Below are 283745 nucleotides of genomic sequence, written 5' to 3' on the forward strand. Positions count from 1 at the left end.
TGCTGCAGGTCAGCGAGGACCGGGAAGACGACCTCCCGTCCCAAGCAGGTTAGCGCAGGCGGCACCCCAGCTTTCCTTGGTAAACCTGAGTGACCAACCTGTGCCAGCCCACTCCTGGAGAAGGGGGCGGGCCCTGCTCTCCAGCCCCCCCACCCCGGGGCCACCGGTCTCACAGCCTGGACGTAGAGGCGAGGCAGGCTGTCCGTTCCCAGGCCCGGACAACACACTGGCCCCCACATAGGTGCTTCTGCCAGGAGACTCGAAGGGGCTACTCCAGACCAGCCCTCTCTGCAGCCCACGAAGTGCCCCCAGGTGCAGGCCACCTGCCTCCTGTGTCCTGGGCCTTAGGGATCAGAAGCCACACCTCTCCAGTGAGCTCCCCCAGCCTGGATTGGAGCTCGGACCCAGGCCTGGGGTCTCGAGCCAGACCTACTGACCTGCCGTGTATGACGGAGCGCCCCAGACTGGCCCCAGGAAGGGCGTCCAGAGCAAGAGAGCCCAGTCCCCAGTGGATTCTTGCCGAGCAACAGGAAAGCTGCGTCTCACTGAAGCTTGGCCAGCCCAGAACCCTCCCCGGTCACCCCAGGTTCCAAACCAAATATAGGAAAAAAATTTTTAAAGTAACAAACAAAGAAACCAAAATATTTTTCCTTCTATTTTCTTATCTTTTATCACAAAAATAACGTGTGCAGACAAGCCCCCTTGAGAAGAAAAATTTAGTCGCACGCAAATGTGCATGGTAGGAACGGCCCTTCCCTCCTCGGCCATGCAGGGCACCCCCCGTGTGAACCTCCGTGGCCACACACGGACGTGCACACACACGGACCCCCAGCCTCACGGAGCCACTGCCCTGGTCCCCCCTGGCACCCCATAGGAGTTTCTGACCGCAGACCCCGGGCGCCTGGGATGGGGGAGGTGGGCTTTCCTGTTGGAAATTATTTCTCCGTAAGAGGAACTTGCTCTCACAGTAAACATTTTGAGACAGACGTGTCCAAGCGGCACATCAGAGGGAAACATCTTTGACCCCGGACCCCGGGAGCCAGCTGCACGTGTTTCTGACCCCGAACACCCGGGCTCAGGGGTCTCTACGGGGACACTTGCGCGAAAGCGAAGGCTGCACGGCATTTCCCGCATCCCTTTGCCCCCTTCCCTGGCTCAGCCTGGGGACCGACCGCCACCACTGTGGGGTGAGACAGGCCCCGCAGCCCTTCCCCGTTACCTGCAAATTTCTTCAGGAGGTGCGAGGGCGATTTCTTGAATTCGGGTGCGTATCTCATTGTAACAGTCGGAGGGCAGACGAGGGGTCAAGGGAACCTGGGAGAGAGAACGGGTTAGCATCGGTGGGACCTCACGGGGGGTGGGGGACGACTGGTGGCTGTGGTCGGTGCGGGAACAGAGGGGCCAGGCAGCATGGGACTGGGGTCTCACCTGGCAACCATGTCCCCAGCCAAGCCCCCTCAGCCGAGCAGTCCTGTTACACTCCAAGAGGACAACCTTGGATCAAACGAGAAACCGGTACCTCCTCCTTCCACTGCTCCCACCAGTGGAGCGTGGAGCCAGTGGCAGCCCTGCCCTATCCGCTGTGATGTCACACAAGCCCATGACATCACATAGACGGGGCAGGGCGGTGACACTGGCAGCTGGAGGACAGACGGGGTTCTCACAGGGCCGAGGGGGAGTGAAAGGGCCCCAAGTACAAGGTGTGGGGCTGCGAACCCCCCACCCAAGACCCTTTCCTGCAGGACACACAGGCCTGACTTTGCTCCTGGGTCGTCCTTCATAGGGTGTCCACCTTTGCTGGGATGCCACAGTGAGCAAAATAGGCAAACCCCAACCCTAAGGGAATATCCCCCCAGAAGGAGACTGACCACATCAAGTCAGGCATGTGTTACGGGAGGAAAGCAGAGCACGGAGCAGGGGCTGATTCTCTGCTTAGGCAGGGTAAGCCAGCATCCTCAGGCCAAGGCAGCCTCTGAGCAGTGTGCAAAGGAAGTGAGGGAAGGCATACAAGCCTGAAGCAGCAGCCAGTGCAAAGGCCCTGGGGTAAGTCAGGCCTGCCCAGCATGATTAAAGAAGAAGCCATGCATTTGGGAGACCGGAGGATCAAGGGGACCAGTCTGGCCAGGGCTGAGGTCCCAGGGGTGTGACAAGCAGCCAGTGGGCTTGAAAGCCATCTGTGTGTCTTGGAGAAGAAGCCTGCTGGGGTCACAGAACCTGGATGAGGCAGTCTCGGCGGGGTGGGGGCTCCAGAAGAGGAGGGGAGGGAGGTCTGTGCCCCGTCTAGAGAAGGGTGTGGGAGGAGCAAGGAGGCGCAGGTGCCAGGTGACTGTCTGTCTCCCATGCCTGGGCCTCTGGGGCAAGGAGCAGGGGCCACGGGAGAGGGCTGGGTACTGGCAGGTGGGAAAGAGGCCAGAGGCCATGGCAGGAAGACTGTGGAGGCCACGAACGGCCAGACCCCAGGGTTGAGGGGCTGCCTTGGTGCCAGAGACAGCCCAGGGCAGCGAGCGGGGCAGGAGTCAGGGTAGCCTTGTGCTGACACCTGTCCCTGGGACCCCAAGAGCAGGGACCCAGGAAGATGCGGGGGACGGCAAACCGGGACAACCAGGCCAGAGTGGAGCAGAGGCTGCGGGGGAGAGGGGCACAAACACAGCTAGGGCAGCCCACGGGGGGCGGGGCTGGGAGCCGGGCCCCCAGCCAGAGCAGCCCGGAAAGCCTGGGATCTGGCGGGGAGCCTGCAGGTCCGGCAGTGCCCGTCCCTCCCACGGCTCACGTCACAAGTAAGCAGGCTTTGGTCCCTTCATCATCAGCCATAGGACCTGGCCTCCTCGGGCCACGATCTCCTCGTCCGTAGCACGAGGGTGATGACCCAGCGCCCAATGTGTCGCTGGCGCCTGCTCCATGGTAGCACCCATGTGCGGAGGGCTTCTAACAGCCCCACACGCGAGCCTGGTGCCCAAGGCCTGCAACTCGGGCCAGACGCTTCACCACGCAAAGTGCCCCGTTGGTGGCTTCAGGGCCCCCGCAGAGTCTGTGACCATCACGACCCACCGCAGAACGTCTGCCACAGCCCAGGGAGAAACCCCACAGCCGCGCAGTGACCCGCCCCTGCCACCCGTCACCTGCACTCGGCCCCCTGCCGGCGAGGTCCCCCGCCCTCAGCCGGCGGACCGCTGCGAGCACAGGCAGTGCGGTTTTCCGTGTCCGGCCCTCCACGGAGCAGCAGTGTCGGCGCTGGGCTCCTCTGGCGGCTGGAGCCTCGCCTCACTTCCCCTGCGGGGCCGGGGCCGCCTAGCAGCCGGGCAGCACGAAGCTCAGCCAGAGCCCGTGTGCCAGCACTGAGTCCCGTTCCCCCCTGAGGACAAGCGACCCCACTGATCTCACTGTGTTTCAGCTGAGACACGTCTGCTGCTGTCAACGGTGACGCCTTGCTGGAGGGAAGCGGGGCTACTGTCCCGGCTTCGCTTAAACAGCAAGAGTGACACCGGGACCCATGACAACCGCTGAGAACTCCAACTCTTAACCCTTTAGTAAAGCCGTACCAGATTCCGCTGCCCTGGACTGGGGGACCCTCACCCCACCGTCCTCACCTGCAGCGCTGTGGGCAGGGCAGGGCAGGGCAGGAGCCACGTCAGCCCGGCAGGGTGGGCCTGGGGCGCGCTGCGAGTCTCTCCAAGACGGGGGGGGGGGTGGGGTGGGGGGGGGCGGGGGCAGCCAGGGCCATGGAGGGGGCAGAGTGGCCCAGACACGAGGAGCCTCACTTGTGGGCACGGGCAGGGAGCCAGGGCAGAAGCGGGGGAGGCCACGGACGAGTCTCCCGAGAGGCCGGTCTGCCCAGAGGAAGAAACAGTCGGTGGCCGGAGGGGGAGCCGAAGGACCGTAGCAGCTTCGTAAAACCGCGTAGAAGCCGGACGCTGGGATCTGCCGCGTTTACAAAAGGAAACCAGGGCTTCCCTCAACTGCCTTTATTTATTTTTTTGGAAAAACTATAAGCATAAGATCATCAAGTCATTTCTAAAATGCCTTCTAGGAATCTGGCAAATTTTATCAAAATTAAAAGACACAATGTTCCCAGAAAGGAACGCTGTGGCGGTAGCACTCGCCGGCTTGCACGCAGGACACTGCCTGCCCTTCCCCGGCACCGCCCGTTGCTGGGGCGTTCGCGCCGCCCTCTGGCGAGGGGGACATACTGAAGTAAGCGACGACCGTGGTCTGCCCCTTTCAAGCCCCCTTCTTCCTACCCAGGTGTCCGATCCACCGCAGACTTGCTACGATGGGGAGCGGCGGCCATTCCATCCCACGGGGCTTTCAGAAAACGGCAGAAAAACACAATCCACGTGCTCTCCTTTGTGGGGAATAAAACCACCCTTGTCTGCACTCACTGGACAGAACGCAGGGAGACACGAGCCCCGTCACCCTGGTGGTTGCCCTCGTGGAAGCAGGAGAGGCTATCGGGAGAGGGACGCCCCCTCCTCACCTCGGTCCCTGTGCGTCTCCCCCACATGCAGGTGTTACTGTGGAGACGAGCACAAAAAATACCAATGTCCCCCCGCAAGGTAAACAACTGAGCGACACAGGCCCGATGGGGCTCACACTCCATCACATGCAGATCCCCACAAGGGACTTCCGCACGACTCATTCCAGCCGGAAGGAACGGAAATCCTCCCAACCCTGGCCACCAGCTGCACTGGGGTTCCTGGCGGCCGGGTGTCGGGCACGGCCCTGTGTAGAGCCGGGCACACGGGCACTCTGGGCCGCGGCCCTGTTCCAGGGACAGCCTGCCACCCTGTGTCCCCGGCTCACGGCCAGGCTCTCAGCCACCGCTCTGGGCCGTGGCAAGCCAGGGGCATGGCCGAGGGGATGGCCCGCCCTCCGGAGGGCCGGGGCACTGGCAGAAGCGAGCCACCAGGCGGAGCACCGGCACGGAGCATGACCGCGCTCCACAGGGCCCGGGCGCCATCACCGTCCCCGTAAGATCTTGGGGAAAGAGGAGTTGCCAAATCAACTGACAGTTTTCCTAGACAATAGGGACTGGGAGGTGCACTGCTCGGCTCCTCCCTGAAGGGCGGGAGCTCGGGGAGAGAAGGTGCACACGGGTTCCAGCCCGGACCAGGCAGCCGCCGGGAAGCTGTGCCAGGACGGACGGGACGGGGAAGGCCTGCGCTCTAGCTCGTGAGCAACTTGCCGGTGTCACGCGAGTCCCTGAAGCACACCCCAGACGTCCTGAAAGACGCCTTTGGTCGGCCCACCGGCCAGGTGGGCTACCGCGTGTCCTCTAGGATGAAAGTCCTTGATCCACAGACGGCGAGGGCCGCGCCTCACGGCACGGCTGTCCCCCCTCCTCTCCCCCTACAACCTTCCTTTTCCTAACCGGATGTATCTTCAGACAGTCCCAAACCCGAGATTTTAAAGCCAAACGTGTTTTCGGACCCCCAAAATTAACACCGAACCTCTTCGAGAGTGAAGTCAGAATAAAGTGCAGAGGAAACGTGCACGAATCACCACGTCACAGGACGGAACAGGACGTCGCGTAAGGAGAGTCAGTTAATGATCGCAGCCATGGAGCACGAGCAGTCCCGGCCTGGACGGTCGGGCCTTCACGCGACCGGGCGCCACAACTGTCAACAGGGATGCCGTGCGCACCCAGGGCCCCAGAGTGCGGCAACAGCGGATGCAGACCAGCCCCGAGGCACCCACGTCCCAGGGTCCGGTGCACACGAGAGGCATATGCCGGAGGCCCGAAGGACAGTCCACCACCTCATCTCATCGTGGTGTAGAAATGCAAGCGTGTGGCCCCCTCGCCCTTGGGGCAAACAGAGGCCCTCCACCCACCACCACCAATACGCTGCCCCTACCCCGGGAAGGTCAGCAACGAAAGTGGTTTACGAGGGGGCAGGTTTATAGAAAGAACAGCTCTCAGCTCTGCGCCCAAAAGGCCTAGTGCACTACTAGATCTGTGGGGGGAGAGGGGAGCCCGCTGCACCAGCACCCCTACGATCCCGTCCGGGCGGGTCGAGGGAGAAGCACGCACGTGCCCACTCGGCGCTTCAGTCAAGCTGAGGCAGGTTTAGGAGACCCGTCTTGGGAGTGGCCGGCAACAGGGCCCATCCGAGAGGTGGAGAGGTCAGGGCGAAGGCCGTCCTGAGTTCAGGACCGCAGACCTCGGCACCTTCCACACGGTTTTCTACGGCAAGGTCTTCCCCATCACCAAAACCACCGTAAAACAAGGCTTCCCCCCACAAGGCTCTCTGCTAGTCCTAGCACTAGGAACCCACATGCCAAGTGCAGAAGCTGCGAATTCTACCACAAAGGCCACACGAGGACGGGTCGGTGCTGGGCACGCGCGCACCTGCTGGGCTGGCAGCCAGGGGGCCAGTCCAGCAACCGCCCGCCGGCAGCGGAGGGGCGGGCGCGTGCTCAGCCCCGGCCTGCGCGAGAACACCGGCGAGCACGAGGGCAGAGGCCCAGAGCCACCCCGGTCCAAGGCGTCAGAGACCCCGACGCAGTCACACGGTCCCCCACTGGGTGCCACACGGCTGTCTGGAAGTCTGTAGCGCTACTGTTTGTTTTTAAAGACCAAACTACTCGTTCTAGAGAACAGGTTCCCTGCGCTGGAAGCCGACCTCTTCAGCAGAAGGAAGCAGACAGCGCAGCTCCCAGGACGCGGTGTCCTGCCCGCAAAGCAGAGTGGGCTGGCACCATGGTTGCAGTTCCTGCCCAGGGGCTCTCAGGTTCCCGTGTCCCCAGCCCAGAGAGGTCAGCGGCACTGGGCGCAGCCGGGCTTCCTCCCTGTCCCCACTGGGGTTTAGGTGTGGGCGGAATGAACCCGCACTTACACAGACGACTTTAGGCAGAATTCATATTGCTTTATTCTCACTGGAGGAGGAAAACCTTTTCCCCAGTGAGCACGGAAGGCTTGCTGCACACTCATGGTAAAGAGGTCAGGGCTCACAGAGGCCTCACAAGGACTTGCACCTGGCACCCACCAGGTCAGCTCCCCGGATCCCTAGCATGCCTTCCTCGGCCCTGCGACACGCGAGAAATAAGTTTATTTACAGGTTCTGGCAGAGCTCGCGCTCGCGGGGCAGGGGGACCAACGGTGCATTCTGTCCCCTTACTGAACCGGCCTCCACGGACAAGCCTGTTCGCCCCCAGCGCAGAGAACGCAGGCTGACGAGCCGCGGCCTCCTGCGGCAGGCCAGCGCGGACCCGGCGGCTGGACACGGTGGTGCGCAGGGGCCTCGTCGGGGCGGTGGCGGAAGCCAGAGTCTCCCTCACTGGGCGCGCCGGCGGCAGCAACACTGCTTCAGCAGAGGGCTTTCAGGGGTGTTTAGGTGTCGGTGCGGGTACAAACAAGACCGCGTGGGCACACCAGAGCAGGTCCTTTCTGAGCAAACGGGCCACGCCGGAGAGCCAACAAGGCGTCCCAAGCACCCTCGCCCCGCCGCCTGCCGTGAGCACACGACTGCGACTTGCTGTTGGTGGGACCAGGAAAGGTCGGGGGGAGGGAGCTCTTGCACAGGTGATCAGCCCGGACACGACAGCCATGGGTGTGCATTCCAAATGGAGGGTTGATAAGAAACGTGTATGTACGATTATTCATATAGATCAATAAAAGCCTGAAACACCAGGATTTGTAGTCACCGCACTTATTGCAAAATGAGGTAATTGAGATGTTAACAGAGTAAAATTGAAGCAGTCCAGCCCGCAGGGTCTAACCCTTGTGTCTGGATTCTTCAGGACGGTGTGACCATGTCTATTTGCGGGCTAAACTCTGTCTTTTCTATGCCCAGAAAGATGACTTCTGTCCAGCCCTGCCCCGTAGCCCTGAAGGTCCCCCCTGGCGAGGGCTGGGGGGCCCCCCGGCTGGGGCTCCTGGCTGCTCTTGGCGGAAGAAGCAACCACGCTCCTCAGAGGTTGGTCTCGTCCCAGGCGGGGTCGTTCATGTTCTTGAGAACCTTCCTCACCAGCTTCTCCAGGTCTTTGCGGGCTCTCTGCTCCTCTTCGAGAGACTTCTTCATCTTTTTGTTATCCTGCAAACGAAGCAGACCACAGGGGACTGAGTGGGCACAGAGGAGGACCCGTCTCCCAGGCGTGGTCCCAGGCTGGGACCTGCCACATTCACAGACGCTCCTACGAGCAGAACCCGTCACAGAGGGCAGTGCAGCCTTCACTCCAGGGCGAGGGGTGTCCGCATCACACACGGAAGCACGGCGGACGGTTACAAGAGGGACAGCGAGCATCTTCCCACATCTGCGCAGACCTGACGGCCCTCCTGGAGAAACACGGAGCGGCGGCCGCAAGTGCGTGAGCGAAGGGGCAGAGCCTGCCTCACACACACCAGCCCCACCACCCCGAGGCGCGCAAACACGTACCCACTGTGGACGGTCCCTTCAAACTCGTCGAAGCGTGCGGAAGCCATGGGGCCGGAGTCGCATCAGCTGAGTGTGCGTCAGACCCAGTCGGCGCCGCACCCCCACCCCCTGCCTCGCGTGCAGGGGCTCACGACGCACCCCTCAGAGACACACACCGGTGTGCGATGTGCTTTACCCAAAATACGCAAAATATACTCGGTCACTTAGCCAAGGTCACCCGACTTAAGAACAAGAGCCATGGGCTCCGCCAGCAGGTGCTGGGGAATCCCAGCAGGATTTTCAGGTGTTGCTGTTTTTTTTTAAAAAAAGATTTTATTTATTTATGTGGGGCACCTGGGTGGCTCGGTGGGTTAAGCCTCTGCCTTCAGCTTGGGTCATGATCTCAGGGCCCCGCATCCAGCTCTCCGCTCGGCAGGGAGCCTGCTTCCCTCCCCCTGCCTGCCTCTCTGCCTACTTGTGGTGTGTGTGTGTGTCTCTCTCTCTGTCAAATAAATAAATAATCTTAAAAAAAGAAATTGAGTTTATTTATTTATTTGACAGAGAGACAGAGAGAGAGAGCACAAGCAGGCAGAGAGAGAGGCAGAGAGAAGGAAGCAGCTCCCTGCATCTCCCCACAACGCAGGGCTCGACTCCAGGACCCTGAGATCATGACCTGAGCCAACAACAGAGGCTTAACCCACTGAGCCACCCAGGCACCCCCATTTTTAGAGGTTTTACATGAGGATGCCAACAGCACAGTACAAAGTCTGAACAGGTCCCTTTAAGAATTCATTTCCTAGTCTGTCCCGCTCACCAGGGACCAAACTGGCCCGGGAGCATAGAGGATGTCCAAGGACACCCCTCGGAGTCCCCGCGCACAGGGACAGACAGCCTTGCTTTTCCTGCGGCGCTTTCCTCGGGCCCCGTGACAGAGGAAGGAGCCGGTTCAGACTCACCTGTCTTAACTCCTGGACTTCATCCCTTAGCGCGTAGACCGTGTCAACGAGGCTCCTGAAACAGAGAATGGGACGAACACCTGAACCAGGACAGGAGTGAGGACGGCGCAGGGTAGGGCGCCCCAGGAGGCACACCCGCTCCCTGCCCCCCAGGAGGCACACCCACTCCCTGCCCGCTAACCGAGCCACGCCGCACGCCGGGCCATAGCCCTGGAAAGCCTAGCACCCAGCCCGCACCTCCGGCGCCCACGTGCCCGCCCTGAAACGCTGGGGGTCACTTACTTCTCCTCGATCACCGTCTGACCGTTACTCTTGGTTTCTTCAACTATCATTTTCTCCTCCTCTGGAAGCAACACTTGGGGAGCAGACTCTTTGCGTGAACCTATGTCAGCAGAACAAAAACACAAACAAACGCACAGGTGAGCGCCGTGGCAGAACCGGAAACCTGACTCGACAACACGACTTAAACGTTCTATCAAACCCCGGGGAGCGCGTGATACAGAACTTGCTAGATACAACACGGAAGGGCAGCTTTTTACCCATTTTCCCCCACTTCTGCCTAGCGAACTCAGTCCTCCTCACGCCTAAAGCATCTAGACAGAAGGAAGCACTGGCCTTTTGGTGATTTATTAAGCTTCGGTTCCTGAGTCAGGATCATGGAGCTTTTAAATCCTGAAATCTTCCACAGGTAGCAAGGTCCTGACCCCAGCGCCCTGGATGTTTTGGAATAAATACCAAAAAAATTGGGAGGGAACATCCAAATCAATTAAAAGTCGAGGCAGTTTAGGAAGATGGGGCAGGCAGGGGCGCGCACGCCGAGTGCTCATCAGTGCGAACAGGAGGCGAAATGGTCAACTCTAGAGCGACCGGGAAAAATGAAGACAGAGACACGTGGTTTAGAAAGACGGATTTATTACTCCTTTCCTGAAAGCCTCCTCTGACACCCCCTGGAACGCACACACGTCTCCCACCAGAAGGCGGTGAGCGGCGGACGACGTCGCAGGGCCGTGTGCGCCATGTCACTGGGGCCCGGTCCCAGGAAGCGAGCGCTGGGGGGGGAGTACCTGAGAAACTGGGAAACCCACACATCTCACAGATAAGCAAGCAGACTCAAATCTTTCTCTAAGGACACAGAAGAGAAAATCTGAGGTAGAGCTCTCCCGAAAGCTCTCCGGCCCACAGCTAGTACTTCGGAAGAGTGTCCGATGCGAATCTGAGGGGCGACTCCGCCACAGAACAGGAACGCCTACCAGTGGTATTCTGACAGACATTTCCCCGTTAAACACACGCACGTGGGGTGTGAGCTGCTAGCGGGTTACAGACACGCTGGTACGACTCGCCTGCCTCCTGGTTTCCCTCTGGTTTGCCAAACTCTAACACGACTGTGTCTCCTCACACCATGCATTCAAGACAATGATTTCCTTAAAGACGGGGTTAAAAGAATAGTTTCACCAGCATTTTTGTGTCCGCTTACTCTCCTCTGAGCACGATTAACAATGACCATCAAAGCTTGATGGCCACAGGGCTCCATCGTTTCCATGGCAGCACGCCACAGGGAAGAGGGCCGGAGTTTGCTGGCCACGGGGCCTTGGCCTCGACTCTCTCTGCTGCCATCTGCACATCTCCAAGACCTGGTCCGTCCCCGCCACAAAGCGCACCATGAAACGTGACGGCAGGATGTGGACCATCTCCTCCTCTGTCATCCAAACAAGAGAAGATGAAACTCCGGGCCAGCGAGTCCGGTTCTGTGTCCCGTGGCACATCTCTACATTTCCGTCCCCAGGAAGGAAGGGCCCCTCGGCGCACCAGCAGCTTCAGTACTACGATGAGCCGGAGCACGTGGGGCCCCGTCACAGGCCACAGCAGGCCAGTGCGTGGGGGGGTGCGTCTGGGCACAGCTGTTCTGGCACTCACCCGTCACTACCAGGGAGTGGGACGTGTCGCTCTGCTGTGCCCCTAAGGGGCAGCCCCCCCCCCCCAAACCCTGTCACAGTCACCCACCGGTGTACAGGAGAATCACTGTTCAGAGGGCAACATCCTTCAAGACACGGCTCCTGAGAGGGACACGTCTTCTAAGACCTCACTATGCTGAGAGTCGGCCTCCTGGGGGATCGCCTGCTCCAGGGGCCACGGCTCTGCACGGGACCGCAGGCACGGCTTCTTCTGGGCCCTTCTGGGGCTTCTGGGCCACCCGGGAAAATAACGTTCAGGAAGGAAACTGGGATGTGAGACAGATACGGGAAAGCAAGCTCAGCGGTCCCAGCCGAGGTAAGGATTCTGAAGGTCGCTTCCAAGACACCCAACGGTCACCTCTGTTTTCATCAGGAGAGTTAGTTCATGTGCTGTTTTCCCCAGAAAAACAGAAAGGGATTCCTAAAAAACTCAAATGTGATGTGTGGAAAAAAAGAATTCAGTGAATTTTCACCGTGAAAAGAGGTCATGGGTCAACTTTAGCCGACTCCTAACCGCCCCGCCACCTGCTCCGTGCGACAGACAGTCAGATCAGGCACCCCCACGTCTGCCACCACCGGCTGGTCAGATCGGGCACCCCGTCTGCCACCGCCGCTGGGAACACGACGTCTCATTAGCTCATCCAGGTGACGACGCAACAGGACGAGAAGCTCGTCGACTTCCGCGCATCTCTCCGGCTGTTTCCACACCTTGTAGCTTCAGCCTGCTGACGGGAGGCGCCCCCAGCGTCAAGCAGCAAGAGAAGGGACAACTGCATCGTAAGAACACGGGTCGGGGCTGCCCGTCCCGCACGAGACGGGGAGCCCGGGGCTCAGAGCAGGGCGGAGCTAGCCAACTCTGCAGAGCTGCTCTGAGAACTTAAGAATCACATTTAATATCTTTTACCAGGTAAAATCACAAAGACGGAAGTCTTAAATTCTATTACGTAATGTGACATCAGAGGACTAACAGCCTGTGACAAGTGGTCAGAGGGTCGCACGCTGTGACGGTTATTTTTGGACAGACACTGAGGACACACTAGAATTTATCACATGAACGGAAATTTGAGAATGTTTAGGGAGCATGTATGGACTTAATGGCTCGGCTTGTAAATGTCACTTAGCAGCCTGCAGAGGAATCCGTATGATGTAATGATGTTCCTACTTTCACTGGTACATTTTCCTAAAAGGACAGAAAACTTAGTTTTTTCAGAAAAGTGAAGAAAGGAATGTTCTCCAGCCAGGTTTATAAGTAAGTTGGTTCTTACAGAAAGAGCCAAATGTTACAAAGCAGACTGAACAAGTCACCTTCACGGTCATGTGGGTACTCTGAGGGGTCACAGCACGTCTTCCCTGAAGCACTTAGCTGGGAAAAACAAGAGAACCCGCAAACAATGTTCTGTCACTTTATTTAAAATCCTCTAAGAGGGGCTGAGACACAGAGAAGGGGTTCATGATGGCTCCAGACACTCAAGGCCTGTGATTCCAGGAGATAACGGGGTACAAGCGCTGACAATATACGTCCGTACGAGGACCTCCGGGGGGGGGGGGGGCACTGCTCCAGGCCCCTGGAGGGAGCGTGGGCCCTCACGGGGAGGCTCGCGTGGGCCGCCCCTGCAGCGGCTCGGACAGCTGCAGACACGAGCGTCTTCCCTCCCACCCCTCGGCGTGCAGACGGTGCCGTGCCCCGGCGGCCTCGGCCGTCTCATCTGTGCCGTGTGGGGACTGCCGTCTGGACTTCTTGAAAGCAGCCGTGCGGCACCCGGCTCACCACCCACCCGAGCCACCATCGGTGGGGGGTTCCCCTGCACTAACGTCGTGTCAACCGGATGGCACGGTCCTCCTCCAGCCTCAGATGCCACCGCGGCTGGGGGGACATTTAGCTGTCCCTCCACCACCGAACACGTGGGCTGCGCGCCTCACTGCTTTGGAAACTGCTGAGGCTACGGCCACCTCGGGAAGCCCACAGTGCACATGGGGCACGCTGAAGGCTTTCACCAGGTGTGCAGTAGAAATACCCACTTACTTTAATTCGGCATCTCCTCAAGTCACCTGAGTGCCAAGCCTCGTCTCAGCAACATTCCGCAGTGGTGTGTGTCACGGTTTAACAGGAGTGCCGGACGAGCGCGGAGGCCGGTCTGCACCTCGTGTGACAAGCGCACAAGTGCTGGCTGGACTCGCGGCTCGCCAGCATGGGGGCGAACGCCACGCAACGGTAACGGACGCAGCAGCCCAGCATTTATTTCTCCAGCTGGAGGCTCCCAAGGATGGGTCTGCAGATGCCCGGGATCCGGCCACGGAGGCCCACGGACAAACACATCAGGGCAGCTGCACCCTGCCCCCCCCCGCCCCGCAAGGGTCGCTCGGAACCACGCAGTGGGAGACGGGAAGGAGAGGGTGGCCTGGGGACCCAGGGTTGTGATCTACAAGCTGGAGACACACAGAGACCTGTCCCCTACAACGCCTGCACCCCTTGGAGCACCATGGGACCTAGCGAGCGCCCGTATGGCATGGAGGCCTTGCCTGGGCAGCACAGAGCAGGGCACTAAGCCCAGGGCGCCTCTCCACGGTCAGATGAGACCGCCACCCGACTGGACACACTGACAGAACACACGGCTCGGTCAACTCCGGGGCACACGCATGGTGGCATGCGCATGTGTGTACGTGCAGTGCAGTCAGCCTGCGTGGGAAGCCCACACGTGTTTGTCGGCTGTCAACATTCACGGCATGACTCCCAAAATCCTTAAATTCATCATCTTTCTAAAATCTGTACCTAATTATACTCAACTGTGACAACTCTCAGAATGAAGGAAGATAGTACAACTTGTAGAAACCTAGTAGAAGCTCTCCCAAAGGTCATTTGTTACTTATGGTTATCACAGGAGTAATTTTTTCCTTAGGAAAATGGGAGGCATTCTCTTTGGAAACAGCCTGTCTCTGTTCCCCGTCTGACCTGCCCCCGCCCGGCGCTGACCGGTCTTTTCACTTCTCAGCCAGCTGGGCACCCACTTGATGAAACAAAGATTAAAACTGACATTAGTCTTAAAAAAAATAAACCATTTTTTTGCTTTGTTTTCCATTTATGCACAAAAAAATCAAGAGTGCCTCTTTCTGAAGACAAGCTTCCCAGTGAGCGAAACTTCAAAAGGGGCAGAAAAGAGGAAATAAAAGTGCGTCAGGAGCCCCCTGTGCGGTCTACAATGTACTTCATCTGCGAACGTGCACATTTCTGGATCAAAGCAGAGAGACGGTCCCATGGCCTCGCCTTCATCTGGAAGACATCACCCAGGAGAGGAGCCAAACCCCACGCAGCGCCAAGCTAGGCTACTCCCCCACCCCCCAGGTAACAGATATTAAAAGCCACAGGCTAGCAAATGCAAAATTTATTTCAACTGTACATAACAGATTTTTTTTTTTTTATAAAACAAACACTTCATTGCCATGTGCAACCACAAACAATATGCATACTGTACAATACAATGCAACGTTCCGGTGTACATCCGACGGGGTCTTCAACGGCGGTCACCCACTGGAAATGGCTTTCCCATTCACAGAGAAAAAGCACAATATAGAGATTCTTTTTCAAGGTCTTACACCACTATATACATGTTACTGTGTTTTGGCAATTTTATGCAAAACACAATATAGCTTATATACTGTGGCAAGGGTGAATTCAAGGTCGACATCACGTAGCCCCGTGGAAGGCCTGGGCCGGCCGCCGCCCACCTCGGGGTTCAGGGTCTGCACCCGCACACTGTGACACTAACCGCGCATGCGGCCAGCACGGAGCTGCCCCAAGCAGACACCATGTCAACGTGACCGGAGCTCCAGAGATGGAAGGTCTCCACCCTCTGGGGCCACGTCATCACTGCCCCCCAGGGACCACCTTGAGGCGTGGCACTAACACTTCCAACCACAGCGACTAGGGATATTCGAAACAAGCCCGACTGAGCAGAAGCCGGCGTGCTGCAGTGCGGCCGTCCCAGAATCAGCACGATCACCGCGCACGTGGCCGTGGCCGGCCCTGAAGGACTGGCAGGATGGTGTCACACTGCAGTGGACGGGACACGAGAGGTCTCCAGACCACCACCAAACGACACTGGGTGACACAGTATCGTGGCACTGGGCACACACAGCGCGCAACACGGCCCCCGCGTGTAGGCTGGCAAAGGCAGCTACGCCAAGGCGCCAACGACAGCCTCAAGCAGACAGACAGACGTTCTACTGACGGAGTCCGGGGCAGTGGCTACTGTACATGTACAAGAGAAAACAAGTGCTGCTGAGTTCACAGTATCAACTTCACAGTCCGCCTTCTCCCGAACTTCCACTTACTATTTGGCTGAACACACGTAGCCCATCCCCACCGCGGGTTAATACTGGTAAGGCTGCTGCTCGACTTCCTTATCTACGCTGACGGAGGTAAGAAATGGAATCTGCAGACGGCAGGAGCAGCCCACTAGCTGTCTGAGAGCAGAGACCCATGCGGAACTCCTGGCTCTCCTCCTGACCTCATGCGGGCAGTACTGAAGGCGGCCGACTCTCCGGACGACCCGCCACTGCCGGGGTTCCCCGGCGCCCGGCCAACCACGGCGTGACGCAAACAAGCCCACGCCCTGAATATGGGGGTTCGCTGAGGGCTGGGGAGGGGCGAAAATCACAGCCGCCTGGAACTACAGCCACCCTGAGGAGAGGAAAACAGGTTATTCCCAATTTACTATGGCATCTTGTTTTCGGGAGCTGGTCTCGATGAATACTTAAAGCACAGCCTTGACGTTCCGTCCGAACACCAAGTACAGCATGCGTGGGGGAGAGTGATGGCCAGACGCGGATCTGGGTGCTACAACTGAATGCAACCGGTCACATTCAGTTCCTTCCGAAGCAGAGATTCATCAGACAGGCCAGTGAAATCTCCTTACAACAAATCCCAGGCAAGAGGGGAGCCCCCCCCCAAATCGGACATTTTCTCGTGAGTGAGTGACACGGCAAGTGAAGTCTTCAATGGACTCAGGTGTCCCCGTGACAATCAGGAACGAGGGTCACAGAGGACGGGTTGCTGTAAATGGAGTTTCACGGCAGCTAGCTGCTGAAAACAAACCACAGGTCCCTCGCAGGCAGCGTGACGGGGGTGCCGGGGCGCAGCCAGGCTGGGAGTGAAGCCAAGCACTCACCTGGCTCTGAACGGGGTTGCACGTACACCTTCAGAGGCTGAGCGCTTCTGTGTTTGGACTGGCTCTTCAGCGCAGTGGCACGGGCGTGCTATGGGCCACTTAAGAGCCGCGGCTCCAAATCAGGAGAGCTGGGCGTGACGGTGTGGGGAGGGTCTGAGCTCTGACAGTAACCTGGCCCTCAGAAAACCAACCCCTCCCGAGGGGGAAAAGGGGCGCGGGACGGCCTTCTGTGGCACCCTGATGAGCCAGAGCCGGCTCTTCCCTGCTCCCGCCATGGCCCGGGGCCCACACTGGCCATACCCCGCCCCACAGTTCTGCGTGGCCATGGCCGCCGAGCACCCCGAGGAGCGCTCAGAGCACAACTGTCGGAACTGCGCTGCGCCCTCTCAGTGCGCGTCTCCTCCACCTCTCTGCACCACCGGCTCATCGGTGGGTCCGTCACACACGAAATAGGGAGATGCCTACGTAAGGCCAGAGGCCCCTCTGCGGGGCTGCCACTCAGACCGCAAACCTGTATGGTCTCATGTAAAATAGAAAAGTGTTCACACAGGTGTATCCAAAAAGCAATGAGACAGGGGCTACACTGAGTACAGGAACCCAGACCATTTAGAGCTGGAGAGCCGCTGCCACCCGCGGAGGAAAGGACCCTCGGGCGCGGCCCCGGGAGCGCACCGTCTCCTTCCACCTCGGCAGCTCGGCCAGTCGAACTGGCAAGTGGGCCTCCACACAGTACAATGGGAAAAATCAGCAACGCTCTCAAAAGTTGTTAAAATATCACATAAAAGACAAGGAACAGCAAGAAAACATCTAAGAAAAGCAGGCTGCGATACAACAAGCATTTGTTAAGAAAAGCTCAGAAGTGCATTAGTTCTGGTGAGAGATATATGAGCAACAGCTCTTACGAGATGTAGAACCCATTCTGTAACTATGGGCTGTCCATATACTGTCATAGTCAGAGTCTTCCGAGAGGTCTGAAGGCTCCAGACGGGAAAGGCTACTGCGACGACCCAAGGAGTCTAGACTTGACTGGTCGTCGTCAGCCAACACGTGATTATGCATCAGGTCAGTGCCTTGCCATGCTACGACGGGGAGGGATGGAGTGACAGGCAGAGGGGAGGGACGGACAGGAAGAGCCACAACCAAAAACATGAAAACAAAAGCAAAAGGTGATGGGAAGAGAAGGAAGAGAGAAAATATTGTTAAAAACTGGCAACAATGTTCAATTGTCCTTATTTACGGTGGGTTCTAATAGCACAACCCTCAGAGTAAAGCTGGATTATTTAAATAAACCTACGTCACAATACTGTTCCCAAACTGTCCCTCGCATAAGCCCAGAGCCACGGACACTTCTACAGACCTTTCCCAAGTCAATGATTCTATTCCAGTCTACTAACCAGGAGTCTCAGGACATTTTTAAAAGGAGCCATTTATGCGTTTCATTAGAAAATGGTTTCTTATTCTTTTAAGTGATACAGTGAAGCAGGAGAATTCCAGGGGATTTGGGACTGAGTTCTTTGGCTCTCCCTCTGCCAGACTGGAACTCCCCAGAAGTCATCTTCACGGTGGGATCTAAACTTACCTTATCAAACTAATACCACGGTAAAAATTTCAGAGTGGAGAATGGGGTACACAGGGTCCACATCCCTCGGGCCCCCGCACAATGCCGCCACAGCCCTGAGCTCGGCCAGGGGGACAGAAAAAGTGGAAGGCCTGTTCAAAGCCCTGATGCAGACCCTTCTACCGGAAGGACAAGAGACACGATGCGCCGAGAGCCACGTGTTAAGAGGAGGGCGACAGAAGACCGTGGGCACAGGACAGGGGGGACAGAGCGCAGCCCGAGAGCAGTCAGCAGGAGCGAGGGGGCCAGCCAGGCAGCTGGGAGGGAGGCGTGCAGGGGCACAGCGCGACAGACCAGGGCCCAGTGCAGCAGCCACAGGCTGCGTCCTAGTCCTGCTTCTGGTCCCAAGGCATGCCATTCCCAAACCCTAACGAGAACAAGCAGTGGGCCAGTCTGGATCCCTTCTACTAAATCCCTGCAGTCGAATGAAGGTCACTATGTCCCTGAGACAGAAATCGACACCACACATGTCTGGCTAGTAAGGTCTTCTCGCACCCAAACATACCCTGAAAGGAGGTGAATTTTAGGTCAAGTACATTACCCTGTTTTTACGAAGCCACTTAAGACGAAAAGAGCTGCCTCCACTGTAATCCCACACTGCCCTTCCGGCATCGAGGATCTAGCGCCCCTATCCCACCTGGTCCTGGGGCTGTCAGGGTTACAGCCACACAGGACGGGACACATGAGGCCTCAGGATGCTCAGCCACAATACCCACATGTCATGCAATGCTCTTCTGACACAGGAGAAATGGAGACACGTGACACAGGTGACAAACAGTGCGCACGCTCTACAAGCCGCCCCTTCCAGGCAGCTGAAGCCGCGAGGCCACAGCACCGTCTCCTAGACAAAAAGATGAAGCGCTGCCGGACACGGACACACACAGCTCCGTTACCTGCTCTATTCACCTGAGACGACCAGCTTCAAATTTTACTTCAAATTTTTTTCAGTCGCGAGAATTCTTTAAAATTTCAGATTCAAAACCCAAACACTATGGCCACATTTTATACAGCCCGTTAGAAGTTTCTCACCAACTCTACAAAACCAGGATCGAGAGACCGACTGTGTTTACAAATGACAGCCCGGCACGCTGCACGCCCACCTACAGGCCGTCCCCCGTCCCCCCACTCTGCTGCCCGGCTACTGCGGACAAGCACTCTCCCGAGGCAGGGACGAACCACAGCCTCAATGCCGCGGAATGGGACCCGTGCGACACTGGCCCAGGGAAGGTCTTTAGGTGACCTGCAGACTGCCCCTGGGGTTCCATCCTGCCAGCCCTACCTTTCCAGCTGTTGCCGTCTAAAACAAAAGCTAAAGCAGGTGAAAATTCCCTTTCCCCCCTGTCCTTTTTCTCAGAATGAGTCTGACCGAGCCAGGATGCAGAACTAAACCACCACGGCAGAGGAGGTGGGAATGGGGCAGCGATCCACAGCGTGCCCACAGCGCCCACGGCGCCCACAGTGCCCGCGGCACCCACAGCCAGGGTGGAAAGGGAATCCAAGACACACGATCCAACAGAGACCAGCTTCTATGCCAGAGTACATCAACCCAGTTCTCCACCAAGACAGAAACCCCACGAAGCCCACCTAGGAAGGACAGTGCAGGACCCCCTGTGGTGCCCGTGGCCCTGGCTCCCGGGAGAGGGAAAGGCAGCCCTTTCTTCTGGACAGACCCCATGCTCCACTGCGCCTGCACCCCCGGGCTGCCCTCCACCTCGCCACGCTGCGAAGTGGAAGACAAAGAGAGCCCACACTTGTCCTGCCCCAAGAGATGACGATTTCCTCGACCAAGAGCTGTGCGTCAAGGTACAGGAGAGGCTCAGTGGTGCTGAAACCCACCAGCTAAATTAGTCGGGTTCTCCTTCCAAAAATGTGTAAATGCATCCTTTAGAAGAGCGGGGGGCGGGGTGGGAGGCTGCTAAAAGAGCCTTGCTCTAGGTTTGTATTTCTGACAGTTCTAAGAATCTTAAGGGGAAAAAGTCCTACTTTCACACCAAAGTTTACATAGCTTAAAAATAACTGGACCAATCTTGTGTCTTTTAAGCACATCTTCTTCTCTAAGCATAAGCAAGCTCTCTACACTTCGGCAGCACCTCCCACTTGGGGTCTCCCAGCAGGACGTTCTGTAGAAATGCGCTCTCTTACTGGCAGCTCAGCCCCTCTGCAGTGACTGAGGGACGCCAGGCGGGCCAGCCAGGGGACCTGCCCTCAGAGGGGGCCTCTAACCCCAGCGAGCCGTTCCAGTTCGCAGTCCACGACGCGGAGACTTACTTGAGTTGAGCGTCTGCCGCGTTTTGGCGCTGGTGCAGTAAGCTTCGATGACTTTCAGAATCTGCGCGTCTTCTTCCAAAGCAGCTGTGCCTGTCGAGAGACGACACACCACAATCAAGCTACAGGTGGGAAGTAGAACAGGTCACCATCTACAACAGAACTTCTCCATTCTCCTGTCAGATAACGGTTTTCTAATATTTACAAAAAGTTCTAGGTTTTTAAAATATTTTTTTATGTACAACAGATCTAGCAAAACGTTAGTACCTTACATACGTAAGTGGTCTTACTGGTCCGTAAGAAAAACTGTATCCTCCCATACTGGAATTGAAAAAAGAGCCAGGAACAAGCAAGTCACAAGAGAACACCCTAAGAAAAGAGGCTGATTCTCGCTAAGAAGTAACAGAACAAAACATCAGGTTTTCACACACTAGCTGGACATACATAAGGAAGTCTGACCATTCCTAGTGCTGATGGGGCAGCGGGGTGCCCACAGCGGACCCTGGAAAGCTCCAGAAAGAGCATTTCCTTTGATCCCCTGGTTCCCATGGGTCCCCAGAGACGCCGTCTCAGATGGTCGCAAAGCACCATCGAGACCTTGAAGGTGTTCCTCCAGTGCTGTCCCCCTCTGGGTCCCTTCAGACACTGGCTTCGTGTACGCAGGCCACAGGCACGGAGGAGGAGAGAAGCTTCCAGACCAACAGCGTCACGCGCTATCAGTCCCGGACTCAGAGCCTCACACCCAGTAGACTTCCCGTGACCCTATGGGGTGAACTATTCCTCTCTTCTGTTTACCTACTTTTCTACGGCCCCTTGTGTTTTCTAAGATATTACCCTTGGATATGCATTTTAAAAGGCTCACCTACTCTAATAAAATGTGCAAGAATGGAAAGCTTAAATACTGAGAAGTACGTAAAGCCTCAACATTTTATGGCAGTAGGATGTACACGAGACAACTCAAATCCACCGCCCTGAGCACTAAGCCTCGGTGTGCTCTCGGAGGTCTGTGTTTCACGTCTCGCAGTTAGGTTGGACTTGTCTCCCCGTATGCGCGGAGCAAGCGCTCCAGCTTTCCCAACGCGGCGTCTCAGAGGCTGTTCTCCTTCCCGTCGTGCGATCTCGCGTCTACTGGCAGGCGCTGACCACCCAAGCACGGGCTGGGGGCTTTAATCTGCTGCACTGATGTGTTCGTTTCTGTGCCTGCCACACTACTCTGATGGGTACAGCTCCGCAGTACGCGCTGCAACGCGGAGTTACGGTATCTCCAGCTCTGTTTTCCTCAACATACCACACAAGCCAGTAATTCCACTACTGGGTATATGCCCCGAGAAAACAAAAACATCGATCTGAAAAGATACACACGCCCTTGTGTCTACTGCAGCATTACCCGCAACAGCCAAGCTGCGGAAACCACCAACCCAAGCGTCCACCAAAAGCTGAAAGGGTAAGGAAGGTGGTGCACGCGCAAACACGCACACGCACAAACGCATGCACACACACACACTTGCACACAGAGGAATATAATGCATCCATAAAAGGGATGAGATTGTGCCATTTATGACCACACGAAGGACACAGACTGGATTACACTAAGTAAAATAAGTCAGATTAAGACAGACAGACAAGACACCACGATTTCACCCACATGTGGTATCTAAATTAAAAGCCAGTGAACAAACAGCCGTAGGACCACTAAACACAGAGAACTGATGGACTGCGGTTAGTAAACAGAACAGATGAGGGGGAGCCGGAGGTAGAGGCTTCCATTAAGGCCTGAGTGCGGAGCACAGACGTCAAACCACCACGCCCTATGCCCGAAACCAAGGGAACGTCCCATGCAGAACGCCCGTACCCAATGTTAACATCGTGGGTCAACTACACTCAAATAAAACTGAAAAAGAAAACACAGATTCCAGCACGCAGAGCTGAAGAGCTATGGAGAATGGACGTAGCGTCTCTGTCTGGAGCCCACCATGAGCACGACCAGCCCCTCCCTCGGGAGCAAGAGAGGGTCTCCCTCATTTCATTCCAGCACCGGCTGAGTACGGCAACCTCACAGGCGTGTCGCTCCACCTCTGCCCGGAGGACAGCCATCTGTGCCTGGGACTGCCTGCCCAGACGACAGGATCGACCCCCAGAGGTGGGACGCACACACACACCACCGCACGCCCAGAGAAAGTGCAGACACCAGGAAGGACGCCTGCTGACCTTCTTGGTTAGTTAGTTCACGGCTTGTTAGTTCACGGCTATCGCGGAGCCTGCTTCCTCACATTCCCTACGTGGCACAGGCCAGGCCACAAACGGAAACTTCCTGACTGAGCGTTTAGCTAGACTAACCTAGGATAGCAGCAGGGGACTTAGGAAGCCCCTGAGACGTCCAGGCCCCCCTTACAGAGGCCACGCGGCGGACATCTCTCCTCCCGGCCACACGGAACCTCTGGTGCCCCTTTCGCCTCCGGGTCCCTCCATGCTCCCTCCGCCGGCTCCTCAGCTCCCCAGACCCGACTCTGTCTCTCTCTTCTCCTCGCACGGCCTCCCCCGACCTGAGCAGCTCTGAATCCTCACCGTCCGCCGGGGCCTTTCCATGGGCCAGGGATTCATCCAGCAGGAACACTTCCCAGCACAACTGCACGGGGTGCTATCCTATGGGCTCTAGGACACTTAGCAGCACCACTGGCCTCCACCCCCGGTAAGGTAGCAGTGCCCCCACACCCGACTGGGACGACCGAAAGGGCCTCCCGAAGTATCTCCAAGCGGGACAAAGTCACCCCTGGCTCAAAGGCCACAGCTGCAGCCTCCCTCTTGGAAGAGATCTGAACTCTGTCCACGCTGGCCCGCTCCCCCGTCCTCACCTGGTCCAGGCCCCATCCTATCTCGCTCACCCGGATCAGTTCACCTCCTACCCAGCCTCCCTGCTCCCACCTCTGCTCGTCTGAACTCAACTGAACCATCAGCGATCCCATTCAAACCAAGGCCCATCACGTCCCCTGGCCCCAGCGGCACCACGGTGGCCCATCTGTGAGGCACCTCTGAGAATCAGCTCTCCCCTCCAACCCCACCGCCTCCCACCTGAGCCCCAGGGGCTCCATGCTGTCCCCAGGGATCTCCCCTTCAGTAGAAATAGGAAACGAACCAGGTGGACAGTGTGCTGGCACTAAGGATAGGGGATGGAGAAGATCTAGGGCCATTTTAGGGAGGACGGCTGGGCAGCACAGGGAGAGGGCACTGGGCGGAGGAAGCAGCCCGAGCACCGGCTCCAGAGCCCCCGAAGCAGGACGCTCTTCTCACCCATGTCATTGGCGTCCTGGGAGTGTGGCCCTCCTCGCACACTCAGGATCTCGAGGAGGAGGACCACCACGACGGCGAGCCACACGATGCCTGCTGTAACGCCGGCAGGCGGCAGGGGGCCGAGAGCACGCGTTTCCACAAGGTGGCCTCTAGGCCCCTCCCCGCGTCTACACCTCACACCAGGACGAGCGGGGGAGCAGGCCCACGTGCAGGCCACCTGGACTCCAGGGAACCTGCAGAACACCCAAACCAAGCGGCCCCCACCCCGGGAGGACCTCGAGCTACTCTCCCACAAGCTTCTTTATAAAGGAATCCCAGAAAGGTCCCAAGTCAGCACACCAAAGAGCAACACGACACTCCACGGGGTCCGGAAGACGCGTGACAGGTCCCGGTGCACAGGGGCAAGGAACAGAGCCCACCACTTCCCTGAGGGGCCACTGCCCGGGCCATCTCCCCTCTGAGGTCCTCCTGCAGCACAGACAGTCCTACCGGTCCCACAGCCGTCTGCGACCACAGAAGCTCTCTGGCCCACGGCTCCGGGAAAGCAGCCCAGCAGCGGGAAGTGGAGGGTGGGCGCGCGCACAAGCTCTCCAGGCGCTTCTCCAAAGAGCTCTGCTTGCTTACACACGGTCAAGGGAGCATCTCCTGTGGGAGAGGCTGCCTGGGAGATGAGGCACCGAACCCAGTGCCATTTCCAGCATTTCCTGAGTTCACGGCCGGGCAGCGAGGGTCGTGCATGCACACAGGGAGAAACGCGACCTCGGGCCGCAGAGCAGACACGTGGAGACTGCGGGCCAAGGCGGGGGCCAGACAGAGCCGGCAGTCCCAGGAACCCTGCACCCCGGGCCTGGGTTCCCAGAACAAGTGATCACAGAGGCCGAGAGACCATGAGCAGGTCCATCGGGGGAACCAGGCGTGCGCTTCCCCACCGGCTGCTCCCCGGCCCGCAGGCGTCCCCACGGCAAGGGCTTGCACTCTTGCCCCTTACTCTCCCTTAGACAAGACATTAAGGCTCAGACCCCAACAGCTGAAGCCTCTGGAAAGCCACCAGCGCCCCCCCCCCCCTGCCCGCCGTGCCATGAATGCTGTGCCCGAGACGGGCCCATGTCCTCAGCCACACGCGGCGCGTACTCACTTTTGCGCAGCGCAAACTCTTCATCTGAAGGCTTCCGCTCAGGCTTGCGCTTAGGTAACAACTTTTTCATGGTCTTGGGACTCTTACTAAGATCCTAGGGGAAATAAAAAGGAAAAAGGTGCTGACATATTCCGAAGGCAGCAATTTTTCCTAGCATCTCGGTGAGAGTCGCGACAGCAGGAAACTGGAAGCTTCCACTGCTGCCCAAGGCGAGGCACTTCGTTCCCTCACACCGGGCTTTCTCGGCCAGCTGCTGAGCACGAACGTGAAGTCAACAGGGCACAGGCTCTGCTGAGAACCCTCGTGCCCCTGGAGAGCACAGCGTGGAGGCGTCGTGGGCTCGCGGGCAGGCAGGCCGACCCGGGCAGGGACACACGCGTGCTACTACTTCGGGAGCAGACCCATCTGCTGCAGCGAACCAGAGAGAGACCCGGCAAATGAAAGTTGTTTTCAGAGGAAAGGCAGCAGCTTCAAGAAAGGAGGAAAGGGAAGAAGATGTGCCCGTCCACGGTGAGCGCAGCCGCATGCAATGACAGAGCACACCACACCTCGGCACGGCCACACGCGCTCCCAACTGAGTCCCAATGTGATGGTCTGCCCTTTCCCTCGGAAACACAGTGACTTAAGAAGACACAGAAGGCCCCGGGGGACAGGCCAGGCTCCAGCGGCCAAGCACCCATGAGATGCTGGTACAGTCTCACTACCGCATCACGGAAGTCACACCAACCGCTAGTGAGTCTTATGAGAGTCTTACGACGTGAGACCAGCGTGACCTGGCCTACGGGAGGAATCAGACCGAAAGCGCGGAAAGAACACAGCCTGGTTTTGAAAGGAAGCTCTTCAAAATCTTCTGCTACAGGGGCACCTGGGTGGCTCAGTGGGTTAGGCCGCTGCCTTCGGCTCGGGTCATGATCGCAGGGTCCTGGGATCGAGCCCCACATCGGGCTCTCTGCTCAGCGGGGAGCCTGCTTCCTCCTCTCTCTCTGCCTGCTTCTGATCTCTCTTCTGTCAAATAAATAAATAAAATCTTTAAAAAAAAAAAAAAAAAAAAAAAAAAAATCTTCTGCTACACGGTACAAGCTCTCTAAAACATGGGAGGATCAGTGTCCGAAGAACTAAATACAGCACGTACTGTACAGCCCCGGGCAGGACACCAGGCACACACAGGCGCGTCCCCACCTGCGGGCCCAGCCACAGCCAGCGGCACGGCGCCCCACACGCACACACTGTGAAAGCATTTCCAAGAAGGGTTCGGTTCGGAGGGCTCTGCGACACAGACCCCAACACTAGGTCCAGCACAGTAGGGGCAGCCCAGACAGCAGGGGCTGCTCAGGTTCACGGGCACACCTCTCCCCTCATGCTTGTGCTCCATGACCCGACACTCTCCGCCTGCCCTTCCTCAACAGCAGGGAGACCCCCCACCACACGACCGGCACCTTCTGCAAGGCTAAACAAGTAACAGACCCTCACATCCGTCCCGTAACCACCCACGGCAAAGCACCCTTGGACCTGGGTGCGTTATTACTAGCAAGACAGAGATCCTAACAGCAGAATTCGTTAACAAAACACGTCAAGGACAGATTTCCACCTGCGTAGTATTCGTGGGTCATAAGACATTCAAGGGCTGCGGGCAAGGACAGGCGTTCCAGGGCCGTGGGCAAACGGGACCTCAGCCGGGCCTGGAGAGGCACACCAGGACGCCCTGCCTTACGCCCTATACTCAGGCTCACACTCGGGCTGTGCACACGCACTCACACACACGGCCACACGCACCACTGCAGTCAAGAGCTGCCCAAGCGTACGAGCTTCCCAGGTACATAAGGCCCTTTCTGTCCTGCATGTCAGCACCTGGCGTGACCATGCCGGCCAGACGCTGCCACAGACCCAGCTCTCGGACACGCGGAGCCACGTGCTCCCACTTCCATCTGTGCGTGTCCTCTTCCTCCCGAACAGCTCCCGGTGACCAACGCGGGCTTCCAGGGCGGCCCTCATTCGGGCCTGGAAAAGGGCCAGAAAGCCTAGACAAGACCCACCCTGATTTAGGTGTGCGAAGTGACTTGGGCTCACCAGACGCCGGGCACAGGGAAGCCCTCTGCTCCAGGCTCCCGGCGGCAGGAAGCGAGACCCATCCGTGAAGGGCACAGAGGGTCTGATGCTAGCGGAAGCAGAAGGGAAGACAGAGGAACCGAGGCGGACCGTCACGGTTCTGTGTTTTAATTACGTCACAGAATCCCAGCCACAAATAGGACTGAAGCACAGAACAGCCCACCCAGCACACCCAGATGTCCGGTCTGCACGCGCCCGCGCTCTGACCTCACCTCCTTGTAGCAGAGAGCAGCCGAGGGCCGCAGGGGAGGTGCAGGTCGCAGGCAGCTCAGGCTCCACGGCTTGGGGGTCTTCGGAGGCTCCAGGGGCCCCCAGTTGATGGTGGTGTGCGGGGTGCCGTGGTGGGAGGGGTGGGGCAGCGTGTGGTAGGCAGGCGTCAGGGGCACCGGCTTGCTGTCCGCGTGTTTGCTCGACGGGGCCATCGGATGTGAGGGGAGCTGCCGGGGAAGAGGGCACAGAACACAACAGCCACAATCAGGGGTCCCGCCCCCGGCCCCACGAGGTGCTGCCCGTTTCTAAAACCCTGCCAGGCTGTCATCATTTCTTTAACCTCCAACCCCAGCAGTCAGCTCCCAGGGCACCTGCCTACCGTGTGTCAAGCCAGCTTTGGGCGAGGGGTAGGCGGCAGAATGTGGAGGCCCTGACCCAGCATCCCACCACCACCTTTATTCGCCACAGAGTAGCATCTGCGACAAGGTGTTCCGTTCAGCAGAGATCAGAATTTTGCAAACCAAAAGGCATTTCTATACTGGGAATGTGGTTATGGGGGAGGGTAATTCTCCCAGCCACATATCTACTCCTGGTGATTTAGGGGTGGGCTAAATGCCTGTTTTCCTTTAAAAAGTTTTCCTAAGACACAGCCAAGCCCGTTCCTGCTAATGACTGTAAAACCAAAGGACACTTGCCACAAATACTGTCATTGCCCATAAAGCTGATAACATTTTGCAATCTCTTGGCACAAACATTTTGCCAACCACTAGTTGCCAATCACTAGGGTAAAACGAGTTATCTTCTCAGAAAAACCAGCGTTAATCAAAATGAAGTTATACATAAAATCTAGTTTTCCAGAAAGATAACGAAGGTCCGTACTCCTCGAAAATGCCAAAATATTCCATTACAGTGACAAAAAAATGCAAAAATGCTCAATAAAATACTCCAAATTAGCCTGTGACCTCAATTACCCAAAACAATAAGGCATGCTTAATAGAAGAGCAAAATGTTCTCTGAGCTGGAAATCAGAGTGAGGTCATCCTTCAAAAGAACTGCCTATTTGAAACACATGCTGAATGGGAAGCCTGGCAGCGGATGCCACGACGCCCCAGGGTTACTTTCTGCAGTAACCACAGGCCTCTCCTGGTGCACACAGGTCCAGGCGTGTGTGTGTGTCTTGTGGCAGGTGACACACCCACACCTAGTTCACAAGGGAGAAAATTATGTAGACCGTCTCTTGTAGCAGTGACGTCACAGTAAGTAACACCGGGATTTGTTCCTCAAGTCCAAAGAGGGAACGGTGTGTGCTAAAACGAGAATATTCCAGCTGGACGCAGCCAGATCGCAGGGAGAATGCGCAGCACCTCAGAGAGGAAACTCCCGAGGGAGAGGACGTAACATTTCCAATGCCTGTTTGTGACGAAGACCACCAGGATTCAGAGACCCAAGTTTTACCTGGTGTGAAATCCCACTGTTTGGTTTCAAGGCTTTCCTGACAATATGAAGTAGCAGTTCCATTTTCCTCTATAAACACACACACGCACACACATCTTTGGAACAAATTCAGTTCCATGTAGGCTAAGCATCTGTAGTAATTTTTTTTTTTAAGTATGGAAAAGTTATAAATGGCAGAGCCATTCAAAATGAAACGTTAGCTTAAGCAAATAAGTTGTCTCGACCTCCAAACTGTGGAGAGAAACCACGTAAGAGAAAACTGTTCTGAACGTTACACTACAGGGTACCTGGTAGCTCAGGTGGTTGCGCGTCTGACTCTTGATTTCAGTTCAAGTCATGAACTCAGGGTCCTGGGACCAAGCCCTGCATCGGGCTCCTTGCTCAGTGGGGAACCTGCTTGAGGATTTTCGCGCTCTCCCTCTGCCCACACCCCTGCCTGCACAAGTGCGCTTCCCTCTTAAATAAATCAACCTTCATTTAAAAAAAAAAGTTACCCTACAGCCACTCTTGCTAAGCAAAGCCTTGACTGCTGAGGATAAGGAATGCAGAAGTGAACCACATGGTAGCGAGTCCAGATAAAGATCACGACCCTCTCGGGTCTGAGCCTGGGTGGCTCAGATGTTTGGGCATCTGCCTTCCGCTCAGGCCATGATCTCCGGGTCCTGAGACCGAGCCCTGCGTCAGGCTTCTGGCTCAGCAGGGAATCTGCTTCTCCCTCTCCTCTCCCTGTATCTCTCTGTATCCCATGAATAACTAGAGTCTTAAAAAGATCACACCACCTCATAGGAATGTGAGGAATACCCTCCACCTGGAAACACTGTGCCCCCCCCACCAGGTCACCTGTGAAAAGGTGTGCATACTTCAGTCCTGTGGGAGAAGGATGTGGAAGGTGCAGCGAGGACTTGAAACCAGGGTCTTAAGCGCACCACACCAGGGAAGAGGGGTTTCATACATGGGATACTTTGTGCTGAGACACTGCAAAATGTTTAAGTACTTAAAAAATCGAAGAGCTGGTGAGCTCTACATGGAAATAAGCGGATTTCCTAAAATCAGAACAATGATGAAGTTGAGATTCTCAGAAAAAAGCAGTGCACCGCTGGCTCTTGAGGTTCCAGGTAAAAAACCCCGTAAGCTGGTCTCCTGGGCCCCACCCCCCAAGCCGATGTGGCAAGCCATGCACGGAGGCACAGCCTAGGAGCAAGCGGTGTGCGGCCATGCGCCGCTCCGCAGGGACATGCCAGGAACCCTCAGGGCGATTCAGGCTGTATCTGCCCTCATGGTCCAGACGGCGGTCACGCCTCGGGGCATGTGCTCACTCACTGCCGGCCCAACCGCAGGCTGACCCAGGGTGGATGCAGAAGCAAGGGGACCCTTACGGTGTGAGACGGCACGGAATGCGGCTTGATGGTGGGGTTGCCGACAGACGTGACCTTCGTCTGCTTCTGCAGGTGGTCCACCCACTCGTGCAGATCCTGCTGGTTGCTGCAGGACACTAAGATGCGCTCGATCATGCTCCCTGAAAGCGAGGAGAAACAGGCTGAAGGGGGCGAACCGGCAGAGAGCACACATGGGCACACACGGGCACACACGGGCACACAAGCCCCCCCCACCAGCAGAAATGAACAGCGCTTAGCCATCGGCCCCCGGGCAGTCTAGCAAGAATCTGCACACAAACGGTGAGCTGCCTTCAGCACCACGACAGAGCGTCCGCAAAGTCTGTGCCTATCACCTGATATTTCAAATGCATTTCTATGATTTTCACTGTCCTCAAGCTTTGTGATTGTCATTCCTGTCGTTGGTAGCTTTCCCTAAAAAAGACCCCCCCCACAAAAAAAACACAATTAGTGCTTTTCTAGTAAAGAAGGTTCCATTATCAAAATAAGTATTAAATGAGTTTAGAAATGGCAAAGAACAGTGTAAACCAAAAAAGCTCTTTGTGCCATATGCATATTACAAAATCTCTAGGGCAAATAAGAAATCATAACACTGTAATCAAAAAAGAAAAAAAAACGGAGCCAGCCGACGAGAACAAAACCCAACCGCATCGGACGCGCTCCTGCAAACACGAACACGAGGACAGAACACAGGCCTATCAGGACAGAAAACTGGCGCCCACCACAGTTACTTCAGACGCTCCTGCAAACACGAACACAAGGACAGAACACAGGCCTATCAGGACAGAAAACTGGCGCCCACCACAGTTACTTCAGACGCCACGTGCAAAGGAGGCTGGTCTGCCTCACAAAGACATTCGGAGGAAGCCCCTCCTTGGCAGGCAGAGCAGGGGAGCTGCAGCAAAAGGAATCGTACAGGAGTCACACTGCGCTGTCCCCAGAGAAGAGAAGCAGCTGGTAGCGGCACTGGGTACCACACAGTGCGGACGACGGCGGGAACCAGACGGGAGAGGCCAGGGGACAGACCTCACAGGCACAGGGCTGCACACGAAGCGTCGGTAACGGCACAGGCCGAATACACAACGTACTCCCACGGCACCCGGTGGCTGAGGCTTAAGGAGAAGCGCGTTGGTGCTTTCTCGGGGGGCTGCGGGGGGTGGGGGGATGACACTCTGCGGCTCCCCAAGCAGCTGCTCTCAGCAAGGCAGGGTGCCCCAGAGGGGCCAGAGGCAGTGCCATGGCCCGTGGGGCGCTCCCGACCTGCCTGCCCTCCCACGCAGGCACAGAGCCTGTCCGGAAGCTCACCGGGCGGCACACTGGACCGGGCTTGGCGTCACCACGGTCGGAGTGACGTGAGCACCGCCGTGCGAGGCCCAGAGAAGCACGAAGACAGCTCTTCTGAGAAGTGCTGCGGAAGACCACAGCAGCGGTCCCACATGGAAGGCTGCACCGACCCCGTGACGGCACGTTCTCCGTCCCTCAGAGCAAGAAATGGGTTCCACTGGGACACATGGCATGCGCCACAGCACTCGGACCCCCTCCCGAGACCCCCTGCACAGAACAGGAAAGTGGGGCCCCACCAGGGCCAGGAAGCCTCCAGGGGCACATCAATGCCAACAGCCAGGGCAAACGTGGCGTGGACACCGGCCTCATCGCCAGGGGCCTGAGCCCGCCCCAAACAGCAACCTCTGCTCCCTCGGGTCTGAGCCGGGCCCGTCCTCAGCCTCTTGGGGTACAAGACAGAAGCCAGAGCACGCCGGCAGGAAGGACTCGGCCTCATGTTTACTGGGGATGCCTAACAAGGTGGAGCGCCAGTCTGGGGATCCTGGGCAGGCGCCGCCTGAGCCACAGACACCTGCTTGGCAGCGCGCCGACAAACGAGGCGGCACCAGCACACCCCAGCTTCATCAACTTCAAAGTGCTTCTTCTGGAGTAAGTGTGGGGCAACCACTCTTCTATGGGTGGTTAAGCTTTCTGTGGGGACACAGACATGCCACGGGAGCCTCTGGCCCTGGGCTCCCCCACGTTCGTGTCCCGGACAGAGAGTATACTCTGTCTGAACCAACTCGGAACTGCGGCTGCAGAGCAGGACCTGGGAATGCCCGACGGGAGGACCTGCCCTTCCATAACCACACGGGACAAAGGCCGTGAAGCCAGAAGCAGCTACGGGACAGAAACTAGCTAAGGAATACCCCACTTAAATTTCTGTAGACAAACAAAACCTCTCCCCTGCACCCTGCATCTTCTTCTTCCAGGCTCAGCCTTCTCGAGAGTCAGCAGGACGACTACACACGAGCAGCCTGGGATCACGCGCTACTCCTCACACCAGCGCCCCTCGGCCAGGCTCCTGCAGCACTTGCAGCTTCTGGGACCTCCCGGCCTGCACCCGCCAGCACCCTCCCGCACCCTCCCACGAGTCCGGTCCACCGCCACCGTCCGCGGCACCACGGTGGCCAGGAAGGTGGCACCTGCGAGACAGGGCTCCAGACGGTGACACAGCTGGTGGGCAGCCCTCAAATGCTGGGTGGTCTCCTCCTGTTGTGCTTAGAGTAACACGGGACTCCGTCCGCACAGTCGCACGGACATACAGCCAGGAGCCACGTGTACGAGGAACACTGTACCTACAGCAGCACAGACACAACGCAGGCACGCACGCACACTGCTTCACCCGAAAATCCCAACCGTGCCCAGAACAGACTCTCAGATCCACAGTGAACAACAGAATATAAACTTAAAATGTATTTTACCTGATAGATAAAACCACTCATCCTAGGACTGGCAGACAACATTAGCAAAATATTTGGGAAGAGCAGAAGGTATCTCTCATTCTTTTCCTAATGTAAAAGAACAAAGAAATGCAAATTATTTTGTTTTCAAAACATACAAATGTGAGAACAAGTTGTCTACATTACATCTTATGAAACAGGTGCGTATTTCCTCGTTTCTACCAATTCTATCAGCGAAAATAAATGGAAACAGAATTACGACAAAGTCTTAGACTTGCAAATAGCCACCGCAGCATCTTTAAAAAAAAAAATTGGTTAAGGAATTCAGCTCTGCCAATAACTCTTTTAAGTTAGTCTAAAAGTGTTTGTTAGGTCTGAGAAAAAACAAAGAACTCAAAGTTGGGGGTCGTGGTGGGGAACATGAGACCTTTCGAGCCAAAGGGGGGCAGGATAAAATGCTGGAACGGACTCTGTTCTATTAATAATTCCTGGCACTTCCCTTAAAGCCGATAAACAATTCAGTGTTGTTTTCATCCGTGCTACAAACCGTACCTACTTTACATGAAAGACTTAAGAGCATTTCTATTAAAAACCACTTGCTTCAAAAGGTTTAAAAAAAAAACCACCCCAGAGAGACGACGAGGACAGGACAGGTTCTTGGGAACGTAAAGCGCGCAGACGGCCCTTCCCGGCATTTCCACAGCAAATGCTGACCGGTCCGGAATCAGGGTCCTCCGCAGTCCTCCGAGCCAGCCACAGCCACGGGCCTTGAACCCAGGCTGCGCATCTCAGACTCGTGTGACAGCACTACTGCACGCCATGCGCAGAGGTGGGCGACGTGGCAGGACCCTGCAGAGCTTGGGCCCTGCGAGGCCCGGCCATCAAGAAACCCGTCCGACCTGCTGTCAACTTCCCAGTCATGACCCGCACCCGCTGTCTGGGCACACCTATTCACGCGTCGGAGATCTCACGTGGTAGAGAAAACACTGCTTACAAACTAACGTAACATTTCCCAACGTTTCAAAGTGTATGATTAAAAGACTGTTTCTAGGAAGATGTGGGGTCTTTTAAGTCCATGTCAATTAGGAAATCACAATTTCCCACAGTCCCCAAACTGACAAGAGTTGGGGTTTTCTTACTATCCTAAGAGTTTCAAGTTTGCAAATGGGTCATTAGCATATCTTGATCCTGTTAATTACTGTTCTTGGTTTGTTTCCTTCTGACACACACAAAGGCAGGACAAAACTCCTCCACTCCTCAGGAAGAGACGCTCGCTTGGTGAGGGGGTGAAAGGAACTCAGGCACAGGGACACAATCCACGGGTTCCCTCGGGGATCAGACAAGAGGCTATGCTCATCTCTCACTTAAACCAAACCCACCGGCTAACGGACTTCCACACGGCCAGGCAGGAGAGAGGACATAACAGGCTGAACGATGGACACCCTCAGAGTCAGGCTTCCTAGAACCATCGCGGTGGCAGAAGGCCGGGGCACGCGGGGACACACACCCTGCTCTGCGGCAACACCAGTCCTACGTGGAGGCCACCCTTCAGGGAACAGAGGCCGGCCACCCCTCATCCTGGATGACCTACGCTGCTCAAGTGGCCCGCCAGGAGCTGAGCCCCACTGGCCGAGCCGAAGCCACTTCCATGTCACGTAAGGACAGAAGGTGGACAACAAATGAGGACCCAGGAACTCTACTAAAATGACATTCCTTAATCAGCTCTAATCCCGTGACGACCAAAGCGTAACACGTTCTTGACGCACTGAGGAATCGGAGAAAGCGTTTACAAAACACATTATACTGAACACAAATTATGTTCAGCTCTCAACTCCATTTCTTCCAAAGACATCTTAAGCTGTTTCAGGAAAGACAGTCCGGAGAGGGGACAGGACAGGACCACTGCCAGTGCAGTAGCCATCTGTCCCTCCACTCCATTCTGCTCCCACACGCTCTGCAGAGGGGCTCGGGCCCTGCGTACCTCACTCCCGGCGCACTGAACCATGACCTGGGACATGTACACAACGCTGCCCAGGGTCGTAATGTCGTCTCCCTCCCAGCTCCGGATGGCCTCCGTCAGAATCTGCAGCTCCAGTTCCTTCCTTTTCCGTACTTCCTGACACTGGGCCTGAGACACAGAACACCAGTGTTAGAAGACACAGAAGCCTCCAGAACCTGCAGTGTCGGCCATACTGCTTTGTCCCTCTCCTTCAGACAGATAATCCACTGAGCGAGGATCCGTGTTACTCACGAGCGCGGAAGTGAGAGCAGCAACACCCGCGGCAGCTCTGGACTCAAGCGTTATTTGAGAATGATACAGCAGATCTCGCTACTCTTAGGGAAAAAAACGCAGACTGGACAAGGACGTATTTTCTGGTTTTACTGGTCTCTGCTGGCACAAAGACTGAGCACGGGACCAAAAGCAAGTACTGTAAGTCAGACACATTGCAGAAACACCGGGTACGTGAAGCCCAGGGACAGGGCAGGCCTCCACTCGTCCTCCTGAAGACACAGTCCATAGAAAAGGACCTTTACAAGCAACCACAGCATCAAACATGTGGTAGCTTTTTAAAGGTTCAACTACTTGTAATTTTCTTGGTGTCCTTCCCCAGTAAAGCATGCGGAATCACCACCACGTAAACAAACTAGCACGTTCATTTCTATTTCGATACATCCAAATTCTCTCAGTTTCTTCTATCATCACACTTTTTGAGGTAACAAACATTTTTCTACATTCCCTTGTTGTAATAATGCTTGGGAGGAAAAGCCCTAATATTTCGCTAAATCACTCACCGAGAGAGTTTTGAAGGCAGTCATGGATTTCTGAATGTCCTGTCTGTCTGGATGATAATCCTTTGAATAGAAGAAATATTATTAGCTTCCATAATGTACAGTCTGTTTTCTTCAAAAGGCACTCTACAGACTAGCTTGAAACGTTCCCAATGCTTTTCAACCGACAACAGATCTGATTTTTCTCATTAAAGCACCATTCTTGTTCTCAGGGAGCCGCCAGACTCTGGGGAAACGCCCGTTCAGAAAAGCCCACGGCAGGAGTCTGCACCCGCCCCCGCAACCAGCCTCCCACGGGGCCTCTGCTCGGGCGCCCGAGAGCAGAGGTGGGCGGCGGGGCAGAGGCCACAGGGCCCGGCCTTCGCAGGGAAAGCTCGCAGCCCTCCTACGGACAGCGACCTGCACACAAGGCCCCGCCAGGCCTCAGCCCAGCACTCCGACACAGACAAGCCTGCGCCAGGAGGTGCTGGGCTCTCTCCTGTCACTCCTGTGCAAACGCCGCCCCGACGACCTATGGCTAAGCATCCCTAACGCGGCACCTCAATGCCTCGCAGACTAGAGATGGCGTTCTCTAGTTTTGGGGGGTCTTCCTAACAGCAGCGTGGGTGACAGAGGACAGGAAGGACATGTTTTATGTGGAGCTGAGGAAAGGAGAAAACTTAGTATTTCACAAAATCGTTTTTGAAGACCCATTGGTCAAAACCCCGCCAAGCACTCTGGCCGGCTGCAGCCTCTGAAGTGGACGGAGAGTGTCCCCGACGGGCTCGGCTTCCGAGCGGCAGGCGCGCCGTACCTCCATGTGTCTCTCCAGCTCCTTGAGCAGCGTGGGGTACTTGTCCAGGCGCATGAAGGGTCTGCTGAGGCCGGTGGTGAGCACCAGGATCCCGGGGCTGCTGGCACCTCTGCTCTCCATGAACTCGCCCAGCTGCTCGCTGGCCGCCGCGCCGCAGGGAGAGAGCAGACGGTGGTGAGCGCGCCGGAGCGGGGGCCGCCCTCCCCGCCAGCAGCCGTGGGTCATGACACGGAACAGGGTCCCTGGAACACTGGACATGGCGAGCCCCACAGGTGCGGGCCGCGCTGGCCCATCTCGGGGACGCGCCCGCTCGGGGAGGCGCAGGAACCGCCGCGCGACCCCGACTGCCGCCCCCTGCCACGGGGCGCGCCTAGTTCCCAAAGGAGCGGCCGGCTCGCAGCAAGCGCCCTCCAAGCTAGAACAGACGGCGACTCTCCGGGCACCTCGAGGTGGCTTAACACACACACACACACAAGGTAAAGGCTGCTTCCCCGCTGCCGTGACCTGCAGCAGGGCTCCCCCGGCCCCACAGCCGCGGGAGCGCTCTGTGAGGAACGCGGCTGAGACAGCACGACTGAGGCTTCACGGCATCAACAGCACCGTCCCACCGTCACGTCTCAGAGTCTCTGGGTCGACGAAGACCGTCACCCACGTCCGCCGACGAGGACACGGAGCGCGCAGTCAGAAATTAAAGACGCGGAAGCCACACCTGCGCATTTCCCGCGGTCCTGTGTCTCATGGGACTCCACGACCACCACACCACGTCCGCCCCGAGTCTCAGTCCCGCAGCGGAGCGTCTGGGAAGACCCGAGCAGGCCAGTGAGTGCAGCCGTGCGCATCGAGCTGGGTCGGCGACAGACCCATCAGGACTCACGCTGGGGACCGGGCTCTGCCCTCACGCCCCAACCGCACCCCTATGCTCCCCACTGTCGCCCCTGCATCACTCCAGGCACGGCAACGTGAGGGACAGACGGGCTGGGGGGAGGACAAAGCAGCTCAGGTCACCACCCTGACCTCTGAGCCCCCATGTCCCCTACCGGGAGGAACACCAAGTGAAGCCAAAAAGCATGGAAACCCTGAAGAACCACTGGGCACACCGGTCATCAGTGCAGGTGACCTGCTCCGACCTCGGGGTCCCCAGCCAGTGCCTCACCTCCTCTGACCCCCCACCCCCAACCCAACGACACCTGCCCACTGTCCGAGCTGCTTGGGAGCATCAGCCACGCTAGGGCTCCTGGTGAAAACGGACGTGCTTTGAGGCGGCTAGTTCAAAAGTACTGGGCACGGCCACTTCCTCCAGTTCAACTAACAGGACTCCCCGTGGAAACAGGAGGACAAGAATCGGGGTTGGCACAAGCCGCCTCTAACCCAGCCGCGACGGATCCTGCACATCCACGGGGAAAGCTGTTCACAGAGCTAAACCCACTTGGACATAAAAGACTGCACATTCCAGGTTGAAAGCAAAGGAATCGATCATCGTGAAACTGGTTTGACGCTTCTTAAGCACACAAGACCTCCTCAGCTCTCTCTACCTGAAGCCGGGCTTATGAAAACGAGGTGGCCCGGCGGGGCCAGCGGCACTCCCTGAAGCCAGGGCGCGTGCCCGGGCTGTGTCAGCAGCACGGGACTGACGTGGTGAGGGGCCCGGCCAGCCTGCCCAGCTCCCCTCCTGCACCGACACCTCCGCTTCTTGAAGTTAACCTTCCAAATTAATTTCTATATTCACACTCTGGCGGTGTTAGCAAAGCCAAAGCAAATCCTTAAAAGGGGAAGGTTTCACACAACCCTAGCTCTAGAAACTTACACACGGACAGTTTCTCATTTCTGTAAGAATAAGGCGTCAGGGTTTTTCACCTGCAAGGCAGCCTTTCACGGTGACAGAACTTAAGTCATCAAAGAAGCCGCCGAGCTTCCTCCAGAAGTGCGTGGGTGTAAGACCCCGGGCAGCCTGTGTGTGTCTGTAACGCGCACTCAGAGACTGGTTTCCTCCTGACAGCCCGCGACCGCGGTTACCGAAGCCGGGCACAGCGGGTGTCACCACCACCTTGCTGCGCGTGGGTGCGGCGTCTGCCCGAGGCTGTGGGACCTAAGGGCCCGGAGCAGCACCTGCTGCAGAGCTCCCCGCTTTGTCAGCGCTTTGTCTCCCCTCTCCTTCCACATCAACTTCTGCCCACTGGGACGGGCGGGAAACTGCGGAGCCCAGGCTGGCGCCCAGCCACCGCCTTCTCTCAGCTTGGGTGGCAGTGAGGGCTGCGGCCAGGAGAACGCATCGGGAGGGATGGCAGGGAAGGGCTGACCCGCTTTCAGACAAGCGCTCTGCTGGGCTCCTGAGACACTTCTGTACCTAACCCCCGGGCCCGTCAGCGAGCCTGCCACACAGTGTCCTCTTCTGTGCGTTCACAGAACAAGGCACCCCGTGAGGACGGAGGCCCCCTCCTCTCTGCTAGCGGGGTGGCTGGCCCCGAGGAGAGCCCCAGAGCCTACGGCAGACTCCGGCAGCCGGTGTGGCCCCGGTGACCGTACTGTCCTCCTGTGTGGCTCACACACGCGGTGCCTGCCCCTCACCCCTCCATCCTCAAGTGCCCGCCTCTGCCAACTACCGCATCCATCCTTAAAGCAGCAGAGCGGAAGGACGGACTGACGACGAAGAAACGGGTTTGTTAGCAGCATTTCTCGCAGTGTCTGAACCAGTCAAGCACAGTCCCATAAAAGCAGAGCTCTGCGGGACTGAAAGCACACCTCCTTCAGATACAATCCACGAGGAGGCTTTCCTAGCCCAAGAAAATCACAGGAAGTCCATTCAGAACGGTTTTTGTTTGTTTGTTTTTTAATGCTTCTGCACATGAAATTTCCTGTCATTACGGCAGAGAAAAAGTAACAGAACTACACAAGTTCTACTTCTCACCTCCTCCAGAAATACCCTTGAACTAAGAATTTAAGATGACATTTCTGCAAACAGAAGACTTAACTTCTTTTAACATCCATGATCCCAGGACGCCAGAACATGTACACAGTTAAGTTTTTAAAGATCATTTTTCATTTTAGTTTTTTAAATTTAGCGCAAGACAAAACAGCTGGTTACGGCTAATTTGACATAACAATGGCTCTTTCAGCTTCCTTCCTCCGGATGCTAGCAACCTTATGCGGCAGACCCCCGCAGCAGTTACTGAAGGGACCCTGGAGGCTCCAACAACAGGACGGTCCTAGAGAACACCCCCGTGTGTGCCAAGCAGAAAGCAGCAGTTACAGTGCTAGGGAAAAACCCTCATTTCACAGACTAAGTTATGAAACACATCACTTATTCAAAACAGGCAGCCACAAACCCAGGTCTCCAGTCATGAAAATGCAAAAGGAACCTCTCAGCTCTGATTCTACACAACCCACAGCCCTGTCTATGCGGTCCCAAGATTCACACCCAGAATTTCAACTGCATGAGCAATCACACAATTGCAAATAAAGCTTTTACAACTTCTAATCAGTACACCTGAATCAATCCTTAAAAAGCATATTCAAGCATAAAAATAGGTTAATCGATCCATAAGTGCGGCAGCTCTAAAAATCCCAACAAATGCGGGAAGCAGGGAAGGGGAGACAGGTGAAGAGGCCAGAATAAAACGTCGTGAAACAGAGAAAAGGTCCCAGCCAAACACAACCCTTTCTCAATTCACCAACTCATGCCTGGGAAGCAGGGTCTCCCCAGAGGCCGGGCAGGGCCTCCCGCCGCCCAGAGACCTCAGGAGGCCCCACAGGCAGCGCATGCTGTCAGCCCGAGCAGCGGCCACTCTCCAGTTCCCCCAGCCAGAGCGGGACCGGGACCCTCCCGTCCCACAGACACGCCACGGGGAGGCGGCCCAGATTCCCCACTCACAACTGTCCGTATGCCTTCCCTGTTATTTTGGGGAAATGCTGCACCGAGGTTCCAGCTAGGACACAAACAGTCATTGCCGTAATAGCAGAGAAGAAGGGATAAACATCACGTACTCCCAAGCGTTTCCCTTCGGAGTCTGAACGCCTTCGTAAACAATCTAAATCCCTTTAAATGCCACCGTCAGGACAGATGTCACTTCCACGGGGAAAAAATACCTCGCTAGAACCAGGCCCCAAAAGAGCCCACCCCACCCTCTCTAGACTTCCAGCCAGACCCTAGAGGATCAAACCCCACCCCCTAAAAAGGAAGAACAAAAGTGTTCAAGGACAGTCATCCTATTGCTTCCTGCTTGTCTCCCCTGTTGCCATGCCAGTAATGCCTGCGAATTCTCAGAAACGCAAATGTAATCCTTGCATTCGGCTTCTGTGGAAATTCTAATGCCCCAGAGGCCATGGCAGAGCACAAAAGGAGGGCATGTGGGAACACGGCCGCCTCCCACAGGCAGGGAAGGAAGACTTTACGGGAGCGGGGCGGGGTCCTTTGGGAGCGGGGCGGGGTCCTTTGGGCTCCATATACCCTGACCTCCCTTTCCTTCTGTCACCCGCCACAGGCCGCTGCCTCATTTCAGGACTGAAGGAGCTTTCCTTCCGCGTCAGCACACGGAGCCACAGTGGGAGCACAGGCTCTTCGGGGGGCCGGGCGCAGAGAGGACCGCAAGGAGCAGGGACGCCGCAGCACCTGCCCACTCAGTTTCGCTCTCCCGCGCCTTTTGCTTGATGCTTTACAGTAACCCCACCAGCGGCACTTCCAGAGAAGGGAAAACAGCCGGAGAAGCAAGAGGACTTGCCCAAGGCTCACCAGCGGAGGGCACAGCTGGGGCTCCAACTAGGTCAAGGTGAGCCAAGGCCCTGGCTCCACAGCCCCCGCCCCCCTCGCTCCTAGGGATGCTACCCCTGAGGCCTGGCCCCATTTACAAACAGCCCAAGCATGCTTGTCGGCAAGCGTTTTTAAGTTGAAATATTTAAATATCTAACTCTAACTTATCCATAATGCTACTGAAACAACTTTTCATTTACAGTTTAAAAAATTTTTAAATAGCTCTTTTCAAGAGTAACCATGAAAATCTCTCTAGCGCACCAGGAAAACTCGGTGCCTCTCTCCGAAGTGGAAGCCGGGCGCCCGCACTCCCCCCAGCAGCCCCGGGCCCCCCACCAGCCGCTCTGCCGCCTCCTGCTCCGCCTCCTTCAGCCTCGCGGGGTCTCACCGAGCCAACGAGCAGAAGCGTGCTGTTTCACTTCTTTTAGTTCTGTTTCAGGTTGAAAAGCTAATTATCTACGACTTAACTTTTACCTGTAACACCCAGCCCTGGTTTTAACAGGACCTTATTCTCTTAGGGCAAATCTAATTCCAAACCCCGTGCTTGCCGCAGTTCTCGGAGCTGAAAGACAGGATGCGGCAGCCTAGGGTTAGCTCACAGCTACATTCCAGAATCCTAACGGCTCCTCCAACCCACTGTCCCAAGGGCTCCAAGCTAAAGGAAGACTTCAAAAAGCACCCATTTTCTGCTCCAAAAATGCTACTCAGCACCTCAGAGACCACCTACCAGCACTTCCCAGGCCCTCAGCTCAAGAGGAAACTAAAAACAGCGTGACTGTTGAACAAACAAGTGGGTATCGGCACAGTGTCATGTAACACATGGCCAAAATGAGCGGACACGGGGAGCACCCCGAGAGCCTTTGCCCACAGGGGAGGGGGTCTGAGGGCACGTACCTGTGCTCCGTGAGGACGTTCACTGCAGATGGATGGTTGGCACAATATGCAAGGTACAAGGTTTTCATTTGCGGCATCAAATTTAAAAAGCACCCTCCGACCCGCTGCTGAGCTTCCGGTAGCCTGCGGACGTGCGACACAAGGGAGACATCCTAAATTTCATGGACAGAAGGGAAACTGCCAAGTAATGAATACAGAAAACCAGAGTGAGGAAGACCTCCTTGTGTGCCACCTCTATGAAAACAAAATACACAAAATCCCAGGACGTGGGCACACCCCAGCCACCAAGCAGACAGCAGCCCATCCCAGAAAGCTCCTCTGCTACCGAGAGACAAACTGACCCTCTCTTTCCACCTGCACCCAGCTGCCGTGGCCACCTATGCACAGCTACAGACCCCCCAAATCAAGGCTTTGGGCAGGGGAGGACGAGAGGTTACGAACCCTTCAGTTTTGTATAAAAGGGGAATCAGAGAATCCCTTGGCCGGCGAGGTTTGCTACTGAGGTAGCCCGGGGACAGGCACACACACACACACACACCACAGAAACACCACAGCCCTTCTTCCCTTTAGGGGAAAGCTGGAGACCGAGCCCACCCAGAGACGCCCTCCCCCCCTCTCAAATCTAGGCTATGGCAGCTGCTGAGCCTCAAACAGGCAAAAACTCACAAGAGCAAAACAGAAAGGGAGAGGACTGGCAGCAACCGTGGAAGCAGAACAGCACGACGCCACACGGTGCCGACTGGGAGACCGGGCCCGCAGCTGGCTTCCGACACGGCGGAGGCCCCCCTTCAGGTCACAGCCACCTTATTCCTATCAAACGGACCCCCTGCAGGTCCACAAACTCTGGACAAAAGATAAAACCAACGGTCTGAAGGCAGCAGAGGGCCAGAGGGGAAGACTCCGGAGATGCCTGGCACTTGGAGGGAAAGGACGCAATTCTCTCTGCTCTGGGCCAAGGGGGGCCAGGGCTATGCCACGGAGGGCAGCTAAGCTCCAAGAGCAAATGACACAGTTTGGTTCAACCCAAGCTGCTGGGACGTGGAGGGGGGTAGAATTCTAGGACTATGCACCTGAGTTCTGCACCAATCTCTGCAAACTTTCAGAATATTCATGATCAAAGCCTGTTTGATGAAGAAAGCCAATCTTCAACCCTCTGTTCCACCATGGAAAATCCAACGGCTAACACCAATGCACCAGGCCCTTGAGGAACGTGACCGAAACACTACCTTGGTCACACAGAAGTCCAGGAGGATGCAAGGCCTGAAGGCTGACAAGACATTGGACTCTCGGCCACTATGTGACCTCCCTGAATTTTAGGGTTCAGATCCACACACCTGCAGTACAGAGGAAGGCCCAAAAGAGGTGCTGCAAACACTCTACACAAATGTTAAGGTATTTAGTCCACCTTGTCCACAGCCACTGGGAAAAGCAAGGGCAAACACACAGAGGCTGGCCTCTCACAAAGGCCCCACATTGCTGGCAAATGACCTCCGTACATCAAAAGGAAGGCAAACCTATTCTCAAACTACTCTTTTCATGCCAGTAATTAATGCCACTTTATACAAACCAAAAATGCTACCAAAGGAAACGTGATGGGAGTTTCTGCTTGAAAGCCAGCACTTCCCGTGTCTTTCAGCTTTCCTGCCACACCTTCCAGGATCGAGGGCCTGGAGGAAACCTGGAACCTACTTGGAGCATGGCCAATGGTCAGCCTGGGACACGGAGGCAGAACACCCCTCACCACTTAAGATGGAGAAAGACAAAACACTAGGAAGGAGAAACCAGACACAAGCCAGATTCTGGGAGAAAAAGTTTCCTGATCCTGTGGACACAGAAATAGAATTTAAAAGTAAGAAGGACCCTTTCCTCTCTCAAGTCACAGGAAATCAACACCAAGTATCCCCTGGAGACCTAGAGCCTAGAAAGTGTGTTCATGTGCATTTAACTGCAAGCTGTCCGACACCCAGCGGGCACTTAGTCCACGTGTCTGATGTTGACCAAGAACAAAACAGTCACACGGGAAAAAAGTCAATCTGACAGCCAGTCACTCAGAACATGCCTCCCCCCTTCCCACAAAAAATATCATGGAAAAGGGAAAACCGAGCACGGTGATCGCCACAGCACGTTACAGAGGGAGTGCTTCCGCCCCCTCCACCTCCCGAGGGCCAGGAACGTGAGCAGGAGCAGCCCACCTGCGCAGCTCCTCCTCCCGACGTCCCCGGCCCACCCAACACCTCAAAACTTCCTGCTGCTGGCCCGTCTCTCTCCTTTCTCCACAGTCAGCAGAGAGCCCTCCTATAAACTCTAGACAGTCAAAAACAATTCATACTATAAAAGTTGATATACCAAAAAGAGTCAAAGTAACAGTTTCCATCATTAGAAATGCAATTTCTAAAATTACATGAAACCCGAATCTTTAAATACCAGTTGTAATAACCTGAATTTTGTAAATGTTTAGCATCTTACTTACTTGGTGCATTCTTCTAAAGACTGAACAAGCATTTGCTGGAAAGAACATATTTCTTCCAGATTTCCCATTAAATGCGAAGTGTTTGCTGAACTTAACCTAAAACCAAGAAAATAACAGTAAAAGTACGTACCCTTTCACTCTCCTCTCCCTTCCCAATGCCCAGGTGAGGCCCCACCGACTAAACATCCCTGCATCTCAAGCCGGTTCACCCGCTTACACCAGCATTCCGTCCTCTGTTCTCCGAGGTGAGCCTCGGTGTCGACTATGTTGGTCAGTGCAACAGACCGTCCAACTTACTTCTCACTGGTCTGCAGAGGCCGTAGATAGGCTGAAAGCACAGTCTGAAGCTCTTTAGAATATTCATTTTCTGTTTCCAAAATGTTCTGTAGCACCTACGACAAACAGACAGAACCATTACCGGCCGGTAAGATTCAGTGCGTCCCTGTCCAGACTCACACGTTGCTTTGACGGAATACCGATGTGCTTATTACGGCCCCTCGCCGTGACCACTAATGACGAAAACCCACGGCACGGAGGCTTCCCGCAGCTGCGCGACTGCCGTCTGCTCACTGCCAGGCGCGTGGGACAAGCACCCGCAGAACGCGCCCGCGCTGAACCCCGTCATCAGAGGTGCTCAACTCACAGAAGCGCACACACACGGACCGGTCCCCAACACGGGGCCCTGCAGAAGCAGCCAGCCGTTCACAAGAGTGTCACACCAGTCCCGCTCACAGTCAAGTCCAAGAACCGGCAGAACTAACCTGCTGAGGGCAGAAGGCAGAAGTGGGGAAGGAGTGACAACGGGAAAGGGCCGACATTTCTAGGTGACAGACACGTTCCACACCGTAACTTGAGCAGTCACTGCAAATACATACACTTGCCAAAATTCACTGAACTAGACCTTTAAAATCCATGCATTTTGACATATGCAAAGTGTATTTCAACGGACAAAATCAAGTTTGCTCTTTAGACTGAGCCTAGCAAATGTAAATCAATTTCATCAGAGAATGATGGTCTCAAATCATGCCCCACAGGTTTACTGAAAACTAAAAGTCCACCAGTAGAAAGCACTTAAGTAGCCACTACTATAAAGAAAGAATGATAAACCAACCTTAAAATGCTTCCTGATACCTATGTTAGATAAAAAGTGCAAAACCTGGGGCGCCCGGGGGCCTCAGTTGGTGAAGCCTCAGCCTTAGGCTCACTTCATGATCTCAAGGCCCTGGGATCCAGTCCCCCCATCGGGCTCTCTGCTTGGCAGGGAATCTGCTTCTCCCTCTCTGCTGTGATCTCTGTCTCTCTCAAATGGGTAAATAAAATCATCTTCTTTTTTTCAAGTGCAAAACAGCTGAGGTAAAAAAAACCCCTTTCCATCCGCAATGGCCAAGAGCAGAGACCCCACCAGAGTAGGGAGGGGTGCTACCATCTCAGGGACATGCCTAAGAAGAAACCAAGGCCTGCGGGTGAGCGGGCGGGCCCAGATGCGAAGGCCTGCGGCAGCTCTCTTCCTCCGGGAAGCTATCCCTCTAACCCTCTCTGCGCGGCCCTGTCCTCTGGAAGGATCCTTCAAACCAAACTACTAGTGAGAAGCAGAGCCCGTGGTAGCGTCTGCACATGAGCTGGACACAGCCCATGCCTGATGCCCACTCTCTGCCCGCCAGGCTGAGTACAGGAACCCGAGCTCCCAGGGGACCTGATGGACGGATGTACGGAAGGAACGCAAACCCCTTCCTGGACCCCCTCTTCCGTCCTGCTCTGTCAGAGGCCCAGCGCCTTCTTCAATGAGAAAATCATATCCCGCGTATTTTCTGAGCCTCCACAAAATGCACTACAAAGTGCTACTTCTCTTCCAGAACCAACATCCTCAATCACGCACAGAATAAACACAAATGCAGTCTTCTCCCCGACCTGATAATTAAAGTACATATGCTAAACGTTAAAATAAAGTAATCGCTCATCTAAGTTCAGATTTCCACATTAGTAACATGCATTCAACATGGGCTCTTCATCCGCTCAGTTCTGTGTGTCCTCTAGGGAGAGCACGGTCCTTCCTAAGTGCAAACCTGATTAAATAACTTACATGCTAGCTAAGATGAAGAGAATCAGTTGCTTTCACTGTGACACTGGGCTCTGGTTTCTCCCCTGAATGGGTCTATTCATGCGAGAGTGGGGGAGTGAGCCGGAGGGCGGAGGGTTGCTCAGAGAGCTCATTCCTCTGTGGGAAAATCTGGGTGCTGGTCCCAGGATCACAATGTCTCCCTTCGAAGAAATGGTCACTGGACAAAAATGTCAAAGGAATGGTGGACAGAGAACATAATGTGACACCAGCCAGTGCGTCAGAAAATTATTTAAGCAGACATTATCCTTTAAAAGTAACATGAAGCCAAGGAGACTGGTCCTTGAACCGAAAAAAAAATTAAATCTGCCACTAATGCAGAAGATGTAAAGTCTTCAACGTTCCAACAGAAACCAAACTGTGACTTCGTGCACTGGCTACAAATACTACAAACCGTTAGCAGCGCTGCTTCCAGAGTGCCTGAAGCCACGCGCCGCACCGTCTGTAAAACGAGAGGAAGGAAGCACAAGACGACCTCACTAGGATGAGTGTGAGTCCGATAAGAAGGCCCTTCCTCCATCAAAGCAGTAAAGCACAGCGTGCAGACATAAGAGCCTTCCTAAGAACGCACCAGAAACAGTGCCAAAAAGCCTCCACCAGAACGCGGCGTGGAGGCACCGCAGCTGGTTCACAGACGCGCCCCAAGTAAGTGCGGGAGACACGGCCGGCAGCCCTCCCACCCCAACACCCCGGGTTACACGGGTTACACGCGGCTGTCCAGGCCGCCCTCGCCCCGCCCACGCCGCCGCCCCTCCCCCCAGCGCATGGGCACCTGTCTCCCCCTCCTGGACTTCTGCACACTCTGGCTGCTGCAGGACCCCATGGGACTCCGCAGCCCGGCTCCAGAGCTCCAGCACCCGCAGGCCGGCCGCGGACAGAGCAGCCCGGCTCCACAGTCTGACGGATGGCACGGCGGGGCCCCCGCCAGTCTAGCTCGCCCTCAGGCATGAGGCGTGGAGAGCCTGGGCCAGTCAGACAATGGGGCCACACAGGAGGAGGACATGGGGCCAGTCACACAGACACTCCCTGAACTGTCAGCCGCTCCGGCAGGGCGAAACAAAGGAGCAGTGACTCCATTACCTCGCAGGCACAGAACCTCACTCTATCACCACCATTCAGGGAGCCCCTGGTGTCACCGATCTTACAAATGGGCTGCAACTCCCAAGGCAAATTCTGGTGGGTTTCAGGTTTCAGGTCACTGGTCCTTTAAAAATAAGTAACTAACCTACGTAACAAGCATAACGTTTTCTTAGAGATTTGATCAACATGAAAGATCATAAACTAAAACCAATTTATAGCAACCTAACCCTGGTTTCTTCTTAGGCATGTCCCTGAAATGGTAACAAATCAGACGGCAGGGACCCCCCCACCTCATCGGGCCCTGCCACGCAAGGAAAAAACCACCGCTGCCCATTTCCTCCCAACCCAGGCTATTAAACTGTCCTCACATTTTCAAAAACCAGATTGTAAGACGGGACGTGAGCCCCTGGGGAAAGGAGAGGAAGGAGCCGCCAGGCTGGGCTTGGCTCCACACCCTCCGCCCTAAGCCAGCACCCCCCTCCCCGCCCCCCCCCCCCCCACTGCAAATGCGGGACTGAGCGGGCTTGCTCCTGTCTGCGGACCCTTAGCAACCAACTCTCAAAACACAGGGGAGGGGCCGGGTAAAAGTTGAACGTTATCGTGCCTCTTGAAAGACGTCACGTTACTCTATTTCCAAACGTGGGGATTCATAAGGTCTTAGGAACGATTTCCTCCAAGTGCGAAAGGCGTACAGTGCAGCAGCTCCACCCAAAGCTCCGGCTGGCCCACGACGCAGGTCACCGGAGGAGCCAGCCTCAGCACGCAGGGCTGGGCCCTCCTGCTGGCTCTGCCACACCCTGCCTGGGGCTGCACAGGTCTGTGTGTCTGTGTGTCTGTCTGGAAAAGGCTGTGGCGTGGGGGGGGGGGGGGGGGGTGGTAGTTTACAGGGTTGTGACACTCCAGAGTGTCAGCTCCCTGACCTGACGTAGAAGAGATCTTACAAACCACCCACTGCAGCCTTCGCACCCAAACCCGGACCCCCCACCCTCCCAACTGTGGCCGCTCGCCCTAATACTCCCTCATCATGAGGTTAAGGGCTGAAAAGCCACAGAGGTACACGCTGATCTTAGGAAGCGACGGGAAAAGGAGAAGCAGAACGAGGGCTCGGGGTCAGTGCCGGCTAGTGGGAGCACAAGATGCTGGGCTGGCGGACTCTGTCTCCGTCTCCCCTGGGCCCAGGATGCAGAGACCCCAGACAACGCAGGGAGCCAGGAGGAAAGAGAGAGGCGGCTTCTCTGGAATACAGTGAAGGTCCAGGAAGTTGCTAGAGCGTCTTAAGAAACACGCGCCCCGAGACTGCACGTTTATTAGAACCAGTCACCGCTACCTGTCGTGACTGCAACGTTTCAGAGGCAAAAGCTACCCTGCGCCTTTCCACCAGCCCCGGCAGGCAAGTCGTTCCCTACCTGCTGCTCCTGTACGTGAAGAAACCGGCACGAAGCCCGCGATAAAAGCGTTCAAGAGAACCGGAAAAGTGAGCCAGCGCCTCGGACCGCGTAAGGCCCTGAGGCCCTGTCTCCCCAGATGGACATACTTAAGACACCTGCCTCTCCAACGATGACTGAGGAAACACCTCAGGCCCTAGAGGACCCATCTCCAGAGCACTCCCTCTCTGGGGGCTCCTCTCGGCTCTGCTGGAAAGGGGGCTCCACGTCCTACACGTGCAGCTCACGTGCTCCCCCCTGCTAAAAGCCACCTCGCTCAGGCAAGTGGCAAAGACACTTCCTGTCACCCGGACTGCAGCCCTCCCAGGGACACCTGTTTGCAAACCCAACAGCACAGGGACCTCCATGATGCCAAAGGCCCAAGTGCTTTTCTCCACGCTCTCCCTAACAGCCCTGAAAACCTCCTCAAGGCTGAGTGCCTCACCAGGCTCCCTAAAGCCAACACAAGGCCAAGGCCAGCATTACCAAGTTCCTCTGTCAATGAAGTGCCCGTGCAGGCAGCGAGGGGGCCTCCCCCAGGCCCGCCCACGGTCCCGAAGGGCACAGACACGACTCGCGGGCCGGCGCCCCCCGAGCTCCGCCAGCCCAAGCAAGGGTTCTCCCGACACTGCGCTGATCTAAGACGCAGACGACTGCCCTTTCCCCGCGGGAACACAGACAACAGTGAGGGCCGGATTGGTCACGGAAAACGGCCAACTCCGTGTCTCCATTATCTGGGACTTCTTCCACAGCGGCTCTCAAGTCTGATGCCCGCTTCTGACTCCAACAGTCTGGCCTCTGGCGCTAAAGTCACCCTCCAAAGCCACTGCGGCTTGCACGGGCAAGTGGCAAAGTCTGCCACTCCCAAGAAGCCACGCTCCCGCGCACGCTTCTACCTCCTGTGTCAACAGTTCTCCATCGCTAAATCCTAGGACCCAGAGAATTTCATATTCTGCTTACTGCACACAAACACGTATTTTATGTATTTTTTAAAGTTTCATGTGCATTTTTAGTAATTACGGACATACGTGCCACTGGCTCTTGGTCGTGCTGCAGCTGCGGCACACTCAGCTCACTCCAGCGGGCCGAGACCACAATCACACGGGAACACGTCTGCGCGGGCACCGGTGGCTCCGTCAGTCAGATGTCTGCTTCCCGATTTCAGCTCAGGTCGTGACCTCGGGGTCATGGGATCCGGGCCCACACTGGGCTCCGCACTCAGGGTGGGCTGGGGGCGAATCTGCTTAGAACCCTCTCTCACCGCCCCCCAGCCCCTCCCCCTCCCCTGCTCTCATTCTCTAAAATAAATAAATCCTTAAAAAACAAACTAAACTTGGGGCGCCTGAGTGGCTCAGTGGGTTAAAGCCTCTGCCTTCGGCTCAGGTCACGATCCCAGGGTCTTGGGATCGAGCCCCGCATCGGGCTCTCTGCTCAGCGGGGAGCCTGCTTCCTTCTCCCTCCCTGCCTGTTTCTCTGCCTACTTGTGATCTCTGTCAAATGAATAAAATCTTTAAAAAAAAAAAAAACACTAAAGCAAAACCACCTTTGCACAAACATCATTAAACACATTTAAGCTAATTCCTCTAGCATACTGCATCACAGGGCTTGAAGGTTCTCAGAATTCTACACCCAGCGCTTCCGAGCAGCACTGTGGACTGACATGCCCACCGCTGTCAGAGCAGGAATTCTCTTAAACCTTTGCTCATCAGATACGTAAACGGCTGCTACCAAAATTTTTAGAAAAGCTTAACCACACCGTCAGAGTGCTGTCGATAACGTTTGTGTCCTCCCAAAATGTGTATGTTTGGGGCATCCTGAAATCCCCAGTGTGGTGGCCCCTGGAGATGGGGCCTCTGGGCAGTATACATAGGGGACGAAGGAGACCCAGGGGACGAAGAGGCCGGCTCTGTCTCTCAGCCACGTGAAGATCTGACCAAAGGCAGCGCTCTGTCAGCCAGGAAGAGGGGAGCCACCCAAACCCCAAGCAGACTGGCACTCTCATCTCGGACCCCCAGCCTCCGTACTGGAGGAGTCTGCCAGCCTGCGGCGCTGTCACAGCAGCCCAAACAAGTCCACCACCACCAGCACCGTTTCCAGTGTTACCTGCTCTCATTCTCTCGTGCCCGCTCACTAACCCTAATGCACATGCAGTAGTGAGCCCCTCGGTCCTCAAGGAGAACCTTGTGTTGCTGTAACTGCTACAAATGTTCCGGTTAACTCTACTTTGGCTTCCACTGTTCGAAGGCAAAGAATTTACTGAACTTTTATGAAGCCTAATCAATTTCGGTATTTTCTGTTTTCATTCATTGCTTTTAGGTTCTAAAAAGCCTCCTGTCCGCCCAGCGTGCTCGTCGACCACATCCAGACCCGCTGGCAGAGAGCGCGAGGCTGTCCAGCACAACCTCTAACACCCTGGGCCACACAGTAAGCTCTGCAGCTCTGAGGATGAACACTAAGAAGCCAAGCATTAACAGAAAGAACCTTCAGTACCCATGGGGGAGATACATTGCAGACTTAGTCAAAGTCAGCAAACAAAAGTAACAACAAATCCCGGGAGTAGGAGAGCTCAGAATCCAGGATTCCTAAAATCTAAAGTGCCCAATTTTTAGTGAAAATGTACAAGATACACAAAGAACCAAGAACGTGACCCATGCACAAAAACTAGGCATTGCAAGGAAACAGGCTGAGGGGCCCCAACGCTGGGCACAGCCCATAAGGGCTTCCTAACAGCTGCTCTCACCTTCACACAGGGACTTCCCAGTCTGCCCATTTCTGGGTGCAAATCACCACTCCATCCTACCAGGTAAAAAAGATGAACAGACTGAAAACATCACCATGTCTCGGATCCACAGGGGAGAGAGGACAGGACACAAGGCAAAGCCCCAACCCTAAGACTGGCGAGGCCGACAGGCAAACACTGAGAGTCCTACTCACTAGGGCCCAGGGCCTCAGCAGAAACCAGCCTAGGAGCGACAGCTGGGTTGGAATACAGGAACCAGAAGTGACGGATGGCTGGAGGCTCAGGGCGGACAAGCTGAGCGGTAACAACTCCGAGGCAGGCCCGGCTATAGCGGCCCCACAATGCTGGGGAATTTACGTCCAGGAGTTTTGCCACGTTCCCAAAATATCCAAGGAAAATGCCCCTGGGCTTCCAATGGAGATGCGGGAACTGCCCCACCAGGGACTGAAAATCACGATTAATATGCTAAGGACACTAGTGGATAAAGCTGGCCACGTGCAAGAGAAGCCAGCGAAGAGACGGAAAGTAAGGACCACACACAGATAAACACCAACGGGAAAGAAGGACACGTGTGACCGTCTTGTGAGCAGACAAGACGCGCCGAAGAACCAGGCGCTCCAGATCCTAATGGAATCCTTAAGACCAAAAAAAACACAGGAAAACACAAGAGAACATGCAAGGACTGTGGGAAAGCAGCGGGTGTGACACACACATAACAGGACTGCGGGAGGAGAAGGAACAGAAAGACTGAACAGTGGTGACTGAGAATTCCCCGTAATCAGTGTCACACACCAAAGCCACAGATCTCAGGAAACACAGAACACACCAAGCAGGATAAATGCCACAAAAGCGACACCGGTGCACGCTGTCCTCAAACTGCAGTCAGAGAGGCTCTGGGGGAAAGTGACACGTCTGGTAAAAGACTGTTCTCCGAAACGCAAAGAACTCGTACAACTCAGCGAGCGAGCCCAACTGTACGACGGACAGAAAACTGAACAGAAACCCTACAAGAGAAAACACACGAATGGCAAATCAGCATATGAAAAGGTGCTCCCTATCCTTTGTCACCAACAAGGGGACAGCACGCCCACCTAGTACCTCAACAAAACCCCAACCACGGATGGCACCAGACACAGTGAAGACAGCCCACAGGAGTCCTCCACTGGAGGAAAGTGTGATAGCGTCTTCCAGAACGGAGCATGCTCTCACCACACGACCCAACAACAGCCTTCCTTGGTTTTTACCCAAAGGAGCAGAAAACACGTGCACACAAAAACCTGCACGCGCAGGTTTGCAGCATCTTTACTCACAGCTCCCGGCACGTGGAAGCAGGTGCCGTGTCCTCCAGCAGGTGACAGATGCACCGGTCCATCCAGACAGTGGGTTACTGTCCTACACTAGAAGGAGCACCATCAGGCTGCCAGAGATGCTGAGCACGAGGGAAGCCATGCACATCTGGAGGCAGGAGGCCCCCAGGACCACCATCATCCTCCCGACTTGACTGCAAGTCTCGCCCTGCTCTCAAAGAGTCAAGTCAAACGAGAACTCAGTCTGTAGCCGACGATAAAAATAACCAAGTTGGGGCACTTGGGGGGGCACAGCCAGTTAAGAGTCCAACTTTTGGTTTCAGCTCAGGTCGTGATCTCGGGGTCATGAGATCGAGCCCCCCGTGTCCAGCTCCACACTCAGCAGGGTCTGCTTCCGGCTTGCACTCTCCCTCTGCCCCTCCCCTCCACGGACTTGCGCGCTCACTATAAATAAGTCTTTTTCAAAAAATGGAAAATTTGAACAAACGAAAATGGAAAATGATGAACTAAAAGGTGTGATAAAGCGAAAAATTCACTAGAGGAGCTCAACAGGAGATCTGAAATGCGGAAGAAAGGCCAACAAAAAGGACGGTAGAGATTATTCGGTCTGAAGAACAGAGAGAACATTAAGAGCGCCTCAGAGAGCTGGTGACACCAGAGTACTGACCGCGTGCGCAGCGGGAATCCCATGAAGAGGAAACAGGACGAATGTCCCGTGACAGTCTAACGTCCCCCAGAATCACTCTGTACCCCCAGGTTTTGGGCTTATCTCGACCATCACACAGGAGCAGCGGTCACAGAGCCAACCTTTAGAGCACCACGGCGCAGTCAGACTGGTGGTACTCGCCGCAGGAAGCCTTCCCTGGAAAGAAACCAACATCCCACATACAAACACAAGAGGAAAAGGCAGCACCACAGTCCTCGTCCTGTGAAACCCTGAAGAGCCACAAGATGACTCCTACTGTGGCCTTGTGCACAGAGCCACGCACGGAGCACAACACACGCGGAAAACCAGCGCTCTCCGCAGAGCCCCGCTCCTGGAACAAACATCCAACAAAGAACCAAAGAGGAGGGTGGAGAGCAGAGCGTGACCGGGAAAGGTGGGCGCCCCCCGCGTCGGGGTACGGGCCGTGCCAGGGAGGACTGGCGCTCCGTTGGCGCAGAGGCAGCATGGCAGCCCGTGCTCGGGGGAGCAGGGGACACTGGGAGAAGAACGGAAGTGTGAGAAGCAGAGGCTGAGACTCAAGGGAAGGGCTGCTCAGTAGAGGAGCCTGGCATCGGTCAACAAACAGGAAGAAACCAACCTGAGACGGCCAGGGCATCGCACGGAGGCTGCGGACCAAGAAGCATGGAAGGGAAACCAGGCAGAGGCAGCGCAGACACGAGGGTGGGGGCAGGGAGAGGAAGCCACGAACTGCACCCACGCGTGAGAACAGGGGGCGGGGGGGCCCGCATCTCTGCCCACGGCTGCAAGCCGCTGCCCCCGCCAGGCCCGTGCGGAGCAGCTACGAAGCAACGCACATTCCAACAACCAACTGTCCCAAGCTCACGGCACCCCGCGAGGTCCGCGGCCCACGGACAGCGCACTCAGCGCACCCGGGATGCGGACTCACGGCCAAGCCTCCCGCGTCCTCGGCCTCCCCGCCAGCCTCACTGACACCGAGCCCCTCAGGACCACTCGCAGCAGCACCAGCCCAGAGCTGCTCCCGGCAAAGCCATGCCACGCCGCGCCCTCGGAGGGACAGCCCCGGACGGGACACTTTCTCGGGAAGACTCGGCGCAGGGAAGAAACCCCAGATGCAGACTTTCCACGGAGTAAGACTGACCCGCAGTTCGCCTGGCCGGCCTGGCACGCGGATCTAGGCCGCAGTCCAAGGGCTGTCAAGTAAGCAGGAGCGCTTCCTACTCGGCGGCCCACGGCACGGCTGAGGGACCGGGAGGACTCGACTAGACTTCACAAACTGCTAAGCTCCAAATGCGGCTTTAGACTCTGAAACACTCACCCTATGTACGTGGAGACACTCCTGTGACTCTGCGCCGGCTGACGGATGTGCACAGGAACCCCAGGAAAGACTCCGCAAGGGGACGCGCCAGCGCCCACGGTAACGGACCTCCAGCGCTCACACTCCCCTCTAACACAAGTAATAGGCCACCTGATGCCTGTAATGGCTTTAAACCACACGGTGAGCCTTTCCACAGTCTCCTCTTGGAAGACTGTAAGTGGGAAGACGGAATACTACAGTATTCTACATAAATATTGAGATATTATAAATTCTACATAAATACGGAGACAAAAACAGAAGATTACTAAAGAGAGATGAGCAGAGAACATTAGGTGGTTGTGACTGTGCGGCCAGTCACGGGCCATCTTTACGCCGTGCCTCCCGTAGTTCTCCGGTGTGCCACGTCACAGACTGGTGGACACACTCAAAAATAATAAGTTATTCTTAAAACAAGTTTTGCAATTACTCACCACATTGTAATAGCTTTTGTTAATGGCAGTCGTGTCAAATCCTTTGGGAGGGCTCTTCAACGCTCCTGACTTGGGCGATACAGGCTTTTCTGAAATGAAAACGTAGCACAATTTTACTGCCCAGCACTCAAGACCCCCAAACACGCCAGCCCTACACAGCCCAGAGCGACGGGTCCGGGGCCGCTGCTGAAACAACCCATGGAAAAGGGAAGCTAAACAGGACCCATGTCTCTCCCCCTCGTGCTCAGCTCCCTGAGGTCAGGAGCCAGCGTCTCCGCCCCACACATCGCTCACCCCATACACCCCCCATCCAGACTTGACATCTGACAGACCGGGCTCACAACTGACAGCAGGTCAAACAACACCAGCAGAGCTACACCCACAACTCAGGAGCGCAGTGAAGACAAAATACTGGGGGCACAGAACCAGAGACAAAGTCGGCGACCCCCCGTCTGGACTGTCCCTCCAGAATCCAGAGGGCTCCGAACGCGAGTGTCCCTGAACAAGTAGGATCTGCCGCCAAGTGACGAGCAAAGAAGGAGAGCCCCGCCCAGCAGGGACAGAAAACAAGACACCGGGAAGCCTTCATGAAGAACGTCTGCCCCAGAGAGGACGGTGGACGCACTCCCAAGGACGGCAGGAGGCGAGCATCGGTGCATGGCCCAGCTTTAATGCGGCGTGACAGCTATCGGCGCAGCGTCTGCTAACGGAGGACACGGCTCTCGGTGGGATCGTGCGCGGTGCCCACCGGTCCTCGTCCAGGCTCTGGGGCCTGGCAGGGAGCAAGGGCGAGGAGAAATCCCGAGAAGCGTGTCCTGAGAGAGGCCGTCCGTACGGTGCCCACCCACCTCCCCCGCAGAAACCCCCGTCCTGGCCCGGTGGGGGGCTGTGCCCAGCGCCCTTCCCCCTGCCTGTGCGCAATCTCCCCTGCACTTCCGCAAACACGCCCCAAGCCTCGCGCCCCAGATCCCACCCGCCTGTCCAGTACTGCCATTGTCCTCCTAGCGAAAGAAACCCCAAAAGCCCAACACGCACACACACTGTGGGCCCTCCCTTCCTGCACAACCGTCCACCGAAGCCTTCCTTCAGCGCGGCGCTGTAAGGTCTCCCAAATGGTTGAAAATGAAAAACCAAACGGTGACGTGCCCACGGGACGGAACACAGACTCCGTGAGAGAAGAATTCCTTCCGAACCCCTAGGGACGGCGCATCCGTTCGACGACTGCACTTGCCTCGCCCGTCGCCCATCTGCAGCCGGGTGTGGAACTACAGACGAAACCGGCTTGGCTCACCCTGACGATGCCTCCTCATCTTTCAAACCCGTAATCTAGGGGACAATCACCCACAGACGTGAGCGGAGAGCACTGGTGCCCGAACGGCAGCCACGGAGACCGCAGTTCCCAGCACACGTGCTGCTACCTTGAAGCCGCCTTCCACGGTGAAAGCTAATCACTTGCCAACTGCCTCACTTCACTTCAGACACACCTGGCGACCCCCCAGGCAACAGTATTCCATGTACGCACTCGGACAACTACAAGGAAGTTTCTTTAAAAGAAGTTTCATGGGTGCGTGGGTGGCTCAGTGGGTTAAGGCCTCTGCCTTCGGCTCAGGTCATGATCTCAGGGTCCTGGGATCGAGCCCCACATCGGGCTCTCTGCTCAGCGGGGAGCCTGCTTCCCCCCTCTCTCTCTGCCTGCCTCTCTACCTACTTGTGATGTGTCTGTCAAATAAATAAATAAAATTTTTTAAAAAATTAAAAAACAAAAGTTTCAGGCCCCAACATTATGTAAAAATACAGAGAACAGCGGAGAGCCAGACCATGCAGGCAGAGCGGCAACACCGGGTCTCTCCCTCTCACAACACGGAGCCCACAGCTTTGCCGGGTGCTGCACGGCACCTACCTGGACAGGAGCGCTTGCGAACATCTCCCGCAAAACCCTGTGCCATTCCCACTGGGGGCCCTGAGGCAAGGAGGGGCTTGCGGTGCCGCCAAGCGCAAGGTGCCCGTGTAAGCAAGGCGCCCTGCCGCCGACACCCCACGCCCCCAACTGGCAGGACGCGGCTGCCCCGATCTGCCAGCGCCACGAGGCTGAGGCCAAGGGCTCGGCAGGGTCCCCGCCAACAGCCACACGAGGGCCTGCCCCACACGCATCCCAGTGCCTAGACTCTCAGGACAGCCATGCCCAGAAGGGACACTTCCTCACAGCAGAGCGGCGGGGGCCTAGGTTGCCAGGTTTACCAGGAAACTCGTGTGCAGCCTGAGGGAGCCTCCTGGAGCTCTCTCCCTACCCCCAGATCCCTAAAAAATAAGGACAACAAAACCTACACACACTGAAATGTGAGGTACCGGACAAGAAGTCACGGCCAATCGTAACAAAAAATGTACACAGGAAACTGTAGAAAATACTCAGCCTTTCCAGTATCCTAAAAAACAAAACAAAACAAAACAAAAACAAAAAACACCAACATCCCATCTGGGGCGCACCTGAGAGCTAAGCACGGTCCACTGTGACTGAGCAGCAGGGAACCCATGAGGACACAATTTCAGGCCGCCCTGCCAGGGGCCAGAGGATGCAGATCTTCCCCTTCTTGAAACAGACTAAAAATGCCAAAAACAAGAAAACTGAAACATAAATGTGCTAAACCAGAAAAGGGGGTGGGGAATCCTCGTGGCGCTGACAGGGAGGGCCCCTGGGGACTGAGGCTGGGGGACCTCTTGGTAATCCTTTAGGCTGACCAAGAGAAGCCTAAAGCCCCTGCCCACCGACCCTGGGAACCAGCAAGGCCACGGGCTGGCTACTCGGCCACGGGACAGATCAACACCCGGAGCCTAGCCCTAGCCATGGGAGGAGGCCTGAGCCCCAGCAGGCCCCAGAGGCCCACCAGGATCTGCCTGGGGCCACAGAAACTCCGGGAGCCCCTCAGGAGGCCAATGTTGCTCCCTCTGTAGGGACACTTCCACAAGCCAGGGTACACCCCCACGAACCCCAAAGCCAGATCTGTAACCAGGAAGCACGAGCTCACGAAGAACCGGGCCCAGAGTGTCAGCGGATGCGACCGCGAGGGAAATCAGAACGGACGCTGCGGCCGGGCGACGGGGCGACTGCGCAGGAAGGAGGCTGGCAGCGCCTGGAGCGGAAGCAGCAGACTGAAGGATAAAGAGGACGGGAGAAAGAGACCGGTACGACGCCTGCAAACCAGTACACAATTCCCGGAAGTGAACACTGTGGTCACCGCAATGACCTCAACGGACGGCTACCCTCGCAGGGGAGGGGGACTGCGGAACGCAAGTGTCCGAGGCGCGCACGCCCGAGGAAGGAAGCCCCGGAAAGCGGAGCCCAGGAAGACAGAGGAAAAGCTGCAGAGGACACAGTACGCAGCTGAACGGGATTTCAGGAGAAAGCAGAAGCAGCGAGCAGGCAGCATTCCTGGAGGTGCTCTCCAGAAGCAGAAACCAGCCCGAACGGGGGCCCGGGGGGAACCGCAGCACCCCTAGGCAGCACTGAAGGAGAGGCCCCCACATCGCTGAGACCTCCGTTCCAAGAGCCCGGAAAACGCCTGCCCGAGAGCCCCGAGCCTTGGCGAGCCGCGGTTCTTCCTCTACGTGCGGACCCATGATAGAGCTTAACTGGCAGGTTAGGCCCAGTCAGAGATGAACGAAAACCCTAATAAAAGACTCTAAAAAAAGTCACCCTGGGGGGCCTGGGTGGCTCAGTGGGTTAAGGCCTCTGTATTCGGCTCAGGTCATGGTCCCGGAGTCCTGGGATCAGGCCCCGCATCGGGCTCTCTGCTCAGCGGTGAGCCTGCTTCCCCCTCTCTCTCTGCCTGCTTGTGATCTCTGTCGGATAAATAAATAAAATCTTTAAAAAAAAATTAAAAAAAAAAAAGTCACCCTGTGCTGTACTCTCCCGGTGTGGCGAGGGCTTGAGGGGATGGACGCCCACTGAGGAAGTGAGGCTACGGCTCACCTCCCGCCCCACGTCGTTGCTTGTGGACCTCGACAGACCGCAGGGAATAGACCACAAAAGCGTGACCGCGAATGAGGGGCGCCCCCGTGCACCACAGCCCTCGGCCCTGGCTACGGGCAAAGGCGGTCAGATACAGCCACTGCCCGTAACCCAACCATCACAGGCTTCCTTCTGTGACGATCTCTGAAGAACGCTCATGGACGAGGACAATCACGAGTAACTGGTCCGAGAGCGCACGCACGGCTGCCCCTCCTCCGTGACAAAGGGACCCAGCAGCCGCAGTCAGCCCTGAGCACGGTGGCTCCCACTTCCTCGTCCTACCTTCCGCACGACAGCAGTCACCTCGTCTGCGAGTCCCCACACCGGGTCACATCACCCGCTCTGTGCAGGTTCATTTCACCGTCAGCAGCTTCCTCGCTGCCACAGCACCCTCGGCCTGGGTGGTACCTTGCCCCACAGCCTCCCCGCTCTCTGCACGACCTCACACCAGTGTAGACGCTCGGGCACCTCTGCGTCAGGACGACCTGCCCCTGCTCCTCTGCAGCTGAATCTCAGCAACTCCCACAGAAGACAGCAAGGACACACACACGCTCTTCCGGCTCCAGCAGTTAACCCTGAGATCACTCCTCCTTTGCTAGAAGCATCATGCAGGGGATCCAGATACTAGCAACTTACCATCAATACTTCACGGTGTCCGTCAGACTCGGACTTTCAAACCCAACCATCAGGCCACTGTCACAGTGGACAAAACGGGCTCCTACCCTCTCAAGCCAGTTGCTGTCGGAGTTCGCTACACTCCGGCCCACCGGCTTCCTGAGCCCAGGGAACCTGGTAAGGTCTACGCAGCAGGTCTACGCAGCACGCCCCGTTCCACCTCTCAGCCTTGTCTTGAATGGCCGCAGAATGCCCAAGGGACAGTCACCTGTCACCTGTCCACTCCACCTCATCTTCTATTCAGAGAGCCACAGGCAGGCTTCACGATCTCTGGAAGGACACTGGGTTTTCTCACTGCTCCTCTCCTAGTTCCCACAGCAGAGCCTGTGCCGCCTGGGCAGGGCCTGTGGCCGCGAATCGCGCGCACCGAATAGTCCTGCTGACGGAGCGCGCAGAGCGCAGGCGACCCGAGGCAGAGCGGACGGCTGGGAAAGGCCCAGGTGGGGGCTTGTGCTACAAAGTGGGCCACAGCCAAGCCACCCCCCCCCAGGTTTACTGTCAAGCATTACCGATGTAGGGAAGCAACGAGAGACGAAAATGGAATGTCCAGGCTTTCGCGGGGAGGGAAGGAAGACGAGGCGCCCAGGAAGCGCGTCTCCCGGACGCACGTCCGCGCACAGAAGCCCTATGTGCGCACGGGGGCTGCAGAGGGGCTGTGGGCCGGATGCGGAGGCAGGCGGAGCCGGAACTCCACTGCCCCCACCCCCGGGGCTCTGTCTTCCTTGCTTGCTCTTTACAGGCCCTGCCACACAACTGTTTCATAAGCACACACAGAGCTTTAGACGAACATCCTTAAGACCGGAGAACTGTCAGCCCGGACCCCCAAACAACTGTACGTCAGCAGCCTAGGGGACATGTCCTTGGAACAGCACGTTCAACCAGGCGCGGGACACAGCCACAGCCTTGCACGGAACACGCGCTACAGCACCTACCGACACAGCTGTCTGGGGCAGCACACGCTCGCTCACCTGCAGCAACGCTCACTCCCACATCCCGAGAAGGCGCCACACCCTCGTGTCCCAGACCCTCCGTGTGTCCGGCCCGCTTCCCCACACGTGCGGCAGAGGTAAAGTCTTACATGGGGTAACTCTCCGCCTGCTATCACCTCTCCATCTGGAAGAAACAGCAGCCAGGCCTCCCCGGCAGAGCAGCCTTCCCTGCGGGCCTGCGGAGCCCTAACGTCGCACACGCACACACTTACTTCCAGCAATACAGAAGTACACTTGTCACCTCGGGTCCTCTCCCTGCAGATTATATCCATGACACGATTCTTCCACAACAAAATTAAACCCAGCTTGCGTTTTAGGCCACTTTTTGATGTCAAAAGGAAGCATGACCCCCCAGCCCAGGGGTGCATGACCTGCAGGGAGGTCCCCTATGGGCGGACGGGCTCGAGAGCAGCAGCCAGCAGTGGCCCCTCCCCCAGGACCGCCCGCCTTGTTGCTTCTCTCCTTCGGTCTTCAATTTAAGAAATTCTTGGGCGCCTGGGTGGTTCAGTGGGTTGAGCCGCTGCCTTCGGCTCGGGTCATGATCTCAGGGTCCTGGGATCGAGTCCCGCGTCGGGCTCTCTGCTCAGCAGGGAGCCTGCTTCCTCCTCTCTCTCTGCCTGCCTCTCTGCCTGCTTGTGATCTCTCTCTGTCAAATAAATAAATAAAATCTTTAAGAAAAATAAATAAATAAATAAATAAAGAAATTCTTCACTGAACGTGCAGAAAACATACCCCTTGTGTGTAGGAAAGGCAGAATTCCCTGTTTTTACAGATCAAAACAATACGCATGGGCAGTCAATGTTCATAACGGGTACGTGCCGTTAAGTTTTGGAAACGTCCTTCTGCAGACTCCTGGGGGACAGCAGTCTTCAGGGAAGGTTATTTGAAACAAGAGGGCACACACAGGTCAAGGGCAGCCGCCTACACAGGTGCAGCCCCCCAGGACGGCTGCAGCCTGCAGCTACGAGGCCAAACGCTCACAGCCACTTACACTGCCACGAAGCACGATGGATCACGTAGACATCCTCGACACTTACCTAGAGGCAGCCCAGAAAGGGTCACTGAGAGGCTGACTGTGGGTGTGTTGATTCAAGAACACGATTCATGAATCAGAACTGTATCGAGGAGAAACACAATTTAAAGGATGTCCACATTTTTGTTTTACAAGGAAATGATCCTACGGGATTGACAGGTCTGGCACGTTTTGTTTACAGAAAATGAAGAATTACACCGTGAATTACAATGCTTATCTGAAACACATCTTTCCAAAAAGGAATACCTGTCCAAAATCAGAAAGTCACAGCAATCACTAAGAAATGACAATACCAGCAAGCCATCGTGGCTCTCGAGTTCTCTGCTGTTGTGAAGCGACAGAGTAAAAACAGAATTTCCGGTCTGTCCTAAATGCCCACATCTAAAGTCAGACAGGAGGAAGTTTCACTAGAATGTACTCAGGTACCTGTGAACGGGGCGCGGGAGGTAATCCCTCAGCCCAACTGTTCAGCTAAAGAACACTCAGCATGACGGGTCCCCAGTAGGAGCGAACATGCTCTTTACACTTTAAATAAACAGAAAGAGAGCAAACTTTCCCAAGTTACTTGTCTCCGTCCGGTACAAAAACCTGGGACTCCGTGTGACCCACTGTGGTGACATGTTTAAAGGGTCTCTCGTGGGCGTGCACAGAGAAACACGGGGTGAGATGTAAAAACTGGGGAGCAGCATGCAGTCACCCTGACGGAAGTCAACCAAGACACGTAACGGCTTTCTTTTTTAAAGATTTTAAAATAATCTCTGCACCCAATGTGGGGGCTCAGATGCACGACCCCGAGACCAAAAGCCGCATGCTGCACTGACTCAGCTAGCCAGCTGCCCCTTCTAAATACTTTTTTTTCCTTAAGTCAACTCCCCCTGCGCCCCCCCCCCCCGTAACCGCTAGTTGTTCAGCGGGCGCGGCATTCGTCCCCACCAGCCATCTGGCCCCGCACCCCCAAAACAAGGCCTGGTGCGGCACCACCAGACTTCACGAGGGTGACGACACACCGAGAAACCCCAGACCCCCAGGAGCAACACCACGCGTGCCCACGTCCTTTAGGACACAACTCCCAAACGCCCCCGGAAGAGGCCTTTGAGACTCACAGACTATCTTTTCCACGTAACTGTCAAAGGGTGACTCAAAACTCCACGAGGAGAGAAAGAGCTGACAAGGAACATTTCACCTGCACTCTGCCTGTGGCAACTCAAGGTCAGCCCAAGATTCCCATTAAAATGAGTCATTCATGGGGCACCTGGGGGGCTCAGTGGGTTAAAGCCTCTGCCTTCGGCTCAGGTCATGATCTCAGGGTCCTGGGATCAAGTCCCGCATCGGGCTCTCTGCTCAGCAGGGGAGTCTGCTTCCCCCTCTCTCTCTGCCTACTTGTGACCTCTGTCAAATAAATAAACAAATCTTTATAAATAAATAAATAAATGAATGAATGAAATGAGTCATTCGTGGAACACCCAAGTGGCTCAGTTGGCGAAGCAGCCGCCTTCCTTTGGCTCAGGTCATGATCTCAGGGTCCTGGGATTGAGTCGCACATCAGACTCCACACTCGGCAGGGAGTCTGCTTCTCCCTCTCCCTCTGCCACCTGCCCCTGCTCGCTCTCTCTCTCAGATAAATAGAATCATAAATGAGTCACTCAGCAGAATTCAAGGCCCACGTTCAACAGAGATGGCCAGAGCCGGGCTCCACAGTGATGGCTGCCCCAGCACCAGCTCTGCAGCCCCCTGGCCCTCACTGGTAAAGGCAAAGATGACCTTACCCTCCCCTCTCCCTTCCCCAACTCCAGCATCTTCCTGGGAATGGCCCAGGTCAGCACTCTTGGCCCCAGGATGGCCATCAGACTGCAGGACTGGCCAGGAGCTGGGCTCCGAGCCCGGACACAGTCCTTCCCCAGGCCTGACCGGGGACTACTGGCAGGCCCAGCCCAGCAGCTGAGTCTGTGAGACTAAGGCGACATTTCCAGCCCAGTCAGCCTGACAGCAGTGCTGCGGGCACAGCTGGCCACACACCTGCGTGGAGTAGGAGGTTCTGGGCCCAGAACCGAGGTGTCCCAACGCCTTCGGGGATCACGGTGGGGATGGAACGAGGCCACAATCACAGCACTTCACACGATAACCAGAACAAAAGCCACAAAGACACCATTTACTGTGACCTCTAGTGCAGTGAAGATACTATCTTTGTTATCAACTAGGGGAAAACAGCACCGGTGAAGTACCGTTCCACACCCGGTAACACGATCCAAGCACAAAGTGTGGTCAAGGACATGGAGAAACTGGAACCATCGTGCACTGCTGGGGGGAGCAGCAAGGCGGCTCGCCAGGGTCTCACGGGCACCCCCGGAGCCAACTGCACCCCAAGGCACACGGCCGAAAGGACGACAGGACTCAAGCAGATCTCACCCAGGTTCACAACAGCACTACTGACGATAGCAAAAGGTGGGAAATAAACAAATGTCCAGCAACCAATGAGTGGACAAGCGAAACGTGGTCTTGAAATAGAGAAAAACACTGATCTGCCCCCTGGTTCGGGACTCAGGAAATTAGCAGGGCTCTGAGAGCTCTGGATCAGGAAATATGCTCAAAGGCCAAGTATGAGAATAAAAGATGCCCCCAGTGCTCTTACCACCAGCAAATTACTAGTGAGGTCACGGAGCTGCTCGGACACCACCCAGCTGGTGTCAGAAGGGCTGGGGAGGGGCACTCAGCGCCACATTCACAGCGGCCCAAGGGCTTCACACAGCAGCCCTGGGACAGCACAGGCTGGAAGGGCAGAGGCCCGCTTCGGCGCGGACGCTTTCCCACATGCGGCGGGACTACAAGTGCGCGGGGTCTTCTGCTCTTTCAGCAAGGCCTCCTCTGACTTTATTGTAAGGAGACAGCACCGGAGGACCCAGCAAATACATGCTCGTCCACTGTTTGTCTCCCCAGTAAGGCTTCTGCTCAACAGCAGGCTACTGCAGTTAAGTTTCTGGGGTATCAGAGTTACAGAGATTTGGGGCTGCGCCACGGGGTCGGCTCCCCCAAGCCCATAGTGCTCAAGGGTCACCCGTGTGCTCGAGACCTCCGCAGCCAGAGCCACAAAGCCAGCAGTCCTGTACACGGCGCACACGGACCCCCGAGCTGTGCCACGAAGAGACACGCTCAGAAGGACAGCCGCTGTCCCAGCACAGCCCCAAGCAGGACCGCATGTGCAGAGGACACGCGCTGGGCGCACAGACTGTCACGGCCACACCCCTCTGACAGAAGGCTCGTCCGGAGGCGGCAGAACTTCCAACTCCTCAAGAATCCCACAACAGAAACGAAGGAAGTGCAACTACTACTACACCCTTTCAAACAGCATCAGCCTCTGAATAAGTTTTTAGAAGTCAATGAAACTGATTACAGGAAACATAAACAAAGTGATACATTTTAAAATACCCTACAAAGAAAAATCATACCTCTTGGCCGAAAGCACCCGTAGTGATACAAATTAACAGCCTGTGTGACACGGCAAACCCCAAGTCCTTATTTTAAACGGATTATAATGACGGAATGAAATGCTACTTTTATGGATGGACCCTTGGTGCCAGCACCCCAAGGCGGCTGGAAGAAGCAGTGGGCAAGAGCGTGACTCCTCTGCCCAGGGCCGTCTCCCCAAGTTCCCCGGGAGAGGAGCGCCCCCGGCGCAGCGCCCGCCCCTCTGCCTGCTTCCGCCCGGAGGCCGGGCAGCAGCGCCTCTGCCGGCCTCCGCCAGCGCGCACTCACCGCTGGGCTTGACCTCCCGCACGTAGTTGCTAGGAAACCAGCCCGTCCTGCCGTTGTGCGTGCCTTCCCACCAGCCGCCTTCCTCCACCCGCGTGACGTGGATGACGTCTCCCTTGGCGAAGGAGAGCTCGTCTTCATTGGTCTGCTGGAAGTTGAACTTGGCTCTCACAACCAGCTGGCTATTGCTGTTGTCGGTCATGTCCTGGAAAGGGAAGAAGGGGGAGAAAACTTCACATCAAAGTAGAAGACGTTCGACTGGAATGCCCCGTGCCAGGAGCAGAAAACCTGTCCAAGCACACAAACGGGTTGGGGACCTGCTCCAGTGTCCTGACCTCCAGCACCCGGCTCCCGTCCCGGAGGAAACCCTCTTCATGCCTGAAAGGCTTTATTCTGCCACGGGTAGGCCTGTGTCCACACTACGCACTTTCACACGTACACGGACGTCGAAGCATACGGAGCATCTGTACAACCCCCCGGAGTTGAGAGTGTGGTCACTTCTAGCACTAGAATCACTTCAGTCTTAACAAACCACGTAACTAACCGTACGGCTGTGCCACCAACTCACTCTCCATTACTGGGCTGAAGGCTGCTTCTCCTGTTTTTCTCCCGCGAAACAAGGCTCCGTTGAAACTCCCTGCACGTCTCCTCACACACCTCTGAATAAGCCTACACATTAAATTCGGGTCAGAAAACATGTGTGACACACTCTAAATTTCAGCACCGATCTCTAAACTGCCCTCCGGAGGTCCCTCTCACAGCCGCGGCACTCCCGCCAGCGGCACCGAAGGGCCGGCGCAAGACACCATGTGGTGTTTTTACTCGTGCCCAACTGCTGGCAAGAAATGGTATCTCCTTTCCATCTGCATTTTGTCCTCGGAGATCCAGCACATGTGCCATCTCTGAAAGGTGGGAAGAGGGAGGCAGACGGGAGAGAGTTTCTATTTCCGTCCATCCCAAACTCGGTTCTGCAGAGGCTCGCCACTGGGAACTACCAACAGGAGTAAACCAAATACTGCCCCCAAGGAAAGCCTGATCTCCGGGAGGAAGGAGCCAAGGAGGGGCAGCAGGCAGGCCCACTCACCCCCTGACGGGGCGCACCCTGTCAGCCTGCATCCAGGGGTCCCAGGGAATGGGGAAGGACATCCCATAGCCCACGGAGCTCACTCCTCATGAAGCTCCGGAAAGCCGTGCCCCTCAACAGGGGAGTCAGCCAGGGAAGAGCAGATGACTCCACCTTCTGCACGGTGCAGGGAGGGACGAGCGGAGCTCAGAGGGAGGGGACGGTGGGCACAGGACAGCTCCCACGGCCGGCGGCACGAGACTGCAGGGGTGCTCCCGGGGGAGGAGTGAGAAATGCTCCCCAGTCCAGAAGCACAGGAGACTCTTGGAAACAGGCAGGAGACCAGGGCTGTAGTCAGGAACGGTGCCGAGAAAGCTCCAATGGCAACAATTCCTAGTTCTAGACAACAAAACATGGTCAGGAAAGGACGAACAGTCACCGCACAGGCCCCGGCCACACTGTGGGTCTGGGGCGTGGTGATGCTATGTGGACCGGACCCAACGGAAACCACAGGGGAAATCCAGGGGGAAGGTACAGGCCAGGGGGCGCAGTGTGAGACCCCCACACCCCTACTCCACGGCAGGTTTAAGCAGCCAAGCTTCACACAGGCGTTCACTGAGACAGTGGGAGAGATGGGGCCGCCTGGCTCCTCGTGCCCAAAGTCCTGAAGGACCTGATTCCAAACTAGGTGCAAGAGTCACCAAACAGAGAAAAAGCAGCATAGACACAGGGACAGGGCTTAAGGAAGGGCAGACAGCTCCCCAAATGTTTAATACTTGCGTATCTCACATCAATATGTTATAGAAATTGATGTGTTTAAACACATCCATTAAATGTTTCATCTAGTAAATTAAACACGTCACACGTACGCATATTTAATGCTTCGGACATGTCTTCCGCATCTGGCAACACTGAAAGACAAAGCTCCGGCCTACCGATCACCTCAAATGGGAGGCTTGCTGGCGCACGCCAGCGGTGAGGGGCAGCTGAAGCCCCCCCCCCCGGAAAGAGCATGCATGTCCCCGCTCTGAGGAGGGAAGCAGGCAGAGCAGCCACTCTGGGTCGGCTCATCCGCAAACCACGGCCGTCCCGCACAGGCTGACCGCCACGCCCTCCTCTTGGCGACCACCCCGGGCAAGCTGGCTCGCTGCAAAACCTGCACAGCGCCAATCCTGGTGATCACCTTCCACAGTGGATGCAACACGTACCCAGGCACACGCACAGAGCGGGCCCCTCGGAGGCTGAGCCACTGTCCAGAAACGACCCTGCAGTCAGCCCGTCCACCTCAGCTCAGCAGCCGGTGCTGAGGCCCTCTCCGGGCACCAAGGAGACCGGAACATGACAAGTGAGGTCAACAACACTCTCCCACCAAGGTGCAAATTCTCTGCAGTCAGGCACACACTAGAGAAACACCACAGAAGCCTCTTCCGCTTCAGAAGCGGCCACTCCACAGGGCAAGGACAGGGGCCCGTGGACAGGCAGGCAGCCAGCCTAGATCCACCTAAATTTCTGATTCCATAGACGTCCACCAGTTCAGAACCTACTAGAGACCTCAGTGGAAGATGCTGTCCTAAGGAGTGCTAAGCGAGTAGGACGCCCAAGACGCGATGCAAGGCGTGCCCACCCACGATGCCGCAAAGGGCCCTCACCCACGCGGACGAGGAGAGCTCCGGACACTGCCATCGGGGCCACAGAGCCGCGGGAGGTATTTAACCACTACCTTATTTTGGATTTCTCTTCTTCCCATTTTTAAAGTGCTCCTGCAACTAAAGCTCACCCGTCTCCGGGTTCAAGGGGACAGCCCACGGCAGCCCACAAGGTAACAGGCTGAGCGAGGGCAGCCGCTCACAGAGCGTGTACGCGCACCAGTTCCATTTATGCCAACTACAAAACAGGAAAGCTTGGCTTTGCCGTCAGAGCTCAGGCCAGCAGATGGCTCTGGGAAAGGAAGACCTAACAAAGGTGACGCTGGTCTGATCAAGTTCTGCTTCTCGATCTTACACGGGATGTGCGACTTGTAGACATTCATGAGGCTGTTCTCCTGGATGCAGGTTTCAGGTCAGTGAGGGGAGGACACTGCGGGCTAGGGGTACAGCACCTCCACTGGGACCAGGAACGTTCCCCATCACCGGCCACCTCCTGAGGCCTACGGAGGCCTGCCTATCAATCATACCATGCACACCCAGGTATGCGTCAAGCAAGCGCTCTGACCCCGCGTTCTGAGGTTAGCCCAGTAACCCAAAACCAGGATGTTCCGGCGCGTGCCGTCACGTGAAGCTCCCCCCGCTCCCTGCAAGCGCTCAGACTCCACTGATAGAAGAGGCTGTCAGGGAACACCCAGTCTCTACTCCAACAGCTAGTACTTCCCGGACTCGTGAGCGTATGTAAATGTGACTTCTCTGCGGCCGTTTCCTTGAAATGCACGCGGTCAAGCAGACGCAGCAACTAGACGATGTCCCCTTTGTGTTCCAAACCTGCCAGCCCACACCATCAGCCGTGAGACACTCGCTGCTTTCAGCTGCGTGGGAAGGTTGTCGAGAGCATTCCAAATCGAGGACATCTGGTGCACCGAGTCAGCCCAGGACTCATGCTTGCTGGGCAGAGGAAGTGGGAAGGTTAAAACCGTGAAAAACACACGGATATATGGTCCTCCGTGCCTTAGAGACCGTTCTGGGAGCTCAGGGACCAGTCCCAGGAGGTAGCAGGGACTGCAGGGACCAGGAAGGGCTGTAAGGGCTCCTGCCAGGGGAGTCCGGGGTGACGGGAGCAACCACATCCCCGCATCGGACTCTTCTCCCCATCTGTGGAAGGGAAACTCGGGAGCCCACGTCACACTTACCGGGAGTCGGGATGAAAACTCAGGGCACAGAGGGACAGGAGGGCAACCCAGAAAAGGATAAGGAGGGAGCGACAGGGAAGGGCCAAGGGAAGAAATCCGAGCTTCCAGGTCCGTGCGGACAACGCCCTGCGACTGCTCAAGCGCCCACCTCCCACGCGGGAGACCGACCAGGAGCAGACGGATTCAGAGACCCAGAAGCGAGACTGCGCGGACAGCAAGCTCCGAGGCGGCGGTTGGGCAAGACCTGGCCAACCGGAGCGGCAAGTGCCGAGTCAGGACGTGCACCCGGGGGGCCCTGAGAGAGCACGGAGAGCACCGACCCTTGCCTTGGGAACGGCAGTGCCGTACACGATCGGGAGATCGCAAAATTCATGTCCAGGAAACCTCGGACTGTTTTCGGCTTCCCATGGAACCTTTCAAATGAACAGAAAGTGACGGGCAGCTGGGAATCCGCGTGTCACCAAGTCGCCCTTCTCCCCCTTCCTCTCGGCCACCTCGCCCATCCCCAGCCCCCTCTGGCAACCATCAGTTTGTTCTCTATGGGTTTGTTTTTGCTTTTTATTTCATTTCTCAGAAACCACCTGCAAGTGGACCAGGTAGTACCTGCCTTTCTCTGACCTGTGCCGTTCCGCGGCACCCCCTCTAAGCCCATCCGTGCTACGCAAATGGCGCGACCCTGCTCTTCATGGCCGAGTAATAGGCCCTTTCGAGTATACCGCACGCCGCACGCAGCTGTCCACGGGGACTCGGGCTGCTTCTACAAATAATGCTGCAGTAAACACAGACGTGCATGGATCTTCTCAAATCAGCGTTTGTTTTCTTCGGGCACATGCTCAGAGCAGTCACAGATCACAGGGCATCTCTACGTCCAGTCTGAAGACCGCGATACTGTTTCCCGCAGCGGCTGCAGGAATTTACGCTGGCGCCTGGCAGTGGTCTGCCCGAGGCTAGCCATTCCGGAGGAGGGAGGGGCTCTCTCACGCCGTGGTTCTGACACAAGTCTGTGATGGTTAGTGACCCTCGGCATCTCTCCGTGGGTCTTCGGGCCACCGGCAGGTTTTTGGGAAAACGTCTATTCAGGTCCTCTGTCCATTTTTAACCAGATTTTTTGATGTTCATTTCTGTAAATTCTTCATGTATTTTAGATACAAGCTCCTTATCGAATAGGTCCCTTCCAAGAAACTTCTCCCATTCAGCAGGTTCATCTGCTGATGGCTTCTTTGACAATAAGACGTTTCATCCTGGTGCACTCCTCATAGCTGTCTGTTTCCCTTGCCGGCAGAGACCTACCAAGAAAAAGGTTTCTGCAGCCGTTGTCAAAAAAAAGGACTGCCTTTGTTTTCTTCTAGGAGTTTTATGATTTCAGGTCTCACATTCGGATCTTTCGTCCATTCTGAGTTTATTTGTGTGTGTGCCGTACGAAAGCGGTCTGTTTTCCCCACACGACTGCTCGGAGAGAGTGTCTTTCCCCGCTGTATATTCTCACCTCCTCTGCCACTGACCGAGACGATGTTTACTGGTATCAGACACACAGCTGGAGGCTCACTTCTGGCTCCCGGCTCTGGCCTGCTGACCTGTGTCCACTCAGGCACTGGCACTGCGCCGCACCCTGAAACTGGGGACTGCGATACGGCCGGCACTGCTCTTCCTCAAAAGTGCCTTGTCTACTCCGAGTCTTTTGCGGCTCCACAAAAATTATACCAGGACTTGTTCTAGTTCTGGGACCAACTACTGGGACCCCGACAGGCACGCATCATGTGTGCAGACTGCTCGGGGGAGTGTGGGCCTGTGAGTGGCACGGACTCTCTAACCCAGGAGCATGTCCCCATCGGCCGGCATCGACTTTGAGCTCCTGCACTGTTTTCTAATGTTCAGAGTACGAGCTGTTCACCCCCTGGATCACGTTTATTCCTTTTTTATTCTTTTTGGCACAATTGTAAATAAAATTAAGAAAATAATCTCTCTTTGTGGCGCCCATCACCCAGCTTTTAAAATGTTGCCAAGAAAGTTACCTCCAAGGACCGTGAACACCTGCAGAGAAACCTAAAGGCAAAGGCCATCCTCACGCAGGACGGAAAAGAAGCCCTGCCCCTGCTCCTCTCACCAGGCCATCCTCACGCAGGACGGAAGAGAAGCCCTGCCCCTGCTCCTCTCACCAGGCCATCCTCACGCAGGACGGAAGAGAAGCCCTGCCCCTGCTCCTCTCACCAGGCCATCCTCACGCAGGACGGAAAAGAAGCCCTGCCCCTGCTCCTCTCACCAGGCCATCCTCACGCAGGACGGAAGAGAAGCCCTGCCCCTGCTCCTCTCACCAGCAGCTAGTGGGGACTTTTCCAATCACAGATGCCAAACAGGAGACACGGTAGGGGGCTTTTAATTTCTGGTGAGACTTAAAATATCTCTGGCTCATTAAAAATTAATTCCGTGGTATCGCGATCCCAGGAACATTCACTCTTCAACATTACATTTACCTGCGTTTTACTTAAAATTTTACATTTGCAATCAAGTCTTCAGGTACTCAAAACCAAGTAGTTAAAACGGGCACAGGTAATGGTGCCTGGGAGCGTCTGACTCTTGGCTTCAGCTCAGGTCGTGGTCTCAGGGTCATAGGACTGGGTGCTGCAAAGCACAGAGGGTGCTTGGGACTCTCTCTGCCCCCACAGCCCTCCCCACACACATGCACTCAGGCTCTAAAACACTAAAAAGTTAGCACAGGTAAATGCGTGAGGCAACAGGTATTTCTTTACTCGGAGTGTGTTGAGTTTGTTTTCTTTGATTTTCCCCCCAAGAATTTTATAAAACCTCAATTTAAAATGTTTTTCAAATAGCTTGTGTATTCTTCCTTAATTTAGAATGAAAACACTCCCAATCGCGCTCTGCAACATTCACCTAGTGTTACACCCGGTGCCTCGTGGGCTCACTGCGGGGCCGCCTGAGGGAGTACAGGGAACAGCACCTGGAACAGTGCGCACAGAGCAGTGACACGCGGCGTAGCACATGCAAGAGCAGAGACGGTGTCGGCGCCACTCTAAGGAGAGCCGACACGGAGTCAGCCTGGGCTCACAGAGTTCAGGAACACGTAACTATCCCACTGCCTTCCGTAGCTCCTTTTCAACCCTCTTCCATGAATTAAAGTCAAATGCCCTCCACAAGGTACAACTCTAGCCACTTTCTTTCTTTAGGGTCACCATTAACGTACGTAATCTTCCATTCGTGTTGAAGCTGACCTTGTAGCTGTGGTCCCCAGTCACTCAAGAGCCAGGTTCTCCTCAGACTCGTGTGCAAGACCATGTGTCTCTAACACAGGTTTACTGAGGTGGTCCAGAAAATGAAGTCACATGACCAAGTGCCCCCACGAGCTCCAAAGAGGGCTGTGAGTGTTTGCACCAGGACAGCGGGGACAGCCTCTCCACACCCGGTCCCCGTCCCACCGTGCGCGGCGTCTCGGGGCAGCTTCACGGCTCCGCCAGATGTTCTCTGCTAACGGCCTGTATCCTAACAACTTAGACGTGGATCTTTCTTCACTTCCCAGGATAAGCGTTCACTTCAGTTCCTTTTCCACATCACCACCCGCCATCTGAAGGGAGTCTCTCCTTCGCCAACTGCATGCGGACTCAGGAAAGCACCCTAGGTCATGCTTAGAAACACCACATTTTGATTCTTCAGCTGTTGGCCATTTCTTCCTTGCACATCTAAAGTTCTGACTCCCATACTTCTGTACGTTTGCACAAAGCAAATAAAACACAAGGATTCGGGTAACACTTTGAAGCAGCCATCTCCCTACACTAGCACATCTAAGGAATCTTAAAATATAACCCAAACTGCACAAGTTTCTCAGAAGCAGTCAAGGGTAACATGGATCCTGTGGGAGACGCAAACACCACCCCAGCAAAGGCACCCTCCGGCTGGGCAGTACCCGTACGGGGGCACGTGCAACCTTTCTGGACACGCCTGCACGCACTCATCTCCCCAACGTCCTCCGATCACCAACTCAAACTTACCAAGCTTCGATACTGGCCCTGGAACAATTTTGAAGTCCGGCTGTGCGAAGGCTGAGTTCCCAGGGAGTCAAAAGACTTGATCCGATGAGATGACGGCCGGGCACACACGGAGTCACTTCCCAGGCCGATGTCTGAAATGGTGGCGCAGAGAGGAGTGAGCTGAGACGCTGGCGAGCATGGCCCCCGCAGCACACCAGGCTCTCAACAGCGGCGACCCCCAGGGGACACACGGCACAGGCAACAGAGCACCCACGGATGCAGCAGCGCAGACGGCCCGCCCGAGACGGCCTGCGCGCGCTCTGGAAACTGACCGGACCCAACTACTCATCAGTTCTTCAGTGTAATTTTCAAATGTCTTTAAGGTTTTGTCACTTTTTAATATCTTCCGGTTCACATGGAAAACACAAGCCTCTGGAACTCAGAGCGTCCCCCCAACACTCCCAACACACCAGCCCCGCCCTCCCACGACTCCAGACAGAGCCTCCCGCAGTAACCAGCAGGAACTGTGTGCAACAAAGAAGACTCTTACTTTAAAAAAAAAAAAAAAAAAAAGAGAGAGAGAGAGAGAGAAATCCCCTTAGAGCTTATAGCTAGAGACCCTTCTGAGGACTCCCCAGGAAGGGTCTGGGATCTGAGGAAGCCCAGGGAAGCCTGCGTCTGCCTGTGTGGGGCATGACTGGGGCTGCATTCCCGGGAGCCGAGCAGGGCGGCGTGTATCAAGAGGGGCCCACTTCCCTGGGCTTCTGTCTGCCCTTCCTGCTGCCCACGTGGCTCGACAGACACTGGGGTCTAGTGGGGTCCTCAAGCAGCCTTGCCAGCCCCAAGCATCTCCAACAGGCCGCTGCCATCGTCAGGTCCTACTTCAGGACCTTTCTACTACAGCAGGGCATAGGCCTCGGCAACCTCGAGCACAAAACCAGCTCCTCAAAAGCATTTCATGGGGATTCTGCCCACAGTGGCAACGTGCGGTTCCGTTCTCACCGGACTCCACCTTTCAAGGGACCATTAGTGCAATGAAGGGTCTCAGGACATCCCCTTCTTTCCCACTTTCTGCCCAGTCCAAAGGCAAGTGCTCATCGATGTTCCCAAAGAACACAAGCGGAACATGCCTCTCTCGACAAGCCCTACAGGCCAGGAACCAAGAGCGGCAACTGTGCTGTTATTCAGTCTTTAAAATAGAGATCGAAAAGGACGGTCACTTTCATCACGCTGACTTGAGTGACAAAATTTGAGCACACAGCCCGAAACAAAAGTGAGAAGTTCTTGGGGCGCCTGGGTGGCTCAGTCGGTTAGGTGTCCAACTCTTGATTTCTGTTCAGGTCATGATCGCGGGGTCATGGGATCGAGCCCTGCGTCAGGCTCCACACTCAGCACAGAGTCTGCTTGCGATTCTCCCCCCCCCCCCGCCCCCTCGCCTCTTGCACACAGGCACGCTCTCACTCTAAAAACAAGGCGGGGGGCTTCCCAACTGAGAGGCTTCCAGTGTCAACACTGAAAGGAGGAATACCAAGTTTATCAGGTTTATTTTGCAACATTCCAAACAGGTCTTTGTCAAGAACACCTTATATCTTCTTTTTCTTTTTTTTTTTTTAAGATTTTATTTATTTATTTTTCAGAGACAGAGGGAAAGAGAGCGAGCGAGCACAGACAGACAAAGAGGCAGGCAGAGGCAGAGGGAGAAGCAGGCTCCCCGCCGAGCAAGGAGCCCGATGTGGGACTCAATCCCAGGACCCTGAGATCATGACCTGAGCCGAAGGCAGCTGCTTAACCAACTGAGCCACTCAGGCGTCCCAAGAACACCTTATATCTTCTAAGTGTCCAGTGCTCTAAAGGGTACGTGAGACACTTGTGCACAAGGGGGGTACACACAACGGTTCTGTGCCCAGGAGACATCAGATCCAGGCCACGTTTGGGACGAGGAGCCCCGATCCGAGGGCATGGATCAAAGCTGCCCCAGGGCACCCCCCCTTTCCTAAGCTGGCACCTGGTCTTCAACTGCAGGGAGACCCAGCAAGCAGCACCAAGGCCAAGCGGCCCTCCGCCCTCCTGAGCAGCCACCAGAGGCAGAGGCCCCAGGGCCAGAAGGGTCTCCAAAAAATGACATGGGGATTGCCTCTGTGTCTGCTGCTCTTGTCCCGTCTACAGGAGACCCCTATCGGTCCCCGGACACAAAACTGAGGCTCGGGTGGTTACTGCAGCAGCTGACAAGCAGGACCCGCACAGCAAAGACACGCAGCCGTGCCTGCCCTGCGTCGGCTTCCTCCGTCCGAGTCCAGTGCTCTAGGACTTCCGTCACTGCGTGATGCCTGGGCCACAACTCTTCGTAATCTGGCTGTTCACATTAAAGCTGCCTCTGTTACAGTGTGTGACAAAGGCGGCAGCTTCAGTGCCTAATAACCTTTAAAGAACGCCCTGAGGTCCTGTGTGCTAACCATCAAGTGGCTGAATAGTGCTGTGTGTGCGTCTTTGAGTCCTTTCCCTCCTCCATCCGGGTCTCTCCGTCCTCCTGGCTCAGATGCTCACCGACCTTCCCACATTGGCTCACATAAGGTCCTAAATCATCAGTGGAGCCAATCTCCCAGATACTTCCGCCTCAACGGCCCTAGGCTTTCAACTTTAAACTGCACAGTCAAGCTGGGAAAACAGAGCCACATCAACAGCCCTGCCCGGGGATGGCAAGCAGCGGCAGGGGCTCTGGGTGTGGCAGCCACACCTCTGCGCAGGGAGGGGGTGGCACCTGGACAGCCATCCCAGCAAACACGTTCTAGGAAGGGGCACCTGAGTCCCTGAGCACCGTGCACCCCAAGCTGGACTGCAGCTCAGTGTTCTGACTACTCCCCCCACATCCCACCTGAACGGCCAGGAAGAAAAGGACAAGAGCCCCTCACAAAATACACGAGAGGTTTCTTATCAAGAGACCTCAAGCTCTACTTGCTCCAGTAAATCCGAACCTAAAAATGTATAAAAGTAAATGGAGGGGCGCCTGGGTGGCTCAGTGGGTTAAAGCCTCTGACTGCGGCTCAGGTCACTATCTCAGGGTCCTGGGATCAAGTCCCGCATCGGGCTCTCTGCTCAGCGGGGAGCCTGTTTCCCTCTCTCTCTCTGCCTGCTTGTGATCTCTGTCTCTGTCAAATAAATAAATTAAAAAAAAATAAAAGTAAATGGAAAAAGAAAAAAGGACTTTAAAGCACAACAGCCGCTAAGTCCTTTTCAATGCACACAGCTCTCTAGACAGCTGCTCGGTGCTCAGGGGGCCGGCGGGGCTCGCTCCATGAAATCCGCACGGAAGCTCTCCTGTCCTCACAGTGTCGGGGGCCCAGCTCCACTCAGAGCCCCGGCATCCTCTTCGCCCTCAGGAGGCCTGGCCCAGGCACAGCTTCCCTTCACGAGCCAAGCCAACGGCCACTCCCCTGGTCATGGTCACACCTCAGAAACACCACCGCAGGCGCACTCTAGACAGGAGCTCCGACCAGCACGAACGTCATCAAGACCCACAGAAGCGCTTCTAGCTCCAAGCCAGCCCAGGAGCATGCCCGCACCAGAAACATTCCTCCTCCGCTACCGTTTCCGCTAGACATGCTTCTGCCCACGGAAAGGAGAACACCCGCTACCCACCAGAGGCCCCAAGAGGAAGACTTTGATCGAATAAGGAAAAAATACCACAGCAAAACTTACGACTGAATATGTAATATGACAGCTTATTTTTACAGGTCAGTAACGCCCACTGTTGCCTCATTACCCACAAAGCAAATGTTTCTGCCCCTTCCTCTTCCAACCCACTCAAGTTCAATAAAAAAGTCTTACCTGCTGTTACTTTGTTTAGAGTCACTAAGGAACTGAGGACCTTGTTAAAATTCTGCCCCTGATACAAATCATTTGCATCAAATGTCTGAAAGGAAAAATTAAACAAGTTAGTAGGGTCTTATAGGTTGGGAGCAGGATAAATGAAGTTCTCACAGCAACGAGACCACCGTGGCAGGAGGGAGCCGCCGAACAAGTCCCGAGATGCAGGCCAGCCGGAAGGGGCAGACCAGGGGACGCGGCTGCCAGCAGAGGGGCAGGGGTCCAACCGGGTTCCCTCACCCAGGCACGCACCAGCTTCGTGACGGCCAACTCCCCACATGGCCCCAACCCTCTGCGAGCTGGGGAGGAGCCCTCCCAGCCAGGGAGCTGCGGCTGGGGGGCTGGGGGCCCTCAGTGGGGCTGAGCTGCCTCCACAAACCCACCCCAGCCACAGCCTGTTCCACAGTGAAGCACGGCAAGAGAAACATGGAACTGGCAGCACGAGGAAGGGAAAAGAGAAGCCGGTTCCAGAAAAGGGAAAGCTCGGGGAAGGGGAACAGGACACCCCCACCGTCCAGGCGCGGCCCTGAGGCCAGACCAGGACTCTGTAGTCTGCATCTCCTGCGACCCCGGCCGCCTGCAGACCAGGCACGCGGGAGGGTCGGCCTGGCACTCTCACACACGTACACACGGATGGCCTGTCCAGATACCTGCCAGCCGCCGCACGATGGGTGTGCACACGCCAGTGCACACAGACCTCACTCCCAAATACTGCCTGAACACTACACACAGCTTCTGATCAGGAAGGAACCTCCACAGAAAAACTGTAGTCAAGTCACCCACAAATGCGCCAGGACATTTATGAAAAGCTTTCTTTCTGAGATGTCGGTAACAAAAATGTACCTAGAGACCCAAACGTAAACCGTGTCAACAGCCTTCCCAGTTTCTCACACTAGGACGAGAATGCACAAGCATCAGTCGTGCCAGGAAGGAGGAGCAGGAGGAAGAGGGCCCCAGCTTCCTCTCCAGGCTGCCTGCCTCTCCCCCCACTTCCTCCGCCTCGCACGTCCTGCCAGGAACCCTGCACTCCTGCTCCCGGCACCGGTCCCTTGACCCTTTCTCACAGGCCCCTCCTGGCCACACTGCCCGACCACACTGCCCGACCACGCTTGGTGAGGGCCCTAAGCAGCCTCCCCAGTACACCCGTGACACGAGCGGACACTGCCCTACACTGGAAACTCCAGAGCCCAGATTTCGCAACACCTAACGGGGAGCGAAACGGCCAGCACGCAGTATAAACTCCACTGTTTGCTGAAGGGAAAATGCACCAGTCAACGCACCCACCGGCCCAGTGGTGCCACGCGTCCCCACGAGGGGCAGGCACGGCAAGGCCGCTAAGATGAGCCATTCCAAAGCTAAGCACCGCCTCCCTCAAAGAACCTCCAGTTAACAGTCTTGTGCACGTAGCTCCAAGAAGGGTAAAAATCAGGAGGTCCGGTTTACTCAAACACAGGAAACCAAAACTGGAGAACTGCAAGAAAGGAGGCCCTCACATCACGGAGCCAAGTGCAGAGCCGGACGCGCGGCTTAGCCTGCCTGTCTAAACGCTGCAAGAGGCTGACCGGGGCCCCAAGCGCAGAAGTGTGGCTGGATCGTCGCCTCCCGTGCAGCTCCCGATGCCGCTTCTCCCACCACGGACAGACCCAGTCAGGCAGATCTCACACCAGATCCTTCCTGTCAAAGCCCCCTCATCTTTAGAATCAGCTTCTACGACACAATATAATTCATTCATTGTATATTCAAGAAATTGAATCGAATTGAATATTCATTGTATATTCAAGAAATTGAATCGAATTGAATATTCATTGTATATTCAAGAAATTGCAAGTCAAATGAGAGCATGATGTAGGCTGACACGTCCATCTACAATTTTTAGTGTGTTAGTTGTTTTGTTTTGCTTTTTAAGGGAATTAAGAGTAAGAACCTCAACAGGTCTCAGCTTCCTTATGTGCAGAACACGAACATCCCCTTAGCCTGTGAAATGCAGGAGAGCTAATCAGGTCCTTCAGCTCTCAAGCTCTCATTTTAGAGATAGAAAAACGAAATGTGTGGCATTCTACGAGAAGAATTCTACATAAAAAGTCTACTAACCTTCATTGTGGTGAGACAGCGGCAAGGCACAAAACCCAGAAAAACAGGATGTTGAGACCGAAGTTTCCTGTTATTCCAGAACTATATATCTCACTTGGACACCGGGAAGCGCCTGGTTGGCTGCCGCCGCCGGCCAATGGGCTTCCCCGTGACATCAGAACTCGAGCGAACTCCCATCCGCGCCGCACGTCTTGCGGGAAACGACACAATGCGAGGCGACAAGCACTCGCCGCGGAGGAAGAGCACACATTCCGGACCGATGAAATGTTCCGACTAAAACCTTTCTCCAGAGAGAGATAGCCGACTCTTTCCTGAATCAGGAATCCATCCCACAAAAACCAAAACCAGACAAATCGTTGAGTTCAGTTTGCCGCATGGGAACAAGGGCAAAGCCTCAGGAGGACTTTCACAGAAGGACCTCGGCGAACATCGGTGCCCGTGAGCAGCCCCGGGACACTCAGCACACGGCACTATCCAGGGCCACTCAGCTCCCGAGGGCACCCTAAGCCTGTTGCCCCAAGCCCAGCACACGTCCACGATGGCGGGGCTCACGAGCCAGCAGGACGGAAGGAAAGGAACACCAAGGTCCACCTTTCCTCGGGTGGCCCCGGGAGCAGCGGTTCTCAGGGAAGGCCGCGTGCCAGAATCTCCAGGAATTTAGAAAACCAAGATACTCAAGCCAAATCCTAGATAATTAAATCAGCATCTCTGAATAGCACCTCCCCCCCATCAAAATGTTAACAGTCATGGATTAAATGTACAGCACAATCCAATATTCTCCAAGTAAAGTTATTCTACCAGTTCCCCCCCAGAACGGTAAAACATTTGTAAAAAGTAAGTGTGATGTCAAGGGAAACACAAGAGTGACACACGGCACACACAAAGCACAGGGCAAGGCGGCGAGAAGGGAGCGGGGCTGCGGGTGAGGCATGGGGGACCTCCCTGCGCTCACCAAGGGAGCCGCCCGCCTCCTCGGCTGGAAGGCTGCGCCCGCCCCTTACAGCCTCCAACTCCCGGAGGCACAGACACCCGCGGCCCCTCCGGCTCCTCATCCTCGGCCCGGGAAGAACACGCACCGGCGATGAGGGGGCAGGAAACAGCAACGTGCTCGCGCCTCCCCTGCTGGAGAAGGAACGCGATTTAAGAACTCAGACTCCTGCACGCCAAGCCTGTGGTTTCCTGCGAGACGGACTAACCGGTAACTACGTTTTACCTAAGGAAATCGTTTTCTAAAACGCAGTTACCAAGCAGAAAGCGCCCTCGATGACGGGGCTGCCCGGGGCAGAGGCCGCACACAGCAGGTGGAGCAGGCGGCGCGGTTATCCGGCCGGGTGCTGCCCGCCCGCCCACGCCCCGCGTGTCCCCGCACCGGTCGGCTCCCGCGCGCCCCCATGCAAGGTGACCCCACCCCATCCGAGGGCTTGGGTTCCCGTCCAGAACTCCCAGCCTTCCGGCTGCGGCCGCCGACAGACTAGCCCTCTCGTGCTCACCTTCCCACCCCGACAGCGCGGACGCTGCAGCACGCCACGGCTCCTGGAGGGAAACACAGCAGCACGGACCGGGCAGGGCGGCCCCCCAGCTGCGCTGGGGCTGCTCACGGCTGGGGCAAGCCGCACCTGCTGCCCGGGCTCCGCACCGCCACCCAGCAGCCACCCTGTGTGCAAGTGCTTCCCCAGGACGGTCCCTCCCTGCGCTCAACTATTCGAAGCCTTTTCATGCAATGACTCTCAGGGTGGGACGCGCAGTCGACCTCACCCCGAGCCCGTTTTTTCACACACAAAATCCAAGCAGCACAGGAGGTGGGGGGGGGGGGGGCAGCGTGAGCCTCGGGGCGGCTGCTGTGAGTGAAGCAGACGCAGGGCAGAGGACGCGGCCAGCAGCGGAGGGCGTGCTGCTCCCCACAGCTGCCGTGGCACCCCTGCCACCAGGCCTGACTGTGAAGACAGACCTCCTTGCAACAGGAGGGAAAGGATAGTCCTTCTGAGGTTCTCAGTCTGGGGGTCCTGTCTCCCCCACCCGGAAGGGGCTGCTAGGAACCTGCCGACACAGTCTGCAGCCCAAGGAGGGCCAGCCTGGCCCGCCCCGGACTCCGGCAGAGCAGCAGCGGCAGCCGCAGGCCTGCTGCACACAGCACTCCCCTACGTCGTGACCCCCAACTCGGGATCAGCTAGATGCCCCAAGGAACATGGGGCTCCCTTACAGCTGCAGCCTCTGGAATGAGCTCTGATACGACCGCAAATCTACCAACTGCCCATCAAGGAAGGACGGCTGTGGCTCCCTCCACCAATCCTGTCGGGAGCCGGTACAGGAGGCCTACTCTAAGAGCCGTAAGGGACTGAATATGATTGGCTGTTCATTTAGGTCCACTCTCGCGGGAGGTGCATGAGCACTGCATTTTGATTGGTTAACACTGCCTGTATAAAAACGCATGCGCCGAGGGTAGAGGGAGAAGAAGAAAAAAGCGATTAAAGAAGAAAGTTCGCCGCTACGTGAGTCTCCGAGTCGTTCTTGCGGGCCGAGAGCGACAAGTGGTGCTGAGACCCGGGAATCTCATCGTGAGAGACGCACGGAGTCGGCAACGATCAGGTAAAGAGTGCACCTATTTCTGTCTAGTGACAGGGAAAGTTCCTCAAGTCGAGGACGAGCGTAGAAAGCTTTCCGGGATGGGAAACGAGATGGCTGCAAAGTTCCTAGGATAAGGACAAGAGTAAAGCTTTCCGGGATGGGAAACGAGATGGCCACATATAAAGTGCTGGGGCCGCTTTCTGATATCCTTAAAGCAATTGGTACTCCTTTAAAAAATAAAACAGCTCGTTTGTTTTTGAGAGAAGTGGGACAAATGGTTCCCTGGTTTTTGGAAAGGAGCAGAGGAGGGAAATCGCCCAAAAGCCAAAAGGTGAGCAAGATGCAAAAGGAGCTTGCAAAAAAGGAGGAAAAGCTAAAGAAGGCTATGGCGCAGCTCAAAATGCAGGGGGAAGTTATGGCGCAGCTGAAATTAAAAGCTAAAGAAGGAGCTATGGCGCAGTTACAATGCCCACGCGCTCAGCTCCAACAGCGCCACCTTAGGAGGGGCCTCCTCCATATAAACCTTGCTGCACCAAGGCCTGCTATTGTGCGAGCTGCACCGCACGAGTGGCTGCCATAGTAGCCTCTCAGGAGTTTGGGTGGGAACAGGATTCTCATTCAGTCCTAAAATCCCCACTTACTCTAACTCCACCTTTTTTGGCTATAATTATACCTACCAAGACCCGGCGCAAGGCGCGTCAGCTCACCTTCTAGATAGGTGGCTGCTCTGCAACGCTGCACAGGCATGTACAGGCTTGGAAAGCCTTCACTTTATTAATGGGTCTACATGGCGTAACTGTACGTACAACTATCACGTAGGCTCTCGATTTGAAACAAATGTTACTTGCAATTGCACCTCAGCTAAGCACGTAAGTTACTCACCAACGCCCGTCTGTGTTAGAGCTCCCTTTCTCTTCATAGTTTTTAATGCTTCTACTATTAACAAGTCATCTAGTCTCTCTTGTGAGTCCCAGAATTGTCTGCTATCAGAATGTTGGAACGCCACGGTGGGAGACTCGGCAGTAATAGCCAAGATACCGACATACATCCCTATGCCGGTGCAAGTGAACTCCGATAACTTGCCTGTGTTGCTACGGCATAAAAGAGATTTTGGGATAACAGTGGCCATCATTGTGGCTATTGCAGCATCTGCTGCTGCTGCTACTGCTGCCGCGGTAGCGTTGACAACCTCAGTACAGACAGCAGCTGCACTCAACAACGTCACAGGAATGGTCGCTGAAGCACTGGCTACACAAGAACAAATTAACGGACATTTGCATGCTGGGATCCTTATTGTAAATCAAAGAGTTGATCTAGTACAGGAACAAATAGATGTCTTAGAATCTATAATCTCAACAGGATGTATACATAATATGGCGGGACTTTGTGTTACTCCCATAGCTTACAATAACTTGTCAGTAGCGGCCAATCGGTCTTGACAATTGGGAAGAATTCTTAATGGTACCTGGAACCGTCAATTTCAAAATTTAACTAGGCAATTACGAGCTCAAATTATATCCATAAATTCTACCAAAGTAACTATTGCACCTGTTAGTGAGTGGAAAAAATGTTACAGCAATCTGTTTTGTTCCTCAAACAGTGGGCCGGACTTGGTGCCATGGCTGTTTTCTTAATCACAGCTAACGTATTAATGTTACGTTGGGTGTGTGGCCGTGTCCGTCGCAATCAACGACAATAACACCTCATGGTTCAAGCCATGATGGCTCTTGAAGCTGGTACCTCCCCCCATATATGGCTAAGCATGCTAGATCGGTAGTCAAAGACGGGTAAGACTGATCCCACACCATAGCAACCTAAGACAGGGGCTCTTCGACCAGGGAGAGTACCCGATGACGGGTAAGCATGTGTGCTGAGGATTGGCAACCTAAGACAGGCACGATCTCAGCCATTATAAATAAATAAAAAAGGGGGAGATGTCGGGAGCCGGTACAGGAGGCCTACTCTAAGAGCCGTAAGGGACTGAATATGATTGGCTGTTCATTTAGGTCCACTCTCGCGGGAGGTGCATGAGCACTGCATTTTGATTGGTTAACACTGCCTGTATAAAAACGCCTGCGCCGAGGGTAGAGGGAGAAGAAGAAAAAAGCGATTAAAGAAGAAGGTTCGCCGCTACGTGAGTCTCCGAGTCGTTCTTGCGGGCCGAGAGCGACAAATCCCTCCACCAAAAAAAGCAGGAGAGTAAGACAAAATTAAGATGTTCTGAAATTCAAGTTGATGACAGTGTATTCCACAAGTACAACTGCAGGCAGAAAGGTCTAAAAGGAAGCATGCCCATACAGATATGAGAGAATCACCCCAAAACTAACAACTTCCTTTATTGGGGAAAGATGCCAAATACCAAACAGATTCTGGCCAAGAACATACCCTCGAGCCAATCAAAGCAGGGCACTGCCGTCATCTTTCTAAAAGCAGAATACTGTTCCTCCTAGGCTTGGCCAAATGCCCCCAGGCGAGTGGGGGGGGGCAGCACAGGACGTCACAGACAGCACACACCTCCAGGGACACCTCCCTGCTCCCTGGCCAAGCAGTGAGGTCAGGGCAGAGACTGGGGCTCTCGGCGTGACGCGGCCATGTCCTCCAGCCACGCTCGCAGACCAAGCCCCGACCTCCGCGGGGGGAGCCTGCGGGGGTGACGCTCAGCGTCACCGACAAAAGAGAATGTCACGAAGGCAGCTGACACCAAATGCTACCAGCGAAGGCTCCGGGCTGTTTCTCTCCCAGCACTGGCTAGTCCTGGATGTCCCCGTTCAAGGTACAATTTGGACAGAATCTTAAAAGAAAGGGGAGACGGATGCAGAGGGCTCTGAACAAAGCAGCACAGGCAAGACACGAAGTGCAGACCAGACAGAACGCAAGCCCGGCGGGCCCGACCGTGGCTGCCACACACACAGCCACTGGCCACACGGCGCCGCTCGGAGAGAACAGGAAAGTCAGTCTGCGAGGGCAGATGTAGACCAGCACCGCCCCAGACAAACCAGGCTCGATGGCCCCCCAACTCGAGGCGCCCCCAGATCCCAACAAGATGGAGAGCAAGGCGGGCCGGCAGGCGAGCATGGGCCTGCCGGCCTCTGGAAGCTCAGCACACGGGCCGGCACCACCCGCCTCGCCGGAGGGGGGCGACTCCGCTAGCCCACCTGCAAGGGCACCTCTGACACACGACACCGCGTACCGGTGCCACCTGGAGGACAGGCCGACCAGGTGGAGAGAGTTAGCAGAGGAGAAAATGTGGGGGAGCAGGGTGATGGGGGCAGGTTCAGAAGCCGGTCTGAGCCTCTGTAAAGGCTGAAGGGGAAGTCAGGGTGGGGGCACTTCCCGACACCTGGAAGGAGGAGGAAGACACCCCTCTGTAGCCAAGGTTCCAGGGAAGGAGGCCCCAGGCTCTGGACGACAGGAGCCGGCCACAGCAAAGGGCCACAGGCCTGGCAGGACCCCCTTCCCACCCTCGGGCAAGAGACGCGCACACGTGAGCTGCAGCCTGCCCTCGGAGGAGGCCAGAGGCGCAGGCTCGGTTCAGGAGCACCCGCCGCAGGACAGCAGAAAGGACCTCGGGAAGAAGGGACAGCACGTGTGGAGTCAGACGTGGCGGCGCTCAGCAGCAGATGGGAGGCAGCGGGGAGAAGGTGCGTCATCTGTGCCAGGAGGACACCATCTGGCCTGTCAGGCCACCTGCCCAGCGTCCCTTCCTGATCTGCCTGGCAGAGGCCCAGGGGAACCACCTCCTCAGAGCACCTGCCACCCTGACCACTCCCCCCCCAGAAATACTGTCAGTGACATCCCCAGAACGGGCACCACAGGCCACCAAAGACCTGAGTACCTGGCCCAGATTCAAGCTCCCAGCCTTAAATCGTGTGAGTCCCCGAGCTCTCTCTGCACTGCCACAGTCCCCCTCTCTTCGGTCACACTCACCACCAAGTTCAGCTCCTGAACGAAAACCAAGAACCAGGAAGGCTGTAGGGGACAGTGGGGTTGTGTCGCGCAGGTCAGCCAAGCATCCCAGCGTCTACGTGGCAGGGCAGTGGCGGGGGGGTGACCTGTGTGGACCTGCAGGAGCGCCCAACACGTAAACCTCCCCCGATACCAGAGGGCCGTCCGAGGAGAGGAGGAAAAGCTTTCAGGAAAGCCTTAGCCAAGAGAATATTGTTGAGAAGTAAACGGGTTTCAAAGGCACAAGTTCTAAGAGCAGACACTGACCCGATCTAGAACAGTCACACCCATCACACTACTTCTGGACTTCTCTAACTCAAGGTCAGTGCAGCTATGTGTCCATGCACTCCCATGCCCGCCCACCCACCACCACGCCTTCCCATGGGCTCCGGCCAACGAGCTGGGAGCCCAGGGACGTGCGCCCGCTCTGAGCAGGACAATGCAGGCCAGCCAGCCCCAAGTAGACGCTGGGGCCCTCAGGCTGTTCCAACCCGCCTCCCCCGCCTCTCCCTCTGCGGACAGCAGCAGCAGCTCCCGCTGGGGCCTCGCATCAGCCTGGATGGAGAAAGCAGAGCCTGGGGCACAGCAACACCCTCTGTGCAGCTAACACGGAGCCAGAAGGCTGGACCTCTGGGGCTGCTGCTGAATACATCTGGCGAGAACGGGCTGCACTTCCCCAGCAGAAGGGATTCCTGGCAGGGAGAGAGTTGGTCTTCAAAATACAGACAGTAAGCGAAGCGGCCGGGCCACTCCAGCCACGCTGACATGAAGGATGAGCGGAAACCTCTCTGGCTGAGACACGGACGTGGCTGTTACTGCAAACAGGGACAGCTGTGCCTGCGGAGTCCTGCTCACTCCAGAACACACAGCGTCCCTTCCCTTCGCAAGCTCCGGCCACATCATCACGCCAGGGCTGAAGGCAGAGGCTCGGCAGCAGCCTCGGGCAAGGGGTCTGCCCAACAGCCTGACTTCATTCCTGCTCATGCCCGTCGCCGGGACGGAGCCTCGGCCTGTGCCCGGGGCCCTACGAGCCACCAGAGGGCATTACCACCCTAACCTCTGAACGCCCTAGTTGTCGTGTCTATACACGTAAGTCACAGCCCGCGGCTAAAACCAGCTCCCTTACAGGTGGCGGCTGTCAGGAGTTCCAAGCAGCCCCACTGGGGGAGCACAGCGCCAGGCCCTCAGACAAGGGGCCTGAAGGCGTCCCCGGGGCCGAGTCCGACCCAGAGCTGTGGAGGGAGGCCGCTCGAGTCCCCACAGCAGCGAGGCCAACTTTAAAAGGAAGGGTGCCGGCACGCGACAGGAAGGACACTGCGACGCCTGCGGCTCAGGAATGGCTGTGGACCCGCAGGGCCGTGCTGATCGCGAGGTGGCCCCGGTGGCGCACCACCTTGAGGAGGGAGGACAGGGCTCGAGCAGCCCCGCACGTCCTCCCGCCGTGGGAGTCCCGCCCGCGCACACCAGCTCAGCTGGCTCCGAGTTCACGGACAGTCCTGGGTATCGGAAGGACCCTCCAAGAATACAAAAGCGAGCATTAGAGCACAAAGCAGATGGTGTTACCCGTCACACAATGAAGAGGTCGTCCGTCAGACCTTCCGCTCCTAACAGTGCCGGCCGGTGTGACTAACAAGTCCAGACAGCAGGAGCCGCCGCACGGACGCCCGAACCTCGGGGCCCTCCTGGCATCACCCTCCCTCAGTGAGGGCTGCAGTTTCGGGAACGTTCTTCCCGGCGAGGCAGCACAGCCGGGGCCACAGCCGACAAGCCTGCCATCTGAGCAGCGCGTGGCCGGCGTGGAGTCACACCTCACGAGGCCACAGCCGCCGAGGCAGAGCAGCACGGAGAGCCGAGGGCAAACCCGCGAGGACCCCGCCAGCACCCCGGCTGCAGACACGGCCCGGAAGACACGGCAGTGGCGGTCTTCAGGATCCCTGGGCCGCTGTCCGCACGCTCCCCGGAGGCTCAACCTCCACGGCTTCTCAGCCGACCCCAGACCGCCCCCCACGACCGCCTCTGGCCGCCCGGGCCCTCCCGAGGAAGGAAAGAGGCCACGGGCAGAGGACACCCCAGGCCAGACGCAAGAAGAGAACAGCGGGGAGTGGAAGGAAACACGTGGACACTGTCAGGGCCAGCGCCGAGAGCCCCCAGGTGCGGCTGGCCGGGCCCGTCTGCCTCACCGGGCACGAGTCAGCGCCTCCAGGGAGTTTCTGAGAAAGCTATTTTTGAGGCAAGAAACTTACTTTTGGCACAGTTCTGGAGTGTGGTTCGCAAAGTTTAAAAATACAGTTCTGTCCTATCACATTGTCAAAAGGAAGCTGATTTTGTGACAAGACGACTGGAGAGGAATCTTGAAGTCGGGCTATTTAAGTGTAATGCAAGCGGTCCGGACCGACCGGGTGCGTGCAGAACAGGGCCCAGCAGGGATTTCGCCTCCTTGGCTTCTGCAGGGTTTCTTCATTCTGCCTACTCCTACGCTCCAGGGATAAAATTAGTCCAACGACGGATTCTATCAACACATACGCGGTCACCCAACATGGCCCCAAGCGATTCCGCGCTGTAAAATGAGAATGAGAGCTCCTGAGTTTGTGGTTTCCACTGTACCAACACCCAAACACGAAAAAGGACAGGGACCACCCATGTAAAAAGAACCCCAGACACATCTTTAAGAGAGCTTCCAGGAATGGGGGGGGTACAAAACCCTGCAGAGGGCGGGAAGATAAGCAGCACAATGGAAGCATCCGTCACCCTCCACAGAGGAGCAACGGTCACAAGCAGCAACCACTGGAAAGGCTGAAGCACCACCAGGCAGGTAGGCCCCTGGGTGCTGTGAAGACTTCGTGACAGCTTTGTTTTACAAAGGAGAACCGGGGTCCCAGGCTCCAGAAGACCCTGTGACGAAGGTCCCAGGAGAACAAAGACGGGAAGCAGCTCAGTCACTGCATTTTTCCTCGGCCGCGTGCGCGCCTGTGCACAGGTCCGCAGCAAGCAGGCCCGTGGGAAGGGGCCGTGACCTCAGACGCGCTCACCCAGATGCAGCACCACCGGCCTGCACCAGGCCCTTAGTCTGCCTGCCAGCGCCAAGGAGGCAGCCTGCAAAGAAAAGGCATCCGCCAGTTGACGCACAGGGGTCTGGGCAGATGCACGACCTGCTAGAGCTTACATTAAGGTAGTGGTGAACCTTTAGAGCCCAAAAGGTACTGAGTACATTGCATTAAAAACTTAGAGCCGGGGCGCCTGGGTGGCTTAGTGGGTTAAAGCCTCTGCCTTCGGCTCAGGTCATGATCTCAGGGTCCTGGGATCGAGCCCCGCATCGGGCTCTTTGCTCAGAGGGGAGCCTGCTTCTCCCTCCCTCTCTGCCTACTTCTGACCTCTATCAAATAAATAAATAAAATCTTTAAAAAAAAAAAAAAAAAAAAAAAAACAAACTTAGAGCCAATAGTTACAAAATGCAAACCTGGATAAAGGGCTCGGAAGTGGCAGAGTAAACACACGTTACTCTCATCCCTCTCGAGGTTCCACCAAAATGACAGAAGAAGCTTTAATAATAAAGCAATCTATCCCGGTGCTACAGGCCCTATGGCTAAGGCCCTAAGCGATCTGGAGGCAGCTTCAGGAATTCCTGAGACCAGGAAGCAGATGGGCTCCTAAAGGCCCGGCATTCTAACCAAGGTGGGACAGCATCCCCAGCCCTGCCCCAGGACACGGCAGCATCAGGACCAGAGCACCTGCTGCGCCACAGCAGCCCCTTCCCCAGAAGCTACTAGAAGGAAAGACCCCAGTAAGGAAAGCCAGCTGTCTGCACTGGGCCCTAACAAGTGACTAGTTCCAGGTGCTACTAGACCCACGAAACAGACACAGAAAAGGAGAAAGGAGGTGGTTCTACCCAAAATGAAACAGCCTAAGAGTTCCAGCACCAATTTCAAACCCAGATCACCCCTCACTGGAGACAAGAGAACTGGGATACACAGAGGCATCCCTCTACCTGCCCACGGAGGGCATCCAGACCCTCCCCCCAGATCTCGCCCACCTGCTCCCAGCCTCAGCCCTGCAGTGAAGCCATCCCCCCCCCCCCCTGGCTCCACAGCTGTGCATGCAGGTAAGCTACCGGGTCTTTAATCCATGGTCAGAAATAGGAGCCCACAGACAGCCAACAGCAAGGAGTTGAAAGACACTGCCCTATTCCTCCAGCAAAGTGCAGCTGGAAGCCCCGGGCGTGCCGCACAAAAGCGATGCTAAGATGACCCACAGCTGGAGGGAAGCAGACGCTTTATTCAGGGCCCAAGAAACATGGCAGCGGGCTGTCTGGGTTTTGTGAGGTTTTTATTTTGTTTTACTTCAAAAGCCCCAGAGTGAGTGAAACCCACAGCCCAGATGCACCAAAGAGGACAAAAAACAGCCCCAAGAAAAGCTGGCCTTCTCCGGCCAGAGGGCCAGGAAAGGGCCACACTGCAGCAGACACGAACCCTGCCCACTGAACACCAACGGGGAACACGGCCAGAACAAAGTGCCCCCTCTCCATCCTGTCCCCAACCCCCATGGAGTCACACGGGTTCTTCCTCTTCCACACAGGAGCAGGCTCTAAGATGACAAACGGAGAAATACAGGCTTCTGGCGTGTCATTTACATTTTTTAAAGTACTGAAAAATTAAAAATCACCAGCCAGCACGACCAGCGAAAACCGGGACACAGAGCTGCTGCAAGGAGCCGGGAGGCAGGGCGAGCGCACTCAGCCTCTCCTTCCTGTGAGGATCGGAAGGAAGGCGGCCCCAGCGGGCCAGCGGAGGAAGTGGGGCAGAAGCCCACCGTGTGGTGAAAATCCAAAGGGCTTCACGACAATCAGCTATTACAACGACAAACCAAAGAGTCTCTCTAAACTGCTCAGTGCCAGGCAGAACTCCCCACCAGGTAGGAGAAATTTTAAGTGGTCAGAAAAGAGCGGTTGGTGGTTAACATGAGACTTGAATAGACGCCATCAAAACATCCAGACAGACGTCAGATGAGGAGGATCTCACGGGAAGTACCATTTGCCAGAGCGGCCCGCGTGAGCACGATGACAGAACAGGGCTGTGACCCTGCCGGCACACTCCCCGCCAGAGTGCTCCATCCTTTACTGGCCGCCATTCTAAATGTGCTCTAGAATGCTTGGGCACCCGTCGACCAAGCACCCTTCCCTGCCTATTATAATCCCCAACACTAAAACTTCCCAAGTTCAAGGTTATCACAGATCCCAAGAAAGGAAGACCCAGAAAGCCGCAACTCAGATCCTGCCGTATTCCTGTTCAGGACAGTTCATCAGATCCAGGCGGTCTCGTTGGCTCAACTGAGCCGGGGCCAGCTAGGAAGCTGAGGCCGGCTCTCCCACCCCAGTCTCCGCCCGCGCACCTTCCCAAGCCTGGCCACCTGAAGGGCCTCTCGCTCCAGCCCAGCCCCCTGCGGCTGCCCCTCCTGCAGGACTTACAGCCTCTCCCGGATCTCAGGGACACGTATCTGCTTTTCCTGCCACGCCAGGCTCCTGAGGCCGCCCTAGAGGCATGCTGTGCACGTGTTCGTCCCTCCTGGCAAAGCAGAGTTCAGGGACATCCTCATCAACTGTCTGTGGACTAGTTACCATGGGGGAAACGCTTTGCCATCCTCCACATGCCACGAGATACAAACCCGCTGTTACCGCGCAGCCGCGGGTGCACAGCTCTGAACACTTAGCTCTACCTCTCTGCACGTCTGTCACTCCTCCTCATACACACCACTGCCTTCTCCGTTTGAATCAACCTTCCTGTTCACTCCCGAAGTCCACCCAGACAGAGCGTAGCTCGTGGCGTCCACAGGAGCCGGGGGCGGACTCGGGCCGGCTGCACGGAAAGCAGCACAGAGGTAACGGCGAGCCCAGAACTGATGGCTCAGCCCACAAAGGGCCCCGGGTCATCTTCAGATGCGTGAAAGCAGAGGTGATCTCTTCCGCAGACCGAAATACACACCACTGTCCTAGATGCCAGAGACACCACCCTCAGAACCAGACGTCCCCAGTGCAGTGCATGCCAAAAGGCCCCACGACCACCTGCTGCCACCACGACAGCAATTAGCTCAGGAAGGATCGTCACGGGATGCTAAGAGCATCAGGTGGAAGGCTCTGGGCCCCAGCCTGCAGCTTCCACGGCAGGCACAAAGACGAAGGGCACCCTCGCGGTGCAGAGACCTGCAGGCGTCCGCTTAAGCCAAGGGTCAGAACGGAGCCCCAGCAGTATGACGGGTCACATAAGCACTTCCCGACAGGCCCCGTGGAAGTACGGATCACCACGGGTGTGCAATCCTTACCTCCACCGTTTAACTTGATCCCGATCCCACCCAGACCCCAGGGCGCGCTACGGGAAACCACCCCCACCTCCTCAAAAACACGGAAGTCCTAATCAATGACAAAGGTGGAAGAAGGTTCTGGAAAGTAAAGAAGAAAGTTGTCATTTTAAAGACGGACATGCCAGGTACTCCGAGGCCAGTATCCAGAGGTCTACTACAGTTTAATGCCCAGCAAAACAGAAGCACCTAAGTACTTAATGGGACCAAGTGTCCAGACGGGAAGCGGCGTGAAGGCACGGGGCCTCCCACTCGTCCTCTGCACGGTCAGCTTCAGCCGTCCCAAGACAAGGGCAGAAGGCAGATTAGGAGGGCAGGTTAGAATCTTTTAAAAAAAATAAAAGCATTCCCTTGCCACCCACACAAGGCCTCAGAAGGAACGATCCCAACAAGCCACGTGTCACTGTAGGGTCCCCGCGGCCGCCCCACCCACCTCCTCCCACCCCCGCGCACTGCGCTGGCCGCACCCAGCAAGGACAAGGCTGCAGGAAGGTGCCCTTCCCACCCTGCCCGTCCGAGCTGGGCAGGACCCTTGGCTCCCAGCAAGCGTGGGCAAAATCACCACAGTCCCCTCTCCCAGCCAGAGCTCTCCTGACCTCACCAAACCCAGATCTGACGGACCCAACTGCGTGACCTTTAAAAACCCCACTACAGGAGTCAAAACTTCTCCAGGAGGACCCTGGAATCCGTGTTTTACAAGCTCCACACTCTGCAACCTCAGTGGACCCTACCTGCCAATCCCCCCTGAAGGGCAGGGGCCACGCTCTCAGCCGCGAGAAAGTGGGAACACTAATGCCCAGGCAAGTTCTGTCTGCGCCTCAAGGACAGACCCGGGAGTTTCTCTAAACTACTCGAGAAAACACTCAGCACACGCGGATACAAAGCAGGCTGGAAATACATGTTCTGGCTAGAAAATCCCTTTTGAAAAAAAACATACTAAGGGCAAATTTCCTATCCAAATGTGGTCTGAGAGGCTTGGGTCTGGTTTTGCTTTGTCATCACTCCCTGGGAACTGGTCATCTCGCCGGTTCCCAGGACCTAAGGGAGCTCCTCAGGGACACAATCCGCTTCAGGGCAACTACCTGCCAGGAAGGGGGGCTCCCCTTCCCAGAAGGTCAGCAGGGATTTTGTCTGTTTTTAAGACCGTAGGAGCGCGGTGAGGACTAAGACATTCAGAGCAGCCTCAAGCAAGGGGCAAGAAAGGAGAAGCGGTCAGAAGGCACCACACTAAGCGACTAGCATCTTCCCTGGGCAGAGACGTCTCTCCGACCATACACGCCTCAGCTCCCGACTCAGCTGCTCCCACTCATCAGTCCCGACTGATGGTTTTCTCACAGGGCCGTAGGGGAAAATAAGAAATAGAGCCTCAATAAACCATTTTCCCACCGGTTGGCCAACACTGGCCATCATAGTCAATTGCAAAGCAAAAACTACTCATATAACCTGGTAGTGTTCAGGAGAACGCGTGTTTCGTACACAGAAACCCCTTTCTGAGGGGTCTAGGCCAGCGAGGATGCATGAGGCTAGCTGAGAAGTCTTCCCAGCAACACTGCGGACAGGTGCAGGTCAGCCGAGCCAGCCCAGGCAAGCCCCAAACCCCCAGAGCAGCAGCCCCAAGAGGAACAACGACAAGCACGGCACACGCCCGGCCTCGTGCTCACGGAGCACAGCCCTGCCGGCACCCGGCATGCGCGCAGAAGGCACGTCCGAGCCGTCTCATCTCCACCAGATGCCTCCACCCGACCTGTTTCCGAAAACACCAACGGACTAGGGCCAGCTTGCAACAAGCATCTGGACCCCTTCTAGATTAGGGAACAAGAGAGCTTCTTCCATACACACATGCCCACCCCTGCCTGGATCGTCCCAGGGTCCCCACAGCTGCGGAGGAGGCGGGAGGAAACCTCCCGGCCGCGTTCCCAAGCCTCTCTAGCCTTTCTAGCCCCGGCTCTCAGCACACAGCACTCGTGACGGGACACACGCCGCTCCGTTCCATGAGCCGATCAGCAACCACTACTCGGGACACCGCGAGCGCTTCAGCACCCCTGGGGCAGGACGTCCAAGCGCAGGGGGAGCGACAGGCGGAGCGGACACGGCTCAAATCCTGGGAGGGGCCGCCCACAACCTTCTGGACGCAAGCCGCTGGGTAACGGGGGCCCGACCAGAGCTACCTTTCAGCAGGATGGTGGCACGAACGGTGACAAGGACAGGCTGGCGGACCACTGGGATGGAGGCCACCTGGGCCGTCCCCATATGGCAGCACAGCGCGAGAACAAGGACTCACGCAAACTCCAGGCGGAGTCCAGGTCTTCCTTGCATGCGAGCAGCCAACCACAGCACAACAGCACAGCCCTGGCCACCGCCACGCTCCTGCCCGTAGACGAGAGAAGCATTTCTGCCCACTCGCCCCCCCGCAGGACCACAGCCCTGACCGCAGCATGCCTGGCTGGGGCATTCCGAGGAGAAGGACCGACCCGTGGTGCTCTGTGTCGAGTGCTGTGGGTCTACCTGGCCGGACGATGAGCCGACCACACCGGCTCGGTCAGAAATGGGGGACACCACTGGGCATGCTCGGGACAACACCCCCCACTCTCCTGCCACACCAAGACCACCTCTTCTGTCTCACAGACATGACCATCTCCCTGCCGCTTCCACCCGTCCTCACATCCCCACAGAGCTGGCGCCGCCCCCGTCATGCTCACGCAGCACGAAGACACCCCAGAACAGTGGAAGGACCCCAGTTATCTCAGGCACCCTGTGTCAATTACTCCCTTAGCGCAGCTGGAGCAGGAGGTACTCGTCGGTTCTCCCCACTTGGTTTCACGTGGCTTGGTTACAGGTGGAAAGGAGGCAGGGGCCACCAATCTGTCAGTGCGGAGCCAGGACGAACCTGGTCACTGGACACCGCGGCCTCACTCCCAATACTCCCCGGCAGAATTCCAACAGGTCTTCCAAATCCACCCCAAAGCCCGGGCTCGGAACGTGTGAGGACACCACCGAGGGAGCGCGGGTACCCACCGCAGCAAATGGGACTCTGCAGGTGTACCTCGGGACAGGCAGCCGCTGACCCTGAGCGAGTTCGAGCGGAGATGGGCCAGGGAGGCCCCAGTCCCGTCTACTTATGAGCCCTTCTGAACAGCCTCCTGCCGCTGGGAGCAGAGAGTAGAGCCAGACGTGTGCAGCAGGACCGGACACAGGGGCACTGCTGCTGGGAGGAAGATGAAGGGCCTGTGACTCAGACCGGAGCAGCTCCCAGGGTGAAGGGCGACACCCCACCAACAGCACCAGGAAACAGGGCCCCCCGTCCCAAGCCCTAGAAGTGAGTTCCCCCAGCCACCTCGGAGCACCCAGCCGGCCACCTGTCCATGAGACCCTGCACACAGCGCCCAGGCAAGCTCCCCAGACCCTAGGCCCTGCCGTGGCACCGCTGAGCTGCCCCATCTGTGCTGACTGGTTACGCTGGCTGTCTTCCAAGGACAATGCAAGGACAAAGATCAACCTTCCCGAACAGCTATACACCCGCTGAAACCAAAAATTCTCTAAGAGATCTATACACTCAAGTTACTTCTCCCTTTGGCAGAAACAGGAATTTCTCACTTCAGCTGATAGATCTGGGGTAACACAGGAGACTCTAATGAATAGAAATTAATTTTATTGATCGTGAGAAAATACAACTTGTTCTTAAAAAGCTCGTATGAGCAGCCTTTTGCTGTTCTGGAAGCAATACTTCAGGGCTCAGTTCTCCCGGCTGAGCTTAGGAAGGTCAGCAGTGAGCTCTGATACCCTAGGTTGGGGCTGGCCACAGCAGTGCTCCCTGGGGTACACAGCACAGTGGGGGAGACACATTTCCAAACGATGCAGGACAAACATTATGGACCAGAACCCGTCTGCACACGCAACTGAAGTCAGCAAATGAAAGGTAACAGGGTCTTCTGCTATGCCTCTACCCCACGGCTCCCACTCAACAAAGCACGTCCTCACGAAACAGCCCCATGTCCGAAATGACCGGGCCACCTCCCTGGACAGTCGCTAGCCTCCCCTTCTTACAGAAGCACCTTTCATGAGGAAGCTCCAAGAGGGAGCTCTGACAAAACCCAACACCTACAAACAGATCAAACAACTACAATTTAGAAAATAAGTGCCTTTTGAGAGCAAGAAGCTAAGATTATCAACAAAATCAAATGTAAAAATACCGCAATATCCCACCTTGTGCCTCTGTGACCACAGATTCCAAAACGCAGGGTATCGCCCAACCCTGTATTTTGCCAAAGAAAACAAATCCCAAAGGGCCTGAGTGTCTCCCATTGCCGCAGACCCTCCCACACCCCATCAGGCGGCCACCGTCATTCACACCCAATTCCCTGGCACGCACGCTGAGGTCTGGCCTGGGGTGAGAGATGTCCACCCTCAAAGCACAACTGCGCACAACAAAGTCATCAGTCCTGCACGTGGTCACGGTCCTGCACACGGACCTGCTCCAGCTCACCATGGCCAAGCGCGCGGGCCCCGGAAGCACAGGCCACCCCGAGGAAGCACAGCCGCGCGGCCCCGCGGCCACCACGACAGGAGCCGCAGAGATGGAGGCCGCAGCCATGTGGGTGCACAAAGCGGCACGCCGGTGACTGAAGCTGAATCACCACCCGCCACTCCTCCTGGTCTCACGTGCTCGGCACGAAGCCAGAGCCAGCACTGGGGACAGAAGTACAAGACAACCACCCATGTGCGGGGACCGCCCTCACACTCACCGGGTACACACGCGGGCACCCACCGCACACTGTGCTGCCCGCCGCCACAGACCCCTCCCTGGCCCCATCAGTGGCCCCCAGAAACCGGTGCGAGAGCAGGGGCTTCCCGCGGGCAAGCAGCGTGTGCACGCACGAGAGGCAGGCGCACACCCCGGCGCAGGCCGCGTCGGAGTCGGGCCTCGCCGACCTCCACCGCCGCAGGTCTGACGCCAGCAGCACACAGGACCCAGCAGACTCCCGGACTCAAAGACAAACGGCCTCTCCTGCTCAGGCCGGAGCCTGGTCCTCCACAACTCTGCTTCCACACCCCACGCAGCCCACGTGGAGGTCACCCCCACCTTCTGCGTGGAACGGGAACACACACTTCCAACCACGGATGCTGTCCTCGCTGGGGGTCAAGGGCCATCACCCCTTCACTGCCATCACCTCTTCGGGTCCTCTTGCTTTTGCCCTTGACTCCCTGTACAGTCTGCACCCCAAATGACAGCCAAGATGGTTCGGAGACGCTGGTCAGACCACCTCGCCGGTCTGCCCCGGCAGCCCCCACATCACGGAGCACAGGCCCGCGTGCGCGGGTGACGGCAAGGACCGCTCCATCCTCTGGCCCAGCACCGCCCTAGTCTCCTGCCCCGCTCCCCCTCACTTCCAGGGAGTCTGGATTTCAGCCTAAGACCCGGAGCAGACGCGGAGTCAGGAGGAAGACGCCAGAAGTCAGATTCGCATTTGAGGGAGACCAGCCTGGAGAAGGACAAGAGAGGGGCTAGACTACCACGGGGCCGCTGTGGGTGCTGGTGGCCAGGCCAGACAGCTGGCGTGGGCCAAGAGGCCGACAAGAATACGGCGGCATTCGGTGAGAGCGGGGTAGGGAGAGAAGGCGGGAGCCGCTCACTGCAGAGGCTCTGGGGCCTGCCCGCCACCCCCATCTCAGCCCTGGGCCCTCCCCTCCACCCAGCAGCCCGCCAGGCCAACCTAAGGGAGGCACAGACGACCACCTTCCGGCAGCATCTCCTGGGAACACAGGTGTCCCACACACACCTCTGGGTCTCCGTGTGCTCTAGAACAGGAGACGAGGCCACAGTGAGCTCCGCACGTGCCTCCCGCCCCCACCCCTGCGGGGCTCAAGACCCGGCCTTCTGCCCCCACCGGGGCTACAGCAAGGACCACAGCCCCCAGCCAATGAAGGCTGAATGCCACACACCCCCACCCCCACCCCGCCAAGGGGAAGCGGATGGCGGCCGCAGCCGCAGCAGGGGCAGCGGACGTGCAGGGAAGCAGAGCCGCCTTCTCGTTGTCCCGCCGCACACGGGAAGCCCCGCCAGTACCTGCCGACGAGTCAGGACGCAGTTCTAACTCGGGTAAGCCCCCTGAAACGACGGTCAGCAGCTGTCCCAGGAGGCACCCCAGGCAGACCTCAGGCAACTGTCCCCCCAGGCAAAAGCCCAAAAAGGGAGAGGAGAATCCTGGGCTCAGTCCTAGTGCTGCACTGGCGGTTGGCTGGGGCGGCAGACTACTGCCCTGGAAACGACCATCCTGACCTGGCAGGAACCTCCCAAATATCCGGCCCAACACCTGCGTCTGGCCCAGTCCCCTTGGTGGAGGCAGCGAAAACGGACACACACAGCCGAGACTCCTCCTCCCAAGGGGACACGCAAGCCCGCCCCCACCCCCTCATCCACCCAAGACCGCAGGACCGCCTTCTCCACAGGAACCCGCAGAAAAACGGAGCCCTGGGTCTATCTTGGGTCCTGCTGTGACCACGGACAGGGAAGGTGGCACCTTGGACGGCGCGACAGATCCAAGTGCCCCAGAGAGGACACGATCCTGACTTTGCCGGAGAAGCAGCACCTCACGGCAGTTCGCTCACAGCGTGGCGGACAGGGGCCGAGGTCGGGAACTGGGTCTCACTACGCCACCTCCCCTCAGTGGGTCAGGGATGCAGCGCTCCGGCCTGTGCTAGAGACTCTACCTGGCCTCAGGCCAACAGCACGCAGGACAGGAAGTCACGCCTGTGACCCCTCTGTGCCCCTTTGCACCTCTCCCTTTGTACACTCGGCTCCAGGTCCCTGCACTCGCCTCTCCTCGGGGAGGGGCACACGGACTGTCACTGTTCAGGAGGCCTCTGGCAAGCTGGGCCAGAGGGGGGCCCACCATCACTAGCCCTGGACCTCGGGCAGGTGCCTCTCTCCCAGCGCCTTGGGTTTCTAACCCCAACATGGTGACACTACAGATACAACCTCGTAGGGGTGTCCTAAGATCGAGTGGGTCAGGAAACACAACAGGGTCCCAAACATAACGGGCACTCAGCGAACACCTTACTCCTGTTATCTCTCATACGCCTCTAAGAACCATACCAGCAGCGTAGACCAACCCCCCAATAAGTATGGGCCAGCACACATGAAATGCAGACCTCCTGATTCAAAACGCCTTAGAATTTCACATGGTGCGAGCAGAACACTAAGCCAAGTACAGAGCCCTACATGACTGCACGGGGGCCACCCACAAGGCCTCCCCTGCCACCAGCTAAACTCAGAACTTACCTATGGCCCCTGCCAGAAACAGTCCAACAGTGTGGCTTCACCATCACCGCACAGCTCAGCTTCCTGCTCTCCAGGCAGCAGCACGCATGCAAGAGCCTGCCCAGTGGAACCACCAGACCAGAGGACAGACTCTGCACACTCGCCTGCCGGGCTGCGCCCTGAGACCCGCCAGCTGTCCCCTCATCCGGCTCCTCCAGTCCCGTGCACGCTCGCCTACCGGGCTGTGCCCCGAGACCCACCAGCCACCGCTCATCTAGCTCCTTCAATCCTGTGCACGCTGGCCTGCCAGGCTACACCCTGAGACCCGCCAGCCGTCGCTCGTCTGGCTCCTCCAATCCCGTGCACGCTTGCCTGCCGGGCTGTGCCCCGAGACCCACAAACCACCCCAGATCTAGGTCCTTATCTGCAGAACACCTGTGAGTAAACCAAACAGTACATATGAAATGCACGGGATTGTTGCTTGTGTTCAATTAATGTCAGTCCACTGAATTTCAAGGATGACAGCCTCTCAACCCATCTTTAGACTCAGGCCATCCAACACAGAGACCGCCCTGCACACAGGCTGCTGAGCACTCAAAATGCGGCTGATCCCAGAATGCGAAGAGCTGCGAGTGACAGAAACAAACCGAATTTCAAAGACTTAACATGAAAACAGTATCTCAAAGCTTTTATATCAAGTACATGTTGGAGCATTAAGGATACTTCACGTTACAAAGAAAGTTATTAAAATGAGCTTCATGTTTTTCATTTTACGTAGGTACCGGAAGCATTAGAACGATGAGCGTGGTTCACGTTACACTCGCTGGACAGCACCACCTAGACGACGAGCCACAGCACAGACCGGAAGTGGAGGGAAAGCCTAGTTATTTACTCTGGAAAACCAGCCTAGATCCCGAGGTGACGAAGAGCTTACCCCATGAAATAATTTGGCAAGACACAAAGATGTAAGACAGAGGATCAAACTGGGACACTTTTTGCCAGTAAACTAAATAGAACCAGAATATCTAAACAGAATTCAGCTTTCTTCACTTTTGAGCACCTACAGAATGCCCAGAGAATACGTACCTTCCGAACTGAACTCCACCCCTCACACAAGAGGCAAGTTCTGACAAAGGCATGGTGAGTAAACCTCAAGAGCTTTATCGATGCAAGCCAAACCCTGCGGCATGACCAACCATTTCCGCTTACCACTGCGCCAACAGCGAAGGGGACCAGCTAAGGAAGATACCGCCACGCGGCCTCGACACACCTTCACGCCAGGTTGTAGCAAGCAGCTCGACGATGCATCTGCCTCAATCCAAGACAAAAGTCACACCTGCTGGGGGACTGGTCACTTTGGGGCATTCCATCGGTAGGAAAAGGGCTACGAATGCACTTGGGATTTCGTTTCAATTAATTCTAAAACCTCTGTCAATAAACTGAAGTTTCATGTAAACATGTTTTAATTATGACCCTATTTTTAAATATTCTTTTGGACAAAATTTCAATCACAACCTGGGCTAAAAATCTCAAAGAGCACCAAGCATTATACATACTATCATAAAACAGTCTGTCCTTCCCTGCATTTTTGAAGAGTTTTCGGAAACACGTGGAAGACCACGTTTTCCAAGACTTCCCCACTAACTACGTCAGCCCAGCTGATTCCAATGCCGGAGCGCCCACCTGGGCTCCTTTTCCTTCCCCGGACCTCAGAGAAAGCGCCTTCCTTGCGCGCAGAGGGAGACGCTCCTGGAGCCGGAGCACTGGGCCGCACAACGCCGCCCGCACCGCATGCAGAGCTGCAGGAGCGGAGCGTGGAAAGGCCGGGAGGCAACACGAGACCCGTCTGAGTCTGCAACCTCTGTCCTCCAGTGCCAGCGTGCAGTGCAGGACATCTGGAATGTCCCCCAGCTCCAAGACCACCTACCCAGAAATGGGAGCACCATGGAGGATACTGAGGAAAAGAAACCCAAATGTTTATCCCAACAGGCTTCTTTATGCCCCAGAGGTCAAGAAAACACACGGCAGGTACAAAGAGTGTCTGCCCACTGCTGCTGGTAAGGTGCAGGAGGAAAACTCGGGGGAGAGTTGGGCCAGGGTTCAAAGTGTTTAAAAGCCCCTACACCCTGAAGCTCATAGTGCCCCATCCAAGGATTAATACCGATGCAAGGCCCCAACAGTGGCTCGAGGGTAAGTGCTGAAAACGCAGACGCACGGGGCTAGGCTTCCTCACTGCCAGACCATGGTCAAGACAGAGGAGCAGAACATGCGACATGTGGAGTCCCTTAGAAAAGGGGCGCCTGGGTGGTTCAGCCATTGTCTGCTTCAGCTCAGGTCAGGTCATGATCCCTGCATGGGGTCCCCGCATTGGGATCGAGCCCCGCATCAGGCTCCCTGCTCAGCAGGAAGCCTGCTTCTCCCTCTCCCACTCCCCCTGCTTGTGCTCCCTCTCTCCCTGTCTCTCCGTCAAATAAATAAAATCATTAAAAAAAATCGTTCACAAATAAAGACACAACTGAGAACTGAAACAAGAAACAAAATGGAGACTCTGGGAAACTATACGACAGCGCACCTCGTCCCCATTAGCAAGACTCGCTCTCTGGCCTACGTCGCACGCAGGTCTAGGACAATGCTGTCCCAGCTGCATATACCAGGCAAACTAGGGATTCTCAACACAATATTCCCACAAGTAATTGGACAACCACAGCACCAGCTCCTCTGTCAGTAAATTTAAGCATCAACTTTAATTACCCGAACAGGGGCATCTCTCAGATCTTACCTTAGTCTGCCCTGAGGAACGTGGCGGGGGGGGGGGGGGGGGGACCTGAATTCTTATCAAATCCCAAACTATTTCAAGGAAATGAAGGATTCAAATGAGATGCAAGATCAGTAGCAAAGAGAAAAACAAAAGGTCGCCCAGGCCACAGGTATGGCTTTCCCACAGTTGTTTTTTCCCCTAGTTTAAAAATGTTTTCCAACTAAAAACCTAAATTGTTTCCCAAGGGTTAATAAATGCAAACTGCATAGCGTTCCTTTAAAATCAAAGCTCCGGAACCACCTGCTGGTGGACATGCCTGGTTTTCTACAGTTAATTAAGAGAACTGATAGTTCAATTCCTCTTTTCCTTTAAGAAGTCATAGCAAAAAACAGCAATCTTTAAAACTTAGTATAGTAAAAAAGTGGTAAAAGAAATTACGAAAAACAATCCATTACAAACGTATTTCACTCTGAACTCTCAGAAAAGCACCTTGACACATTCTAGAACAAAAGCTAACCTGGAATTCGAGCTCAGTTTTAAGGATTGGATCTATCCTTTCAAACAGTTCCTGTCATCTTTTAGAAAAATAAAAATAAAGCCTGGAAAGCCTAGAACACATATCAAAAATGCAAGTTCCCTTTCTACGTCGTTTTCTTTAAAGCCCCTGGGGAACTGCTGCAGCCGGTCGGTGCACAAGGCCAGGTCAAGGGGCTTGGGAACAGGCGGGCCCCTTCCCACCACGGAGATCAGGTCTGGAGCCCCAGCTGGGCTCACACCACAGCAGACTCCTTTCTCTGGGTGATTTCGTAAGGGGGGAGGGGACAATCAAAGCGACAACAACTGGAGGGTTTTGATGTGCTGTTTTCTCACTTTAATTATCTCACGTAATTAAGAGTTTGAAGTGTGACTTTCAACTGAGCTTGGAAGCATATGAAGAAGGTGCCCATTTACTAGAAGAGATAACGGACTCTTTAAAAACGAGTCATCCCAATTTCCTTGTAAACAAACAATGACTAGGGGTGCCTGGATGGTTCAGTGGTTGGGGGTCCCAGGGTCCTCGGATCAAGCCCCGTATGGAAGGGAAGCCTGATCCTCCCTCTCCCACTCCCCCTGCTGTGCTCTCTCTCTCGCTGTCTCTGTCAAATAAACAAACAAAATCTTTAAAAAAAAAAATTACCATCAACTACAAATTTATTGAAGGCCTTGGTATGCCTAGAACCATTCTCGGGGCTCAGGACAGGATAGTGACCTCTTCCAGGGCGTCTTTAAGAGAACCAGTCTAGGGAAGAGTTGGAATATGAAGTTCCAACAGCAACTCTTGAACGTGGAGGAGGAGCGGTTTTTAAGTCTCACCGTTAGCACGTCCTTAAAGAGTGCCACACCAACCTGTAGGATTATCATCTAATCTGCAAGCTGAATTCAAACTTAATTCAAACTTAGTGTAACACCAAGCAAAGCTTGGTTGGAAAAAATCCGTCTCACAGCAGAAGTCAGGGAGCCGCCAGCAGCGCGTGTGCTCACAGCCGAGAAGCAGCCAAGGGTAAAACCAGGCCCTTCTCCCATGCAAGTACTAACCAGGCCCGACCCTGCTTAGCTACCGAGATCAGACGAGATGGGCGCGATCGGGGTGGTACGGCCGTGTGATGAGAGAGCAGGAGGCCGGCTGAGGACAGAGCAGAAGCTGGCGCCTTGCACCCCTCTCCACCCGCTCCCCTCCGTAGGTGCGGCCTTCCTCAGGCGCCCCGACCGCCGGAAAGCGATAGCTAGTTGACCTGCCGGGACGGCAGTCCTGCGGGACAGCAGTCTCCCTTGCCCTGCCGATGTCCTGAGGCCTCCACAGGGAGGTGACCTGATCAACAGCACAAAGTTCCAGAGGCAGGTCGCTCTCGGTTCCGGAAGCCCTGTGTCTCCCTCCCCCCGTAAGCTGGAGGAGGCTGGGGCAGAAGGGAATGTGACGAGCCGACCTCACCGCCGGGGCAGCAGCTCTGCCTGCCCGCGGGCCTGTCCCCGGGCTGTAATCAACCACCATTTTGCACCAACGCCGTCTTGAGAATTCTTTGTTTAGTCGTCGGCTCCGAACCTGACTTCGGTTCTGGGACTCCGTCACCGAGACAAACAGGCCCTTCTGAGCCGCCGCGTCCCCCTCCCGAACAGCGCTTTGCTCGCGCACAAGGACCGTGTCCCGATCTCCGACCTGCTGCCGGGCTGGCGATCGCGGTCCGCGCTCGGAGCAACGATCCGTCGCCGACTCGAGGGCTTCTGGGTTCTCCTCCAGGAGGCCTGCAGGAGCCTGTCCTCGCCGGACAGACACCTCCGCGGACGCAGCCGCAGGACAGGGTGTGCTGGCGGCTCCCGGCTCTTCTCCAGCAGCCGGCCGCAGGCGGGCAAGGGCGGAGGCGCCCGAGGCTGGGCGCGGTGACGCCGCAGGCCCGGAGCGGAGCCCACGGCCCGTGACCCGCAGTGCCCGCGGAGGAGCCGGGCTTCCGGGGCCCCAGCAGCGCGCCGCGGCCGGGAGACGCCAGCGCGGACCGGGGAAGCTGGGATTCCCGAGAGCGGCCGCGGGGACCGCATGCGGCGCGGGGGTCCGGGAGGGTCCGGCCGGCGCCGAGAGGGCAGCGCGCCGTCCGCTCGCGACAGCTGGCCCCTCTGCCCGCAGCGCCGCGTCCGCGGAAAGCCGCCGCCTCTCCGGCTGGAAACGGAGTGAGGCTGGGGGCGCCCGTCCGCTCGTCCTGCCCGCTGGGAACCGCGAGGGCCCGGCGCACACCGGACGCGGGTCCCGGGGGCCGCCCGAAGGCAGACCCGAGCGGCGGCGGGGACCGGGGACTCGGACGGCCACGGCGGCGCCGACGCGGCCCGCCCGAGCCTCCCGGCTCCGCTCGCACCGGCTCCTCCGCGCCCCGGGGCCCCCCGGCCCCCCGGACCGCCCCCCCCGGACCGCCCCCCCGGACCCCCGGACCGCCCCCCCGGACTCCCCCCGCCCCCCCCGGACCGCCCCCCCGGACCCCCCCGCCCCTCCGGACCCCCCCCCGCCCGCCCGGGCCGCTCACCTCCAGGCGCAGGGCGGCCCCGCAGGCGCGCAGGAACTCGCGGATGTTGCTGAGGCACTCGCTCTCGCCGCGCGGCTCCGGGTACACCTGCAACACACAGCGCGGGCGCTGAGCCGCCGACGCCGCCGCCGCAGCCCCGGCCGCGGGCCCCGCGCGAGACGGCGCGGACGGGCGGCCCCGGCGGACCCGGAGCGACCCCGGCCGCCCCAGACGCCCGCCCGCTCGGCCGCCGCCTCTCCTCACCGTCTTTCCTTCCTCCGGGCTGCACCCACCTCCGGCCCCGCCCCCACCTCCGGCCCCGCCCCCCGGAAGTGCGCCGTCGCCGGCAGTGACGTCCTCAGACCGCGCCCCGGCCGCCCTTCCGGCCCCGCCCTCCCCGCCGCCGCCGCCTGCGCCTGCGCGCGGCTCCCGGTCCTCGCCCTCGGACGCGGTCGGCCGACCCGGCGCCCCGGCAGCCGGCCCTCGGGCCCGTGGCGTGGACGCCGCCCGCCACCTCCAGCGGCCGGGGAGAGCCCGGCCCCCGCGGCGAGCGCGCCCGGGAGGCGCAGGCGGACCCGCCCCGGGCTGCGGCCGCCGAGCGAGCCTCCTGCCGGGGCCGTGCGAAGTGCCCGGCGCGGACGGCGCGTGTCGGCGAGGACGCGCCGCGTTCGCTCCCGCACGCCCGCGTGCCCCGGGGCCCCGGTAAGGCTTGGCCCGACGGCGGGACGGTGGCCGCCGCACGGCCCGGGAGCTGCGAGCGCGGCTTCGCTCACGGACGGCCCCGGGGCCGCGGCCACACGGGGGACCCGCCGCTGACCTCCGGGCGGCAGGGGTCGGGCGGGCCGCGCCGGGACCCCGCCAGCCGCCGCCGCCCAGCGGAAGCCTCGGTGCGGGAGGCCCCCGGGCGGCGTGCGGGCCCCGGCGGGGACGTCCCCGCGCCTCCGTCCTGCCGGGGAGCCCGCAGCGCGGTCTGCTTCGCTCCAGCAGCTCCGGCCTTTGCAACGCTTGAACCGGCCCAGACCGCGAGTTGAGAGCCGCGAAGACGAACACCGGACCCCTGCATCTAAGAAGTCCGACAAGAAACTGCCGCGTTTCCTGCAGACCGAAGTCGTCTCGTCCTTCCCGTGCACAGCGGACCCTGCTCGCTCTGCGAGACAGGCCTGGAGAAGCGCGCGGGCGTGTGCTGAAGACCCCCCCTGCTGTCAGACGCGGGCCAGCGGCCACTCCGAGGTCCCAATGACTTCTGAAACTGCTAAGCATCCTTTTAAAAATGTCCAGGAGACTCCAAACACAATAGAAACACAAAATCCATCCAGTCTTCAAGAATTACCCACAAGCTCTTATTTAAAAGTCAGAAATTTTACATTCTTTTCTCCTTCAACTCCCTTCCATTCCACGTCCAACAAAACAGCATCCTAAACTAATATATTTTTATACTAAAAAATTTAACTTTCTTTTTGCAAGACACCCATATAAATACAGTCCATCCTTGTTCACGGATTCTGTGCAAATTCACCCACACGATAAAATTTGTAACCTCAGATCAGTACTTGTGGCTCTTTCTCATTTGCAGACACGTGCAGAGCAGTGAAAAATCTGAACAGCCTTTACACACACATTCCTCGCTGAACTTAAGGCCATGCTCTGCCACCTTATTTCAGCCGGCCATGTAAGCAGATACCCTTTTCACAGTCTACTGAAAACACGTTTCTCACATTTTTTATGCTATTTGTTGATTTTATTGTTTTAAATGGCCCCTGCGTGTACTGCTAAGGCGCTGTCTAGTGCTCCGATGCTCAAGAAGCCTGTAATGTGCCTTACAGAGAAAATATGTGTGTTAGATAAGCTCCGTTCAGGCCTGAGTTACAGTGCTGTTGGCGTGAACGAATCCACAATACGGTGCATCCAGGAAAAAGAAGAGGACATCCGTGGATCTGTGCGCGAGGCCGCTCCAGAAAGTGCTAAAGTAACATCGATTATGTGTGATGCAGCTACAGAAAAGATGGAAAAGCAGCTAAATTTGTGGATTCAGGAGATGACAGCCAATAAAAACAGCATAGTAGACAGTGTTGTCGTGAGGCTGAAAGCCAAGGAAATTTATAGTCCTGTTACCCAAGGTCGGACAAAGGTTAAACCCTTCTCGGCCAGCGCAGGCTGGCTTGCATGTTTCAAAAGGCGATACCACATGAAAAACATTAAACTTGCAGGCAAGGCAGGTCCTGCAGATCAGGAAGCTGCAGAAGAATTTAAAAAGCATCTGCTAAGCATTATACGTGAGAAGGGTTATATGGAAGAGGAGGTTTTCAATGCTGACGAGACAGGCTTGTTTTACAAGAACATCGGCAAACAAACCTATATAATGGAAATGGCCTCCGAGGTTCCTGGCTTTAAATCATTCAAAGACCATGCAACCTTGCTCCTGTGTGCCAATGCCAAGGGTGACTTTTAAGTGCAAACCCCTAATGGTACACAGAGCCCAAAACCCACGGGCACTTAGAGGGAAGAAGCTAAACCATATGCCGGTCCACTGGAGGTGGAACAAAAAAGCGTGAATGGCATCCGAAATATTCTGGGACTGGTTCCACAACTGCTTCACCCCAGAAGCTGAACGCTATCTCCACAGCAAAAACCTTGCATTCAGGATTTTATTAATTTTGGATAACGCCCTAGTTCATTGCCACGAGGAACTTGAAAATGCCTGCCCCAACATAGAAGTTCTCTTCATGTCCCCAAACACTGCCTCTCTCATCCAACCCCTCAATCAGGGCATAATAAAAGCTTTCAAGGCTCACGACACCAGGGAGCTTTACAGCAAGGCTTTTGAGGCTCTCGACGCCCGTGAGGAAACCACCATGATGGACTACTGGAAATCCGTCAGCACACGCAGCGTCATAGATCACGTCAGCACCGCCTAGGACAGCAGCAAGCAGGCTACTATTCATACCTGTTGGGGCAATGTTTGGCCCGACTGCGTGAAAAATTTTGAAGGCTTTGAAGGTGTTACAGAAAATATAAAGAACAGTGTCGAACACATAATGCATATTGCACAGCAGATAAGTGGAGAGGGCTTCAGAGACATGAGGGACGGAGACGTGGAGGAAATCTTGGCAGAAATGGCAGTAGAACCCACCAAGAACCCACCCATCTCTGGACGAGATGGCAAAGCCTGGCACTGGTGTCAGCGATGATGACGATGGCAACGAAAGTCAGCCCAAGACTCCAAGAATTGTCCCTCTCACAGCAGCCAAAATATCAGCATGGAATTCTGCCCTGGGAAAAGGTTTTACTGATCTGGAAGAGTGTGACCCTGTGCTGGAACGCAGCCTCACATTTTGGCGCCTGACCTTCGCTGCATTCGTCCCTTATGCTGAAACACTTAAAGGTTTGAGGTGAAAAGCCAAGCAGACAAGGCTGAAGGAATTTCTCAAGCCAGTCTTGGAGGGAATGTTGCTGACACCATCACAAAGTGAAAGCCAAAGTCCTGGGGTGGACTTTGAGCCACCAGATCCCCCATGCCAGCCTCACTGACACATTCCTCTTCCGCCAAGTAAGTCACACACTCTCCTTTGGTTTTCCAAGGGGCAAGTCAAGGTCACGAGGTTTAACCACACTGCCCTGTGCCCCATCACAGAGTAAGCTCCACCACAAGTCAGGTCTTCATTAATGTTTTCACAGGATTCCAAGTGTTCTGTCTTAGTGGAATGCTTTCCTTCGTGACTGTCCTGTGCGGCGTAGAGTGTGTATCTGTGTGCTGTGTGCACACCATGTGCAACTGAACAGGAGAGGCCGTCACTGCATGGTGCCGTACCTGAGATAGTGTTTCCTTATGAAGAAACAGTTATTTGTAAGGAACACATATTAAATAAGCGGTCTTCACATACAAATGCCACTAAAACAAGATCACGTGTGGACTGAGAGACAAAGTGTTGTCATCTGAACTCCGAGGAAACCAACCCTGCACTTCCCCAGGAACAGTGGCTCAGCAGTTGCTAGCTCAGTGCTCACCTGACTGCAGGACAGCTTCCAGTCACAAAAGTCAGCTCTAATCTGTTTCCGTTGTGTAGTGGTTATCACGTTCACCTAACACACAAGTCAGCTCTGCCTTTAAGATTACTAAGCCGTCAAGATCCAATGGTCACAATTTTTCTTCCAAAGAAACACAACTAGTATGAGTCCCCCAACAATAGGAACAATATGTTAACGATTTTTGAGGAAATTTATCAAATGTAAAATGTAAAACTTTACCTGGAAATGTGTATCTTAATGAGATGTAGAGGGTTTCTTTAGTCCATTTACTCATGGACAGCTATCCCTTACTGCTAGAAAGAGAGTCCAGCATTAATTCTGTTCCTGTCTTGGGGGTTGTTTTTGCAAACGCTGAGAAACCATTCCTAAAAATAAGTAAATAAAAAATGAAAGGAGTTTTGTTATTTTGTAACTTCATTCTTTGATGCCTTCTGAATTACATCGCCAAAGTCCAGATATAATCAATCATCAGTAAAATTTTGAAAGCATCCGTTAACAGCATGATTAGGGTCTCCTTGCAGTCTCTCTGAAAGTGATCAGGTAGAAACCTCTGAGCTGCAAAATTCCAGACTTTAAACCCTCTGCTTCTCAACACCAGGGGTATTTCTCTGTTGGTTACACAGCTGGAAGGTTTTCCATCTTGCAGCAATGTGCCTCAGAGAGACAAGTGAGTGAATGGTCTGCCTTTTTACATGAAGTGGGAGAAGGGGGTGTTGGGATGGCTCCATGAGCTTGTGGCCTTCCCTGATCTCAGGCACCTTCTCAGAGAAGTGACTGTATGTGCAAGTTGAGCAACTGGACGTGACCTGTTTTAAAAGTCTCCACCTGTGTGCACATGGGGGCATGACGCGAGCCTGTTCCATGGATACTGTACCTCAAACAACATACCTGTTTGGAAAACTATAATGTAAGAGAGTCAAAACTCTCTAGTAAGTACTGCCTCACCCTATAACACACATGCTGACCTTGGACAAGTCAATTGAGCCCTCTGGGTCTACACCTTTATCCTCAGTTTAAGGCTCAGTCTTTCTCACAGAGCTGTTGGGAAGATACGCTAATTCAACAAGTCTAGCTTTTGAGCAACAAGAACAGCAACAAGTCTAGTTTCTATGCCAGACCTTGTCACAAGTACCGTGACTGCAAAGAGAGACAGGACCCTGCCCTGCATGGGCCAAGGAAGAATCCCACACAACATGGACAGTGGACAATGGAAGCACAGAATAGAGCATAAATACTGTGGACGTAGGGGAGGGCCAGAGGCCTAAGCAACAAAATGGACATCGGAGTTGGAGCGGAAAGGTGGAGGCAGATGGACTGCATTTTCAAAGGTGTGACGTTTGAGAAGCCGCTGGTGTTTTTTGGGGTGGTGAGTAATTGGCCGTCGAGGTCATGGGTGAGACTGCAGGGGAAGAACTAAACCAGAGATGCAAAAGAAGACACCCTCCCCACCGCGCCCCTGCATGCCTCACTGGAGAAGCTCTATGAGCGACAGCACGTGAACAAGTCATCAGGTAAACGCAAGTTAAAACCGCAGGTAACACTCTGCACCCACCAGAATGGATAACATGGGAAAGGCAGACACTGTCAAGTGTCCACAAGGATGGAAAGCCATTGGCAGCCAATACCTGACTAGTAGGAGTGGGAAAGCATACACACAGGAAACCATCAGTCTTTCTAGAAGTTAAACTTACATAAGCCCCCCCCCCCGCCGCCAGCGAGTCTTCCCCTAGGCATTTACCCAAGAAAGATGAAAACACGCCCACAAAAAGCTGTGTGTAAGAATGTGCACAGGGCACCTGGGTGGCCCAGTCTGTTAGGCACCCGGTTCTTGTTCTTGACTCAAGCCATGATCTCAGGTTCTGAGATCAAGCCCTGTGTCAGGTTAGGGCATAGAGCCCACTTAAGATTCTCTCTCTCGGGGCCCCTGGTTGGCTCAGTGGGTTAAAGCCTCTGCCTTCAGCTGGGGTCATGATCCCAAGGTCATGGGATCAAGCTCCACATCAGGCTCTCTGCTTAGCAGGGAGCCTGCTTCCTCCTCTCTCTCTCTCTCTCTGCCTACTTGTGATCTCTGTCTGTCAAATAAATAAACAAAATCTTAAAAAAAAAATTCTCTCTCTCTCTCCCTCTGCCTTCCCCACAAAAAAGAATTCACACAGCAGCTTTACATATAATCACCAACATCTCCACAACCCAAAGTCAAGCACTCCTCTGCTCTCTCTAGTGGCTACTTTTCAATGACCAACAAAATCCCAATCCACCCCCCAAAAATCCTGTCCCAAATTTCCCACAGCAATTAACTTCAGGTCTTTCCATCAAGAACTCTAATCGGTCAAAGGCACGGACAGTCCCCAAACTGTTGTGACTTTCCTTGGAAATACACCCTTTGTACTCTATGTTTGATAAAGGATGTGTCAGGAGTCCTGAGAATTTGCAATAAACTACATCACAGCCATGATACGGTCGTACTTCAGAGACTTCCAGAGCTGTCCAGTTTCCTCCTTCTCTTCTCCCTCTCCATGCTGGGAACAACCGGCTGGCCACACTCGGTCCAAAAAAAGTGTCAGCTTGGGCAGCCAGCTGACTTCGCTGGAAGCGTTTAGCAGGTCTGAGTTTACAAAACTTCATGGGAAAGAACAGGCACTTGTAGCAAGGCAGCTAATTCAGACAGGTCCATGCATGGCAACAAATGAGATCAAGAGCAGAGAGTACGATCAGGGACGTGCTATCTGGTTAACGCGCTAACTACCCAGGATCGTAGTTCCCAGAGATTCTGACTGAGGACGTTTGAAGTGAAGTCCAGAAGTTGGGGGCAAGGGGTCTCTGGGATGCCCCATCCAACTGGCTTTCAGCCAAGTCTGGAACACAGATATCCTATAACTCAGTGATTCTCAAACACAATGCAAGTGTCAGAACACCCAGAGTACCGTCACTACACCCTGCCAGAGTTGAATCCCTCGGTGTGCGGTGGAACTCAAGGCTGTGGACTTCTGGCATCCCAGGAGATGCTGAAGGTACCGGGACCATACTCCGAGAACTAGTGGCAGATGCCAGCTGAACCATTAATCAAGAAATATTTGTATTCCCCCCACTGAGATATCAAACTCCAAACCCCAGAACAGAGGTCTTAGGGTCTCTGCCATCAACAGTCTCATCACCATGGCTACAAAGAGCTACGCTTCCACCCCGTAGCCAGATGTGCTTGTGCACACCCTCTCTCCTATTTTAGACATGAGTCTCCCAAGTGCAGGGGCCCCAGGCATCTTCCATTGCCCAGTCAGCATACTGCCCACTCGGGTCACCCAGCTCACGGAGCTGGCAGAGGACCCTAGCACAGAAAGGCTCAGAGAACACTGGAGGCAGTTCTGTTCTTCACCGACAAGGAAATGCGGACTGCAGAGACATAATCTGCCCCAGGGCTTGCAGCCTGCCCACTGCACCAGCCCGCTCCAGGAGGCAGGCCTCTGGGCACTGCAGCCACCAGGCTCCCCTGCTCTCCCTCCTCGGGTGCTCAGCTGGTCAGAAGCCCAAGCAGGGACTAGGTGCCACTGTGACGTGCTGGAGCTACTCCCAGGAGCTGACCCCATGCTCCCCAGCCGAGCTCTGCATTCAGAAACACCACATGGGTCACTGGAACCGGCCACGGTACACAGAAACGGGCAGACGCTACAACTCAGGGCTCCGCAATACAGGGGGCCACTGTTAAGCCTTTACACAGACTGGCTGTGCTCCTTGACCATAGACCACCGCTCCTGGTGGGAGCTCCCAGCAGCTCCTATAACCCACCTCCCCCGCCTTCTCCTACAGGCCGAGGGGAGCTCATGGCTTTCTGGGGTGCCTCCACTTCTCTTCGTGGCTGTCCTCACCCCTGCCCACATTTTGTCAACACCCTCTGCAGTAAACTCTTCAGCCACCTCTGCCTAGTGTGCCCACCATTTGCTGCTGGGACCCTAACCCAGTGAACTAAAAATAGAACAGCCTGTGACAGCAGCAGATGGGAAACAATCCAGAGAAGGGCCTGAGTCGACTACAGCATACTGTACTTCCGCAAGCAGAGCACCGCCCCCCAGACCCTTTCAAAAGGCAGCAGCTTTAATCACTGATCTATCACGACCTCCTAGTTGCACTAAGAGGGGAAAAGGAACATGAGGAATGTATGCATCACGTCCCACCTTTAATGAAAAAAAAAGGGGAGGCAAGAAAAAAACATACATGGGTGCTTAGAGAAGCATGACATTTCTCTGGAAGCACACACCAGACACCTTGAACAAGGGTTGCCTCAACAAAAGGAACGGGGGGCCTGGAGGTCAGGGGAAGGGAAACTTCCTTTTTACTTTATACTTTTTTGTGCCCTGTGAATTTTATACCACATAAGTATTGTTAATACATTTTTTTTTTTAAGAAGAGGAAGGAAAACACTCCAAACTAGTGTTCTCCTCAGGCCAAGATGCCTTCCCCATTACAAAAGAGTCCCTGGAGAGCCCAGCTGCCAATGGGTTGGAATCCTTGTAGAACCTCCCCCCCCACACACACACACAACCCTCGTGGAGGTGCAATGCCATGGTTAAAACCCTCAGGTCTCCTTGATTAGCACTTCACGGGTCCTCCAATTCTAAATACCCAGTAGCCTCCATTCTCATTAGACTGCTCTTCTAGAGCATTCTGTGCTCCTTCTATTGCCAGTGATGCTCAGTGAAGTGAAAGTACAGTGGACAGGGCTCGCCTGCCAGCCTACTGGGCATCTCTTCCTCCAAACCCACTGGAAAACAAAGAAGCATCCCATTGAAATTAAGAACTTGATCACCAAATACCCAATAAGTAAACCATCTCCCAGAAATGTGTAGCCTAGGATTAGATGTGGCTTACTGAAGGAAAAAAATTAAGCCTTTAATAAAGTATATTTTTCTTTTCCTCTCCTTCTTCAATATCTCCGACAGCCCAATTGTTGTGCAGGGGCTACGGTCATCTGGGAAAAAATAAAATGTGCTCCATTAGTGTGAAACCAGCCAAAATAAAAGGCAAAAACAAATATGAATGTACCAAATCCCCAGTTCCCCAACGACATTCATATATCCCAGACACGTGGCCTCTCAAGAAGACCAGCAAGACTGCACAGCTTAAATTAACTCGTGAGTCCCCTGAGGCTTGCTTCCCACCAACTCCAGAAGCACATTTTTAGACCTCAGAGATGGTGGCAACCGTCCAAGATTCCTGCCAATGCCAGAAATGGATTCGAAGGAATATGAACATAAAACATTCATCAGATAACCTAGACTAAGTCTCTCCACGGAAGTGACGTTTTCTTCCCTCCGTGATGTTAGATCAGTCCAGGCAGGGGTGTGGCGCGAGAGCAGCCTGGGAAACCGTGTGTGCTCTGTCTGGCTGCGATTCGGACCCCGGGGGAGCAGAGGTGCCGGGGACGAGCCGTTGTGAGTTCATGTCTCATTACATTCTATAAGCAGATGCCATGTTTTTAGGCCTTTGAAGAACCATGATGCGGGAAAGCAGAAAAGGACAAATTCATAAAATAATGACTTGGGCCTCATAATCAGAGATTTTTCACATCTCAAGTTTTCAGTGGTTCATACGGAAGATTCTTTCTTTTCTCTCATCCTCCTGCTTGTGGCCTGCTGAGAACAACCCACGAATTACGGTGCAGCATCTTGCAAACCTTGCAAACGGCTTGGCTTTATTCTTCAGCTTCGTTCCTGTGTTGTTTCCGACCCTTTGGCATCCATTTCCTCTCTTGCCAAACACGTTTCAGAATGGTTGGTGATACCTTCTGTTCTCTGTTAGTGGAAAAGCCTGTGGAGAAGTTGGGGGCCTCTGATACAAACGTGCTAAATAAATCCAAATTGGGTACCTGCTGTATATCCTTGTAATATCAGTGCAGTAAGTAGGTCTGAAAACCCACTAGGACAGAAGGAATCCCACTACCTCCCACCCCTGCTCTGAGAGCCCACGCATTCTGCTCTCTGAATGGGGCCACTAGTGGCAGCTCAGTCGGCCAGTTCTGCTCATTGCCTCAGCCTCAGCCCTACCTTGGACCAAAGACACCTCAGGCTAGAATGTACTCTCCCATCCCTGCAGCCAGCAGTGGCATCCCACTGTTTAAATCTGTATTCTCAGACGTCTCGGAGAGTTTTTATGTTTGCCCTGCTGTTCCCTGTTCGTTTTGCCTTAGCTACTCATACTTGCTTCTGAGGTAGCCTTCTGGATGCCCCTACCCGCACACAGCCAAATGGAAGGGCCATGGTGGGAGCTACAGAGCAGTGCACTGCCTTGTGCCCTTCCCTCCCAGCTAAGGAATCTGTCTTCCATTTTTAAACTGCTTGAGAAGCTGCCTTTGAGGCAAATGAAAGCCTCAGAGACAGAAGTCTGGACACTGACCACCTGAGAACACACACTATTTTAATCCACTTGATAGCGTGTGGGAGGCTTGAGGCATGCAGAGAGAGCTGGATGATTTTGGAAACTAGGAAGCTAAAGGGAGGCTTCATCAGAGGAAGAAACCCAACTAAAGGGATAGAAAACGGCTAAGGACCTGTGCTGGCGAGTGCTTCTCTATAAATAGCAGCTAAGACCCTCCCTAGAGGGAAAGGCCAGGCAAAGGAGAAGACTGCAGCCCGGGATGCTCTCAGAACCCGACAGCCAGTTGAGAGTTTCCTGTTAACTGTGACTAATAAAAAGGTGATAAACAGATCATTAGTTTTCTCCTGAAACTCTTAAGTATCAGAGTATATGGGCAGCAGCTGTGAACAAGATGAGTTGTGTCTGTAGGTGGGAAATACATTTTCAAAAACTCACTTAGAAAAACTGACCATTAATTAAAGATAAGGCTGCCAATGTATAATCAAGAACTCCATTCTTCCATATTACTATAACTGGAATATCTCCCTGCATATTTATAATCTGTGTGTCACATGACTCCTCTACTCAGAACCCCCCAAATCTTCCAGTATCCTCCTATAGGAGAATGGAAGATATGCCACAGACCAAAAGGAAGTATTTACATAAGACATACACAATCAAGGACTTGTACCCAAAGTACACAAAGCATTCCTAAAACCCAGCAATAAGAAAACAGATGACCCAACTTAAAAATGGGCAAAAGACCTGAACAGACGCCTCACTGAAGAAGAGAGACACGGACAGCAGGTAGGCATATGAAAAGATGCTCCACGCCCTATGTCATCAGGGAACTGCAAATTAAAGCAAGGAGAAACCACTGCACACCTGTTAGAATGGCCAGAATTCTACGCTGGCAACACCATTTGCTGGTGCGGATGTGGAGCAAGAGGAACTCTTCTTCACACCTGGTGGGAACGTAAAATGGTGCAGCCACTTGGGAAGACAGTTTGGTGGTTTCTTACCAAACTTACCATCATCTCACCATATGCAGCAATCTTGCTTCTTGGGTGAATCCGCTTCACTCAAAAGCTGAAAACACATCCCTGGGAACCTGAGCACAGATATCTACACCAGCTTATCTGCCAACACCTGGACATCAACAACATGACCTTCAGTAGCAAATGTGTAAATGGACTGTGGTGCCTTGGAGAGTGGGAAACCATTCAGTGATAAAAAGAAATGATCTGCTAAGCCATGAAAGACTCAGAGGAAACTCAAATGCCTATTTCTAAGACAGAGAAGCCAATCTGAAGAGGCTACATCCTATATGATTCCAATTCTATGGCATTCTGGAAAAGTCAAAACTATGGAGACAGTAGGATCAGTGGTTGCCGGGGGTTGGCAAAATGAACAGAGCATGGAGAATTTTCAGGGTAGTGAAACGACTCTGTATGACACTGTAATGGTGGACGTTTGTCCAAACCCACAGAGTGCACAACGAAGTGACCCTAATGTACACTGTGGACTTTACTTATTAATGTGTCAGCACTCGCTCATCCCTAGTGATAAGCATACTGCAGGAGGGCAAAATGGTAAAAGGGGAACTTGGGGGTGTGTGGGAAATCTCTGTACTTTCTGCTCAGTTTTCTGTAAACCTCAATTGCTCTAGAAAATAAAGCCTCTTAATTGTTTTTTTAAGTCAAAGTCCTTATGATGGTTGAATGAACCCTCCACAGTCTGCTCCCTTGTTCCCTCCTTGAACTCATCGGCCAGCTTCTCTCCCCTGGCTCACACCGGCCTCTGCTATTCCCAGAACTTGCGAGGAAGGCTCTTACCTTAGGACCTTTGCACAGACTATTCCCCTTGCCTGAAATCCCATCTCACAGACATTCATATCACTCCTTTTCTCATATTCCTGGAGCCTTTGTTTAAATGTCACTTCTCAGGAACATCTGCCCTAACTGCTGGTACTCCCCAACCCCCTCCCATCCTGCTGCTTCTCTGCAAAGCACTTATCATGGTCTAACATGGTCCAACACGCTCTGACATGGTCCAACATGCTATGTAATCTACTTGTGTACCAAGCACATCCACGGAAGGCTTCCTGCACTCAGAGGAGATGCGCCGTACGCAGGGTATTCGGTCTGCTGGGATAAAATGTCAACACGTGGCAGAGCCAAGCACTCAGCGCGCTCTTTGTTCAGTAGAAGTGAAGGTGAGCAGAGCTGACAGAGTGTCTAGGACACAAGAGAAGGATCTTCGGTCAAATGTGAGAATCAAATACCTCAGACAGGAACTATTCTTAAAAACACTTGGAAGTGTAATCACCGCAGGCAGCATGATACAGAGAAATGAAAGACAGCCTTGGGTTTTCCTGGGAGTCTTAACCTTAACCCCTTCTGCTGTGACGGACAGGGGCACCCTGCCGCCAGCTGAGCCTGGGGCCAGCCACCGGCCCCCTCTCTCCAGGGCTGCCCACATTCAGCATCCCAGGCTCCGTCTTCTCCCGTGTATGTGGGGGCAGCAGTTAGCCGGGAGCTGCCCGGAGCCCCTCTCTGGTTTCAGCTTTCCTCTCTATCATGAAGGAAAATCGCTGGCCCCGCACTGGGTTCGCCTCTCCCAGCTGGCCTGCTCCCTCGGGCCTCTCCAGGCTCCCACCGCCCGGTGCTCCGGGCAGCTGTCCGTAAGCCGTGCGTGCAGTAGGGCTGTCTTATAGTCATTTCCTAAGTGTCACAAAGGAGCCAAAACAAGCCGATGAAGACCTCATGGGAGTCTGACATTTCAGGGAGGTGGGGACAGCGGCGCAGGCAGGAGGAGGTGGAGGGGAGGGACAGGGTGGAGGCGGGCAGCCGCCCACCCGCAGCTGGGACTGTCTTCTGCCCGGGGTCTGTGACGCCGCAAGACAGCAGCTCCCTCCACGCTCCTGCCCGCGGTTTCCCCAGCCGGGGCACCGCAGACCCACGGATGAGGCTTCCTGCTCCCTGCTTCTGTCATCCGTCCTGTCCCCTCCACCGGGGAGCCCGCCCAGCGAGTCTTTTTATCTGAGTCTTCACTTCTGTACTTTCCATTTCTTTCTTTCCTTCGAGTCCTGTGTCTTTACTGAGATTTCCCATTTTTTCATTTGCTTCCAGAGAACCTCTCCTTGCCGTTTGAAGCCTTTTTAGGATGGCTGCTGAAAGCCGCTGCTCCGCGATTCCAACATCCTTTGCCGAAGGCCAGACGGCCGCTCAGGTGCACACCATCGATGGCATGTAGGGAAGGAGCCCGCGCCCAGACTTGGGCTGGGGGCAGGTGTCCGCAACGGTCACCGTTTTCTCCATCTGCACCAACAAAATGATCGGTTGGCTCCTTAACTGAAAAGCATAAACTGGAATTAGATCAAAGTGCGCATCCTCAGTGCCAGCTGAAGGCCAGCAGCAGCCGCAGTCTCCTTCCGACCTTCTGAGAGCGAGGGGTCCCCGTTTAAGGACCACAGACCCGCCACCCCTTAGAAGCAGTGTCAGGAGTCACGGTCAGCTGAGCCCCTCACGGAACGGCACTAGGCTGCTAGGTTTGGATCAGGCTTCCCGGACTCCTGCCAGCAGCCATTCCCTAACACCACAGCCCCGCAACACGGTGACTTCCTCTTCCCTTAACAGCCAGTGTCACTGGGGAGCCCTGCCTGGGTCTCTGCATCTCTTTGTAGCTTTTAGTGACTTGCATTCTGTTTAGCCAAGGCTCCTCCTGACCCTAATTCAGGTGTTTCAAGGATTCCCCCTCAGTGCCCTATTCAAGAAGCGCACCTGTCAGCACTCACACACACCTGTGAGCTTGCACCTGCTGTGTCTCTCGGTTTATCCAAGAATTTTCTAGATGCACAAAAACAGGTGGCGAATCCCATTTTTGAGATGAATTCCAACCGCCTCTTCCAATGCAAGGCGAGATTTCTTCCAACCTCTCTACCCCCACATTTCAAAAGCCCATAGGGAAGCAGCATGAGGTCTGTTCTGTCTCGAAGTGAAAGGCACCAGTTAGGGAACTTTCCAGGCACGAGGGGGTGGCCCGGATGGGCAGGCCACCAGTGTCCACCTGAAGAAGAGCCCCTCAGCGGTCACACCTCGGTCTCCTGTCTTCTTAGAGGGCCCTGCAGATAATCGGGCTGGTCTGAGTTACAGTGTGGCTGGGCTGATGAGCTCAGGGGGCTGTCGGTGTTTCTCCCACGTGGTCCCCTGGACCAGCAGCAGCAGCATGACCTGAGAACCTGTCAAACGCAAATTCTCAAACCCAGCCAGACCTAGGACATCAGGAACTCCGAGGTGGAGCCCAGCAAGCTGTTTTCACCAGCCATCTGGTGGTTCCGCGGACCCTCAAATGTAAGACCCACATAGCCACCAAAACCAAAGGCACGAACCATGGGCGCCCCTCGCAACCTGGGACAGCCTGGAGTGCACATGCTAGCATTTAGTCCGTGACGGGCAAGAACCAGTGCCGGGTGCCCAACCCCCAGCTGGAAGAGAAAGAAAGCAGCCTGACCCAGGAGCTGTTGGCCCAGAAGCTCCTCCTTGACGGTACCTGTGTGCAGGGGAGCCACATCCCTTCCCTCAACACCCCTCCCACCGCCTCCCCAACCCTCCACTCCCCGGAACACTCTCCCAACAGCCTCTCAAAGATAAAGGGTCATAGAGAAAAAAACAGCGCTGGCCTTGCTTCTCCCACACATGGAGACAGACCTGAAAAGTGCATGTTTTATTGCTTTGAATTGGAAAAATAGTACCAAATCTAGATGTTGCTTACACTTATCTTGGTTGTTTAAGAAATATTCCTACTATATAGCACTTAATTACTTTGATCTCTCTTCGTGCATTACCATGACATGTAACAAACTGAGCATGGTTTCCAAATGAGAACGAGAAAGCAAATCCCAGGGGACACATGTATCTTCATAACCGTCTAACCTTCTAATGCAGACCGTCCTCAACTTGAACATGAGCATTCTAAAAATCCCTAAACTGCCTTCACTGCGTCGATCCGGACTCTCAAAGGTCAGCTGCACAACAGATGCGGCAGAGAGCAGGTGGTTTCCGGCAGTCCCTTGTCATACGGGTGGGGGGGGACTAAAGACTGGACAGTGACACGCATCAGGTCAGAGGGAAACCTCCGCGCTGCTCAGAGACAATGGCTTCGCCTCAGCTCACTCACGGACTTAAACCAGTACCTGCTAAAGCGCAGAGGACGTGACTGTCGTCTTTCCCTAAAGCCATGAAAAGGAACACAGTGTTCTAGAATCCCTTTTCTGGCGAAAACAGCTCAAGGTCAGCTTGTTTCCCAGGCTCGAAGGGAGCTGAGAGAGCACTGCCAGGTCCTGCTCCGCCCCTGGGACAGTGGCCGGGAATCCACGCACCCAGTCCACCACCCTCGCTGTCTCTGCCCTCACTGGCCCAGCCCCGCCCCCAACACCCCTGGCCGCCCTCTCCGGCCAGAGCCGGCCCTGCCCTCACAATACGGGCACCGCCGCTCAGTGGCCCACGAGCAGGTGTGCACTTGGCTGGCTGGCCTGGGACACTGCGCGTGCCTGCTGCCGGGGACAAGTCACCACTGTGCCCCACCCTCCCAGCACGCTGCCAGAGCCCTCTGCTTCTCCCGGCCCCTGCAGCATACCCGCCACGCTCGTGCCCTGGCTTCCAGTCACCAGGCTCCCTACCGACCTGACCACCTGCAACCAGGCTCCTCCTTAGCGGCACTGTCCAGGGCGTCCAGGTCCAACTCCCCAAGGCTGGTGCTAGGAAGCTCACCACTGCTCACTCAGGTTCACACCTCGCTCTCTCGTGTGACTCCCAGATTTACATTCCAGCCCCCTGTCCTCTCTGAGCTCCAACCCTCACAGTCGTGATTGCACCCATTCTGGACCCAGTCCTGAGCCTAAGGCACCTCACCCCAGGCTGCCTCTCACACCGGAGACACCCCATCTATCCTGTGTGTAACCAGCACCCCAGGGGCGGTGAGGCTCGGAGCTGCCGTGTCCGCCCTGGGTCCCCTGAACCCCGTCTGAAACCCAGCTCCCAACAGGTTCATGACCACCTCCCCCTCCTCAACGGGCTGCATCCGTGCTGCTTCCATGCTGTGCCTAGCGTATTGTTTTCAAAATCCATAACCAACTGTGTCATACTTCCCTTTAAGACCCTGCAAAACGTCAGAACCTTTAAGACCCTGTGCTGCCTGGCCCATGCCCATCTCCGCCCTGCCCAGTGCTGTTGCTGCCCAGGTTCTTTCCTGTCTCCTCTCTTACAGCCCACTCGTCCATCAGCACTCAACTCAGGGCCCGCTCTCGGAGAAGAGCCTTCCCCACGACATCACCTATCCCCCCGCCAAGTGTACACCAGGTTCCTCAGCCAACACCTGTTCCTGACCCCCAGAGCAGGAATCTCAGATTGTAAAACAAGTGCATACGTCTTTGATGTTATTCTCCCCACTAGACAGTCTGCAAGTCTCTGTTGGCTAATCACTGCATCTCCAGAGGCCAGCATAAGCCATGTAGTAGCTACCCCATAAGGACTGATGAGAAAACAGACAACTACAGGGAGAGATGAGCTCTCCGGCAGAAGTCCCTCCCCATAAAAAATGTACTTGCATAAAAAATGTACTTGCATAAAAAAATGCAAGTACACTATTTACCTTTATACAGTGAAATTCTGTACATGCCTTCTGGATTTACAGTCAGGTTCAAAAGCAGGGGACTGCCAAGAAAATGAACTGAAGCTCCATTACACTCAACAAAAACTTAAATACACCCAGAGTGACTACTGCTGTGCACCCTTGGTGAGCCGTAACAGACCTACCGTGCTCATATCCGAAGTGTACAGTTGGACAAGTTTTTATGTGCACACTGTGAAACCCTCCCCAGAACCAAGATGCACGCCCCCTCATCCCCAAGGTCTCCTTGTGCCCCCGGAAGTGTCCCTAAGCAGACACTGACGTACCTTCCATGACTGTAGGGCCCACTGCATTTTCTAGAATCCTATGTACACAGAATCACACAGGGTGTACTTTTTTGCCCAGCTTCTTTTCCCGGTGTGATTTTCATCCCTTTTTGAGCACTCACTTTAATTGCTGAGTATTAGAAAGTATGGATATACCACACTTTATCCATTCACTGGTTGAAAAACTATTTGGACTGTGTCTGGTTCATGGCTATTAAAAATAAAGTTGCAAAAAATAGGTTTAAGAACATTTGTGCACAAGACTTGGTACAAGCATACTTCCATTTCTTTGAGTCAATCCTTAGAAATGGGGTGTCTAAGGGGCACCTGGCTGGCTCAGTCTGTTAAATAATACAAGTCTTGATTTCAGCTCAGGTCATGATCTCAGCGTCGCAAGATGGGGCCCCGTGCGGGGCTCTGTGCTCAGCGAGGAATCTGCCTGAAATTCTCTCCTCTTCTGCCTCTGCCCCCCCCCCACTTGTGCGCTCTCTTCCTCTTTCAAATAAATAATATCTTAAAAAGAGAGAAAAAAAAAAAAGAAATGGAATGGCTAAACCGCTTGGTAGATCTATAATAGTTCAAGAAACTGACAAGCTGCTTTCCAGAGCGGTTACAGGGTTCCCCGTTCCCACCGCGGTGGATGGGGCTCCAGGGCCTCCGCGTCCTCATCAGCACCTGGTGTGACGAGTCTTACCCTTGAACCTTCCAGCAGGAGCGCAGGCCGTCCGACCTGGCTTCAGTTTGCGTTTCCCTCACATCTAGCGCCATCGGGCGTCTTTCCTGGGCCTGTCACTTGCACCCCTTCTCTGGTGAAGCAGTGTCTGCTCAAGCCATTTTGTCCATTCTTTAAGTTGGGTTCTTGGTCTCCTTAGGACTGTGTGTGGAGAATCCTTACGTGTCCCAAATGGAAGTCCTTGGTTGCTTCGTAACATTCACCAGTGAGCCATGCAGCCTGGCATTCGCTTTGTGAGACGCTGTTTAACTAATTCAAGTTCTTTCCTAGGTGTCAGGCTGGTCAGGTCATCCATCTCCTCCCGGACGGGTCCTCCATGGAAAGTGCACATTTCCTCTAGGCTGTAGGACTGACTGGCATAGAAATAGTTATCCTATCCCCGTTATCTTCCTAGCATCTGGAGAACTCGCAGTGACTCTTCACATGAGCCATCTGTGTCCTCTAGCCTTTGTCCTCATCAGTCTCCGAGGTTTATCCGTTTTATGGATTTTCTCAAAGAATCCAATTTTGGTTTTGTTGATTTTCTCTAGCAAATTTGTTTTCTATTTCACTGATTCCCGTTCTGTTCTTTATTATTCTCTTTTTTCTACTACTTACTTAGAGTTTAACTTATCCCTATTTTTCTAGCTTCTTAAAGTAGACAATTCCATTACAGACAACAGAAGCATTAGGTGTGCGGGGAGTAGCTCACTCCCAGAATATTACTGTAACGATTCATGAACAGACACTTAAGACTCACACACAATAAGGGCGCCTGGGTGGCTCAGCGGGTTGAGGCCTCTGCCTTCGGCTCAGGTCATAATCCCAGGGTCCTGGGACCGAGCCCCACATCGGGCTCTCTGCTCATCAGGGAGCCTGCTTCCTCCTCTCTCTCTGCTGCCTCTCTGCCTACTTGTGACCTCTGTCTGTCAAATAAATAAATAAAATCTTTAAAAAAAAACACACACACAATAAAATATGGTTACTGTTATTATTTGAAGAACCATGACCTTGGATTGCGGACACGGTAGTTACCCAATTCAGACTAAGCAAATGCGCCCTGTGGGAGGTGTGACAAATGAACTCAATAAACTCCTCCGTGTGTCACCAACTGACAAAGAGTGGAAGACCACTCGGTTCCGGTCTCTGTCACTTACAAGCACGGTGGTACTTTCTGGAAGTCTAGCCTTTACCACAAGCCTGTCCAGAACGTGACCACATCCGACTTAGAGAGCGTGTTTTCAGAAGAAATGAAAATGCATTAACAAACAGGAAAACTGTGACCAGAGAATGTCATGTTCCCACGAGAAGAAATCTGTGACCAGCACCAATGTTTATGACTGCCCTAGTGCGGCAGTCTCTTCAGCATCACGGAAAAGATGACCGTGACATTACTCCAGAACTAAAGACCTGGGACCGGGTTTTCTGTGTCCTGATGGTCTCCCGGAGCACCACCAGAAGAGGCCATTCGCCCCAGGAATGCTCCCCCAAAACTCCTGATTCTCAGGAAGAACCTCGATAACACTCTTCCTCAAAATGACAACCAAGTCATAGTCTCTCAGCATGCAGCGGGCTTTGTCAGATACTCCGCGTTTCTGACAAAGGACTTGTGAATGTTTGCTAGCCGCAGACGGGTACTGGAAAGTCTCTTGTAAACAAAGTATTTTACGGACAGGAAAGAGATGGGAATGCATCTTCTTGGCATGGGAACTCAGCAGTGAGTCACACAGAAGTGAGGGAGAAAGGCCACCACGGGCCAGAGTATTTACAAATAACCAAGAACTGGAGCTTTGAAAGAGGGTGCTGCTAACAAAAACCGCCCCGCCGCAGCCAGGCTCCGTGGCAGGAGACCGCATCCAAAGCAGACCTGGAGCTGTGGATCCCTGCTTCAGGCTGACGCAACTTCTTACGAGCTACAAGCAGCTCCGCGGGTCGCACTCGGGTTCTGGATGACACGCACCTTGTTTGGAGACGATATGAAGAGTATTTTTGACCCCTTTTTAAAACGCTGCTCCAGGGGTCCCTGGATGGCTCAGTGGGTTAAGCCGCTGCCTTCGGCTCAGGTCATGATCTCAGGGTCCTGGGATCCAGTCCCGCATCGGGCTCTCTGCTCAGCAGGGAGCCTGCTTCCCTCTCTCTCTCTCTGCCTGCCTCTCTGCCTACTTGTGATCTCTCTCTGTCAAATAAATACAAAATATCTTTAAAAAAAAAAAAGCTGCTCCAAGTGTAGTATACCTTCAAGTTCTGTACAAAACAACAACTTCATTCTCCAGCCTATTCCCGCTACCTGCTGCCCCAGGGATGCTGTATAACAGCCACAAAACCTCAGTGGCCAGTTAGGTACTAGTACCCGTCCCATCTGCCACATCCCTTTGGCTAAAATGGGCCCAGGGCAGCTTGGGACTCAAGAAGTAAGAAAACGACCCCCATCCTCGGATGGGAGCAGCACACACGGCATTCCGTCCTTCTCCACGAGACCTGGCAGCAGACAAGAGTGAAGAACCAGGGCCACTTCTGTAGGCTACCATGACGCTTCTCAAATTTGCTTTGTGCCAGAGGAGGCTGACCTCCATGGAGGTGGACGTCTGTGCATCATTGCCCCAAAGCTGTCCCCCAGCACAGTCCTAAGACCTCACTCGCGTGCACTACAGTGTGAGCAACCCTCCCTACGCCTGGCAGTACACAACTTACACGACCGAATGCAACGGACTTCAGTTAACTCATCTGTGAAGCGAGGAGTTTGGGTTGAATAACGTCCCGAGAATTCCTTCACACAGAGAACTCACGAATGCTTTACGCTTGAGACCCATGGCTTCTCTTACGACCCCCTGGAAAAGTGACACAGAACACATACACGTGTGTGCGTCTGTGCGTGTGTGTATGCTGTGTACACGCATGCACCTGGCCGGAGGCCAGTAGGTACCTATTTCCACACATCCCACTTATACACCGCCCTTGGCCTTCAGAGTCCGGCAGACCCAGTACATCCTGCAAAACCAGGGCTGAGAATGACCCGTCCGGTTCATAAGACTTTCAAAAATTCAGAGCTAAAGTTAGAAATATAAACACATCAGGAAATGAGCGTTCCTCACCTAACTGGGGAGAAGTGATGGAGGAAAAGGTCAGAAGTCACACACAGGGGACGCGGGGCCCAGCACCGGCCCCAACAGCCTCCCTCTGTGCGTGGCGGCGTTCCAGGCCCTTCCCATGCAAGAAACTCTATAAATGTGAAACCCGAGCCTCCATCCAGCCCCTCTGGCCCCTCTGAGCCGGCAGCTGTGTGAGCTCAGCAGCTGCGCGGGACCTGGCGCTAAACAGAGGGTCTGGAAGCCAAATCCAGGGGTCCCGGCAGCCCAGACCATGGCGGTCTGTCGGGGGGAAGGGAGAGGCCGCCAGCCCCCTCAAGTTGCAGGAATCTGCCCAGTTGTGAGAATAAGAAGAAATTCCTGGATTGGAGCGGCTCTGATGCTCGGACCCTGGCTTACGAGTTTTCTTGGACACGGCAAGGTCGATTTTCAGCATCAGTTCGTAAAATAATCACACCTGCCACGTACTGAGGACCTCCCCGGTGCTTAGTGCCGCCCAGAAACCCTCAAGTCCACTCACTCAGCCGCCTGACGGCCCTATTGCCCCAGGAGCCCATTCCCTCCGGGCAGGTATCTGATCTCTGTGTTCAGGTGGAAATTGAGACTCAGAGAAATAAGAGAAGTTGCCCCAGGTCACACAGCAAATGGGTGACTCGGGGACACATACAAGGACCACCCCCTCTTAGCCGTGGCTCTGGGAGGGCCCAGTGGGTCTTGGGGTCCCCTGGCAGAGGTGAGTGCCTGGAGGGACACTTTGTCTTTGCCACCTTCTACCGACGACGACACACACGCCGGCGATTCCAATCCGAAAGAGCAGAGACAGCCCTCCAGGGACAGCGTTAGACGTGTGCCCATGTCCGTCTGCACACTGTTTCGTATCTCAGCAGAGATGGTCACCACGGAACTCAAGGTTGGGAAAGCCCAGGGGCCCACTGAGGACTCTGTGATACCAGCGCAAGAGAGTACCAGACCCCTCGGGGGCGTCCTCCCATGAGGACGAGAGAGAACCAGCAAAGGAGCGTGCGACCAGGGGCACCATGAGGGCAGGGCTCTCCGGAGCTCTGTGTCCTCTTCTCAAGTGTGGCCGGGCTCCCTGCGAACTAGGTAGGAGCGTGGATCCCATTCCGACAGCCCCCGTGCCCCTTTCCCTCTTGGGACCCCTGCTGAATGGCCTTCTGTGTCCACAGTGTCACCCTGGACTGTGTCCTGTCCCTGTGGTCCCTCACGCCATGTGTCTGGTGTCCTGACCTGGTTTGTGACTCCTGCCTACTTCCTCCAGACCTAACGCCCCTGAGGATCCCCAGCCAGTGACCGACCAGCACTCTGTCCCTGCCTGGAAGGTCCCCGGCCCCAGGCAGCAGGCACACCTGGGTCGTCTGGGGCCAGCCTGGGAGACGGGGGCGACATGAGGCATTCCAGAGAAGCAGCTCAGCACACGGCCAGCATCGTGGGGCACATCCTGTCTCTTTAAGAGAGATGTACACAGAGGTGAGGCAGGCAGCGCTCCAGGGAAGCAGGAAAGGAAGCCACTGCGGGCATTATTTCTATAAATAGAATGAGGTCCTAGGACAGCACCAATGCTGGACTCTCCCGGAGGACTGAGAGGTCACTGCCGGGAACAGCAGGCCATCTTGCCCCCCCACCCCACCCCCGTGCTCCCCAAACCCAAGTCAGACGACCCTGAGTGAGCGCCCGTGGGCCAGGCCAGCAGAGGCCCTGCGATGGCCCTCAAGTGGCTCTCGGCAAATCAGTCTCCACGTCCCAGTCTACACTGAAGGCAGGTTTGTCTGTTCGCTGGGAATGAGCCAGCAAATGCAGTGACTTTCCTTCTGCTCTGGGCCTAAGGCCCGAACCAAGAATCACCCTGGTGCAGGGCAGAGGCAAGACTTTAAAATCACGTGTTGCAAAAGCAGATGTTCACTATTACACTGACTATTCTGGAAGCTTTGTATCATTAGGAGGAATCTAATATAACCAATAATTCTGTTTGCAAAGTTTAAAGAAGGTTTCTTAGAAACACAGTCAGGACAGACCGCATTCTGTAAGTTTTCTCTCCGAGCGCTTTTCCCAGGCGACCAACCAGGGTTTACAAACAGTTACAGGGTGTGGGCTTTGGAATCTCGAGTCCAGACCAAGACCCCCACCAGCACACTCCTGCCATTGCTGACCTCATCCTTGGGGCGAAGGGCCCAGGAGAAGACAGGCTCCCCACAGCGGGCACTCAGAACTGCCGTCCAGGGCCGCTGACCTCACGCCCTGCCCCCGTCAGCACCAGAGGTCCCAGCACTGATCGGAACGCAGGCCGTAAATCAATCAGGAAAAAGCCGTTTTTCTTCTACATCCTATCCGACTCTGCTGCTTTTCTGCAGCCGGAGAAGACCACCAGGGGCTGCCAGGGGACCGTCTGAGGAAATACAGACCGTATTCTAATCCACGCGTCAGAAAAACCCTCAGGGGCTGGGCCGCCCAAACGCAGGCTGAAACTCCTGCACGTAGAGCTGACTTGCTGACTTTCTGCCTTCGGTTCCTTCTGCCTCATGACGCTACTACTATCGCGGCCTCCTTGCGCACCAAATCCCCAAAGAACATGTTAGTTCTCTTATCTCCCATAGCGTCTGGCACCCTACGAGCAAGCACATACTTAATAAGTTGACTGGGTTCAAATTTATTATGCGACCTATTATGGGTTGGATTGTGTCCCCCAAAATTCCAATGTTCAAGCCTCACTCGCCAAGGTGCAGGCCGTGACCTTATTCGGAAACAAGGTCGTGCAGATGGAGCTGGTTGAGTTGAGGTCAACTGGGGGCCGGTGGTCCTCATCCAAGGACGGCGTCCTTACAAAAGGGGAGGTGAGGACACAGCAGAGACCACAGGGAACGCCATGGGGACACAGGGCGTGTGCTGGACCCCCTTCCCTGGTGCCTTCCGAGGAGAGCAGGCCTGCCTGCACCCCGATCCCAGGCCTGCGCCTCCAGAACTGGGGGACAGCAGGTGTGTGGAGCAGCCCTCCTGGGCAAGAGTTCTGTTACGGCCCAGAACACAGATATCCGGCCCGACAGCTGAACCCAATCTAAATGCTCACATACACACCCAGGAAATCTAGCAAGACAAGGGGGTCGCAAGACTGTCGACTGTGAGCACAGACGTGGATGGAGGGAATGTCTCCCAGGAACACTTCACTGACCTGGCGTGTTCTGCAGGCTCTGGGGCCCAGGGAGAAAGAACCAGGCGCCCTGAGATGCTCGCGCTGAACCAAGCGACTCCACACGCCACGTCCAGGAGCAAAACTCAAGCAACGCGTCATCATTCCCATGCATCGGTGCGCTCATCGGCGACGGTCCCCTCTAAAACTTGTACATCTCGGCTTCAGCCTCTGACAAATAGTCTAAGAAAGGTCTGAAGCAGTAATTCATGACCTGCGGGAGCTGGACCCCCTGGATTCTGCCGCCTTCGTGGGCTCCCATCCCCGGAGGGATGACGGAAGCCAGCAGCGGGGGCAGCTCAGCAAAACGTCCCAGCCGTCCCTGCGGAAAATCGAAGCACAAGAGCCCTATACGCAGAGATCCGGGAAACCGTGTGATCCCACTCTGTCTCCCCTACAGCAGAAAACGGGGCAGCGGCCACGATGGAAAGGGTCTCTTTTCTGAACTGTTTGTCTACAGAGTCTATGCACTGCCCCCCGGTGCCCCTGGCCTCCCACCTCAAGAAAAAGAGACACGACCAAGGGGAACCCCGACAGAAAACTTTGACAATCTGAACCAAAATGAACATCCTCCTGGTTCTCGGCCCCTTTGACTGGCTCCAAAGTAGAACAAATGAACAGATCGCAAGGAGCACATTAGCACATGTTTTCTTAATGAAAGGCACATGGGAAACCTGAGCCGCCTCCAAACTTGCCTTCGTGCTGTGTCTTCCCCAGCCCAGGGGTCTGTCGTCAACCCCGGCTCTGCCAACGTGAGGCTGCGGGCTGCTCCCACCACTTGAACCAGTCGTCAGGGTGTCCATGTGGCAAACTGGGGTGAAGTTAAGGCCCTTTCAACTCCCCATGAATATTCAGTGAGGTTTCCAAAGGCTCCCGAGGAAAGCTGTCCCGCCTGTCAGCTTTGGGGCTCACGGTACTCGGTGTACAAGCCCAAGGAGATACTTCCGCTTAAGAAATGCAAAAGCTCGTGAAACCTCAGAAACCCCAGTTTTTTAGCGGCAGAGATTGGCTAATATTTTAATCCAAAAACCTACCTTTGAACCGCAGAGAGTCAGGAGCTCTGGCCATAACTTGTGCCCTCGGTGTGAAATTTGCACTGTGGCGGAGACAGAAACGAACCCGCGGGGGCCATGGGGCAGGAACTGGGGAGGGTAGGGGACAGTGGCAGTTGGGCTCCTGCAAGCTAAACACTGTATTTCCTCATTCCCCCTCCTTGTAGGATGGAAGCAGGGCTACCGTGTTGAAGGCAGATCTTCCTAGACCGTACAAGGAAATGATCACTGAAGTCTGCCGATGCCATCGATGCCGTCAATATGCCAAGTAACGCACACTGATGGTGTGATAGGAACGTGCTTTCCTCCAGGCCACGCACGACGTTTCCTAAAGCTTCCCTCTCCATCACGGAACCGCATTTTATAGGAGCCTGTTTTGGTGGACTGAGTGTGGACTGTCAGGGCTTGGCAACATCTGTCTTTTATTACCAGAGCTCCTGATATCCAGATGACAACCAAGTGTTCTGAGCGCCCTGCGCGTTGGATTGGGCTCCTCAGTCCTGTCTTAAATCATGATTTTATTGTGACATCAGCTCCGTTTACAAGCAACATTTTTATGTCCTGGACAGGCAGGCGGCTCCGCACTCTAATGGAGATTCTGTTTCCTGGTGTATGATCCAAGAAAGAAAAATGCCTGAAACTAGCGTGCATGCAAAATTCGTATTGAATAAAACCTCTTCCGACCCTTGAAAATGCAGCGCCAAAACACACGCAAACTTCTAAGAGGAAACGTTTTACTTTCTCAAGTCACCTAATGAACACTGGATTAGCAAAGTGTCCCTGCACCGTTAGGGCCAATACAACCCCATTTTAAAAATTGGGGTTTTCCCCCCTAATTATGCTGTGCTTCAGCTTCTACGTTTAACCCCTTGTAAGTAACTGTTGATCTTAACATTCTGTGCCGGCCAAAAGCAGGGGTGGGGGATGAAACTGCAGCTTCTCTGTAATGCAGGGAGACCTCGTTCTGAAAAGCCCTTCGCGGAGGCCCCTGCTTTGTCAGCCTGTGTGAGAGGAAAGCAAACTTTAATCACTCCCAGACACCGGGGTCAAGGTTCACACCGCAGCCCCGGGGAAACCACCGGCCACCGAGCCAGAAGCGGGGTCGGGGGAACCCGGGATTCGGCTCAAAAGCAGGAATGGACCCAAAAACCAAATGGAGAACGTGAAGGCGGCCTCGCAGCGCGCTGGGGCTCCGTGGGTCCGCCGTGCGCGGGGCTCGGGGCCGGGAGCTGGCCGCGGAGGCCGCAGGCCGTGTCGTCTCGGGCGGCCCCGCTCGGCACCGCCGCGTCCTCGCCGACCGCACGGCGCCCGGCGGCTGAAGCGGAGCCACGACTCCGCGGCGAGACGGCGCCCGCAAAACTGCGGGAACAAAGCCCGGGAGGGAGCTGCGCGCGCGCCGGGGCGCGGTTCTCTGCTCGGGTCACGGAGAGGCGCGACTCCACCTCCGCGCGCGGCGCAGCCGCCGCGCCCCTTCCCCGCGGCCTCCGCAGGGCCGCTCCCCCCGACGCGGCCGGGCCCCCGCCCCCCGCCCCGCCGCCCCCCGCCCCGCACACAATGGCGCCCCGAGCTCCCGCCGCCCGGGCCTCGCGCCGCCTGCGCGCCCCCCGCGCGGGCCGCGTTCCCGGGTCCGCGCACAAAGAAGGCGCGTGGGCTCGTCCGCGCCCCGCGCGGCCGCCAGGTGCCGGCGCCCCGCGACCCCGCGCCCGCGCGTCTCCGTCACCCCCGGCCGCGGCGGGAACGAGGCGGGGCGCCCCCCAACCGGGGCCTGGGCGCCGCGGGGGCGCGAGCGCGGCGCCACCTACTTTCTCGATGGTCCCGGGCAGCAGGCGCTCCAGCAGCCGGCACAGGACCACCCCGTCCTTCAGAGACGCCTGCAGGAAGCCCTCGGGGTCCGCGATGGTTTTCTTGGGCGACTCCAGCACCCCCAGGGTGATGAGCCACGTAACGGTCTGCTCGGCGGAATTCATAGCGGCGGCGCGCCCGGCCTCGCCGCGCCGCGAGCCCGCCTGGGCGCCGTTCACCTCGGAGCGGCCGCGGCCCGGCCGGCTGCGCCCCCCGCCCCCCCCGGCTCGCCCATGGGCAGGCCGGCCCCGCGATTGGCTCGGGCGGCGCCGCGGTCCGGCCGGCGGGCGCTCCCTCGCGTGCGTCCTGGCCGACTGTCAAGTGCCTTTTCATTAGATGCACATGAACCTGCGGCGGCCGCCCGGCGCCGCCCCCGCCGCCGCCTCCCGGCTCCCCGCCGCCGCCGCCGATGACATCACCGCGAGCAGAAGAAAAGACGCGGCGCCGGAGCGGCCCCGCGCCGGCCGGCCGCACACGCACCCCGCGCTCGGGCCCGCCGTGCGCCCCGCCGCGCGCCCCCGCCCCGGCCCGGCCGTGCGCGCCCACCTGCGCCGCCGTGACCTCCGCAGGCGCCGGCCGCCGTAACCGTTTGCGCCCCGCGGGCCGCGCGCTCCCCTGCGGACGCCCTGCGGACGCCCTCGCGCCGCCCCTCCTCCGGCCGCGCCGAGCCCCTCGCTGGTGTTTTGGGATTCGCCGGGGTTTCAAGCATTAAGTGCCTCCCAGATGCTCTTTCTGATTTTCGCCGGTTTTATTTCGGGCGCGGGGGCGGGGGGCGGGGGCGGGCGGTGCTGACCACGAGGCGTCTGCTGCTCCGCGCCACTCCGCGGGCGATCACAGAACAAACGACCGTTAGGTCCTGAGCAGGTCTCTTCCCGGACGCTGCTGCCGTCCTTGGGGACAAGGACGGACGCCCCCGCAGCGCGCGGAGGTCACGCGTGGCCCCTGCGGGGAGGCCGGCTCCCGCGCGTGACCTCCGCGCCCGCTGAGCCGTTCTCCGCGCGGCCAGAAAGCTCGCAGCGACCCTGCTGGAACCTGCCGGTGGCGCTTCTAGCACCGGGAAGAAAGGTCAGGAAAGCGGCGGAGCCCGACCTGGGTCCATGCGGCGACCCAAAGGAAGGACGGGGGACACCTGCGTCCAAACAGGCCCCTGGGCCCCACCTCACTTGGCTGGGAGATGCTCGGCTGGCCATGGGGCCGCGAGCCACGGGCGGACTGGAGGAACTCGGACGTCCAGCTGTCCCACAGTGAACACGCTTCTCCACGCACGCAGTGACAAGGACATGTGCATATAACCAAAGGGGGCCGCTTCTTACAGGAAGGACAGCATAAAGCACTGCCCTGTACCTGCGTGGCCCTTTGCTCCTGCTCTAGTCCCCGAGGGCGTTCTGCAGTTTAAAACAGCATTAGCAGAGCTTACTATATCCCAGGAGCGTTTAGTCCAGTTAACGGCAAAGGCTAGAAGCCATATAAAACTTTTAAGAAATGGAGGCTTAACTCCCTCTTTCTCTGCCTTCGTTCGTCCAGAGGACTTCCATGGCGATCATGGACTGCGTGGATGTCCAGCTTTGAGCTCCGCAGTTACATCTGCTTCCAAACACAAACACACTGAAAGGGCGGCCCCATCCTCGGTGGCCATAGGCACCACTGAGCTCACCGGGTCTCTGCCAGAGCTCCCTCCTGGCATCACGTCACACCACCATCACTACAGACATACAAGGTTTGTCTCCTTGTCCCCGTTGTCCCACACCCAAGCGGAGGAGAGACAGGACGCAACACATCACCAGTTTCTAGACAGCGTCTCTACACGTGTTCCAGCAAACAGAGCAGGTAAGTGTTCCATTAAGGTCTTTGCCCAAAGACTATATCAACATGAGGGTATTGCCCTAAAGCTAGTTGTCCCCTGAGACTCCTGTTCACTCTCATTACTGCTGAACTGAAGAAATAGTTTAACATACAGCCATGACAATTCAAATTACATTAAATTAGGTCTGGTGCTTATAATCTGGTAAACAAGAGTGAGATTCAACTTGACTCAATCAAATAATCCTAAAGAAGGCAGCTCTAGGGAGTGGCCTTAGGTGACCAGTAACCGGGCGGCCAATTATTGTCAGAAGGCAGACCTGCTCTAATGGCTCTTAGAAGTCCCCAAGCCTTTCAATGCTTTCTGGCTCCTGGTCGCATTCTTTTATTTTGGATGGACGTTTGTTTCAAAAAAGTTTATTTAGAAGGGATTCGTTCTAGAAAGTAACATTGTTCAAAGCCAAGTGTTTTTTCGGAGTTTAACGACGCTATTTTAGTATCCAAGGTGGGCATTTTGTTAAACTTAGCATTTTTCCAAATTCCGATCACAGAAGGCTCAGGCGGAGAAGAATCCATTGTTCTGTTGGGTGGGAGCCAATTAAGACTGCTGTCAACCAAGAATTTTGGTCCTGTCTGTGGATGCCTTTCGCGTCACCCCAGAAGAGTGTGGAGCGGCTCTCAGCACAGGCCTGTGTACTCCGGTTCCCTCCTCTCTCATGAAAGGCTTTAACCTCATAGCCCACGAGGCTCCTGTTAAAGCCTCAGAGCCTCGTCCCCGGTCAGCACTGGGGTAGACCCGCAGTCAGCTGCCCCCAGGTGCCCTTGAACCGCACCTGAGCTCAGCCGAGGGATGCTGATTGCGTTGGTTGGCTCACTGGTACCTGGAGGACGGTCTCTCCCCCAACCAGCGCCAGGCGGGCAGATGGCGATCGGCCTAGCCGTGTGTCGCCGTCACTGCCTCGGAGGTGCTGTGGCTGAAGTGGACCGTCGTCTGGATGGAAGCCCACATTAAGTAGTTCCGTGAAGGTCACTGGAGCCACCGTGGGTTCGTTACCGATGGCGTTCGTTACCGACGGCGTTCTTTCGTTAGGCGGCGCCCTATTTATTGGGCATAAGGACGGTCCGGTGCTAAACGTGAGAGATGCGAGGCAGGAAAAAATCGTTTAGAAACACACACGCTGAAAATTGCGCAGGATTGGAAGACATCTTACCACTGCAGTGTAACGTCAACCAGGAACTTACCCCAGTCTGGGCTCCCCAGAAGCAGATCCTGAGGCCGCCGTGGGGACCGAGGAATGTATCTGGAACGCAAGCCCGGAAAGCACAGATGAAGAAAGGGACAAAGTGAAACAGGGAACGGACACAGGTGAATCAAAGCTCCCCTGGGGCCTCTGAGAAGCAGCGCGGGGCAGAGGGGGGCCCGATCCCCCTGGCCACGGGCGGCAAGCTAAGCTTCATCCCTTCACTCCCATCTCCCCGGACCGTGGGTCTCCGCTGGGGGGTGGCCTCCAACTCCACAGAGCCTTATGTCGTGAGAGCAGGAAGCACGCGGGTCCCACATGGACCACTGGCCACGGTGAGCAGTGGTGGCGAGTGGCAGTGAGCAGAGCCAACGCTGCTTCTCCGGCTTGGTACCCAACGCTGCTTCTAGATCCTGAGACACGACACCCAGTAAAAGCCATTGGCCCAGCATGTGTGCTGCGTCTTGGAGGACAGGTCTCTAGCCTGAGGAAGTCATCACCAAGCGGGATCCCTGCAGGGCCCCATCCAGTGAGAAGAACTACTTCTCCCCTCAGATCTGGGGAGATGTCACCAGCTCACCACCAAGCAGCTGGCGTTACTGAGCAGCAGGTTCGAATCTGCCCGCACCGTGGGCAGCCGGGTCAGTGTGGGTGAGAGGGAGTCCCTGCTGTAGACCTCTTGCCTACCTCTGTCCCTGCCACTGTGGCAGCAGGGCTGGCGGGCGAGGCCCGGGCTGCTTCCCTGGTGACAGATGCCGTTGGTGCGCCTGCTTCTGGGTGCCCCTTCCTCCCTGATGCTCTCTGGAGACCGAGGCAGGAGTCTAGACCCACAGCACCCCTCTACCTCCTTGTAAGGCCCACTCAGCCCTTCCCCAGGGCCCTCCTCCCTCAGGTGGAGCCTGCCGCCCCTCCTGTCCACCGTGTGCACCTGCTCAAGAGGAGGGGGGCCAGCTCAAAGCTTCACTCGCCCGAGGGCTTCTCCTCCCCTTGTCCTAAAACCCGCCCTGGAGCTGGAAGGGAGCGCGGCAACAGTCCATACGGCCTTTTGTGGTTCACACCAAGTTAGCAATGTCACAGGTGCAAGCTGAGCGGCTTTGGGAACCTGGCCGATGGAGGCAGATGACTCGGAGGTCTGGGCCATTTGTGTCAACAGCTTACTGGTGACCTCCAGACCTGCTCCCACCCCAGCCCAGCCCCCCCGCCCTGCGGGATGACTGGCAGCCGTGCGGGCTGCCTGGACGCTGTCTTCCAGACCACCCCAGAACGTCTCCTCGGACACCTTGCTAGGGGGCTCTAGCAGCCTCAGGGAGGCGCGCTCTGGTTCTCCCCACGGGGGCCGTGCTGCACCCACACTCCCCGAGACCCTCCACACTGCCCCGCCTGCTCCCTCACTGCCACCCAGCAGGAGGAGTCACCCCTGCCTGGACTAAGGGCCAGCTCTGGGCGCCAGCGTGCTAGTCCTGAGACAGAGGCCCCATCAGAGCCCCGTCCCCAGGCTTACTTGCTTCTCCCACGCCACCCGGCTACCCACCGTCCTAGGCAGGGGGAGCAGCACAGGCCCACAGCCCCTCTGATGAACGAGCCTTCCTCCAACAGCTGCTGTGGTGTGCCCTCCAGGCCTGCCGAGGCTTGCCCAGTTGCTGGTCTAGAGACTCTGAGTGAAGACAACCCCCGTGCCGCACCACAGGGCCTTTGCACACCCCAGGAAGGCTGCACTTCCCTAGCAAAGGAGAGGGACCATTTTTCTTGGCTTGGAGAGATCAGGAAATCGGGAGCCCAAGTTTCTCAAAACCTCCACGCAGGGCCCCCCTTCCAGGTCCCAGGGACTTTCACCCCAACCCAGCTCTGGACTCAGCCCCAGAGGTCTGCCCAGGTGGGGTCTCCCCAGCTTTGTCGACCGGCCACATGTGCGACGAGGGCTGAGCCCTCTCATGGCAGGGGTGGGTGATTTCTCACACTGCGAGGGGGGCTTCCGCGAGTGAGCTCCCTGAGCTGTCGCTGTCTTTCTCCTGAGACTCCTCCGCCGCGAGCACAGCAGACTTCACGGCCCTTACAACCGTCACGGCTCCATATCCTTCAGGCACTGGGGTGGTTCCACGCGCTAATGCTGCCCTTGCCCCTGCTCTGCACTCCCATTCAGCACAGACGGGACAGTCATCGTTGTCGTGAGGCTCGGGAGGGGGGAGGGGTTAGCCCCTTCACGTAGCACGAGCAACCGCGTCTGTGACCGTTCATTCCACATGCCAACTCAACTGGGCCACAGAGCGTCCAAATAGTTGGTTGAACATTATTCTGGGCATGTCTGTGAGGGTAGTTTTGGCTGAGATTAACATTTGAATCAGTAGACTGAGCAAAGCCCGAGCCCTCCCCCAACGTGGGTGGGCCTCACCTAATCAGTCACAGGCCCGAACAGACCACAAATACCAACCGTCTCCCCTGAGTAAGGGAAACTCCTCCAGCTGGTGCCTTCCGACTGCACATCGGCTCCACCCGAGGCTCCAGGCTGCAGGCCCACCTACAGAGTGGACTTACCAGCCTCCATAACCACATGGGCCCTTTGCTTAGGGTCAGTCCTCTTACACGTGTCTTACTGGTTGTGTTTCTCTGGAGAACCCTGTTACGGCGTCCTGCAGCTGGGCCATCTGGCTGGTGAGTGATGCAAGTGCGGATTCCCTGACTGTGCGTCCTTCTGAAGTCACCTGCCTTGGTGTGGGCTTCGCAAACACAGACCCTGGGACAGGACTTCTGTCCCGGAGGCGTATTTGGGGGTTGAGCCCAAAAAGCACAAAGGAGGAAGCAGGGGAGGTGAGGCAGGGAGGGAGACAGTCTGCAACAAAGGGTGCACTTGGGAGTGGGAGCCCCAGCAGGAACCCTCTAGGGCCCAGCAGTGGTCTCCTGGGCTGATCCAACAAGACACCATGACCCGGGAGACTTAGAAGCCGCAGAAACTGATCTCTGGCAGTCTGGAGGCCAGAAGTCCCACACTGGAGGGGGAGGGGAGCGGAGGGGAGCAGAGGGGAGGAGGTTGGCCCCTGAGGCTGTAGGAGATCCATTCCAAGCCCTGCTCCCAGCTCCCTGAGGGTGGCTGACAACGCTTAGCACTCTTTCCATGGCGTACAGGGACATTGCGTGGACCTCTGTGTCTGCCCTCACGCGGCCTCCTCTCCCTTTCTGTCAGCTCCCACACTTCCCTCTTTTTGTGAGAACGCCAGTCCCTGGACCAGGGGCCACCTTAACCCAGAATGACCTCACCTTCATTTGATGACATCTGCAATAACCTTATTACCAAATAAGGTCACATCCACAAAGTACAGGAAGTTAGGACTTAAAATATCTTTCTGGGGGACATGATTGAACCCACAACAGGGACTCGTGGGTAAACCACCAAGACCTGCCTCAGAGATGCCCCAGCAGAGGACAGGTGCCCACTGCCTCCCACAGGCCACGAGAATGAATGTGGAGTCTCGGGTTCTCCCTGTTCGTGGTGCTCAAGACCCACTGTGGCTCTGGTGGTGCCATCCTCACCCGTCGACCAGGAGCTCACCTGTCACCGTCCATGTGTTTCCACAGCCATCAGACAGGACATCTCACATGGCATTGCTGTAACCTGATAGTCAGTCCCTCTGGTCCTGACAGCTGGCTTCCGCACACAGGCACCCAGAACAGAGCCCCCCCAGGGTAGGTGCCCGGCAGCACAAGTCGGTGCCCCAGCATCCTTCCGAGGAGACCAGCAAGGTCGGTAAGTGCCATCATGAGCTCAGAAGCTTCCTAACGTCTCCGTTTCGTGTTTGTTGGGAGACCTTTCTGCATGAGTCACTCACCTTTCTAGGAGCTGGGCAGAGGTGATGACAGCTTTTGCTCTGACTGCCCTTTCTAGAGTGTTTTGGAGCAAACAGGCTTCAATGACAGAGACATCATCCCTCCCCACCACAGGCAGAGGCGGAGGGCACATTTGCTTGCTGACCTACAGATTGAAAATAACGTCTCTTGGGGGACAGTTTGGGCCAGGTTACTGGCCATCCATGTAAAGGTTGGGGTTTGCTAAGTTTGGGTTGTGCGGTGGTATCACAAACCTGCCATGTGCGCAGCCCCCCACCCCCCGGGGCCCACCCTTGCATTGCCTTGAGCTTAGGTGCAGAACTGGGGCCCATGCTGCCTGTTCAGCGGTGGTCACACAGTCCCTGGTGTCCAACCTGGTGTCCAACCACGAACTCTATTAGCTTCCGAGCAGGCTAAACTCCCAGACCCACGGTGGTCCTTCATAACACCAGTCCTCACTTCCCAGGATGAAGGATCGATGACTTTCTTCTTCCTGAACATGGCTTTCAGGGGTTCCCTGAGTTTTAGTAGGAAGAGCTCCTTCTTCATTGCCTCCAAGGAGACTTGTTATCTCCCTTTTGATTTCCTCTCCAATCAAATATTTATCTAAGAATATGTTTCTTAATTACCGAGTAATCGAGACTTTGTTAGCCATTGAATGTGATTAGAAATCTCTGTTTCCTGAAGTTGGCTAAAGACTGTTGACTGAACCATGATCATACATATGAAAAAATACACACGCTCTGCTCCAGAGGTCATATACTTGTATTTACTGTGTGTGGGTTTTGTGCTTTTTTAAAAGAACTTTTTTTTCCAAAATCATTTTTAGAAGCACAGTGGGTTTCGTAACTCATATGGGGAGCTCCCGTGCAGACCTCTGCCAGCTCCCTCCAGGGACAGGGCCCCAGAGTGTGTCTCCTGTCCCCAGCATGGCTGGGGTGCTGTTCAGCAAACCACGGACGCCACTCGGAGCTTAGCAACACTTTCATATACTTGCGCACGTTCCGTCACACGTGTGTGCTCTGCGTCAGCTAGACACAGCCAAGGCTCTGAGACGCAGGTGGTAATGACGTTTCCCCAAAATGTAAAACCTTGTAACATGTTATCGATGACATTCAATGGACAGGTTAGTTGAAAACTTTTATCTTTGTCACAAGTGAAGCCTTAAGTTAATTCATACGGTTCCTCTTTCTCTGATGACTTCTTTTATCCTGAACTTCAGCTTGTCTGGTTGGAAAACACCCATTTCCACTCCAGTTTTCCTCTTCCTCGCGCCCGGATCCTCATTTCCAACCTCACGTCATCACCTGGAGTTACAACGTGTAAAGAACATAAACTGGCCTTCCTTTCTAGGGTTCTTTGCCTGTGTCTGGTGGGTTGGTTGGGTTCTTTTGTTTGTGGGTTTTTTTTTAAGATTTTATTTATTTGAGAGACAGAGAGTGAGCACGAGCAGGGGGAACAGCAGAGGGACAGGGAGAAGCAGTGGGCTCAGAGACCCTAGAAGGAGGCATGAGGGCCACGGGGGGCTCTTCTGCCGGTGGACCCCCCCCCAAGACATGATACGGGAGTGAGGGACAAGGGATTCAATCCCATATCAAGGCCGGGGACTTTCCCTAAGCGGAACCCACAGGATGCTTCTTAAAACTGGACGAAACAGGCCAAGGGCAGAGCCCTAGCTCGGGGACTGATGAGAAAGAGGAATCAGAGCCTGCATCAGGGCTGGCCAGGGGAGAGCGCCCTCGTCGGAGAAACGCTCGGTGCAGCCCTCGGGGAATCCTGGCACCTCAGGAGCAGAGGGCCCCCCCCTCGAACCCCGCCCCAGGTGTGATACTGGAGTGTGCAGGGCCCTTGGCTCACCGGGGACCAGCACTGCTGGAACGCCACTCCAACCTGACACAGACTTCTGCTCACGGGGTGTCTGCCTGCCCCACACCCCACGCTTTGGTCGGCAAGGGGCTCGCCGAGGGACCCCAGACGGGCGTTTCCATCGTGTCTGGGGCAAGGGCGGAGCAAGAAGCCCTGGGGAGGAGGAGGGCCGTCAGCCCCACCCTTCACGCCTGGGAGCGCATGACACTCGGGCCTTTCTTTAGGGTCCCTGTGGGGCACCCTGTGCCTCCGGGGGACACGCCAGGAACAAGTGGACGCCTGGCCCAGGCTCGGAGTTGAGGAAAACCATCTTCATAAGCGCGCCCTTCCGAAACGGGCTGTAAGCGGCAATGTTTGGGGTGTGCTGGCCTCTCCGGGTGTCCGTGTCCCCCAGAGATCTGGGGGCAGGGGCTGGTAGAACACACAGGTGCGGGACGAGCCTGAGAAAGCGTCTGTGGGAGTCGAGTGGAACCTCAGCACTGGGGAGGCCGAGCGTTGCCTTCAGTGAACAGCCTGGGAAGCAGCCCCCGCCCTGTCTGTCTCAGAGGGGCGGCCGCAGACACTCTGCCTGCCTCCGGCTGTGCCGCTAGAGCTCGGGGAGCCCACACTGCAAACGAGAGCACTAGGGACACCCCAAAACAAAGGATCCGCCAGGGCCTCCCCATCACCCACCTCCAGTCCAAGAATCTGCAGGGGTGGGGCTTGTCTGGAGGGGTGGTGAGGGGCTTTCTCTTCCCACAACACACAGAGGGACTGCGTGGGCCTCAGTTCCCCCAAGCAAGAGGGAGCTCAGGGGGACGCCCTCAGGCCTCCCGCGGCCTCCAGAGCTACTGAGGTACACAGAGGGGCTCCTGAGTGGCCTCCGGCGGCTGTGGGAACAGCTGGCACCTGGCGTGTGGCGGGACCGGGAGCGTCCGTGGCTCCCCAGAGCCCGGCGAGGACCCGGGATCCAGACTCAGACACACTCACCAGGCCCACCTGGGCAGCGGGCCTGTGGATGGGGTTATGACAGCCAATCCCGATGCTCAGGGTGGGCCGAGGCCTCGGGAGGGAGGCTCGATGCGCTGCAGGGTGCTGTGGCGGGCAGCCCCTGGGGTGACTGGGAAGGATGCCCTGAGCGCTGCCCACGGCCAAGACGCCGACCCTGCCCCCCCCCCCGGTGCCTCCCGTCTCTCTGCGGAGGGAACTGGGGTCACGAGAAGATCCAGGTGGGAACCAACAAGGCACCCAACGGCCTCCCGAGTCCTGGGTGAGGCGGCGCCTGGGCTGGGCACGGGAGGCGTGGAAACCGGCTGCGGACGAGAAGGCCCTGGGACCCTTCCATACCCCGAGGGGGGGTTCCTGTTAATACCTGGAAACGACGAGAAAAGCTTCACCTTCTGCCCTAGATCTCCTCCGATGCACTTCCTGACTCCCGCAAAGCAGGCGTGGACAGGTCTGTCTGAGCAGCCCGTGGAGAGACAGAAGACAGAGCCTTTCTAGAGCGGCTTATTAATACACGGGAGGCACCTTTCTGCGACAAGAATGCTCTCGCACATGGGGAGTCGATGGCCAGAGTGTGAAGCCCAGGGGCGAGAAGTGGCCCCTGGGTCAGGGATGGAGTGGGTGCACAGACCCCTGCCCACCCAGTGGCAGGGCCAGCAGGGCCGCAGGGTAGACGGCCACCCTGAGCCACCTTCCCCTGCAGACCCCGCCACACAGGGCTGGCCGCGAACCCCAGGACCGCTGCCTCGCTCTGCCTTAGCTCGCATGGGCTGGCAGCCACGAGGGCTGGTGGGGTTCCGCAGCCAGGGACACGGGGACTGCGCGCCCTCCCAGGCCACCACCTCCCTTCACTTGCCCCCCGCGGGCTGTGCTTCCGACAGCGGGCTGGATCTTGGGGAGGAGGCCCTGGGGATGGCAGCCCGCCAGGGGAGGAGGGGGCGGTGGGCAACACGCTTCCAGTTTATGCCTCACAATGGCCCCAAGTTCTGAACGAGCGAATGGGGCGGGGGACGCTGTGGAGCTGGGGACAGGCTACACCAGAGTTGAGATGTTTGATAGAGATGCTTACTAAGTATTTCATTAGTAACCCAACTGTCTAAAACCCAGAATAGGATTTCAAATTCATCCTTTTTTTTTTCTTTTGTAAAGATTTTACTTATTTATTTGAGAGACAAGAGTCTAAGCTGGGGAGAGAGGTAGAGGCAGAGGGAGAAGCAGACTCCCTGCTGAAGAGATTCCCAACCTGGGACTCGATCCCAGGATTCTGGAATCACAACCCGAGCCGACGGCAGACGCTTAGCTGACCGAGCCCCCCAGGCACCCCTGCACGAGAATTCTTAGCACAGGAAGGTAAGACGGTCACTTCTGGGTGACTAGTCAGCTCATTGGGTAGAATGTGCCCTTAACAGATTGGGTCTCTGTGGAGCCGGCAGCTCAGTGCCATGGCCATGGTTCACCCCTTCACATCCGAGCTGGGAATTCTGCAAACGTGGCTGTGGCCACAAGACGGGGCGGTAGTGGGGAGAGGGCCTCTGAGAGCACGGCTTCTCCTAGAAACCAGCCTCAGGCCCCCGGGGAGTCACAAGTACGGCTGGGTTGACCCACCCCATTCCAAGTTCCGGAAGGGTAGGGCGGGTGCAGCCGTGTCCATTCAGAGGCCTGGGCAGGTGTATTGCCCGAGAACACCCAGAATTCCCAAAGAAAGGTGCTCTGTGGAAGAAACAGTCTCCTGAGGTCCAGAGAAGGAGCATGAATTAACGAGCGTTAGAGAAGAGTGAATTTTGTGTTCTGATCACTCTGGAAGGATCTCTAACTCATCAGGGCTCATGGCGTACATGGGGCTCGAGCACGACACACAGTGTTCCATGTCCACACCCACAGCACCAAGGTCTGAAGAAGAGGCAAAGCCAGTCCTGCTTCCACGCTGTGAGTCTCTGGGCTCTCCCCTTCCCTGCCTTCATCATGTCTGTCTTTGTCCCCAAGCAGCACGGAAAAGGTGATGCAGTGGGTCATGGCAGGTCGCCTCGGGCCGGTCAGGCGTGGCTGGAACATTCTAGGAGGAGCTGCTTCTGCCGTGGGAAGTCCGACTGCCTCTGTGCTCCCCACATGGACGCTCAGTTAGGGCTTGGAGATGGGTCACTGCGGCAGTCTGAACTCCTGTAGCCTTGATATGTGCAAGAATCAAGAGCTCCATCCCTGGTGCTCTCCATCCATCACAAGGAGACTCGCTCGCCCGAGAAACAGCTGGAGATTCCCATCAGCCTGCGAGCTACCTCGTATCTGAGCGCTGCTAATGCTCACGGCTGTCGACCTTCATGCCTCTTCCCGGCCGTCCGGCTAACGTCATGCTGCTGGGCAGAACCCTTGAAAACCTGTATCCCAAGTCGCACAATAATTTCCCATGAGGAGGAATAAGTTTATGACATTAGATCCCATAAAGGGAGGGTGTAGAGCAGTGGAAACGCCACTCTTCGATCAGCCGAGTGTAAATTGCTATGACTTTCCAGAACCCTGTTCGGCCGTGTTTCTGACGTCTGACACTGTGCATCCTGCGGCCCAGCCTCCTGGTTCTGAACACGTCAGAAGCGCCCGGAGCTCGCGTGAGGACACGCAGAACTGCCCTGCCCGTGACGCCCCGCCCTGCCTGCCTGGGTGACCGAGCGAGCGCGCTGCGCCTTTACCCTCGAGGGCAGTGACACCCGCCCGTGCAACGCTGCACCGCAGAGCACGGAGGCCTCAGGAGCGTCCCGCCAGCCGACAACCCAGACCCAGCGTGTAACTGAGTGACAGACAGTTACGATGTTTTCGATGACCAAACAGGCTAAGGGCCACTGACTCTGGAAGGGGGCGAGGGCGTCTCCCGGGAACATTCTAGATCTGGCCCCGGACGGTGCCCACAGATGTGCCTCCCTGTGACGTCTTCCAGCTGCACATGTAAGACGTGAACTCGGGCTACGCTTCAGGGTGAAAGTTGACTTACAAATGCACCGTCGTCGGGGCGCCGGGGGCTCCGTCCGTCAGTCGTCCAGCTCCTGGACTGGGCTCAGGTCACGATCCGGGCGGTGGGACGGAGCCCGGCGCCCGGGTGGCTGCTGCGCCCCACGGGGAGCCTGCTTGAGGATTCTCCCTCCTCCTCCCTCGTGTGCGCTCTCTCGAATAAATAAAAAATTAAATCTTTAAATATATGTATATATCCTTTAAGTTCTATCTGTAGACATTCAGGGAAATTCATTTTGAGGCTAAAGAAAAGTGAAATTAATGAAGTGTCTAAATCTGGTGAGAGCCCAGGAGCTCAGAGAGCAGGTGCCCTCCGCGGTCCGGTTCTGCGGGTGTCGGGGGCGCCCCCTGTCGCCAACCGCTGTAAGTGCAGGGTGGAGGCCAGGCCCTCTGCCCTCGCTTGCTCCCGGCCCTGTGAACGGCTGTCAAGTGGGGTAGAAAGACCACGGAGCTGTCAGGACCGCATCGGGTGCGTGGGCAGAGCCGCTGCACCCCAGCTCTGTGTCCGGGCATCTCTGCCCCTTGCTCTTGGTTACCCTCCAGGAGCTCCGGGAGCAAACTCTGCTGTGACCCCTGGGGAGCATGACGGGACCCCCCCCGGGAGGGGACAGCGCGAGCAGAGCCCAAGACCGCAGGCCCCTTTATCTGGATCTGCCACCGCGTCCATAATGCTCAGCACAAAGCAAGTTGGCCGGGGGCTGCGCAGCTCTGACCCCACGGGCCCCTTGGGACCAGCTCGGGAACGGAGACAGGCTCTCCTGCTCCATGGCTTCTCAGAAGGCCCTGAGGCAGGTCTGATGTTCTCCTGGCACCTGGGTTCTGGCTTTTCCTTCATCCTGCCATCATGGGCACGAGCCGGGGGAAATGCTGGTGCCTGTGTGTGTGCACGTGTGCATGTGTGTGTGTGTGTGTGAGAGCACGTGCCTGTGTGTACCTTAGATGTGCAGGTGTGCATGTGTGTGTGAGAGTGTGTCTGTGTGTGTGCGTGCCTATGTGAGTGCGTGCCTGTGTGTGCGCTCGTGTGCAAGGACGTGCGTGCATGTGTGTGACTGCGTGTGGTGTGTGTGTGCACAGGAACCACACAGACCTGTGAGGAGACCCTGGGCCCCGGGAGCCTGGGCCTCAGAAACCAAGGTGCCGTGGGGAGAGAGCCCTCTCTCCCACCTCTCTGACCCAGGGCCCAGCTCCACTGACCTTGTCCGTGGCCAGAGCGGACAGGACAAGGCCCAGGGCCATGGGGGCCCAGGCTTTCCGGCAGCTGCTGACCGTGTGTGGTTCTCTTGAGGAGGCTGGCTTGGGGCTCAGCACAGGAGTGGAAACCCTGAGGAGGAAAGTCAGACGTTTCTAGAACTGAGCGGTGGGGGCTCAGGCCACCCTCACTTCAGAGGACAAAAACTGGGGCCTGACACGTGACCCACATGGCGGAGCAGGACCGGCTAGTGAATGGCCTGTGGCGACCCCAGGTCGGGAGGTGGAAACAGCTCCCGCTGCCCGTGTGACTTCCGTCCGCAGGAGGCAGCGGTGGGAGAGAGGACCCTCCAGGCGGCCCCTCCGGAGCGCCAGCCTTTTCTAAGGGGGTGAGCTCCAGGCGTGGAAGGAAAGCGAAACACCAGAGGGCGCCCGGGCGCACGGAAAGTCTCACCCAGCTCTGGAAGCAGGTGCCGGAGCCCGCCTCGCACAGGTGGGCCAGCCGCGTGCTTGGAACGGGAGAGCTGGGGCGCCCGTCCCGCCCCCTCCCTGCCCAGCTCTGGGCCCTCCCCCCGGCATCCTGTCATGTTTCCCAGGAGCTCCGCCTCTCTACACACACGTACACACACGTGTGCTCGCACACCCACCGCCCCACCCCAGCACATACTCGCATGTGCCCACAGCCCCACTACAGATGCATGTGCACACGTCGCTCATCATGAAGGCTCACATGCGCACACACATGCTTCAGTGTAGCCCGGCACCCCACTCCACACACGTGCGCACACACGTATCACGCACACACCCCAGCACCCTCACTGCACACGTGCACACGTGCACACTCACGGCCCTGAGCCCTGTCCTTCCCTCCGATCTCTAGAGGATCTTGTATGGAAAATGAGTTCAGAGTCCCCCTCCCTCATCTGTATTTTGAGACTTAGATTCTATTCCCAGCAGAGAGATAAAGCTAAAGACTTTTTAAAAGCCCACATCATGAATAGCAGAGCAGGGAAGATGCGCGCGGAGACCCCCAGATCCATCCTGCTGTACTTTGCATTTTCTCGGTTCGTGTTTCTACTTAAATGACCAAGTTATGACAATGAATCGGCATTTTCTTGTGGACGACATACGGTCTTCTCTTTTATGGAGTCAACACTTCCATGAGCGAAAGTGGCCAAGGCAGTTACCTCTGTCTATGTATTGGGTAGCAATCTAACAATTTTTTTTTATTTATTTGAGAGATTGAGAGAGAGACAACACAAGCCAGGGGAGAGGCAGAGGGAGAAGCAGGGTCCCCGCTGAGCGAGGAGCCCAATCGGGGACTCCCAGGACCCCAAAACCATGACCCAAGCCGAAGGCTTGGTCAGTTTAACCCAGTTTAACCCACTGAGCCACTTGGCTCAGTTTAACCCACTGAGCCACCCAGGAACCCTAACAAATCTTTCTTAAGCACCTACTATGCACCAGGCACTGAGCCAAGAGCCGGAGTGTCCTGAGGCCACGCAGAACTTGCTTCGCTCACATTGTATCTACCTTTATTTCCTATGTCAGCTGAATACCTCAACAATTAATGGTCTTACATCACGTCTTACGTAATCTTAGACAAGTTACTACTTCTCCAGTTCTCAGTTTACCCTAAAGCAAGAGTTGGCCCTTCCTACGCTCTCTGGCTTTGACGCAAGCTCGAGAGCATCTTGGAGATCTTACCCCCAAACATTAACTTCGTGTTGGACTTCTGACAAAGTTACGTTACTATTCACAGAGGATTTGGAAAGCGAGCCTATGATAAAGCAGGAGATAAAATGTGATGGCTTCCATTTTATGGAACATGAAATATTAAATAAACTAGTAAACTTTCAGTTTAGAACGAGTTTATTCCTTTCAAGGCGAGGAGATGGTGCTTGAGAACATGACCCGGTCTCAGTCCTGAACCAGCACAGGAGGAGTTCAGGACAGGGTGAGTCACTGTCACAGAGACGGGACCGAGAATACGAGGTCACACCCCACGCGAAGATGGGGGGGGCGGGCGTAAGCAGGGAACGTGGAGTCCAAGTGAGGTCACAGCCTTAGAATCTTTCTCAGTAATAGCGCAGAAGGGGAACAAATGTTCTGCAGTGACCGGACTTAACCAGGGGCAGACTGGAACTTGGTGACAAATCCTTAAGCAAGAACAAAGGGTATTAAGTAAGCCAAAGCTGTGGCAGCCGGGGTGGCAGCTGTTACAGCCAGGGCCCTGAGGACAAAGTGGCCTCGCCACCGCCTGGGCCATGGAGGCACAAAGGGTGCCCATTGCATGTGTCTCATTGGCAGGCACCAAGATTAGCAAGACAATGTAGAACCGAAGGCAGAACGGATGCTCAGAGCTGAACGTCCGGTTGCGAGCCAAACTCAGCAGCAGCGGGTCCCTACGCTCACCCTAGTCACAACTGTCACAGCTACCAGAACTACCTCCTAGCCCCGGCGTGTGCCTGGTGGTGTGCAGGGCGCACCCAGCAGCAGGCTCTACAATGGCTGACTTTGTGGCAGTTATGCCTCTGGGACCAGGGACAGAGCCACAGGACAGGGCTGGGGACACCCTGGACCCATTACAGGAGGGAGCTGAGCTGAAACTCCATTGACCACCGACCTGCATGAGCCTTTCTCTGGTGGGTGGCTGCAGTGAGGTCTGGGATCTCCTGGAACCAGGGTCAGTCCACAGCCAGGAATCCCCAATACATCTCTGTCTTTTCCCCCGTGCACAGTGGCCCTAGGGGAAGGGCAGGAGAAAGCGTAACAGTATCATTCTCAGCATGCACCAGGAAGGGACCCAGTATCCCTTTCTTCGAGGGGTTTTGTGGACTGGCTCAACTCTGGGAAGTGATTGAGGGACCATGACTCTGTTTTTATGATTCAGGATAGGTTTTTGTTCACGTGATCTAGAACTGTTCACTCCATCTAGAACTATTCGTGCAATCTAGAACTGTTTTGCTCATGCAGATTAAGGAGGGTTTGTTGGCTTCCCATCTGTTCACTTAATCTAGAACTGTTCACATGATCTAAGTGCTCAATCTAGAACTGTTCACTCTATCTAGAACTTTCTGCTTATACACATCAAGGAGGGGTTTAGTCAGCTTCCCATCTGTTTCACCTCTGGGAAAGCTGTGATCAACCCCCCCCCATGGGTCTCTGCCTGTCAGACGACTCTGATTTCTGCTTTGAGTGACTCTGCTATGCGTTCTGGTGAGCACACCCGCCCTGCCTTCGGTGGTTGAGGGGCCCCACGTGTCCCTTGCCTCCCAGAATCAATTACTCCCACTGCATTTTATTTCCCACCGTGAGGTCCTGCCATCAGGGAAGAATGACCGCAGGGCTCTCCCGCTGACTGGGCTCCTCCACAGATCGGTTTCTGCCCGTCCTGGTGAAAGGGGAGCCTGCTGGACCCCTGCAAGGTGAGCAGATCTTACACAGTAAATCGACCCTAACACTCCCGTGTCCCTAAGTTATTAGATACGTTCTGGAGCACAGCAAGCCTGTTCTGGCATTTTGATTTCATTAGGTGTGGGCCACTGTTTGGTCCCCATCTTAGCCAACCCATCTCACAAGCCCTTGCTGACCTCTCAAACTAAAACACACGCAATCTCCACTTAGTGGGTCTGTATCCATAAACTGAACCCAATCCTGTGTTATATTCCTCCCACCATTGTCCCACACCCGTCACAGCCATCCCCACACGTATCCCCGGATTTCTCTCCGTATCGATGGGGGAACCACACCGTTCCTCCCAAGAGCGGCAACTGGCGTGGCTCCTCTTGGTCCCGTGGTCTCCTCAGATCCCAGGGGAACTTGCGGGAAGTTCAGATCTGGAACCCAAGGAGGGTGGCAGAGAGTCCGCAGCGCCCCGCGTGGCCTTTCAGGGAACAACATTTCCAGAACCTGAGCTGTTGGCCGGACGTGGAGAAGTAGGAAAGGAGATGAGGTTTGAACGGGGTGCCCAGGAAACAGAAAAGCTGGGATGGAGAGTGGACAGCGTACTCTGGGCTGGGAGTGGGGGCATCTCATGAATTTAATGGAAGATTTCCTTTTCCGTCTCTATGTACTTATTTGAATAACTCAGTCATATTAAACATCTTTTCACTTCGTTCATGACAGTAGCTGAGAGTCTTAGAGCTGTCTGTCTGTTTTAGTTCCCAAAGCCAGGCTTGTACTCACTCAGACACGCACATACGTGGTCCGTTTCACTGGGGTATAATTCACGCACATACACCACAGCGAAGTATATAATTTGACAAGCAGATCTGCACCTGCTACGCTCATTCTCTGACATTCCTGCCTCTCCCATCCTGGTTCCAATACGTCCCTGACCAAAGGTGCAAAATGTGTGAGTATTAGTTCCAAATACAGGAAACACACATTGACAGAATTAAGACAAGTAGACGAATTCAGTTTTGTAGATTTTACCATCCCTCTCTCGGTAACTGGGGGACCAATTAGACAGCTGATCCACGAGGACACGGAAGAGCTGAGCGGCACTCTCCGCCACCTCTATCTAATCGGTCCAGAACCTTACGCCTAATTACTGCAAAACACACATTTACTTAAAGTACATACGGAATGTCCTCCAAGATAGACCACATGCCAGGACATAAAGCAATTCTAAATGAGTCTCCAAAGATTCGGCTCTTCCAAGAGTATGTTCCATGACTACAATGGAATTACACTAGAAATCTGGTTAATGTGTAGATATCCGAAGACTAAGCTTTTGTTACACAGGGTTCCTACCTCATCCATGCAATTTACTATAATTCTCCTTTGTATTCAGTCTTTCAAGTAACTTCCGTTGGGAAATTATACATTAATTAAAAGCAGGGTCTGCGATTCAATCAGCTCTGTCCCACCCAGTGTCCACATGCTGTCTTGCACAAACAAGACCTCAGGAGGTGCCCGATGACGGAGTAGGTGAACAGTGCTTCCCAGGAACATAGGGAGGGTTTAACCTACAGAAGAAATCACTCTGGGCCAATTGTCAGGGGTTAACAGACTGGTGAAGAGAAATGAGTAGAGAAGGCGCTTTGCTGGTGACCTTGAATTAAAGGGTCACAGGAAGGCGTAAGTGCACACAGGTCCCAGGCAGGGATGAGACCTGCCTGCTCAGGCCCCTCTTCGGGTAAGTGCATCTGGGGAGTCAGGCTCCCCCGTACCTTCCCGTTCAGAGGCCCGGTCTGTTTTGTCAAAAGGTGGAACGGCCTGTTCGAGTGCTTTGTGAAATGTTGTGCGGAAATCAACCCCCTAGTGACCAAGTGTCGCCCGTGCAAGGACAGCTCGGAGGCACCGACCCGCAGGGCAGACGGGCTTTCTCTCAGGGACGGCTCACAGCCGCACTGTTTGTCGCGACTGAATTGTGTCCCCCCAACCCAGAAACTGAAGTCCCCATCCCCACAACCTCGGAACGTGAGCTGGTCTGGAAACGGTGCAGCTAGAACTGACTAGTTAGGCTAGTCAGGCCTAACCCGCTCATCTAACAAAGTTATTAGATCGAAGAAAAGCGTCCTTGTTAAGAACTATTCAAAACGGCAAAGCTCCAAATCACCTGCTAGCTGCCTGCCTTCCGCAGAGTTCCAGGAACACGGGGAAGGTGTCGGGGGGCCACGCTGCTGTCCGCGTGGAATAAGTCGCGGTGGCGTCGGACCGCCACACTTCCCGCGCGGCTGGGGAGGGCGCACGGGCTCCTCGGCAGGAGAGCTTGCCGGCCGTCATTAACGAGCAGTTCTTTCACCATTCAACTGTCACAGCTTGCGTTTCTAATTATAGCTGTGATCTGTTTATAAGTTAAAAAAATACAGAAAAGCCCATAACCCCATCTACTCGAACATGAACCACTTTTAATATTTAAGATACAGGCTGTGAGTCTTTGTCTTAGCTTAGATGCACAGAATTTTTAAATATAAAAATAGGATTCTGCTATATACACAGATGTGTGGTCTGCCTTTTATTATTTATGATATATTATGACTATGTTCCGGTATCAACAAATATATTCGTGGAGTGATTAAAATACAGATTTTCTAAAATTGCTACACAGGGTTCCATTTCCTGGATGCACCATCATTTAGTTTAAGAAGGTTTTATGGTTGAAGATATAGGTTATTTTTAATTTTTTACGAATTTAAGAATCATATTAAAATAATACTAGATAAATCTATGTAAACACCAAAGAAAACGCCTTAGAATAAGTTCTTAGAAATAGAAATTATGATCAAAGTCTTCATTAGAGTGTTGCCAGGCTGTTCTCCAAACAGAGTCTGTTCACGCATACGCCCACTGGCGAGTAAACCCCGCCCTGGCAAAAAGGAAGTGTGGGTAAGTACCTGATCCTACCAAGTTCACTGGGGGAGACAAAATGTTTTCATTTCATGAACTTGATTATTTGTAAGAAACTTTTTTTTCAGTGGGCTCACTGGGTGTTTATTTTCTGTATATTTTTTGCATATAATCTGCCCGTGTCCTTCGCTCATTTTTTAATCGGTCATTGTCCCTCTAGTCCGTTGTTTGCTTTTAGATATAATTTATGCAGTAAATTCTCTCTTAAATCTATCTCGTTCTTCATGGAGTCTAATTTTTCATGTCCCCATAGAACAACGTAGCATCTTTCCTGACCCTTTCACAACCCTTAATCAGTTCCTCACTATTTGATTATAGTTTTTTTAAAAAAACATGAGTTATATTTAGATTTGTTTATTCGGTTCAATTTAACAGGTGTTTTCTGTACACTTCCTATTCTGCCAGCACTGTGCTAGGAGCTGGAGGTACAGCAGAATGGTCCAGGAGAGGGCTAATCCCCCCGAGAGGATACTCCAGAGAGAGGGACCGTCCAGGAGAGAGAGCTACTCCGGGAGAGAGGGACCGTCCAGGAGGGAGGCTACTCCAGGTTCGGTTCTCGAGAGGGAGTGGGAGGAACAGGGGCTAAGCAAAGACGCGCTTAGTAATGACCGGAGCAAACACCCACACAAGTGGTTTTGCGATCGAATGTAAGCAACGTGTGGAATCTTCCGTTAACATTTCAATCAAATAAAAATGCCCCGACCTTAACAAAATTTAGGGCTTATATCTTTCAAACTTCACGAAGCTCATTTCTGGACCGTGGAGAGTCTCCTGCCGATCGGCTCGTCTCTCTGCGCCGGCACCTCCCTTAGGGCAGAACCCCTTCCCTTCCTGCCCACTTCGGGGTCCGTCACGCTTCCCACCTGCTCAGGGCAAGGGGGGATTTGATGGGAACCAGGAAACACTACCTGGAAAAAAAAGTGGTTCTGCCCGAGTCTTTCTTTTTTCTCTTTCCTACCAGAATAAACCACCTCTAGGTCACCAATGACATCGTGCTGGATCTAGATTCTTACGGTGGAAAAAACCCTGAACCCACTCCAGGAGCGCATTTACAAACTGTTACATAGTTTGGACTCAGATGTCACGTAACTTCCACAGAACCCGGGTCTCTAGTCGGACCCACTCCTCACAGGGAAGGCAGTTTCATGCCCCCGAAGCTGGACCTCGTCCTGCGAGCAGAAGCCTGGCAGACAGGCAAATGAGGACCCTGGCGCGGGAGCTGAGTGTCGCGCCAGCCCGGAACCCTCCGCAGAGCCACCCTGAGAGGAGCGGTCTGAGGGCCCCGTGATGTGCGCGGGCGTCCCCATCAGCTGGGCGGGGTCGCTGAGGCCGGAGGCTCCGGAGGTCGGTGTCTCTGGCTCTCGCTCTGTCTGCCACGCTGGGGGCTGAACACAGAAGAAACGTATCCCCTTGCGGTTCTGGGGCCGGGAGTCTGAAATCAAAGTGTTGACAGGGCCTCCCTCCCCCCGAAGACTCTGGAGAAGGACCGTCCCTGCCTCATCTGGCTTCTGGCAGCCCCCGGTGTCCTCGGTTTGCGGCCACAGGCTGATCCCAGCAAGGAGAGCGCAGCAGAGGACCAGCCGGGAGGCCCCTCCCAAGTCCCTTAGGGGATGGGGGAGCCGGGCTGAGTGCGGACCCCCCGCTGGGGCGCAGCTGGGGACAAAAGACAGTCCCCTTGACGCTCCCATGTCCCCACTCAGCTGCCGCTCAGGCTGAGATCCGCCGTGGGAGCCAAGTGGGCCCGCTGGGGCTAATCCTCTCTGGGAAGCACTCGCTCCCACAAGGGCTTTGGTGACCAGGAAGACAGTCTGGGTCCTTGGGCTATGGGTGCGCTTCTGCCCCTCTGACCCCAGCGAGGGCGTCTGACGGGGCAGGGCTCTGTAAGGGGAGCCGGAGTTCCAAAATAAACCTGCCATGTGACAGGGTGTCTCAGCCGGGTGGGTTTTGAGGTCACTGGTTCAGACCGGGACCAGGGACAGCTGGGCCTTCGGCGCGTCAGCGTGCTGGATTTCTGCCGCTTTGTGCCGGGCAGGTGGCCCCTTCGCGCGTCGCCAGTCACAGCTGGGACGGCCTCGAGGGAGGAGCCCTCCACCCTTTCCAACGGGACCAGCACCTGGCATCCCGGGCAGAGTGCCGTGACTGAGGGACTGGTCACTCGGCAAGCAGGCACGCTCCAGAGCAGCAACTGTTCGTGGCGAACGAGCCTATTTCAAGCGTGCGGCGGTGAATCAGGATGGCGACAGCAGTTACACGGGGATTAGCGACCTGACTGCTGCTTCTCTTCACAGAGCGGGCATTTGAGAAGTGAGGCTTCGTGGCCAGAAAGTCACCACTTGGTCACAGGGTGGCCACTTCTGGGCCAGCCCCGCCCGGTGCGGGGACCCAGTGAGGATACATGGGCGCTCAGACGCACCCCGGGCCGGCGGCGCTTGGGAGTCTGAGGGCGCACGGCCCGAGGCTTGGCGGATTCCCCGGCCAGCGGTTCCCCAGGCACATGGGGCTCATGCAAACACTCTGCGCTCACGTGGGGGCTAAAACTGACACGCAGAATTCAAAACCAGAGCGATCCAAAGTTGTATCAAACCCTCTTTGAAAATTAAGCCAGGGTCAAGATGATTGATTGAGATCCGTTGGTCTATTCAGTGATTCGTTGTGGAGTTCTGATTTCTGCGAGTTTTCAGATGCCAAAACTGGCTGCTTTTTCATGCATAGGACTTTGCCTTTTGACCGTAGTTGCCATTGGGCGGGGAGGGGGGAGAGACCAGGAGCAATGGATCCAGAAGCTGCATCTCCAAGAAGACCCCAAAAGTTCGCAGCGGTATTGACGGGGGGGCTTTAGCAATCCCGCTCCCTCTGAAGCTAGGGTTGAGGTCTGGCAGCCGTCCGCGGGGTTAGATCAGCTTGTTTGTCTGTCCTGCGACCACAGGAAGAAGAGCGTACATCCCGCTCCAGCGGCGCTGCCCGGGGATGCTGGCCCGCCCCACGTGCCCCAGGCCGCCACTGTCCTCCCCGCGTCGGCCGAGCGAGGGAAATCTCGGTCAACCCTGCGGCCTGGGGGCCAGACGAGGAAGAAGGCCTCCACCTGTCTGGCTGGAACCACAGCTTCTCTGCACATGGGGCCAGCAGACCATTCCCAGTCACACCAGCACAGTCCAGCTTCATAAAGGGACATATCCACGGAGCCCTTGACCAAGAACACAGGGCGGCTTGTCCTAGAAACAGTAGGGGACGTGAGGGGGCTCCCAGAGGGACCATATCAACAGCTGATCCCAGCCAGGCCTGGGCCAGCAGCTGCGTGGGCTTGCATGCCAGGAGACGGCAGCCAACAGGCGGCAGCAAGAACCGATGGTGCCGTCAGGGAAATGCAGGACAAGGGCACACCCAGTGCAGCCGTGTGCAGGCTCAGCACCTCAGGACGCAGGAGGGCTCCAAACACACGGGCCTCTGGCCGACTCTCACTTAGAGAAACCCCACGCCGGCCCGGAGCGGGAAGGCGCTGCCGGGAGGACGGCACAAGGACGGAGCCGGGGGAGTGGGCCGCAGAGGCCTCGCCCACGGCAAGGAGGCGCCACGGAGAGAAGCAGCGGCGCGACCAAGGGCACTGGGGCGGGGAAGCGACCCTGCGACCCTGAACCCCGAGAGGAGAGCACTGGGAACCAGTGACACAGCCTCAGTCGAACAGAGCAGCCGACCCCTGAGAGTGTCTGGCCCGGAGGCCTCGGTGCGCTCCGAGCGCGTCTCCGCCGTCATCACGAGCTGTAGAATTCGGCAACAGACCAACAACCGCAACTGATGTGCGGTTTAGAAAGTGGTGTTTCCCTGGCTCCTCGGGAACCAAACCCAGATTCTAAACGACACAGCCTGGTACTTCCTGCACCTTCTCTAGGTGGCTCTGCCCTCTCGGCAGAGATGGACAGATGGACGGCTCAGGACGGTCCGGGCTGCGAAGCCCAGTCGCCCACGGTCTCAACTGCAGAAATGCAACCACATTGTCCTTAGCCGCCTCACAACGTTCCTCCACGCTTTGTAAACTCCAGGGGGAGAATTTACAGAACTCTAATTGATGACTTCTTTTATTTGGTTTTGTTCCATTCCGAGTTTCATGGTGGTCCATGTCGGACTCCTCCCAAAGAGCCCCCCTCCGCTTTCCATCCTGGGCGGAAGCTCACGACTGTCCTCGCTGTGCAGACGCCCTTGGATCCGCAGCTCTCCAGCACAGAGGGGAGCAGAACGGAACGTCTTGGATCCCGCGGAACTTACATTCTAACGGACGGCCTGTTAGCCAAGTCAGTGGGTCTCGTCCGGCAAGCCGAACCCGCACCAAGTTTCAGTTCTGGGAACTGGTTTCACAGGTGACGGAGGACGGAAGCGAGAAGGAGGAGACGATGAGTTGCAAGAAGCCATCGCCGCCCCTAGCACCAGGGGACCCAGGAGAGGGAGGCGGTGCCCCAGCAGCCCGGGAGCACCAAGGGGTGTTGGGGCTGGGACAGGGGCAGGACGCTGGAGCCGCACCTGTTCCCTGAGGCAGCCCCAACAGATACCAGAAGCCCCTCTCCCCTCCTCCGGCCTTCCGGCTCCTCCCCGGCCGGGAGAATCCAGAAAGATGTTGACCCATCTGGGGTGTGGCTCGGACCTCCTGTCACTGCGAAGCAGGGGAGAAAGGGGTTACCGGGAATGAGGCTGGGTCACAAGGGGGTATCTAACAGCTGCCAAACGGCTCTTTGACATGATTTCCCATTTCAGTGAATGGCACCAAATTTCTTTAAGAAACAGAAACAGCGCCGCACCTTCCTTCACACACAGCCGGCAGCCGAACTCCAGAAATAGTGACAGCAATTGTCCTTCCTTTCCGGGCCTGTTTCAGGGCCTGAGAAGCAGTTCTGAGGTGAGTCAGCTCACATTCCAGCCCAAAGTAAAAAAAAAAAAAGAAAGATAAAGAAAAAGAAAGTTCTAGTTACACTTCAGTTCCATTTATAGTCAATCAATGTATGATATTAAAATATTAAATTAATATTAATTATAAAATTAATTTAATATTAAAACAGTAACAGCAGCTGCGAGGCCCTGACCACTAGCATGGACGGTCTCCAGGAGCAGCTGCCTCGGTTGGTCAGGTGCCCGGCTCTTGGCTCCGGCTCAGGTCATGATCTCAGGGTCCTGGGGTCGAGCCCCGTGCTGGGCTCTGCACTGGGTGTGGAGCCTGCTTGGAGTTCTCTCTCTCCCTCTCCCTCTGTTCCCCCCCACCACCACCTGTGCTCTCTCAAAAAAATTAATAAATAAATAACCTCTAATGGAACAGATACACACCGTCCTAGACGATCCTGCCTACTGAGCTAGCAAACTGCTGAATGTCTGTTGAAATGCCCATGTTTGGTGAGTCATTTCCCAGTAGATGGTCCAGTGTCTCCTGTCCCCTATGAAGCATGGGTGTCTGCAAGTGTTTCAAATGCTTTTTGCATGTCCTGGGTCCCTGGCTACAATTTCCAAAGATGACCACAACAATGTCTCTCATAGCACACCCATTTTTTTCCCCTTAAGCTATGTGACCTTGACCCCTCTTTAATCAAGACAGCAGGTTCCACGCCTACGTTCTGGGCAGAGTTTGTGACCGTCTCCACCAACAGAGCAGCTGAGCGGATGCTGTGGGGCCCCTGAGATACGATGACACGGTAAGAGCGTCCTGCGTTCCAACCTGGGTCTCTGGGAACCCGGCCGCCATGCCGCGAGGAAGCCCACGCCAGTCCACCGCGTTCGCGCACTTTTATCTGCGTTCCTTTGCATCCAACCTGCGTCTCATCTTTACCTGAGCTGTGGACTGTTTTGCACGTGGATGTGGCTAGAGACATCACATCCCCAATAACAAGAGGGTTATTTTCCGTCTCTCTCCGAGTTATTTTATAGTTTCAGCCACCTTCATTGACATTTCTGCAAGTCGAAGTCAGCGGGAGACGCAGGAGAGGAAAGGAATTTATTTGGCCTGGTCTGGTCTCTTTGGTGTGACATCAGAAGGAAGAATCCAGTAACATATTGTTTACCTTTTCATCAAATTTAATCATATAAGCAATACAAGTGCATTTTAAAGCAATTCTAAAGCACACTGTGTAGCATCCTAGACAAAGCGAGCGTTCCCCTGAGCATCAACTTGATGTGGTCTCTTCAGATCCTTCTCTTAATTCACACGCCTGTGTTCCCACAGAAAACACTTACATTGTGGTTAAATTGTCGTGTCGTTCTGCGTGGTTTTTCTTAACATGTCAACTTAATGACCCCATCAACGTGGTTCTGCAATATCCGCCTTTATTTTTTACCCACTTGCTCGAACTCCCTACGCTCCCTGGGATGTGCCCTGCTTCCAGCAGCTCTCCCTCCTGCTTGAAGGCTCAGGGTGGCAAGCGTCTTCCTGTTCATGCGACAGACTCTGCGTTTCTGTTTCTTGTTCTCCTTCCAGTTTTGCATTCATTTAGAGCCATTTCTAGGGGGCTAAGAGGAAATACCTAACTTTGCTGCATTTTCCTGAAACAATACATCTTTTGCATAGTTTCTGTTTGGTGTGTTATGGTTATTTCCTTCTTACAGGACAATTTTTGCTATAACGTGAAGAATATTTTTTTATCACATCCCACAACTGGTTATTACAGAAAAGCTATATTTGATTCCATTAATTTTTATCCATCATCTTGCTAAATTTGGGGATAAGGGTTAATGCTATAGGGATCTAAAGATTACATGATGGTAGTCTTACATTACATCTTAATTGCATTAATGTATAGTTAATGTATAATGCACCCACATTGTTTTCTTGATTTTGGTAGGTATTTTATTGTTGGTTAGGAGGACACCATTGTTTGCAAAAATACATACTGAAATATTTGGGGATGATCAGTATCATGCCCTTGACTTATTCTAAACAGTTCAGGAAACATACTTTGCTGTATGTACCATTACTTGCAATTTTATGTTTAAGTTTAAGATTTTTTTTTTTTTTAAATTTAGGAAGCATTTGGAAATGCCCACTTCAGTGGAGACTCAGAAGATAGCCAGGAGATCTTTTAGCCAAGAGGTTTTTGAACACATGCAACTGTGGTGCTGGCCAAGTCAGAAAAGTGGACATGTCTTCTGGCAAGAGGCCGCTCACTGCCTCAGCACCGATGACACCAGCCTGTTGGATAGGTAGTGATGTCTCCAGACAGCCCTGTGTGCTCTCAGTGCCGTCATGTCAGCGGAAGCCGTTAGCTCCACCAGGCATGGCTTCTTATCTTCTTTCACGGCTGCATTCCACTCATCTTTTCTGGAAGCTTGAATCCCAAAATCAGTTGCCATGGAAGACTTTTGTGTCTTGGGCTCAGCTGAACTTCTTCTGAACCAACTTACTAAGTCTCCTGCAGGGCAGGGGCTGGACAAGTGACTTTTTTTTTTTTTTAAGATTTTATTTATTTATTTGACAGATGGAAATCACAAGTAGGCAGAGAAGCAGGCAGAGAGAGAGGAGGAAGCAGACTCCCTGCCGAGCAGAGAGCCCGATGCGGGGCTCAATCCCAGGACCCTGAGATCATGATCTGAGCCGAAGGCAGAGGCTTTAACCCACTGAATATCCAGGTGCCCTGGACAAGTGACTTTTTGAGGCCCTTCCAATTTTGTGATTCTGGATATAAAACTTAGGGAATGAACGCCTTGGGGATATCAATTCCTGTCAGCTGCTTCCCCTCCCCTGTCCACCTGCTCCAAGCAAGGGGCGGGGCAGAGAACTTCACGGGTGACCCAACTCAGCTTTCCGGGCAGTGGATTAGACGGAAGGCTTTAAATACTTCCAGCTGTTGCCTTCTCCAGGCAGTTTCTGGGAACATGGCCACGTAGTTCAAGCAATATTTTGGGATTTTCTTTAGTAATATTCTATTAAGAAATACCGAATGTCAGTCTCATGAATCAGTTCAGTCACATTCAGAATCTAATGTCTTTTAAACACATAGAGAAACAGAATATACAAATGAATGACAACCAGAACGTATATAAAAATAGAACTTTACCCCACAACCTGCAGCAGCCTGCCCAGGAAACCACCCCCATCTACAATAAACCACCCAGGAAGCCAGGCTACAGTGAGTCAGACCTGCTGTCGCCAGATGGCCATCTCCAGCGACCATCCAGGAGGGTGAACAATAAGTTCTGGAGCAACCGGCAGCCAGTGTCCAGGGCTTGCACCATAACTGACAGCGTCCTTCACTCGTGTCCCTGATTCCAACTCAGGACCCACCAGAGAAAGCCGAGTATGACCTCCTAACCAATTACGGGGGGTTAGCACTCCTGGTTACTACTTCCAGTGGACCCAGGCCAGCATCTGCCCCCATCAGGACACGCTAGAGCTGTCCCCGTGTCCACTGTAAACTCTCCCTTCTCCTGCCTGCCTTCAGTCTACCCCAAATGCCAGTGATGTTGGCGACGCCCAGCGATAGAGTGCTCTCTGAATACTCCGCCTTTGCTATTCTCATTTGGGTAAAGTTTATCTCCACAATATTTAAGGTATTTAAATACACACAGTATCCCACTTGATCGTCACATAACCCACAAGAAGGGTGGGGCAGGCATCCCTCCACCTCCGTAAACACAAGAAACTCCACGGGACCCGCCTGAAGCTGCCCAAGGTCAGGGCCAACACCAGAATGATATCATCTGATTTTCCAACCGGGTTCCTTTCCAAGGCACTGCTTGACACACAGTGTTACTTATTATTGTTCCCTTATATCCTGAGGCTACACTGAAAATCAAGATTCTTGAAGATAATTTGGTCGGTGTTTTTTTGAGGTTTTCGTTGGATTTTGTTCAGTCTTTAACTCAAAAATCTCTTCCTGACGTCGTGCCGGTAGAATGACCCCGTTTCCCCACCTCTGAGTAACTGGGAAACCGGAGTTGAGACCATCCAGAAGCGGGGAGTAGTGCGCTGTTGACAAGACTCCGCCGGAGCCCCCCTCCCGCCTGACCTTCACCGAGACTCGTAACAAGCGCATGTGCTCTGACCTCCCACATGGCCGTGGATCTCACCGCCCAACCCCGGCCCTGTGAAGAAAGCTGTCCTGTCCATACCGAATGCCTGCTCTGCCCTGGTCTAGAAGATGACTTCTAATCACAAAATAGGGTTGATCTCGTTAGGTTTGAACGGATTGTCTACATAGTTGTGGCAAGAGTGTTATTTTACTTTGTCGACAGACCTTCTTCTATGGAAGAAGTCACCAGGCCTAAATGATTTCACTGATGAATTCTATCAAAGGATAAGAAAGAAATGATAGCATTTCTGCGCAATCCCTTCCAGAGAAGAGAATCCATTCTGTAAAGATTAGCATCACCGTAACACCAAAGCCAGACAAAGACATTACAAGAGAGGAAAACTATAGACCAATATTTTTTCTTAAACATAGATGCACATAGCCCCCAAAAATTACTGGCAAAAAAATCTCACAATGTATAAAAATAACTGTATACCATGGGCAAGTGGGATTTATTTCCAGTGTGCAAGGCTGGTTCCACATTCAAAAATCTACCAATATGGTCTGTCACATAAACAGTCCAAAAAAGAAAAATCATATGATCCCAGCCATCAGTGCGGAAAATAACTCCACTGGTAAGTCTGATGCGCATCCCCTGTTGAAAACCGCCGGCTTGGAAGATGCTAGATTCAAATCAAAGATAATAGCCAATCAACATCTTAGGTATTGTCTAAAATGTGTTCCCTGCGATCCCAGAACTCTGACCAGCGGGGAAGAGTGGACAGCATCACGGGGCCGCGGAAAGCAGGGACTGACAAATCTCCGGCACGGCCCACAACGCTTTCCGGGTCTGAACTATGCACATTGGCGAATTTTACACTGTCCTCTTGAATTTAACGAGGTGAGACTGAGCCCCTCTTCCGCTCTGGTCCTTCCTCCCGTGGAACGGGAAAAGGGTTTCCGTGTACAGCACAACCGGCGTGTACAGAACGGAGAATTTCACACCTGCACCCTCAGGAAAACAAGGTTGGAGACCCTACAGGCCAATTTCCTGAACATGCCGGACTTAGAAAAACCGGGTTTGCCTTCTGACCACCGCGCCCCAGCCAGGGAACTCGCTGCCGGGACTCGGGGACGCCGGCTGGACGCCCCTCTTCGCACGCCCACCCACGCCTTCCAAGGGCTCCTGGCCGCTCGCTACAGCGCCGGTTCCTCCAGCGGCAATCCCTCTGCTGTTCCCAAATGAGCTCGGGGTCTCAGTTTACCTCTTTATTCAGGGTGACAAACTTTATGAAGGTTATAGTCGATAAAGCTGGACTGGTCCTGAATTCTAACTTCTCCCAGTGTCTCCTCACCTCTCCCCACACCGATGTTTCCAATTTTTCTCCCACTTTTCTGCCTTAGAACTGCTAAAATTTAAAACTGCCCTTTCCCCAAAGCCCGGCAGGTGGACACTGGACAAGTTGATATGACCTTCTGGGAAATCAGTGCCACAGCTCACGTTCAGACAACCTTTCCAGCGGCGGTGGAGTGGGCCACCGGGAAGGCTCCTGGAGCTCCGGATGACATCAGCGAGATGCTGAAGAACTGCGAAGCAGGAGAATGGGTCAGATTGCCACCCCTGCCCTCTCTCCGTCTGGAGATGCTTGGAGCCCCACATCCAGAAATCTCCAACGACTGCCCACGGGCCTCAGAAACGGACTCTATAGTGTGCTCCAACCATTAACCTTACATTCTGTTTGTTTCCGTCAAACGCCAAAGACCTTGAGACCGGGCCAGTGGGTGGGGGTTGGTCAGCTCTGAACATGAGATTTCCCTGGGGAAGTTCCAGACGGGCGAATGATGGGGCTCAGGAGAAGTTACTCCAACATGTCACAGCAGCATATCGACTACCTGAAGGAGTTTGAGAACATGGCCACGGCAAGGTCACTCCGACCTCCTCACGCCTCACCCTTGTCCCCTGAAATGGGTCATAAAACCCTCATGTGAGAGGTAGACCGTATACCCCGAAGGAAGGAGTGTCCATATCTCTGAAGACAAAGGGACACAGAGAACCCTAACCAGCTGACCGCACTGTCCCCCATGGCTCACGTCTCTCCCTGCCCACCGCTGCCTGCGCCCACCCCGTTCACTACCACAGCTGCTGTTCCAGCCCAGCGCAAAGCACTCAGCAGACTGTCTCCTTGACTTCATGCCCTTATGCTGTCTTCTGTGTCACATAAAATGTGTCTTGAATGAATTTTTATGCTTTTCTCCTGTTAATCTGTGTCTGTTGGTTTAATTTTTAGACCCATTGAGGAACCGTGAGAGAGTCCAGGAAAACCTTTTCTCCACTTGCAAAGCCAGAGTAATGACCGCTGCAGGCCGGGGCTGCCCAAATTCGGTGTGCGCGGGCATCTCCAGGAGACTTGGTGCAAATGCAGGTTCTAAGTCAAGAGATCTGACTTGAGCCCCAAGATTGGATTCCAATAAGCTTCCAAGATGCTGTGGACAGAGACAGAAGATCCGCAGGCCTGAGCAAGGAACCAGACCCAGAACGGGAGCGAGCAGACCGGATCTCCGAGACCCAGCCAGCCTCCCACTCCTTCCCAGTCACAGACCTTAAGCATGACCCTTCCTTCCCCACGCATGGCACAGGACCCGGCTCACTTCCCGATGTGATGTCACAGGTCCCCGGACATTCCACGGTCTCCCGGAGACCAAGCGGAGGGCCTTAGGGGAAGCTCGTCCTCCTTGGCTGGAGGGAACATGGCAGGGAGCAGAGGAGTGACCCTGTTTGTCCTGCTGCTGTCCTGCTGGCGAGAAGCCAGGCTCCAACCAGTAAAAATATTTTCAGGTTGGTCACAAGTGTATTGTCGCGGCGGTAGAAACGCTGGCTTCTGGGGGCAGGATCCGGCCACCACGGCTCGTCCCTCGGGTCCTTGGGATTCCTGGTCGACCTCCTCATCTGTTCTGGGGGAGGATGGAGCGTGTGGAACAGGTTTCCGTCCTGGAAGCCTTGTCGATCCAGAACTCCGTAGGAGGGGGCGTGCGCGACCGTTTTCATTACGGAAAATGTCTCACTTACCCAAAGCGCAGGAGGAGCCGAGAGAAGCCCAGCCCGGGCCCCGTGACACGCGGGGGGGCGTCCCGCACTTGCCGCGCACATGCCTGCTGCTCCCGGGAGGGTGGAGGCCGCCGCGGGCCACGCACACCATTGCTGGCGCGATGAAGGCGGTTTTCCTGCACTTTCCAGCGTCCTTCACACGCGGACGAAACAGCAGCCACCTTCGCGGCCGCTGCCCTGGCCGGATTCAGTCCCCGCCACCCCAGAGGCCCTTGCTGGGGACGGTTCCAGTCACCCCCCGGGCAGGTCCCCACGCACCTCTGGCTCCGGTCCTTCCATCCTGGCCCCTTCTGCGTGGAGGGTGACCGCGGCCCAGTAGGCCAGGACCGTGGGGCCACTGCGACTCGCAGGACGTGAGGACAAAGGACTGCAGGAAGGGGGTGCCCTGTGACCCCCCCACTTCCCACCAGGAAGCTCCGTGCTCGGGCCACCTGCCTCCTCGCCCACCTTCTTCGGAGGTCCCCAAAGACGGAAGAAAAGGGGACGGGACGGTCCCCAGCCCCAGCTCCCAGAGGTGGACACCCGGGCCCCGGAGCGTCCTGCGGGGGTCGGTGCTGCTCTCCTGGGAGCAGGAGCAGGGGTGCTGGCCCCGAGCCCCGCAGAGCACTCCCCCTCCCGCCCTCGCCCCGTCCACAGTGACCCGAGGGGTCGGGCCAGCAGGCCGGGCCGGGGTGAGAAGGCAGGCGGTCCGGGAAGAGGCGATCGCTCCCAGCTGCCATTCCTTACGGAAACGGAGTCTCGAGGCGTCTACAAAGGACAGTGTCCTTCGTGCGGCCGTGGGTGCGGAACGGTCTGTGACGGGGGTGGGGCCGAGCGTCCCACAACGGTCCCGAGCCCGCGTCCCCAGGAGCGGCCCCCAGTGCGGACGGACGGAGCGCCCACGGCAGCCGCAGCCGGCCTGTCGCCTCCCAGACCTGCCCCCTCCCCGTCGGGCTGGGGAGCCCCCAGGTGACCCCCGTCGCCTTCCCCGGCTCGGGAGAGCAGTGAGGGCCATCGTCTCTCCGTCGTCTATGACGGCCAGCCCTGGGCCTCCTCCTGGCTTGCAGCCGGGGCGCAGCGGCCCCACGCAGACCAGCGGTGGCCCTCGTGCTGCCCAAGTCCGCAGGCAGGGACAGTGGTGGGGACGACCCTGGGGGGGCCCCCTGGGGGGCCTCTCAGAGACCGGCTCCGACCGGCCGAAAGCGCTCGCAGTTTCTAGGAGGAAACGGGACCAGAGGCCGATGCGGGCAGGTGGGCGGAAAGGTCAGGCGGGTCCCTGTCGTGGGGTCCGTCCTGGGCGGGGTCCGGCCGGCTCCGGGCAGGCCTCACCCTTGAGGGGCCGGTGTCGGTGGCTCTGCTCTCCACCACGCTTGCCTGAGAGAGGAGATGAGCCGGAAAGAAGCTCTTCATCAGTTAGACGGTTTGAGGCCAAAACGGAGGTAGTTGTCGCCGCTCGTGCTTCTGGGGGTTATCGTGTCCGCAGACTCCGCTGCCGTGGGCCACGTGGCTCGGCCTGACCCCGGGGAGAGACGGGGGCGGCAGCCGCGGGCCTGGTTTGCCTCGTTTGCCCCTAATAATTAACCGAGCACGACCGCGGAGGTCCACGGGGAGCCCTTCCCCGTTGGCCGGCGTGGACACTGTGCAAACGGGGAGGAGGAGCGGTCAGCGGATCCTGGCAGCTCCGGCGCCGGGGGTTCGAAGCCCAGACACCGCCGGTCGGGTGACGACAGGCGAGCCACAGCCCAGCCGCCACCGTTGACAGCGCACTTCAGAAACTGTGCGGATATTACAAAACATAAATATTTTTCTGCACACGCTCACTGGCTGACGCGCACAAAGCCTCCCTTATAATTACGGGTCGGACACAAAATGAAAAGAGTATTTTTAACAAAGTGCTTGCCGGCGCAGCTGGACCCATTCTTAATGACTCATTAATGCCTCATCCAAAGAGAACCGCACTGCTTTGCCGCGTTGCGGAAGGTCAGCACACTGCGAAGCGATTGTCATCTCCGCGCAGACCTCCTCACAGACGTTTCCTGCATTGTTCCGAGCCCTCCGCGCGCAGATGAGTCCATTGGTATGCAGATTGTCCGTCATTAAACCCATTTGAAAATCAGCGTCGTCACTGGTTTGCTGTTGGAACCCGAGTGTCTCCAGACGCCGCGTGCACGCTCCGTCCGTGCAGCCGGGCCTGCGGCGGTCCCCGGTCTGCCCTCTCCCCTCCGGAGGCGCCGCGACCTCGAGGCCTGATGGGAGGCTGGCCTTGACCTCGACTGGAGGACAAGGACCCGGACAGCCCTGCTCTGAGCCAGAAGAGTGGGAGGGAGCCCCTGGCTGGTGCCGCCACAGCCGGGAGACGAACATCAGTCACCGCACACCGCCGGGTCCCCAGCGCAGCGGGTTCGGGCCCGTGAGGCCGAGAAGGCGGCAGGTCGGGGTCCAGGGATCCCACGGACGCCGCAGCTGGCCCGGCCACTCCCCCACGAGACCCCGCGTCTTCCCTGTAGGCAGACCCTCCAACTCGCTCTGCTGACAAAGGGAGAGCGCAGGTGGCTGGTGTGTCTGGGACCTCTCCCCACCAGGGAACCCCAGAGGGAACCGCAGTCCGCACTCCCAGTGCCCCAGATTCCTATCCCTGGGTCTCCCCAAGCACCTGCTGCTGGAGCCAGAGAGCAGGCAACGGTGTGCTTTTCACAAAAGGACACGCGTGTCCCTCCTGGTCGGCTGTCCTCGGAGCCCCTGCAAGGGCGACATCCTTAGAGCCAGGACGACGGTTCCCTTCTGAGTGACGGTGCCTGTGAGCACTGCCCGAGGGGGCAGGAGTCCCAGCTCAGGGCTCGTCCCTACAAACACAGCCGCTTCGTTCACCGCTTTCCAGAGGAGAGCTCGGTCCTGGGAACCCCGGGCAGGGCTCTCCCCCGGCAGCAGGCTGGCAGGGACCCCAAAACTGAGACTATGGAGAGAGAAGTCCAGGCAGATTCAATGAATTGTGAAACTATCAGGGTATTTATTTCCCCCCAGGTCGCACCACTTTAACACCATCAAATTTAAAAATTCTGGACGAAAACGTGGCTGGAGTATTTGGTAAGGAGCTTCCTGGCGTCAGATATCTGGTGTTGGGGGGAGGGTGAGTGGACGCACCGGGTGGAGGCTAGGATTCGGTTTAAAGTTAGAATCACAGTCCTACGGCCAGGCCGGAGCTGGGAGGTAACCCCGAGTCCCGCGAACCAGCCCGGCAGGAGCGAAGCACCCCCAGGACCAGGAGGGGGGCTGGCCAGCACTCCTGAGTTTCCCGGCGGGTCTGACCGTCTCGGTCCCCACAGGACCAGAGTGGCCAGCGCCCACTCCATCCCAGGGCTGGCCACCCGAGGTCCCAACCACCCGGGGAAAAGACAGGACAGAGTCACTGGGATTTCTGAGGACGCTGTGGGGCTCATCCACGGAAGCCTGGAAGGGGAAGCGAGGCTCCTGCCCCCGCCTCCACCCCGCACCTTTCCCGGGGGAGAGCGGGAAGCCGTGAGAGGCGGACATCCGTGTCTCCTGAGGCTCGTGTGGTCCACCGGTGAGAGCCGCGGAGCCTGTGGCTTCAGAGCTCCCCGCTGCAGCGCGTCGGGCAGGCCCTCGGCCTGTGCGTGGGGCAGAGACTGGGGGGTTGGGGGAAGATCCGGGGTGCTCTGGGGGAGGGGCCGACCAGGGGGCAGTTCACATGTGCCCTGAGGGACGCACTTCCACGGGGATGGGTGAGGGAGGCCTCCACTGAGGTCCCCGACCCCTGTGCACAGCGCTCCTCGAGTCCCTGTTTCCAGTCCCGGCTTCACAGGCGGCCTTAGGTCCACATAGAGCCAAAGCGTATTGTCCTGTACCTCTGGCTTTAACATGACTTTGTGTGCTTTTCCCAAGATGAAATTCTAGTCCAAGAGATTTTGGATCCAAGTAATTCATCGTTGCTTATAACACAAAGACCACCACCAAAACCAACAGCGATTATGAGGAAAGAAAGCAAGTATACATTTTTTTGAACCTAGAACTGCGTATATTCCTGGGCTCGTGGGGGTGAAGGCACAATCCCAACATTCCGCGTTCTTGAAGGCCAGCTACTTCTGGGGCAAAAACAAATGAAAACGAGAAAGACACAGTTGTCCCAAACCATTTCTAGAACCTTCCTGAGACTGGGAGGCCTGGTCCGGCAGAGACGGGTCCCCTCGGTTGGGGTGGGCTCTGGGCTGCACACGCAAGAAGGTCTTGTGCTCGGGCTGCGAATGGGGTCTAGCCACCGCGGGCACCCGGGGCGCACGGAACAGGAGCCCCACCTGCCGGCGCTCGGACGCGGACCTAAGCCTGCTGAGAGGGTGGGCGGCGAGCCTGACCCCGTTCCACGGGGGATGAATCTAGGGTCAGAAGCACAAGCCCAGGGCCACCCTGCGGGTAGTGAGCCAAGATAGGGCAGCTTCACGGTGTCCGGAAGGCACCTGGACCCGAGAACCGGCTCGCTGAGAACCAAGGCGAGTGTCGGGGCGACACCGGCCGGGGCGGAGCCGGTATCCGAACCCACGCGCTGTGCACGAACGACATTCAGCAGCAGGAGAGGTCCGCCCTGCCTTGAAGTCGTGCCTCGATGTAAACCCCAGTTCCCAGCACGGCGTCGCCCGACACCGCCGAGGCCCCGCGGCTGAGGGCAAGGCGGTCAGACGAGGCCAGACTCCCTCACGCGCGAACTTGCCCCCGCACGTTTTCAGTAGAACCTGACCAGGCCTCCGGCAGTCCCTGCGCCTCAGTGTGGACCGGAAGGCCCGTAGACGCGCAAGCACAACTCGTCTCCTTCTTTCTTCGTGTTCTTCCTCAAAGGTGTCGCCACTAAAAAGAGTGTTAAGACGGATGTTCGTAAAGACCATGGAAAGGAAGTCTCTTCTGGGAATGAAGACAGGCTTTTCTTCAATGGTAAATGCAACCCCGGAGCCCCTGCTGGCGTCGAGAACCCAGTGGGCGGAGCCAGGCAGAGGCCGATGGGGACAGCCCCGTCGTGGAGGGTGACAGTGTGGCCGGAGAGGGAGGCTGCTCTCCCCGCGGCGGGCAGAACTCCCTTCTCTGTCCAGCCCCCACCCCTGCCCGTGCCCCTGACCCTGGCAAAGCAGGGCCTGGGGAGGAAGACAGGAATGTCCCCGCAGGCAGGTGGCCGCCTGGAGGAAGGGCTGCCACACTTCCCGCCCCTCCCATGTCAGCGAGGTCAGTGTCCCTCCTGGGCGCGGTGGATGGAGAGAGCCAGTGCCTCCCCCCAGCCAGAGTCCCCCGGGAGTGGGGGAGAGCGTCCCTCCGACAGCCGAGGTGGCTGACATGACTTCCTGTCTACCGAGGCCCCGACGGGCGCCACGGGACGACAGATCTTTCCTTTACCCTAAAGATGGAGCAGAGGAAAGGTCCCCGGCGTAGGTCACAGGACGCCGGCTCTGCGGGACGTGGTGCTGAGCCCCGAGGCAGGACCAAGTCCTGGTACCAGGCCCAGGAGAGGGGAGATTTGACTTGAAAACTTATTTCCCAGCCTCCACTGAGCATCTCTGCAGGGGGACCCTGGAATCTGCATTTCAGTCCAGCCTCAGGCCCCAGCTGCTGGTGTTTGGAGGGTGGCATAAGCATAGAAGGCTCATTGCAAGAAAGATTTCTGGTCCCCTGGATTCGTCCCAGCCACGGACTCCGGTAAAGGGCCCCGTGGAGATCAACTGCCTAGCCAGGCAGCCTTTGAGCAGTGAGTCTGCGTCAGGGGATGGTAAGCGCGGGTCTGTACCCGGGACAGCCCATGAGCTGGACCGGCCTCAGGGGCACACATCGCACCCGTGGCACTCACTGGAGGAGCAGGAGGAAATAAGCAAGGACAGGAAACCTGAGCTGACCGAGAGCTGGGGAGGGGAGAGATGGTGTCTGGGGTGCGGGGGTTGGAGATACCACTGGCTCACGGGGTCCTGGTGCCCAGCCCCACCCCTAGAGCGCCCTGAAATTCCCACACCTGTGGTGCGTGTGTGGACGGCGGCAGACGGCACTGTAGACCAACACTGTGCACCCCGAGACCTCTGTGGCCCACCGAGGGTTCTGCGGAGCCCCGTCCCCGCGCAGCCCCAAGCTGCTGGCGCGCACACTGACCTCCTCTGGGCCCCGGGGTGAAGGCCTCGATCTAACATAATGGCCTCCTCCCTACGTTGGCAACAGCTTCCCCGATAGCGCTATTCTAATAGAGAAACTGAGGCATGGTTCGGTGAAGGGCCAGAGGTGGATTGGGAATCTGCACCCAGGCAGGTGTGACTCAGGGGTAGGAAGAGGTACTGGGAGAGAGACATTCCCGCCTGGTCAACACAGAAGCTTGAGTGAGAGCCCCTGGTGGGGTGGGGTGGCCCCAAGGAGCCCTGACCTCCCGGCAGCCCAGAAGGGATGGCATCGCTGGGTGCCGATGAGGTCTCCAAGCTGGCGGGCCCTGAAACAGCACTGTCCTCCCCTGGGGGGTGGGCACAGCTTTCTCCCCCACTCCCTGCCCTAAGGCCTCCTGGCTACAGTGGGGACAGGGAGCAAATCGCTGTGCAGCTGGAGGGCCGTGTCCTCAGCAGACTTGAGGACGGTCCACTGCAATAAAGAAATCAGTGTGCAAACTGGTGCAGACAGGCAGGTGGCCTCCGGCCACTTGCACATGGAGGGCGGGTCACTGCTGACTGTGTATGCACGCACGGAGAGCCCTGAGGGCACCAGAGCGAGGCTCTGCACGTCAGCCAACAGAGCGACAGGACGGGGAAAACACAGATGATGCGACATTTAAGAGTTCCGTTGCGAAATCATTTTAGACTCAGAAAATCTGGGGAAGTGGTACAGAAGGTTTTCCGTGTTCCTTCCGCCGAGCTTTTCCCAGCGGTCATGTCTTGGGTAACTCGAGAGCAGTTACTAAAACCGGGACATCCACCCTGAGGCAGACGTGCCCGGTAACCTGCAGACCTGATCCAAATTCTGCCAATCACCTCACCAATGCCTTTCCGGGGGGCCGGGGGGTAGTGGGGTCCATCCAGATGCCGCACGCCGGTTACCCGCCGCCTCCGCGGTTCCTGCCGCGGCTCGGCTTCCGTCCTTCCTGACCTTGGAGCGCCCTGGCCCGCTACTTCATAGCGTCTCTCTCCGTTGGGGACTGTCTGAATTCTGCCCATGGCCGGATCCAGGTTACGCCTGTGGGGCAAGAGCGTTCGAGCCTCGCTGCGAAGGCTCCCTCCGCGGGTCCCCCGAGGACATGCGTGACGCAGGCGTCGCTCTGTCCTCCTCCTGGGAGCGTTTAGTCCGAGCGCACTCAAGGCCCTGCGCGCCAGCCAGCTTCCTCCGTGATCAGGCTGACTTTCTCCCCTTGTGAACAGTTCCCATTCTTCGGGGAAAGACTCGCAGGCAGCCCAAATAGTCTATGTTTCGCTGTATTTTCACCACGAATGTCACACCCTTTGCTTCTTACCTGCAAAAAATTATGTATGTAGTGTTTGCCAAAAGGTGATTTTTTTTTTCTTTTCCCCCCATTTCTCCTGCGTTTGTAAGGAAGAGTGCTTCCTCCTTAGGTCTCTGTTCACTTGTTTCTTCTGGATCAGGTAAACGTCCGGCGGTTTATCGGCTGCTGCGGGTTACTCCGTGGGTTACAAACCACTGTGACGAGGTCTTCCGTTTGCCCGATTTTGTTGTTTGAAGGGCAGCCCATTGCCACGGCTTTTGAGAATGCGTCACTTTCCACATGGGGAGAGGTTCCAGACCCCCCCGCCCGCCCCGTACACTCTCCTGGCCCCGGGCTTGGGGGCAGCCAGGTCGGCTCAGAGCCCATCCCGGGAGCGGTGGTGAGAGGCCAGGGTCGGGGCTGCATGTGTTTGCTGCTGGGGTGTTGTTTCCGGCCCTCTGGGGGCACAGAGCCGGCAAAGGCGTGTGTGGGCCCAGATCTGTGTTTCGACAGCTCCCTGCTCAGGGGTTGGGTACCATGAACTCGGGCTGATCCACAGACCTGTAGCTCCTCCCTCTGACCTGCGAGAAAGCTCGCGCTCACACAGCGTGCCACCCATCGGCTCATCGAGGACACACGGAAGCAACCGAGGAATTCTCGGCAATGACCACCCCGTGAGAACACAGGCAGTAACTCGCAGGCCAGGCGTGTGTACAGACTTCCATTTTCAGCCCTACAACACACGGTCAGATGCTTGTTTCCAAAGTTCATTTTCGGTTCTTTTTTCCCACCTCTGCTGTGGGTGTTATTTACCTGCTCTACTCCCTTTTGGGTCCCTTTTCATCAAGGTTGATCTTACTTCCGTATTTCAGAGAATACGAAACACGGCCGTGATTCTCATACAAAAAATCATGTACCCCAGAGCACTGTCTCCCCCGGTTCCTGGACCACGTGCCCGGCCCCCTTTGTCCACCTGCCGCCTCACCTCCTCTAGTGACCAGCTCATCCTTTCCTGGTGTATCCTTCCCACGCTCCCTTGAGCATAAACAAGCCGGTCCACGTGCGTGCGCCTTTCTTTGCAGATCACTCTGTTTACCGTTTTGTGTCGTGTGTCTTAGATGCTTTTGAGCCACTTTGCGGAGGTTGATGGCGTGTATTTTCCTCTAACCTTGTGTCCGTGTGTGCTTCTCTTTCTCGACCTAACGCCGTGGATTGTAAGTCACCTGCGTGGGCTTCCAGAAGTCTTCCTCGGAGGAGTGTGTACGGCTGCTTAGTTCGGCACACGCCATGCCCTGCGGCCACACCGTGGTTCCTCCACCGCCGTCTCGCACGTGGGTCTTCGGCTCTCCCCCCACACTCGGCAAACGGTGCTGTCAGCCGCGACTCTCGCATACGTGTCTCCATATGCAGGATGTGTGTCTTCAGGGTGGAAATCCACCGGTGGCTTGCTGAGGGGAAGAGGAGTGAGTATGTCGTCACTTTTGAACGCCCTGATAGCCCGCAGGAGGTTGGGCCCCTTGGGCTCCCACCAGCGGCGTGTGTGAGGGCCTCGCTCCCGCAGCCCCGACGACAGAGCGAGCATCCTCCTCATTCAGCTCTTCACAACCCGGTCGGTGAGAAACCGTATCTCAGAGTTGTTCTCGCTCACGTTTCTGTAGGAACACGTGAGCTGGGGCATGTTCTCATGGCGACGGGTCGCTTTGGCACATTTTTGTGAATTATCTGTCGACCTCTTTTTCTCATTTTTCTATACCTGAATTTCTAGGAATTCTTTATACATTACGGATGTTAATCTTTTGTCTGTGATACATGCTGCTAATATTTTCTTCCAGTTAGTCAAGTGTCTACTGATGTTGCCTGAAAATTTAGGAACGCAGGCCCGTGGGGGCTCCATCCTTCCCGCAGGCGAGGCTGACAGCGCGGCACCCGGGTTCTGGCATCGACATGGCTGAGACCCTTGGGAGAAGCAAATACAGAAGTGCCGGGAGGTGCCCGCAGGCCACGCGTGGTGCTCCCAGCCACAGGCCCTGCCGGAGGTGAGCCCACCATTCCCATGCAGAACACGTACCATGGCTGAGAGTAAAAGCAGCCAGCAACAGAAGGACCCAGAAGGGATAATACGTGTGCTTCCAGACATCCGCTTCTAGTTGGGAAGAAAGCTGCCAAGAGCATCGTTCCCGCTCTAACAATGAAAGAAAGACAAAGAACAAAGCCACGGCTTCTCTGGAGCCCCACACAGAGCTGAAGTCCCAAGGCCATGGGGGTGCTGCCTATGGAGGGACAGCTTTGACAGAGCTCAGGGGTACCGTGCAAGGGGGTAGGAAGAAACCAGTTAAGGTTTTGCTGATCCTTAAAGCGTGGACTGCACATCAGCGTGGGTAGGATCTTACCCCGTCCCCCAGCTCCTTTCCACAGGCCTCTCCTGGGAGCAGGGGCAGGGCAGGAGACCCGAGAATAAGATGACTGAGTAGCACGGAGGCTGTGCCAGAAGGCCGTCCACCTCCCAGATTCTTCTACCCTAGCCGCTGGGGGAAGGTTGCAAGGCTCTGAACCCCGTCTCAGACTCACACCCTCAGGACTCAAGGAAAAAGCCATTACTGTTGGAGGGGCCGGAGAATTAAAACTCTCTGCCTCCCAGAAATGAACTAGAGCCCATCCGGGGCCCCGGACTGCACACGATACTGTAGACGTGAGGTCTTAAACAGAAGAGCGTGTCTACAGCTTCCTCCAGGCCTCTGCAGGACGCAGCTTGGTCCTTTATCATGCGGCCTGAGGTTTGGCCACCCGTTTCTCGTAGATGGGCTCTGTCAGTCTGGAAAGTTCTTCACTGTTCTTATTCTACTGAGGGTTTTTATTGTGAATTCTGTCAAAGGCTTTTTCTGTATGTATTGAAATGATTGGACAGTTCCTTTTCTTTATTATGTGAAAATGATGGATTACAGTGGTTTTTGGCTGCTGAACCAACCTTGCATTCCTGGGATAAGGCCCATTGAGTCATGATGCATTAACTCCCTTAGTTTTGTTTGTTTTATAGTTCTTATTTTGTTCTACCTGCAAAGATTTGCTCCACATTTTCCACCAGTTCCAGTATTGCTAAGGATCTAGCATCTGTATTCCTAAGAAGTATCGGCCTGTCATTTTTCACATGATATCGCGGTCCGGTTTTGGTGACCGTCTAGCCCCACACAATGAGTTGGCCTGTGACATCTCTTTGTCTCCTCTAAAAGTTTGAGTAAGGTCAGTATTATTTCTTCCTCAACAGAATTCACCACCAAAACCACCTAGACCTGAAGCTTCATAGATTGGAAAAGTTTCTGATCAATTACAATTTTTTCAGTACCTATATATTACCACTGGCATGTTTTCCTTTAGGTATTTCTTCTGCCACAGTCTTTCTCTTATTTTTCCAGGACGCCAATTACACATACATTATACCTTTTGATATTGTCCCACGGGTCTCTGAGACTCCGCTTGCGTGCTCCGTATTTTCCTCTCCAGGTTCATTCCCATGATTTCTGCTGCTCGGTCCTGAGTTCCTGGAGCCTCTGTCTGCTGTGGACCTGTCAGTAAAATTTTTGTCTCTGACATCTGTTTCTTAGCTCCGTGATTCCCTTTCAGTTCTGTAGCGCAGCCATTCCCCCGCCGCGCTCAGAGAACCCCTTCATGTTCTTCTTCACCTCATGGGGCGTGTGTGTAACAGCTGCTCTAAAGTCTTTGCTGGATCATTCTGCGTCTGTGTCATCTTAAGGCTGGTAGTGCCAATCACATCCCCCCCACCAAAATTCAGTGCGAACACCCTGGTTCTCTCTAAGTTGAGGAATTGTGTGTTGAATCCTGGGCATGGTGAGTGTTATTGTTTTGACCGAACCCTCCGGAGAATGTCGGTGTTCTGGTTGCAGCATGCCATGCCGTCTCGTTGCCTTTATCCGGCATCCTTGACCTCGCCAGTTGTGAGTGGTTTGAACCTCTTGCTTCTCGGAGAGTCTGCTTTTGTAGTTAGAATGTCCTGTGTATGCAGCAGCTCCAAGGTTGGACTGAGGCTGGTGCGGTTCCACACACGGAACTAGGAAGTCCATTTCTCCAGGGTTCTCCCTTCCAGAGTTCCCTGGTGTACACACAGGCTTTCAGGGGCTCCTTTTCCCGGGGCCAGAAAGATGGAGTTTCTATTTGAGTCTTGGGGCCCATGTCATAGCCTCACAGCACAATCAGGCTGACCATCGGAGCAAAGCCAGGAAGGAAACAAATGACGCATGAACTCCCTCCCCGCACGGCCGACAGCTCCACACCTGCTCATGTTGCTCTCTTTCCAGCAGTTTTAGCTGCTTCCTTCCTGCCTTCTGAGTAGAGGTTTGAGTCGGGACAGGTAGCAGAGCAGACTCAGCTCTGAAGAGGACGCCGCAATTCCCACTTAGCATTCTTCAAAAAGTTCTGTGAAATGCCAACCTTCTACCCGCAGGAGAATGCTAACAAGAATGCGGACTGAACTAAGACAAAGTGATTTCTCCTCCCTCGATGACCTTCCACCTGGCAGTGGCTGTTGCTCTCCTCCTCCTCCGTCCTCATGCCCGAGCCATCGGCTTGATTCGGGAAAGCCACCTGGGGGTGTGGGTCAGCCCCCATCCTGGTCGGGAGAGCAGAGGTGGAACGGGTGGAGGCAGCCGGTCTCCTGGGGGTGGCCTGTTCAGGCTCTGGCTAGACTCAGGGGTGTGCCCACCTCCCCAAATCCATCATCAGCTCTGGGCTACCATCAACAATGGCCTTAACGTCCATTTCCATGTGTGTGTGCCGTCCGTGCCTTAAGACCCACCTTTATCATTGTTCCAAGTAATGACATCATTTGTAGGGCTAGATACTTCCAGCCCCGGGATTAAGGAACACACAGAGCAGTTTTGAGTCTGGTCATCCGGTCAGTGGTGTGTCCTACTTCCTGGGCCACGGATGACTGCCATCGGCCCCCTAAATTTCCAGAGGGCCATTCTGCTGGTGGTTATTAGTGTTTGAGCAGAGAAAGCTTAACAAGGAAAATCTCTCAAAGAAATGCATCTCTAATGGTGGAACTCGAGCCATTTGGGCATACGGCTGGGACAGGCTTGGGCTTGGGTAGGGGCTGCTGTCTCTGGTCCTCCGGCCACAATTGGTAGGTCACTTGCCAATCGCAGACACCCCACCTCCCAGGAAAGGAACCAAACTCGGGGGCTCTTCCAGTGTGACTTCCCACACATCCAGAGTCCATCCTATGGCCCAGGAGCAGAGCAAAGGCCATCGACCAGCTAGGGATCAACAGTGCCCTCAGGCCACGCAGGGTTCCTGCTCTGGGTCCCCGCTGTAGAGAACCCACACAGTACAGACATCACAATTCAGTCGATATTCTCTCCCATCTTGTAGGAAAGTTCCTTAATATTTGTGCAGCCAGTGGGACAGAGGCAATGAAGGACAGGGAGGCACGGTGGCACCAGGACCCTGGGCAGGGAAGGCTGAAGGGCAGCGTGATGGTGGGTGGGTGAGGGAAGCCCCAACACCCCCTCCTTGGAAGCCAGGAGAAAGGGCTCCTCTGAAAGCTGCCCCCTAATCACAGCAGCAGCACCGGGATAGACCACCTCCAGAAGACTGCTGTGCTCGCTATGCCCGGGGGTGTCACTGGGACGCACGAAGTTGGAAAGGGGCCAGGAAAGGGGCACCTACCATGGGGTGGGGAGGTGGGGCCTGGAGCAGCCCGGGTTCTGCCCGGGGAGCAGGTTGAAGGTCCTGTCCAGAAAGGTCAGGGTGTGCCTTATAAACCCCACAGTGGGACACGTGGCAGGTGGCCTCCATTGGGCTTAGACCTAGGCCCTGCCCCATAGGGCTGGGCCATCCAGGAGCACCGGCTATAGCATCCTATCAGAACACCTCCCTGAGGACTCATGGATTAGGCTGGGCCATTAGGACGGTGCAGGTCAAAAATGGTCGGACGCCGGTCCCTGGGACACTTTTGGGGGCCCCTGGGGCTCAGCGCAGCTGGGGCGCCCCTCAGGCTTCCCTCCTCTCTGTGCTCGGCCCTCAACCCAGGCTCCGCCGCTGGGAGCAAGGGCGCTTCCCACTCCTGTTGCCACAGGTGGGGGCTTCCCCCTTGGAGGGGCTCCCTGAGCTCCAGCCTCGGCCCCGGACAGACACACGGACAGGCTCGCAGAGGGCTGGTCTTAGTGCCTTTGTTCCACACGCCGAGTGACCCACGCGTTTTGGAGTCCTTGTCCGTGGGGTACACTGAGCTCCACCACTGACCTCCCCAAAGACGTAAACGGATAGTCAACGTTACATCGTCCTCCGAGCCGTGCCTCGGGATTGTGAGACAAAGAGGGTTTAGAGTAGGCTCCGAGGAGTGAATCTCTAACGTGAAACTCTCGCCGCCAGAGCAGGCACCTCTCAGAAACTCACTGGCTCTCCTTCCTGGGCCGGAAGGGTTCTCTCGGGCTGCTGAGCGGTAGGATGGAACTGACCGCGACGCTTCTCCATCCCCCCATGGCTGACCTTCTCTAGCACAGTCTTACATTTGGCTTCTTAACGCCAGCTGTCCCACTGTGACGGTGCTGCCTGGCGAGGAGGCAGAAGGGAGAGGGAGGGAGGAGTGCGTGCAGCCCTGTTGTACCCTTGTTGACCAGCCAAGTGTGTGTGGACAAAGGAAACCCCACTGACGCGCCCGGCACCTTTCTGAACGGACGGGGAGGAAGGAAGCTTCGTGGTGGGCCACAGGGCCGTGGGGACCGGGGAGACAGTGCAGGGGAGAGGCCAAGAGCCTTGGCGGAACACCAGACAGCCTGGTTGAAAGGACAAACCCGAGTTTGGAATTAGACCACATCTTGTGTGTCAGATCTTGATCATTGTGCTTAATTTTTCCCACAGAAGAGGAGAAAGAAACAATATTTCAGATTAAAAGCCTAGCAGCTCTGGAAAAAATCATTGACAACCTTCGAAGAACTTTAGGTAAACGGAACGTGGGACCGTCTTGGTGACAGATAAGTGTGGAGGACTCCTTCTCCTGCTGGGACGTCCCCTGCTGTGAAGAGAAGTAAACCGTCTGCTCCAGGGAACCGCTCTCTGGAGGGGCAGGTGACTTGGTCCCTGGGCAGACCGGCAGGGAGCTCCCAATGGGTTTCCTGTGTTGTCACTGCAGGGCTCCTGGCCCCCCGAGTCCAAATCCGAGGAGTCAAGGGCCACATCCTGGACGTGTTGGGCTGCCGACCTATTCCCCACAGCCAGGCCTGGGAAGGTCCTCAAATCTCACTGCAGGCGGCGTCCGTCTGGGTATCCCCGACCCCTTCCCTTTCAGACAACTTTCTAGCTGCTGGGGTTGGTCCACAAATTTCCCCTGGTGGCTTCTGCCCAGGCCCCATGCTTCTCCCTGGAACTTTCCAGAACACCTCTGCGCCTCTTCTCCAGGCCAGTCCCCTCCTCTCTTCCCAGCCTCTCGCAGGTAGACTCTGTAGTCACGCAGATGGTTCGAATCAACTCCTCCAGCCTTCTAACCACCGCACACCCATGATGTACCCCAAGACTGGCTGGTAGGGACGCACCACACCCTAATTTCGAGCTAGTGTGGTTCGTAAATGTAGCTGCTAAGCCACACGCATCGGCTCCTCGTAGATCCAAGCACAGGACCAAACGTTTAAGCCTGGCCAGCTTCGTGCACCTTCCCCTAGTGTTTGCTGAGCACCCGCCCCGGGCCGGGCACTGCTGGGGGGCTCCGGACTGCACAACGCAGACACGCGCAGCCCCGCCCTCGCGGAGCCCACATCAGGGACGGTTAGATGGCCTCTCCGCTCCAGCCCGGGACACTGCTGGGTCTCCCCCCTTCGTCGGCTCCTCCTCCAAGCCCTCGATCATGGTCGCTGTGGCCAGCCTGCCCTCTCGCCCTCCGTGTAGATGCCGGCCAGGACGGGGTCCCAGACGCATCCCTAGAGACCTCCTGGTTGTGTGAGTGGTCACTAAGCACCGCAGGAGCCACCCTGACGCTGCGGGGCCAGAGCCAGCCCTGGGGCCTCGAGACCCCAGGCCCCCAGTCTGCACCTCCCCGCAGCAGGCCCCCCAGTGCAATCAGAGGCAGAAAGGGAGGTTAGCGGTTGCTCCACTCACGGCAGAGTCACCCACTGGGCCTGACGCCCAGCCAGTTTCTGCCGCTGGGACAGATTTCGTGAGAGACTTTGCCGAACTCGCAGTTCCTGGGGACTGGAGAGTTCTGCCGTGAGAACACGAAGTCTCTGAGGCCTCAGATGTCTCAGACAGGGCCCTTCCACATGACGAAGCCCCTGCAGGCCGACCCCGTGCCTGGATGTCCGGGGGATGGGCAGCGGACGCTCCTCGAGGGCCGGGGCTCCTCCCAGCAGTGCGTGGACAGGAGGGACCAAGGTCCTTGGCCTCTGGGACCTGATGTCACAGGCGTGGGTCCACAGCGGGCTGCCCCCGAGGGGAGGAGGGCCCGGCCCCGCCCTGCCCAGCAGCAGAGCTCAGAGGAGCCCCCACTGGCTTTGGGGGCAGAAGGCAGTGGCAGTGAGGCATTAAAGGGGGCAGTCTGGCCCCCCACCTTGTCCTCTCTCTGTGCTGCTCCCCCGTCGGGGTCACGGCCTCATGCTCCCCAAGATCCTGCCGATTCTCTCCCCCACCTGGCTCACTGCCAGCCTCACCCGAACCCACACCTTCCTGCTCCCTCTGGCCGCGTCAGCCCTGACCTCTCCAGCTCCGTCTTGTCCCCTACCATCTTCTGTGTGTCTGTAGGGTGCTGGCCGTCCCGCAAGCTCATCCTCCCCACCCCCCACCCAGACTCTCTCTACTTGTGGCTCCTTTGGGAAACTGAAGGGCTGCCACTTGGTGAGCTCTCATCCAGGCACAGCCCCAGAGGCCCAGGCTCACTCCAGGGGGCTGGGCAGGAGCCTGACCTGCGTTCAGACCCCCGCCGGACTCCCAGCGAGCTGTGTCAGCCTGGGGTAACCTTGGGCAGGAGAGAGCACATCCCAAGCCTCAGGGCCTCATCCTTAAAGTAGGATCCTGAGAGCACCTGCCTCCAGGGCTGCCAGGGGCTGGATGAGGTTCCCACACAAACCCACCCACCTGGACCTGTGGGAGGGCCACACCGAGGACGCCCTGAGAGGGATGTTTGTCGTGGGCCAGGGACCACAAGATGGGGATTCTAGTGCGGTGTCCGCCTGCCCCTCTCAGTCTTGAAGCCCAGGGCTTGGCCCAGTACACACTGATGGGAACAAAGACAGGTGGGTGTGAAACCAGCTTCCTAGGAACACCTAGGATTTCTCAAGAAGATCTGCTCTTTCCAAACAGGCAAAACTCTCAAGCAAAAAATAAAGAAGCACAAATATTTGTTCGGAAAAACCAAACAGCTCAAGCGGAAGTAGGGCCTGAACTGAGAAGCCACGACTGCCTCAGGGGACAGCCACTCATCCCCACCAGTAGGAAGAAAAGTAAAATGTAATCACTATTTTGTATAAAGAAGAATCAATTTATTCAAGGAGTGCCAAATAAAATGAACATATTTAGATACTAAATTAGAGGCAATGTGGTTTTTTCCCTTAACAACAAAAATAAAAATCTATTTGAGCTTGAAAAATAAGAGATTGTCCAACAGAATGAACTTTGAAGAAACGTGACCTCAGAACCTGCGTACCGTCGGGATTTCTGGGAAAGACCAAGGTCCCAGTTGGAAGGTCATCCAGCATGAGGAATCCCTTTCAGTTGGGAGGATCAGCTCTTTGGTCTAGGCTGGCCTTCGACGCATCAGACATGGTCCACCCACACCAGGGAGGGCAATCTGCTTTATTCAGTCTACTCATTTAAGCGTTAATCTTGTCCAAAAATAAGAAACACCCAGAATAACATTTGACTGAGTCTCTAGGCACCTCACATGTTTGACCACACAAATTGTGTGACCAAACAGGTATGTTTTTGATCTAAGTGACAGTGAGTCAACATGCTGGGTCCCTGGCAGACGGCCGAGCCTCCCTTCCCTAGAGATGTTTGTACAGTGAGGTACACACTTTGTGTTTCTGGCTAACGCACAGAAAGCCAGGGCCGACATCCCAACCTGGCAAGCCAGGCTGTTCACAGCCAGCGTCCTGCCTCGACGGTGATAAATATTTAGAATACCACCCCTGACGGAAACCAAGATCTCTACAGAGAAAAAAGCTTTCCAAGCGGCAGGAAATGACCCAATGTCAAGTCGTTTCAAAGCGCTGAAACTGCGCCTTCTCTGAACGGAGGAGGTACAGCTCGGAGGGAAAGGAGCGCTTCAGGAGGCGGCCCAGCCTGCACACAAGGGACTGGAGCTCCCAGCGTGTGGTGGGAGCGGACCGGACCTGTCAGCAGCCGTCCGTCTCCTCCAAGCGGTCTCTGTCCAAACGGGCTCTGGCTCGGCCCAGGCCTACCCTGTCTGGCAGCCTGCGGGCCGCGGCTGGAAAGCACTGGCCAGGTTACAGGTCAGGTGCCCCGTTGCTCCAGAAGGGTGGGTTGGCGGACGGGCGTGAATCTTGTCTTCGAGACAGCTCTGCTTGCTTCGTCTGGTCTTAACCGTGGACTGGATTCTTCCTAAAACGCCGTTTCTTAAAGGCAGCGTGGCTGGGACGAAACGAGACCATTTTGTTAGCTGCTGGCCGTCCGCTCCTCAGATGAGAGACAGAACTCGGATCCGTTCTGTCCCTGACACCAGGACAGCCGTAGTGCGGAGGCCAGAGGGTGGGAATCGGGGCGCGTGCCGGGCAGGCTCTCCGAGAGCTTCCGTCCTACCCCGCGAGCCTGGGGACCTGAGGCAGGCAGGAGACGTGACCCCCGGGTCGCCCAGCCGGTGGCAGAGCAGGACGCTGCTGCCCCTGACTGCCACGCCCTTCCCGCTCCCGCACTGTCCCCCGCTGCGGCAGCAGCACGAGGCTCTCCCAGGGCGGCCGCTGTCGGGCTCGATTCCCGCCTGACTCATCGGCTCGGGTGGCCGTAGCTACCGGCCCCTCGGGGCGGCTCAAGCAGCAGAAATGTGGTGTCTCACTGCTCCGGAGTCTGGAAGTCCAGGCTCAAGGGCAGGGCGGTCTCTGCGGAGGCCTGTCCCCTGCATGGCGGCTGCCGCCTCCCTTGTCCTCACCTGACCTTTCCTCTGCGTCTGCGTCTGCGTCCCCGTCTCCTCTCCTGAAAACACACCTGTCGGGTGTCACCCAACAACCTCATTTTAACTTAATCACGCCCTTCAGACTCTACAAATAGTCACGTTTGGAGGGACTGGGTCAGTGCCTCAACACCTGGACTTTGAGGGGAGAAAGTTCGGACCAACATGCCTCCCAAGTGTTCTCAGAGCTTTCTGTGACGTGTACGTTGTTCCCACGCACGTAATGCCGGTGCAAGCCCTCGGCGCAGAGGTGTCGGGGGCTTCCTCCTCACATGGTCACGTGGCCCCCGGTGGGGTGGGCTCAGTCCTCCGGAAGGCCTTCCGCCCCACACAACCTCCACCGATTGCAAGACCGGTGGGCCCAGCTTACCCAGCAGGACACGACAGGACACGACGTGCCCCCGGACACGACAACAGGTTGAAAAATTCCTTTCTTCGCTTTGCCGGAGGTCGAATAGATAGTCTTGAAATTCACCTTTAAACTTCATAACATCTCTGCTTACAGCCATTTTCAAAAGCTGGAAGTGTGCTGATTTAATGCTGTGACCCCACAAAAATGTTTCAAGCATCCAGTGCCGCAGACTCGACGTGCAGGGTCCCTGGCTGACAGCGGCGTTTCTGTTCCCAGAGACGTGCTGTACAGCAACAGAGATAGGCTCGACCCCGCCGAACAATGTGTTACAGCTGGGTAAGATGGCAAATTCTGTGTCACCATTTTTTAACCAGAATAAAGATAACAGAATTCCTTTAAACATAGATCTACAGCTACATCATGAAAATGTGAAGAGAATCCAGAAGAGAAGAGAAATTCCTTGCACTCCTCTACCTGATAAGGAACTTGTGTCCGGCTTATAAAAAGATCTATTACAATTCAAAAATCGAAAGACGACCCAATAAAAAGAGGCAGAGGATCGGAACAGAGTGATCTCCAAGGAAGACGCATGGACAGCGGATGAGCACGTAGAGAGACGCTGAACGCCACGAACCCTCAGAGAAATGCACATCAAAGTCACAAGATGCTGCTTCCCACTGGCGAGGACGGCTGTCACGGAGACGTGCCGGGTGGTGACCAGCACTGGTGAGCACGTGGAGAGCCTAGAGCCCTCGGACGTGGCAGGTGCAGCGAGAGCGCCTCTGCTGGGAACGAGCCCGGTGGGCCCTCCAGCAGCACAGGGGGCCTTGCAGTGGGAGCCAGCAACCCCGCGGCAGGCTTCCGTCCGCACAAACACCTCTTCGCTTCTGTTCACAGCGGCATTACGCTTAACAACCAAAAAGTAGAAACAACCCCCACGTCTACAGCTGCGAAGCAGGTAAACGGGTGTCCTGCAAGCATGCGGCGAATGTCACCTGGCCAGGAAGGGAGGGAGGCCCCGGCGCACAGCGGTGTGGACAAACATTGTGAACCACAAGGGACAAAGGAGGCCGCAGCGTCCACGATCGCGCTGGCACACGGCGTGTTCACCAGGCCAGTCCTTGCACAGTGAGTCCGTGGTTGCCTGGGGCCAGAACGGGGAGTCCGGGGTATGGACAGGCGGCTGCTAAGCCAGGTGGCATTTCTTTGGGGGAGGGTCACTGAAATGTCCTCAAATCGTTTGTGGGCACAGGTGACATTTGCCGCACGCTGTGAATATGCTGCATTGTACCCGGAAGCTGGTGAGTCCGTGCTGCCTGACGGATCTCAGCTACGTGGTTTCTTAAAACAAAACCCCACAGCTGATGTCATCGTCATTGTTGAAAGATGGAACACTGCTCCGGAATTGAAAGCAGCCATCCTGGGTCTTAGGTTTAAAACCACGCGCTCCTGCAGTTGCGCAAACTGAAACATGTCATGGTCATGAGGGTCCCGGGGATGAGCGTCGTGGTTTGGGGAGATGCGGGACAGCTGCCGGGTTGCAGGGAGCTCCTGGCCGTAACCCCGAACTACGGCAAGACTTCGCTGCCTCCTTTCTGCTCCCCGGAAACGCGAGGACTTGCAGTTCCCCGATGGCCGTCTGTCCGAGGGCTCCTTGAAAACGTTAGCGCGGACATAGGCCATCTAGTATCAGGGCACAGGGACTGAGTGCTGGTCACCCAGATTTCCTCCTGCGATGCGAACATGAAGGGCGTCAGGCAAGCATGTTTCGAAGCCACTGGGATGCCAACAAGCAGCCTCAGTCAGAGCCTTGGAGGGACGGAGCCAGGCGGCCGGACGCTCCGAGTGTGGTGTTGGGTGCAGGACACATGGCCCTCGCCACGGTGCACGGCAGGAGTGGGGCAGCACATGAACCTACCGGGAAAGTGCGAATCAGCGCCTCCACGCACGCCACACAGGAGAACCAGCAGAGGTGAGTTAAAGATTTAAACATCCAGGACCCCAGCATCACGGTGCCCAAAAGAAAACAGAAGGGAATTTGGGCCAACCCGGGTCCAGTCAGTAATGCAAACAGAGGGACTCGAACATGGGGAGCGAGGTGTGGTCAGGGCAGTGGGGGTGAGGGCGGAGAGGGAAGAGGGGAGGGGCTGCAGAGCTGAGGGACGTGCCCAGGAACAAACTCCCTGAGACCAGGGTCCAGGCTCGGCGGGGGAGACGCCCAGCCAGAGATGCCCCAGATGCAAGGCAGCAGGGAACAGCCCCTGGAAAGATGGTCCCGACTGGGGCTGTGAGGGGCCACAAAGCCACGAAGCCGCCCTGCCTGTCCCCAGCACGCCCCACCCCCACCACAGACCCCAAGGAGGGAGGGAGAAGAAGCAGTGACGGCACTCCCAGACCCGGAGCCGAGTGTCCTCCCGCCACCCCCTCCAGCGTCCCCAGCACTGAAGCTCCAGGCCTGTCCACAGTGACGAGAATCGTCAGAAGGCCCCGTCCCTCATGGCAGCGCGTGCCAGAGAAGAAGCCCAGACGCGGTAAACCGATCGCGAGCACAGAAGTAATTTTATAACCTCAGCGGACTTCTCCCGGCGTGGCTCCAAGGACAGGCACTGTTCAGAGAAACACGACGTCACACTCGCGTCCATAAAACAGACAAGTGTGGCAAAGCGCAGGGAGGCACGGACACACCGAGGACGGCCTGCAAGGGGACGGAGCCAGCGTGGCCAGTTAGCGACGCCTGCCCAGATGCTCCGGGCGCACCAACCGGAGAGGTCGGCAGGAAAGCGCTGGTGTCCGGGGCCTGAAACACACAGGCTCTCTGGGCCGGTCTCTCCAGTGATCCCAGAACTGCAGGGTGACGAGGTCGCCCAGCAGTGCTTGGCACAGACTCCCTGAATGAGTCGTTTCTGCACACCAGGTTTCCCAAGTTCATGTAACTGATGGACACCTGGTGTCGGCCACAGTGGGAGGAAGAGGGTAGAGTCCAAGCATCACTGCTGGGAGTGAGAATCAGCCCAAAGTCTCTGGCTGGTCACTTGCAAATGTGCATAAAGCCATTAAACTGTGCCAAAAACTGACCCACAGAGTCCATCTCAGGGAACTGGGCAAGCGTGCCCAAAACTGTATATAAATATGCTCACTGCAATATTGCTTCTGACTTCAAGAAAAAGACACAGTTTTCTATAAAGGATGAGAAGATTGGTCATGCCTCAGGCGCACACTCACACACCACGCAGCTCACCGAAAGGGCAGTGGAGACGCCCACTGCCTGCACGGAAGCTGCACCAAACTTGCCAGGGGCTCCCGTGTGTCCTCGTGTGTCCTGTAGGCAACGTGTTTCCACTTTACCTGAAACATCAGGAGGAGATGAGCATGTAAGAATCCTGAGATCTGTGTGTGTGTGAACCTACAACTTATGTGACCGTCCCTGCGACTTTTGTCTTGCTTTCCACACTACGGATTTCTGTGGGGTCCCGACTTCATTATAAGATGCATTACTTTTAACCCCCACCTGCCAAAAAAAAAAAAATGCTCATTTAAAAAATGCAGTACTTGGGTGCCTGGGTGGCTCAGTGGGTTAAAGCCTCTGCCTTTGGCTCAGGTCATGATCTCAGGGTGCTGGGATCGAGTCCCACATCGGGCTCTCTGCTCAGCAGGGAGCCTGCTTCCTCCTCTCTCTGCCTGCCTCTCTGTCTACTTGTGATCTCTCTCTGTCAAATAAATAAAATAAAATCTTAAAAAAAAAACAACATTTTTCCACCAGCCACATGAAAAAAAAGTTTTAAAAAGTGAGATTAATTTGAATAGTAGATTTTATTTAACCTAATGTATCTAAAATATTACAAATTGAATATGCACTCCATATTTAAAATCATTCTTGAGATATTCCACATTATTTTACTGTCACTAAGCCTTGGCAGTTCAGGACAGCATGTCTCGATCGGAGCACTGAATTTCCCTTGGGAGTATTTGACCGGCATTTATATTTCACAACAGTTACAGCCCAAAGAGCAGCTACCCATACCCAAGTGGTTTTTGAGTTGCTTAGACACGCTTAAATTTTTGACAATAATTGAGTCAAGTGTAAGTTTTTAAATCCAAACCTAAATAAGTTAAAATTAAATAAAGTGTGGAATTCAGTTCCACAGTTTTGCCAAGCACATTCCCACCCGTGCCAGCTGGGTTTTCTTTAACCGCTGCTGGAGAGGTACTGGCAGGTTCTGAGCCGGGGTGTCGGTGCACTGATGTCTTTGGAGCGTCCTCTGGCCTCAGGCGGGGCAAGCCGAGAGGCGGTCACACTGGTTTAAGCAGGAGAGTGTGGCCTGGGTGGCAGGGGCGGAAAGCTGTGTGTGCACCAAAGACATATTTATGGTAGCGCCACTGGGATCTGCCTGTGGGAGCGAGCTGCCCCTGGGTGCTGGACTTGAGCCCCGGGTAGATACTTCTGGGTCCTTCACAGAGATGGGGAGCAGGCAGGGGCAGCAAGTGAGCAGGTGTGGGGGTGACTTGGGAATTTTATTTGGGGTAAATGAAGATGCCTAGTAGAGATCCTAACAGAGGTGGGGACTAAGCGTCTGGGTTTACGAGTCTGAGCTGCAGGAGAGGTCAGGGCCAGAGACATGAATTTAGGAATCATCGGCACATAAATAGTATTTGGAGGCATGGCAGCTGTCGTGGTTGCCTGGGAAGAAAGCACAAGAGAGCAGAGGGTCTAGGACCCAGGCCTGGGGCCCTCAAGCATTCGGAGGTCGCACAGGAGAGGGCAGAGCCGCAGAAGCCAGAACACTGTGTTCCCAGGAGGAGCCAGCAGCCGGCGGTGGCACACCCCAGCATGCACGACTAGCAGAGACTGTGGGTTGGCAAACACAGAGGCTGCGGAGAGTCGGGGAGGAGCTGCTCCACGGGAGTGCCGGTGACTGACGCCCAGCTGGAGCGCGAGGCGACAAGCACAGCTGCCAATTGAACCTGGAACAACCAGCTGCGCCGACACGCAGGGTCTCGTACAGCACACCCTGTAAATGTATTTCCTCTTCCTTAGGATTTTCTTAGTCACATTTTCTTTTCTGCGGCTTGCTTTATTGTAAGAATAAAGCCTATGGCACATATGGCCTACAAAATCCCTGCTAATCCTCTGTTCGTGTCACTGGTTAAGCTTCTGATCAACAGCAGGCTGTTGGTAGTTACGTTTGGGGGGAGTCAACATGACATGTGAATTTTCCATTGCAGTGTCGGCGTCCCAGACCCCTGCGTTGTTCAAGGGTCAATTGTATACAAATTCTTTGATGTTAGGCCATGAAGGAAACAAAGATGCACAGTAGCTGGAAAGATACGTAAAGAAAAGAGAGTTTCTCAAACTTTTTTCCCCATGAGCAGGATTAGTCCATCCAGTAGGAAAGGAGAAATCACTGGTTACTGAGGGTCCTGCCTATTGGATATTCATATCTCCTTCCAGTGAATTGCCTGTTCATATGTTCGCCCATTTCTTATTGCTGTTTATCTCTTTCTTGTTGATGTGTTTCTACACATCTTCGTATATGCTGAGTATGAATCTTTTATTTTCCAATTGACTTACAGACTATGTCCTTTGGTCTGTGGTTGATCTTTCACTTTACTTCTGGAGCTTTTTGTCCAAATGAAGTTATAATTGTAATATCCAATCTGTCTGTTGTTTTTTTTTTTTTCTTCTGTGGTGGCCTTCATGTGTCTCCTTCAGAACCCTTCACTGCTCTGAGGTCATCAAGTTGGTCTATGTTTCCTTCCAAATCTGTTTCAGTCTTGTTTTCACATTTATGTCTAATCCACGCAGAGCAGATCTGTCAGTATGGTAGGAGCCAGATTGCTGATTTATCCTCGTCGTCTTGCCCTGCTCCACGGAGACAGGCGGCGGGTAGAGCAGGGCCCAACAGGTGAATGATGAGGACAGCCCTTGGTCGCTGCTCCCTGTGCTCGTTCCCCATTATTCCCTGTAGGGTGGCAAGTCCTTGCCGGTCTACCCAAACCTTTGATAAAGGGACAACCTGCTCTCTGCTGTGCTCTGAGTTAACAGGAAAGGGCCACCCTACATTTGGGATGAAGGGACCAATGGACGTCAGTGTCTCCGGGCCACAGGTCAGCGTTCCATCACACCAGCTGCCCTGTGGCCTGCAGCACGTGGGAGGGGTGATCCTCTGAGGGGCCATGAACCGCAGGGCAGGACCAGTTCCTGGGGATGCGTACGGCAGCCGGCATGCACTCTGAGTGGCTGGTTTCTGACAACACCCCTGGAGGCTTTAACTTTCAAGAGAAACAAAACATCTAACAGCAGCACCTCCCCCAGGAAGAACTGGTGACTGAAATGTTTACAAATTGCTGGTTGGGGGGCAGGGGTGTGGTAAATAAAAAGGTACTTTGGAGAACAATTAGTAAGCTATATCTAACACCCCACTCTCCTCTGACCATGACAATGACCCTCTTGCCAAGCCCGGGGAATGTCTTCCTTTAATGAATGAGGAGCGGAAGCCGGAGACGGGGAAATGCCACCTCCCCCCCAGCTAGGGAGACCCTGATGCCTGTCCAGTCCCTAGAGATAGAGCAAGGGGGGAAGGAGGTCCCCAGGGACACGGACCCCACGTTAGAAGGGGCTGGGATCAGGGCACAGGGTTCCAGCAAGAGCAGTCAGAAAAGGCACCCATCTGTCTCCCAGGCAAAGACCATACTGGGACCCAAGGGATGGGAATCTTTTCACTCCCGGATCACCTCCTGGTAAGCCTGTGCGTTCTTTGCCCCCAAGCTGGCCCTTCCAGAAGACCTCAGTGCCACAGGATTCCCTCACGTGGGGTCTGTCTTGTCTGTTAGTGATGAGCGACAGTAGTTTTATTTTTTTAAAGATTTTATTTATTTATTTACTTACTTATTTGAGACAGAGAGAGGGAGAAGACAGAGGAGAGCGTGAGGGAGATACAGGCTCCCCAAGGGGCAGGGAGCCCAATGTGGGGCGCGATCCCTGGACCCTGAGATCCTGACCTGAGCCGAAGGCAGAGGCTTAACTCATGGGGCCACCCAGGCGCCCCTCGACAACTGTCAGACTTCCAGATCAGACAGAGGCTGCCTCTGAAGACAAAGTTCCTTTAATAAACTGGGAAGAGTTTCCTTGGGTTCTGTGAGCTCCTCTAGCAAATTAACCCCAGGAGGAGCTGGTGGGAGCCTCCAAGTCTCGGGGGTCAGTCAGACGCACAGGAGACAGCGGGGCTGGCGCCTGGTGTCTGAAGTGACAGAGTGGGCGGCTTATGGCACCGAGCCCGTGACGCGTGAGGTCTGCAGGTAGATGGTGTCAGGTTCCAGCTAATTGGTGGGACCCCAGCTGGTGTCACAGAGAATTGCCTGAGAGACACTGCCACACATTTGGTGACCCCAAGTGTCAGAAATGAAATGTTCTCTGTGAAGGCAAAGGAGATACACAGGGAGGAAACACAGTGGGAAAGAATTGGGTTTTTTTCTATGAAAAATCTGAGTTTTTAACTTTTTTCACAAGACACAAGTTAGATACAGGATAATCAGTAAGATTCCAGAATCTTGATCCTCTTTATTTTTAAAAAAATATTTTATTTATGTATTTGAGGGGGGCACGAGCAGGGGAGGGGCAGAGGGAGAAGCGAAGCAGTCCCCCGCTGAGCAGGGACTCCAATGTGGCGCTGGATCACGCTGGATCCTGGGACCCGGGGATCATGACCCGAGCAGAGGCAGACACTCAACGGCTGAGGCCCCCGGGCGCCCCGTATGCTCTTTAGGACGGAAGTGCTCGGTCCGCAGCAGGTCCCCTTTCCTGAGAAGGGCTGCCAGCCGCTCTCTTTCAGCCTCCCGGCTGGTGCTCATCAACGAGTTTGTGTGGCAGGCTCGGCGCGGGTCGGGCACTGTCCTCCTGCCCGAGGCACGGTGACAAGGGACGTGAGAGACCAGGCCAGAGACGGAGATACAGAGGCAGAGACCGAGGTGGAGGTGGGGAGGCACCCGGTGTACTTCATTCAAGAGAGCACCCGTTTGCGAGCGAGCTCTTGGCCCTGCCAGGGGCTCTCTTCCAGATCAGACAGAGGCCACCTCTGCCGACAAAGGTCCAGCTCCCTCCTGGAGCCTCCAGAAGCATGTCTGGGCGTGTTCCTGCTTGTCAGGAGGTCTGCTGGACGTGCAGAGGCCACCTCAGGGCACCTGCTTCACAATCAAGGTTTCATGATTAAAAACAAAGTGAGTTCACTTGCCAGGCTTTGTCTTTCGTGTAAGGGTGAGAGGAAAGGAAAATGCTAGAAACCCGGGAGCTGCCGCAGAGCAGAGCAGAAGGAAGCTCCTGGGGAGGCTTTGGGAAGGAGAAGTTCTAGAGTCCAGGGCTTTCCTGGCAGCGTGGGCTGGGCCCGAGGGGGAGCCTCCCCAGCCCAGCCAGTCCAGTGTCCCAGGGCCGCCCTGACCAAGCCCAGCAAACGGGGCGGAGGCCGCTGGCGTCTTTGCTCTCTGGTGCTGGAGGCCGGTGGGGGCAGGCCTGGGAGGGGGGGCCGGCTTCAGGCTCCCCAGCCTCTGCTGCGGCTGGCCATCCTCAGTGTTGTCTGGGTTCTAAACTGCACCCGCCGGGTCTCTGCCGCCCCCCTCCCGTGGTGTTCTCCACACAAGTGCACCTGCGTCCAGACGTCCCTTCTGGGCCTGTAACACATGATGGGGGGCGGGTGTGATTCAGCCACAAAAGGGGAAGTAAGTGCTGCGGCCGCGGTGAGAGAAGCCTCGCGCAGAGACATCCTTGGTTTCAAGGACTGAGTGGACAGCCGTGGGCCGGCCCTGGCAGGAAGGGCGTCAACGGGCCGAGGGGCAGATTCGGGACTTGGCTCCCGGGGAGAGTTTCCAAAGCGCAGTGTGGCACCCCCGTCACGGCAACTGACGAGGGAAGCACGTGAACTCGTGTTATTTTGTGCTGCGTTTGTTCCCAGGCGTAGGGAGAGGTAATTGGCACCATAAACTCGTTGATGTTTTCTTTATGAAGAGAACATGAATAAAGTTGGCGATTTTAAAAAGTGGACCTATTTTAAGAAAATTAATAGCACAGATCCTGTGGGATACGAAAATCTACCTAGATGTGGTGAGAATCCCCGTGGGGTGGCATCCGAATCATGGTCGTCCGGGAAGCTGCTATGGACCGAACGTCTGTGTCTCCCCGAAATTCATGCCGACAGGATGCTGTCTGGAGGCGGGGCCTTTGGGAGGTGGTCAGGGTCGATGAGGTCATGTGGGTGAAGCCCCGGTGATGGAATTAGTGATGGCAGGAGAAACCCCAGAGACGTGGCTCCCTCTGCACCAGGTGAGGTCACAGCAAGAAGATGCCTTGTGTGAGCCAGGAGGAGCACCCCCCGCCAGAACCGGCTGTGCTGGCTCCCTGATGGCAGACTTGCGGTCTTCAGAACTGTGAGAAACTCATTTTTGTTGCTTAAACCCGCCAGTCGGTGCTAGTGGTGACCGAGGCCAGAACAGACCAAGCCCCTGCTCTGTGTCCAGTTTTAAGTAGACTGGCCTTCTCAAAAGATGGGTCTGGCCACGTGGACGAAGGGGTTGGGGGGGGGGGCAGGGGAGAAAGCTGCGTGTCGTCCAGCCTGAGGGCCCCATCGGAGTGGGCTGCCCATGCAGAGCCAGCTGCAGGCGGGGCGGGGGTCTCCCTCAGAGCCCCGCACCCGCCGCCTGGTGTCCTGGCAAAGCTCCTCTCGAGTCCGGTGCAGCTCCCAGCGTGGCACATAGCCTGGGTCCTTCCTTCTTCTCCAGAGCTCAGCTCTGGTGTCACAACGTTGACTGTGTCCTGCCCCTCTGTGTGTCTTGGCCTGGGACATGCCTGCGCCTGTGCTGCCGCCTTCGAGCCGCTCCTCACAAGACGCCACCCCCAATGCCGAGGGTTCCACGGATTTTGATACATTGGGTTTTGAGTCTTCCCGTTTCCATGTCTCTGAATCATATCTTCAAATACCAAAGTCTGCTCATGTTAAATAAAAAGACCTCATTCAAAAAAAAAAAAAAAAAAAACCTCGTTCAAAAAAAAAAAACCTCTTTCAAGGATACCTGGGCGGTTCAGTCCACTGAGCGCCTGCCTTCAGCTTGGGTCATGATCCCGGGATCCTGGGATCAAGTCCTGCGTCAGGCTCCCTGCTCAGCCCGGGGCCTGCCTCCCCTGCCTGCCACTCTGCTTGCTTGTGTGCTCTCCTTCTCACACCAAATAAATAAATCCTTTAGACACAAACTAAACATCACTCTGTGAGAGGTAGAGTGGACTCTACTCAGACTATGGCAGTGGGAGCGGAAAACCCACTTGTCCTTGCAGCGGGCAGAGAGATGGGACTTGGCTCTAAGTGCAGCACGGACAACTTCTTTACCCTGGGCTGGGCCGGGGGAGGGGGGTGGCGGTGACCCAGGGTGGAATGTTACTAAGACAAAACACCAGGGTCCGCAAACCAGCTAGATCTGGCTAAGCCCATGAGGCAGGGGTCTTGCGAAGGCAGGTGGCGGGGAGCTGACCCCACCTGGGGCAGCCTGGGAGGGGTGAGGGACTTGATCAGATACCAAGGACTGTGGGGTACTGGGGATAGCAACTGTAGCTAAACCATGTTAGCAGGAATCTTACTAAAATTGGACAATGCAGAGACAAACACCCAAGGCCTAAAGTCTAAGCCTAGCTGAAATTCAAGGAAACTGGAGTAGAGTCTGGTGAAAGAGAGAATGTTCTGTCCATAATTATGGTTGTTTTGTCAAATAAATCGAAGCACGTAAGTAATGAATCTGGCTCCCCCCACCCTTTCCCCAGAGTTTTTTAGGAACAAGAATCCCAAAGAAAATCTGTAATTGGTAGTAATAATTGGGCAGAACTTGGGGCCAACCAAGTACAACACTGGCATTTGGAAGCCCTCATAGTCCTCATATCCAAAGTTACCATGCAGGGACCCATCATGGTATCTGTGTTGATCTAGTTCTGCTACATAAATACTTACTTGGTCCTAGTACTCAGAAAATCAGAAAGTCACGGCATTCTACATATGGCGCCACTCTAACCTACTTTATTTTGCTAAGCCTTAAGGCTCTTGATGCAAACTAAATTCCAAGGGTAAAAAAATTCTAACTGGTTTGGAAACTAGGTCTGGCTATTGTTCTCAGCTCTGCCCCAGGCACAAGGTTTGTCCTTGTGCAAGCGCTAAGCTTCTCTGTGCCTAAGTTTTTACACCTTCGCTGGCACAGTAAAGAGGGGCGGTCCCTCCCCGTCCATCTGACAGATGACAAGGCATGCTGGCGTCCTTTTCAAAATGGGGGGCCTCTTTCCCAGGAAGGACGGAAGTCATCATCAGGATATACACCCTACCGGGGTAAGCAGATGAAAATCAGCATGGTCTCTGCAAGAAAAACAGCCGGCTTCTGGAGTGGACCCAGCTCGCCATGCGTGGACACCAGAGTTCCACTTTTCTGGTCCAAAGGAAGAAGGCATTGCTTCAACTCTCGAAATATTCTTTCTTTGAAGTATTTTTCTTTCTTGCTCCTCTAATAGCCTGTAACCCCCTGAGACATCACGCCCGCTCCCTGCACTGCGCTGCTTCCTGCTTCTGCTCACTTAGGGGCCAGGAGCACCTGTCCAGGTGCCGCATTCACACGGTCGTCGGCGCGTTTGTTGTGCGCCTAGAGGACCACGGTCAACCGGCTGACTCCTGCGTTCGGCATCAGGCCGTCCACTTCTGCCTTATTAGCGAGCGCTGGCCGGTGGCCTCCACCGCGCCAGACCTCCGGCTGCCCACGAATGACCGGGATCCCGAATTCCGAGGAAGACGGGAGGGAAGCGTTGCAGGAGGAAAAGCTCGGGTCCAAGGGACCCCACACGGTAAGGAAACACCCACGACTTTGACGGCGGTTATTCCTCGACAGCGCAGGACTGACTTTCACGGATGACTCATAACCATTACAAAATCTGTTGGAAAACTGATTTTCGGCCACAACGGAGGATGCTCCCCCGTTCCGCCGGCTGCTCCCGTGGCTCGCCCTACAGGCAGGCGCCTCGCCAGGGCGGAGCCGGGTGGGACTCGGGCCTCCCGGCAGGGTCCCCGCGGGCCGGTCGGGACAGTGCGCGGCGGGGGTCCGGACGGCGCACGCGGCCAAGAGCCGACCCCACCGGCCGGGCCCGGGATTGGGCGCCGCGGCTCCAGGATCCCCGGGATCCCGGAGCTCCCCGAACTCCCCCGGGCTCCACGGGCTGCGGCCCGCCTCCTAGTCCGGGCCCCGCCTCCTGCTCCGGCCCCGCCTCCTAGTCCGGGCCCCGCCTCCTGCCCCGGCCCCGCCCCCTAGTCCGGGCCCCGCCTCCCTGCCCCGGCCCCGCCTGCTAGTACGGGCTCCGCCTCCTGCCCCGGCCCCGCCGCCCGCTCCAGGCGACCGCCGCATCCCCGCCCCGCTAGGCCCGAGCCCGGGCCCAGACCCCGCCTCCTACGCCAGGCGCCGGCGCCGGCGCCCCCCCTCGCCCCGCCTCGCCACGCCCCGCCTCTGGCCCAGGCCCCGCCCCCGACGCCCTAGGCCCCGCCCACAGTCCCGGCGTCCACGGGCGCCCGCCTCAGACCGGCGCCCGGCAGGCCCCGCCCCCGCCCCGCCCCTTGCGCGCGCTGCGCTGGGCTCCGCTCTGCAGCCGGCGGGACGCGGCGGCGGCGGCACTCGCGGTCCTTTGTGCTCCGGCGGCGGCCTCTCGGGTGCTCGCTGCGCGTCCTCGGCCTCTCGGTCGGGCAGCCCGAGCTCTGCGGTGCCGGACCATGTCGACGGCAGGAACGGGCGCGGGCGTGGAGGCGGGCTTCTCCAGCGAGGAGCTGCTGTCGCTCCGCTTCCCGCTGCACCGCGCCTGCCGCGACGGGGACCTGGGCGCGCTCTGCTCGCTGTTGCAGCGGACGCCGCGCGCGCAGCTGGCCGCCGAGGACTCCTTCTACGGCTGGACGCCCGTGCACTGGGCCGCGCACTTCGGCAAGGTGGGCGCGGGCGCTTTAAGGCGCCATTTTCCGCGGCTTTCCCGTGGCGGAGCGCGGGGGGCGCGGGGCCGCGGGGCCTGCCGGGAGCGCGGGGCGGAAGCGGGCGCCGCGGCCACGATGCCCCGAGGGCCCGGGCGCATGTGCGGCGGCGCAAGTTTCAAACCGCCGCCCCGCGGGCGCGTCACCCCTGGCGGAGGCGGTTGGCGCCTGCGGCGGCCTGGCTCGCGGGGCGGAGGCGCGGCCCCTCGGGGCGGGCGGGGGAGCGGCCGCGGCCGGAGTCGGGCGGCCCTCGAGCCGGCGGCCGCGGCTGAGGACTGCGGGAGTGCGGGAGTGCGGGCTTGGGCGGCCGTTCCCAGCGGCCCCCGCGGCTCCCAGAGCAGTGCCCGGCCTGGGCGACCGTGCGGCCGCGGCGCCGGCGGGAAGGGGCCGCCGCTGCCATCCGCACAGTCGGGGAGGCCGCGGGAGGGGGCCGGGGCCGCGAGACCCGCACCCTGCCCCCCCCCCGCCCCCCTGAGGTCGGGGCGACTCAGCGTCTGCGGTCCGCGTGCTGCGCGCCGACGGCCTCCGACAGGCCGGCCCGCGCGTTGCCCTCGGTCCTCGCCTGGGGCGCGACCCGGCGCGGAGGACCCGGCGCGGAGGACGGTGCGGTCCGGCGCTCGCAGCCTGGCCGCAGTGTCTCCTCGCCGTGTTACCGGCCCGGGGTGCCCGCGGGTCCCGCCGGGTGGGAGCCGGAACCGGCCCGACCGCGCCTGCCGGGGGCGGTGCAACAGGCAGGCGAGCCCCCCGAGCTCGGGGTGGCGGGTGTACTTGGGGGGGTCCCCGGAGTGGGTCAGCCGTGGCACCAGATGCCCGCAGAGGCTGTGCGGGGTCAGGCCCGCAGTGGGGCCCCAAGGTCTCGGGCGGCCCCTCCCAGCCGGGCCCGGCCCCCCTATGTACCTGCGCGAGGCCCGCCCTGTGCTGGGGCCTGGGCCGGAGCCCAGCTGGCTCGGAGCCCTTCGCGAACCCCCATCTTCCAGGCCGGCTTCCCTGACCCTTCCCGGGAACGAGGCAGTAGAGTCCCCGAGCACCCTGGCTGTCCGAGCTGTCGTGCGGAGCAGTGTCTCCTCCAGTTTCCTAAAGCCCACGGGCACCAGATCGAGGTCTGGGGAGCTCTTGATTCTGATGCCCTTTGGTTGATTTTGGACTTGAAACCCTTGTCCTTGTCACTACCGGGGGCACTTTTACCGCCCCCCCAGTACAGGAGGAACGGCGACCTGCAAAAGCCCACGGAAGGTGTGTCTCCTTACCAGCCGTCCCTCCCAGATTCTAGTTCCTGAAGCCGCAGATGGTGTTGAACCTGCGTGCCCCTGGCAGCAGAGTCCGTCTCCCACAAACGTGGGTGGCGGTGACCTGTCCCTCGCAAGGAAAGGCTGGAATTGCGGAAAGGATCAGACAGGCAGGGGGACATCAGGGTGTGGCCGTCTCTCCTTCCTCCAAGCTCGAGGGCTTTCCCACTGCTCTGTGTTTCCCCCCCACCCAGGGGAAATGGGCTGCTGCCCTCTGAGGACATGTGGGAGGAGCAGAGTCAGTGTGCGGACAGCCGGCCTCGTGGGACAGCTCTGGTTGCCGTGGGCACTTGTGGAGTGTGCAGAGCTCCTCATCGGAGGCCGGCTTATCGTCGTGCCTGGCTCCAAACTGGCATCTCACCACACGCACGGTCCCCTTCAGGCCCGTGGGCAGCACCAGCTGGGATGTGCTGTAGGCCTTTTCCTCCCCAGCCAGGGGGTGTTTGGGGCCGGGGGTGGGGGGCCGTGCACCCTCCCTCTGCACACGGGACGGGAGGATGGGCTTTGGCCGAGCTCTCCTTGGATCTGGCGTGTGTAAAGGTGTGCAGAGCGCCCTCGTGTATGGGCGAGAATGGGCTTTCACTGCAGCTGTGTCGCTTTTAATGACCAGTCACTGGTTTTGTCCTGTGGCAGGGCGCGTGAAAGTGGCAAGACCCAGTTTTTGGTGTTTTTTTTTAACGTTTTATTTATTTATTTGACAGAGATCACAAGTAGGCAAAGACAGAGGAGGGAAGTAGGCTCCCCGCTGAGCAGAGAGCCCGATGCGGGGCTCGATCCCAGGACCCTGAGATCGTGACCTGAGCCGAAAGCAGAGGCTTTAACCCACTGAGCCACCCAGGCGCCCCAAGACCCGGTTTTGATGGAAGTCTTGGAATTTCAGTCTTTGAATTTTTCGGTTGTAGGAAGAGCAGAATATTTAAACATCTGTGGCATCAGTGTTTGTGACTCCCTATTCCTGTGAACCAACTTTTTTTTTAACCAGCATAAGGAAGAATACTTTTTCTTAATGCTTTTTTAAAATTTGTATTGGGAAGGAATGACTTCTGTTGTTCCCTTAAGCAGAGAAAATGCTGGGTAACAAGAAATGCCACTTGTCCTCATCACAGACTTGAAACTGTCGGGGTAGCATGTGCAGGTGCACAACGTTGACATGTGTCGTCCCCTCCTGCCGTTTTCACAGCTGGAGTGCCTGATCCAGTTGGTGAGAGCCGGGGCCACGCTGGACGTTTCCACGACGCGCTATGCACAGACCCCTGCCCACATCGCTGCTTTCGGGGGACACCCCGGGTGCCTCCTCTGGCTGATCCAAGCCGGGGCCAGCGTTAACAAACCGGTAAGGGCGTGCCGAGGACTAATGTGGTCTTTATTGTCTGTTTCCAGTTATAATTACATGGTGTTGAGTTTTAAACGGGGGCCCTAATTAGAGTTTGATATGTTAACCTCCGGGCTAGCTGGGATTTGTGTGTACAGTCACTCGTGGCCAGGAGGCCCTTCCCGCAGTCGTGCTCTCTGCTCCGAGAGCCCTTTGGCCCCTTCCGTGACTTAGTGAGACCCGCGGCGACCCGAAGTGGTTGGTCCACATCCCTGCTGGTGACTGAAGGCGTCTGGCCCGGAGCCCAGATTTCCTGGCTCCCCTGCCCACGCAGCGGCTCGACTTCCCGTGCACATGCCGCCGTGAGACGCCCGGATGCCGGCAGAAGGGTCGGGCCGCCGTCTGCCTGCCTCGGTCAGCACGGCGGCTCCTGGCGTGGAAGTGTGCGCGCCCCCGCGTGCGCCAGCTTCTCGCGGGGCGTGTCACTGTTGCCTTCACCTCCTCGAGAAAACCTCAAGGAGAGAGTTTGGCTTCCGGGGGCTCTTGTGTGGACACGTGGGTGGGTGTAGAGGACTCGGGGGTGCGGAGGTCCCCGCGGAGATCCCGCCCCGAGGGTGGACGTGTGCAGGGGCTTGTGCCTGTGGCTCTGCAGGGCCGCCTTCAGGCCTCTCCCTCCCAGCCGCCTGCGTCTGCCTTTCCCGTCAGTAATCCTCACGGGCCTGCCCTGTGCGGAACAGCACGTTTCCTCTCTGCTTCGCCGTCTTTCCCAAGATTCACCCCTTGCTGGTGACCAGCCCCTCCCCCACGGGTCACTCAGTGGCCACCTACAGGGCAGAGCTAAGCGCTCGTCACCGTGATCGGTGTGTTCAGGGGCTGTGGCTCTCGGCCCCACATCATTCCTGCGCCAGGCACGCCTGTCACCCCTGCCCCTTCCTGCTGCTGCCTCCTCCCTGCCCTGTCCTAGCAGCGCACCGGGGCCCCCGGGGCTGGGCTGCCTTCTCACCTGGCTCTGCTCCCTGGCCTGGGGCAAGTCCTCGAGCTCCGTGTCCTTGTTAATGAAGTACGGATAGTCCATGAATGATAGGGATAGATGATATGGACCTTTAGAATATTCTGTTGGCTTTCTTTTTCTTTTTTTTTTTTTTTTAAGATTTTATGTATTTATTTGTGTGTTTGTGAGAGTATGAGCAGGTGCGGTGAGTGGTGGGGAGCAGAGGGCGAAGCGATTCCCCACTGAGCCCAGGGCGCGCGGGGCTCCATCCCAGGACCCTGAGATTAGGACCTGAGCCCGAGGCAGACGCTTCACCTCATGAGCCCCCCAGGCTCCCCTCTGGTGGTTCTGCCTTTCAGAGCATCTAAATCTAGAAGCTTTTTCTCATGTGCCCTGGGACAGCAGCCCAGTCTCTGCTCTGGACTAGGGGCTGCCGCTCTCGGTAGTCCCGTGTGGGGCCCTCTGCGCTCTGCTCCCAGCACAGGAGTCCCCAGACCCCACCCCTCCCAGCAGCCCCAAGCCCTCTGGCATCCGAGGCTGTCACCCGGGGTCACTGGGTGTCCGGGCACGGCTGCCGACAGGGTCTCGGCTGCGGTGTGCACGTCAGCTGTCCCCTTGTGTGGGGCGTGGCAGCGGGCCTGCTGGGACAGGCCCCCGCTGACCTCGGAAGTCACAGCAGCCCTTGTGTTAGCTCCCCGCCCCCCAGTGTTGACCCAGCCTGAGGTGGACGGTTCCTCGTCTCCCACACAGGCTGTTCCAGAACCAGATCCAGGATTTCCTAAACCCAACTCCGTGCGTGCTGTGTTTCTGGACCTGCCCTGGCATTTCTTCTCCTGCTTTAGTTCTGTCCACCTTCCAGTCCGTCTTCTGGCCCAGTGGTTACTGTCAGTTCATCGTTCCCGGGGCTGACAGAGACGTTTGCGGCCTCCAGACTTGACGCGAGGGGTCGCTGAGACTCAGCCTGTGCCGTCTGGACACAGAGAAAGGAAGTCCGTCTCCAGGAGATTTGTTCTCGGTGGGTCTGGCCACGCCCCCCGGGCCACAGTCCTGCAAGGATTACAGGCCACCGTCTCTTTACTCCCGTTCTAGAGTTCTAGGGTTTGGGGACACAGGTCCCTTCTCTAGCTTCTTGTAGCCAGATTAGAAGTCAGCTAGTTTCTGTAACCACCGTTCAAGGTGACCTGCCCGTCTTCAGACTCGTGGCGCAGCTCCCACTTCCCCCTGTCACTCAGTTTGCCCACAGGACTTCTGGAATCGCACTCCAAAGTCGTTGGTAGTTTTGGAATGTGACTTGCCTGGGCTGGAGACGTGAGTAATTGAAATGGCTCCTGGTCTTGCTGTCTGGGCCACGTGTTCCTCAATGCTTGTCCCTCCTCTCCCGGCCTGAGGGTGTTCTTGGAGGGCCCACGAGAGTGGGTTTGGTTTCCTCCTCTGTCCTCTGTTACTGTCCCACCGTCTTCTTGAAGTGATAGAGAGACGTGGACGTGCCTTTCTTACCCCAACGGTAGCTTTAAAACCCTTTTCTGTTTCTGGGGGGTGGGAAACGGCAGAGGCTCTGCCACCTCCCGTCAGTGCCCTCACCACTCCTCCTGGCAGTTCTCAGGTACAAGTGTCACTTGTCCTGATTCTATTCCTCCTGTCCCCTCCGCACCTGTTTGGGAGGATGGGGTACGTTTTTGCTTTGTTAAGAAGCTGAGGGGCGCCTGGGGGCTCAGTCGGTTGAGCGTCTGCCTTCAGCTCAGATCATGATCCCAGAGTCCTGGGATCGGGTCCCGCATCGGCTTCCTGCTCCACGGGGCAGCTCTTTCTCCCTCTGCCTCTCTCCCTGCTCACGCTCTCTCGCTTTCACCGCCCCCTCTAATAAATAAATAAGCCTTTAAAAAAGAATCTGAGTTCATTCACTGGATGGCTCCCCAGGTAGCCACGTGGAATTCTCTTTCTTTCTTCAGAAATGGGTTCATTCTTACTCTGAGGGCACATCCAGTCGGGCTCACACCTTCCTGTCCAGGCCCGCTGGAGTGTCTGAGGTTACGTGCTGCCGGAGAAGCAGCTGGCACGCGTCTCCTGGGCTGGCTCCCTGGGACCTGCCCGTGAGCTCGGGTGCGCGGGGGAAGGGGCTCGGCTGTGTGCTGGTTTCTGAGTGAACTGTCCTCGGGGCCATGCGCGCTGCACCCCCCCCCACACACACTTTGCTACGGGGCGGTGGGGGTGCTGCTCTGCTGCCAGGCTCGCCATCCAGGCACCGGGAGGTGTGATGACTCGGGCGCGGTGCTGCGGCGCCAGGCGGGAGGTCCTGCCCCCGTGTTCCCCACAGAAACGGCTTCTCCTTGATGGCTGCATCCCTCTCCCGCTTACAAACCCGAGCGCCTGTGAATGGCAGCGCGTTTCGGACGTTGTCCCGCTCAGACAGCGCCAACTAACTAACCCCACTGCCCTTCCCAGCGCCGCTCGGCTCCCCTGCCTTCTCCGGCCGAGCTCCGAAGCGCGGCTCCCGCGCTGCTGCGGCCTTCCTGCGGTCTGTGGGTGAAGTTGGCTGCGTGTGGCCCCAAGTCCTCTTCTGCTCATCTGTGGTCCTTTGACCTCAACCCTCCTTGTCTATAAAGTGTGGGCGTAATTAGGACTGGAGGTACGAGGGGCCCCCGTGGGCAGACCGGACGCGGAGAGCGGGACGCGGGAGAGCGGGACGCGGAGAGCGGGTGCCGGGCCTTGGCCTCCGTTCCCTTTGTTAACCTGTTAGAGGATCATTGTTCTGGGTTTTGTATACAACTCATTTGTGCTGAGCTCCGCCGTAAGATGATTTCCCGCTGTCGCTGTGGCGTGTCCGTGCTGTCGCCGCTGGAGAGGCCCCGCGACTCTCTGGTCTTGATGCAGGGATTCAGGAGAACGCGCCTCTTCCGTGGCCGACTTTGACTTTCCGCCGTGTCTCTGGCCACGTCAGATCTGACTTGCGTGGTGTTTGGTCTCCAGGACGGATGAGGTGCTCTGTCTGTGTCCGTTATCTTACTTGAAAACATCCGATTCCTGTTGGATCTGATGCCGTGTGTCCTTCTGTTGTTGCAGGACTGTGAGGGCGAGACCCCCATTCACAAGGCAGCTCGCTCCGGGAGCCTGGACTGCATCAGTGCCCTGGTGGCCAACGGGGCCCACATCGAGTAAGTGCCTTCGCGTATCTGTCCCGCAGAGACGCGGTCGGGGCGCGGTGCTCACAGGCGGCTCGTCCTGAGCAGGCGGGGCCCTCCCCCGGCGTCTCCGGTAGCGGGACAGCCCCGCGTGGTAGGTCCGCTGGCGCGGGTGCAGGCTCTGGTGCGGGCTGACGGCTGGCGGGGGGAGCTGCTTCTCGGCACCCCAGGCCTGTTGCCGCCACAGCGTGCGACGAGGGAGAAAGCAGTGAGCTAAGTACGCCAGGACCTGGCATTGCTGACTCGGCCGCTAGCGCGTCGTGTCACCACGGGCAAGTCGTCAGACTTACTCTTGCCAGTGTTCGTTTCGCAGTGAGGCCCTTGCATTGGGCTAGAACGTCTTGTCGGGCCTCTCTGGCCCAGCCCTGGCAGAGAGTTAGCTTCGCTTAGTTGCGATTTTCTCATCTCTTAGCAGATGTGAGAACCTTATGTTTTAGAGCCTGTTTTGACTCTAAATGATTTATCACTACTTGTAAAACAGAGCCATGTACATTAGAGCCTTCAGACTCCCTCTGAGCCCTTGAGGCCGGTGACATGATTATAGTCTTGTTTTATCCAGTTTACGTGAGCTAGTTACGCGTGGTTTGACGGAAAGTGTTAATGTTTCAGTGCATTAGTTTAAAGATGTGGGCTTAGGTGCAGAAGTCCTTAGCCAGCCATGGCATTAAACGTTTATTTTAGGTATTAAATTCATTTGTATTAACTTGATCTGAAAGATTGATATTGTAAACATTTTTCTCCCGCAGTTCACGGCATTAACACAATGGATGCGGTTTTTACCCTTAAGTGTTGATGTAAGCTCTAGAGCTGGATAACCTGAGTAACTATGATGTCAGCTTCTCTGTCTGGAGTGTCTTGAATATTTCTTAAAGATTAATTACAGACCCCACGCTATTCTAATTGGAAATGTGAAAATCTAGACTTTGGGAGAAGTAAAGCCCCAGAACTACCCTAGTTTAACCCTTTGGTTTCCACTTCATGGTTTTGACTCTGTTATAACAGATTCATTGAAAACGGATCCTGGGTAGCAAACCATGCAGCTTAACTAATGCCACGCATAATGCCAGGGGCTGTCTTCGGCCCCTAGGATCTTAGCTTCTGTTTCAGTTAAGTATTATGTTGTTCAGTCATTAGTTTGGGCTTGGATCTTTTATTTCCGTAGAAATCTGGTCCTGTAAGTACGCCCTGTGTTAACTGTTACATTGCAGGGCACCTCGTGATTTCGTATAGCTCTGACTTCAGGTAACGTAAAAACGCTGGATAATACGAATATGTATTATGCAATATGAGACGATTCTCAATGGATTGCTTCAAAGTGAAGTTATATGTGCATTTTTTTTAGCTGCGTTTAAATTAAAAACTCAAATCTTTAATTTTAATAACAGAAGCTTTGATTATGAAATAGAGTCATATAAGATCAGTAGTTAAATCACTTGTCATTTGTTGAAATAATAATTAGAAATTGACCTTTTTAATGACTTATTTTTCTAAACAATAGTCTAATTGATCCTGAACATTTTACTAGTACATATTAGCTCTCTTCATTTCAATGAGTAGCTTAATCCTTTGAGCCAATAAATATTTATCTCTATATCCTTTTTTTAATAGGTGTCTTTCTAAAATAAGAACCTTTTATTTACAGTTCTGTCCTTGGTTACAGGACCCTCGAGTGTCTCTTTCCCACCAAGTGTGACTGAGCCTGGCCTCGAGTGCCGGGCTGGTTTTCCTTCTCACTATGAGAGCCACTCCCTCGAGACCCTGCACTGTGGTGACTTCCCTTGCCTGAACCTTCAGATGTTTTTTAGAAGAAATATTTAGCTTGAGCCGCCTAGCCAAAAGCGATTCTTAAAATTCTAAGTCTTTGGCCTGGAGACAGAGCACAAAGAATCAATTGTATATGTGCTTACTTAGTGATTACTTAGTTTTAACATCTGGAGAAATTGCCAGTTTTGCTGGGAAGCTAATTTGTAAATTGCTTTTTGATGTCTGTTCTGTACATTTTTATAGTGTAACACTTCTAGCCTACCTACAGGGGATAGTTTGAGCCCCTCAAATTATGGTACTTAGATCTGTCCTACTTGTAGTGCTCGCATGGTAAAGAGTAGTCCTAGCTAATACAATGCCTTTTTGTTTTGTTCTGTTTTGTGTCTTAAGAGGATCGAGGGGCACAGTGTTAATTTACTTACCTAAAGTGATTTATGTTTTTTCCAGTTCACAATGAGCCAGATTATTAATTCTTCATATTACATGCTATAATGTGAACCTTTCCTTTTCCTGTGAAGAGATCGAAAGCTGTCTCCTACCAGTATTTTGTCACACTTGGTGGTGATTATTAATTTTGTTATTAATTCCTACTTTTTTTTTTTTTTTTTAACGTATCAGCTTCATAAAGTGGCCAAAATCTTAAGTTGCTGCTTTTTTTGGTCACTGGGTAGATAATGATGAGTGCAAGCGCGCCCCACGTCTGTGGCTAGAGTGGTTTGTTGTGTGACTCACTTGTCGATAGAGGCCGCATCTGCATGGTGGGGCGTGTCAGCGCTGGGCACCATGTGTAACATTTTCTAGCACCACACGTGAGTATGTTGATGGAGTTTTTTTTTTCCTTCTCTTATTTTACATCTCGAGTTTTGGTGCCAAGTTTTCTTTTTCTCGTGAGGTTTTGTTTCTGGCTTCTACGACGGTCATTGTCGTTTGTCGTTGTTGGCCTACCACGGTGCAGCTCCATGGGATGGAGCGGTGCTTCTGTGGCCGGGTCCAGTGTCTGCATACGTTAAACTACTGGAACCTCTGCAGACGCTTGTCATTCTCGGGCTTCTCCAGCACGGCCGGCACCTTTCGAGTTCTTGAAAGTGAGGTTGTCCCCGTCCTACGTTTGGCTCTTGTGACGGTCCGTCTGCTCCTGCAGCCACTGCCAAGGGCTGCCCCCTCTCAGGGGTCTGCATCAGAGGAGAGGCACGGGCTAACCTGTCAACCACCATTGCCTCTTCTTTCTTTCTGGTGATTAAATGAGTAGCAGTGTAAGAGTCTGCCTATATGATTTTGGAGAAAGCAAGAAGACTTGCTGTTTGTTTGCTGATGGCTAAGACCGTCCGAGTACTGACATGGTAAACTACAGATTCCAAGCCTCAGATTATCATTATTCTCAGTACCTGGGCATCAGTTAATTTCAGTTACTCCGTTTTCTTGACAGTAAAGTGAATGTTTCCATGTCAACCAGGTATTGAAATTGCCTTTTTTATGCCTCTGAGTAGAAATACAGGGACCAGTAGGATTTAGACTGAAACCACCGTTGGCTGGGGTTTGGGGCAGATTTGCTGGCCCATTTCGTGCCCCGCCACACGGGTGCCGGGTGCTGCTGTTGAATGAGGTCGTGGCAGAGTCTCGGAGCAGCCGATAGGAGAGCGTTTCTGTGGAAGCCACCGGTTCCATGGCGACCGGCTCTTCAGATGGGCAGCTACTGCATTCCAGCTGAACTGGTCTGACCCCGCGGACAGCTCCACCGGTCATCAGATAACGGAGAAGCCTTGGTAGCCTGACGTAAGCCGGTTCAGTGACTCGCTCTGGAAGCATCCTTCTTGCCTAATTTAGAAAACAGGCACAGTTGGCTGGAGTCACAAACATCTAAAATGTGATTTTAATGGATTTTGTTTTAATGTCACAAAAACATCTACACTACTGAACTTTGAGCCATTCTCAATGGAAATTGAGTAGGTTTAGATCAGTTTATGATTGGTGGTCATGTTTATGATCCAGCCCTGTGCGCTTACCCAGAGAGCCCTCTGGAGGCAAAACGCCCTTTAGGGCACTGCCTGCCTCGAGCACATGTCATGTCCCCTGGGGAGTTTGTTCGTAGCTCCTGCCCGAGGCCAGATGTAGCGCACGCTCCCTGTGGCAGCCGTTTCTTCACTCGTGTTTGGAATTTGTAGTTTCTTTTCGTGGGTTCACATGTTTGCCCCTCAGAATAGCAGTCTGTGGATTTTATTGGAACTGTAAATCTGAACTCGTTTCTGACTTGGGGCTCTGCATTCACACCCTCCTCCCCGAGTCTTGCCTCCCTTACCTCGGTGTCACTCCGGCAGACCTGTCCCGTCTTGCTGGTTCCTGGCTCTTTCCCTCGTGCCAGAGAAGCTGCCGGCCCGGGGCAGGAGGGGCTTCCCCAGACAGCTCTGAAGTGCTTTCCGCCCACCCAGCGCCCCGGGAGCTGTGGACGCGTGTGGAGTCTTGATTCGTCTCATAACACCTTGAGTAACATGGACTCAGATCATTGTTTAATCCCTGCTTTCCTAAACAGTGCTTTCAAGTAGCCGGTGATTTCCAAATCTCTTTTTCCTCCGCTAAATTACTGCGGGAGCCCATGAAGCCTTTGACCAGCCTCCCTGAAATGACCCTCTTCTTCTGTTTAACGTATGCAAACATGATTGGGGTTCACTTGCAGAGCAAAACTGCCCTCAGCGATGTTGACCTTGAAATGAAAACTTGGCACCAAATGTATTCAGGTAAATAGTTTAAAAAATAGTTTCTTCCTCTTGTTATCTGAAGACTGTACTTAAAGTCTTCGTAATTTAAGAGTTTGGATACCAAAGGGTTAAAAATACATGTTTTTCTTTTACTGAAGAAATTTTAGATGTTTGCTAATGTTGTCTGTACAAATGGACATTTAGTGATTTTTTTTTTTATCTTTTTTTTTTTTTTAACGATTCCATGTATTTGCTTATTTCCATCTAGGAATAGTTACTAATGTATTTGAGATTCAGCATACCAAATTTTAAAGTACCAGAATCGTGAGTGAATGGTTTTTAGTCCATACTGTGAAACTTGTGTTGAAATATTGACATATTTAAATGGGCTTCCTGCCGGAAGTGGCTGCAGGAGGAAAGGCAGCGGCGCGGAGCCACGGCGGCCCCGCGCACCGACCGCGCCTCTGCACCCCGTGTGTGTCTATGTACTTTTAATCCAAATGTTGCCTGCGAATATGTGATCCCTTATTATTTCAGTGTCCTGTGTCATGAACCATTGCCCGTTTTAAATCACAGAGAAGATTCTGAATCTGTAAAACCTACACGTGTCAATGTCTTACAGCTACGTAATTCGAATTGACTTGATTTTTTCAAGTAACCCTAGAAAGGGGGAGCACTCCATATAGAAACCGCTGAGAACTGCCACAGGTGCTTCTCCGAAAACCTTACGGTTGTGGCATTGAGTGCTCAGTATGGCTTCCTCTCTCCACACGGTTGAGGTATTTGTTGCGGTGATTGGTTTTAATGCTAATCTAGGAATTCAGATATAGAGTCTAGATTTGCATGCTTTGCTTACCCTAATTTATGATACCTACCTTTTATTTGTAACTAACAATAGTTAAGTTGAGATCAGAATTTTAACAGAAATACTATTTATAGAAAAATTGTGGCTATCTTTTCATTGTCCCATGGCATTAACAAAAAGAAAGCATCCTGAAGGAGATGTGACGGCTCAGATGCCAAACGTGATATTTTGGTGATTGCTTGATCCGTGGTTTCTCAAATTAAAGAAAAAACTGTTCCTACCGGAACGGCTTCTCGTCTCTTCCAGGGGCGTGACACTGTAAGTGGAGAACAAAGGACTAACTGGCCACCGGGGGACATTTTCTCCAGGTGCTCTAGGGAGGGCCCCTCAGTACAGGACACTTGAGTTGTCTGTTCAGAACGTCACCGCAGAAAGCACCGTATCTCAGCATTTGCGTGTTAGTCAGTAAAGCTTAAAAAAGTAACAGTTTCTTTGTCAGTTACGCAGCGGAGGCCGGAAGATCGGACTCACAGTGACGATTTTTCCGTGTCTTCCGTGTTTCCACACTGCGCTTCGGGGACAGTGCTAGGTGCCCCGGGAGGACATGGGTGGCTTGCTCTGAGATCACTTTCATAGTCTTTGAGTGTCCCAGGAGCTTCAACCCACAGGTGCCGGCGCTGTGGCAGAGTGACCCCTCCCCCAACACCCCCCCCCCCAAATTTTGATCCTGTCAACTCTTTTTTTTTTTCTTTAAGACCATTGACTTTGGAAATTCAACACACTAGACCCACTTTGAACATCAAGGTGATCGATGTCTAATTTTTAAAATCTCTGCCCAGTTTCAAAGATTTTTCAGCTGGATATCAGAGCGGGTGAATGGAGAGCTTTTAGAAACGACCTCACGGCGCGTCCACGGGGGCCCCGTCTTCCAAAATGGACAGAGGTGAATTTCGGATCACACGTAGTCTGTGTTCACCCAAGTGCATCACACCGAAGATGCGAAATTCAAAACCAGATGCTTTTTTAAAAGATTCGGCTAAAAATAATGTGTGTGTTGCCATCACTCCCCCAGTCTCCATGTCAAGTGTAGGTTTTGAGAGTGTTTGTGAATAATTTCTTCCAGGTACTTTAGAATGTTCCCTTTGGATAGCGTGTGTAGACTAGTTGAGACTGAGCCCAGCCCCACACCTGACCTTGAGAGGAGTGCGGCGCAGCCGTGCCCCACGTGCCCGTGCACACCGCAGGGTGAAACGTGCTGGGCGGGGGCGGCACCGTCGGGTGAGTGGCCAGGTTTGGTTTCGGCTCAGGTTATGAGATCAAACCCTGGGCCCCACACAGGCTTCTCACTCAGCCTGCGGTGGAGGGGATGGTCTGCTTGGGGTTCTCTCTCTGTCCTGTCCCTCCCCTGCTTGCGCACACTCAGTCTTCCTCTCTCTAAAATGAATGAAGTAAAAAGTACCGTCCAGACCTAGCACGTCACGGAGATGGAGAGCCGTCCTGCCTGCTTCCAGGTCGCAGCCACAGCCCCTGACTGGCAGGAAGGTAAGAGAGGGAGCGCAGTTTTCATTTCTGTTTCAACTCGGAACACCAAAGTTTGGTTTGATAAATGGATGGTGTGTTGTCACCAGGGTCACTGTTGCAGCTCTTGCAACAACAGAATGGAAGCACTCTGGAACGAGGTGGAAAAGCATATGTGGAAACCAGATTGAAAGAGCTGTGAGCCTCTCTTGTTAAAAAGTCCAGGTTTTGAGAACGATTCCATTTAATGATTCCTTATTCTAGTCCTCGATGTGGAAAAGTGGAAAATGTGGAAAAGTCCTCGTGTTTGAAAGTCCCCTCTGCTTACTGAGCTGTGAAAAGGTGGCTTGAGGGAGTCCGGCTGGTGAAGGCCATTTCCACGTCCCTCATCGTGAGCATCACGTGGCCTGATCCTAAGACACCAGGACTTTTTTTTTTTTTTTTTTTTTTATTTATTTGACAGAGAAAGATCACAAGTAGGCAGAGAGGCAGGCAGAGAGAGAGAGAGGAGGAAGCAGGCTCCCCACTGAGCAGAGAGCCCGATGCGGGGCTCGATCCCAGGACCCTGAGATCATGACCTGAGCCGAAGGCAGAGACTCCACCCACTGAGCCCCCCACGCACCCCGACAGCAGAACTTTTAACAGAAAACACACAAGTGGAGCAGGGGCAACCGTGCTCTCGGCGGCTTGTACTTTCCCTCTGGATATTTTTCTTGGTACTTAACATTCTGCGATTTAACCGATTTGGCAGCTTTTTAAAAGTTGTTTGTTTGAATTGAGTAGTACATAAAATTTCTAGAAAGAGAGCTTTGAGGAACCCATGGACAGACACGTTTCATAAAAAGAGGACGGGTTAGCAGGAGCGTCTTCCGGTCACGTGTTACTCAGCCCATCCCGTCTGCTGTTGGTGTGTGTGGCCCGTAAACTGAGAATGATCTGTACCCTTCTCAGTGGTTGAACAAAAATCAAAAGAATAATTATTTTGTGACAAGTTAAAATTACATGAAATTCTTGTGTCAATGTCCACGAATGACCTGGCCTTGCTCTGTTGCTCCATCTGGTCCGTGGCCGCTTTGGGGCCGAAAGGACAGACCTGAGTGGTTGTGAGCGGGCGTGTCCCAGGAGCGGGCGCCGGCAGCGTGTCGCCCTCTGAAGGGGGAGCACCTGCCTCGGGATCAGCGTGCCCCAGCGCTCCTGTGCGGGCAGTGTCTTAGCGTGCGCGCTACGGCGTAAGCAGAACAGAATTCGGGGGTCGGACGTTTGTCAGGTAGACGATGGGGGGGGTGACAGTCCGGAAGTGGGGAGGCCTGTTGGTATGCGACCGGGTCTGGTGTTTGGAGATCCTTTGGCTGGAGAAGAGCGTGAGCCCTATGTCGTGCGCAGTCAGTGCTCAGTGATAAGGGAAGGAACACACCGTTGACCCTTGAACAACGGGGGCCTGAACTGTGCACGTCCTGTCATATGTGGATTTGTTTTTATAAATACGGTACATACTGTAAATATATTTTCCTTGTGATTTCCTTACTAACAGTTTCTTTTCTCTGGCTTACTTCATTGTAAGTATATAGTATATAATACGTGTAACGTATAAAATACGTATTCATGAACACTATCTTATCAGTAGATGTTCTGGACGACAGTAGGCTCTCAGTGGTAAAGTTTTGGGGAGTCAGCAGCTCCAGGTGGGTTTGCGGCTGCACAGGGGTCGGTACCCCCCAGTCCCTCCTTGTTCAAGGGTCTGCTCATGTAGCTGGAAGTCTGTAGCTTACTGGGAGCAGAGAGAAGATAGCATGTGTCCCTGTTTCTGGTAATCCTGTAGGGACAGTGCCAGAATTATTAGCTCCTGATTAATTGTTCCACAGCCCCCTTACGTCCCAGATTCTGCTCCTTCGTCTCCTAGAATGTCTTGATCTCCCTTTTGGATCTGACTTCTCGTCCCGCCGAGGTGTGTGCAGCCCAGAGTCTGTCCGGTCTGAGCCGCGACTGTGCCTTCTTGTCTGCCCCGTCCGCACGCGGGCGCACATGGTGTGGGCTGGCCCCGGTCCTTCTGTTGAGTTTTGAATCTGTAACTCACGTGTGCGAGTGTTTGACGGTCGGGGGGGACCTTGCCTTCCTGTCGCGGGTCCCGGCACACGCCCCCACCCAAACGTGGGCCGTCCCCAGAGTCCCTGGAGGTGGGCAGCAGTCAGTGCTTGTCTTTAAGGCTGTATTTCCTTGGGAAAACAGTCTGCTTGCTATTCTGACCTGAGTCCAGTCTGGTGTTGTTTCTGAATGGAAAGTGAAGGCTTTGAGTGTGTTTTGGAAATTCTCCACAGCTGCTGTCGTGTTTTCCTCCGTGAGGTCGTGGCGGCGGATGCCGCTTCGGACCGTGTGAGCTGCTCCCCGTCATCCTCTGGGCTGCCCGAGAGTCCTCCCTTCCGTCAGCCTGGCTCCGTGTTCTCGGATGCTGGGGAGCAAGTCCCTATCTCTGTGTAGAAGAGATCATTTTATAAACTTGGCGTATGTTCCAGGTCTTCATTTTTCAAAATTTGGAAGAATTAGACTTTTTTTTCCATATGGCTACCTGTTACCGTGTCCACATTCTTTCTTTTTTTCTTTCTTCTTTTTTTTAAGATTTTATTTATTTATTTGACAGGCAGAGATCACAAGCAGGCAGAGAGGCAGGCAGAGAGAGAGGAGGAAGCAGGCTCCCCGCTGAGCAGAGAGCCTGATGCGGGGCTCGATCCCAGGACCCTTGGATGAGGACCTGAGCCGAAGGCAGAGGCTTTAACCCACTGAGCTGCCCAGACGCCCCCACATTCTTGACGGAGTAGACCTTTCTGGACGATGGCACTGGGGGCGGCCCCTGAAAATTAAAAAACTCACTCAGCTAAACACCTGGCTTACTGTTGTCCTGTCAGGAGCGTGGCAGCTTCGGAAGCTAACTGTGTGGTCACTTTATGTACGAGGAAGTGACGTAGTTCACAGTGTCCTCATGTCGGCGTTGCCTTTCCGTTTGGCTCCTCCATCACCATCAAAATAATACCCCGCTGTGGAATACTCGTTAGGGTTCCTAGACACGAAATCAGAGTGGCAGGTCTGGGCCCCAGTGGTTCTGCACTCGAGTAGGAAACTTGCTGGGTTTCTGTGATTCTCAGATCTTGTCTTTTTTATATCTGATCAAACCGAGTTTGGGCTTCGGCCTGTCTCCGACTCGTAGGATACATTTCTTTATCTTGGGCTTTAAAGAGCAGAGACGTGTTCACGGTGATCTGAAACTGTACAGGTTTCTCATTTCTCAGTTGCAGCATTAGGCGCATGAGGGCTGGAAAGGCTCGTTCTCTTCACGGTGAGAACCCCGGTCTGTCCCTGCCGGGCAGTCCTTACTCCACGTTCACGTCCATGCTGGGAGCAGGCCTTGCCATGCTGCGTCAATCACTCGGTGAGACCGCAGGCCGGTGGCCTCGCTCAGCCGAGCAGACGCGGGAGCCGGCCCCCCTCTGGTGCGCACTCTCACTCCATCGGCCTATCTCCCTGGCTTGCACTTGACCTCATGGGGCAGGGTGTTTTTCTCGTCTTGCCGTTAGTATGTAGTATTTCCTGGTGGAGGTTTACATATTTGTGGGATTGAGGTGGTTCCCTTCGCCTTCTGCCGGCACCTCCTACTTTAGTTTGTGTCTTGGCTGCTGTAGGGGACGCCAGCCTTCCATCTGTTGGCATGGCCGGCCACACGAGCTGCCGCGGTGTGCACTCTGAACAGTGATAGGACTTCCCCGCCCCGGGACGGGACCCCAGGAATCCCCCGCTCAAATGCTCCCGATGCCGGCGTCTTCCCACCGCAGGCTTTCCGGAGCGGGCCAGAGAGCCGCATCAGACCCACACACTTGGCCTCTCGCGTCTCCCCCAGTGGTAAGTTCTCTGTCGTCAGGACCTCCTTCCAGACCTCCACTTACAGTGTCACGGGCTAGTATCAAATCTGGCTTGTCGGTGCGCTGTTTTAAGGAAGCCGATCGTTACGAATGCCATGGACAATTCCAGTACATGTTTGTTTGTTATGATTTTACTCGAGCTAAAGGAATGGATTATTACAGTTATGCAGATAACGTAGAATTCAGTTCCAGGTTAAGTCTGAAGTCAGCATAAATTTAGGTTCTTCAGACTGACCTAAGAAATGATTTTGAGAAGTTGAATAGGAAGATGCCTTTTTTAAAGTTGAGCGTGTTGATTTTTAAATGCCTATCTCCCGACCTCGCTTAGCGATCACATGTGCACAAGAGCCCCGTTAGCATGGCAGCAGGACCAGAGCTCCCCCGTAAGGGAGGCTCGCGGTACCTCCGTGTCCTCTTGCCGCCCCTTGAGCTAGTCAGTCAGGTCAGCAGGAGCAGAGACAGGTGAGCGCTCGGCGGGGTGTAATTCGGTGTTTTTGTGTCACGCAGCCTGAGGAACGCCAGTGGCCTGACAGCAGCAGACATTGCTCAAACCCAGGGTTTCCAAGAGTGCACCCAGTTTCTCTTGAACCTGCAGAACTGTCACCTGAGCCGTTTCTATGATAACGGCCCCATAAACGGGGGCCATCAGAACCGATTCCCTAATCATACTAGTGCGGGAGCCAATCGCAAGAGATGCTTCGAAGATCCAGAGCCCTTTGGAGTGAAGAAGGCTCGAACTGAAGGTGAGTCCCCTTGGTGGATGGGAGGGGGGCACGCTCCTCTTTCCTGTAACTTGTGCTCTTTTTTATGGCTGGAAGTGCCTTCGAGAGGAGACCTTCGCTCGAGGGTCCTGTGCCTGGAGGAGCCTGGTGCAGTTGTGGTTTTCTCCCCCTGTGGCCCCTGGAAGATTGGCCCTTTAACCAAAGGGGAGCGGTGAGAGGGCGGTGTTGACAGCTCAGATGGAAGTGTGTGTGTGTGTGCGTGTGTGCGTGCCTTTGTGCACACCCAGGGTCTTCTGCCGCTCTTTCCTGTACCTGTTTGAAATATAACTATTAAAAAAATCCGCCACCATGCCTGATTTTTTTTGTTTGCTTCCTCTGAATGTCCCTGAGCCTATGAATAACATTGCTGGTCTGGTAGCAAAACACGGTCTCACATCTGGGCAGGGAGAGGTTTGCCTCGGCTGGTCTCCGCACCCGCAGGACGGGGTGTGTGTCGTGGCGAGACCCGAGGATACGCCTGGAAGGTGAGTGAGTTGTGAGTGAGTTATCCGTGTTGTCCACCGTTTTATCTCCAGGTTACTTCGGAGTTCACGGTGAAGCAGAGTCACTGGTCAGGCTCCGATGAAAACAGCTCCCCTTCACCTAGAGAAAGATGTGTGTGTGCGCAGCTGTCTGTAAGAGATCTTACAGGACAGACCGCTGGCCGGGCAAGAGTATTTAACACAGCGACACAGACAGGGACACACAGAGGTGGCAGTGAAAAGTAACCACGTTGAAATCAGGAGCTCGGGTAAGAGAGCTGAGGATAAGGACAAAGCTGTGCGCTTTGATTAAAAAAACAAAAAGCCATGCCAGGAGAGGAGGAAGACCTGGACGGCTGGAGGCCTCCGTTGCCTGCACCCCGCGGGGTTGGCGGGGTCCTCTTTCCAGTGCTGCACGTTTTCAGTCTGTCCGGACAGTGTTTGGATGAAAATGGATTTCTTTGACTCTAAAGTTGAGAAAATTGTTTTACTGCTTTTAAATACTTAGTGACTAGGGGAACTTCGGACTTTTTTTGTGTGGAAATGAATGTATGAACTTGAGGTGGTGGTTTAAGAAACTCCTGGCTTCTGTGAGTCCCAGAACTCTCCAAGAATGCCGGAAGGGCGCAAGCACGAACACACGGGCGGGTGTCCGCCCTCGCGGGGCCTGAACCGTGAGCTGTCGTCCAGCACGGTCACTGATGTGTACGTGTTCCGGCCGAGTCTTTCCTAATGTACTTTAAAAGCCCTCTAAGAGCGTCCACTTTTTTAAAATAGCCTTTCTTGTCCGCTTCATGCCTGGTTTCGTATTTTGGAATGACGCAAAGTGTTGGCCTCATGGGCCCTCGGGCAGCAGACCGGTATGTGTCCATGTGCACGTATGCTGGTTCACAGCAGAAATCTTGGATTCTGCTAGTCGGCTAAGATGGATGTCCCTGGACGTTCTAACAAGACTCAAACATGGGCCAAAGAGTTTTTCCAACCAGGCTTTGCCGCACTCAGGTCCGTCGGATCTGCCCTGAAGAGACCGGAATGTACGTTTCCTAGACCGCGTCACCACGCAGACGGATCCGAAGAATCGGGCGGGTGGGTAGATGTGGGGGAGGGGGGGTTATCTCCCTCCAGGCGGGTTTGTTTTGGCCGACAGCGTGAGAGATGCACGTTTTGCCCCTGAGACTCCCCGGGCAGCCCGTTCCCGCTCCTCGGCCGGGGCCTGGGCTTTGAGGCATGTGGCCCTGAGGCTGGGCTGGGCTGCCCGCCCCGGCGGAGGTCCCATCCATCCGCCATCGCGGGAGACCTCTGAGCTGGGCCATCCTCGCTCCCGTCCCGCAGGCAGTGCTGGTCCCAGGCAGTGTCTCCCACAGCCCTGAGCGTGTGCGTGTGTCTCTGGTCATGGCTGTGGGAGCACGGACGGGCCTGCAGCCTGCGCCTCTTTCCTCGGGGGGCGGGGGCTGTGAGTGGCGATGACCGCTTTCACTTTATCATGACGTGCTCGCCGTGAGTGGGGGCTGGGGCGTGGGTCTCATGACTTGGCCCCAGCTGCCTGGGTCTTCGGAAGGAAGTTGTGTCTGCCTGTGCGAGGACTTCTGCCCCGGGCTCGGGTTCCAGTAGACGATTCACGATACGTTGTTGTAGTTCATTTCCACTTTATATCTGGCATCTCGTTTTGATTTGCTATTTAAATGTCTGAGCTTCAGGTTTTGCTCATTCTGAATTATTCATTTTGCAAACAAGTTTTTGGCTCTCACACCAGAGTAAAAATAAGCATTTTTTCCTTACCCAACACATGCATATAAAATACTTTTGAATAACTTCCCATGTCAACATATTTAAAAGAGTTTAAAATTTTCTGTCTCCCTTCATTCTTCCCCAGGTACAAGTTAGGCTTTTCAGGGCCAGGAGTTCTGGGCTCTGTGAAGGCCTAGCTTAGACCTTATCAGTGAGATTCAGGCCAGTCTTTCTGCAACTAAAGAACCACACACACTCCTGTTTTTAATGTGCATTTTATGTTCATAAAACTTATTTCCAGAAGTTTTTCTGGCTAAGCCAACTTTTTAAGTGTGCCTTGCGAATTTATTTTTTTTTTAACTTTTTTTTTTTTACTTTGGAATCCTGAGACAAAGTTCCCTACTCTTCTCCACAGAAAGTGGCCTCTGTCCCTGCTTCCACTAAACTGTTTTCAGATGTTTTAATGTCATTGGTGTGATTTCCCTTGGAAACTACGGATGGAAAAGAACTTGAAGGATTAATGACGCTGCTGCCTGACCGTCTGCTGCACTGGGGGGTGGGCTGAGCCTCGGGCGGGTCCTATGTGACATGCCCCCGCCCCAGCATTCACACCAGCAACCCCTCCACCCTGGTCAGAGCGTGGACCTAGTCCCTGGGGCTGTGAACTCGAGCATAAAGTCAAGTCCAAAGTCACTTCAGCGGTTGATCCTAACTAAAAGTATTTTGGCATAAGATCGGGTTTTGTTCATTTGGGGTGGCACAAGGAAGCACGAGTATGTACATGAGTTTCGGTGTGTTTTCCCCCCATTTATCAACCATTGGCTCGAGGTCAGATGACAGGTGTCCTTCAGTGACAGCTGCTCGGTAACGTTCTGTTAGTGTTTCTGTTAACCTTCAGGAGTAACAGTCCCGTTACCCGTGTGTGTGGTCCTTGGAAACCCGCCCAGATACCAGGGAGACTGGTTGGGAAGAATGCCCGTCCTACCCATGGGAGACGCTTCCCTCTTCTTTTAATCAGGAGTTGCTTTGGCTGCAGCTCCCGTGTCGGGAGCAAGGAGGGGCAGCGTGATCTGTAGACTGAGCCAGCGACCAGGGTTTTGTGACTGGGAACAGTTGCCATAGGAAGGAGCCTGTGTTGATACTAGATCTCGTTAAATCAGTTTTTAATTCAGAAGGATATAGTACTGATCTTAGAATTTCATACATAATGTATAGGTATTTAACTTAAAAAACACCTTTTAGGAAAACTACAGCATTATGGTCCTGTTTAAAATCAGCAATGAGAAGTTTCTCGGCACACCTTCCCCTGGATAAGCTTCACATTAAACAATGTGCACTCTGGTCTTCAGTATCCGTCCGGACCACAGCGGGGACGGGCGGTGGCCGTGTGGGGGGAGCAGAGGAGTGGCGCGTCTGCCTGCTTAGAGCCTGAGTCTCAGGAGATCCTCTGCCTCCCCAGTGAAAAATGTGGCTCCCGCCGGTTTGATCCCGTACGTTAGAGACGCACATGACTGACTTCAAGGGCAGAGTTTAAGTGTTTGACCAGAGTAAGAGAACAGTGCGGTTGGAATAACAGGATTGTTTTGTCTGGATCTCTGAAGGCTTCGCGTCCAGGAATGGTGATCTGAATGACGCCGGAAACCCAAGCACTCTGTGATTTGCACCGTTTCCGTCTCAAATTCCAGCCTCCGGAGGCTCCTCTGTTCGCAGAGCAGTGTAGCTGCCGTGGCCGGAGTCCGCCACCCCATGCACCTTCTCTCCTGTGCCCTTTCACAGAACCCCAAGGCCTCCCGTGGTGTTTCCAGAACTCTCACTGCTGCTTGTGGGGCCGTGGCGGGAGCTTAGAGTCCATGAAATGTTCCCCCATGGTAGAACCATCTTCATTCCGGCCTCAGGTCCTGCTTTGATTTAAACAGAACCTTTCTTTAAAAAGTTGTTATCCAGGTAAATTGTGCTAAGTGGATAAGAAATCATTCTGATTGATTATGGCCGGTGGGAAGCCCCCAGGGGAGACTTTCCTTTCCGAGTACTTGCCAATGGTTGGGACTCCCCGTTCCGCGGGGAGACCACAGGTGTGTGAAGCGTCCTGGGGCTCCTGGCCAACTCCCTTTGAGGGCTGACCCACACCTGGGACCCCCACACCGGCACCCTGAAGATACACAACAGGAGGTCACTAGTCTGTGCCACGAGCCCAGCCTCACCGAGGTCTGTTGTGCAAACCTACTTGGCAGTGTTTGGGTGCCCGACAGCTCCCTCGTGCTGGGCCCAGGGGTTCGCACCCTGCTAGCCAGCCAGAGCACCAGCACCTCACAACGATGTGACCATAGAGATTGAATTTTTCTTTTTCAGAGACGTTTCTGCCTTGAACGTTAAAATAAGTCTGAGTGGGCTTTCTTCAGGAGCCCTAGGTAAGCTTGCAGGTGTCCTTGGCAGTTGGAATCTCGTGTTTGGGGGGTGCCGGGCTGGCTCAGTAGGAGCTTGTGGCCATAAGTTCAAGCCCCACGCTGGGCATAGAGTTCACTATTAAAAAGTGATAGTAACTCATTTTTGTTCTGCACGTGCCCCTTCCCGGCCGTACGGAGCCAGCTCAGGAATCCGCTTCCCGACCGCACCCTCCAGGACTCCCCGCCTTCCAAAAGCCCAGGGACACCACCCCCCGGGCTTTCAGACTGCGCGCGTAAAGCAAACACGTGGCTGTAGCATCTTGCTGAGAGCTGGCCGCGGCCTCAGACGGCCGTACCGGTGCCCAGTTCTGCATCTGGACCGTGGTCAGTCATGCTTGCAAAGTCGCCTCTGCAGGAAGGAGGCTGGGAGGGTCTTTCTTGAGCCGCTGCTAGGCAGTGTCCTGCCGCAGATGGTCCGCGGCGAACGTGTGCTGCAATCTTGTGGCCGAGTAGGAGGTAAGGACTTTTTTTTAGCGAAACGTGTCGTGGTCTTTGCTTTTTCCTGTGGAGGTGGGTAGAGAGATGGGAAGAGAAGGTGCCGCTGCTCCGAGCCCCGGAGAGCGCCCTATCCCACCACGTGGGGAGAGACGCCTCGCGCTCTGTGTGCGAGGCTGCCTTGCTCAGACGCAGCGTGGCACGTCTCCGTGGCTCCTTCGGCCGAGGCGAATGAGCGTGGGAGAGAGGAGTCTGCTCGGCGCCAATGTTCCGACAGTTCTGAGAGGCCGGCGTCAATCTCGGTTCGTAAAACACGGGTTTAAAAAGTAAATTGCGCCTGTGCCGCCGATTCCTGGACGCTGGAGTGACCCGGCCCGGGCGCAGCCGGACTGTCTGCCGCCGAGTTTTTAAAAGCCTTGCAGTTGCTTCATGGCAGCGATGCTCCACAAAGACGGCCTGTCTGTGGAGAACCGGCCTGAGTGCGTTAGCATATGCTCCCCTGTTAAAGAGTGTCTTGACTACGCGTAGGAGAGCCTTCCGTCGGTGTCGTTTTTGTCCCCGCCGGCACTGACGGCGCACTTGCGAGGCGGCAGGGTTTCAGAGTCGGGCCCGTGCTCTGCATGGGTCTCTCCTTCCCGGAGTCATTTCCACGGCAAACTGGCCTTGTCCCCTGGCTCCTCCTCTTCGTTTGACCTTGAATGTCCCCAGACTCCTCTGCCTGCGGCCCCTCCGGCCCCCTAGTGGCAGGCCCACCCGGGCTGCTGCTCTTCACAGCCGGCCTTTCCGGGGGGCCGGGCTCCTGATTCTGTTACCGGTCGCGCCAGGACGAGTCATGTTTGTTTGCTTCCTGTGGTTGTGCGTTTTCAGGCTGCAGAGTGGGCTGCATTCATGGATGCGGTCCCCTTCTGAGCACTGGACTTAAGGGACGAGAAGATAAGTAGCTCTGCTCTCAGGAAGCGCTTTCACATTTGTCCTCTGTCGGGGTTTCTGTAAACTGCTTTCCTTTTCAGACCTGTGAAACGGCACACTTAGCTCAGGGCTCACCGTCCCCAGGAACCCTGGCCCCTGAATCCTGAAGAGCAGACCTTACGAGGACAGGCACTGAGCGCCGTGCTGGAGCCCCGTGCAGCTCCCCGTTCGCAGGGGCGTCCATCCGTGGCTTTGCTGGGCTGGCGTGTGCCCGTTCTCCGTGGACCACTGGACTCCCAGGACGGCTTACCAGGCGTAGGAGAGGAAGGAGCAGGACCCGAGCCCACGCAGACCGCAGGCTCCTCAGACTCAGCAGTCTCTGAAATGACAGGCTGAGGTCTCCCCAAAGGTCCTGAACACCACCACCCCCGCCCCCTCGTGAGGGCGGCCAGTTTGCCACGGACGTGTGGAAAGTACCTGCTTCCCAGGGTGGGTGGCAGCTTGCCTGGCGCTGATGGGGGCCCGTGGAGGAAGGCGGAGAGCCTTGAGTGGGAAAGCGGGAAATCCAGAGCTTAATGCCTCGGGCCTAAAAGCACCTGTGTTGTGAGTGACCTTGGCCTCCTGCCTGTGCAGACCAGCTACACAGGTCACACTGCTCTGTTTGTCCCACATGTCGGTCGTCTGGGACTTGCGTTCCTCTTCGTGAAGACCATACGTTGTTCTCCGGTCTCGGCGGTTTGGCTTCGGGTTAGCGGCAGTCTGGAGCCGGTGTGCTTGCTCCTTTTACATCTGTAAAATCCGACTCCTGCCTGCAAATCAGAAGTAACAGAAGCCGCAGAGTTCATGTCTGTTTTTAAATGTTTATTGGGAAGATTTAGCACAAAAGTTGTTTATTGTATATATACTTTGACCCAGAAATTTATCTGATTAAAGACCCAGAAGTACACAGAAGGTGCCGAGTGAGGCTTCGACTGTGGTGTTCACGACAGGACAGCCAGGGAGTTGCAGGGGTTAGAATGCGACCCTACAGCGGATTCTTACATGACTTTAAAAGGTTCTTTTGGACTTTGCTCACGAGCTGCATTCATGCCATGGTAGATGAAAACGATCTGGGGGTCCGATTCTGAAATAGCATGTGTGTGCTGAGACCAGAAAGCCACATGATCACGGGAACGTGGCCGCTGGGGGTAGGGTGGGGGCGCCCAGGGAAGGTGCCCAGGGGAGTGTTTCCACACAATGAGTGTGATTCTTGCAGGAAACGTGATTAAATGTGCATGTTTGTTTTCCTCCAAGATCCAGAGAATGATCCTTTTTAGAGGAATGTGTGTAACTTCAGCCTCAAAGATCTGAAACTAGGATTGTAATGTTCATTTCCGGTGTTACTGTATCTTGGTGCACAGGGTCACGCCCCCAGAACAGTATTTAACCTTGGCTTTTACTTTCCTTTCTACTACTGAGATTAGTGAATTTTTTTTTTTTTAAGATTTTATTTATTTGAGAGAGAGAGACAGTGAGAGAGAGCATGAGCGAGGAGAAGGTCAGAGGGAGAACAGACTCCCCATGGAGCTGGGAGCCTGATGCCAGACTCGCTCCCGGGACTCCGGGATCATGACCTGAGCCGAAGGCAGCCGTCCAACCAACTGAGCCACCCAGGCGCCCCTGAATTTTTTTTTTTTTTAATTTAGGATAATTTTAATGGTTTTTATGTTATTCAAGAATTGTCTTTGTATTTCTTTTTTTTTTTTTAAAGATTTTATTTATTTGACAGACAGAGATCACAAGTAGGCAGAGAGGCAGGCAGAGAGAGAGAAGAGAAAGCAGGCTCCCTGCTGAGCAGAGAGCCCGATGTGGGGCTCGATCCCAGGACCCTGAGATCATGACCTGAGCCATAGGCAGCGGCTTAACCCACTGAGCCACCCAGGCGCCCCTGTCTTCATATTTTTTTACGAAAAATAACTGAAGGAACATTTCGGGCCATAATACAGAGTATGCTGAACTTAGAAACATATTTAGAAATCTCTGTGGGTCGTAGAACTGCTTTATTTCCTCCAGGGACCAGCCATGAAGGAGAATTTGTGCCCCTGCGTACAGGTAGAGTAAGTGTCTGAAATCCCATGACTTTTCCTTGGAGCTGCACATTTTGGGAAGTTTCCTGGCCGTGCTCTAGGCTCCTTGCTGATCCCTAGATTCCGTTGTTTTCACAGATTGGGAGCATTCAGGGCTCTTAGAGGGAAAAAGGAGGGAGAAACCATTGTCTTAAAAGCTTGCGGGTGCAGGGATCTAAAATTGCCTTTGTGTTCTGTGCAGCTCGGAGCTTGGGTCCCTGCACGCCGCTGGGGAACAGCGACGCAGACGATGAAGCTGACAAAATGCTGGTCGACAGAGAGCTCACGGCTGTCACAGGTGGGAGTGGACAGTTCCCTGTTAGCTGCGGCAGCAGCCCCATGGTCGAAGACAGCAGACAGCAGGAGGGTGGTTCTGTCGGACCCAGAGAAATAGAAGTATACACGGTCTCAGCGATGCAGACGCCTTGCCGCTGCAGAAGCCAGTGTGCGTACTATTTCTGACCTGAGTGTCCTCCCCAGCGCTGCACTTTGTTGTCCGACGTTTTAAAGAATGTTACACTACAGTTTGCGCATCTTGGGCGAGTTTGTAGATACGAGGATGAGTGTGTCAGGTGCATTCTGTAGACATGAGATGTTTGAGTGCAATCTTCCTATTTTGGTTTGACGCTTCCGCTTAACGTGCCTTGTTTAATTTCAAAGAGGTTTCGCATGCTTACTTTCCTGACATGTGACCTTTGGGTGAACACATCAGACATCTGTAGCTAGTAGTTCCGCCGGGTGCACAGCAAGGATGATTTGCTGTGGACATGGAGGACGGGTAGATGGTTTTGACCCGCGACTGGGCTCGCCAGCGTGGGGCCTCCCACTCGCCTCTGCTGGCTGCTGTGGTTTCTGGGAGGGCAGCTCGGTCCAGCCAAGCGCTGGGCGCCGTGGCCCGCAGACACGTACGCGCTGCGGGTGCTCATGTCTCTGCACGGTCGATGGTTCAGGCTGTTTCTTTAGCATTCAGAATCTCTCAAGACTTTTCCTTGGAGTTAATACTTTTCTCTGCCAATTTTCTCTTTAGATGACCATGAAAACATCTTAGCAGTTTTCTTACTGTGTTAATATATGTAGAAATAGATACTGGTTTGTTTAAGGTTTTATTATGTCTCTATGCTAAATTCTTCACTGGGGTAAGAGATTATGCATTATGCTTCCCAGACATACACGAAAAACTATTTCTGTGACTAAAAATGGAAGGAAAATGTGTACATCTTTCTAGAAGCTACAGGGTTACAGGTGGAATCACCTTTTTGCCACATCATTAAATGGGTAGATTTTCTATGGAAAATTCTAATACGTTAGTAATTTAAAGACCTTGGCTAAAGACAAGTAACAAAACTCAAAGCTTTTCAAAACAAATGACATAGCTACATGCTTTAAAAGGCAGAAGTAACCTCTAAACTTCAGGCGTTAATATCCTGCATTTTCAGGCCAAATTTAATAGCCAGCGTGGGTGTCGCGTTGAAAAGGCCACACTTTTATTTCAAGCCCAGCTTGTCCTGTGTGACGGGCGCCATACTTCCGGTCACCTCGCGTACAGCACCGTCTGCCCACGTGCACAAAACGGGCTGAGCTCCTGGGGGCCGTGCCATGGGCAGGCAAGTAGTGTGCGGGAGCACGGGCCCGGAGAGGCGTGAGGGGCAAGGAGCTAGGACGGTGTTGGAGGCAGCCAGGCGGGGTCCCGAATAGCCAGTCTCTAGGATGTCCGCCGTTCTCGTGCTCAGCTGGATTAGATTTTCCACAAGGACATGAGGTCATCAAGTAGCCTTGGTGTTGACATTGCGTCCAGCGCTCGCCCTCGCACCCCCTGGGGACTAGAGGAGACGCGTCGCACGGAGCTCAGAGAACTGAGTCAAGGCGGCTCCGACCTCTGACCCGGTGCTCCTGGACCTTTTCAGGGCTGATCCCCCGGAAACCTCATGTCCGTGTCTGTTACTGGGACACAGTTATTTGTCTTAGTGACCATCAGGGTCGCCATCATACTCATGAATTTCATCACCCAGGAACACTGATTAAAGTTCTCTGGGATTAGCTCATTTTATTTCTTTTTATTCTACTTCATGTTCAGTTCTTGAAATACTACTTCTCTAGCCTTGAGTTTTAACTAAATAAAAGAGCTGATTTAGGGGGGAAAAAAAGTCCCTTATCCTCTGAAGAATTTATAGCAGTTATGAAGCATGATTATCACTTAAACTGCCAGGAAAATGATTAATGGAATGTGTAGAAGGTGTTTTTGTTCATTGAACAAGCCATGATTTTTTATTGGCAGGAAGATTTGCGGGACACGCAGAAACCTATGTCCAAGTGCAAATCAGACACCTGGCTGGTGAGGCGGAAAGTCAGCCCTTCTGGGGAGGGCCACACTGTGTGTCGGGGGCCTGTGTGTGGAAACACGGCCTCGTTCCAATGGTCGTGGGACTCCACTCGTGTGCTTAATCCCATACCTTGCTTTAACAGCTCAGAACATTGAGATAAAATTTCCTATTACCAAGCAAGACCGAATTCTCGTTCTTTGTACTGTTCTGTGAACTCCTATGAACGTGACTATTGAATCCCGGGTTTCCTTGTACAGAAAAGGACCTTGTAATCGCTGTCCCCTTGGGCTCCGGTGTGTTGGGGTCGACTCTGTCATTCCCCCTGAGATGGATGTCTCCCTATGCAGGTTAAGCAACATTTTCCCAACCTAAGCGTTTTTTTTACCGTAGCCTCATTAGATGAATGAAGGCTTGGACGTCAGAGTCCACTCACCTGGCGAACTCGGAAGGCCCCGCCAGGGCTGGCGCTGCTGCGCCGCCCGTCCCAGACCGCACGCGTGAGAGCGCTTAGTGTCCCGTCCTCGCCGGCCGCTTGCCGCCACACCGGTGCCACGCGGACGCGAGGGTCGCTAAGATCTGAGCTCCCGTGTCAGAGCGCCAGGCCTGAGCCATGGGCGCGTCCCTGGAGCTCGCGTGGCGCTGCCTCGCCCGGTCCCAGGCGCCCCCGGCCCCCATGTCGGCGGCCACCTTCCTTCCTTTCCTCTTTTCCTTCAGAGCTGGAGGGGTGGGGGCTTATTTAGCCCGTGGGAGACCTCCCCTTCGTTCTGCTGGCCGGTCTCGCAGGTGATTTTTAAAATGTCTTCCTGAAAGTAGTCTTGACACGAGAGCACTTTCTCGATTCTGGTGTTGCTGGCGGCGCTACGGGGCTGCTGGTCGTTTTCATGCCGCAGAGCTGTCGCCTCAGGCGTCCGCATCCAGTCACTCGGTGCAGCCAAAAGCCAGAGATGTGTCTTGTCTTACCAGGAACATGCTGCTGTTGGTTCTATTTTTAAATCTGCCTATGCAGTTTTTTACCTCCGGAAAAGGAACTGGTTTGTTCTAAAGAAAAAAAAAAAAAAGAAGCTAAGTAAATCCTTTAGAGTTGTGGCAGCAATGCAACTGTTCTAGTTCCTCCTCCCCCTCTGGTTCAGAATTCTGGTGACAGGTGTATCTCTCAATGCAGATATGAAAACCAGTAGCCCCGCGCCGGATACACTGACACATGGATGTGTCATCAGTGGACATTTGGACTTCCCCTCCACGACACAGCTCAATGGGATGGAGAGCGGGAGTGACCAGAGCTTATCAGGAGCTAACGGTGTTAGCAGTGGCATAGTTCAAGGACGGCCTTTTCCGAGTAGCCAGGGTCCGCTTTGTGTCCATGGGACCGAGGAGCCAGAAAAGACCGTGAGCGCTAACGCCGAGATGTGCGGCTCTCTGCACCTGAACGGGAGCCCGAGCAGCTGCGTGGCTAACAGACCTTCCTGGGTGGGGGACGTTGAGGAAAACCTGCACTACGGGCACTACCACGGGTTCGGGGACACTGCTGAAAGCATCCCCGAGCTCAGTAGCCTGGCAGAGCACCCCAGCTCCGTGAAGGGGGCAGAGAGGCCCGGCGGTGCCGACCTGGGGGCCATGCACCTGTACCACGGCTCGTAGAGACCGGCAGCCTGACCGTGTGGACGCGCCCATGCCTCCCTAGTAGCCGACCGTGAATACTCACGTGGCGCCCACTTGAGGGAATGTCACGACTTGTACTATTTTTGTATACTTCGGCTTCCTGACAAAGTCCGCTTGTGTTTGAGAAGTTCCTCGTGAGTCCTGTTGTACGCATGAGGACGGCTGACTTAGCGCCCAGGTGTTTCCTAGCGGGTTGGCGGGCCTCTCTCCAAGTCTAATCTCTCGGCCGCCAGCCTCGGTGTTGTCCTTTGAGTGCGTCGCCGTAGAATGCCGTCCTTCCAGACTCCTGGTCCACAGGCCTCTTGGAAAGCTTGCTTCTGCTCTAACCTTGTAGACTCTATGACAGAAGACGGCTCGTTCCCTATGCAAAGTACAGCCTTACAAAGATGTCTTGGAAAAAAGAACATTTGTCTTTTTCAAAGTCTTTTCATTGAAACTTTGCAGCTTGCCGTGTGGTGGGTCTTCTTCCAGGCACGCGTGCTGGTTTGGGGGCGGAAGCGGCCCCTTTGTCAACAACGTGGCTCCCTGCCCCGCGTTTCACTGGAAACACCTGCAGTCCGAGACTGGCTGCGGCCCTGTCGTGGTTTTATCCCACATATCTTGCTTTGTCTCTACGGTTTGTACCACAGATCACGGTTTCCTTTATATGTAGTAGAAATTACTATTTGTAGGAAATGTCAGGTCAGGATATTTATAACTGACTATTTTGACTTATATTTTCTTTTTTCTTGGTTTTTTTGGGGGGGAGGGGAGTGGTTTCTGCTTTAAAATGTATACCACTATGTATATCCCATCTACTGAGAGAATTTTGGCTCTCTCTTAATAAAAGTGCACTACGTTTATGGTTTTATAGAAATTAGCTTTTGTTTAAGCAGCTAGTGGTCACACTGTGCAAATATTGTAATGAATTTTTACTTTTCTGATTTTTGTAATGAAAATTGGTGAAGTTAGAGAAAATGTCCATTGAACAAGCCAATGTCCTAAGAGTGTTACTAACATCTTGTTTTTAAACTGTGCTTTACAGATTGAATAAAAAACTCTCACTGGAGCCGTGCCTGGGGTGTGCTTTCTTTCTAGGGTGGAGGAGGGGGTGGGGGTGTCCGCGCAGGGGACAGGAAGGGAGGGACGAGTGGAGCGTCCCCTTCTATTTTGCTTGTAAGATCTCACTTTACTCCCCTGGCCCTGCCCATGGAATTTCTGGCCACTTTCGGTTTCTGGGTGTAGATGCTCTAGTCTTGGGACCCTTTCCTCCCAGAGCCTCTGGGGGCGCGTCAGTCGCTCTCAGCCAGCAGTACTGTCCTGCCTGCGTATTTTCATGAAAGACAATGACCATGATTTACTGAACGTTGGGCCAGCAGACATTTATGAACATAAGCCTTTTAAACCTATAAATTACAGTTAGTGAATGCCAACAAAATAATCTTTCTGGCATGCCCTGTATGTTATTTAGAGCACTGGTTGCTTTATGCATATTACTGTAAATTTAACATACCAGGGTGAGGGGGCATTAGCCTTTGGAAGTGTCACAAAAATTACTGGAGGCTGAGAACAGAAGCGTGAATACACTTGCTGTGTCACTGCCCCCCAACCCCCTGCCCACAGCAGGCATCAGTAATCGAGCACTGATGCCATCCAATCCCATGCCCACGGCAGGCATCAGTAATGGACCCATGAGGCCAGATGGCGGTCGCCGCCCTTCTAAATGACTGCTCTGAGAAGCCACCCAGGTTGCTCTGAGTCTGCAGGAGAGGTGAAACCACGCAATCCTGTGCTTGGACTAGTCCTTAATGTATTTCCGAGACTGTGTTAATATTTGCTGGAAAACATTAAGTGAATCCCTTAAAATGCTCAAGGATCAACCTTTCATTAAGTCTTGGGAGTTGTTGGACAGAATCTGACTGCTTCTCGGGGATCACCTACTGTGTAGAACCTACAGGGTCACCAGCTGTACACAGTGTGACGGGTGCAGTTTCCTTGTCTTGTCGCTCAGAGGCATTGACATTCAGAGATCGTAGCAACGTCGTTACAGGAAAATCCCCTCATGCCTGGAATTGGCTCCAGAACGACACGGGAGTGGTAGAGTACGGACGGAACAAAGCTCACACGAGACGGGAGGAGCCGATGTTGACACTGGGCACATGAAGCTGTTTTGTCCTACTTTGTATATATTTGGGGAAGTTTCTCATACTTAAGACCTGACAGAAAAAGTTCTAGTCCTTTAAAAACGTGTGGATATCATTTTAACACTGACCCAAGAATAAGCCAAAATTTTACTCTGCCTGTCTCACCAAAATTAAGTGCATTCTAAATTAAAAGAGTTTACTGGTTCTTAACTTTTTCGGCCTGAAGACCCTTTTAGGAGCTCATAGCTTAAACAGTAATCACAAACAAATGGAAAATTAAACTTTAAAAACTCCATTGACAGTAACATCAAAACCATAAAACACTTAGGAATATACCTTAAACGGTGTTCAAAACCTCCACACTGAAAACTAAAACATTTCAGAGAGAAAGAAGGTTTAAACGTTTTGGTTGAGAAAATCTGTTTGCAGATGACGTGCTACTGCATAGAGAAAACCCTAAACACACCACCAATAACTGTTAGAACTGATGAATGAATTCAGTAAAGTTGCAGGTTACAAAATTAAATGCAGAAATCCATTGCTTTCCATACACTATTGAAGTAGTAAAAAGAAATTAAGAAAATAATCCCATTTACAGTTGCACTGAGAATAATAAAGTACCTAGGAGCAAACTTCATCAAGGAAAAGAAAGCTCCGCGCTCTGAAAGCCATAAAGCAGTGATGAAAGAGACCGAGGAGAACACAAGCGAAAGGAAAGACATTCCACGCGTGTGCATCAGAAGGACAAATGTGCCCACACCACCCAAAGCAACCTGCAGGTTTAATGCAGTCCCTATCAAAATACTAACATTATTTACAGAACTAGAACAACTAGTAATAAAATTTGTATGGAACCAGAGAAGACTTCAAATCGCCAAAGCAATCTTGAAGAAGAAGAACGAAGCTGAAGGTATCACAATCCCAAATTTGAAGGTGTGCGACAAAGCCGCAGTCTTCAAAACGATATGGTTCTGGTGCAAAAATGGACACAGATCAATGGAACAGTATAGGGAACCCAGCACAGGAGCCCACGCTTATGATCTACAACAGAAGAGGCGAGAATATATAGTGGGAAAACGTCTCTTCAAACAATGCTGTTGTTGGGGGGACACCTGACCTGAGTGCCGCAGTTGGTTAAGCACCTGCCTTAACTGGGGGATCGAACCCCGCATTAGGCTCCATGCTCAGCAGGAAATCTGCTTCTCCTTCTGTCCCTGCCCACACTCATGCTCCATCTCTCTCTCTCTCTCTCTCTCTCTCTCTCTCAAATAATAAAATCTTTTTTTTGTTTAAAAGGTGTTGGGAAAACCGGACCCCTTTCTCAGAGCATACACAAAAATAAGCTCGAAATGGATTAAAGTCCTATAGATGAGACCTGAAAACATAGAACTCCTAGTAGAAAACAAAGGCAGTCCTTTCTTTGACAATGGCCAGAGACCTTTTTCTTGGTAGATCTCAGGCAAGGGAAACAAAAGCAAAATTAGACTATTAGGACTATATCAAAATAAAAAGTGAAGGAAGCCACCACAAAGCCAAAGACAGCGTGCTGAATGGGAGGAGATATTTGCCACTGATAAAGGATTAGTATCCAAAATACATAAAGAACTTATCAACTCAGCACCCAAAACAAAAGAAAGTAATCCAGTGAAAATGACCGAGGACCCAAATAGACATTTTTCCAAAGAAACCGTACAGCTGGGCAACGGACACATGGAAAGATGCTCATCACTCAGGGCAATGCAAAGCAGACCTACAGTGCGGTGTCCCCTCACAGTTGTCAGAAGGGCTAAAATAAACACACACACACACACACACAAGGAAGAACAGGTGTTGGTGAGGATGTAGAGAGAGGAGCCCTCGCGTGTTGGTATCATGCAAACTGGTGCAGCCGCTGTGAAAACATTACGCAAGCTCCTCAATTAAAAATAGAGCCGCCGTATGATCTAGTAATTATTTACCCAAAGAAAATGAAAACGCTAACTCAAAAGGATACATTCACCCCGTGTTTATTGCAGCATTATTCACAGTGGCCAAACCGTGGAAACAAGCTGAGTGTCCGCTGACTGATGCGTGGATGAGGAAGATGTGATGTCCACACGGTGAAATGTAGCTCAGCCACCGAGGGTGGAACGTGCCGTTCACGGCAGCGCGGGTGGATCCAGAGGGTACAATGCGAACTGAAGGACGTCGGTCGGCGAAACGCCAGAGGAAGGGGGTTAAGAGCACACTAACGAGGAGCACTGAGAAGTGCACAGAACTGTTGAACCATTGTTGTACACCCAGAACTAACGTAGTACTGTAGGTTAAGTATATTCAAATTGAAAAAGGAAAATGTTCAAGACCTCTGTAGTTTTGTAGAAAACTACAGAACGTTCCAAAGAGAAAGAAGGATTAAATGAATGTTCCGGTTGACGTGTGTAAACAAAGTCTGGCCTCGTACAGGTAAGTACTTGAGGAAGGGGGGGATATTTTCATTTTAACAGCCTTTGCAGTCCGCTGCGGGGATTTGACACCAGACCTGTACACTGGTAAATCCTTTCGAGTTAGCTGCCGTGTTGAATCAGGCCATGGCGCTGGATTTCTTACACCCGGTGACTGGGCATTATCTTGCCCGCGACATGGGCCTCTTATCCACGCGTCACTGTATCACATCCTGCATTGACTGTTTGGAGAACATCATTTGAGTTCTGCACATCTTCAAGTGTTGAAACGTTTTCTTATAAAAAAAAATCATCCTAACGTCATGAACAATGTCATAAAAGTTCAAGCGGGAAAGTGTCAAGTGCATGGTGCGTGGTGCTGGATACGAGTTTGGAAATTGTCATTCTTGCTTGAAAGTTCAAGGGTTGGGGCGCCTGGGGGCTCCGTCGGTGAAGTGTCTGCCTTCGGCTCAGGTCATGATCTCAGGGTCCTGGGATCGAGCCCCACATCGGGCTGCCTGCTGAGCAGGACGTGTGCTTCCCCCTCTCCGCTGCCCCTGCTCTTTCTCGTGCACTCTCTAATAAATAAATAAAATATTTTTTTAAAAGATTATTTATTTATTTATTTATTTGACAGACAGAGATCACAAGCAGGCAGAGAGGCAGGCAGAGAGAGGGGAGGAAGCAGGCTCCCTGCTGAGCAGAGAGCCCGATGCGGGACTCGATCCCAGGACCCTGAGATCATGACCTGAGCCGAAGGCAGTGGCTTTACCCACTGAGCCACCCAGGCTCCCCATAAATAAATAAAATCTTTTAAAAGTACGTAAGTAAAGAGAGGATGTGGTTTCATGCCCGTCTTTTGCTGCTGCAGCTTTTCCGACAAGATCCTCTAAGCCGGTTCTGTGAGCTGAACAGCGTGGACACTGCGTCCAACAGCACATGAGGTTTCCATACAGAACAGTGACACTTGCTTTCTTTGAGTCATTTTGAAGCTCTCCAGAAGGAGAGGCAGGAGGTGGCAGCAGCATCCAGCAGAACGAGACAGCTCCCCTGGCGGGAACCGCAGGCTCTCTGCTGGGAGGCAGGGGAGCAGGGCGCAGACGACAGACCTGCTCTCGAGAGTTGGGGTAGCGAGCCGCTGACCATGCCCACTGCCTTCTCTACCTCCGCGGGCAGCCTGGAGGGGACAGTGATGGCGAGATCCTGTAGCCAGGGGGACTGCGGTGGCACCAGCATGGGGAGGGAAGACAGGCCAAGGGTCAGGCTGGCAGAGTGGACGCAGCTCAGACGCACTGCCGTGAGGCTCGCCGTCTGAGCTGGGGGGGCAGCAGCAGGTGCCTGCAGCAGGAACTTAAAGGAAGGCACACCAGGCTGGTGACAGTCGGAGGGAGGCCCAGCCAGAGCCCCCACCGCGGGTGCTGCCCACTCTTCTAGACAGTTCCCACCTGGCCAGCGTTCTTTGCAGTAATTTCTTCCGTTAAGGTCACTGGGGCTGTCGCTGTCTCCTGCCGAGTCCTGACCCCTGGAGCCGGCCAGGTTGCTCTCATCGGCGTCGGAGGCCGGCCTTCCAGAAACATGACGCTCCCCGGGCCTCCCATCCCGTCAGGCTACGACAAGCCGCGTTCGGTTCCTCATGGAATGGCAGCTTTGAACCAAGACTCGGATTTGCTGAGGTGACACCTGCTGAGGGCCATCGGCACCACGAGGGCCCAGGCCAGGGGGCCCTGAACCCGAAGTCCTGGCTGCTGCTCGGGGCCTCCGCCGGGGACAGGGAGGGCACCCGTCACTCCTGAGGCTGCGGACGAGGGAGCCGCAGGAAGAGGAAGACAGGCCGTGTCAGCGGCTGCAGACGGTGGTTATGCGGTGGGGGCTCGGCACCAGCAGCCGGTGCTCGGCCACACTCAGCGCGACCGACAGAGCAGCGTGCGGTAGGGACGGACGAGCACGGGCGGGTTTGAGCCTGTCCTCATCCGGAGCAAGCACTGTTTTACCCAGATTTGCCTCCATGCGTCAAGCTTGCTAAGAGATTAGTTTTGTGGTTTGGGTGACACAGAAGCATCGAGACCTCCCTGGGCTGTCGGTGGACACGGGGCTGTCAACGTGGTCCAAAGTCGGAGAGACTCCCCGCGGGAAGCATGAGGTGACACGAGTAACGTAACATGGGACAGGAAAAGAATTTTGCTAAAAATTAGGGAAATCAGAATAAAGTACAGACCTTCATTATGCTGTGCTCATACACTGCTTGCTTAGTCATAACAGACCATGAGAGAAGTTAATAATAAAAGTGTCATATTGAGGGCTGACTGGGGGACTCAGTTGTTAAGCCACTGACTTCGGCTCAGGTCATGATCTCGGGGTCCTGGGATCGAGCCCCGCATCGGGCTCTCTGCTCAGCGGGGAGCCTGCTTCCCCCTCTGCCTCTGCTGCTCCCCCTGCTTGTGCTCTCTCTCTCTCTCCCCGTCAAATACTAAAATCTTTTTCTTAAAAAAGAAGTGTTATATGGGAACTCTGTACTGTTGTTAGTTTACTGTAAATGCAAGACTTTTCTAAAAAATTAAGCGTGTTCTGCAAAACTTGCCAACATTTGCAGGATGTGGGCCCCGTGGGCCTGGAGCTGACCCTCAGGATGGGGAGCGTGAGGCGTGCGGCAGCCGGGAACACCTTCCCGCAGGTAACAGACGCTCCCAGGAATGAATTACTCCACAGGCTTGAAAGGGAAGTCGTGTTTCACCCAGAATCCTGTTACCAACCAAGCCAGCAAGACTAGAACAGGGAGCGCCCCCATTGAGCGGGGTGAGTTGGTCACTCGTTTCAGCCAGACACGTCAGCCCCCAAAAATGCGTAACACAGCAACAGTGTGCGAGACGGAGGAGCGCTTCCCGCGGGCCATATGGTTGTTTGCATCAGTACGACACATGGGTGTGCGGCTGTGCGACCCAAGTCTCCGACCGTCTTACGACAGGGCCTGGGACTGGGGCACCGTAGGAGAGGACGCCGCGGGGCGGTGCCGGGTGCCCGCTCTCCGGACATCGCTAGAAACAGAAGGTGGTCGTGATGCACGTGGCGCTTGAGTCTTCGGACCCCGCTTGTGATCGGAGCGCGGACGACGGGCCGGAGTCGTAAGGAGAGTGGCCCGTTGGCAAGATGGGGAGAGGCTGCGGGTGCTTGTCGGGACGTGGAGGGACAGTGCCCTCTTGGGAAGGAGAGACAGAGCATAGAACAGTCTAGAAACCAAGTCTGCCGCTTGGAGTGACGTTGGCACCAGGTCAGGTAGGGTCGCATTTGGGTGTACCCAAACCCGCCAAATGAGAGCGATGTAAAATAGATCCAAGGGTGCCCGGGACGCGGGGGTGGGGGGCGCGGTCAGCTCAGTGTCCGACTCTGGGTTGTGATCCCAGGGTCATGAGATCGAGCCCCGTGTCGGGCTCTGTGCTCCGTGCTCAGCGGGGCGTCTGCTCCAGACTCTCTCTCCCTCTGCCCCACCGCTCCCCAAATAAATCAATCTTGAAACAGAGGTTTGTTTCTCTCTCCTGTAAAACAGGTCTGAGAGACGGTGGCCCAGGACGGTCACCACTGCTCCTCAGTGTCATGGGGTCCAGGCCTCCGTCACCTCCCCTCGCAGGCACCTGCCTGCCATCCCCGATGCGGGGTGCCCGGAGTCCCTCTGCTGAGCGGGGTCCGGGGGAGGGTGGCTAAGAGAGCACCAGCGTGTCCGCCAGTGGCTGAGAGAAGGGAAGACGCCGTCTGCGGTGGGGGGGGGGGGGGGGGGGCTGCAGACCGCTGGGAACAGGCAAGTCCTGGTCTTGGTCCCCGCGCGTCAGGAGCTCGCGTCTGATGTTGACAAATCAAGATACAGAGATAAAGACCATCAAAGACCCACTCTTCTGTGGCAGTAAGAAGCGGGGACGGTGATGGGGTGCCTGGGACGTAGGGAGGGTGGAGGGCCCGTGTTCTTTACCTGCCCCCGGCCGCACACGTGAGCTTGTTCAATATGAAAGATCGTTGGATCCGTGTAGACGTCCGGCTGCGCGGTATTCACAGGTGCGGGAAGGGCTCACTCCGGGGGGCGCGGGGCTGCACGGTCATTGCTTTGACGACAGAGTGTCCTTCATTACCAACTGACACGTTCAGAACCTTGAACCTCGGCCCGTCGGGGAGATTTCTGCGGAAACATTCACAGGCGCATACAAGATGCACGAACGACAGTGGTCGCCGCACTTTTGTTGTTACAAAACATTGGCTCGGGGGTGCCTGGGTGGCTCAGGGGGTTAAAGCCTCTGCCTTCGGCTCAGGTCATGATCCCAGGGTCCTGGAATCGAGCCCCGCATCGGGCTCTCTGCTCAGCGGGGAGCCTGCTTCTCCCTCTCCCTCTGTCTGCCTCTCTGCCTGCTTGTGATCTCTGTCTGTCAAATAAATAGATAAAATCTAAAAAAAAAAAAAATTGGCTGTAACTGCATCGTAAGCCAAGGATAATCCGAGGGGTAAATGGACTGACAGGCTTGTGAACACAGCAGTGCAGGGGCGATGATTTAATGGTTTGTGGACATCTCATCCTGATGGGGAAGATCCGAAAGCCACAAATGCCTTCCACACACCTAACCGGCCCCACGCCGTGTGTGCTCAGAGCCCACGTCAGCCGGCAGTCGGCACCAAGTCGATCTGACGGTAAGGCGTGGGACACCTCTGTGCTGGAAACTCGTATGCGGAGAACAGAGCTGTTCGTCCTCGTGACCACAGGCTGTGTGGGTGCAAGGCCGCCACCCAGCATCACCAGAGAGGCTCGAACCACAACCTGCCAGCCCAGGCCAAGAGCTGCGTTCAGAGCCAGACCAGCCTCTCATGGATGTGGATCGCGCTCGCACCATCACACAGTAGAACTGCCGCACGTCGGGAGGCCGTCTTACTGCCTTGGTGTGTGACGCGGGTCCCTAGTAGGAGGGTAGGCGTGGCCACTGCTGCGACCGGGAAGGAGGCTGGACAGCCCCATCTTTCTGCATAAATAATGAAACATTTCTATCTTGGAATGTGTGGTTTCCTCCAGATTCCGTGCTGCCTCCTGAAGATAGAATCCTGCAAGTAAAGTCATCAGATCGTAGCTTGTGTCTGCAGGTTCTTGACGCTCACAACCAGCTTCTTCTCCGCAAGGGAGACAGCGTGTACGCTCTGGCACGCCCCCCGGCTTACGGTTTGTGCGGGGGAGGGCCTGGGACAGGGCACGGAGGTGACCTTAGTCACCTGCAAAAGACCGTTTTAAACAAAGGCTAGTTTTGCGGTTGCGGGTCCTCAAGAGGCCGATAGCTGAGTCTTCCTTTCTCAGGTGCAAGGAACCCAGAGCCGCCCACCATGCACCTGTGCTGTCTGTCGTTGGAATCAGGCGACTCGGGTGATGGCAGATCACAAGTGTTGAAGGTTTAAAGACAAGCTGAGAGTTTCTCATTCCTCCCCAAACGTGACAGGCTCCTCAGTCTAACGAGAAACGTGTATAGAGCCGAGTCTTAAAAGAAATCTCTTTTAAAGAGATGCCAAAAACTGACGGCGGGGACGGGAACAAGATGGCAGGAGAAGTAGCGTTTCATGGGAAATCTGCGGCCAGATGGAGCAAGAGAATTTGCTTCCAGGGACAGAGTCAAGGACTTGGGTCTTGACCCAGCAGTGGGGGTGTCCTCGCCGTCAGGAAGAAGGGGCCGCCCAGAAAGCCGTGGGGCCGCTGTGGGTCCCTGACAACCGCAGATGCCCGTGGCCGCCCTGCCTGCCACTCACTTCGCCATTCTGCTGAAGCACTTCGGACACCAGGCCTGGAAACCAGCCTTGACCAAGTGGGCTCCCTGACCGTGCGCGGAGTTTTAGAGCAGAACAGTCCTAATTACATATTCGCGGCTGTTCTTGGAACCGGAAAGGGAGGCGTTTGTTTCACCTTGAGAGAGGCAGCCTGTGGACGAGCAGAAACACCTGGAAAAGAATTCAAAATGCGGTTGAAGCTACACCATCAAATTTGCTGAAGGCGGGGCGCCTGGGTGGCTCAGTGGGTTAAGCAGCTGCCTTCAGCTCAGGTCACGATCCTGGAGTCCTGGGATCGAGTCCCGCATCGGGCTGCCTGCTCAGTGGGGAGCCTGCTTCTCCCTCTGACCCTCTCATTCTCTCTCAAATAAATAAACAAAATCTTTGAAAAAATACTTCGCTGCAGGCACATATCCCCTCATGTGGGACGTCTCCAGCCCCATTCCTGCCCTGCTTTGACTTTCTGTACGGGGAGAAGGGAACATTTCCTCTGAAACTTATCCGTGGGAGGTGATAGAAGGTGCCTCTGCCGAAGTCGGGAGTGTACCCTTACGGAGCTGGGACAGTGCAGCTGCCCAGGGTGCACACTGAATAAAGATGCACAAGTTGTAGAACTGAAGGAGGTCGCCAGTGCCTGTCGGATGCAGCGGTACGGAAAAGGTCAGGTAACGAGGATCGGAGGCAGGTGGCCGCGGCACGACATCTCTCCAAGTACAGGGCTTTGAGGATCGGTTTCCTAAAGTTGCAATATTTTTTTATAGGACAAAATATTTTCAACCTGATTTAAACAAGGGTGTGACCATAACTTTAAGCCTGTTTCAGTGCAGAGAAATTTCGATTACAATCTCTCATATGCTTACTGGCCATTTAAGTTACTTTTCTGTGACTTCTTTGCTCTGTCCAGTGTTCTCTGGATTGGCCTATTGATTTTTATAAGGTTCTGTACACGGCCAGTTCTTCCGCATGCATACCCCATCATTTTGTCTTTCTGTCCCTTGTTTTTAAATTTTGTTCTAGTGTCTTTTTTCACATTTCACTGAAAATTTCTTATTGTCCTTTTGGCTAGAAATGGGCATTTATCTGCCAGGGAGGACGATCGCAGCGCGGCCCACGCCGCTTGGCTGAAGCGGATGTTTCCGCTGTGCTGCTGGGTCCGTCTTCTCGCCGGTGTCCGCGTCCACCTCAGCCAGGAGGAGTGTCTGTGACCCGCCGCACGTGGGGGTCTGTGCTGGGTCGTAGGGAGGCTTTAGGAAATGACGGGCAGTTTGCCTCTGTTTCTCTGTTTGTGCGAGAGGGATCACGTGTTCTCTGGTAATTCCCTACAATCACTTGCAGCACATCTGGCTTTGGCAGCTGCATCTCTCGGGGGTGGGATGCCGTCCTCGTCACACAACTCCGAGGCTTTCGGGCTCTTCGGGCCACTCTCCTGTGCGTCGACTTTCTTGCTCAACGATGAACGTCATCATGGGTAAAACTGTCAGTTTTCCTCTGGCCATGACTCTAACTCCCTCTTAGAAGTTTTAGGGTAAAATGTGCTTACTTTTTTGACTTCTACGTCACTAGTCACAAGTTACATGTGTTTTGATCTGAGAATCATTTTTCATTTAAAAATTTTTTTAAAGATTCGATTTACTCATTTGAGAGAGAGAGAAACAGAGACAGAGCAGAAGCACAGGGAGGAGCAGCAAAAGAAGCACAAGCAGTCGCTCCACGAGCCCGACCGCGGGCTCCATCCCTTGACCTGAAATTCATGACCTGAGCCGAAGGCAGACGCTTAACGGTCTGAGCCCGCCAGGCGCCCCTGAGAATCATTTTTCAAAGTTTTTTTCAAATTTCCAAGTGAGGAAATGTTTTTGCCCTCTTACTATTACTTTCTAGATCAGGCAGTGTGATCTGTAAAACCTCTGCTTCTTACAACTTGTGAGAAACTCCTGGCACCCGGGAGAGTCAGGAACACGAAACACTTGGGGGAGGTTTCCGTCGTCACAGGGAAGGCCCGTGGCCCGCCCGCGCGCCCGCACACACTTGAGTCTTACTTGAATTCTGAACGTCTGTTCGTTCCCTTCCTGACTGGTCGGTTCCGCGGCGGTGGAGCGGGACGGGGTCGAACGAACACGCTCTCCTCGTGTCTCCGACGGGTTTGCCTGGTGTGGGGTTTGGTGCCTCGACCGCTTATGTCTGTGAGCGACTGTTCTGTTTCATTGTACAACACGCCCCTTTGCACAGCCGAGGCCTGGGCAGCCACCTGCGACCCCGCACCTCGGTCTCTGGAAGGCAGAGCCACGGGCGCCTGGGGTCAGTCCCAGCCAGCGGAGGGCCAGAGGCCGGCAGAGGCCGGAGGCCGCACCTTCACTCCTTCCGCGCACCCTCTCCTCTGGGTCCAGGAACCCCCGCTCCCCGCGCGTTCAAAGCTGGCGGAAGAGCAGCCCCGTGGCCGACCGTCCCCGAAACCCCGGCCGGCCTGGGGACAGTCCCGCCAACTACGCCCCCAAACCACCGGCACGGACGGAGGGCGCCGTCGGCGTCCCGTGAGCCCCCCGGAGCCTCACACCCGCTTGCCTGGTTTCCGGCTGTTTGCGTCCGCCCCGTCTTTTCTTTCTTTCGTGTGTCTTTGTCTCATGACAATAATCGTGTTTCGTTTCGTTTTGTTTTGTTTGATCTGAGCTGAGGGACGGGAGGAAGGCAGGGTGCTTCGGGTGGTGCCGTTTCCTGCCCAGGGCGGCGGCTTCGCAGGGGCTCGGTCCACGGCTCCGTCTGCGGCTCCGTCTGCGGCCCTTCCTCGCTGCGCGGCGGGCTCGCGTGCTGTCGCCGGCGCCGATGTCCGGGCGGCAGCGGAGGACACGCGTGTTTCCTCCGGGACTCCGGGAGGTCTCGGGCAGGGACAGGGCCGAGTTGTGAGTGCTGGCAGGTGACGGGCGCGGGCACGCTCACCCTGGGAGACGGCGTGTGGGCACAGGAGGGACGAGTGTCACTTGAAGGACGGCAGAGGCAGAGCAGCCGGGCGGGGGCTCCGGTGGGACGACACGAGCAGACGTGCTGGGGGGTCCTGGGAGGGGGAGCAGGTGGGACACCACGGCCGGGGTTTGGGGAAGGCGGGCTGCTCCCCAGAACCCAGACTGCGGGGAGGGAGGGGAGGGGAAGGCCTGGGAGCGCAGGGCCGTCCCGGCAGTGGGTTAGCGCACCGGGGACCGACGCAGGCGTGCGGCGACGAGAGGTGGGGGGCGAGGGAGGTGTGAGAGGAGGCTGCTGCCGTCACCTCCCGCTCTCCGGAGCGGCTGGGGCGGTGGCCAGAGTGGTGACATACTGTGCACGTGTGTGTGTGTACGGCTGCGTGTCCGGGGTGTTCGGGGCGCAGGGCACACTGACATCTCAAGGGGAGAGAGGTTAGCAGGGGGAAGGGGACAGAAGGGTCACCCCACACGTCAAAGGCCTTAAAAACAAGGAACTCCGGGCACCTGGCGGGCTCAGTCAGGAGCGTACGACTCTTGGTCTCAGGTCTATGAGTTCAAGCCCCACAAGGTGTGTAGAGATTCCTTAAAAATAAAATCTTGAAACAAGACAAAGCAAGGGCAATCAGACATACCTGTAAGCACACTGCCTACGGCCGTCAGCGCGGGAGCTGACACTGGGTGTAAAGAAAGAGCTGAGAGACCTCGGGCCGCGCGGCTGGGGAGGTGCTCGTGGGCCGTGTCCCCTCGGGCACCCGTGGCAGACTGCAGGTCGGCTTACCTCCTCTTTCTGCTCGTGGCCAGTTCAAGGCAGGTCCCCCAGAGGAGCCAGAGGCTTGCAGTCAGGCTGGCACCTGGAGAACAGGGGCCGGGCTCCCTGCTGGTCCTTCAGAGGCACCTGCCCCGGTAGCCAAGCAGCAGGACCCTGTGACACACGGGACCCCAGGTGGAACTCGCTGTCGACTTGGTAACCCGTCTGGCTCTAGAGGTCCCCTTCTGCCGTGAAGCAGGACGGATGGATGGGTGAGTGGACAGAAGTATGAGGGGCTAACACAGAGCCTGTTGTCATTTGTGGGAACCAAAGTTGTCACTGGAAGTCGAGTCGTGGGACTCGAACTCCCTGGAACACCAAGTCCCTGCAGCTGTTTATCCCGTGTGACTTGCCACTGAAGGTTGACCCTTGGTGGTGGGAAATAGGTGTCCATGGTCTCTGCTCAGCCTCCTTGTCCCCCTAGACTCCTCCACCAGGAAGAGGCCGTGGCGGGAGGCTGGGGACAGCGGGCGTGGGCTCTAGCATGGCCCGTGTTTGTGCTCGCATGGGCACTGCTGCAACATTCTGCCATCCGACCCACGGGCGGCCCCGTTGCCCACAAGGAGCACTGCTCTTACGATGATTAAAACCCAAGTTTATGGGCACCTGGGTGGCTCAGTGGGTTAAAGCCTCTGCCTTTGGCTCAGGTCATGATCCCAAGATCCTGGGATCAAGCCCTACTTTGGGCTCCCTGCTCAGCAGAGCCTGCTTCCCTCTCTCTCTGTCTGCCTCTCTGCCTACTTGTGATCTCTGCCTGTCAAATACATAAATAAATAAATCTTAAAAAAAAAAAATGTTTCTGCCCTTCCTACCCTGGCAGCCTCTGTGCCTATAACCCAGCCGGACTGAGATGCGTGTGCGCGCACACACACACACACACACACACACACACACGGCACACATAAACACAACATGTAAGACACACACAGACACACAACACACTAGGTGCACCACATGCAGACACGCGGCACTCACAAATACACACAGAAGACACAACACACAAGACCTACACACAGCATGCGTGCACAAGACACACAGAACACAACATACTGCATACACAACACAGTATGTGAGGCCTACAGGAGACACACAGCACACGCACAGACACACAACCCACCCTTAGACACAGGACATACACACGAGACACAAGACCTCCGCATGCAACACAGAAGACGCGCACAGACCCGCGGCACGCACACGGCTGAGAAGCGGCGTCCTCGGGCTGGCCCCCGCTCGCGCAGCCCGGAGGCCTCTGAGATCCACGGCGAGAACGGCCCAGGCAGCTCCCCCAGTATCTGGAATTACCTCATCTTTAAAGGAAACCGTCGAATGAGCTTTTGATGCGGCACGGAGGACCTGGAATTCGGAACCATTTCTCCGCATCAAGGTTCCTGTTCTTCACCGTGAGGCTACTGACGGGATTGAGCCGCTGCTGTTGGATCTCAGGCTATCGATGTTTCTGGCAAAATGCCCCACACGTGCGTCAGAGACGCCACTCATGAAACAGTGTGGAGGGGGGGTGGGGGGGGGTGCTCGGGCCCGAAACCCCGAGTCACCGGAGCGATTCATCTGCTCTGGGACCTGAGCTGCAGATCTGGTTTAAATAGATGTCTCGCCTTTTCCCCTTCGTCTGGGTTCTCGGATCCTTCGGGAAGCAGCTCAGGAACCTTGTGGAGGCGCGACAGCACGGCCGGTGGCACAGCACTCTGCATCTGCTCTAGCTCGGTGTGGCCAAGTGACGCACCCGGTGCCCGACGGCTTCCAGTCGCCGCCCACAGTTCTTTCGTGGGTAACACATCCTTGCGAAATAGCACTGAGCATTTGAGATCAGAGCTACTGAAGTGTCCCCTGGTGGGGCCCGTGGGAGACGCATGTGTCTGTGCTCCTCCCCAGGGGCCGTGGTGGTGTCCGTGGGGACGGACGACACATGAGGGAATGTTGCCAGGTCGAGCTGTCGCCTGCCCCCCAACACTGGCCCCTGACGGCATCCTGGGCAGCGTGAGACTCCCTTGCTGGCCTGAGGGCCTGCCCTCGGTGCCGGGCACACAGCTATCGGCTGACTCCCCTCCCACAAGGGACAGGAGGAGGCAGCCACCCCCCTACCCCCGTGCTCTGGCCCTGCTCATGGGGCGCTCCACAGTGCCCCTCCCACATGGACGCCCCGAGGACGGGACTCCACCCCCCGTACCAGGGCTCCCATCACACTGAAGCCAGAGAAACATGGGGCCAAATCCCGGTGTTGGAGCGTCGTACCGAAGCCAGCACCTGCCGCAGGCCCAGGGTGGGAATCACCGGAAGAATCGGGTCCGAGCGTCCTGCCAGGAGCCCCGCCTGCCCCAGCCCCCAGCGGCCCCGAGCCGAGCTGGCAGCACGGCGGGGAAGCTGTTGCTCATGGTTGGCCGCCGCTAAGTTGATGCCAGAGGAACGGTGCCCTCCGGCTCAGGGGCTACAGGACCTGGGGGGCCTCGCCCCTGCCCGCTGGAGGCCTCAGTTCCTGCGCTTTGGCTCAGTGCCCAGCTGGGGCTGCTCTGGCTTCCCGGGGCACGTGTATACCAAGATGCAGCCCAGGGCTCGCTCCCCTCCTCCAGCTTCTGGGGGCCACCAGTGCTCCTAGGGTTCCTCGTCTTGTCGGTGCATCTCACCGACGTCCTCCGACGTCTCACCAGGGCGTTGTCCCTCGGCCCTGTCCTCACACGGCCTGTCCCTCTCCCAAGGACCAGTCTTAGGGCCCTTCCTGCTGATCCCATCTTTACCTGCCGCGTCTGCCAAGACCCGTCTCAGGTCCCCTCGGCAGCAGCACCTTGCAGGGCCCCCCTCCAGAGTGCCAGAGGGGGGCCCTTTCTCCATCAGAGTAGACACTGACCGCGTCCAGACCCCCACTCGGACAGAAACCTCTCTTCTGTCCCCCAGACCCAGCATCTTTGCCATGCCTGCCTTTCCTCCCTCCCCCAGCAGCTCTCCCCCTCCTGGTCTCAGGGCCGTCCTGCTGGTTCATGTGGGTACGCTGCTCCCTGCTCCGCTCCCCCGGCCCGGCCCTCTGTCGCCCCCTTGCACCCGGACCCCGGGGCAGGAAGAGATGTCCCTTGTGCTCAGGGGACTCCTCCCTGAGGGCTCCAGAGCCCAATTCCAGCGGGTTTCTACAGCAAACACACACACGCTGGTGGGGACAGCCCCTCGGGGAGGCCAGCCCTCACGGCCTCTGGATCACGGCCTCTCTCCCCTCGCTGTGTCCCCCGTGGCTCAGCCCCACCACCTGGACGTCTGCGGCCCATCTGCAGCTCAGGTGCCCGGGAGGCCGGTGCTCAGGCGGTCCCGCTGCGCAGGGCCGGGACACCAGGCTCTCCCCGGGTCCGTGAGCCAGAGAGAAGCTGGGTGCACACAGCGGCCACTGCTGCAGACCAGGAGGACAGGGTCGCAGGAGGCACCACGTGGAGCCTGGAGGCAGCACCTGAGGTCGTGTAAGAGCGGGACAGCGGGAGCACCTTGTCTCCGGGTGCAGGGGACCCAGAGCTCCCACGGCAGGGGGCGGGGGGGTGGGGATGGCACGGGCAGGTGACAGAGTCCGGCTGCGTGCCGGGCTGGGCTGCGCAGTGAGGAAGGCTGGGAAAGGGGCCTTAGCGGGGGTGTGAGGTGGGGGTGCCGGGGTCCCACTGGAAGTGAGGGACGCGGCATGCTCCCCCCACGCGTGTGCAGGGTGCCCTTTGGGACCCCCGAAGCTCTCTGTCCCGCTCAGCAGGCAGTTAGCTACCTGGTGACTCGTTCGGGCTAAGAGGTGCTGCTGGGTCACGGAGAGAGCAGCGTCCAGCCTACGGGCCGGCAAGGCTCTCTGTCTGGGGAGCCCCCGTCCTGCAGCAACCCTGGATGGCGGGGGCCCAGCAGGGCTCTGAGCCGTCTGTTCCCGTGTGCCTCCCGCCCCTGCTCCCAGCAGGAGATGCGGAGTGAGCTCTCTGGATGGGCTGGTTCGCAGACAGTGAGACAAATCGCCCAGGCGGGGCGCCCCTGCCCGGAAGTTGTCTGTGGCCTCAAAGCCTTGGTTCATTCACTCTGTCTTTGAAAGAGAGACGACTGTCCAGCGTACAGACGGCAGGGCTGCCATGGCAACCGCCACATGGTCCCAGCGGGCGAGGGACGCGTAGAAGCCAGTGGCCTCCATCCTGCTAACCCAGCCCCGGGGCGGCCCGAGGAGGGGACGCGGGGCAGCAGAGCGTGCAGCAGGTGCAGCGGGTCCTTTACGACCCACTGATAGGTACTTGTGGGTGTCCCCGTGCCCCGCACATAGCAAAGCCAGCGGGTGGCTCGGACGACCGGGATCCATGCTCTCGGCGCCACGGCCAGAAGCCGAGACCACGGGGTCGCAGTGTCCTGCTCTGTCTGACGCCTCCAGGTCCCTTCCTGCCCCACTAGCGCCTGGTGGTCCCGGGGCTCCTTGGTGTCCTTGGCTGGCAGACACAGTCACCCCATCTCTGCCTCCACCGTCCCAGGGCCGTCTCCTCTCTGCGTCCTCTGCTCTTCTGGGGACAGCCGTCCCTCGGTCTCGGGCCCGAGTTCTGGGCACACGTGACCTTGAGGGGGACACTATTCAACCCACTGTGGTGGTGAGGTCATCAGGCTTGGGAGACGGAGATGCGGAAGAAGTGAAAAGAAAAACCCTCCCTCTGATTCGTGTGTCTGTGACCTCTGTGAGGACATTCCAGAAAAATGGTCGTACCCGAAAACAACCTGATTCTGTGTCGAAGCCATCCAGTCAGTTCCTGGTCTAAATGCCGTGAAGATTCCCGCTGGATCCACTGCACCACTGGGTCTGGACTCGGGGCAGCTCAGCCCCGGGCCCTGGTGTGCAGCGCTGGCGGGACGTGCGGCCACAGCGGCTTGTTCCCCGGGCAGGAGCTGGCAGAGCCCTGCAGGCCGACCGGTGCCCGAGTTCGAGCTAACTCCTTGGGGCTGCTTCCCAGCACGCAGGCGTCGCCTCAGGTGATCTCTGACCCCGTCGGAGTCCGAGTTCATGCACCCAGGGGACGGACAGTTCTGTGGCCTCTGGATTGTGCGATGACATGCGCGCCGTGTTCTCTGGCATCCCCGTGTGACCTCGCTCAGTCCTTACAGCGACAGCGAGCGGTGGCCTCAGCGACCAGGCACGTAGAGGAGAGGAACTGGCCCAGCATCACCCCACTGTAAGTGGTGGGATGGGTTTGGACCCCACGGCCTGGGGTCCTGACCCTGGGTGACTCCCACTGGTGGACTTCAGGCACGGTGGTCACATGGGACACGGGCGTGTCCCGGCACCCACGGGCCGGCATGCAGCACGCCATCTGCCGTCCGCCGACCAGGGGCCCTGCAGGTGCTCGCACCTGTCCCAGGTGCACCGTGAAATTCGGTGCTCAGGCCCCGGGGGCGCGGCATGCCCGACCCCTTCTTTCCACTCCGTCCTCCATGCTGGGCCTTGGGGGGGGGGGGTCTCATTCCTGGAAGGCCCCTCAGTCTGAGAGGTAAGCAGTCTGGATTTGGGGGGTCAGGGGATGATCTTCCCTCTAACTCGCGGTAGGCATGTGAAGGGAAGTGGGCCCTTCGTTCATCCGTGTGGGCAGTCGTCCGTTCCGACTGTGGAGGACCAGCGAGCGGCAGGCCCGGTGCAGGAGGCCCAGGAGGTGCGGAATCTGCGGACTGCAATGGGCCCAGCCACTCGGCAGCCCCGTCGTCTGCCAGAGACCACCACCCGCAGTCAGGGGGCTCCCCTCCGCCAGGGTGGGGGGTGCTGGGTCCATGGAAGGGACTTGAAAACTGGAGCTCGGAGGGACTCCGCCCCACCTGCCGGGGTTCCCACAACTCCTCACAGACCCGGGACGGGTGCTGCGCTGTCACTACATGTGGCTCCGTCCCTCCTCCGCAGACGCTGGGCCAGCACCTGTCCGTCAGGTCTCTGTGGAATCAGGGCACAGGTTCCCGCAGCATCTCAGCAGCAGACCAGCCCCTGGACTCCGGGACGTGAAGGGCAGCCGGCAGGCGGGACAGAAATCCTGCCGGGGGAACTCGTGCCCAGCAGCGATGGCTCTGTGCGGCGGACGGCAGGAGGAGACGGCAGCTCGGACAGCTCTCCGGTCCGAAGCTCTTGTCCTTGGCCGGCTGCGTTTTCTACTGGATTTAGGTCAGGGAGGCGCTGAGTGAGACCCTGTTGGATTGGTGAATGGGCTGGAAGCATGAGGACACTGACGCAGTCAGTCACAGGCCATCAAACCCGATCCTTCTCCCTCTCAACCTGAGAAATTCTCCTCGGGAAACTATCAGAAGAGAATCCAAGGGTCTGGGGCCCTGAAGTCCCTCTGGGGCACCCTCGGGAGCCCTTGTCGTGCAGGAGGTTTGGAAGCTGCGGTAGGGAAGGGGGAGCGCAGGGCATGCCGACCCTCGGCTACTCATCCAGCACCTGCTGTGTGTCCGCACTGTCCCCATGCGGGGGCACCAGGACGTGTGAGGCAGCAGGCCGCCTGGGCCCGTGGAGCCTGTGGTCCCAAAGAACGCCCCTCGGCGCACAGAAACCATCTTCTGACCTCAAGCCCTTGCGTGAAGGGGCTGCTATGTCGTCCCCTGAGCCTGGCTTCCTGTCGTGGAGTGGGTCAGCAGTCCGCGCCATCCACCAGCGGAGAGGAGCGACAGCCGGAGGCTCTCCGGCAGGAGGGGGCCGTGGGACAGGGCCGCAGAGGACGAGGCTTGCCTCGGTAGCTGCCGTCGCGTGTCCTCCCACAGACCAGGTGTCCTACAGGGAGGGGACCGCGCTGGACCCGTGTGCCTCCGCACTGGCGGGTCCTCTGTCCTCAGACCCCTCGGTCTGGGAGAGGAGAGTTGGTGAGGCCACGCTTGAGGCTTCAGGAACTCACTGGGGACCCCGGGGGCACATCACCTGCTGCTCTGCCCAGCGCACCTGCTGACCGTCGGGGAGGAGCTCGAGGAGCCCTCGCCTTGCTCCCGGCAGGCTAACTGTATCCCCGGAGCCGTCCGCCCCGCTGATGCCCTGCACGGAAGGGGGGAGCCAGGGAAATGTGTCCCGGGACAGCGGCCGCCCCTCGCCCCAGCCTCACCCCCAACCCGTCAGGCCTGTAGATGGTTTCCCCAGGTGTGCGTTTGCCCCTCTAGATTGGGTCCCAGGACTTTGCGGAGCATGGTTCAATCTAAAGAAAGGAAGGACGAGAGGGTCCGTGTAATACGATTTAATTTGGGGGCACGATCGTAGACGTTACGCCTTTGCTTCGCTCCCTTGGAAGAGTGAGGTGTGCGCGAGGGCAGGCCCAGCAGCCCGCCTCCGCCGTGCGCCCAGCGGGCCTGGCATTGGGAGTCACCCCTTCTGAATCGATGAGTCGCGAAACCCCACATCATTCACCCCCGGCCTTGGGACCCCCATTTTCCCCCAGGGACACAGTGGAAGAGGCAGTCCGCTGATGCCTGGCGGGAAGCCAGCTATGGGAGCCGTTACCCTCTGGTGGGTGCTGAGCCGGCCCGCCGGCCTCTGCCCCGGAGGACGGAGCCTCCACCAGCTGGGTGGACCGTCACAGGGATCAGCCACCAGAGCCACGTCCCACTTGGCACGAAAACTCCTTTAGGGAACCCGACCACTTGGAAAGCCGACCTCCCTCTGAGTGTGACCCACCTCAGCCTGGGCACGCGGGAGAGAGGTGCCCCCCGGAGGACCGGAGCTCCCTCTCGGGGCTGAGGTTTGAGGAGCCTGGACGCCCTCTTGTGTCACGCGCTGTTGCAAAGGAGCGTGCGTGGCTGGGGTCCTGGACCGGCAGCTCGGTCTGAGGGCATCCCTCAGCGCGGTGACCGTGGGTTAGTGTCTTGGCACCGGGCTCAGCTTCCCCGTCTTGACTTGGAGGAAATACTACCACCGACCACGACCGTTGGTGGGTTCGACTGTTCAACCCGTGCTAGCTGGCACCCCCTGAATCACAATCGTGGTAGGAGGTCATCCTAAACCAGCCTCTGGACTTGGGGTTGTGGCTTACAGCGGATCAATGAACACGCTCTAATGAAAGTGGGTGCGCGATGTGGGACAGAGCACTGCGCCTGAGCTGACGATGAGGTCGGGTAAAGCCACATTTTCCCTCAGTATTTCAGACCTGGGATGCATAGAGGGGAAGAGAGACCCCAGAACCAGCCTGACTCTGGTACCAGTGCCGCCACTGCTGGAAACTCGTGTGTCCAGGAGGGAGTCGCTGCAGGAGTCAGATGCTCCCGAAAAGCCCCATAGTCCACGTCTGAGGCGCTGCCTGGTCGGTGGGGAACGGTGCTCCGGGAACCAGGCGCCCTTCACGGCTGTCACCATGCGCGCGTCCACCAGGAGGGGGCAGCAGTGCCATCCACGTCCCCTTCCTGGCCACCTGCTAACCCCCGCGCCCGGCCGGGAATTGGAGGCAGAGGGCTCCTAGGGCATGTTTTTGAGGAAATAATACGTACGGTCCTTAAAACCACAGAAATCCTCATTAATCTGGCCACTGATAATCCCAGGTGAGAATCCAAATGAAACCGCAGCCAACTCCAGTAACCTGGGAGAGTGAGGGGTTTCCAGGCTGTCCCCAGGGTGTGAGCCGGGAGACCCAGCAGAGGGGATCACCTCCCCCTGCAGCCCCGCCCCAGCGGGAGCCTGCCCTGGTGCTAGTCAGCACGGCCCTGTGTTTGAGGACGGGACCAGCCTGCCCGCACACATCTCTGTGGCCCTCCGGAGAACCGGGGACATGTCCCTGTTCTGGACCTAGCTAAGAGAAAACAAAACTGTTTATAATTACATGAAAGAAAAAACAAAAGATTGTTCTCTTAATGCTTAGCGTTCCTGTTTTATACTCGCCAGAACAGCCGTCTTCGGCTTGTTCGGACTCAGTTCTTCTGTTGCAGACCCATATCCCATCTTTGGATACGTACGCAGGGAAACAGGGCACAGGAGGTGGGCGGGCCCTTGTGGCTGTGTCTGGGCTGTCCTTGCGCAAAGCTTTGCCCTCGGGGAGCGAGCCTGTCACGCTCTTCAGTGTAACTTGTCTGTGGAAACGCTCCCGCACAGGTCGGTTTTCTTGTTTTCCTGTCATGCCCCCCCCCCCCTTGCTTGAGAATCTCATTTCAAGTGCGAGCGTAGACAGATTGAGAAAGGGGCCTGGACTGTTTTTGCCATTTCCTAGAGCAACCCTCTCCCTTAGGTAAATCAGAACAGACACATTCACGCTCTGGTGGCCACAGGAATGGACACCTGACCCTCCGAAATAAAGCCCCCCCCCCCCTCCTTTGACCGACAAGGGCACAGAAGGTCCCCAAGGCAATGCATCCACTAGCCCGTCCATCCTTTGACTTTCCCGGAAGGCCGCTTAATTACAGTGTACCCTAAAGACTTCCCAAGAAGAACCGACGGAAGTCCGGTGCAGGAGGTGGGGTGTTGAGTAACGTAAAAATTGGTGCGCATATAGCAGGCTGCCCCGTGAGCATCGGCCCTCCTCGGACACCAAGGCCGTCCCCACACAGGAGCCCAGTACGTCGAGGCAGCAAGCTCCCACGGGACTGGAGAACAGAAGGTCTCTGATGCCCAGAGGTCAGAGGCTGGACGAGGGAGAGAGAAACTAAGAAAACCCAGTGGCAGAGGGGCCAGCGCCCCACAAAGCCAGGCCCAGGCTCCCCCCCCCCCCCCCGCAGGATCTGTGGGAAGTGTGTGCTCTTTTGAGCCGTGAGCTGTGGCCCTTTGCACGCAGCGGAAGGAGATGAGTCCCGCCCCGTCGAAGTCATTCCTTCTGCAGGGGTGGGGGGCGCAGCTGGGCATTGGGACTGAGCCCCCCGGGTCTCAGGAGCTGGGGGATCCGCTGTCAAGTCCCAGAGATGCCAAGCTGGTGACCCCGGGCAATCACCCGAGGTCTCCGAGTCTCAGGTTCACACTGATGGACAGTCGATCCCTAAGGCCTTCCAACGTCTGGAAATACTTTGTTGTAGAGACAAGAACGTGTGTAAGTAAAGCAACAGCCACTACGAAACGCTGCGGAGTAGCCGGGTCGGGCTCACTGGGAGGTGGGCGCCGCTCTCCCTCGGGGCTCCGTGTGTCTCAGCCCCCCTCCTGCCTCTGAGCCCCTGCTCCCAGCTGACTCGGCCCCCCAGCCTGACGCGCCCCCACCCAGGCCCCCCGTCTGCTCCCTCCTACTCCCCACCTGGAAGGGCCCCTCCCCTTTGGCCCTGGCCCCATTTTGTTTCAGATTCTGGACACTCCCCTTGGCCGGCTCCCTCTAGCTGCCCTTTGCCCGCAGGACAGGCCGCAGGAGCACTGTCGAAGGGAGTCCGGCCCTCCAGGAGTCATAGGAAAGAACAGAGCTCAGAGCCGAGGGGCTCCCTACCAGAGGAAGGAAATGGCCCTGGCTGGTTGGGCACCTCGGTCCTTCCCAGAACAGAGCGAGGAGGACGGCAGGAGGAGGAATGGACCAGAGGGGCCGGACCGGACCACAATGTCCTACGACAGAGACGCTGACGGGAGGGGACTCTGGCCTCCATAAGCCAGCCGGGCTCGAACCCGCAGACCCAGCACCCATGAGGGGACCCACAGGCTGGGGACTGGCTGTGCTCAGGCCCACGTGTGCATGGTGGCGCTGGGCTGACTCTGGACGGGGCAGCCGGATGAGCCGGAGGCCCCAGGATGCGGGGCCCGTGCTCCGGGGCGACAGCTGCTTTGGTCAGAGACCCGGGCTCGAGAGCCAGGCTTTGCAGGGTTTTGCTGAAGGCCCCAGCCCTGGAGCCAGTGTGAGAGGCCATGGCGGAAAAGGCTTGACCTTGACCACCGGTGTCAAGGTCAGAGCGGACCTGTAAGAGCAAGACCCGTTTCCGGACGCCTTCCCAGGCACGCAGCCCCTCGGCGGGTACAGGGGGCGGGACACTCCCCGGGGCCGCAGACAGGGCCCGGGCTTCCCGACATCCGACGTCGAGCATCCCTTTCCTCTGGGACGGGGAGGAGACCAGCCCTCCGCGGAGGATCAAGGGAAGGGTTTGGCAAAGCGCTGAGGAAACACCCCTGCCGTTCCCACAGAGCGCGGGTGCCCGGTGAGAGGGCAGAGAGCCCCCGGCAGGTCCTGTGTTCGGTACCCGCGGGCTCCGGGCTCCGGCACTTCCTCAGCCCTTACTTCACTGCGTTAATTCCCGTGAGACAAAGTGATGGGATTGCACACCGTCGACTGAAAAATGGGATGTCGAGCTTCCCGGGGAGCAGGCCGGCGCCGGGGCAGGGCAGGGGCGGACATCTCTTCCCTGTCCCCGCCGGCTCGGAAAGCCCGGCCCGGCCGCCCACGTCCAGGTCCGGGAGCCGCACGCCGGGCTGTGAGGCTGCTGGAGGGGCAGCGGCCCGCCAGGGGGTGCGCTGGGCACTGGGGCGCGCACCTCCCGCCGAGGAGGTCTGGCCCTCGTCAGGGGGAGCCCAGAGAGGCAAAGGGCCCCTCCGAGCTGCGTATGACTGAGGAGGAGACCCATCTCCGGGCCAGTGTTTCGTCTCTCAAACCCATAAACCCCACGTGTTCCTGCTGATGACCCGAGGTGACTTCCGAATCGTGTGCTTTGTTACATTCTTTGCAAGTTAGCAATTAATGCACGCCACAAAAGCCTTTCTCTGAACTAGAATATTCCGTTCGTCAGCACGACCCCCGCCCCCAGCCGTCCTGCATTTGTACCAGACAAACTCGAGGCCAACAAACCACCGCCATGTCCAGCCTTCAGTCCCTCCCAGGCTGGGAGGAGCAGCTTCTCTTTCGCCAACGCCGGAGCCCAAGCCCCCTGCAGGCAGACACTGGGTGACAGAAGGTCGCTGGGCGCCCGGCCCGCGGACAGCCGTGTGGACCGGCGCGAGGTGGGAAACCCACGCGTGTCAGCCCTGTGGCCCCCAGCAGGGGCACAGATACGCCCCATCTCAGACACATCAGCTTCCCAACATGCAACAGAGCCCGGCGTCGTGTCTGGCTTCTCGGGGGGCCGCCCGTTTCCCTGCTCCAGAACCTCATCCCAGAGCCACAGGCCCGTCCGGGCTCCAGGCTTTGCAGGAAAACGTCTCCACGCAGGGAAAAGTTAGTTTGGCTTCGAGCTTCGTGTGTCTTCTCTCCACACGATCACTCAGCTCGAGGTAAGCCACGGGGGAGCTTCGTAAACACTGCGAAAAGAATAAATGAAGATTTCACAAGTCTTTTGTTTTGCTCTTCTGTGTTTGTGTCACTCTTTGTTTTCTTAAGATTTTGTTTGTTTATTTATTTATTTATTTATTTGCGAGACAGAGAAGCAGTGGGAGAGAGAGAAGCAGGTTCCCCGCCGGGCAAGGACTCGATCCCGGGACGCTGGGATCCCGACCTGAGCGGAAGGCAGACGCTCACCGACGGAGCCCCCCAGGTGCCCCATCCTCTGACTGTGACGTGAGCCTGACACCCCCTGCGTCCCTCTGGCTCTCCTTTCTTCTTTCCAGAGACAAGCACAGTTTCCTGACAACACAAGGGTCTACGTGACGCGTGATCCATGAAAAGGACAGGGCCCGAGCACCCAGTGCCCACATCCACGTGTGCAGGACACTGTCTGCAAAGGAGGGCACTAATGCACTTCTCGGGTCGTTTCTGTTCCTTCTGTATATACTGGGACAGCTTTGTTCGGCCCACGTGGAACCCGATTTCCTCTCACCGACGCTGGCGCACACGTGTATTTCCCGCCCCGCAGACACGAAGTTAGTTCCGCGATCGCGCTCTCACGGGCAGGGCTGTGCCCGGCACGCTGGGCCGGAGGGTTTCGCGCATGGGGGGCCGTTGCTGCGGGAGGAAGGCTTCACGCATTTCAAATCTCGCCGGACCCTGGATACGTTTTAAATCTCAGCGAACGTTTGCTCCCAGAGGTTCCAACTTAAGCTCCCTGCAGCGGCGTACAAACCGCCGGTCTCCTCCTCACCTTTACAAATACAGCGCGAGTGCAAAACCTTCCTCGTAGTAATCCTCGCCGCCCTGAGAAATAAAGGACTCGCCTCTCAGTCGTGCCGGCTCGCACCTTCTCGCGGTGGGTCTGAGTCCCGGAGAACCAGCTACGTTTTTTCCTACACCCTCTTCGTATACTTCCCCACCTTCCTATGAAATGCCTGGCCTTTTCAAACACTGATTTTTAGGAATTCATGTGACGAAGTGTATTAGCCATTTTTCTATTATGGGAGCTACCAGCATCTTTCCTCATTCGCTGAGTATCATTTAATTTTGTTTGTGATGGTGGTTGCCGACCAGTCGGCGGGGGAGTGGGGTTGGTCCGGTGTGTCCGACTTTCCTTTTCTGGCCTCCAGATTTTGTCGGAGGGAAAGCGGTCTTTCCGAATCCGAAGATTTGGTGACCCTCCCTTCTGTCTTCTGTTCCTTCTAAGGCTCCGTTACTCGTGTCCACATTTTGCGCTCGTACGGTGTTTATTCGGGGACTCTGGCTCGGTGGCTGGAACTCCGTGTTTCAGGTAGTTACACACTTTCCCACTGTTCGAAATGCCACTTAATTACGTAATAATATTGTATTCATTTTCTGGACTTTAGGGACGATTCCATCAGTCTCTCCAGTCTCCAGCATCCGGGCACCACTTCCTCCCAGGGCCAGCCTTCAGTTTCTTGTGCATCTTCCCAGAAACAATTCACATCACTTTCACATGTGTGTTTCTTACAGGCTTTATCATCTACTTGCCTTGTGTTTTAAAAACTCCTCAACACTGCTAGTATTCAAAATGGGATCCAGGGGCACCTGGGGGACTCAGTCATTAAGTGGCTGCCTTTGGCTCAGGTCTGATCCGGGGATCGAGCCCCACGTCGGGCTCCCCGCTCGGAGAAGCCTGCTTCTTAGGGTGATTCTGCACACCCTGAGTACTCAGTCCTCTCTCGTGACATCTAGGGTACCGTGCCGAGCAGTAAGGGAGTAGACGGAACGCCAGGACCTGTCTTGGTAAGGGTAGCGCTAAGCCGTTACGACAGAAAGACCGAGAGACCAGACACATGCGTCACTTTCTCACGGAACAGTCGCAGGGCGGCCGTCCAGGACGAAGAGTGGGGAGGAAGTCAGTGCTCGGCGGCGGCCCCGGCCGTGGCCATCAGCCGGTGGTCCACACCGGGCTGCAGCCAGAGAGCAGGGGTGACAGAGTGCAGAGGAGCGCTGACGTGTCAGAGACACCCGCACGCGGCACGCTTCAGGCCTCTCCACGGTCCCACATCCGCCTCCTGGGGCCACAGCATCGTGACCTGCTACCTCTGTGGAAGCTTCGGGAAGGGCAGAGCCGGCGGGGGCTGGCCGCCCCCAATTCCGTCGCTGTGACTCAAAGTCACGGGTTTGCATCACGGCCTCGCAGGCCGACCTCGGCTCCCCCAAGGGCTTCTCTCAGCCTCCAGGACGCGCTGGGAGAGGGCGCTCCGCGCGGCTGACCAGAGATGGCCATGGGCCAGAGAGACTGAGCCTCTCGCCCAGCTGTTTTCTCAGACACACTGTGCACGGGAGTGTCACCAGAGGGATGGTGGCCACAGTCCCTGGTGGGTCCCGCCGCAGACTCGTTTAGCTCCGCGTCCCGCCGAGACATTGCGCCGTCTGTGCTACAAACTACCAGGAAGGCTCATGGTGACCATAGCGGACACTGACGCGAAAGAGAAACAGAACTCGGACTTGTTGTGGGTGTTGGGGGGGGAGGCTTACCTCAATCCTCAGTTTCCTTCCCTGGGAAGAACTCAAAAAGTCAATAGATTCTCAACCATGCTTTGGGGTTCCTTCCCGCAGGAGAATCTGGTACTCCTTCTGAGCTATGCCTCGGCTGTATTTCTATGGTATGTTTTCTTTTGTTTCCCTGTCAGAGCCAAGCCCGGCCCACGAGGCACGGCTGCTATCCCATGTTCGCTTGGAAAATTACTGCGGTTTGGACCGTATCGTACAACCCATTCCTTGGAAAGAGCATCGAGACCTCTGCCTGGAAGTCATTCTTTAAATGGGAAAACTCAAGTGTGTGGCTTGTCATTGGCGTGACTTTCTTTTGTCGTGGGCTAATGCAGACACAACTGGAAATCCCCAAAGGAAATCGTGCTATCTGGTCACCCTGCAGTGCCTAACTTAATGAGGGCCCTTAGTGGCGGAACTGCCCATGGAGGTGACAGCTGCCCATGTACCCTGACCACACAGCGTCCTCTCTCTCTGGGCACCTGTTTGTCCCGGAAGGAGCCTCAGGAGAGACCTCGGTGGCAGAGGTCAGTAGGATCGATGCTGGCAATCAAAGTGGCAGCAGGCATGCTCGCGTCTGCATGAGAGCAGCCTGCCTCTCCTCGCCGCGTGCCCTCGGCCGGTCAGCCCTATGGCCGCCCCCCGGCCCCATGCCAGGGTTCCTCAGTTCCCCGCCTCGTCCTGGGACAGCCACAGCCCAGCAGCACTGGGCAGCCTTCCCAGGATGGGACGGCCACCCTGTCTTCCTGTCTTCCAGGCTTACCTGGAACAGCACACGGGCAGGTGCGTGTGCGCCTGGACAGAAGCTTATGTCAGAATCTCGAAGCAGCCCACACTGCCTGCGACGCTCAGAACGGTAGACATGCGTGTATTTCCGTTTGTTTGTTTTCAGTAAGGACAGCTGCGGAACGAGAGATGTTTGCTACTAGTGCGCTCCTCCGTTTAAACGAGGAGGCGTTACAGTGAGCAGACTGGACTCCTTCCGCTGAAGGAAGGGGCAGAGGGAACAGAGGGGACAGAACGGCGTCCGTCTGTGTGCTTCACGCACGTGCGAGATCTCATCGCGCTTCTGGACGACCAGGTGAGGCAGGCCTCCTCTTCCTCTTTACACACAAAGACACCAAGGCCCAGGCACTTAGGAACTTGCCCCAGAAAGGGGAAGACCTGGGAAGAAAGCCCACGGACATCTGATTTCAAAACTTCCCAGGACGCCACGGAAGCTTTCTGAACAGTGCATTCGGGTGTGGCCGGAGGCAAAGAAGCAGCCGCTCCAGAGCAGAGGCGGTTCCAGGAACCACCTAGAATGTAGAATGTGGGAGGAATGGACACCCGCCGTCCGGCCGCTTCGCCGGCGCTTTGGGCCCGGCGTCATGTCCCAGGGAGGTTCTGGTACCCGACCGCGAGCCACAGGCCAGGGCTGGACGGGTCTGGGACCGCCCCTCGCTACGGTCGGCTCCTGTACGGTACCAGTACGCTCTAGGCTCAGATAATGACGAACACGTAACAGAAGCATTTTTTAAAGCTCCCAGTGGGCCACTGTAAAGCTAGGCGCTACCCCTGTGTGGGATACCTGCCCTTCACGGGACCCTGACCATCCCTGGTCCACGGCGCCTGGACACCCGAGGTGCCTGCATCCACTGACACAAGCAAAAATGTCCCCTCGGGTATCTGAAGCAGCCCCTCGGGGCCAGAGCTGCCCCTGCTAAGAACCACTGGAATGAAGCTTCAGTAAACAGAGGAAGTCAGAGCAGACCGGGTTTGGGATGCAAGACCTCCAGCTGTGTCCAACCGGGTCCAACCGTGTGACTTTAAGAAAGTGCTGGAATCCCCCCTTCTGAGCCTGAGTCAATCCATCTGCGAAGGGGGGGTCAGAATCACCTGTTCCCCTTCCTCACTCGGCTGGTGTAAACACCAAATGTGACCCCTGTTACCCAATGGCTTTTGAAGCCCCCGAGCCTACAGAAGGCTGCAGTGCCCCACGCAGCCCCCACCTGCAGGCCGCACCCCTCCCCGCCCGCGCAGATGGAAACATGCACGGTGCGCTCGTGTCCCATCCCCCTGGCACAAAATCTCTCTTGTGCGGCCATCTGGGAAGCGATCTAATAGGACGGATAATACTTAGGCATAGTCAAGGGGTAGCAGACCCTCCTCCTCTGAGTACACCAGCCTCTTAAGACAGTGCTCCCGGAGACAAACTTGACTCGCAAAGGGAGAGTCTGGACCATGGCCGGGCACCTGGTAGAGGCCGCGGGCTCTGGTGCAGCAGGGATGGGGAGAGGTGCGAGCTCCGACAGATGGAGCGGAGGTCCCGAGGCTGAGATCTGGGGGTGCCGCCTGGGCGGCTTCCCACTCCTGTGACCCTGCGCAGAGCAGCCCGTCCGTGCCTGGATCGCTTCTTCCTTAACACGGAGGGCAGATCCCTGTGTGCCTTGTGGCAGCGGGATGTGTGACCCGCGGGCCTCTACAGCTCCAAGCGATAAAGAGTAACGTTAGCCCACACGGGGAGCAAGCCGTACCTGTGTCGCTCCTACACGCGTGAGAGCGGTTTCGCTCCTCCAGGGAAAGGCTGGCACCGATGCCGCCCGCACGCGCGTGCTTACTGGTGCTCCCTGTGCTCCCAAGTGCTCCCTGCAGACCTCGGTCCACGCCCAGCACGAGAAGGCAGCACGGACGCTCACCGGAGGGTGAGCGCTGGCTTTCTGACGCCAGCCTCCGCGCTGGGGGAGCCCGATCTAGAACAGTCCATGAAGCCCTGAGGACAGATTCCAGTGGAGTCAGAGTCCCGTGGCCGGACAGGCACATGACCGGCTTCTGATTCCGGCAAGTCCCCGATGGCTTTTAAGACCCACATATGTAACAAACACAAAAGGGGCTCCTGGGTGGCTCAGTGGGTGAAGCGTCTGCCTTCGGCTCAGGTCGTGGTCTCGGGGTCCTGGGATCGAGCCCCACATTGGGCTCCGCTCAGCGGGGAGCCTGCTTCCCCCCGCCCCCCGCCACCTGCCTCTCTGCCTGCTTCTGATCTCTGTCTGTCAAATAAATAAGAAAATCTTTAAAAAAAAAAAAAAAAAGACCCACATGTGCGTCGTGCCTCCTCTCAGCGCCCGGTCTCCTGAGCTAAAACCAGGGGCGACGTCACTTCACGGCGAGGGAGCGGAAGGAGAGGAAGCCTGGAGGACTTTCCCTCGGAGCACATCCCTCGCCTGCGAACATTGTCGCTCCCACATACGCGTAACCGAGACTTGTCACAAGCCCTCCCCGCGTCAAGACATAAACTTGCGTTGGACACGACCGCGCTAACATGTGACTCGGCTGTAGAACAGACACAGTTAAAATGCCGAAAGGGTGAGCTGAGAATCAAACACAAAGAACCATGAGAGACTGTGGACTCTAGGAAAGAATCTGAGGGTTTTGGAGGGGAGGGGGGCGGGTTGGGCGAGCCTGGCGGTGGGTAGTAAGGAGGGCACGAACTGCAGGAGCACTGGGTGTGGGGCATAACAATGACTCTTGGAACACTGAAGAAATAAAATAAAGAAACACAAATGCACGAAAATAATTTTATGTTTTTTATTTATCCTACTAAAAACCTTTTTTTTAAAGATTTTATTTATTTATTGAGAGAGATAGAGCACTGGAGAGGGGGGCGGAGGGACAGAGGGAGAAACCGGCTCCCCGCTGAGCAGAGAGCCTGATGCAGGGCTCGATCCCAGGACCCTGGGATCACGACCTGAGCCGAAGGCAGACGCTTCACCAAATGAGCCACCCAGGCGCCCCCAGAAAACCTTTCCTTGCTCACTAAAGTGGCCCTACTCTCCGTAATAAGACTCTTAGTGGAAGCAATGTAATTGAATGCACTTGACTATTTCTGAGACTCTTAGTCTAACATTTTCTGACACAACATCTGTGGGTCTGATTCTAAGTTGTTTATTTTGATACTTGATTTCACTGGCTCTCAAACTTGTAAAAAATACTCTGTAAGAAGCACAAATCCAAAAATTAATGAATAATTACCTTACCCAATCATTTTATTCATTTTCCAATCTTATCTACCAATTATGTGAACATTTTTTGGTTGAAACTCAGCTAGTAAATTTCCATCTTCCCTGATGTCAACTAGTTGTTCATGCAAATTAACCATCAGGCACTACAGGCTAACATTGTTTAGCAAATGGAATTACAACCCACCATTGTTGGGAAGATTGTTAAATAAGATAAAGATGTCTCTATTTTTTTTTTTAAGTATGAAGACAGGAGCGTTTTAATAGATGACACGCATGACTTTGGGCAACAATAAAAAATTTAGTTCATCTGTTTTCCAAATGTTCTCTCACATTCCTTTCAAAAGCTGTTACTTTCTTACTCCTTTTTTAAAAATCACCTTTATATGAAGGTACAAATCAAGAGTGTTTATTGTTCTTTTAAAAATATCTACTAGAGGGGTGCCTGGATGGCTCAGTGGGTTGGGCCTCTGCCTTCAGCTCAGGTCATGATCCCAGGGTCCTGGGATCGAGCCCCGCATCGGGCTCTCTGCTCAGTGGGGAGCCTGCTTCTCCCTCTCTCTCTGCCTGCCTCTCTGCCTACTTGTGATCTCTCTCTGTCAAATAAATAAATAAAATCTAAAAAAAAAAAAAAAAAAAAAAAAAAACCTGCTAGGAAGCATCCTTCTGACAGTCTGGTTTTCCCAGCGATGGGTCAGAAGTCTTGAACAGCTGTGTTGTTGTTGTTTGTTTCGTAAAAGAAAACCATATTATCCGTCTTTAAATCCAACAGCCTTTAAGTTACCTGACTGCAATTTAACCACAATAATCCTGTGTAGTACAAGTTTTCGTGGTCATTCCCACCTCATCACAAATCATAAACATTCTTTTCTTTTCTTTTCTTTGTGAGAGAGCATGAGCAGGGGGAGTGGGAAAGGGAGAAGCAGACGCCCGCCCAGCAGGGAGCCCGATTTGGGACTTGATCCCGGGACTCCAAGATCATGAGCTGAGCCGAAGGCAGTCGCTTAACCAGCTGAGCCACCCAGGCGCCCGTATAAACATTCCCTTACGTTTTTATTTCTAAGTCAGCGTAGATGTGTTGGCAACATCCGGGGCCCACGGGACGTGTGGCCCTGGGAGTTCGCTGCTGTTAGTCACTCATGCTACAAGGACAAGCCCGCGGCTGCAGAGACTTTGACCTCCTCCCGCGTCCTCTCCTGGAGGGGACAGTTTTGCCAGTGGAATTTATTTAATAAAAAGCCATTTACTATTAAGAATGTATGTTCCATGGGGCGCCTGGGTAGCTCGTGGGTTGAGGCTCGGCCTTTGGCTCAGGGTCCTGGGATCGAGCCTCGCTTTGGGCTCTCGGCTTGGTGGGGAGCTTGCTTCCTCCTCTCTCTCTGCCTGCCTCTCCGCTTACTTGTGATCTCTCTGTCAAATAAATAAATAAAACTTAAAAAAAAAAAAAAAAGAAAAAAAGAAAGATACTTACTAATCTCAAGAGGAGCCACAGTTACTCCCCAGGGCTCTGACCAGGAGATCAAGGTCACCACCGCCAGCCAGGAGAAAGACTGACCCCGAGGAGGGGCTGAGAAGGACCCAGCATCGTCTCTGGTGTTCCTGCCAAACATGCATAACCTCGGTCCATTCTGAGAAAACAGGTATCTAACCGGCCGCTGCACTTCCAAAGAGTCAAGGTCATCAGTCGCTGGATGGGGGAGCAGTCGGGTGAGTGTCCTGATGTCGGCTTGGGTCATGATCTTGGGGTCATGGGCTGGAGCCCCGAATCTGGCCCTGTGCTCAGCGTGGATTCTGCTTGGGATTCTCTCCCTCTGCCCTTCCTCCCACATGCGCCCCCCCCCCAAATAAATAAATAATCTATATTTCTTAAAGTGTCAAGGTCATGAAAGGCAGAGAAATCAAAGAAAGACGGAGGAACCCTCCCTCGCGGGAGACGTCCGAGGAGCTCCCACAGCTGCACGCAGTGCGGATCCCCGTAGACTCCTGCTGCGAAGAGGCCCGTGGCGGGAGGACGGGAGCCGCTGGGACAATGACAGCAGGCAGCGCGCATCGGGCTGCTCCCCCGCCTCGGCCCGGCGCGGTGGCTGCGTGAGGCTGCGCGAGTGCTCACATTCGGGGCACGCGGTGAAGGGCACGGGGGACTCTGTGCTAGCTTTGCAACGTTTCTGTAAATCTGAAATCATTTCAAAGGAGAAGGTTGAAAACGGGAGCATCTGTGCCCTTCTCCGGCTGCGCGGCGAATCTCCCACACTGTGTGATGGTTCTAGCCTCGTCCTTCCGTGTTCGCCGGTGTTTTCGACGTGCGTTCCGGCGGCGCCGCCCGGCAGAGGGAGTGCGCCTCCGCTTGCCGCCCTGTGGCTTTCTTCGTCCGTCGGCTGTGGGAACCAGTCGGACGTCCTCCTCGGGGGTATCTGACTTAAATCGCTGCTCAGTTCAAACACTCAAAAGAGGCTTCTGGAAATGTATCCGAGATCCAGTGAGCTTTTGTATTGTACTGTAGGATCTTAAAAATGGTAAAATCTCAGCGTCATCTTCAAGCATTGCCTCCGTAAGTGCCCATCTTGATGACTTCACGGCGTCATCAGCTGACCTTTCAAGACACCACATGTACCGAGATGAGGGTGACAGTTGGTGATCATGAATCTGTATCAACAACTCAGTCTAGATCATTCGGAATCACGTGGCCTTGTGAGGCCTGAGTAGGCTGTCCTTGTCCTGCCCCGGGAGCATCCTCTGAAGCCGCGGGGAGGAGGGTCCCTTGCACCATCTTGGTGTTTGCTTGGGACCGCGTCATCCGCGGGATTGTCAGTCTACAGTCCGAAGCGGGGTTCTTCGGAAGTCAGCACTCCCCTTTGCAAGGATTAGTTTTCTTTAAGACCAGATCATTCGTAAACCCAATAAAACAGACTCAACTAGGCTGTTTCTAAGATTCTGAACAGAGTCACAGTCGACACTGAGTAGGACCTTCCAGCCAGGACAGCTCCACACTCACGGGCCAGGGGCCACTGGAGAGACTAACTGCGTGAGGGCCCCAGAGTCACTCGGAAAAGTCAGTGCTGGCCAAGGCGGCTTCTTCATGTTTTAGATGAAAATAAATATTCAGAGAAGTTCAGACGACCGTTCCCGTACTCTCCAAAGGAGTGTTTCCTGCAGTGTCCCACAAAGTAGCCTTAGCCGCATTGGCTATTTAAAAAAACTGCAAATTAATGAGTGGAAAGTAAATTAAATTAACGTTTAGTTGTGTGATCTCCTGAGCCACATGTTAGTAGCTCAAGAGCCAGGTCCACCGTATCGCGCGGACGTCGTGGCAAATCCCACCGGAAGGCGGCGATCCCGCGGTCGCCCGTGGGCCCCGCCGTGCGGCTCGCTGCATTCGAGGAGCGCAGACGAGCTCCGGGGCCCGACCCTGGCATGAAGTCGAGGTCTGCTCGTCACGGGCCCTGCGCTGGGGGTCGGGGCTGTGTCCGCAAGCCCAGCGCGCTCGCCGTCATGGCCCTGCCCCTCCCCTGCAGTGTCCTTTTCACCACTTCCCTCTTGAGAAGCCGGGGAGTCCCCGTGAGGCCCCACGAGCTCTCTGCCGGGCACCAGCTGAGGACAGCACGCCCTTAGCGACCTCTAAAGTCCCCCAGCTACTGTGCGTCCAGGTCCCATGAATGAAACCAAAAGAACAGCCCGTGCTGCTGAGACTGAGTGTCCTTACTCGGCCTGCGGGCCGCGGGGGGCAGCTTATTAGGATGTCAAGGGAACAGGGTCTGTGTGAAAACCCTTTAGAAGGTGGAAGCGAGTCCACAGGCTGGAAGGCCGACCGCGGGTGCCCGGAGCGAGCCGAGCGCGGGGGCTGTGTGGGCGGATGGGTCACCCCGGAGGACAAGCAGGCCGATGTGAGAAGCAGGACCCGAGAGGCACAGACGCGGTGACACTCCGCCAGCGGAGCTCAACCCACCTTACGGTTTAGCCCAGGGCCGGCCCACGGGCAGCTTTACGGGGACCCGGGCCATCACACCCGCCTACCTCCAGCACGAATTGTTGTTCACCTGGGCCTACTGAGAACGACCCTTGGCGAAGGGCGAGCGCCTCCGTCCAGACCCCCCAGACGGGAGCGACCGGCCCCGGCGCTGTTCCCTGCAGCGGGGAGAGGCGTGAGGAGGGAAACAGGAGCGGAACACAGGTCAGGAAGGAGAGCCTCCCAGCCGGCCCCTCTCCAGCCAGTGGCAGAGGTGACGAAGGGGGAGTTCTGTTCATCTGCTCTGGCCCGGGATCTGGCCCAGGAGGGAGCAGAAACCTGCGAGGTGCGAACACCTTGCCGCCGGGGCACAGGGAGGATGGATGAGCCGATTTCCTTAACGGGAAACAACATCTGTTTCTACTCAGGGACCAAATAATATTTTTCCAAGTCTGGCTGAGCAACTGGGTTTTCTTTTACTGGCAAACCCCGCGTGGCGCCTTATAAATTTGACACTAACACCTTTTTCTTAACTTGTTCCTTCTGCTGACACATCAGAAAACAGAAAGGCTTGTATTCTTCCCTCCCTGCGTGGCCCTATGACGCCCCTCGGTGCTGGGTGCCTTCCACCAGTTAACCCCGCCGACTGTCACCTGTCCTCTCAGAGCCCCTGCCCGGGGGGGCCCCTCTCTCACTCAGAGCCAACGACGCAGTCTCCTCTCTGTCCTGATGCCCCGTCCTCTTGCCGGTCAGAACCGCAGTGGCCGAGCTGAAAGAGGTCTTTGTCCAACAGGGGAAGAAGAGGAAACCAAGTGTAACTGACCTTTTTTTTTTTTTTAATGGAAGTCTACACAAGCTCCACAAACAGTACAGTGTAAAAAACTGCACTAATCTTACGTGTACACCTCAGTGATGTTTCCCATGTTTATACTCCAGGTCAAGATCTGGAACATTCTCAGCACCCAGAAGACCACCTCACCCACCCTCCCAATCCATGAGCCGGCCCACCCCCAGAAGCAACTACTATTCTGATTTCTCTAAACATGAACCAGGTTCTCATTGTGGGCCAACAAATCTAACAGATGCGTTAACCAAGTTCATAAGCTCGGTGTATAAAACAGGGCTACCCTCTTACACATTGGCAGTTGGAAATGCAATTTCCCCAGGAATTCATTCCCTGCTGGTAAAACTCCTCTCTTGCCAGGGGGAGAGAGACATACTCAAAGTCAGCTTCCCAGGACTCTCGCTCCCCTGGGCAAGAGCGAGAGGAACATTGCTAACATCTGCTGCCATGATTCTTCTCGTAAGCTTCCAGACCACAGACCCGACACTAACGGGAAAAAGACTGACAACACCAAGTGTTGGCCAGGAAGTGGAGCAATTGGAACTCCCGGACCCTGTTGGCGGCACGTAAGCTGGTGAAACATCTTTGGGCAAGAGCATGGCATTTTCTGCGAAAACAAGCAAACGCCTGCCCCAGGACAAGCAAATCTGTTTTTAGATTTAGATCCAACAGACGTGCATACACGGGCTTGCCAAAAGTCATGTATTAGAATGTGCACAATACCTTTATTTGTAAAAGCCAAAAACTGGATGTTACCCAAAAATCCTATCTATAGAATGAAACACTATTCATCAGTGAAGCAGGAGGATAATAGTGACTGTAATAGTAAGTGGCAGAGCTAGGATTTGAGCCCAGAAACTTGCTTGTGAACCTGAACTTCTCCCAATATAATGTAACAATCAGTACTTCCATATGTTGCGGGTGGGGACATGAGGTTGAAGAGCCATTTAGGAAGTGCATCAGCAGCGTGTAATAACGTACACATGCATACATCATAAAATGGAGCAGCTAGTCCTCGCTCGAACCACACTCACAGTCTACACAAAGAAAGGTGTGCTCGCACAGTTGTAATAGAGAAAAGGGGTGAGCCGCCACGTGATCCTAAGATGACATGCTATACAGCCGTTAAGATAAACTCAGTGTTTATGTATCTATCCAAAATATGACGTACTTAGAGCTGTCAAATGCATAGAGACAGAAAATAGATGGTGGGTGCTGGCAGTGGGGGAGGGGGGCGGGACAGGGTAGTGGGGAGTTGTCCTTTAATAATCACGGAGTTATGGAGTGGATGGTAGTGATGGTTACACAACATTGCGAATATATTCAATACCATGCACTGTGCACTTATGAAACGGTAAGACGGCAGGTGCCTGGGGGACTCAGTCACTGAGCATCTGCCTTCGGCTCAGGTCATGGTCCCAGGGTCCTGGGATCGAGCCCCACATCGGGCTCCCTGCTCAGCGGGGAACCTGCTTCTCCCTCTCCCACTCCCCCTGCTTGTGTTCCTGCTCTCACTGTCTCTCTGTCAAATAAATTAAAAAATATATATTTTTAAAACAACAACAAAAAAGGGAAGATGGCAAACATTATGTATATTTTAACACAGTAAAAAAAATTATCAAAAAAAGACTATAGCAAAATATTCCATGACCTGAGTCCCGGGAAAGATACTTTGAACTGAACACAAACAAATGCTACCGTATAGAATGTGATCTTTTTGTCTCCATTTGAGTGAAGAATTTCTGTCCTGAAGGCTGAGAGTTGAGCTAAAAGCTGAGCCACGCGGCGGGAGAGGCGGCTTGCGGGACAAGGAGATTGAAGAACTCCCGGGGACGGTTGCGGTCCACCCGTGCTGGTCTCTTAGCTGTGACAACGCGTGAGAAGAAAGAGAGATGTTCCCGCAGGGGAGGTGGGGCATGGCGGTGTGGGGACGCTCTGCTTACCTCTCTTTCCAATTTTTACAGAACTCGAAAGCTATTCAAAATTAAAAGTTTACATTTAAGGGTAGGTTAGTGAGAGGGCGCCTGGGGGGCTCCGTCCGTGAAGCATCCGACTCTTGATTTCAACTCAGGTCATGATCTCATGGGGTCGTGGGATCGATCCCCACACGGGACTCCACATTCAGTGGCGGTCTGTTTCTCTCCCCCTCGTCTGCCCTGCCCTCCTCTCTAAAATCAGTCAATAAATCTAACAAAAACAAAAACAAAACAGGTTAGTTTTTCTGCCTGTATGTCACTGACCATTCTCTCTGGGTTTGACTTAGAGATACTCTATTTTCTCTCCATCTCCCCCAATGCTGTGGACCACGTATTAATTGGAATTTCAAGGAAATGTACGTATTATCTCACATCTGGGAGCCGTGACAGATGCACGAATTCGTAGGAGGCTTTTTCTACATGTTGACACAAGGACGCCACCCCCCCTTTCCCTCACAGTGCTGAGCCCCTGCTTCCTGACTTGGGGCAGGGGGCAGAAATGTTTGTCCTGCAGTCGTGGAGCATTTGGGGGTTGAGGGGGGCTTTCCAAGCCTGAAAAGGACTCAGAAGTCTGGCCAATACGGAAAAACTCCAAGTCGGGACATAGGCTAAGAGATTTATAGGCAATTGAGGTTCAAGTCATGTAAATAATATCAATTCTCAAAGTGAGAATGTGAGCAGAGGCCCCATCTGTCAGAATCTCCTTTTTTTATTTTTTACCTTTTAAAAGATTTTATTTATTTATTTGAGAGAGAGAGAGAGTGAGAGAGAACATGAGCGAGGAGAAAGTCAGAGGGAGAAGCAGACTCCCCGTGGAGCTGGGAGCCCGATGCGGGACTCGATCCCGGGACTCCGGGATCATGACTGAGCTGAAGGCAGTTGCTTAACCAACTGAGCCACCCAGGCGCCCTGAATCTCCTTTCTTATTTTTTATTTTTTTAAGATTTTATTTATTTGACAGACAGAGATCACAAGTAGGCAGAGAGGCAGGCAGAGAGAGAGGGGGAAGCAGGCTCCCTGCTGAGCAGAGAGCCCGATTTGAGGCTCGATCCCAGGACCCTGAGACCATGACCTGAGCCGAAGGCAGAGGCTTTAACCCACGGAACCACCCAGGCGCCATGAATCTACTTTTTTAAGAAGAAAACCCAAGCAAGGAATTTGGGTCCTTTTTTTGCATGGACCATCTTCTGCACAAGGTCAGACTCTTGACCCTGACCTTCTAACCCCACGGGGACCCACTGGGGTTTGTTTGGGGTTTTTTGTTTCGTTTTATTTTGTTTTAATCTCAGTTTTATTTATTTATTTGTTTGTTTTTAAAATTTCTTTTCAGTGGACCAGAATTCATTGTTCATGTACTACACCCCCACTGGGGTTTTCAATCAGGAAAAGCGTGACTAAGTCTTTCTCTAGAGCCCAGTGTCCTTTAACCCAGGAGAATCCCATCCATCTGGCACAGGGACTTGGTCACAGCCCCCCTGGGGTCAAGGGGAAGACTGAGCCCTGCCGGTCCCCTTCCCACTCTCGGGGTCTAACCATGGTGCCCAGACGCGGACCCTCCACAGCCCCGGAGAACCAGCGCCCTCCCGGCTCGCTGGCCCGCGGCCTAGATCGCAGTGGTGGGTGTGAGGATCGCAGTGGTGGGTGTGGGGCCGCACCCACGAGAACGAGGCTAAGAAGCTCAGCACATGCTGTCATCGTGCCTTCCCCGCCCACCACGGACGGAGGACCGAGCAAATTAATGCCCGTGATGTGCACTCAGACGCGTGAAAATGTGGAGAATCTCGATTGACCTCTGTCGCCGCTGCGAAGTATAAATGCACCAACGGTTCGCAGTCGCAGAACAACGGGTGAGGAGGCCTGCCGGGGGCGACACTTCCGACGTGGCCGCTGCTGGTTTGACACAGCTTGCTCTAGTGGCTCCCAAACTGTGCACGGAGGAACCCTGAGGGGCACCCCCAACCCCCAGCCAGCGGCAGGCTGCTTTATGTTGTGGGGGGGACACTCGCGTGCCCGGGAGCGACAGCTTGAAGGAGATGGAGACGCTGCGCTCGAGGGCAGCTGCGCTCCTCTGTCCTTGCAGCGGCCGCGGCGGAAAGCAAGAACCGGGCAAGGAGGAGCCGCTATTTAAGAATTAAATGAAACGGTTTTTACTTTATGTGTTTCATTTTTTTTGGACGGCTACCTAGTTAGGAGGCTAGAAATACTAAGTTGCATGGATGCTACCCTGATACACAATCGTTAGGGCTTTCTTCTGGGCAAGGGGCGCCCCACAGTGACCCGAGGCAGGGTCTGTGCTTGGAGCTGAGGCCTGCGGAGCCTCTGGGGCCGGCTGACGCCCTCAGACTCGGGAAGGAGGGAAGCAAACCCAGACGTGCAAACCGGCTGCTTATTTCTTTCCGAAATTCTCCCTGCTAAGATCTTACCCACATCGGACAGCTCGATAAGCTTTCACTCCATTCTCCAAAATGCAAACATACACTTTAAAATGTTATTTTTATAAAAAGCATCTTTTTGAAGAGATCCTTCCTCCAGTGACTGAAACATAAAATTCAGAACCAGGTTCGAGATTTCTCTTCCTCAGCTGCTAATAACCGGCGGCCTTGAGCCGGTGACTGCGTGAAAATCCCTTTTGCTGCCGCCCACGTGTATGTTCTTCTGTAAACTTCGAGACCTCCCGGAAGTCAGGGGCAGCAGAGAGCAGCGCGTATGGGCAAGGTTATGAACGAGGAGCAAACAAAGACCCCACAACCATCCGTGGCAACTGGATGAATGAGCCGTCTGGGCAAAGTCCCCTGCGTGGGACGCCGTCTCTGTGAGAGCCGGGCTTAACCTACTGAACCACCCAGGCGCCCCAGCCGGTATGAATTTCTACTGCCGCCTGCTTTTCCCTCCATTGCAAGGACTAACACTCGCCTCGGACTGGGGAACACTCAGTCCGCAGTACGCCTCCTCGGACCCCATTTACCCCAGAACAAAGTCGACTGGTGCGATGGGGCTGAACCACGGCAGAAGCGGATCGACAGGATAATCCCACAATGGCGGCAAATGTCGCACCAGCGAGGGAACACGAGGCATCAGTGGAAGGCAGCGGGAGCTGCACCATTTTTGTGCCGAGAATATTTTTCTAAACCTTGGGGATCTGATTCCACTAATTGTGCAATTTGTCTACAACAGAAACTTCTCTGCTGTCCATGTGATACAAATTAAAGCACAACTGGGCAAGTTCCCAGCTAATTTGGTTAAAACAAAGTTCATGGGGATAACCAGCTTCCCAGGGACCTTGTAATCCATACTGTGGGTTGAATTACAGCCTTACGAGTTCTCAGAAAGGAAATTGCTTTGATCATACTCAGAATTTCAAACCAATTACTTGAACTTGCAATGATTATTTTTGGCATTCATTCTAATAATATTTCCTGTGCATACACCAACATGTGCCAGCTTCCAGGATACAAAAACGAATCAGTTGTGGTTCCTGGTTTCTTGGAACTCAAGGTTTAATGCAGGACGGAGTTGATAAGACCCATTTCCAGTCATACAGCAGGCTAGATCTCCTGGAAAACCCTTAGGTTTGAAGTGATTCCTATGTTTAAAAATATGTTTTAAATGCATTGGTGAAATGGCATGAAATTTAAAAAAAAAAAGAAAGAAAGAAAGAAAGAAAAGATCCACAGGCCAAAACCAAAATGAAAGCAGAAATCCTTGTTGGTGCCAAAAATGTCTTTCCCTCAGACCAAAGCTGGGCCTTGGGTTCCTCCCTGCAGAGCTGGGTGGGGTATGGCACGGAGTTGCGGGGGTGGGGTGGAGACAGAGCTTGGGACAGAGTTCCCACCTTGCTCGGGCCTCACCAAGGCTCCGGAGGCTCTGGCCCACAGCCCACCCCAGCTAGCAAGTCTAGCATCGACCATTCTCAGAAAGTTAGAACGGGGAATCTGTCTGCCCTGCGGAATAGGACAGCAGGGAACGCTGCCTTTCTCAGCTTTGGTCGGAAATGTGAAGACACCCTCCCTCTTAGGTGTGTTTGTGGCGTGAATTTACACCAGTTGTCCTATGGCTTGAAAACCCCACGCTGCAATTACTCTTTTTTTAAAGATTTTGTTTATTTTGACAGAGAGAGACAAAGCAAGAGAGGGAACACAGCAGGGGGAGTGGGAGAGGGAGTAGCAGACTCCCGCTGAGCAGGGAGCCCGATGCGGGGCTTGAGCCCAGGACCCCGGCATCATGACCTGAGCCACCCAGACGCCCCACACACACTGCAGTTTTAAGGTAACTTGGTTTCCAGGTTGCTGGTGATCGGCCGAAGGAAAAAAATCCCCCGTAGAGGAAGTCACCATCAGCGGGAGCCTCACGAATCCTACTGACCAGATTCCAAAGAGATGAGCTGTTACCCAGTAGAAGGAAGCCGTTGATTAATCAATTTTAAAACCAAGGGAGCAAGGTGCTACAACTGAGAATGACAGCACCATAAAATCCTCAAAGACTTCACAAACCAGAACTATTGCTCTATGAATTGCGTAGAAAATAGAATTACAGATTGATGTAGGAAAGATGTTAGGGTTTGAGCCCACAGCCATGGAGTCTTACGACATCTTCGGTGCAGAAAGGCGGTTTCATCAAAACACAGGGACAGGACTCAGGGGCAGAAAGGGCTGCTCTGGGGTCACGAGGAGCCGCCCATTATACAGTTTCAAGTTGGGAGGCGGTTCGGGATAGCATAAGCCTCGCAAGTATTTTGGAAACAAGACTTCCAGGACCCTGAGGGGGCTAGTGATTGTTGGGAAAAGTTATTTATGATCTCTTAGTAAACCCTCAGTCAGGAGACCCTTCAGATGTGTATCGGTGGGCCGCAGGGTTGAAGGCTGATTGCCAACACGTATCCAGGGAGGTAGAGATAAGGGAAGTTTCCAAAGGAATTTTTATATGTTAAAGTAGACTTGCAGGGTCCTGGGGGTTGGGCTAAGATTGCCTTTGGCCCTTAGCAAAGTGTCAGCATCGAGGCAGCTTTGTTCCTATAAGAAGGTCCCTCTCTCTGTTCCAAGGACCTGCCAGTTGTAGGTAGTAAGGAAATTTATTCACTTTTTTTTTTTGCCTTAGTTTCCCACATCACAGATTATAGAACAACTATGTTTAAAATTATTTTAAAATAGGAGAAGTTTAATGATACAATAAAGAACAAGAAAGTTTTCTAAATAAGCAAGGAAGAATTTCGGAAATGAAAAATATCATTTAAATTTAAAAATTAATGTAGAATAAAGAGCAGAGTCCATGTTACTGTAAAGAGAATCCATGACCCAAGATAGAGCCAAAGAAATGATCTAGAATGTAAGGTGTATAGACCAAGGAAGAAAAATACACCTGCTAGTGAGATTAAGAGAACAAAAGCGAGAAGGAGACTTCGGATCTCTACGTGATCGGAGTTCCAGGCGGGGACAGCGGGAACGGGGAACAGCTGAGTGGGAAGGCACGCTGACTCCGTGGCTTCTAACATTGTGGAGGGCTACCATGTTTCCCTAGTGAGGCTCGGTGGCTCCTAACAACATTTGGAAAACAACACTAGACAGACCAAAATACAATTACAGCATTCAGAAGGAAGGTATTTTATAAGCTGCCAGAAGGAAACAGTGGGTCGCCGTACAGGAAAGACAGCTGGACACACGACTGACTTCTGTGTCATAGCAGAAGTCCAAAGTCAGAGGAAGAGTATCTCAAAGTGTTGAAGGGAAAACCTGTCCCTCTAGAATTCTTACCCAAGCAACTGTCTTAGGAAGATGAGAATAAAATGTGTAAATTCTCAGGCTGAATCTGAAAGAGTAAACCACCAACAGATTTTCACTAAAGGAAACCCTACGGTCAGAATTTCTGGCAGGAAAAAAAAAAGTCCCAGAGAGACCTTCAGAGTCGCAGGAAGTGTGACAAGCAAGGACAGGAGCGAGTGAAGGCGGGTCTAGACAAGTACTGGCCATGGGAAACTGACGATGTCTAACATGTGAGGGACAATGCTGCGGTCGGAAGTGGGCAACAATGTATAAACCTGGTGTTCACATAGTTTCAGAGCAGACGGGAGGTTCATGAACTTCAGGCGGTGCTGGGTATGAAACACCCAAGTCCTGAGCAACCACTGAGGGAACAGAGCGGCAGTAGGACTCCTTGATGTTGGCCTGGGAAGTGAGGTTTTTGGATATGACATCAAAAGCACGGGCCGCAAAAGCAAAAATAAACAGGTGCGTACATGAAACTAAACATCTTTTTGCGTAACAAAGGAAATCATCAAGGAAATGAAAAGGCAACCTACAGAATGGGAGAAAATATTTGCAAATCATTTTTCTGATAAGGGGTTAAGACTAAAATATATAAGGAACGTACACAACTCAACAGCAACAAAATAGGGCGGGGGGGCTTGCAAATGATCTGCTAGACATTATTCCAAAGAAGATGAGCAGATGTCTAGAGACACGTGGAAAGGCTCCGCCTCACTCATCGTCGGAAAACGCAAATCCCAGCTACAAGGAGAGATGGACCTCGCAGCTGTTGGGAAGGCTGTCATCGAGATGAGATAAATGCGGACGGGGCGGGAGGCGGGAGCCCGGGGGCGCCTGCTGCCGGGCACGCGGCTGTTGTGGGCAACAGCACGGAGGGTACTCAAGGTTATAAATGTAGAGCTGCCCTAACAAGCTCTGGACATCTAATAAAGGGCACAGTGTTAATAGAGACTGTGCCATGTCCACGCAGTTGCTAGGAGGGCAGGACGGGGGCATTCTTGGCAGCACGTGCAGAACTATAAAAGACAACTGTGCTAGGTGAAGAGTGTGTTCCTTAACCTGACTGTGGTCATCACTTTATAAAACACATGCATCGGGTCATCAGGTGGTCCACTCTGGATACCTACAGTTTTGTCCGTTACACCTCCAGACAGCTGGAGGGGGAAATATAAATAAATAACGAAAGTAGTGAAAATAAGCTCAGAGAAAGAAGAAAGTTCCACTGATAGAGAAAATCAATGAAATAAAATGGTCATAGATTTGATCAATAAAACCAGATATACCAGGCGCGCCGGGTGAAGTGTCAGATTCCATCTCCACTGGGGTCATGATCTGGGTCTGAGATGGGCCGGGGGCTGGGTGCTCGGCACAGCGTCTGCCCTCACCCGTGCCTGTTCTCTCTCTCTCTCTCTCTCTCTCTCTCTCTCAAATAAATAAATAAATAAAATTTTAAAAAGCAACACAGATACTTTTGGATAGACTAATATTCGCCCACCCTATTTCAGAAACAAAGTACAATATCCCATAGGCCACCAGAGGAGGGAGACAGGTTAGGGGACAGGAGACAGGCGATCCCCCCCACAGCGGTCCGCACCCCGCGACCTAGGCGACCTAGGTGAGGGCCGTTGTCGCCCGGAAAGCGCAGCGGGAACAGGGAACCGGGACGTGGGACATGGGGTCAGGAGAGGAGCAGGTCCTGCGTAGAAGGTGGGGCCCGGGCCCCCCGCTGAGATGATGGCGTTCTTGAAGCCAGGGGTGGCGGGAGCGCCTGGACCGGTCCCGCCTCTGCTCCCGCTGGGCGGCGGCCCGGCCCCACGCAGAAACCTTTTCCTCTCCCCACGCGGGGCCTCGCATCGGGATCACCAGCAGGTCCGGGGCCCCGCCCGGCGGGGGCAGGGAGCGGAGAGGCGGGGCGCGCGGCCCGGCGGGGAGCCCCGTCCCAGGACGTCTGGGCTTTGCTTTGGGGCACCCCGCGGGGCGCCGCGGACCCTGTACAGCGGGAAGGCGGCCTCTGGTTCCGGCCGGACAGACCTCCCGGCTCAGCCCGTGCTGTGCCAGCGCAGGGGGCTCCTCCGGCGTCTGCGGGCTCCCCTCGGGGCTCCCCTCTGGGCGCTGCGCACCGCATCAGGACGCCCCAGCCGGGCCCAGGCTTCTCCCGCCTCCTCTTCCAGCCCAGGAAAAGGCTGAGCAGGCAGTTGGCGGGTTCAGGCAGTGAAACCCCGACTTTTGCCGGGGAGGGGGGCTAGAAGCTAAGAAGCCCTCTGATTCCGTGGGGGAAAGCCTCACATTCGGGGAGAAACCAAGGCTCGCAGAGACTCTGGCTTCATTTGGTTTGCTTGTTGCTGCCGCTGTGGGCGCGGGACTGAAGCCTCCGAGACCCAGCTGCGGAGGGGAAACAGCAGCTCGTTCCCGCTCGCTGCCCTTCGGCGGTGTCCCCCGGAGCTGGGCAGTCTCTGCAACACCGCTTGGCCACAATATTCACTACACTCCGGAGAAAAGTGACCAATTAATAGATGTATAAATTATTACACCGTCTTGCAACTAGATTGGTGTCCTAAAAGGGAGATGTTTGGAAATTGGGCCTTTGGTCTGCGTTTCGTCTGTGTATCTGTATGTGTGTCCCCATATGTTGTAAAAGTGACGTTTTCTCTTCCTCCAGGTGGTGTTGCGAACTTGTAAGACCTCTGTTTACTGGGCTGACAAGCACGTAAGAATTGGGCATTCTGCAACTCAGAAACAGAGAAATGAATCCAAACATTTTGCATGTTCTCATGATCTGGGAAAATATTTTGTCTTTTTTTTTTTTTTTTAAGATTTTATTTTTTGTTTGAGAGAGAGAGTGCGAGAGAGAGCACGGGCAGAGTCAGAGAGACAAGCAGATTCCCCCAGTGAGTGGGAGCCCTGACATGGACCCTGAGATCATGCTCTGAGCCACCCAGGTGCCCAAAAATATTTCGTCTTAAAACTCTATAAGGTTGTTTTAATTAAATTGGACATGTCTTTAGAATTATCAGCATTATATATAAAATATTATTCTGCCTATCCTCACTGAAAATTAAGTAAGTTCATGTTATCTCCATTGCAAAACTTTTCAGGAAAGAAAAAAAATGCTAGAACTTTGTCTAATGCCTCCTGAACTTTTATGGGTGATCTACAGGACGCAGGTGGGGACGATTTTAATAAAGGTAATTAAGGCTGCTGGAGATCGGGGCGCCTGGGTGGCTCAGTCCATTGAGCGTCTGCCTTCAGCTCAGGTCATGTGATCTCGGGGTCCTGGAACTGAATCTCGCACTGGGCTCCCTGCTCAGCGGGGAGTCTGCTTCTCCCTCTCCCGGTCTCCTGCTCATTCTCTTTTCCTCTCTTTCTCAAATAAATCAATAAAAGCTCAAAAAAAAAACCGACTACTAGAGATAACAATGGAAACAGCTGTGTGAGGAAAGCCAGGCTGGTTATTTAAAGATGAGAAAGCTTAGGATAAAGTCTGAATGAATATAAAAGTTGTTCAAGGTTTGTGAGAAGGGAATCTTTGCTTGTGTGTCTGTTTTAAGATTTTATTTATTCAACAGAGAGTGTGCACACGCACAAGCAGAGGGAGAAGCAGCCTCCCCACAGAGCAGGGAGCCCAATGCGGGACCTGATTCCGGGACCCAGGGATCATGACCTGAGCTGAAGGCAGACTCTTAGCTGACTGAGCCACCCAGGTGGCCCTGAAGGGAATCTTTGGAAAGGGAATTTTGTGCGTGATCAGGACTGAGACTGTGGAGATGACAGAGTAAAGCAGCTCATTAGGGAGTGAGCCTCACCTGAGGAAGAGAAGGTTCGAGAAGCGAGACCAGGCACGAGCTGAGCGGTGGTCAGCAGGAGCCTTGACTGACTCTGCGCAGTCTGAAAGCTGGATCGCCTGCAGAACCACCCCAAGCTGGCCCAAAGGGATGGACTTTAACAGTCATTGGATGTTAAAGTCATTGGATGCCATCGGAAGAGGGCATGCCCTTGGCGGGCAGCTGTCTTCAATCAAGACGACTCCTGCCGGAATCTGCGAACTGGGGTGGGTGGGGGGGGCGCAGTGTTTCCCCAGCTGGGAGTCCTTCCTTCCTGATGGGCAGGGTGGTCGGCGTGTCCCCACCCCGAGCGCAAGAACACAGATCCACGCAGGCCCGCGGATGCCCTCGTCGCAGTAAGTCCAGCTCAACGCGGGAGAAGACGGGGCGGAGAAGAGATGGGCTGCATGGATCTGCTTGTTAAAAGTCACCTTGTTGGAATGAGTGTGCTTTACTATCAGAAGCACACCTGTATACGACTGGAATTTGAGTTTTCTGTGAAAATGAGTTTTCTTAGATTATCGGTCTCTGTGGTAAACACAGTTTTTTCTTTATATTTAACCTGCCTAGAAAAACAGAGTTTCTGTGTTTCATCTTATTAGGTCTTTGAATTCTCTCAATATTAAAAGAGCTAAGTTTTCGTAACAACGATGTAATCCTCCACATTTGCCTTTAGAATCTCTTACTGCCGCCTCGGCTAAATAGGTAAATAAGTTTTGTGATCATCTATAATCTTTTTAGGCATGTGCTTTAAAACCTTTTGATAGTTCAAGGAACTTCCCAAATTTCAACTTCTTTTTTTTTTTTTTTTTTAAGATTTTATTTATTTAGGGGCACCTGGGTGGCTCAGTGGGTTAAGCCGCTGCCGTGGGCTCAGGTCATGATCTCAGGGTCCTGGGATCGAGTCCTGCATCGGGCTCTCTGCTCAGCGGGGAGCCTGCTTCCTCCTCTCTCTCTCTGCCTGCTTCTCTGCCTACTTGTGATCTCTATCTGTCAAATTAATAAATAAAAAAAAGATTTTATTTATTTATTTGACAGAGAGAGACACAGCGAGAGAGGGAACATAGCAGGAAGAGTGGGAGAGGGAGAAGCAGGCTCCCGCCAAGCAGGGAAGCCCCATGCGGGACCATGACTGAGCCCAAGGCAGATGCTTAACGACTTTTTTCCCTTTCATTCATCTGTTAAATATTTATTGAAACTTTACCATGTCCTAATCACAGCTCTAGATCCCAGGTAAAGAGTTGAAAATAAGGTAGACATGGCTCCTTCCTCTTTTTCTTTTTTTCATTTATTTTTTCATCACGATACTTGTACTCCTAATCCCTACCCACCGCCCCTCTGGTGACCATCAGTTCGTTCCACTTGCTCTTTGCTTTTTGATACGTCTGGCTAAGTGTTGATCAATTTTGTTAATTCTTGCAAAGAAACAGCTCCTAGTTTTGTTGATCTGTTCTACTGTTTTTTTTAATTTCTATATCATTTATTTTCTGCTCTAATCTTTATGATTTCCCTTCTACTGGCTTTACGCTGTCTTTGCTGTTCTTTTCCCAGCAACGTTAGGTGTAAGGTTGGGTTGTGTATTTGAGACTTTTTGCTTTTTAAGGTAGGCCTGTATTGGTATATTAGGAACAGATTTGCCATGTCCCAAAAGTTTTGGACTGTTGTGTTTTCACTTTCATTGGCTTCCTTGTTCCTTGTCTTTCTTGCTCCTTCCTTCTTTTTTTTTTTTTAGAGAGAGACAGAGAAAGGGAGCCCGGCACAGCAGCGCAGGGAGGGGCAGGGGGAGGGAGAAAGGAGAGGCAGACTCCCCACTGAGCAGGCAAACGCTTAACCCTTTAACCACTTAACCGACTGAGCCCCCAGACGCCCCATTTCCATGTGCTTCTTTATTTCTTCTTTAATCTCCCGGCTGACCCACTCATTCTTCAGCAGGATGCTCTTTACCCTCCATGGATTCGTGGTCTTTCCAACTTTCCTCTTGTGGTTGACTTCAAGTTTCATAGCATTGTGGTCAGAAAATATGCATGGTATGGTCTCGATCTTTCTGTACTGGTTGAGGCCTGATCTGTGACCCGGGATGTGATCTGTTCTGGAGAAAGTCCCACGTGCACTAGAGAAGAATGTGTATCCTGCTGCGTTGGGATGGAATGTTCTGAAGAGATCTGCGATGTCCGTCTGCTCCCGTGTGTCATTCAAAGCCGCTGTTTCCTGGTTGATCTTCTGTGATCAACATTGCTGTGAGGCGTGTGAAAGCCCCTGCTCTTACTGTGTGGCTGTTAGTTCCTTTATGTTTGTTACTGATTGCTGTAATTGGCTGCTCCCATGTTGGGGGCATAAATATTTACAGTTGTCAGATCGGATAGACCCCTTTATTCTGATACTGTGTCCTTCCTGATCTCTTACTACAGTCTTTGGTTTAAAATATAGTTTGTCTGGGGACGCAGGGTGCCTCAGTGGGTTAAGCAGCTACCTTCAGCTGAGGTCGTGATCCGGGAGCCCTGGGATGGAGTCCCGCTCTGGCTCCCTGCTCGGCCGGGGTCTGTTTCTCCCTCCACCCTCCGCCTTCTCATGCTCTCTCTTTCTCATTCTCTCTCTTTCAAATATAATAAAATCTTAAAAAAAAAAAAAAAAACTAGTTTGTCTGATACAAGTATTGCTACTCTACCTTCTTTCGATGTCCACGACCCTGGCAAATGGCTCTCTGCCCCCGCACTTTCAGTGTGGACGTGACGAGTCTAAAATGAGTCTCTTGTAAGCAGCGTATCGACGGGTCTTGTTTTGTTTTGTTTTTCCCTTATCCATTCTGATTTCCTGTCTTTCGGCTGGAACATTGAGGCCATTTACATTCAGAGTAATTATTGATAGGGATTTAATGGCACTGAATTACCCAGAAAGTCGCTGTTTCTGTAGATCATCTCTGTTCCTTTCTAGTCTTTTGAAAGTCTCTTCCTGCTCAAAGGGTCCGGGGAATGTTCCTCGCAGGGCTCGTTTGACGCGCACACACTCCTTTGATTTTTGCTTGTCTGGGAAGCTCGTAGTCTCTACTCTTCCAAACGAGAGCCGCAACCGGTGCTCTTCTGGTAACTTCTGTCAAGCCCAGCTTCTGACGGTTGCTCTAAATTCTCGTTCAGATGTATTGTTTGTGTCTTTCAGCAAGATCCCGGCTGTGAATTCTTCCTGACCTTTCCTTTGGGGAGAAGTCCTCTGTCTTGCATTGTGCCTAGACTTCTGTCTTCTGCATGTTGAGAAAGCGAGTTATGTTCAGGCTCCTGAGAGTGATGCTCTGTGAAGAGGGTCCCGCACTGTCCAGGGCCTCAGGCGGTGGGCCCGGTGTGCGCCGTGCGCACCCACTGTCCTGTTTCCGCCGCCCTCCCCAGGTCAGTCACCTGCCGGGTCCCTCCTTGCTTGCAGTGCAGCGTTCCTTTGAGTAGGTGTGCTTCATTTAGTTTTGTTTTTAAGATTTTATTTATTTATTTGAGAGAGAGAATGAGAGAGCGAGCACAAGAGGGGGAGGGTCAGAGGGGGTCGCAGACTCTGCTGAGCAGGGAGCCCGAGGCAGGACTCCATCCTGAGACTCCAGGATCAGGACCTGAGCTGAAGGCAGACGCTGCACCGACTGAGTCACCCAGGCCTCCCTCAAACTTCCAGATCCTAAAGGACCCGGCAAGCTGGGGACCCGCTCCCCTGCCCTGCAGGACAGGCCTGCGGCACCACCCCCGCACCTCTGTGCCCCAGAAAAGCAGTCCCTCGACTGCCCAGGTGCCCAGAGTCTACAGTAAAACTCCGAAGAGCAGCAAGCGGTCATCGGCCCCTGCACGCCACCCCGCCGGCCCCCTGCTGTTGACTGGCCGCGCAGTGGTACCCAGTGGTCTTGGGTCCTCGGAGAGGCATTATAGCCCCTTCCAAACGCACTCCGGGAGGCCGAGCCGCCTCTCCCAGGGCCACCCAGGGCATCCCCACGCCACATCCCCTGCCTGCTCCCAGGAGCTCCGCTGCCCACGGCGGGCTGCCAGCGAGGGGCAGCGAGGGGCTGCCTCGGAATCTGAGCCCCTCTGTTCGCAAACGACTTGCCCCGGTCAGTGGTTCCGGGGGAGGGTTTTCCTCGCGGGAGCCCTTCTCGATGCGCTCTCCCCCCACGCCCCCTTTCTCCCTGTCTTCTCTCCCCAGAAAGGGCTCCCACCTCTGCAGCCCCGGGGCTTTCTGTTCCCCAGTTCACGCCTCTGGATCTTGCATCTGCCACAGCCTCACAGTCTGCCCCTTTAACTGTCCGGATTGCTTCCCTAACCCACAGAGGGATTTCCAGCTGCTCACAGGGTTTGCTGTTGATCTGACGGTGTCCGGTGTCCGAGGGACAAGGCAGGCCCAGGGCCCTCTGCCATCCGCCTTCTTGCTCTCTTGGTCTCACCAGTGTGTTCTCTATAGTAAAGAGTCTGCTTCCCAGTTTGTCTCTCTCTCTTTTCCTCTCTACTTTCTCGTTTCGTTTTGTTTCTAAAATTTCACATATGAGTGAAACCACAGCCGACTGACTTACTCGCTTAGAATAATGCCCTCCAGCCCCACCCGTGTTGTTGCAAATGGCAAGATTCCATTCTTTTCTATGACTGAGTAATTTTCCATTATGTATACATACCACCTCTTCTTTTGCTTTTATAGATTTCTTTCTTTCTTTATTATTTATTTATTTTTAAAAGATTTTATTTATTTATTTGACAGATAGAGATCACAAGTAGGCAGAGAAGCAGGCAGAGAGAGAGGAGGAAGCAGGCTCCCTGCTGAGCAGAGAGCCCGATGCGGGGCTCGATCCCAGGACCCCAAGATCATGACCTGAGCCGAAGGCAGCGGCTTAACCCACTGAGCCCCCCAGGCGCCCCAGATGTATTTATTTTAGAGGACAGCATGTGCAAGCGGGAAAGGGCAGAGAGAGAAATGAGCATCTTGAGCAGACCCCCTGTTGCGCATGGAGGTGGACACGGGCCTCCATCCCAGGACCCTGTGATCACGATCTGAGCCAAAGCCAGAGTCGGATGCCGAACTGATCAAACTACCCAGGCGCCCCTAGACCACCTCTTCTTTATCCCTTCATCTATCGATAGACACGTGGGCTGCATCAATTTCAACTTTGCCCATTGTAAATAAGGCTGCAATGAACATAGGGGTGCACGTATCCTTTCGAATTAGTGTTTTTTACTTTTAGGGTAAATACCCAGTAGTGCAATTCCTGGGTCATAGGGCAGCTCTGTTTTTAACTTTATGAAGACACTCCATGCTGTTTTCCAGAGCGGCTGCCGCAGCTAGCGTTCCCTCCCACGGTGCACGCGGCTCCCTCTCCCGAGTCCTCGCGCGCACCTGTTGTTTCCTGTGCTGTTGCTTCTCGCCGTGCTGACTGGTGTGAGGGGGATCTCACCGCAGTTTTGATGTGCATTTCCCTGATGCCGAGTGATGTGGAGTATCTTTTTCATGTGTCCGTTGGCCATCTGGATGTCTTCTGTCCATTTTTTAACTGGTCATTTGTTTTTTGGGTGTTGAGTTGTATCAGTTCTTCATGTATTTTGGATGCTAGTCCTTTATCAGATGTCATGTGCACATATCCTCTCCCATCAGTAGGCTGCCTGTTAGTTTGGTTGATGGTTTCCGTTGCTGTGCAGGAGCTTTTAATTTGGATGAAGTCCCAATAGTTCATTTTTGCTTTTGTCTCCCTTGCCTCTGGAGTTATCTAGAGAGATGTCACTACTGGTGATGTCAGAGAAATTACTGCCTGTGTTTTCTTCAAGGATTTTTATGGCTTCAGGTCTTACATGTAGGTCTTTCATCGATTTTGAGTTCATTTTTGTGGATGGTGGAAGAACGTGATTCAGCTTCATTCTTCCGCATGTGGCTGTCCAGTTTCCCCCACACCATGTGTTGAAGAGACTTTTTCCCTTTGCATATTCTTTCCTCCTTTCTCAAATATTAATTAACCTTATAATTGTGGGTTTATTTCTGGGTTTTCTGGTCTGTCCCATTGATCTAGGTGTCTATTTTTATGCCAGTGCCATACTGTTTTAATGACTACCACCTTGAAATATAACTTGAAGTCTGGAATTGTGATAACTCCAATTTCTTTTTCAAGATTACTTTGGTTACTTGTGGTCTTCTGTGGTTCTTTACAAATTTTAGGATTGTTCATTCTAGCTCTGTGAACAATGCTGTCGGCATTCCGATGGGGAGAGCATTAACTGTGTAGATTGCTTTGGGTGCAATTTTGCTTTGGGAACAATATTTGTTCTTCCATCTGAGAGCATGCGCTGTCTTTACATTTCTTTGTGACGTCTTCAGTTTCTTTCATCAGTGTTTTATGCTTTTCACAGTATAGGTCTTTCACCTCTTCCGTTAAGTTTACTCCTAGAGCGGTGCCTGCCTGGCTCAGATGGTGGAGCCTGTGGGTCTCAGTCTCCAGGTTGTGGGCTTGAGCCCCATTTGGGGTGTAGAGATGACTTAAAAATATAAAATCTTAAAAAAAAAAATTATTCCATGGGGCACCTGGGTGGCTCAGTTTGTTGAGCAGCTGCCTTCGGCTCAGGTCATGATCCTAGGATTCTGGGATCAAGCCCTGCATCAGGCTCCCTGCTGTGGGGAGCCTGCTTCCCCCCGCCCCCACCTGCCTCTGCCAACTTGTGATCTATGTGCATCAAATAAATAAATAAAATCTTTTTTAAAAAGAAAGAAATGCAACAGATTTCTATACATAGATTTTGTATCCTGTGACTTTACTGAATTCATTTACCAGTTTTGTAGTTTTGGGTGGAGTCTTTTGGGTTTTCTATATATAGTATCTTGTCACCTGCCAATGGTGAGAGTTTTACCACTTCCTTACCAGTTCCGATGCCTGTTTCTTTTACTTGTCTGATTGCGGAGGCGGGGACGTCCAGTCCCATGTTGGGTAGAAGCGGTGAGAGTGGACATCCCTATCTTGTCCCTGGCCTTATGAGGACAGCTCTCACTGTTTCCCTACTGAGGATGGTGGTAGCTGTGGGATTTTCATTTATGGTCTTTATTATTATTGAGGTGTGTTCCCTCCAGACCTGCTCTGTTGAGGGTTTTTATTCTGAATGGATGTTGTACTTTGTCAGATGCTTTTTCTGCATCTGTTGAAATGGGTGCATCCATCTTATCCTTTCTCTTGTTGGTGTCCTGTATCACACCAGTTGTTTTGTGAATATTTAAACCGCCCTAGCAACCCAGGAATAGATCTCAC

At 55.3% G+C, this 283745-nt stretch overlaps 3 protein-coding genes and 1 long non-coding RNA gene across 17 annotated transcripts in view; 2 read left to right on the forward strand and 2 right to left on the reverse strand.

The window, feature by feature from the left end:
• Nucleotides 1–1603, reverse strand: part of TEX29 (testis expressed 29) — a 16545-nt gene extending 14942 nt beyond the window's left edge. Inside the window, exons 1-2 of the mRNA XM_059144552.1 lie at nucleotides 1429–1603; nucleotides 1220–1314 (exon numbers count right to left, since the gene is read on the reverse strand). Of these exons, the coding sequence (XP_059000535.1) occupies nucleotides 1220–1277 (58 nt within the window). The 5' untranslated portion in view covers nucleotides 1278–1314; nucleotides 1429–1603. The remainder of the gene's footprint in view (nucleotides 1–1219; nucleotides 1315–1428) is intronic.
• A 5239-nt stretch (nucleotides 1604–6842) lies between these two features.
• Nucleotides 6843–133236, reverse strand: ARHGEF7 (Rho guanine nucleotide exchange factor 7). 8 transcript variants are annotated; one of them, XM_059144601.1, is made up of 22 exons: nucleotides 132824–133060; nucleotides 105661–105747; nucleotides 77610–77694; nucleotides 73806–73936; nucleotides 65906–66107; nucleotides 55453–55541; nucleotides 44610–44704; nucleotides 44313–44408; nucleotides 41843–41965; nucleotides 36205–36343; nucleotides 35415–35474; nucleotides 34603–34749; nucleotides 32643–32729; nucleotides 30231–30309; nucleotides 29878–30017; nucleotides 27049–27273; nucleotides 24731–24824; nucleotides 20311–20400; nucleotides 17327–17503; nucleotides 9590–9689; nucleotides 9308–9362; nucleotides 6843–8030 (listed from the first exon to the last, which is right to left on the reverse strand). In XM_059144601.1, the coding sequence occupies exons 1-22, from the start codon at nucleotides 132986–132988 to the stop codon at nucleotides 7908–7910; spliced, it is 2589 nt and encodes an 862-aa protein (XP_059000584.1). In that variant the 5' UTR covers nucleotides 132989–133060; the 3' UTR covers nucleotides 6843–7907. The 8 variants fall into 8 exon arrangements, with proteins under 8 accessions (XP_059000584.1, XP_059000591.1, XP_059000586.1 ...); XM_059144608.1 differs by lacking the exon at nucleotides 132824–133060 and adding an exon at nucleotides 105904–105962; XM_059144603.1 differs by lacking the exon at nucleotides 17327–17503 and having other exon boundaries at nucleotides 132824–133058.
• Nucleotides 133237–170026: 36790 nt separating this feature from the next.
• On the forward strand, nucleotides 170027–182126 carry LOC131813919 (uncharacterized). The gene is made up of 3 exons (XR_009347038.1): nucleotides 170027–170116; nucleotides 179493–179573; nucleotides 181920–182126. It is a non-coding gene; the product is annotated as an uncharacterized LOC131813919 (long non-coding RNA).
• A 14579-nt stretch (nucleotides 182127–196705) lies between these two features.
• On the forward strand, nucleotides 196706–228460 carry ANKRD10 (ankyrin repeat domain 10). 7 transcript variants are annotated; one of them, XM_059144795.1, is made up of 7 exons: nucleotides 196708–197073; nucleotides 199579–199731; nucleotides 203762–203853; nucleotides 215076–215311; nucleotides 223635–223730; nucleotides 225708–225764; nucleotides 226144–226814. In XM_059144795.1, exons 1-7 carry the CDS (start codon nucleotides 196864–196866, stop codon nucleotides 226158–226160), a joined length of 861 nt encoding a protein of 286 aa, XP_059000778.1. In that variant the 5' UTR covers nucleotides 196708–196863; the 3' UTR covers nucleotides 226161–226814. The 7 variants fall into 7 exon arrangements, 6 of the variants coding, with proteins under 6 accessions (XP_059000781.1, XP_059000777.1, XP_059000778.1 ...); XM_059144794.1 differs by having other exon boundaries at nucleotides 196707–197073; nucleotides 225708–226814; XR_009347125.1 differs by having other exon boundaries at nucleotides 196709–197073; nucleotides 223635–225764.
• Nucleotides 228461–283745: the final 55285 nt, after the last annotated feature.

This window comes from Mustela lutreola, chromosome 13 (assembly GCF_030435805.1).
Source record: "Mustela lutreola isolate mMusLut2 chromosome 13, mMusLut2.pri, whole genome shotgun sequence".
In the NCBI taxonomy this organism is placed as follows: domain Eukaryota; kingdom Metazoa; phylum Chordata; class Mammalia; order Carnivora; family Mustelidae; genus Mustela; species Mustela lutreola.

What these genes read in the sequence shown, in the direction of transcription:
- ARHGEF7 (XM_059144601.1), bottom strand. Translation starts at nt 132,988, where the DNA reads ATGAATTCCGCCGAGCAGACCGTTACGTGGCTCATCACCCTGGGGGTG. An exon ending in ACAAAAGCTATTACAATGTG is followed by an intron (nt 44,705 to 55,452) that starts GTGAGTAATTGC and finishes TGTTTGTCGTAG; the next exon opens with GTGCTACAGAACATTTTGGA. An exon ending in AAGTCCAGGAGTTAAGACAG is followed by an intron (nt 8,031 to 9,307) that starts GTGAGTCTGAAC and finishes CTTCGTTTGCAG; the next exon opens with GATAACAAAAAGATGAAGAA.
- ANKRD10 (XM_059144792.1), top strand. Translation starts at nt 196,864, where the DNA reads ATGTCGACGGCAGGAACGGGCGCGGGCGTGGAGGCGGGCTTCTCCAGC. An exon ending in GGGCCGCGCACTTCGGCAAG is followed by an intron (nt 197,074 to 199,578) that starts GTGGGCGCGGGC and finishes CCGTTTTCACAG; the next exon opens with CTGGAGTGCCTGATCCAGTT. An exon ending in GAAGAAGGCTCGAACTGAAG is followed by an intron (nt 215,312 to 223,634) that starts GTGAGTCCCCTT and finishes TGTTCTGTGCAG; the next exon opens with CTCGGAGCTTGGGTCCCTGC.